The 213,785-nt window shown below is 39.0% G+C and overlaps 5 protein-coding genes across 10 annotated transcripts; 2 read left to right on the forward strand and 3 right to left on the reverse strand.

Moving 5' to 3' along the window:
* Positions 1 to 11,737: 11,737 nt before the first annotated feature.
* On the reverse strand, positions 11,738 to 16,017 carry LOC146568044 (somatostatin receptor type 2). The gene has a single exon (XM_085283798.1). It carries the CDS (start codon positions 15,612 to 15,614, stop codon positions 14,601 to 14,603), a length of 1,014 nt encoding a protein of 337 aa, XP_085139924.1. The 5' UTR covers positions 15,615 to 16,017; the 3' UTR covers positions 11,738 to 14,600.
* Positions 16,018 to 26,040: 10,023 nt separating this feature from the next.
* Positions 26,041 to 195,243, forward strand: slc39a11 (solute carrier family 39, member 11). Of its 2 annotated transcripts, none has more exons than XM_085283799.1 (10): positions 26,041 to 26,089; positions 28,836 to 28,953; positions 31,065 to 31,103; positions 59,430 to 59,588; positions 128,299 to 128,440; positions 177,080 to 177,247; positions 192,750 to 192,819; positions 194,218 to 194,316; positions 194,400 to 194,558; positions 194,665 to 195,243. In XM_085283799.1, the coding sequence occupies exons 2-10, from the start codon at positions 28,846 to 28,848 to the stop codon at positions 194,741 to 194,743; spliced, it is 1,023 nt and encodes a 340-aa protein (XP_085139925.1). In that variant the 5' UTR covers positions 26,041 to 26,089; positions 28,836 to 28,845; the 3' UTR covers positions 194,744 to 195,243. The 2 variants fall into 2 exon arrangements, with proteins under 2 accessions (XP_085139925.1, XP_085139926.1); XM_085283800.1 differs by having other exon boundaries at positions 128,299 to 128,419.
* On the forward strand, positions 71,892 to 73,509 carry LOC146568046 (uncharacterized). Its single transcript, XM_085283801.1, has 2 exons — positions 71,892 to 72,615; positions 72,810 to 73,509. Exons 1-2 carry the CDS (start codon positions 72,486 to 72,488, stop codon positions 73,451 to 73,453), a joined length of 774 nt encoding a protein of 257 aa, XP_085139927.1. The 5' UTR covers positions 71,892 to 72,485; the 3' UTR covers positions 73,454 to 73,509.
* Positions 195,244 to 199,890: 4,647 nt separating the features above from the next.
* LOC146568047 (uncharacterized) lies at positions 199,891 to 205,474 on the reverse strand. 3 transcript variants are annotated; one of them, XM_085283345.1, is made up of 5 exons: positions 205,363 to 205,474; positions 202,749 to 202,863; positions 201,750 to 202,023; positions 201,481 to 201,603; positions 199,891 to 201,354 (listed from the first exon to the last, which is right to left on the reverse strand). In XM_085283345.1, exons 2-5 carry the CDS (start codon positions 202,847 to 202,849, stop codon positions 201,001 to 201,003), a joined length of 852 nt encoding a protein of 283 aa, XP_085139471.1. In that variant the 5' UTR covers positions 202,850 to 202,863; positions 205,363 to 205,474; the 3' UTR covers positions 199,891 to 201,000. The 3 variants fall into 3 exon arrangements, with proteins under 3 accessions (XP_085139471.1, XP_085139470.1, XP_085139469.1); XM_085283344.1 differs by lacking the exon at positions 205,363 to 205,474 and adding an exon at positions 203,480 to 203,736; XM_085283343.1 differs by lacking the exon at positions 205,363 to 205,474 and having other exon boundaries at positions 202,749 to 202,985.
* A 926-nt stretch (positions 205,475 to 206,400) lies between these two features.
* Positions 206,401 to 209,093, reverse strand: LOC146568048 (ankyrin repeat and SOCS box protein 12-like). 3 transcript variants are annotated; one of them, XM_085283803.1, is made up of 3 exons: positions 209,025 to 209,093; positions 207,370 to 208,140; positions 206,401 to 206,740 (listed from the first exon to the last, which is right to left on the reverse strand). In XM_085283803.1, the coding sequence occupies exons 2-3, from the start codon at positions 208,130 to 208,132 to the stop codon at positions 206,589 to 206,591; spliced, it is 915 nt and encodes a 304-aa protein (XP_085139929.1). In that variant the 5' UTR covers positions 208,133 to 208,140; positions 209,025 to 209,093; the 3' UTR covers positions 206,401 to 206,588. The 3 variants fall into 3 exon arrangements, with proteins under 3 accessions (XP_085139929.1, XP_085139931.1, XP_085139930.1); XM_085283805.1 differs by having other exon boundaries at positions 207,370 to 208,137; positions 209,025 to 209,061; XM_085283804.1 differs by lacking the exon at positions 209,025 to 209,093 and adding an exon at positions 208,665 to 209,014.
* Positions 209,094 to 213,785: the final 4,692 nt, after the last annotated feature.

The following is a 213,785-nucleotide window of genomic DNA, read 5'->3' on the forward strand; positions in this document are numbered from 1 at the left end:
GATTTACACAATTCTCACTGGCGCTTGTGCCGACTAAACCCACTTAGTGCGAGGCAGGTATTCCTTGTAGAGTAGTAATGAAAGCGCCGACCATTCTCCCTATGACAGCATTCACCTCAAAATGATTTCTGAAGCTGTAAAATTGTTTTTTTTCTTCCCTGATTCCATCTCAGCTGGGGAGTCGTTCAGTTTGGCATTGGTGCATGCACTGAAAATAATTTCACCTTTGTGGATTTAGGGAGTAATTACTGAACAGTTTTAATGCATTTTACATCTTTTCATCTTGAAGATGTGAAAGTGTAATGACTTGAGTGTCTTAATGGATTTAAATGGATGTTTGTCATTTTATGTTTTTTAACCCAGTGTTATTTATTTATCTGCAAGTTAATGCACACAGAAGAAAACAAAGTATAGCCAGCATGTAGAATTAAGCATCGACTTTGGAACAGCTGGGACTCCGTTGGACGTTCTAAGGTTTGTATGGGGCCAGCATTTGCACTATGTAGCTCGGGGCTATATCCACAGAAGTGATCATTAAAATCTTAAAATCAATTCTGAAACATACCGGGAGCCATTGGAGAGAAGCTAGTATTGGGGCTATGTGATGCTCTATGTTGAAACCAGCGAGAAGCCCAGATGCTACATTCTGAGCTAAAGACGTTAGAGTCATTTTCCATTTATGCCCAAAAGCTGGAAGCCAGATCTCAAGAAAATAAAAGCATAAATGATTTTTTCTAGGTTAGGGTGAGACAGCATTGATTTAACTCTGCAGATGTGACTTATTTAAAGGAAAGAAGAATGGAAAACATTTTCTGTGCGTGTCCTGCAAAAATTAGAGCCAAATCAAACTCCTATATTTTCAGCAACAGGCTTTAAATTAAGAGACAAGAGACTCATAATAATCTAAAGAACTGTGATGCATTTTAAGTGCTTGGAAGAAGTGCAAAGAAAAAGGCTCGGTCTGATAGATAGATACAGTGATAGTTATTTTAGCAGGTATTTCATCTATGAGTATATTGTACAGTCTGACTAACGTTGGGATGAAGGACCTGCGATAGTGCAGTAACAGTCAGGGCTCCCACTGTCTCATGCAGGGGGTCCATAATGGACATCAGCCTTTTTTCACCCACGTCCTCTATAGAGCCCAGAGGAATGCACCAGACAAAGCTGGCTCTCTTCACCAGACTATTAAGAAATTTCCTGTCCCTCTCCATGCTGCCACCTCCACTGCAGACAATGGCATAAAAGATTGCAGAAGCCATCACAGTGTCATAAAAGCTCCCCAGTAATGTCCTGAACACCCCAAAAGACCTCAGCCTGCCCAGCAGATGGAGCCGACTTTAGCCCAAAGATGTCATTGGTTACCATGGGGCGTTTCTGTGCCGTATAAACTTCTGAAAATGGACTAAAGTCTCTTGAAGATGCACATGAGAGTTCACAGTGAAACTAGGAAAAATGGAAGTCTGAAATCAACCTGGAATCATTTTCAGTGGGCTTTTTTTACTTTAACAGACTGAACTAAAGCACATTTGAATCTTTTAGGATATTAGCGGAGAGTGGAAAGGCTTCTCAGGTATCTTTTCACATCTGATAGATGCACTTGATTTCTCAGCTGTCTTAAGTCATAAATCTCATGAGTAAGACACAAGTTTTGATTAAAATGTGTGAGCAGGAGGGGTCATAGATCCCTTATACACATGTCACAGATTGTAATATTTGGTAATAAATGGAGTTTAGTTTAAAAGTTACATTTAGTTGAAAGACTCTCAATAAAGTATTTGTTCACGCAAGAGATTTTCTTTAAGGTGAAGAATGTGAACCCCAAACACAAAACTATACAAACCTGCCGGTCAGGCAATATTCCTTTATGACTGCAGATGACCTTTTTCAGTGGAGTCCATGCTGTGGTATGTGTCATTCTCAGGATGACGCCAGCAGCGTGACAGTGACTTTGATTCGGCCCCCATGCCCCAGAGAGCTTTTCAATGGGAGAGAAGAGCAAATATCTGCTTGAACCGAGTGACATTATCAAGGCCAACATGAGATGTTAACAGTATGTCTTTATGTTCAATTCTCAGAGAAGTTTGACAATGCAGTGGAATTAGGGTCAAGGTCAGCACTGCTTGTAATATATAACAATGTTATAATAAAGAACGACGAGACACACGAAGATTTAGAATCACATAAAAAATTCATCGAAAAAATTCAAGTATTCTGAGAACTATGTTTCGCCTAAATTAAACTTATCTCTGTTTAAAAGTTGAGCTTGGACATTAATCAGCAGATGCTTTAGAAAAATATTTCAAAGGAAAATACATTTTAGCCGGTTAAAGAGAGCCCAGGGAGGACAATAGAAAAATACACTGAAAATAGATATAAATTTATTGGGCTGGCGTAGGATTTTGGAAGTTGGAACAAGTTTTGGAAATGAGGTATAAAATAGGTGAAACCTCATAATGGAAAGAAACAGCTGAGGTTCAACGTACCCTGTTTGACCCAGAAGTCCACCAGACACTGCTGACCTCAAAAGACAAGGAAATCATTGACAGCCTATTGATCACGTGAATGGTACCCGCAGAGAGAGCAGAAAGGTCAGGCTTTGTTCAGTTTGAAATACTACCTCTGAGTGCACAGTTACAGATACAAAGAAAAGTAAGAGCAAATGATTTCGACAAAACAATTTTCCGCATCTTCAAAAAAATTCCCCTGCGGGAACAACTTAACCTTCGGTGGTGGTGGAGTCCTGTCATGTAACAATTGACAAACAACCCTCCAAACAGTCTGGCTGAGAGCTATTTTTCTTTGGTGAACATACGAGTCTTTGTCCTGCTATGCTGCATTTATGCCGCTGCAATTTCAAGTTAATGAAGCTGCCAAGCTGGACTGAGTTAACAGAGAGGGGCAGGTAGGAGTTTTGGTCTCTGTCAAATCCAACTAAAGATTAAAAGATCTTGTTATTTATTTATTTATTTATTTATTTTTTAAATAAAATTGAGAATCAAACCTTAAAACCATTAAATTAGATGTTATAAGTAAGCATTAAGAAAATAGGTGGGTAACCATGAACTGTAAATAAAAGATGGACATTGGCAACATGCGTACCATTTTGAAGCCTTGAGTTTGGCATAAAGCAGAATTCCGTTGTAGGCATTATTTCAGTGTTTGGCACTGAGCATGCCTGACATTTACGGGTATTTTTGCTGATGTAATTATCATTACAGCAACCTGTAAGCTAGCAACGCCAAGCTTAGCAGTTATCATGACTGAGCTACCTTCTTCTTCATTTTGATCTCAAATGACAAGCTGTATGACGTGGATGTGCAGATCCTGATTACTGGCTGTTGTTACCTTGGATTTTGGAGCTCAGAGTGACCATATATGAAGAAGATGGTGGTGTAAAATAGCTAATGTAAGCTATCTCTCTTAGCAAGGTTCATTTATTATATGGGCGCATTGCACAGATACCTAACAAATAGTGTTTAGACGTGAAAAAAAAATAACACCAGTGTTTTCCATAATATAAAATTACAAGAGAGGAGTTTAAAAAAAATCTTCCATGATTGTTATCAGAAGAGAAATTAAATTGAGAAACTGAAAGTGTTTTTCTAGTACCTTATAAACATGTAGTAACTCTAACATGAAAGCCTTTAGGGACTCATTGGCTTCTGAAACCAGCCTCAAGTGGCCATTTTTAGAACTGAGGAGGTTTTTGGCATTTTCACACTGACTTCACCTTGAGTTTTGTTAACTTGTAGTTGAATTAATTGGAATTATTACTCTGGTTGCCTATCAATCCTGTTTATCGGTTTTTGCGCATGCGCTACAATCAGCTGATTTTAGTTGCCGAAGCAGGGCATTTTACAGTGTGGATATGGGCATTACTTTTAATTTTATTGCATAAAAAGACAAGAGCACAATAGTAAAATGCAAACTGCATCCAGGACAGAAACAATTGTATTATGCTGCTAAGACAATTTCACCTCTTTGCAAGCACCTGCACAGACAGCAAGCTAATGCTAAGCTAGCCAAAGCCCAGAGTTACGCTAAATCTGAGTGAATGTTGAACCCAGCCCAGGACTGTGGCCAAGAGAGCCTTCATTTGTGAGCAGTGTTGAAGCCATCTGCTGCTGAACTTTATCAGGTAACAAACACATAAGCAGTCAGGCTGCAGCCTTCGTTTCTACAGAAGAATCACTGCTGCAGTGACTTTGAAGTGTCTTTGCGCTGGTTTTCATCTTTGACTTGTGCTTTTGGCTTTGTGTTCATACATTAATACTAAGAGGAAGATCATATGTGTGTCTTCATCAGGATAGGGATTTGTGTTGGCGTGTGAGATTGTAGCCTCGGGTTTATATTGTTATATTGTAATGGTAATTATGAGACAGTGTGTGTCAGGTCATTTTACACAGTACGGTGAAAACAATGTTATGTGGCATATAATGAATTTTTTTCTCCCTGGAGTAATTAAGTAACATACTGCATTACTTTTAATAAATTAGCTTTTTGTAATTTGAATAAAATATTACTTTTTTGAGTAATGACCCAACACTGATTACAACCAAGAGGAAATACATCCTACATGTGCACAAATTTGACCACACAACATGCAGTTAATTTGCACAAATGTACTGTCTTTGATATGCTGCTTAATGATGGTGGTAACTGTCAAAGCAGAGCGTGTGAGACCCCAATGAGAATCGATAAGGGAATTGATAAGAAATTCAATCGATGAGTAATATTACTAATGGAATCTGAATCGCTAAATTCTTAATGTATCCTGTCACATTTTTTTGCAACATTAATCTTTAAACCATCTCAAAAATGTCCCTCTGTCTGTATATTTTTATTCGGATCATGAACTTTCAGCAAGACAATCTGATTAAATACCAACCTTTACCACTGGGAGCTTTAAAGCCAACACTTGCTTTTAGGATATAAAACACTTGTCTCGATGAGAAGGGTTCCCTGTGACAAATACAAGATGAGAGTTCTTATCAGTGATGCTTTCGCTTTCTCATAAGAATGAAGTAATAGGTGAAAAACTATATACTCAGTCAGACAATTAGCACTAGGACTTTCTTGGATGAATACCAGTAATTCTTGGCTGTCTGACAGATTTTCTCTCAGGTACACATAAGCAATAAAGATGTCAAGTGACATTATGTAATCATGAATATATTGCCTCCAATGAGCCCTCAATAACACTTGCGCAAAGCACTCTCTGAGCCAAAACACTATAAACACCTCTGCAGTTATGTAATGTCTAGTACTACAGCATAAAGTAAAACAACTCCCTGAACTGTTAGTGAAACTCTTGTCCCTAACTTTGATTTCTGGCAATTTATCACAAATAAAACCTGTCATCAGGTATCTTTTAAATATACTATTGTATTTTTATGTAATTGCAGACAGTGGTTTATTTTAAAGGTGGGGTAAAGACAGACGAATGTTTGTTTAATTTCTTCCAGTTTTGGCTGGTAAAGAGCAAACCATTTAACCTGAAGACATGTAACAACGGTATCATTCACCAACAGCCAACATGCACTCATTGTAAAAAGAAGGTAAACCTTCTGCCTGGTCGTTAGCAGGTCTTAAAATGAAATGTTGGTACTTATTTAACAAAAAGTTCAGGTGTGTGTTAATACAATGCCAATCAGGAAAGACATCAGCAATGCCCACAGAGAAGCCATTATTGCTGCTTAGAGTTATGAAATCTTTTCCAAGCAATCTGAGGTCCATCATTATGCAGCAAGAAAGATCATTCACAAGTACACATTCAAGGGAGTTCCCAGTCTTCCCAGAAGTGGATGTCTAAGGTCAGAATGTGCAATCCTCAGAGAAAGTGCAAAAAAAACCAAGATCAACATTTCAGCTACAGGCCTCAGTTTGCATCTTAAATGTTAAAGTTACTACAGTGCATTTAGAAAAAGACTGAACAAGTATGGCTTCCTTGCAGATGTTGCCAGGATAGAGATTCTTGCCTCGAAAAGCAACATGGCAACACAGCTTCAGTTCATAAAATTGTATCTGTATCTGGTCTTATGAGATCTCTGACTGTAATGCACAGTGCCACATTTGGCAAAAACCAAACACGGCACATCAGCACCTCATTCAATCAGTGATGATTCGGGCTTGTTTTGCAGCCACGAGAAGTGGGCACATTGTAGTCATTGAGTCGACCACGAACTGATCTGTATTCCGAAATACTCTAGAATCAAATGTAAGTTCATCTATCCGACACGCCGAAATTGGGTCATGCAATAGGAGAATGATTCGAAGCACACCAAGGTGTTGCAATGGCCCAGTCAAAGTCCAGACCTTGGTGGGACCTGAAGTGGTAAATGGACTGGTTCTGATATAGCATTTTCTAGTCAACTTGAGCACTCAAAGCACTTTACACAGAATGTGTCATTCACCGAATCACTTTTTTTTACAACAATTTTGCACTTTGATCAACACCTCACGATCAACTTGAGGTAAAGTGGACGACCCAGGGATCAAACCATCAACCTTCTGATAAAAACACGTCCTAGTCTACCTCCACAGCCACAGCCATCCCACGTCAGCTAAAGAGTTAATGCACACAAACTTCAATGAACTGAAGCATAAAGTAGAGTGAACGAAATTCTTTATATTATGCCCAGATAGATAAAAAAAATTTCAGCTGGATACATTATTTCTAATAATGATTACAGAAGGTAGAGTAAACGAGGCTAACCACAGCTGCTTTTTATTTTACCTTTATCAACATTTCACTTGATTTAAGAAAAAAAATATCTTATTAGTTGTGCTGCATCAACCGCCTAGAACATCATAGTGGTGCCTTAGCTTACTGGGAAGACATAGTAACTTACTATATTTATCATATCTGGACATCCTTATACCTTATCACTGTGGGAGTCGGAGCATGATGGGATCCCCAGCACCTAAAAACAGCTCATTGATAAGGCTCATTTCTTCCTATGCACTGCCCTTTGCATGAGGCTGGGAGTCCTTCCAGTGGGAATTCAGATTATGTTGTTTCCCTCCTGACAAGCACAGGAGCCTAATTGAGATGGATGGTTCTAGATACAGAATAGCGTGGAAAACATGTTTTTTAGATTACTGAAACAGAAAACAAAAACATTCAGGGAGGGGATGGAGAGCGGAGTACGTGCTTTCACGTAGATGCCACACACATTGTAAAATAAAAAACAGAGCCTCATTATTCTTTGAGTCTTTGTGCTGCATTTGAAGGAAAAAAAAAAAAGCCGATTAGTTATTTTGCGAGTGTTTTACGCCAGAAAAATAATTTTAAGCCCAGGCTTTTACCTACTTTATACAGTCTCGTAGAAACGTGTTAAATCATTTGCTTGGTTGACGGTAAAATTCACTATGGAAATGTCTACAGTGGACTTGTTTTTGCTTTAAGAGATGAAAAACAAAAGTCAGGAGTAAATTGCAGCGAGCCTTTTTCTTTCAGTTACTACAAGCAAAATGTCTGTATTGTTTGTAGCCTTGCCTATACATGACAGGGCACTAATATATGTGTATTCTTTTAGGTGTACACACAGCACTGAATCTCTGTGACCTTGGACTGCTGCGAGCTTGAATCCATTTCTTGAGACAAGCCTCATTCATTGAAATCCATTCATTTGAATTATTATTCATATACAACTCAAGTTGAGGGACAAAACTGGCCTAGAGGGGAGATATGTGTGTGGCGAGTCCTGCTTATGGGTCTCTCTAGAGACACGCTTCATTTTCAGGGTATATTCAACAATATTTTTTATGTATAAAAAAATAACCTTGGATCCTTTATATGATCTACGCTCATTCTGCCATGACCTTACACACGTGAAAAAATAACACTTTTCTTTTTGTCAGAATTAAAGGAGGCGCCTGTTCAGTATTCCCATTTAAACTTTAAATTCTATCCTCATTATGTGAGGATCTTATCCTTTTTTCTTGTTGTTTTGTATCACAGTCGCACATATTTTCCCATGTAGGTCTTCACCTTTAACACTCACAACCTTAACATTCATCCAAGACCGTGCAATGTTCTCAATCTGGTTCAAATGCATTAAAAATGTTAACTGAGAAACTAGAGACGTCAGGATAATTTACGCATTTGTAAAAAGTGTTTTTGTAGCAGGAAATTGTTAAAGCACTTTTTACGTAAATCCCATTTTTGTGCTTTCCAAGAACACGGGAATGTCATAATTCTCGGCAATATCTGTTCGCTGTCTGTTCCACGAAATACTCAAACCCTGGATCAGCAGTGTCTTGTTAACATGCAAATTCTGGACAATTGTCAGTCCTGTTGCACAATCTGAATGGAATAAGAAAAAAAAAGCAAGAGGAGATTTAAAGAGATAAATCCATCGTTGAGAAATGAGATGAGGTATCAACAGGAAACGGGGGAGGTGGCCGAGGATAAAGAATAACGAGGAGGCGGCAATCAAGACAAAGACATAGGAAAGTGATGAGTAAATGCCTGACAGAAATGTAAATTGCCTGATGGAACCTCTCATCGTGTCATGGAAAAATGCACACACACACACACACACACACACACACACACACACACACACACACACACACATATATTTAGTATCTCTCAGGGGTCCCATCAATATTCTTTATTGAGAAACTGCTCTGGCAGTTTGCATCTGGTCTTAATTACACTTACAGGGTGATGGCTGGATCAGGCAGAGTGAAGAGAGCCAGTGAAAATAACTGCGGTCTGCCACTGTCTTAATCAGGACCAACACGCACACGCCGAACATGCACAAACACACACCAAACACCGCAGACCTATTAATTAGCGTGACCTTTGGTTGTGGTGAACGATGCATTGTAAATCTTGTTTCCTTCAGCACATTCAGTTTGAATGATAGGCCGATTGAACTTTTCATTACATTTTGTCTGACCAATAAAAGCGTCCGGTCCTTTGGTTTGGGTCCATTGTTTTTGTTCTTCTTGCTTTTCACCATGAATGGTAAATATGAAAGTTTCAGGTTTAGTCTTGCAGAAAAACAGGAGTCTGTCTTTGTCCATAATTTGAAGCTCCCTGATTAACACTTTAATTCTGGCTTGTTTTCTGTGTCAGCTGCCATTGTATAGGCTGCTGTGGGCCAGGCTGTTACTGGCTGTGAGCGAGTGCTTGGTTTCATATTCAAGATTTAGCATGTTAATTAGTCATATTTTAGAGTTCCAACATAACGGATGGATGTGTTGGTTTCCCCATATACATCTTCTGTTATAGTCCAGATTCCCCTCTGTTCTTTAGCAGGCTGTTTACACTGAGTCTGCATTATTCATGGCCAACTGCTCCAACTGGCTGGAAGAATGCCACCGGGTTCACTGCCAGCCAATCAGACTACTGCCTGGTAAATTTCCTTATGTCGTATCTTTACTTGGTGTAAGGGCAGCACCTGGAGATGTCAGCTTGTATATATGAACCAGACTCTGACTTGACTGGGAAGGCTACCTTCTGTTGCACTCCTGAGACTGAAGCAGGATGTTTGAGAACCGGAGGGTCATGAGTGCAGTCAAATAGTCACGTTTGGGCAGGGATGCTCCAAAGTAAGTGAACTGACCCAGAAGGATCTCTATGGCAACCAGTATAAGAGCTGTTTGAATTCTGTAAATACCAAGGAAAGGTGCATCAAGTGCTTCCTTTATCATCTTTACCTTCACGATTGGATACAGAAAAACAATGCGGTCCAGTAATTCATAGCAACACACTATCCAACTATCATTTTAAACAATTAACATAACAGAAGCTGTTCCCATATAAAATATTGATAATTGCTAAAAAAGTTTTTTTAGACGGCGTCATGGTTCTGGGTCTAGGACCCAGGTTTCACATTTTGAGTCTTACAGTGAACACCAGTGAGTACTGGTTATTATTGTGTGTTCCAAAGTAAGGCAGTGATTTTCAAATTTAACATAATCTTAATAAACAAACAAACAAATTATTATTAACAACAACAACAATAATAATGTTAATAATAATTCTCAAAATCCATGTCACAAAGTGCTTCCTTTTTTTCACCATCTGCAGCAAATTTAGTGATTTTCTCTGCAATTTGGAGCCATGACAGCTTTCACAATAACAGGTTGACCAGAGGGAGATATTTCTGGCACAGCTGAACTTTATAAGAATATAAAAAATGAGAATAAAATAAAAAGATAGCATATCATGCTGTGTTGTTAGAGAGGAAACCATTTTCAGGTTGCTTTTTTTGTCTTTCTTAACCAACGTTTGGCGAAGTCACAAAAAGATGAAGCTTTGCCTAAAAGTTGCTTTGCTACTGCAGCAAAACATACTGTATATTGTATATATATATATATATAAGGCTGGGATTATATTCCCATTACAGGTGCAAGGAGACTGTGGGCACAGTTATTCACATCATAGTACTTTGTTATCTGGTCGTAGGAAGCAGGTTAAATGGAAACCTCTGGAAAATTGTGGGTGAGCTTAAAAGTCTTCCTGGTGAGCACAAACTGGAGGATACACAGATACCCACATGGAGCCTTGCCTATACTGCAGGATGATGAAATGTACTCACTGACGTAGAAAACTTAATGCTGGCATAAGGAGGTTTTTGTAACATTTTTAGGAAACAATCACAAAATGACCCAGTGGAAAAGGAAGCAGACATTAAAAAGATCAGGAAAAAGAACGAGGGAAATAAAAACCCAAGAGCCACATGGAGAAGAGTGGAACAAAGATGGTGACATAGGCGGTGCAGAAACAGGAAATTCATTCAGAGACACAAAGGAAAAGAAACAATGTTTGTGTGATTAGAAGCTTTTGTGAAATTATTTGAGTAATATCAAAGCTTGCTGTGTTTTTACTTCGGTTTTGGCAAGTTAAAATATATTATTAGTTTCTTAGCGCTAAATTAGCCTGAGTGTTCATACAGTTTATGGAAGCAGCTTGTTAGCCAAACTTGCCAGCTCCAGTTCATGACTTAGGATTCCACCTTCTAGAGTAATGCAGAAAAGCTATAATGCTCTTTTATATGACCATTATTTTAATTATTATTATTCCATAAGCAGTGTTTTTTAACTGCCTTATTGTCATCTTATGTATAAAAGTTTATATTTTGATTTATTGAGAGACAGGATTGAATTCCTATCAAAAAAGTTCATCTTACATTAGATGAAGTGCCAGCATCTAGTGGTTACTTGAAAGAACTGTAACTCAGTCTACATGGTCAGCTGTGTGACTGTTTGTGTTACAGAAATGTGTAGTGCAAACTTTTCCCCTTCATGAACTCCACCACCCCAACCCACTCCTGCCTTGGTGTTCAGTGACTCATATAACCGATCTCTCAGTGACCTCCTCAGGGCCAACCTGCAGCTACTTTCCCATCCAGCAACCCTAAAGGATACAATCCACAAGAAACAGATGTCTCATTTATTTAGAACTTTTTCTATATTTAACAATGTTGACAGACAAAATTGACAGGAGAAAAATATTCTTTATTTATTGACCTATTTATTGACTATGCTAGAAATCATGTTAGCACATCTGAATATTTTATTTAGACAACAAAACATCCATTTCAGAACAAAAAAGCCATCAGCTGTTTATAGTATTGCATTAAAACATTCTCTCTCTCTCTCTCTCTCTCTCTCTCTCTCTCTCTCTCTATATATATATATATATATATATATATATATATATATATATATATATATATACACACACACACATTTACGGTAGCCATGCCACCAAACTAATTTATGCCTTTAGGCCAACTCTGACACAGAGGTTCATTAGTTCTTAAAACTAAGCCGGCAGATACAAGTGGGTCTCAACAAGCAGGCCTGACATTTACAGGATGCCCTTCGAGGGACGGTTTCGGAGCAGACGGTCAAGTCAAGACGCTCAGTTTGCTTCACCTTAGAGGAGATGGATGAGGCAGAGATGGTGTTTTCGGAAGTGTTTGGAAAAAGATTAATGCTGCTTTTAAAATCAAACCTCGGCGGGGTTTGAAAAATGGTTACATTAACTGGTAAGATGATCGTTACAGAAAAATGTAACAAAACTTGGTGGTGATTATTTTCTTGGCACATAAATATAGTTAAGATACAGAGACTGAAATAAGCTTAGAATCAAGAAAGTTTCAGGCTAATTTTTTTTATTCATATAATTTATTCATTTATAAAACATCAGAAACAGAATGTGTGATTTTCGTGTGGTGTGACTGACATATTAATCTCATTCATACATACTGTATCATTGATGATTTTAAAATGTCTCTTTCTTTATATGTGCAAAAATGCTGCTTCTATGAATGAAGTGGTTGGCTCCTTCTGTGTATCTTCCACAATTTGTGTTTTCATGTTTTCTGGTTAAAGTTGAAGTAAAAGAGGGGGGGGAAAGCACTGTGAGCAAGAGGCGTTATTGTTGTTAACACGTGTTTTTGTTAACTCATAAAATGCATTTCACTAAGTATTCTTGGGATTGCCCAGCGGGAGTGCTTATGGAAAGATGTAGGGAGACAGTTAGCAGCTGGACGGCTTGAAATCTCCTCAGCCTTTCGTGAGCTGATTTGAATCTTTCTGCGGTGTGTTGGTGGCCGCTCTAATCTAACCGCTCTGATGACACGGCCGTGCTGGATTCCTGCACTCGAGTGCCGGGGTAACACATGTAAGCAATGTCTCAGTGTGTCACAGCTGGTGGAGGTTAATGTTAAGAATAGCTGTCAAAAAAATGAACGTTTAAAGACGCATGAAGTTTAAAAGCGGTCAAAGTGAAAGAGAGGTAAAGGGAGGGGGTGTGTGGTTAATCAAAGAATTACTGAGTGAAAGAAGCAATCAGGAAATATCACTGGTGTTCAAAGAAAATCCCCTGTTTTCATGTGTATGCATTTGCAGGATTGATTGGGATTGATAGATTATGCTGGTTTAAAAAATCCTGTTTTTGGATTACATCATAATTCAGACTGAGATGAAGAAACTCTGGAGGTTCCAGGTTTCCACCCAGGAGCGGGGTAAAGCATACATTTCCAGAATGACAAAACACAGAACAAACATTGGAAGTTTTCATATACCACACAGGCGTAATGTTGACTTTATGTAGTGATTTATGCATCTTTCACCTAGTTAAGGGTGTCTTTTTGTATGTCACCATTAAACAGAATAACATAGGTGCTTGCACACAAAAATGCAAGTGCGTGCTCGTGGCCAGCCGAGTAGAAATACATTCATCCGATGCCTTCCTGCATGCACAGCCACTGGGACATAATCCAGCTGTGGGAGATGTGGAGATGCTATTTGCTGAGTGTGTACGTGCGTGTATGAGTTGGTGCTGTCAAAAGCATGTGACCCGTGTTATTCTGTTTACACTCCACCTGTCCACACTTCATCCCTGTTGTGCTACATTTTATTAGCTCTGCTGAAAAGCGCTATAGCAGGATGTGCATTAGAGCATTTCGTCTGAATTTTCTGAGCTCTCGGCTGACAAATTATACAACAGGTCTGAGTCAGACAGACACGTGATATTTAAACCAAGAGAGTGGTATGGAAATCATCTACTCACATTTAGTGACAGTGTCTGGTGTTTTCTGTTTTATCTTTATGCTTTTTAAGAAGTGTTTAAGCCTGCATTTGATATAGTGGTGAATAGAATTAACCCTTTAAAGTCGCAGCGCAATGCACAGTCAGAAAGGCATCAAATCCACACACCCAAGGCTACAAGCTTGAGCATAAAATGTACATTTCAAGTGGAGAAGATTGAACAAAAAAATAAAAAAGGGAAATTTGCCAAGCTAGGCCATGTTTGTGAAAAGTGTAAACCCGGTGTATTTTTTGTAGCTGCAATTTACATAAATGCGTCAGATGTAGGCAGTCATAAAGCTCTTGTTTTCCAACAAAGTGATGCTATTATAAAGATACACTCTCTGCACGTGTCTGTGATTGCTCCAGTTCAAACTTGGCTGTCCAGAATGGGCAAAATGGGTTGTTACAGCACATCCAAATTTGTCACAGAAAACCAAAGACGAGAAAACTACAGTGAAACTTGTCCAGTTGTCCTTGTGACGACTAACTTTTGAGTTTTGGGCCATCAGCTTAATGGAATGTTGGAAGAATTTTAACAGTTTGGATGACTGGGTTAAAGCTGTTTCAGGGTTACAGTTGTTACAGTTAGAGATTAGTTCAGCCCAGGGTAGCTGCATTAATGCATTAATGTCAATGAATGCCCACTCAAAGAAAAGCGATTAACATATCTGTGTATGTATGTATGCCTATCCCCCCTACACACAGAGTGGAGCAGTCAGCAGTCCGTCTAGTGCAAACACTGGTAGCAGAGAACAACTTTTAGTCAAAATATGAGAATCGCTCATCCAAATGATCTGAAAGTCAGCACTTCACTTACTCGGGTTGTCAGCAGAAAGCCAGCCAAGTTTAACTCGGATTAGGCAAACAATTGTGGAAATAAACAAAGAATATAGTGGCTGCACATACAGTGATTTCCTAAGTCATTGTAGGTACCTGCAATGCATTATTGGAGTAACTAAAAAGAAAGAAGTCCAAAAGTACCGTGCAGTGCATCATAATAGGAAGGGAATTAAAATGCAGCCAGTATTCGTTTGGCTTTATGGGGTACTGGTGCCATCACACACAACTGTGTCATTTAGGTTCTGCTGGTCAGTGATGCACTGCATGCTGGAAGAAGACTTGGTGATGGGGCAGAGTAGGGTGCGGAAGTGCCTCCTGAAGGTGTCAGAGAGGCAGGCGTAGAGGATGGGGTTCGCGCAGCTCCATGAGTAGGAAAGCAGGACCACAAACTCGAAAGCCCTGTAGAAGGTCACGGCGTAGCTGTTTTGGTATGGAGAACAGAAGTTGAAGGTGTAAAACGGCAGCCAGCACAAACCAAACACAACCACCACCGCGACCACCATTTTGGTGACCTGTTGCTCCAGCTGCTGGCTCTCCAGGGTCACCGCTGAGGTTCGGAGTTTCTGACCCCACAAGGCGAGCAGCATTGCCACGTAGAAACCTGTCATAACTGTAAATGGTAAAGCGAAACCCAAAATAAAGGTGTAAGAGAGGACGCCAAGCCACCGGGCGTCGGAGCCGAGATCCGGCGTACAAAAGCCGTGATCGGTCGAGAAGTGAAGCGCCATCGGGAGGATGGTGAGGAGGGAGAACAGCCAGAGGAGGGATGAAACAATCTTGGCACAGCGTGGGGTCCTCCAACGGGCAAAGCGAAGTGGCTCCACCAGCGCCATGTAGCGGTCGATGCTCATCACCGTCAGGCAGAAGACGCTGGTGAACTGATTGATGCCGTCCAGCACCATGACAGCTTTGCACGCCACATCTCCAAAAATCCAGCGGTTCATGAAATTCTGACTCGCTATAAAGGGAAGACCAACCATGAATAGTCCATCGGCCAGCGCAAGGTTGAAAATGTACACTGTGGTTGAAGAGGACAGCTTGTCAAACTTTAAAATGGCGACGATAACGAGCGCGTTTCCAGCTAGCCCCATGACCCAAACCACCAGGTAGAGAAAGGCCATCGTGATGCCGAAACCATCTAGATTTCCCTCCCAGTAAAATTCCCGATCCACTAAGGACTGATTGTAGTCATATAAAAATGAGGCATTCATTGTGACTCCAAAGGCTGATCAGAAAAGGAACACAAGGGCACAAAAGTGACACTTCGAACAGTCACTGCGGAGGGTGGATGAAAATCTCAGCTTCTGTTTAAATTCCTCTGCACGCAGTTCAAGAGTCACCTCTTGACTCTCTGCTGTGGAGGTTCTCAGAGGGCGATGAGTAAACAACTCAACCGAAAGAGAAAAAAAAAATCAAACTTCCAGACTTGAGAAGTGCCAGGCTTCAGAAACTCATCAACATCCCTCTTACAGTTAGTCGTTACTTCCTTTTATCCTCTGGCACAAATAACTGCAAAAGTTTATTCCTTTGTGGTGGAGACGGCACGCGGCTCCCTCACATCACACACACTAGCATGAAACAGTGGTGTGCAGCAGTGTGGAAACAAGCAGGACAGCAGCTCACACACTTGCCTGACCACTCTTTCTCCCTGGGAGCCCTTTTATATCTCTTCCACCCCTCACTGTGCTGGGAGTGTGCCACCTCCCCCCCCTTCCTCCCCTGGTTCATCACTCTCCAAAGATTGTGATAAACTCCAGCTTGGCTCTGCCTCCCCCGGTTCCTCTGCTGTAATGCTGTTTCCAAGGTAAACCCATGCTCCCATCTGCTACAATACTTTTGTTTTAATAACTTTTTTTTCTGTCTTCACTCCCTCTTCATTTCTATTTACCTCACCAACCCCTCCCCCCATCCACCATCTATTTTATCCACCTCTCTTTTCTGCCTGCACAGTTCAGCGGGGGAGGGGGATCACACGAGCAAAACCTAAACAAGCAAAGATAATAACAACCAGCTCGTTGCCTGCGGCCATCCACCTCTGCAACCCAGACCGAGTAAATCTGCCGACAGGAAACAGAAATCAGGGCTTTTGTTTTTTGACATTTGACACGGGATGCTGCAACTTCTTTTTTCCCTTTCTTTATCCTATTTCTATGCTCCTCCAACCCTTTTTCAAACTACGTAGAAGTGGGAAAAAGGTGACAATGAAAAAAAAGTAAGAAAAGGTGGTGAAGAGAAAGAGGTAGGAGGACAAGGCAGAGGTCGGCAGAAGAGTACTGACCTTTGTTCTGTTGTGGTTCAGCCACGCATAGCTGAAATAACCCTTTGAAATTCCTCCAGCACGTTGCGCCACCTACCATCAACACCAGAACCGGATTTCAATCAAAACTAGACAAGGACACTTATCAGCTCATCTATCAGCTCATTCGTCAGATTTCCCCTGAGATTTCTCCGAGACGTACCGCCTGTCTTTCGTTTAATTTAAACTGGTTCCAATTAACTGCAGAAAAAATGCTTTTGTTGTTTGAACTCATGATTAGGTTCTGGCTTAATGTCTCCCCAGAGACTGGCACTTCACAGAACAAAGCCTCCCTCTACGCCCCGACCAAAGCCTTCTGCCTTCTTAAAAAAACACCCCTTGTTTCAACGGTGCTAAATTTGGAGACGTTTGACAGGGTCGTATTTCACAAGCTGCGTTTCACTGACATGTTTAAGCGGACATGTTGACATCCGTGTCCACGTGCGACAGCGCTATCTACAGCAAAAGGTTAAGTCACGAGGAAACAGATGAATGTCAGCCCTCGCACGGGTAAACTCGAGGTTAAAGGCCACTTCACCATTTATCAGAAAAGCTTCGAAAACTCTGTTTCGTTTTATTTTCCTCCTAAATCTTTCTTTTTCCCATCTTACACAATTGTCATGCACTTACTGTAACACATGTTACTTCCACTCTTATGTCTCACATGAATCTTCCTTCTAGGACTTACCTTTTACTGTGATATTTCAAAAAAGGAACCCTTTTCCCAGTCTTGTTTGAAAATGTGTGTGAAACTATTACTCACCCCCCACTATGACAGTGGCTTCTCACTGTGTCTTTGAGTGTAGCGTGGACCTGTAAACACTTTTGCCCTCCAACCAGGTTGAACAAAACGCCCTGTTCTGCAACACGTTCTCATCAGAACGCGTAACACACCGACCAATGTCACAAAATCGTCAGTGCGTTGCGCATTCGGCAGCATGAGAGCCGGTTGGAATGAATCTCTAAATGTGTTTTATGTACAGATCCTGAATCGCTTTGGAAAACACTACGTGATAGGGTTAAGGTTAGGGTTGAGGTTGGAGTGGACGACTGGAGCCTCTGCTCTGGGAGTGTGTTATCACCGTGAACGCCTATCTTTTGGATTCAATTGAGAAGCCAGAGGGTTTTATAAGGACATGGAAGAGTACCCTTTGCGTTATTATTGCGCCTAGGGTCGTGACAAATCATCGGTGCGTTACGCATTGGGAATGATAATGCTCTGTCTTCTGGACTTTCTTCATAGTTCACTCCAGATGCCTGATGCATAAACTCTGTGCAGAGTCACAGCTGTGTGTGTAAGCACAAATGCACACAGACACACTCACATTCTTTTCATCAAATTGATAAAAGCCTTGCATACTCATGCTCTTCATTTAAAAATCTCAGCCGCTGTAGAAAGGCACGCACTGGCAAAGACGTGATTTTTTTTTTTTTACATCCATCTTCAGCAGCAAATTAGTCTGGATCTCAGAGCAGTAAAAGACTACTGAAGCACAATTTTTTTTTTTTTAAATGAAAGTGAGGAAAAGAAAAAAATGTTAAATTTAGTCATCTCAGTTTAGGATGAGAGCAGAAGAAAAACTGCTGAATGGAGACAGAAAATCATTGTAGGATTACTAATGAGAAGCAAAGCACCATCCATATGTGTGACTAATCAGACAGATTTACAAAATGAAGTGGAGGATTATAATTATTTATTAAGCAGTTTGTAGATTCAAATTTTTACCTTTTAATATAGGTGAGTAATAGCAAAAAAAGTGTTCACATAATCATAATAGGCCACAAGTGATTTAGCAAGTGTCTTATTTAGTAATTGAATAGTTATGATACTCACCCCACATTTACTCCCATTGAGGGACGTCACCTTAAACAATACTTCTAATGCCTTTCAATACTAAACTTAAGATTATTTTTTTTTAGTACCATAGGAATCATAAGCAGTGTATGTGCAGAGGTTGCAGTTCTGAACTTGATGACAACAGCATATCTCCTTACATTCTGAAGAAGAAGCATTTCTACAAGAACAGGAAAAACTACAAATGGCACACAAAACTACATGTGGAAGAAAGCAGCTAGTTCAGTCACTCATTGATTAGAATGGCAGAAAGTGTTGAATAAATACTTTACGTTGTTATCCTAAAATGCACATTCACATTTTTGAGACATTTTTCTGGCGTTGCTGATGTGAAACTAAAGTCAGAATTCTGAGATAAAAGAATTCCGAGAAAAACGTCAGAATTCTAACGCAAATATTTTGCCAGTGATATACTGATGATTAGCACATATTATCAGGATATAATGAGAAGTCTGTGAAGGTTCTGAGTCATCCAGGTCATCGTAGTCAAAGGAGCTTGCAAAGAAAAGCGTCTGGACTTCTGAAGAAGAAGCTTCTCGGATGAGAGGTGAAACTTCTTCAAGCAACTTGAAGAAGTCCAGACGCTTTTCTTTGCAAGCTCCTTTGATATAATGAGAAGATAACTTTAGATTTTCAGAAATTTAATAATGAAGGAAACTGTTACACAAATCTAACTGTATGAAAGTTACCAAACTCATTCATGTTTATCACATAAATCAGGACTATCTGTAGTGATCAGTCAGGCTGAAGAAGTCACTTGGATGAGTGATGAAATGCTTTTCCCAAGTCCAAATGAAAAGAATCAGCTTTCTGGGATCCATCGGGCAGTTTGCCAAAGTAAAAGGTGAAGGTTGAGTAGTCACGGGACTACCAGCAGCTGCAGGAGTTAGCATGTGTGAATAGTGAATATGTTGCGCTAATCTGGCAGACATCAAAACATTTTATGCAATCTATGAACAGCTTGACCTGCTGTTAGCACAAAAATACATCCTCTGTGGGCTTTGTATATCTTCAGCAAATCTGATGGTAGCTCTCAGTCAAATTGGTGGCATCCATACTCTGAGTATCGTGGCTCTTTGCTCAAAATTCCATGTGGGTTCATTTTCTGTGCGCAAGCAACAGGCGGACAAATGTTCCACGGAGCCGTGCTGCTAGAGTTACTAAAAAAGACTCAAATAAAGCACAGAGACCATCTGCAGCGTGCATGCAAGATCTAATTATTCCAGTAAACTATGAGTCAGACAGTGTTACTGCATTTTTTACATTGTTATTTCATAAGACAATAAGTAAAAACTCTTACAGATGGAATAGCATGCTGCACCAAATACTTTCAGCATGCTTGGAAAAGAGAGGAAGCCAATAGAAAAATCTGGAAACTCCACATGATTTATTGTCTTGTTTATTGTTTGTGAGTACCAGGATATGTTCATCCTGCTTTTGTTTCCCAGAAACAATGACTAAACATCTAGCGTCATTGACGAGTTATGTAAATCTGTAGCTTTTGTAATTGCAACATAGAAATTTAAAATATTTGAGGGAATATTAGTCAGGGGCTTATCTTGTCTAGGGCAGCATTTTGAGAGTTCTTTCCTAAAACGTGGTGATTTGAACTACTCCCATTCCCGTTTTCACACACAAAACTACCCTAGAAATACCTGGCATGCTGTCTCTTTGGCATGTTACCAATATGGAGTGTTTTGAAGTCATTTTAGCATAAAAACTGAAGAGATCAAACACCTCAGAAGGAAAACTGAGTATTTGATGTCAGTTCTTGAGAATCGAAGAACGATGGCTGCTTTCTTTGACAGCCATCTTGCACAACAGATGTTTGATCATCCTGAAAGAACCGAAATTAGTGGACAAGGAGTAACAAGGCCTTTAAAAAGATAACAACCCACCTGAGACACAGGACATCATGCATTTGTTTGATGAAGAGCTCATGGCCTCGACTTTCCACTACAAGCCTGTTTGCATATTAAATTATGATGTTTTGCCACATATATAGCTTTTGTAACTGGGTCTTTATTTTGTTTCTAATAATAATGGATTATTTTTGCATTAACTAAATCATTCCACAATGCAACCACATGACAGTTAATAAGTAACAGCAGAACCCTAGACATGCACACACAGTACTAATTGTAATGTAACATACTGAAGTGAACTTTATCAGCTGATGATTTCCAACATCGCAAAGTTACTGAGTTTTATCAACTGCCAGCACTGAAAGAAAAAAATGCATCCCTCAACTAACAGGCTAATAAAACAAGATGGTTAAAGCTTTAAATGCCTGAGCCCCCACTGGGGTTGTTAAATACTGGAAAACAAAAAAAACACATAGGGTCCTCTTAATTGTCAATTTACGTGGTTTGGTGGGTATGAAACATAAAAGAGCAAGACTGATGACTGATCCGTTAATAATTCACATCACAGTGAGAAGCGTTATATGGTCAGGGATTTGGCGCTCACGGAAGATTTTAAGAAATTCTGTACTAAAAAGCACAAAAACCCCAATCAAAGGTCAGCTTACCTGGGAATTCCCAGAGATGAGAGTGGCAACTTAAAGGAAAAGCAACATCAACATAATCTGTTTCTTTTCAGAAAAGCAAAGATCCCAACATTAATTAAGGCAGAGGTAGCAAACATGAAGCCAGGTGACCAGCATTGGCTCAACAAAGACTGCAATCACATCACAATGGACGGCATTGAAAGATGTCAGGGATGGCGAAAAGTATACGACTTTTAAATGTTTTTTCATAAACACCTTTGTCCTACTGATTAAGATCTCCCCAAAGACATTTAAAGTACAATAATAAAGTAATAGAGAAACAATTAAATGACAGAAAAGCTCCTGTTTTTTCACTATCTGCTTAGAAATGTCTGTTTTTTTCACATTAATCATAATAATAAATAAAACAAATGAATAAATAAAAAATATTTAAAAAATAAAATAAGTGATTTTGTATGATTTAAAAAATAACTTTCCGCTGAATACTTACAGGACAATTTGTGAGACTTTTATTTTGTAATTTTCCACATCTATTACTTACAATTTAAGCCCCAAGAGTCATGCTGGCAGATTTCTTTCAGTAACACCATTCCTTTATCATGCAGGAAAAACTGAGGCACACTGTTGAAATTGCACTTCTTTTTCTTACATTTAGATATCTCTGGGATTGAATGTGCAGTTAAACTACTCTACTATGACAGAAATGGGAGTTTGGTCTGTCCCATTTAAAATGATGTGAAATTAGTTTGAAATTCATGAATTAAGACATTTGGAGCCTTCAGAAGTGACAGCACAGTACACAGTTAAAGAAAGTGTTTATTACCAGTAAACATCCTGCATCTGCAAACATTATTTTGCATATGATAGATTTTAACATTCCATTTGGTTGGGTTGTTTTTAAGTTAATTCATTAAAAATTGTATCCACTTTTTGTTCCATTTACTGATGTTTTGTAGGTAGAAAGTTCATTTTTGACCCTTTTTTACAAAATATCGCTAAATACAGAATACATGAAGCCTTTAAATTAGACCACAAACTCACCGGGAAAATGTTTACCGAGTCGAGAACTTAAGCGAGAAGTTGATTTGTTGTCTCGTGACTTTCACTTGAGCCTCTTGCAGCTAGCTTGTTACACATCTCTGACCTTTTAAGAAAGTATCAATCTTGGTCAAGCCATGACTGATGAAGATTAGAATTGTGCCATTAAGATGGACAAAAAGACCTTAGTGTGCACCTGTGCATTCAGGTGCCAAACCTCAATTCCTGAGTCCTATTCAAACCCAGGCTACAGGGTTGACATTTGAACTCTATCCAGGAAATTTTAAATAAAACCTCGGACCAAAAAATAGATGTTCCTCAAGACTTACATCAAAGGTCATATATAAAGTTTTGTTACTGATATTGTCATCTCTTTAACTTAACTATATACGTGTATTTATACACACAAGCCTGCTTAATTCACTTTCTGAACATCTTTATCTTGTTTTTTTTCTAAAAAGACTAAATTGACGGCACGTCAACAAGAAAACCAACTAGACATAACTACTTGATTCTTCCACTTTATATTTGGGTGAATGTGACAGACTGCATATCAGTTTGACATAAATACCATGATCTCACCAGCAGGTTTGCTTTGACTTTGGCATTTTGGATAAAAAATCTATTTTTCTGAAGCCTGACATGACAAGACATGCAGTGGATTTGACTAAGAAGCTGACAACAACATGCATTTTATCAATCATATGATTGTAATTCCTTCCTCTAAATAGGACCGTGAGTTATGAGATGAACATAATGCTTGACTGAAACTTGTCATGGAGACATCAAACTCACTTTGAAAATGGTTCCTGTGGTTAGAAATCACACAAGTTCTTTTCAAACTGTCCAACTTGCATTTGTGTAGCAACTTGTTATGCAAGTTTCACTTTTCAAGGGAGCATTAATCTAATTTTAGGGCATTTCTGAGTAAGATTAGACTCAGTTTTGAATTGCACCATTGGACTAAGACACACAAAAAGTCTTCAGTGGGCAGCAGTATATTGGCATGCCATCTTTGATTCCCTAACCAGTAATTAAACCCAAGCTGATGCACTGAGTGAGCTGCATTATAGCCATTAGCCCATCAGGGACCCACTACATCGGTGCTTTGAGTACCCTAAATGACTGACTTTTCAAAAGCACTGAATCACTTGAGGAAGTGTTAAACAAAATTTGTGACCATCAAATAACTGGTTTTCAGGGTTAACATCAAGAACAATTTTAACAGATAGTTTTATCCTTGATATGTCTTTAACTTATAGTTGTTAACCTTTTGAAGAAAACATTGAATGTTGTGGAGCTGTCCAACTCACAGAAACACATGAATCCACTGTCTTACACATACTCAAGATATGAGGACTGAGGAATATTAGTCTCAGCATTAATTTCTTCCCACTCATGAGTGGGTATCAGTATAGTGCCAAGCATCACTCTCTGACTGGGAATTGAGCCTGGGCAGCAGCGATGAGAGCACCAAATCCTATTGAGTAGAGGATCAGGGACCAACTAAATAAGTGTTTTGAATATCAGAAATTGCTGATGTTTTGAATGTACTCAATCGCTGGCTGATTCCTGGGTTCTGATGATGGTTCTGAATCCCCACTTTAGCACTTTTGCTGCAGCTTTCTCCTCATTCTTAAATTGGAAAAATGCACATGGACCCAGTAGCAGTACACAGCCATGCCCTAAAGTATACCCTGCTTTATTATTCACTTTGCTTGAAGTAAGGCCATGGTTTAATAAATGGGCATAATTCTTTGTTCAATAAGGCTTGAAACTAAAGACTGAGACCACAAATGCACTGGGAAACAAATCAAGTAAGAAGTTGATTCATTTCCCCAAAGACTTTTGTAATCCTATAATCTTAGGTCTTTTTGCAGCCATCCAAGCCAAAATGTCAGTGTCGAAGAGGTTAACACGTGAGGAGCGGATCGAAACTGTGTTGATATCTGGTGAACGCAGTAACCGGGTCATTGCAGCAGATTTCAATGCAAGACACCCTACGAGACCACCCATCTCCCATGCTACAGTTAGCAAACTGCTCGCTAAGTTTCGTGAAACTGGTTCAGTGTTGGATTTGCCAAAATGTGGACGCAAGAAAACTGTCACTAATGAAGAAACATCAGTGGCTGTCCTAGCTTCATTCAGCAAGAGCCCACAGCGTAGCACTCGCCGCATGTCACTGGAGACTGGCATTAGTCGAACATCCCTTCGGCGGATATTAGCTACTTACAAATGGCACCCTGACAAACTCCAGCTACTGCAGCATCTCAACGAGGATGACCCAGATCGGCGCACATAATTTGCAGAATGGGCAAAACAAAAATTGGAACAGGACCCTCAGTTCACGCAGAAGATTTTGTTCAGTGATGAGGCAAACTTTTATGTGAATGGTGAAGTTAACAAACAAAACCACCGCTATTGGTCTGACACTAACCCACATTGGATGGATCCCTACAAGACTGTTGGAACAACAAAAGTGATGGTTTGGTGTGGTATATGGGGTACAACGATAGTGGGTCCATTCTTCATCAATGGAAACCTCAAGGCCACTGGATATTTGAAATTGCTACATGATGATGTGTTTCCCTCTTTATGCACTGAAGCTGGCACGTTCCCTGAGTTTTTCCAGCAAGATGATGCACCACCACATTATGGGTGCCAGGTCCGAGCATTCCAAGATGAACAGTTTCCTGGAAAGTGGATTGGTCGTCGTGGGCCAGTTGAATGGCCCCCAAAGTCTCCCGATCTGACCCCCTTAGACTTTTATCTTTGGGGTCATCTGAAGGCAATTGTCTATGGTGTGAAGATACGAGATGTGCAGCACCTGAAACTACGGATACTGGATGCCTGTGCTGGCATTTCTCCTGCGGTGTTGCTATCAGTGTGTGAAGAGTGGAAGAAGAGGGTTGCATTGACAATCCAACACAATGGGCAGCACATTGAAGACATTTTATAAGTGGTCAGAAACTTGTAAATAACTCATGAAAGAATAAAGTTATGTTGAAACCAAGCACACCATTGTTTTTCTTGTGACATAACCAATAAGTTTGATGTGTCACATGGCCCTCTTCCTATTGAAAAAACAAAAGTTGTAACCAAGATGGCCGACTTCTAAATGGCCACCATGGTCACCACCCATCTTGAGGAGTTTGCCCCCTCACATATACTAATGTGCCACAAACAGGACTTTAATATCACCAACCATTCCCATGTTATTACGGTGTATCCATATAAATGGCCCACCCTCTACTATCGAGGTATTTTATGGCACATTCGGGGCTTTTTAGCACAAACCTAAATGCCACAGCCTACCTATTATTGCCATATTTGAATGGTTGCTTCCAGCTGCATAATGTTGCAAAGCTCAAATCATCTCAGTGTGTTTTCTTGAACACATACAAAAGTGAGTTCATTGCACTAAAAAAACCCTCCAATAGAGAGCGTCTTCATGATGTGGTGGAATGAGTTCTCAGCAAAATCTCAGAGGAATCCAACTTCAGTGTATGCCAGGCACACACAAGGCAGTTCTGAAAAACAAAAGGGGGCCAAAAGAGCGAGTGTCTATCCCACCAGTGTGAGAAAACTCCTTGCCTATATGACCTACAAAAAAGCGGATAGTTTGAATCAGTCAATTACAAACAAAAAACAATGCACAGATTACATTTGGAAGGTTAAATTTAAAATATTCTCCTGAAATATTTATATTCGTAATTTCAGCACTTAAGTCAGTGGTTTATAAATAAAGTTGGCTTAAATTTTAAATAAATTAATAAATAAATACGTAATACTACTACTAATAATAACAAAAAAAATCATAATAAAAAAATAATAATAATATTGATGATAATGAACGCTGTCTTCGATTACTACTGTTAAAGTTGATGGCCAATAGCCTGCGAGCAGAGGCGGGGCTAATAGAGTCATAGACACGTGTACTAGGAAGTAGGAAGTAAATACAGAGCACTCGGAGTGCTGCTGGAAAGAAGTGAGTAAACCTGAAAGACTTATAAGAAATTAGCGATACAATAGATTTAGGATAAAATTGAACTGTGCCGAATTCATTACTTTCGCTTCACAATACCAGAAACAGCGTGTTTTGGAAATATGACACTGATATTTTTAAAAACAAAGCGAATATTTTAAGAGAGCCGGCTTGCTTTCATTTACCTCTGTTTTCTGTAATCTGCACTTTGTGCTCCTCACGTGTATTGGTATTTAAAACTCGATTCGCCAGAAGGTCTCCACGAAGACCGGTTATATCGCAGAACAGAGCAAAGGAAAAGGAAAAGACGAGAAAATGAAAAAATAGTTAACAGCTGTTGACAAGAGTCAGCTGTCATTTAAAGCTGATTGTATACGCACACGAAAGGAATACGTTTAACTTTACGCTCCAAAATGAATCCACCCGTACGAGGCGAATATTTTTCCTATGTGCTCCTCTCTTGTTCATTGTAACACTACCAGGGTTTTACTGCTGCAGTCTCACATAGTCTGACAGTATTGTTGGCACACCTGCCAGTTACAGAGACCTGGGCACAAATGTTTAGGAGCTCTAGCCGACATGTTTTCATGATCAGGCTTTTTTCTTTCATCCTTTCTTCAATAGTTAGATATGACAAAAAGCAACGTGTATAACACAGAGAATAGTTTTTATAGACAGCATCATACCTTTCTGGGGAAAATTTTTAAAGTAGCCATCCCAATCATTCTTTTCATTAACTCATGGGTGTCAAAAATAAGGTCCAGGGGCCAGAATCAGCCCACCAAAGACTCCAATCTACCCACTGGATGGGTTTGGAAAATATAATGGAGGGCATATGTGTTTGACTTTTAGCTGTACAGCTTTTTCTAATGATAAAGACCTCCTCCATGACCATTCACACTACACCAACGTAAACAACTAATAGGTAAACAATTGAATAACAGAAAGTTCCTGTTTTTTCACGATCTACTATAGAAATTTACGATTTCTGTAGTGGGTTCACCTTAAAAAGGAGCAAAGCAAAATAAAACAAAACACAAAAAGACATTCAATTACAAAAAAATAAAGTTTTATAATCACAGGACAGTCTGTGCAGTGAAGTAAGAACTTTTTATCTAATTCAAATATTCATTAAAAGTTCAAAGTCAAAGTAAACTTTATTGTCATCTCTGCTATATACAGTACAGTATATAGAGAGACGAGATGACGAGGCTCCAGGTCCATTCAATGCAAAAAACCCCAACAATAAATATAGGAAGAGTAAGAAGTAAATATACACTTTAAGACTGAGGTAAGGGGAGTAAATATACACTTTAAGCTAAAAAGGATCAATAACAATCTAACTTTACAATTTGAAATTGAGATTTAAAATGACCTTGAAGACCTTAAAGTGACCTCAATTTAAGCTCAAAGCAACATTTTTTTTATTGTTGAAATGACATATAATATTAAAATATCTCAGGTATTAAACGTTTGATTAGATGTGTGCTTAAACCTATTTGCAAGAGTTTAAATTGTGTGGTCCACTTACATCTAAAGTGGGCTATATGTGGCCCACGATGTAAAACGTGTCTTATATAAAATGGAAAATGAAGAACAATTTAAAAAAATTAAGCTTTTTTTAAAAGGATAATGTGTATTTTATAATTTAATTGTGTGTCCTTTCACATACACATGCACACACGGCTCCACCTGTGTACACCCGAATTATCTTGCTTGTCATTTTGAATGTTGTCTTAACAACTTTAAAGTGAACTGCAGTGTCTTCATCTTGAATTGCTTGAACAAAAAAAGAAGAAGAAAAAAGAACAAAATAGGCAGTTTCCATAAAGGTTGCATATGCCTGTTTTTTTTTACCCTCTGTTGTTTGATATTTCCCCTTCTACTTGTTTCATTCATTTTGGAAGTAGTGCAAATACAGCAGTTAGCTGTAGACTAATTTCTTTAGCAGTGGAGGTGAGAAAGGAGCAGGTAACAAAAAGGAGGACTGCATTTTACACTTTATATTATTTTGTTATGATAAATATATATATACATGTCTTGATGATCTGAAAGTTTAAGAGATCTCTTTTTCATCTGTGCCTTGGATGGGTCCCCAAATGTGGTGGGCCCTGACTGCACATTGGATAATGTGGTTTAAATTGTATTGGAAGGTAGAGACAGAGCAAAGTGCCTTGAGAAGATAAAACTAAATTGAATTGAATAAGTTGAATTGACCACAAGGGGCTGAACTTTTCAGGCAGATATTGGGCTTACCAAAAGTTAACAGGCTTATTATCAGACAGAGCTTATAGGCACTCATATTTAAATAAAAGTTTTACTAACAACTACTACTAACTGATTTCACTGGAATTTAAAAAGTGAATATTGTATATTAACATGAAAATCATTTGGTGTGTTGATGATTGAAACCCTAGGACGGCAGTGATAATAATCATAGTGCAGCAATAGAAAAAAGAAATCCAGGATGTTAAAATGCAAAGCAAACAGGATTTGAAACATCTTTTTGTTCCACTGTGTGCTGAAAAAACAAGGTGTGAGGCGTGAGTCAGTCACACGAGGGCTGTGCATTAGCATGTGTGTTGACTTAAGAGGAGTCTTGTTGCCTTGTAGGATTACCTGAAAGCAGCCTTTTTTGTTTTACTCTAGTTTTCAAAGTCTTTCTGCAGTCTTTCTGTCGCCTATCTTTTTGAATATAATGTCGATGTGCCACGGGCTAACTTTTAGTGTGGCCGTGTTGTTTGTTTAGGTCTGTCACTATGCTAGAAGGCTACAGCCCTGTGACCCAGGCCCTGCTGGGGACTCTGTTCACATGGGGTCTGACTGCTGCCGGAGCTGCTCTGGTGTTCATCTTCTCCAGCCGACAGGTAATGAGTGTCACTCTGAGCTCCAGGAATCGCTCTTCTAAAGAAATACTAGCAAATTATTTGGTGAGCTAGAGTTTTCCACTCATGAACTTAGTGTGACCTGGTCAATTTACAGTTGCCTACATTTGGTGACAAATTTTAGAATTTATAATTTTTATATATTTTTTTTAATCTGAAAGAACGGTGCTATCTCAAATGAATCTACTACTTTTCTCTTATTTTGAAAGTTTGGTTGCTGCAAGCCAGCTAGACAGGGCCCTTCCATGTCTCATGTTTTCTCTGTTTGCTGGCAGCTCCTACAAAAACAAAGAGTTCCTACCAGGGCCACTTGAGACTGGCTCTACAAGTGGGTAAATCACCATAGACTCCCATGTTGAAATGTCCAACTAAACAGCATTCAAAAGCAACACAACTAAAAAGCAACATTAAAAAACCCCCAAACACTACAAAAGCTAAAAAAAGCAGAAGTGTTTCTGGGGATACAATAATGTGACAGAACAGACATTTTTGTTCCTATTTTCATTGTATTTCATTTAATGTCCTTGTGTTTTATGTGATTCTGCAGCATTTTTCTATTTGCGGATATTTTCAGTCTGTTTGATCTCTCAGGGCCACCGTAACAATCTGCGTTTTTGAATACAGCTAGTTTTTAGGTTCCTTCTGTTTTTCTTTCTTGCTTCTGTTCTACATAACAGATCAAGTCGAGTGAATTCATTAGAATTCAAATTTAAAATGATAAACTAGCTGGTAGAAATAACCTTAAAAGTGACTTTTTATTTTTATACTTTCAGTACATTTCAAAGCCTGCACTTCAAATTTTTCTTTAACAAAAGGTTCTATACTTCTGTAGTTCTTAAGTTATGGACATGTGAAGTTTTGCTACTAGTCAGGCTTAACGTTTGCAGTGTTTCTGATAGGCAGCAATCACCTCAGCTAAATATGAGTCACTGCTGTCTCATCTATGCTTGTGCTGTTGGTGTCTTTTATAACATTTTCACTTAATTATCTTATTCAGTGTTGATTAGCGCTAATCAGCAGATATGTGTGTCTGTGGTTGGCATCCATGCTGGATTTTAACTCAGCACGCCACTCTCTCATCCACGTGTAGTAATTTATGGTGGAAAATTCAATAATGTTAAGAGTTTAAAATGAATGCATTGCAGCCAGGTCAATTTTGAATTTATTAGCGGCAGATATTCGCTGTTTGCTGAGCTATCAGTGCCAGCATTTATAGTGGTCGTCAAATGAAATAAAAAAGATTAAGACTAGATGGAGGAAGCAGTCTTAACCCATTAAATGAGTATCGATGTTGAATAGTTTGTCCATCAGAGAGAGGAAAAGCCACTCTGCTACTTCCCTGTTGACAGCACACATATTTGGAATCGCACAATTTCAAAAAACCAGCTGATCTAAGTAAAGTCAGGCAGAGCACAAGTGAGTAAATAAATAACCACAGGTAACACATTTTAGGAGAATCTGTTTATGTTTTGTATGTCAAAAAAAAAAAATGTTGGTGGATATATTCCAAGATCACATTTTTAAATCACCAAATATCTGCATGTGTATTGGTCTTAAAAACCCGATATCAGTCTTTTCTAACACACAGTCTCATACATGTGTGTTCTGCTTGGATATCAGCTGCATTCAATTACAGCACAGCTGGACTTTTTGTGACAAAATTGTTTGTAGGTGTGGAATGGATACACACAGTTGAATAATTTATTTATGTGTTGGTGTGTTCACCATCACCCGACAGCTCACCACATATAGAATTTAAGTCTATGTGGACACACAGTGAGAAAATCCAGAACACTTTAGCAGCTAGTGATGTCAATATTTGTTTCTGCAACCTTTAAGTGATATGATAAACCGTAAATTTATTCAGCTAAATCGCAGAGAAATGAATCAGAAAGCATGAAAACACTGTGCAAAACCTGCACACTGTTTGATGTATTTTTACCATTTCTGACTCCGGTAACACATGCCCATTTTGCCGAGTTAAGTCGATGGTGAGGAATGCACTGAACTGCTGGCTCTTCCACTGTCAGGGTTACTACGATATCGATTTCCCTGCCTCACTCACAATCTCTCTTCTTGTCTGCCCTTTTCAGAAGCGCATCTTGGATGGAAGTTTAGGCTTTGCAGCTGGGGTGAGTAAGGTTTCATTTGAGCTGAACCACATACTCACACATACATTGCTATGAGGTGATTGGCTTTTAAACGTTCCACTGCAGCAAGGCAAGTTTCCTCCTCATAGAGAGAAACTCTGACACATCCAGCTGCCATGTCGTTTCATTAAAAATCTGAGAGAAGTGTTCCCCTGCAGGTATCACCCTACAACTGAAAATGCATCCCCTTAACAGCACTGTCACTCATTCAATTACGATGTTTAAATCCCTGCAGTACGAGCAGTTTATAGATATAGATCACATATATCAGCTGGCCTTGTTGGGATGAGTGGATCGATACTATCATTAGCAGTGTTGGTGTTGGTATCAGATTTATAATAGCATGATGAGATTGATACTTTGGTTTCAGTTTCTTCTCTTTACATTTAGTACTGAGAAAATAGACGTCACTCCTTGTATTGAGGTTTCTCACGTAATGTCATGCACACTTTGTCTAAAGCTGTCTGCCATATTGGACGTCATCTAACCAGTTGTTGCTAGGTAAATGACTGGTTGGCAGTGGTTCCTGGAGGCGGCACTCAGTCAAAGCTCTCACTCATCACATGAAATTCGAATCCCGGTGACCTCAACATCAAGGTCAAAAGTCAGGTTTTCTGAAAATCTTGTGAATGCGATAACTTTAGAACAAGGTGATGTAGGATTTTGATACCAGAGGTGTATCTACTTGGAGGCTGACAGTTTCATTATGGCTCAGATAGCAGCTGGCCTCCGTTTGTAGACGCATTTGTTACTTCCATTCAAACTACAGCTAAATTCCTCCACCTAAAGCATTCACAAGACAATTTTTGCCAACTTGTTTGGAAATACGCATTTTCCCGCGACAGATGGTTGCTGGGGGTGGGCGGGGGGTGTCACTGACCAGTCTGTAGGCCTGTATTACTGGAGCCTTAGAAATCATCTTCTCAGCGCCTGCCATCAACCTCCAGCAACCACTCTCAACCTGTTGGGGAAAAACACATTTTTCCCTGACGACTGCTGGTTGGCAGGTGGTCATAGATTGGCCTCTGGGCCTGTGTGGCTTGGCCCTTATTCACTTGGTCTTATATTGTCACCATGATTGTTATACATCTGAAAATGGTTGAGAAGTTGATGTCACATGGCTGGTGGTCACATGTTGGCATACTTTGCTCCTCCTCCTCCCGTGCTTCACGTGAAGCAGCCGCACTGAGCAGACACATGTAGGCTGCAGTGAGAGAGAGTGATGGCAGAGAGAAAGAGGAACGTCATGTGGAGATATTTTACAGCTCTAAATGAAAACACTGCAAACTGAGATGTGTGGAGAAAGGCTATTTGCTACTGTGGCCGCACACCAGTTTACACAAACACATGAAAAACTGTGGAAAAAAGACTGCTCCAATCAGCAAATGACAAACAAAGTAAAAGGAAAATCCCTCAGACACATCCAGACCCCAGCACAGAGACAGAGGGGACAGGTACAGTCCTTTTAGAGAGGCAAAGAATATCCTCCTACAGTGATAAAGCAATGTTTCTGTAACTTTTCACCATTAGTTAATGTTCATTTTCATATTATTATTGAGAACTATAACCTACAGACAACCTATATATCCAAACAACCCCAATTCCAAAAAGTTGGGATGCTGTGTGAAATATATATATATATATAAAGAATGTAATGATTTAAGCATCTTGTAAAGACATATTTTATTCACAATAGATCATAAAAACACATAAAATATTTAATCTAAAGACGTGTAATAACTCCATGGCAGCCCCGGTTTCACGCTTTTCAGCATCTTTATGATCACGGTTGCCGTTTTACAATCGGCTGCAGCTTTTCAGCTCGCAGTAACACACACTAACAACAACATCAGGACATAGTTCAGTCTACTTAAGCGGGTGAGGCGTGATAGCTCATGTCAACCAGGTGCGTCCGCCTCCCTGGCAGCCACACCACAGACCACGCCCTGCCACATACCCCCATCGCCCGACTGAGGCCGGGGAGCCATTTGGCTGAGCCTACTCCCCTCTGCACTGCCACAATGTACTTTTTAAATAAAAATATTAGCTCCTTTTGAATTTGATGCCATCACCACATCTTAAAAAAATTGGATAGTCCCATTTTTGCTAATGTGTAGCTTCCCCACTTCTTTTAACTACACTCCCTAAATGTCTGGGAACTGTGGAGACGAGTTTATGGTATTTATGGTATTGTTTATGCCATAAACTGTTATTTTTAGACCAGTGATTTTCAGTCAGTTATGTAATGTCATATTAGTATGCTTTATTTAGTAACTATATTGTTCAACTGCAACTTCTGTCTAATCACTTATGTTTTGATTAGTAACTGGCTACAGTGAATAATTTTATACATTTATTTTGCAATTTAATTAAATGGCTCTATTACGCGCACCTAGTCATATTACACAGTTGTTATATATTGATGAGTGGAACTTTAAATAAATTAGAACCTCACTGTTTGTTTCCACAAATTCCTTCTTGCACAAAAAGTAATGATTATACGCTGTTACTAATGGTGTCTGTGTAGACACACCACCCATTCTTTGAAAATCACTGCAGCTCCAGCTTGTTCTTTTTAACGCTGTGCACCGATGAACTTTTTAATTAAGTGCTCCAGCTTGAAAGTGTGAGGTAAAGTGCAGGATCAGATGGATGTAAGCCAAAAGAGCTGTAGTACTGGCTGCAAAAGATCTTTTATTCTTTTTTAAAATCTAACAAAACCAAAGTTAACCAAAACTAGTAACAACGTTTCTATTTTTCTTTGATTTACATGAATGCTGTGTTTCATCTCATAGTGTTTGGTCTCTTCTTTTCTTTTAAATATCTTTGTTTGAATTGTAGTCCGTCTGCTCCTCCTCTGCAAAAGTTACCTCATTACTCCACATTAAAAATTAAAAGCACATATACCATTTCAGTAGACAAGGAGCCTTCTTTTTTTTTTTTTAGGCTTTTATTGTGAAACACGCAGGAAGATGTCATGGAAAACACAAACTGTATATAAGATTTACATTCGAATTCAGATTCATCTGCCATGACAACTGGTTACTATTTGGTGTCCTTTATTTTGCCACTATAGAGAGAGAGAGCAGCCATCCTACATGTAAAGAGTGGAAAAAAGGGAAGCGTTAATTTTCAGGGAGAGCAGTGAGATGTGAGGAATATGTAGTGGACAAACAGGCATGAGACAGATGGATGTGAGGCTGGGAGACAGATGACTTTATGATCTATTCATAAAGTCATTCTAACATTTGATCTTGTGCGCAGTAATAGTTGACTAATGCATGCAAACTAGCCACTGCGGTTACGTAACGAACAACAACTCATCTGTCATCAGTGTGGTCTGATACTATTTCACCCCAAACAAGGTGAAATGATAAATTTGAGTCAAGCATTGCAAATAGCCGACACATACTTGTGGAATCTCTTTCTTTCTCTTTTTGAATAAGACTGGGACCTTAATTGCAATCCCTCCAACTGGTTCAGAGCTTGTTGTTAATTACGAGCTCAGATGAGTGAGCTGATAAGATGAATGCCAAATGATGAGAGATTGTCCACGCTTCTTTGAGAAAGATAGATCCAATCTTGGCCCCCACCTCCTTTATCTTCATTTTGGTCTTAACAGCTTTTCAATTACTTCGCGGGCTTAGCTGTTGCTCTTATACATTCTAATGAAATGGCTCATAAGGAGAAAAGAGCCGAGGGCTGCTTCAAACATTTGCTGAACTTCTTTGCAATTATGGGAACTGAAATCTTTTTAAAATATGTTTTTCACAGCGTAACTTTTGGCTTATTGGTGAGATAGTGTTACAATCTATCCAGTCCTCTTATTTTTCTTTGCATAATTCACATTTTTTAATAATATAGTTTTGATAAGAAACACAATTTTATTCTGGATGTGCCACACTTAGCTTAGATTTGAGGCACTGTAGCTATCTGTTTGGTTCAAATGAATACATTAGACTTTGCAGTCAACAACTTACAGAAGAAATATAAAAGTTTTTATCCCTGTTTGTATTATAAGATGAACGGATGGAGCAAGAAAGTATTTTTTTTCCACATCTTCGGATTTTGCCACGTGTGAGGTTTAGAGCTGCATTTGGCTTTTATCAGAACAAATTAAACTCTTCAGCCATTTAGAAAAGCAAAATGAGTGGAGATGGAAGGCAGGATGGGACTCTTCTCTTATGATTTTCAAAGAAGACAAGGCTTGGATTGCTTTTTGGCTGTGCAGAGAGGGAAGTAAGGTCAATCCATTTTAAAGTAGGGAAGCAGATACAGTGGGAGGGAATGTTACACAGCATTAAGTGATGGCAGTTCAGTGGAAATGAATTGTTATCTGTCTTTAAAAGTTTTCACTGACCTTTTATCAACTTAAATGGCTTGTTCAAGCTTCTACTTTGGTATTAAACATGCTACCATGGATGCTAGTAAGGCTGACTCTTGCTAGATGCTACAGTCTTCTTGAGTTCATGTTGTGTCTTTAGCACCCTGACGGTTTCCCTCTCTGTCTTGTTTCAATGTCAGTTCCTTTGCCCTCCTGTGTTTTCTTTTCTCTGTAGTATTTTCTTTTCTTGTCTCGGTGTTTAGCATTTGTCTTTTGGTTACTTCCTGTTTTACTTTGAAATGTACATTTCTCTCTTGTGTTAGTCTTACTTTCCTTGATTATGTTCATCCATCAAACCTCGAGACATTCGTTGATATGCTCCAATGATCCAGTGTTTATCCCAGCAAACATTTTGATGCTGAACACTGTTGTCTTTTCTTGACATCTGTTGGTGAGATGATGCTGGAGTTTCAGCCGTATTTGCTGGGATGCACTTGTGCCCCTTTAGATTTAGTATTTTTTTTACACTTGTCATTTTTGCCAGGAACCCATAAATGCTCCAATTGTATTATTCCGACCTGCAGTTGGGTTATCTCTATACTGCAGTGTGACTATATTGAAAATACTGTGGGAAAAACTAAACTCATCCTTTTATTTCACATTAGCTGCTGTTGTATTGGGTTCTGGCAAAACAGTGCATCTAACTAGAAGAAGTGTTTTTGCAGAGCCTTTTTTCCACTGCAGGAGACACAAACATTATTAACGGTGCAGTGTAGCACTTCGCGTTTTTGTAAAATGTAACCCCATTTTCTATTAACTGAAATGAATATTGGCCTGTAACTGAAAATTGATTCTGATTTGATTCAAAAAGCTTTGCGTCTCTTTACAAAAAAAAAAAAATCTATTTAAAAGCTAAGCACATTTTTCTTGTCATCTTTCAAAAAGCACGCAGGAAAAATATAATTTTGTTACTGCTGTCAGATGTTAAAATCCCTCTTTTGTAATAAATTACTGAAACAGTTTGACATCCAGATGAATGTGCTGACGTTAAGCTCAGAACATTTTAATTTGCAGTGAAAGTTTTATACCCAAAAACTCAGTTCTTTCTGTCCTTTGCTGAAGAGGCCCTAATAAAACAAATGCTATGGCAGTTACACATCTTGAGGTGACTCGTGAACCCTCCATAAGCTGAGAGAGTGGAATGTATATAATTAATTGTAAATTGCTAATACTGATGCTGAATGACATGGTTAAGAATTGATGAGATGAAAGCAGCTAGTCATCACCACTGCAGTTACTCCACTCTCTAATAACACATAATCTTTGTGATATTTTTTCTTCCAATATCACAACACAAAAACACATTGTGTACTCATTTTTAAATAGAAAATACATTGCCCTGCAGAAAAGCCATGTTGAGTTGTGTGCGTCTGTCTGTGTGTGAGGCTCAGTGGGTGTTTGAAGAGCATGTGTCATGCTTTTTGTGTCTCATGATTCAGATGCCACCCTGTTTCCATGCCTAACATCTGCTGTCCTAACATGCACGCACACACACTTTGTGACAGTAGACTATCACGTCATGCTGTCTCAAAACAGCATCTTTCAGCTCTCATTGTTGGTGTAAAATCATGCAACCCTTTCCACTCAACGTCCGCCCCACAAACACATACAAATATACGTGCACAAACCCAAATCGAGTACTGTGCAAAATGCAACTTACAGCATTATGCTTTTGTTTATAAGTACATCGCTAAAACCCTACATTTGTTTGAAACATATAAACTATAATGTGGGGGGGAGGCAATCTTGTTTTGATGTTAAAGCCAGCAACCCATCTATCTCTCCATTTTCTGCCACTTATCAAGGTCTGGGTCATGGGGAGAGCAGTATTATGCAGATACTCCCAGGCCTCCCTTTCCCGAGCCACTTCCTCGAGCTCTTCCAGGGCGGCACTGAGGCATTCCCAAGCCAGCTGAGAGGCATAATCTCTCCAGCGTGTCATGGGTCGGCCCTGGGCCCTCCTGCTTGTAGGACATGTCTGAACCAACTTACTGAGCGGGTGCCCTGGAGGCATCCCGATCAGATGCCCAAACCATTTGAACCGGCTTTTCAATGTGGGGCAGTCGTGGCGCTGTTCTTAGCCCCTGCTGAACTGAGTATGTCACCCTCGCTGTAAGTTGTAGGCCAGACACCTTATGGAGGAATGTTATTTCTGTTGCTTGTATCCACAGTCATTCTTTTGGTCACTACACCGAGCTTCTGGCTGGGAGCAAAGATTGATCTGTAAATCGACAGCTTCACGTCAAGGCTCAGCACGCTCTTTACCGCGACAGACTGGTACAGCATCTAGATCACTACTGACACAGCACCAGTTTGTTTAGGCATATGCCTCTCACCTTTGGATTCCTGCAATCTCCTGGATTGGGATTGGATATTGCCACTATCTTGTTTTTCAAAATTGGGACCAAGGAAAAGACCTGAACTTTGTCTTTGTGACTATAGTTTATTAAAAAGGCAAGATGTTTAGGAGCCAAGCTATGGAACATCTTGATTGCACCTGATTGTACCTTTAATCATTAGTTATTTTTAATCTCTGGCCCTTTGCTACACTGTATCTTTTGTCCTGTTTCCCTCCCTTCATCCCCAACCATTTGGGACCGATGGCTGTCCCTCCCCGAGCCTTGTTCTGCCGGAGGTTTCATCCTGTTAAAAAGTTTCCCTTTCAGAGTTTGTCCTTCCCACAATTGCTTGCTCATAGGGGGTCATGTTGGGGTTGGGGTTTTTTCTTTGTTATTGTAGGGTCTTTACCTATACCAGTATAAAGTGCCTCGAGGCGACTGCTGTTGTGATTTATTGCTATATAAATAACATTGAATTAAATTGCTGTCTGTTGGAGTTGCGCATACTGCCCTCCAGATGAAGACTCTTTGTGGGAAAACCTTGCTTATTTCAGCGAGACACTATCAAACCTCATTCTGAAACAACTGTAACATGGTAAATTGTTTAAGTTGAAACTGGCTGGTTTGTTAAGACATATCAGAAAAAAATGAACAAAATATACAGTTCCCCGTTGAACAGCTGAAGCAGGAATTTGAACTAAGTACCCCATTCGATGTTAACTGGTCTTTGCTTTTACCAAATGCTCACACAGTCTTGGTAAAAGAAGAGATGATGCAACACAGTGGTAAACCAATACCTTGTCCTGACCTCTCTGAAAAGTGTTCACAATGGGTGATGGCTGAATGGCATAACATTCACAGTAGTTATTTGAAATGTTTTCTTTGTATTATTTTCAATTAAAAATAGACTTTAAATGGTTGTTGCAAATCATTGCATCACATTTATGAGTGTTTAACACAACTGTCTTACGTTTTGGGAAGCTGGGTGGTACAAACTTTTTTCTTTTAACAAGTCCCTCTTATTTTGGTTATGGCATATGCAAAATGTTAGAAAATGCAGATACATTACATTAATGGCCTGCAATTTACACTGAGTCATCAGTTTCTCTAAGTTAATAACCGGAACAATTTAAATAATCATTTTCCTATTCAATGCCTCGCTGATATAACAGAACAGTAGGCCAGTCTAATTAGTTCATCATGGTCGAGTTTGTTCATATATTATTAATATTCATTGGATGGTGTGTAAAAAGGTCACAGCAACTATTCCAGTGGAACAAATTGCTGCCAGTGAACAAAATCTGAGTGGTATTACATTTCCCTCAAAAAGTAAAAGCTAGTGTCAACTCATCGTACACTGGATAAACAACAATTGTGTAAGACAGGATTCTTTAGGTGTTTAATGTCCCAGTGACTGGAAGATAAAAGCAGTGCACTGCCTTTTATAGACCTACAGAATGAAACAGCCCAGAAATATACCCACGGAAAAGTAATCTCCATTTTTAGGAAAAACAAGAGAAATGAGTTCCATTACTCGTGGTTCCTGTTTATTAAGTGTTTCAGAAAGTAAAATGGGCTTAAACAGGTCCCAAATGCCTTTGAAGATTGTCAAGCTGTTTCCCCTTGAATTTAGCCCAGCATTACTCTTCTTCACAAAAGCCCTGAAAAAGAGAATTTGTAATGACACCGAGTATACAGCAATTAAAACAGCAGAGTGTCATATAGCTTGTCAGTTGAGTATGGTATTTGATATTATTATTTTTCATGTTGTAGCTATAAGGCCTGTTTGCACATGAGGCACAGGATTTTTCCAGATTTTTACAACATATCAACAGCAGTTTTAAAGAGTTGTGATACAAACAAATATACATCAGGATAAAATGAATGTATCCAGTGTAAAACAGACAGTTATGTCCGTACTTTCTCTATGTGGAAAGTGGGGTGCACCAGTGGGACTTGCACTTAATTGATATATTATATTAGGTGAGGTCCATGGGATGTGTACATGTACATGATCACACTGGAGAAAAAAAGATTATGACCGTATGCAAAAATGCTGTGACCTTGTTACATTTGATGTGGTTGCTTCAAAGATGTAGACCAGTCTCTGACCACTTGCAGTGAGTTATTGTCTTTGGTGCATGAAAATGAGAGTATGATGGAAGCAGTCTATCAACTAAATATTAAATATCAAAACTGGCAATTATATGCCATCTCTGTGATAATACAGTAATTAATTGTGATAAATTGGTGAAAATCACAAATCCATTGCCGTCAACATACAAAGAAATTAACATTAGCTACTTATAGACTTAGCCTAGTCAGTATCACATAGATTTGAAAATGAAATTCTTCAGCAAATAGCAACATAGTCACTGCAGGTGTGCAATTTAACTGGAAAGTGACACAAGCACTCAGCAACCCTGTTTTTATCTAAAAATATAAGCAGAATACAACCAGTTAGCAAAACAGTAGAGTCCCCTGTTGCAAAGAGATGTGTCACAGACAAGTTGTGCTCATTTGTGCAGACTGACTCTTTCTGTGCTTGTAAGTTAGCAGATCTTTGCTACTCTCTAAATGCAGTCAGTGCACATCAGGCCAAGATGCTTCGGACACAGGTGCAGGCTCTAGTTTCAAGCCCCCTGTTCAGTTTTATTGAAGCATCAAAGATGTTGCACCATATTCAAGAAGGAACAAAGGTGTGCAGCTCATTCTGATCCTTTGAGACTGAATGCTCAATAATTTTGTCAAAAAAAGAAAAGAAAAGCATGTTTTCATGACATTTGTTTAATTTTATGGCTGAATTGGTGAATGGAGCTACTCAGTTGTCATGTAGATTGTTTAGCTGGCAACTTAAGTGTGGGATTTCTTATCATATAACATTAATCTGCTACATAAATGACAATATAACAGTCAGAGTAAGTCAACTGCGAAACCAGGAACATCAGAAGATGTAGCTCAGAATTCCTAAGACACACTGATGTAGCTTTATCCTTTGTTTATGACCAGTTGATTTGCTGATAATTTGTTGGATCCACTTGGTTAATAAAATTCATTTTATATGAAAACTCGGCTGAGAACATCCAGTCTTTTTTGAGAGAGTTTGTAATAAGTTTTGAATATAACTCATTTAATAGATAATGCACATTTCCAACATGCATCACCTTACTTTCTGTGCATTATAGTACTTTATATTCATTTTTTGTCATGCATTGTCATATCAGTGTAACTATATTGTATATCAGCTGAAAAAGATCTTTGTTGGTTACTTTGACAGTTTGCACAGTTACTTGTGACTTCCAATGAAAACATTGGTGACTTTAGTCTGTCTGAGGAATTTGAATGTGGTACCTCATCCAAAGAAACTTTCTCCCTCTTCCTGCTGTCAGCAGTCACAGTCAGACTCCACCTGACTGCCCACACATTTGGATGACGCTGAGATATTTATTGATGTAATTCATGTGTGAAACACAGTTTGTTTTTTTGTTATCTACAAAGCCTCCTGATGGAGAGGGATTTGTTGCTAAAGAACATTTATGTAATTACACCAAGTGGGGTTTCTTTGCGTGTTATGATACCCAGAAACCCCACAGTGCTTCTGAAAAGTCCTGGAGTGAAATTGTGTGTTTGCTGCGTGGAGGTTGAAAATGAGCTTGAAGTCACTTTAGGAGAGGTTTGGGCATTTGTCCATATGAGGATTAGTTGTGTTGCCATGCCGCCGCCAGATTTATGTTGTGTGTAATGTGAATTAGCACTGACATGCTGAGAGGTAGACGGCACCTCCCAGGATGCTCAACAAGCGTGGCATGTGGTTTTTGTGTTGTCTGTTACGTAGACGTGGACACACACGGGTGACAGATTTAGGAAGTACATTTTTAAATGTTTGAATGTGTTGCTGATAGCAAACATGATATATAGATAGAGAATAGATCTGATAACCGATAACTGATTTCTAAATTTAGTGAAGGACTGAAGCACCTTAAAAGTTCTTACCTAACTATGAAGGTTCTGGTATTTCCTCTGGGTGCATGTATAGAAACTAAAAAGATTATACTCTTTCAGGATGTCCTTCCAGCTTTTTACTGCAAGAGACTTTCTCTCTCTGTCACTGCATCAAAATAATTAAATTCCCCAATGTTGGTCCCTCACATGGAGTGACTATACGGCTGTTATTTAAATGAGGCGTTAAAGTAATGAAAAAGAAGAAATATGAGAAGGCGAAAAGGGGGTTGTTGAAGTGGGTTTCAAGACCGATGTAAGATCAGGCTTACAAGGTTACTGAGTGCAAATCTGCTGTTTTAACATCCTTCAGGGCATTGTGGTCATGGGGGGTCAGTAGGATTAGTTATGTGGCTAGAGACTGGTCTAGGGTTGCATCATGATATTTATAAATCCCTACGGGTTGATTTTCAGTAATGTCAAAAACATGTGGCGCTGTTAACCTGACAGAGAAAAGCTTTACGTATGGAGCTCGACAGTGACCGCCCACTTTTTTAATGGCTCCGATTCTGGAAGTGAATTTCCTATTTATTTCCACTGACATTTCAGAAAATCTTTGTATAAACAGTTTGAAGCCTTGAACCAAGCCCACTAGCTATGAGGTGAGTCATGACTATAAAAAGATTTGATTTGGAATTAAAAAATAAATAAGGGAAAGTGGAAAAAAAGACAAGACTTTGTACTTACTTTTAATAGTAAAGGAACTACTTGGGCCTGGCTGATAAAAGCAATGAAGATAATTTTTGTGTAGGATGAACAGGCGGTAGCAGCACACGTGATAATGTCAGCAGACACAGGCCAGGGCTCTTTTGAAAAGAAGGGCCAAAGAAATTTGGTTGAGGCAGAGCCACACATACACATCATCGTTATAGATTCAAAAAGTTTTAAGTGAACTCTCATAAAACTATGTAGGGTGTAGAGCAGGGCCATGTTAACAATCGAATTTTTGGCATATATACATCAAGGTCAACATAGTTAAGTATCGGTAAAAAATTGATAAAAAGAATTCCAACTTAAATTCTATGGTTCTTACAAGTGTCGAGTGTGTTGTCAAAATATTGAAAGTACTGTATAAACATGTAAAATATGTCACAATGACCTTTGACCTGTCCTTCAAATTTAATAGATTAGAATCATTTAAAAGCATAACAATTTGAAAATATGTAAAATGCTCATGAGTAAGTATAAATTGTTTTGAAAAACAAAACAAGTTTGTGATCAAAACTTTTTTCACTTGGTATTTACTAACGATTTAAATGAATGTCGAAATTACTGTTACACATGTACAATAGCTGCATAAATAAAAATAAAAAGTAACAAAATCCTGCACTTTACACTAGTTTTTACTGCACTGCAAACTACAAAAGCACATTTGGGGAAAAAACCCCAAAGAAAACATAATGAATATATAGAAAATACAGTACTATTCCCTTAAAAGCAAATACCGTCCAGAGATGTTTTATATCTAATTCATTTATTGGAGCTTACTGACAAATTTAGTGGTTTATTATAAATACCTTTGCTATTTATTTAAAATACAGTTGTATTATGCTATAATAATAATGTAATATGAACGTCTCACAGAAAAATAATTATATTTGAGCCAAAATTCACCTTTTATCTTCACTTAAGAGTAAAAAAATGACCTTTAAGCTTGAGAGACATAGTGATTTGATATATATCTGATACAAATATTGACTGATGAAAAGAATCCCATTAAGATTTTTCAGTATTTAATGCCCTAACTCTGTGCACATGCAACAGTGAACAACTTCCATACATACTTGAGGTTTCTGCAAGAGCACGTTCTATCATTTCAGAACGTTGTGTTACGTTGCGATACTTTGGATGGGTATATTAGCATTATGGATCATGTTCAGAATTTCTATGGAGAATATGAATTGTGTTTTTACTGCTGTTGAGCTCCCAGTGACAGAACATGTCGTCCAATATGGCAACAGGTTCAGAAATTATGACACAGATGAATTTACCAAAGTGAACAAAACGTGTGAGCTATTATAATAATAATAATGGATTGGATTTATATAGTGCTTTTCAAGGCACCCAAAGCGCTTTACAATGCCACTATTCATTCACTCTCGCATTCACACACTGGTGGAGGCAGCTACAGTTGTAGCCACAGCTGCCCTGGGGCAGACTGACAGAAGCGAGGCTGCCATATCGCGCCATCGGCCCCTCTGGCCAACACCAGTAGGCGGTAGGGTAAGGTGTCTTGCCCAAGGACACAACGACCAGGACAGAGAGCCCGGGGATCGAACCAGCGACCTTCCGGTTACAGATACGCTTCCCAACCCCCTGAGCCACGGTCGCCCCCACTATTCAGTACAAGAAAGTGAAAAAGAATACAATAAACAAACAATATTGTTCAGGGTAAAATGCAAACCTGCTGCTTCCAGCTTGGCAGAAAAAAAAATTGGCAAAGTTACAGCTTTCCAAACTGTTTTAGTTACAGACAAACAGTGCAGCACAGTTGGCCAGGAGAAGAAATGAAGTAAAACATTATTTTTAGACATATTTTTTTGCAGCTTATTTCCAAGTCATTTAAACGGGAACAAAATGTTAGATTCATTTTCAAAATCAGGAGAAATTCAGCTCATGTTTTTGGACAAAATAAAGATTTCTGTAAATTTATGAGCCATTTAAAAAAAGATGAATTCATGATGATTGTTACGTCCCTCTGCAGCCCCTAATCTCCTCAATGTTTTCAGCTGGTGCTAATTGGCCACACCTAGTCAGGTGTGGATAAAAGCATACCTGAGGCAAGCTTCCAGGGAGCTCACTTGTCTTTGCCTTGGTGCCACCAGCCATTTTAGCCAACCTGGTATTCCATTCTAAGATAATACCTCTTCTCACCTATACTCTGGTATTCGTCTCCTTTTAATGTTGCGGCCTATTGAGCTGGGTCGTAACATAAGTGGGGGCTCGTCCGGGATTGTTTGGACATTTTTGTGGAGACTGAATATCTGTTTTTTGTATCGCTTTTAAGTAGGTGAGTGAAGGTGTTCACTGTGATTGAGCAGTGTCCCTTTAGTAAGTGTGTTTCAGCTGGGTGGCTGTGCTGCCCTTCCATCGAAGCACTTGTTTGTTGTTTTGCTTTCTTGTTTTAGTATATTGTGTTTGGTGGTTATCCTGGGTGGGGGTACGCTTCAGAGTTTGGTAGGAGACTATATCTCTGGTCTGCTGCCTGCTCTCGAGTTTGCGTTTAAAGTTGCCTTGAGCCCGGTACACCACTGAAGACTAGATAGGTCAAGTTTTGTTTTTAGCGTTTTAGGCTGGGAGTTGCACATAGTAAATCAGTGGCACCAAACTTGGCAAGAGGTTTGAGACCATTCATTAATTATAGTCTTGTGGCTGAGGCAGGTAGGCTGTTTTTAAGTTGGCATGGCATGTACACCGTGTGTGCATCTAATATGTCAGTGTTGATGGATACTAATGACATCCTCATGAGGTGAGTGTTTTGTGCTGTGACCTTTAGTGTTGTGGGGAATATGGCTACATTTGTTGGATCACTTGTGAGTGTTGTTGGCCAGGGGATGGCAATAACACTGTGGGGTGCTGAGCCACCCTTGATGTGATCATTGTGTGGCCATAGCTCTCCATTTTGTGATTGGTCACTAGTATGCTTGCTTACTGAACCTTGTGGATTAAAGTAACTTGTTGTGGTATAGGGCCACTTGTATGTGACCATTTGTGTGGTGGAGACAACAGATCACTTGGTTGTGATTATTTGTTGCTACTTTTGGTTTTGGGTTGTAGCAGGTCAGGTAATCATTTTGGGTTTGTGACTGTTGTGCTGCTTTGTGTTGGTCACATGCTACTTTTTATGTGTTCAGTGTGGCAACTTCAAATCCTCATGCAGGGGCATCCATGTTTAAAATGCCAACTAAAGAATTGTGAGTATTTAGTTTTGTGTTAGAGCTGGTAATAAAGTGCTCAAGTTTGTGCTTTGGCTCAAGCTTATTTTTGAGGGATCAAGGCTTCAGACAGGCTTTTAATTTGTTTAGGGGTCCTAGAGGAACCCTTTTGAGGGAGGAGGTGTTACGTCCCTCTGCAGCCCCAATGTTTTCAACTGGTGCTAATTGGCCACACCTAGTCAGGTGTGGATAAAAGCATACCTGAGGCAAGCTTCCAGGGAGCTCACTTGTCTTTGCCTTGGTGCCACCAGCCATTTTAGCCAACCTGGTATTCCATTCTAAGATAATACCTCTTCTCACCTATACTCTGGTATTCGTCTCCTTTTTTATGTTGCGGCTTTTGAGCCGGGTCGTAACAATGATATCTTTTTGGATATATGGCGCCCTTTAATGGATTACTTACCTGATGATCTGAGGGAAATTATACTGAGAGGGGCAGCCCCACTCCGATGGCAGGTTGGGTTTGTCAGGAGAAATGTGTAAATGCCCAGTAGACCCAATTATTTACTATCTATCATACTGTATTAGTTTTATATGTCTCAGACTGCTTTTTGTGTTGTTTTTTTGTTTTGGGTTTTTTGTTTGTTTGTTTGGTTTTTGTTTTTGTTGTTTTTTGTGTATCAAAAAATCCAAATAAAGAGATTTAAAAAAAAAAGAAGATTAATTCTGTGTTAGACTACCCTTTAAATGTGTGGCATCTGGTATCATAACATGGCACACAGACATCTACTTGTGAAGGTTAATGTCTACAGCGGACATCAATGCTCTGGTTCAGTGGTTATAATCCAGTTTGTATAGATACAGTCGACACGGAAACATGTTTTCATTTTTTGAGATGAAAATACTGCATTTTACTCCCACTTTCCACTTTGCTAAAATAATGTAGTCAAACCAGTATAGTGCTTTCCTCAACCTTTTTAACTCTGTTATCTTTCTAGAGTTTCATATTTATTCTTTATTTATGCTACTTACTACAATGTAGCTTGCTATCGCCAGTGTGTGAATGTGTGTGTGAATGGGTGGATGACTGAATGTAGTGTAAAGCGCTTTGGGGTCCTATGGACTAGAAAAGCGCTATACAAATGCAGGCCATTTACCATTTACTTTAGGTATATTTGAGGATATTTACTAAACAAGATATTTGCACCTTGCTTTGCCACTGTGCAGTAGTGTCTGTAGGCTGATGGGGAATAAATGACTTGAATCCATTGTAAAATGATTTTCTATAAATCTATCAAAACTCTAAAAGGGTCGGCAAACTTCCCAAACACACTCTGTACATTCTGCATTTACTGATACGTTCTGAAATGGTTTCTTCAAGCGTTCTCACGGATGGGGATAAGTGGCAGGCTTTTCAAATACAGCGTGAATGGCACTTTCTGATTTCTCCCCCGACTCTCAATAGGAACTTGTAATGTTTGATCTTACCTCAAAAGCCAGATTGCTGCCAGGTTTTGTTGAACAGTGGGAAACTTTGGTATGTTTCTCAGATTGTTTAATGTGTTTGTTTCTTCAGTTTCTGTACTTTTTGTTTGTTTTTTTTAAACAAGAAATTTACATTGAAAGGAACACTTTGTTTGGACTGGTGTAATCAGTTCCCCAGATCAAGGCCACATGTTATGGAATATTATACAGTAATGTCTGAATATCCAGCACATTGCATATAAAGCTGTGTAAGGATGGTGTTGTCTGTCACATGAAATTCTAACAACAGCCACATTAAAGTTTAAAGCTGTATATGTGATTTGTTTGTGTTTATCATCTCTCCCCCAGACTGCACTTGGTATTTCCAATAGTTTGGAGCCAAACTGGCAAAGCAGACTCCTTTCATGGTCACGTTGTTGGGGGAATGCACCAAGTGTGATGAGAGAAGGGAAGATTTGGGAGATGGATTTATTTTAAGAATTTTAGGAATCACTACAGTTGTCTTTTGGATAAGAGATAAAGCACTGCAATATGTTCATTTTGTGTGCAATTGTTAATTTCCTGCAGTTGGATGAGTTACTGTTTCAGCTCCTCTCATTGAGTGAGGCAGTTTTGTTGAAAAGGCGACAAAGCTGGACTGCTGGGGCAAAGTGGGGATGGTTGAGTTAACACTGCAATTATTTTTCATTTTTGTTTATTTTATTTTTTTTGTTGCTTCAGTTTTTTCTCTATTTTAATCAGTGCACTGAAAATATACTGTACTAATCCACAAAAGCCTGGACTCTTGAACAGTTTAAAAGTCTGTCATTTCAGACTTTCACACAAATGAATAGTGATTGGATGATTTGTGAAAATAATGGAAGTTTACAGGTGAAACTTGCCTCTTATGACAGAATGTTAAAAACATTGTTATAAAATTGTGTAACAGGCTTATTTGGTTCATTCAGTTATTTGCACATGGCCTGGATCAAAACCATTAAACTACGAATATACAAATCATAGAAGTCCTTGGGGTGAAACAGAAAGGTAACACCACACATTAGAGTTTTTGTAATTTCCATGTTTTGATTTCCTTGGAATAATAGCCTGAAACTGATGACTTTCTCTGCCTCTAACGCTTCTCTCTTTGTGCATCTCATTACAAAATGCAGCACATTTTACATCCTAGTGATATCTATTTTCCTTCTCTCCTCACATATTTTGCACTTCTGAGAAGGAACACCCTAAAATACAGGGTGGGCCATTTAAATGGATACACTGTAATAACATGGGAATGGTTGGTGATATTAAAGTCCTGTTTGTGGCACATTAGTATATGTGAGGGGGCAAACTCCTCAAGATGGGTGGTGACCATGGTGGCCATTTAGCAGTCGGCCATCTTGGATACAACTTGCATTGAAATCTGCTGCAATGACCCGGTTACTGCGTTCACCAGATATCAACACAATTTCGATCCGCTCCTCATGTGTTAACCTCTTCGACATGTCAATGGCTGTGAACAAAGAGTAACTTGTAAATAACTCATGAAAGAATAAAGTTACGTTGAAACCAAGCACACCATTGTTTTCTTGTGACATTACCAATAAGTTTGATGTGTCACATGGCCCTCTTCCTATTGAAAAAAACAAAAGTTGTATCCAAGATGGCCGACTTCTAAATGGCCACCATGGTCACCACCCATCTTGAGGAGTTTACCCCTCACATATACTAATGTGCCACAAACAGGACTTTAATATCACCAACCATTCCCATGTGTTCATAAAACAAAGCACCACAGTAGGAAGGGGAGCAAGGTTAAATGCTCATTTGATCAGTGGAGCAACTGGATGCTGATCTCAAGGGACGCGCATGCACACACATTAATTTCTATAAATGCAGACCTGTTAAAGGCATTATACTAAATCAAGTAAGACTTTGAATTCTCTTTCATCTGTCAGATTGATACAGCTTATTTTTTCAAAAATGGGATCACCATTTCTCCATAGTGCAACTCATTTGATTGCAGACGAACCTTTTAAACTAATCAATACAGCACTGATTGTCTGTAGAAAGCACTCAGAGTGAATTGATTATATGGTGACATTGGGATTGACTTCTGCAGAATATGCATGGAAGTGTTTTTTAGCCATGCGCATGGTGAGGCTTAAAAGGAAGGCTAATGCTGGCCAATCACTTGGTCAATCAGTTTGTTCCAGAGAGCGGAGTGAAATGTCTCTGATAATTTCTACTGACTTCCCTGACGTTTTCGTTTTGCTTTTAATGTCTCCAAAAGGGTTTGACAGTTTCTGATAAATTTGGCACAGGAGTTGATTCCTAGAGGAAAAATCCTTTTGACTTTGGTGATCCCTTGACTTTTTCATCTAGCCCTACAAACATGTCAAACATTTACATATCCTTTTAAATATCAGATGGACTGCTGTGAAAACTAGGCTGCGTCAAAGTATAGCCTCAAAAAACAGCAAGCGTGGCTCAGTGCCTGTCAGTGCTGTTATCTTCTCTTTCATCTTCTTATTTTATTCCTCACTGACCTGGATTTCAATGCAACATTTAAATGTTTCATGTTTAGAACGTTTTATAACAGCTTTCCTGCTACTCCATGAAAACAGGAAAAAGGGGACCCATTGAATGCCTCTCAAGCTATACTATGAAATAGTAGAGTGAAATTGCCCCATTAATATCCTCTCATTTGTTTGTGGTAGTTTCATATGATTAAGCCTAAATTACACTGCAGTGGTTATTGCATCTGCCCAGATTCTTTTTTTCAAAACATACCAAACAAACAGAATGAGGAGGATAAGGTGAGAGATGATGGCAAATCAACAGTTAGGTGCGGGTACCAAGGAACAAGGTCTATTATGATTTGAAGAGAGAAAATGAAGTGGGACAAAGTGGATGGCTTTGAACATTAATAGCTGTTGGATAGACGAAAGCAGGATGGATGTGGGATGGGTGGATTTTGCCTTGAAAGGGAGTACAGGCTATTAGAATGGAATGATGACATTAGGAACATACACATAATGAGAGGAAAATCTAAGGAGAACACCCTTGAGGCTCAATTTACTATAATCCTTATCCGTAAAGCTACAGGGCTGTAGATGGTAAAGGGGTATAGACAGTAAGATGAAAACATGCACAATTTAATCTAAATGGAGGGTCTCAGATGCCAAGTACTTAACAGTGCCAGTCAATGCTCATCTTATGTGTTTTATGCCTGTCTCCATGATAATAATCAGATCTGTTTGCCACTGGCTTTGGTTAAATGAGCCTCTAAACCTTACTGGCCAAAACAATTTTTTTATTTTAGAAACTGGGATTCAGAAGAATACGTCACTGGATTTATGTTTTGCCAGATTGTGGGATGACAAGTGGAAAGTACTTACTTTGATGATGTGAATGAGCTCCATTTCCAGTTTCCATTGCACTTTTCAGTGTCACTACTGCTTGGAGATTATTCCATAAATTTTCCATGCAGACTATGGTCGACTTTTGAAATCTGCTAGTAACCAAAGCAACTGCATGGAAGTTTTCTGAGCAGGATATAGCTCTTTCCAGAGGTATACAGTGTATACAGTGCGACTGCTAGCAACCTCGAGAAAACACTGGCCAACCAGTCAAGGAATACACATTTTTCCCAAGCAAACTGAGCTATCAGCATCAACCTCAAGTAACCAGTCACCAAAAATGTGTAGGGGAATACACCTCTTTTCTTTTTCTTTTTTTCCAAGTGGCAGGTGGTTGTCATATTAACCAAGTGGTCTCTAGGTATGTGTGACTAGAGGCTTAGATAGACTTACCAATAACGTTACATTTTTTCAGTCCATGCTACAGAGCAACTCTCACAGTACTTGTCAGGACATTGTATCCCAAATCATTCTGATATTCATTGTTACTTTCTAAAATTTATGTTCACTGCGAACATGACTCAGCCCATCTCAGCAGGGTAAACTGTAATCACTGATTGCAGAATTGATTATGGTGCATCCACATATTATAAAGAGAGTCAAGCCCCTATTGTGTCTATAAAATAGACCTTAATGATGAGAGCACAGATTAAGCTACTTTGTGTTGTCTCCTTTTTTGTTTGTCATTGGTTAAATGGAAGAAAAAGTTATTAATGCTCTCTTTTGCAAGGTATTATAGCCCTTCAAGATTCGGGCAAATCAACATTCATTCTGGTGCTGTGTAAAGCATTTATTCTTTCCACCTATTTTTTCTTCCATTCAGTGTATATTAAAGTTCAACCTGCAATATAAATATAGACAGAAATTAGTAGGCTATATCTTACACTACAGCCTGTATACTAATTGTATTCCAGACTGTAAATATTTTAACACTTTAAAAAAGATTCACTCTTATGACAACTAAGACTTCAGGATAAACATTAACCTAAGATCAAAGCTTTTTAAATTCTCTTTTTCATGGATGCCTGGACATTGTGCTTCGTTGCTTCTATGCATGGAAGAATGGCTACATTGATCATTTTACTGGATTTACAATCATTTGCACTGCTGTTATTTCTTAATGGTTCCATGCTCAGTTCAAAAGTCTCCATCTGTTATGGTATGGGAGGGCATTACTGCTTATAGATTTGGCAGCTTACACATCTGGAAAGTCACCAACAATAATGAAAGGTATGTATAAGTGTTATAGCAACATAAGCTGCCATCCAGACATCCTTTTCAGGGAAGACCTTGCATATTTCAACAAGACAGGGTCAAACACCATACCACTGCTAATTAAAAGAGTTTGGGCAAGATTCTGACCTCCTCGCAGTGTGAATGTATGTGGATATTAGATAGAAAGTACTTATGCGTAGAAAAAAGTGTTTGCATGAATTTGTGTGAGGCATGTTGTATAAAGAAATTTGAGTGGTTAAGCAGAATATAAAATACCTATATAAGAATCAGTCCATTTACCAAACAAAGATCAAAAAATGAAAAACATAACAAGGAGAACTGAGGCCTGTTGAGTAGCTGAATCCTATCAGACAAGAATAGGAAACATTGTTCTCCTGAAAGTCCAGCAACTGGTCTCCGCAGTTCCCAGAGATTTCTAGACTGTTGTTAAAAGAAAGGCGGATGCTACACTTTTTTTTAGATGTGTTGCTGTCATCAAATTCAAAATGATCTTTTTCTTTAAATGGTACATTTTATCAGTTTAAACATTTGATATGCTTTTTTGACATATTGTCAAAATTGCACCTGGAGATAAAGACATTAGGGTCCAGAACAAGCAGACTACGAGTCACCAAAACCATTATGAAACATTCTCTGGAGACCATGAATGTCAGTCCAAATACTTCTGGAAAGTGATTGCTGTGTGTTACATAGATGTGTTGTGTAACATTATTAAGGCCTGAGGGAGTGAAGGTGAAAGTGGGCTTAACATACAGTTCACTCAGTTTCTTTAAAACAAGGTAAAAAGGGAAACCAAGAGAAAGTAAAAATAACATCATCTTGATTTTTAAGTAATAGTAAATGGACTGGTTCTTACATAGCACTTTTCCACGCTGTCTGAGGATTTGAAGCTCTGTGTACAACTTACCCATTCAGGCTCATTCATACATGCACTTTTTTACAGCCAACCTTCCGATTAGTAGAGAACTTATAACTTGCTCTACCTCCTGAGCTACGGCCAGAGCGTTGTAGTCTTTTCACAATTCTCCCTTGAACAAAGTGGTCTTGAGCAATAGTTCTCCAGGCTTTCTTAAGGTCCTTTTTCTTTGTACATTGGCTGCCATTTTCAGAGGATTGTTTCTTTTTGTTTGTTTATTAAGCCACTTAACTCTGACCTATGAGTCATGAGTCATAAAAAGGCACCAAACTCAAGGATGAACCAGTGTTACACAGAACTGGAAACTTAGCAAAGAAAAAACACAGTTTGTCTCCATTTATCAAAGATAAAACAGTTTGACAAGCATAACACATTGTTTTTGCTCCAACAAGATGATTCCAAGAAGTGCTATTAGCCAAAAACTTATCATATCCCAGCATGGTGTTCAGTGTGTCATTTGAACAAAATTGAGGAACTCGATAAGTGGAGGTCCAAAGAAGAAGTGCCAGGCCTAAAAACTAGTAGATATATATATATGTGAAAGCAGCATCAATGGAAGAGTAGCTGTTAAGAAGGGACCCAAACCAGGAAAGAAGGCTGAGGTATGCAAAAATGCACAAGAGCATTTTTGGCATAAAACATTGCATGCAAACATGGCATAGAACATTATCAGCCATTGATTGGTCACCTCAGAGCATGAACCTCAACATTATTTAAGCAGAGTGGGATCATCTTGACTGAGTAGACATTCAAAGGCTGCTAACACCCCAAGAAGAGGTTTGAAACGACCTTCAGTAAGCCTGGAGAGCTATTCCTTAAGACTACTTAAAAAAATGTTGAAAAATATTTTTCCAGTGTGTTAGAATTGTACAAATCTTGTTTTACCTTGTGTACACAATTTACTTTGTCCCTTTCTGGCATATTTGTCACACTTTCAGATCATCAAATAGATTTTAATATTAGAGACAGATAACTCGAGTAGATACAAAAAGCCATTTTTAAATGATGATTTAAAATGCTATCTGAACTTGTGAAAAATTATTGTCTGTCTTTATTAGCTCATGAATTAACTAAGTACAGTTAAAAAAAAATCAGTTTCACTACTGACAGCCAGGCCTGATTGCTGTCAGACTTATTGATTGAAGAAATCACCTAAACAGTTAAAGACATCATACAGCAGGATGGCAGTAGATAAAAAACTTCACCCCATCTAAAAGTAGTTAGTAATCGATAAGCTCCTGCATGATTTGGACTATGTGATGCTGAAAAGTAATGATCCTGACATTAAACCCCAAACCACTGAGATCTTAGTACTTAATGAAGTACTTGTGATACCATTGGCCTTTAGGCTAGAGTTGCTGTAGTGCACTCTACACATAAATAGCATAATAACAACGGATCCCATAACCTTCTGCTGTAAACAAAAGAAGGAACAATGATCTTTGTAACTAAACTTTGTAAACTAAAAGCAGTATTGAATCATTTTTTTAGCAACTGAATATGAAAGTTGCATGAACAATAGTATGAACACCATTATGCACGATTTCACAATCAGTGTGTTCTTTTTAAGTGGCTATGTTGAGAAGCTCGTGAAGTGATTTTTAGTATGACAATCAAAGAAAATTCATGTTTTTAGAGCATCAGTTAGATACATTACAGCAAACTCAGTTAATGATTACATTGATTATATTCTTTGTTAATTATTTTACCCCTTTCATTAATCAGTACTATTTGTTTGAGAAGTAGAATTTATAAATGTAGCTTGAAATAAAACTCGGTATCAACAGAGTAAAAACTTTCATGTCTCTGTGCTAAAAATAGCTATAAGCTATAACTATTATCCACTTAGCTCATCACTCAAAAGAATGTAAGGATATGACAAATAGTCTAAATGTGAAAAAATAAATGAATGCGAGTTAAATGGATAAATGTGAATTTATAAATATATGTGTGTGTTTTTAATTCAAGTTCTTTGCCACTAAGGTGTAGCTAACTGTAGTTTGTACTTTAAGTGTGGAAATAATTTATAATAGTTAGTAATTCTCTTTATAACACCAGTCATCTTATGCACAAGTTTGTAAATAAGTTGATTGTACATGTCCGTAGTTTGATTTCTTGCCTTTTTCTTCATTTTGTCAAAACTATTCTCAAGTCACTTCCACCTATTTAATATATTATATAGTGGTTGTTAGAGCCCAATCACAATAGGATTTTTAAGACTGATGCTGATATCAGCTGATAGTTCTTTCTTTCAGAACTTATATATAAAGATAGTCCCCTAACATTTGTTATGAGTACTTAGTTTTTACTTACGCTGTCTAACTCAGATCAGCTAGTTGTGTTTTTGTGTGTTTCAAACACATGTTCTGGAAATTTGTAGGGGGCCTTCTGGTGGACAAACTACACAACATCAACATGGTTGAAGAGTTCTTCCATGTTTTCTTTACTTTTTACATTTTAATTTTTCGCCCATTATAAATGCAGATACTAATACATTTCGAAACAGCTAATATTGGACTATTTGTTAGGCTTCAGTGGATGTAAGATAAATAGTGGTGAACAGAGTTTGAAATGGAATTGGTTGACCGTGCTTGAATTCTCATTCACATAACAAATGCAAAGATTGTGCACCTGAGGCTTGATATCTGTGTGCAGCAAAAGCGTTTCTACTCATTGCACTTTGACTTTGGATTGCTGCTGTAATATTTAGATAGCTCACTGGGCTTAATTTAATTGGCACAAAACTATATAATGTTCTCCAGATTGCAAAATTGCATTATTTTTACTCAGGGAATGGAAATTGAATGTGATGAAACCTAGTGTTGAAGATGAAAAAAGAAAAATGTCTGGTGTGATTATGGCTTATGCTGCTGGTGCAACTAGGTGTGAGGTCAAATTGTCAAAATGAGCCAAGCCTCTAAGAAGTTTCCAAGTTAACAGAGGAGCAAACGAAAAGGTCCTACTTTTTGAGTTATCACTAGAACCAGTTGCTTTTGCTTAGCAACCAGATTGCTTAAAACTACCAGTTATAATTGGAAAGCAATTGAAGTGGAACAGCAGAGAAAGGGAGCTTCTTTTGTAATCAGCAATCAGGCTGCTGCTGGTATAATCATACACATTTAAAACCAGTGCCCCCATTAAGTTCAGTGCCGTGGCCCCTGTAATCAGTTTCACTGGCAAAACCCTTCTTCTCATTAAGTTTTTCCAGTTAGAAGAAGAGGAAAAAACTTCAGTCATACATGTGAGTGTATCAAATTGGTCATTCTTCTTCAACCAAGAAGTCAGCCAATCATTTGCATTTTATAGGGTAACTAAAAGAAAATTCTAACATTACAATAAAAAGTTGCTGAAATGTTGCTGCCTTTTAACATTTTGAGGTCTAAGTCATCACTGGTGTTAAATCCTGATTCTAACCCTTCCCTTAGGGCTGGGATTAGTATGGAGGTCTTTGATAAACATCATCAGGATCCAACATGGCTAAAAACATGGTGTGAGTTTGGAAATGATCAGTTAGATCATGTAAAGAAGGCCTGATTGCATTAATGAATGCTGTAGATCTGCTCTTCTTCTTTTTTAAGGGTTTCTTTGGCTGTTTTTGTAATGAGTGTATTGTACTGTATTACCACTGAAATAACTTTAATTTCATTAAATGCCATATTGTTCAACTGGATTTTTAGTTTGGTTCAATTTCTCACTAGGTTTCTTTCTGGCTTCTTTTTAAACCGTAGACATAATTTTTTACTGTCATGGGCACAAAGAAATGCAATTTATATTCTTTTAAATTGAGCTTTCTTTTTATATCCTCATAACTTTGTTCCCTCTCCATGGTGCTGCTGACTGGGTATTCAGTTTGAAAGCTGCTGCACTCAGAATAAATGGCATTTCTGTCATGAAAGCTTTAAAAGTAAGTGCAGGTAGTTTTTGACTGCCAATCTGAAAGTGGCAAGAAATCACATTTAGGCAAATGGATAAAATAACGTGTTTGAGTGTGTCAGACAGGTTATAGTGTAGATGGAAAATAGAATGGGATCTTTTTGATGAGTAAGAAATGATGATCATTTGTCACTTTCAGTCACTTGATTGCTGCAAAGCTCGGATAGTTCAACACAAATAAGACAAAACCTTTTATCTCCCAGGATTCTAGTCAACTTTGGCATTGTTATACAAACCTGACAATGCTTGATAAGCACCTCTACATAACTTCAACAGGGGTCTCCAAGACAAAAAAAAAGTGCTTCGGCAACTTTTCAGTGATGCACAATAGAAGCTGAATATGTGTTGTGTACACACACATTAAGCTTGAAAAGCTGCACTGCTGTGTGCTGCTCTCTCTGTCTGGACTTTGACAGCTTATACAAACAGACTAAGGTACTGAATACTGGACAATTACACACAGTGACAATGGCAGCACACATATCCACACATGCACCAATAAAACTTGGGGAACTTCAAAAGAATTCAATTGCAGTTTTAAGTGCTGTTAACATTGATGTTCACTGTTAATTATTATGCACCATTTGTTACTGAAGATCTTCAGACTGGAGTGTTGTGTCTTGATGTTATGAATGATCAGAGAAATGCTTCAAATAGGCAATTCAGGTGACCTGAAAGAATTTGAAAAGATCAGTGTCGCTGCCAACAGAGTTTCATCTGCCATGCTGCGACAGAAAAGAAGCAATAAAATGAAACCAACTAAAAAATCTCCATAAGATAAATCTGATATTAATAAATGATAGCTTCTATAGGTCACACTGTTTTGGATTTTATAAAACAGCTCTTGGGATTGAAGATTTTTAATGGAAAAATTTTGATTGATAGTTTTGTTTTATAACTTTCTATCTGCCAAGTTTAAATTTATGTCTTGATTGGCTTACACGGACAGCTTTACAGTACTGTGCAAAAGTCCTGTCATCCATTATTTCTTTAAAATGGAAAATTGGTGCATTGATTTATTAAAAACATACAAACATGATACAGGTTGTGGGAAACGAGCATTTGTACAATTCTGGTGAGTTGAAAGTCAATATTTGGCATCATCATCTTTATTTAGCATAGCCTGAACTGTCTTGGGCAAGCTTTCTTTTAATTTCTTTATGCAGTATTCAGGAATAGCTCTCCAGACTTCTTGAAGGATGTTGGCTGCCTTTTTTGCCATTCTCTGTCAAGATGATCTTACACTGCTTCAATAATGCTGAGGTTGTGGCTCTGGGGGCATCGCTCTATGACTGAAAGTGTTCCATTATGTGTGTTTTTCTAAAAAAAAATGTTATCTAGGTATGGTTTTATCAGTTGGTGTATTGGCGTTGTATGAGTGATGAAAATCTGAGAGTACTCTTCTGTGTTGATATGCCGATCAATTTTAACACTGTCTGAAATGCAGCTCCAAACTCTGATAGAACTTCACTGTGTTTTACAGATACCTGTAGACACTCACTGTTGTACCCATTACATATTGACAATGATTTGAACCAAAAATGTCATCACTCCATAACACCTGTTGCCACCGATTTTTCACCCCAGTCATCATGTTTGGCATACCTCAGTCTTTTCTCCCCATTTCTCTTTCTTAAGAATGCTTCTTGGAAGTCACCCTTCCACTCACAGCATTTCTGATAAGGCTTCAATGAACAGTAGATGGATCAACTGCGTTTCCTTTTGGACATTTGTTGCTTAAATATGCAGAGTTTTTGATAAGTAGTTTTTTTTGCCTGTCATCCTATGTTTAACATATTGTAACAATTTAACAGTTGGTTATTTGCTAAATCGTCAGTTACAAATATACACAACACTAGTTCATCCCTTGAGTTGAGTGCAAGGATTTACTGTTGCAAGGACTGGACTGAAAATGAGTGAAAAAGCAGCCAAAATCCAAAGAACTTTGAAAGCACTTCTGAACACCTGAAGAACTATCGCTTAAGACCACTAAAAAAAAAAAAGCTTACAATAACGTTTGACTCCTGTGAAAAACCTTAAGAAAAAAGTCCAGACCTCAACATTAGTGAAGCAGTGTAGGATCATCTTGACAGAGAACGGGACCAAAGACAGTCAGCATCCAACAGAGCTTTGAAAGTCCTTCAAGAAGCCTGGAGAACTATTCCTGAAGACTACTTCAGGAAATGACAAGAAAACTTGCCTCGGAGTGTTCAGGCTGTGTTGAAGGATTGAATTGCCCTATATAATTTATTTCCATGGATTTCCACGTAGTATATGTTTATCATGTCCAAAGACATGCAGCTTGTGGGGATAGGTTAATTGGATAATCCAAATTGCCACTAGGTGTGAATGTGTGAATGAATGTGAGTGCGAATGGTTGTCTGTCCCTGTGTGTTGGCCCTGTGACAGACTGGCGACCTGTCCAGGGTGTACCCCGCCTTTCGCCCTATGACAGCTGGGATAGGCTCCAGCGCCCCCCGCGACCCTGAAAAGGATAAGCGGAAGCGAATGGATGGATGGATGGATATGTTTATCATTTCATCATTTCCATTTTCCTAACAAAATATAAAGAATTGAGGGGTGACTCATGACTTTACAGCACTATAGGGCATCCTCCATCCTTTTCCCTCTAACCTGACAGCATTTTTGGACTGAAACCAAAAGTACACAAAAATCCAAGCTTCATATTCTTCTTCTTTTTTTAAATTTCCTCTTTGCCCTCTTTTTCTGTGTATTTCAGGTAATGCTGGCTGCTTCCTATTGGTCACTGCTGGCCCCAGCCATCGACATGGCGGAGGATTCTGGGAAGTACGGCTCATTTGCTTTCGTGCCTGTGGCTGTAGGATTTACACTGGGGGCCGCGTTTGTTTACTTCGCTGACCTTGCCATGCCCTTCCTGGTAGGAACTCTGACACATACAGTATTCTATGTTTCCTGGAGAGCACAAAAAATAATCTTGTGGTGATGTGAATGTAGCAGGTGCTGATCAATTCTTAATGTCTGCTTATATGTATTCACGGTCACTTTTCAAAGACTTATCACCACGCACGGGAGCAAGCTATTGATAATTCATGAGGGAAAGAAGAAGAAATGGAGGACATACTGTGGTGTGAATGTGAAGAATTGAGTTCCATGCAGAAATAAACAGAAATACCCACTTAACCTAGATAGGGCATATCTGAATTTGAAACCTTGAGGACTAGGTCAGTGAGGTTAATACAGATGAAATTTCTACAAGGGGCATAGAGTAGCATGGCAGTTTTCTTATAATTAAAGTATTGAAATTTAGTACATGCATACAGATATTCTATGATACAATAGCAGAGAACAGAGCTTTCTACTCACGAAAAAGTTGAATCTTGGCACAGATTTGCCACCCATATTCCTTTGAGAGGTCTGCAGAAATGCCTAATGTTACCTGAGGCAACACATACTTGTTAAAAGGACCAAGATTGTGTTTTGTTCCACTTTGCCTGCACTAGTCTTTTGTGTGGTTTAGATAATAGCATAATTGCTGCTGAGAGCAACTGCTGGTTGAAGAATAGAAAACATGACAGAGAAAATGAGTTTGGGCCAAAGCTAGTAGAATGCATCTCGGAGGATTAATCAATATAAAGTTCTTTGTTGCCTGCTTGGGAACTTTTGTAGATGATGGCATTTGAAATACTTCACTGTTTGCATATTGATACACTTTTTTTTGCCAAAGGCCAGCACACCTGTAAGCCTGATAGACCCAAGAAAAGAGCTTGGGTAACGTAACCATGAAAAACAAATCAAAGCAATATCATGGAACTGGTTCCATTAATGGAGACATTACCCTGACATCTATTACAGTTTCTTTCAGACTATGTTATTTGCATGCTTTTTTCCATAGACAATCAAATTATAAGCTTATTTTTTCTCTTTTTTTCTACTTCTTTCAATGGTATATAAATGACTGACACCTCAGTCAAAACAAACTTTAAGCTAACTTTTTAGCTCACTTTTAGGCTTAATAAAACTCTAAATGGGTAAATATAGAAATGGGTGATTTTAAAATGGGAGCTTAAATCATTTTTGGAGCTAGCGTCAAGTTGTCATTAAAGGAATTGGATTTTTTGGAGCTTTCAATACTGGGAGTGCACTGAGCATAGATAGAGGAGGTAGATAAAGAAGAGATGCACACCAATCAGCCACAACATTAAACCACTGACCTGTGAAGTGAATGATATTGATCATCTCGTTAAAAGCCAGTGTTCTGCTTGACAGCTTCGGGTTCTGGCATTCAAGTGATTATCGCTTTGACATGTACAGCCCACCTAAACATTGGCAAGCACTATCCCGCGTTGGATCGACTCCCCCAGATGGCAGTGGCCCCACCCGCGGCAGATCCCATCATGCTTAAAACTGCTGGAGAACAACTCGAGAAACATGGCAAAGGTGTTGACCCAGCCTAATAACTGCCCAGATTGCAGCTTGAATGAGTGTCAGCAAGACATTTGGAAACAGACTTGATCCACTTGGCTATTGTCTTTATGCTTTAGTCTTCTTTTAGTCTTCGTCCCAAGAAGAATAGATTCACAGAATAAGTTAGATTCACACGAGTGCGACGTTTAGGACAGGAAAAGGTAAATAACTTCAGTCCAACAGATTTATAATGATGGAAAGCTTAATTCTGTAGCTGGTTTGTCATTTATTACTTTGTCAACTCAGCCTATTTCTCATCTTTCTTTAAAAGAAACAGAGAGAATATGAATATGTGTAAAACATTGACAGAGATCTGCAAACCTCTACAAATTACAACAAAGCTGATCTGTACAGCTGGACTTTTATTAACGATCCTTTAACCCTTTCCAAAAACGCCCATGTCTTGTTAATGCAGATTTTTGCAATCTCAAATGATACAAAAAACAGGTCTGAGCCTTCAGACATGCGCCAGCACAGGAATGTGGAGTGACAGTAGTGGAGTGGGGAGATGTGGGATGCGGCCACAACAGTCAGAGCAGCAGAGAACAGCTGTTGCCTTAAGCTCCTGCAGTCACACCAGGACAGAAGCAATCACTTGAATTACATATGAAGGAGTGCATAACGTCGCTGTCATGCACACTCATATAAGATGACACGCACTCGCATAAACACAGCGTTACACACATATCCCTGTGAGGATGACGAACAGTGAAAGCGAGGGTGATGAAAAGCAAAGATTTGGTTGTGCGTCTTTGATCAAATCTACGATGCACATTTGAAAATGTAGAAAACACACAAGGGTTGTATTTTTAGGGTTTGATATTAAGACCATCAGTTAAGTTCAGATTTCATAACCTTCATTCAGTTATCAGCAGAGTTGTGTCATTGTGCAGGATAAAGCTTGACTGTTGTTGCGTGGCATATTTGAACCTCATAATCCGATATTAAAACCTGGCAACTTGATGTGAGGGAAAGGTAATGAAGTTAGGGACCGTCTCAATACTAAGAAATCAGGGAAGAGTAATAGGCTGTATATAAATGATAGACATAGCCTCTGGGTTGGAAAATGGAAGCCACTGTGGAAGCACCTTAAAAGGCTTCAAACCTTCATTCTGTCAAACGGTGGATTGTATAAACGTCTACTGCAAAACAACCCAAAGCTCCCTTGATCTATGGCATCAGTATGTTTTCCTGATGGGTTTTTGTTCTTAAGAGATAGCATACCTTGTGAATGAAAGGCCAATACTATTCTTCGTTTTCAAAGGGAGATCCACCCTCCAGTTTATGCAAAACCACTCAGGCTTCACGAGAGGATTGTGGCCAATTGTCAGCCATCTTTCAGATACAGCCTGCAGAATAAATGAGGGACATTAGAGAACAGTTTTTCTAATTTTCTTGTTTGTGCAAAAAAAAGAAAAAATGCAAATGGTCACGACAGGACAGTAGTATAACAGGGTAGTATAAAAAGGGTTTTTACTTTGAAAATTGAGCAGTTAAATGGCAGATATGACTGGACTTCCTGTTCTCCTCACCTGCTGTGTGCAGACTGACACATTGTCCCATTACTGCTACTGCAACTCCTTTTATTTTAGGATCATTTAACGGTGGTGAATGCTCCCATCCTAAATCAAATGAGATAAATGTTTCTCCTCCTGGAGGAAAAAAAATCATTTCTGTAAGACCAGGACAAAAAGCAATCTACTGCTTGGGAGAAGAGAGAAAAAAGAAACACCTAATGTTATAATTTACTGCCTGTCTTTCACTCCATCACTTCACCTCTTCGCATTTCAGCAGGGGCTAATTGGGCTGCTGACCTTCCTTTCCGTAAGCCACCCATGCAGCAGTTTAATACCTGTACTCCACTGGTAGTCTTAGTAATAGGGCAGGAGATAGCAAGTACAGCAATGGGCAAACAAAAACATTTCTCAGAGCTTCAGCAGGGACATGTTTGTGAAAAGAGTTCAGAGCTGTAAAGACTTTTTAATCTATTGTATTCTCAACACACCATAACACACAGAGTACATTGTAAACTGTAGATAGCTATCAACTAGACAACTCTTTTATGCGCTTGGAAACAACATGAAATACATCCTGGTGTTCTCCCAAGAACACTTTCATAATCTGGTCCAATTTCCTGCTGTAAGACTTATGATACATATATGTGTTCTGAGGTGGGCTCATCAAACTCTTGACAACTTTACAAACCTGCTTGTGGAAATGCAAATCCCAGAGATTTGTTAAAGCTTAAGCTTAATTTAACACTTCCTAATTACCATGTAAGACGACCTGCTGTGCTCGATTTGTGGGCGAGTTTTCTCTACAAACGTGGTCCCTAATTTCACATCATTAAATCCAGGAAATTAGCAGGTGGATACACAGCGTCCCTACCAGTGTTAGTATGAGCGTCAAGGGACCCAAAATAGATAGAAAATGGTTAGTCATAGAACTATAAATACAAAAAAAAAACCTTTTGCTAAAGCAAAGTGCTAGATAATTAGGTGGTGGGCATTCAAAAATCAGACACGGTGAGTGTTATTTCACATTTGAGTGGAATGGAAGATGGTGTTGAACAGCAGCTGTGATGCTGCCTGTTCTTTTTTAACTTCAGGTTTTTTTGTCAAATCTGGTCTATCGGAAAACAGATTAAATAAAAAACCTGAGTGTTGAAACCTTCAGTAAGATCTGGGGGATCATGAATGCAGTGGTTGAGTGGTTGTTTTGGATTAACTTGTCCTCTTAGATGGTGGGGCACTGATAACAAATGGAAAGTTCTTCAGCGTGATCACCCGTGATCAACGTTTGATGAAACGTCTTGATGCTGATGGGACTTGTTTTCCAGAATCCCATTCACAGGGCATGAAGGGTCAACGAGTGGTTTGATGAGTATGAAAATGATGTAACCCATATGCCCTGGCCTTTACACTCATTAGATTAGATGGTGGACAGTTGACAGCAACTTTCCCTTTCAATAAATGAGGGAATATTTTTTGGAAGAATGTTTTCATTGAATCCTTTTTTAAAACTAGAATTTGAAACTATTGAGATTAATAGTCTCTTTTGTGAGTGTCCTTCACCCAGATGGGAAGCAGTATGTAGTGTCATATTAGATGTCATTAACCCTCATAAGACTGGCAACCTGCCCAGGATGTACCTGGCTTGTACCCTATTGTAGCTGAGAAAGGCTCCAACCCTACGTAACCCTGATAAGAATAAGTGAAAGAGGATGGATGATGGAGAAGAAACTGTAGCTGCCAGAGAAAAGAGCATGCAGGTTCAAACCTAGAATAGTGCAAGTGAGCGTTCATACTGCTTCTTTGCCTTGCTAATTGTGTTTGATAGTCTTAAGTGATGAGGCATTGAGTTGGCAGCATGTGGTGGTCCAGTACCCTAAAACATGTTTTTGAGTCTGTCAAACTGAATATTGTGAAGAGTATTGGTGTAAACTGCCCCGCATGCCTGGACTGTTATGTCTTTAGCAAGTAAAGGTTTGGAGTTTCAGTCTGCAAGTGTTTAAAGCAATGTTTTTTAGCAGTTTCTAGTAGTTAGCTCGACCATCTGTCTTGCTGTTCCTGTTGTTCAATCTTACTGTAAAATGGACAGACTGCAGGATCTTTGAATGTCTTGGCAGTCATTTGTCTTCTGTTGATCTCAGCATACATAGAACCACAAGTGGTTCAACCTTTTTGACTTTTGACAAAATGTAGAAATCAATCAGATTTTCAGTCATTTAAAAGCGACGCAAAGAGCCCCCAAGGATCAATGACTCAGCATGACTCCTCTGATATGCTGTGTAGTCAATGGCTTCAAAAGATGACTAAGAGAGAGGCAAAGATACTGCCTTGTATCAAATTTATATTTTAGTGTCATTTATACTATGTGATAGCCAAACGTTTCCTACATCCAGTGTGTGAAATGATATTTGTGACAGGTAAATTACCGCCAGACCCTTAAGTGTTTTCCAGCTCACTGATTTGCTTCTCTGTCTAGATTTCATAAGTGTTCTTTCCAGCCGCAGCAGACAAGTGAAGAGCTCCATAAAAGCCAGTATATCCAAGAACCCATAGTAAGTCCGTGTTGTATGTATCACCTGTTTGTGGTGCTCAGTAAGAGAGTAGGTCTGTTAATGTAGGTTTGCAATTCACACACAAAATAGTTTGTGATTTAGATATGTCTGTGAAGGTTTCACCTCTCATCCGAGAGAGGTGAAACGTCTTCAAGCAACTTAAAGAAGTCCAGATGCTTTTCTTTGCAAGCTCCTTTGACTACGATGACCTGGATGACTGAGAACCTTCACAGACTTTTGTTTTCTTAAACCGTTACATTTGTCATTTTATTCTTCATGGGCATTTTTATTTCTTATTCTCCAGTTTCATAGTTTCTCCTCAGCTCCCTGAAGCTCTCCTTCATTTTCATTTTATCACATATTCGCACTGCTAGTTCAGCCCCCCTCCAACGACTGGCACCATGGTGACAGTAGTGGAAATGTTGGGCAATAGTAATAGCTTGCAGGAAATCAACTAGGAACCTGTGGGGGGCTATCCGTGTTTGGACAGCTGCTGCTGGCCTGACTTTTACTGGCTCTTCAACAAACACGGAAGCTGAATAAGAAGAACAACTGGGAAAGGGTAAGATGGACACAGAGGGGGGGTTTGGGCTGACAGGGAGAGAACGATGACGGTGATAAGGTACGAGATGGGAACAGGGTGACGATGACACAGAAAAGAAGTGATGTTGGCAGACAGCAGGAAGGACCTCACAGAGCCTTTCAGCTTGGTGATAAAACCAAATGACCAAGACAGCGTGAATCTGTTCCAGTAAGACATTTTTCTTCGCATGCATCTTTGCTTTACACCTCTTCAACTAAAGGAATATGAAGGGCATGAATAATAACTGAGTTTCTTAGAATACATTGTTTTCAGAAGCATGTAATGCAGGTTCAGTGTTTATTCATAAACCCTCTGTGGGTGGATTGTTTTTGTTCCATCAAAAAAGCACGAGCTGGAATAATGAAAGCCATAAACCTCCACACCTGCCAAGTAATTGCTGAGTAATTAGTATTAGATTAAATGAGATGGTGTTATTGTTGCAGATGTCCTGAAGACAACACATCTGCTTTCATTATTTACTGATTTATTTGACATTAAATTTCTTTCTCAGCCCGGACAATCACTGCTACAAGCACAATGCACCAGGTTAAGTGTGTCTGAGCAATGAGTGCAAACCAAAGAGCAACCGGGTCCGCCAGCTTCCTCCCACAGTAGAAAAAAAATCAGTTTTCAGTTAACTGGTGTTTCTAAACTGGATTTACTTGAATGTGAATGCAGGGAGGATGAAATAAATGTATGTGAAATGGTGAAGGTGACTTGTAGTCTAGGAATAAGTCTATCCTATTCCATGTTTTGATTAGGGATTATATACAGCTTTCATTATTCCATCCTTCCAACCATCCCTTGTGAAATAAGAATGCAGAATTGTTTTCTATTCTTTGTAGTAGCAATGACGCAAAACAATGAATACGGCAATGTATCATCCCATTATCCCTTTAGATACCTTATCAATACTCTGGTGGTACTGTTCTTGGTTGTGGTGCCAATTATGAAATACATGAGGACAACTGGAAGTTTATTAATTTGTTGTGAAGAACAAACTCACAAAGGGAAAATGACAGAAAGCTAATCACAGGGCTAATTAGGTGAACTGGCACATTATTAAATTTGAAAAACAATTATATTATGTAACCACGGTGATAAAGCACTACATTACTGTGCAAATATTTATATATTTTTCTAGGAAGCTGGGAAATGTGTGCATCAATTTATTGAAACATGTGCAAACGTACATGGGAATACAGTATCTAAGGCACAAACAGTTCTGTCGAGCTTGAAAGTCTATATTTGGTCACTATGATCCCACAATGCTTCAGTAATGTTGAGGTCTGGGCTCTGGGGAGGCCAGTCCTTGACCAATAGTGTTCTCCTGTGTGTTTTTCTGTCCAGATATGGTTTTACTGCATTGTCTGTGTGTTTAGGATCATTGTCATGTTGATGCCAATCAGACTCTTTCCAGATGGTATTGCATGGTGGATCAGATCCCTGAGATCCCCAACAGCACCGGCTGACACACTGCACACCATGCAGAGATAGGCCAGGTTTTTTGTGTTTGTAATAACTGTTAGTGAATCACATTCTTGTTGCAAAAATATGATTTTATGCCGTCTTTTGTATTTTTCACAAATTCATCTGAAGAAATGGGAACAATGATATGTTGTTGTGACAGGCTGCTAGTAACACAAAACTGTCTAATGATACAATTTAAAATTGGTTCTTTGCTAAATTGTCTGTGTAGACACAACACTGGTTCACCCCTTGAGTTAGGTGCCTTTTTATGCTTTAATGATTCATAGTGAGTCAGTGTTAATGGACTTAAGAAACAAACAATCAAAAGCCATTCCTCTGCAAATGATCAGGTCCAATAACAGTTGCAAGAAAGCCTAGCTCCTTGAAGGAAACATGTAAAGAAATTAGGTGTGGTTCAAGACTCTTTCACTTTATTGTCTCTGTTTTTTGGGGGGTTATGTCCTCTATTTGAGTCACTCCAATATCATGACGTGTTTATGATTGTCTTGTGGTGGACTGAGTATCACTATCATGGTAATCGTACTGTGATAATATAACAGTGTTTTACTCTGTGGCCACATTATTTTGATCCAAAGGGTTCATCTCAGTAACATCACCTTACCTTGCACTATTTTTCATGGAAGTCTGACTTTGCTGTGTCGTGTCTAAAATTCTTCCACTTTTTCTCGACTCTGTGTATGAGCCTTGCTCTTCTGCCCTCAGTCTGAAACCAATGTATAGAAACTGACCTGACCTTATGTCAGTAAGAACCTAGGATTACAAATCACCTGTTTTTGCTTTCTTCTGAGTTTTATTAGTAGTTGGATAAACACAGAAATGGAAGTCTTGAATTCAGTTCTACTAAAGCTCTTGTCAGTTTTTGTCCATCTTTTGTCCTTTGGTTGAAGACTAAGAGAGAAGAAATGTTATGGGAGCAAGTCATTGCAGGATTACATGGTTTTAGAAAGCAGTGGCACTTGACCTTGAAAGAATTGATGGAGTTTAAGGCAGGATCAAGAGAGCAAGAGTAATAAGAAAAGGAGCAGAGCGTCCCTGTTCCATTGTCACTCATTGGTTTTCAAACTCTCGCATGTGCTTCTCTAACAATACACATGAAGAGACTCTGATGTGACTCCACACTTGAAGTAACACAGCGCTACTTTCATACCTCCTTGTTCTAACCTGAGCTACCCATCACCATAACAACATATAGCCCTCAGGAATAAAGGAAGTGTTGGCCAGAGGTGGGAACATTACACCACACTGTACAGTATATCACCAGAACTCGGTTTGTGTCCACAGCGTTCAGGGGGCACTTAGCCAAGAGGGGAGGATTAACAATGACCAAAGCACAGCAAACACATTTACTGGACTGGGATTTTTAGTCATGGTAACTCAACGTGAAAGTCCCAAACAATAAATCTCTTTAACAGTAAAATAACACCTCACTTTGCACAATAGTTTTAAAACTCTAGCCTTCAACTTGAGTGACTGGGTGAGAGAGTGACATGGATGCACACGAAATACCAACTGATTCAAGCAAATTTCTTCAGTCGGTCACAAGAGTTGTTTGTAGAAAACTGAACCCATGAAACGAACTTTATTGTGGTCGTCAGTCTGCTGACTTTATTATAGGATTCAGTCCATTAAGATGGACTGTATCTGCACATTTCCATTAAGGAGCCATTAAATAAAAGCATGCTTTTTGCAAATATGAGCCATTCCCTATTCAAATTAGGACGGTTCATTTAAGAAGCATTATCTTCTTTTGGCCTCTCTAATATCACCTACTTGCTTTTCTTTCTCGTGACCAAGGGCCTTAATAAGTAGAGTGTGTTACTAATACAACCATTTATTGCTGTTAACAGGCCTGAAGGTTTACAGGGTATTCTGTGCTGTTGGTCATGGTGGAGTTAAGAGTGATAATGCCAGGTTAGTACATGTTTTTGGTAGGGCACAAACACAGTAAAAATAAACTGCTGCCACAGTACCACACGGTCTAACAGCAGAAATGTCAGTAAAAACGAACAGTAAGAGGAAATCAATGAATAAAACACCCAGCTGAGCACAGATCGATTAAGGAAAGAACTGCCACTCCTCCATTATCTATTACACCAACCCTCTCACACATTTAGTTCCTGTGAAAAAGCTAATCATCAGAATTGTCTCTGAAAATGGGAATAACAAGAGCCTTGATATTCCATCGGTGAACATGCCAGGAAAATACCTTCAAACGCCTTCAGATATGACTGCGGCAGTGGTGGGGCTTGGCCCTAATAACAGGGTCAGAATCACACAGAGCAGAGATCGTCACGCTTCAGTTCACCTAATTGTTACCGATTTAGATTTAGCAGCGTCTTTTTTTTTTTTCAAGAAGGTAGAGCAGAAAAACTAAAAACGTGTCAGTGTGGAGTATTCCTCTCTGTGAATCGATAGAAAGCAGTAGCACCTAGTCACGGTCAGCTTACCGTGTAGAGTGAAAAAGAAAGACATTATGCCCTCTGAGTGTGTCTTTAATTGGTCAAATACAGTCCAAATCACAGCACTAATGTGTGGTGATTTTGTCAGATAGCGTGTGGTTAACAAATCAGAAACGGGTTGAAGAACTCCCCGGCTGTTGCTGTGATACTAACTGAGGCTTTTTAGCTGAAAGAAGCTCTGAATGACCCAAAACATCGAAACATTTACATCCCGGAGGCTTCACACAGCTGTTTCTACTGACAAGACAAATTCAGCTCATACAAACAACAATAAATCAAGTTCATGTTTATTCCTTTCCTCGTATATATATTTATTCTGTGTTTGTATACTCTCTGGATGGGCCATCACTGACCTGGCACATTATGGGCTTGCTCTGATTCTGTTTACACGCATGACCTCACAAACACTATCCCTGCAAAAGAGGACGTCTATAATAATACGGCCATCTGGAGAAGTTCGAACGGAGCTCTTAGCTCCTTTAACTTTTCCTTGTTTTTTATACCACCCACGTTTGCTGTCAAACACTCCCCTCTGTCGTAGAAGGTCCCCGTCCTGTTCTCGTTCAGGCATCTTGCATCTTTATTAACCATCCGCACAGAAGAGCTTAGCTGGCTGTAGTACATTGTTTTGCATGCATAATGAAATGTAGCTGAAATCTGCCTTCCGCTTGTTCACACTGTACTGCATAATGAAGTAAACATGGCTGTTTGGAGAAATTCTCTCCCTGCTTTTTTTTCTTTTCTTTAAATCCTCTTTAGCTGATTTGTTGAGCTTTGATTAGCAGGGACCGTCTTAACATACCACAGGGAATAATGTGGTTAAGCTGACTTGTGATTTTCTTCTTCTCAGCTGTGGTTATTGACCAGTTTGTCATCGGTCTTTGAGCTCAAATCTCATTTGAGCTGGGTATTAGGATTCTAACATAATTAAATACTGGAGGGAATAATTTGTCAAACAGCCAGCTACTTAGATTGAATATACAAGAATGTATTTACAGATAATAATTTTTCGTGTTCTAGAAAAAATTAAAAAAGGAAAATTCTAACAGAAAAAAACAAAGGAGATATTTTTTATGCAATTTTGAAAAATGGAGAGAAGCAAAGATGATGCATGACGAGATAAACTGCACTTATAATTTTTCAAAAACAAGCAATTAGAATGTCATTTTGTGCTCTATTAAACTGTTGACTTCTCTTGAATGTTTTCCTTTATTTTCTGTCATTTATCATGACTAGGGATGGGTATTGATAAGATTTTCACAATTCCGATTCCATTTTCAATTCTGTTTTAACGATTCGATTCTTTATCGATTCTCTTATCGATTCTTCCCCCACAGCCAAATGGCTTTTAGCTAAGCTTTAGCTTCAGCCAAGTGGAAGCTAAATTGGCTAGTCATTCATATGTATATTAGGTCGTTAGCTGGGAATTCTGGAGGGAGGGGAGTGGGGGTGTGTGAATGAGGGGGTGGGGGAGCTGCTAAAAGCTGTGAACTTCCTTTTGTGTTCGTCTTGATGCATTCTCAATCATCCAGGGAAATAAATCTCCAAAAGTCACCAACTTGGAGTGTTTCAGTTTGCCATCTTAGGGAGAAATCAACACACATGGGTGTATGTCCTTTGTTGCTGAGATTTATTGATAAAAACAGTACAAAAAACCAACCATTTGCACACATATTTACAAATAATAATAAAAAGTGAGTGAGTACAATTCAACATTTTCAGCAATCACTCACAATCCTGGCACTGCCATGGTATCTGTAGTCTGCATTTACCACATGTGTATCTTTTGCAGTGAAAACATCGCACAGTGGCATGATTGTTCTTGCATTTGTGTTTGACCTGACACGTGGCTCTTTTTCCAGGGCTAGGTGTGGAGGGTTGTGTCCGAAGCAACTGTTCTTTTCTTGCCTTCTTCGCAGCTACATGAGAGTGAGCCAACTCTGTTGCAAGCGCCACCAGGAAGTCCACCCGTCTTTCCTTCGTCCCGGTGCATGCTTGATACAGCACATGTGCATTCAGTGCTGCCATGTCAATCATGTTATAAAACACGGCAACTGGCCAGCGCCGTGTTCCTTTGCGGACAGTGTACTCCCAAACCATCTGGTCCATCACATCCACGCCACACTTTGTTTTGTTGTAAAGGGAGACAGTGTTTGGCTTTCTTTTGGTGGTGTTATCAGTCTGAACCACGCTGTGCATGCTGCTAAGAATATAGACTGTCTTCTTCCGTTTGGCCGCATACGCCGTCAGCGTGGCAGCAGAGGTTGAAAACACCTAAGAAATAAGATAAATTGTTATTTCCATAGCCCTTTTACACACAATGAAACACATAAACATAGAACCACAAAAGACCTGCAACATACCTGAGTGGTGAATTCATTGCGATCTGTCTGTCTAGTGTATTGAGGAATTTCCCTGCGAATCCTGTTGACTGTGCCGAGGATGGTGGTTTTCCGCCTAAGAAGTTTTTGTGCCAGTGAAAGCGATGTGAAAAAATTGTCCGTGGTAACATTTCTGCCCTTGTCTAGGAATGGTTCCATCAGCCTCATTACTACATTTTCAGAAAGTCTCTCCCCAGTGGGACGATTGGGGAGTGTTATTTGTTATTTGTGGCACCAATCAGAGGCACCAATCAGAGCACTGGTACTATTGTACCAAGGGTATATATATGATACAATCTCACTGTACTTAGCCTAATCCTTAATTGCCCTGAAGAATTCTGTGGTGTACGGACCTCCTCTCCAAGGAAAGAAAATGCAGAGAAGACTCACCACTCAGCAGGCCTTGGAAATGATCCTGACGGAAGTCGACCCTTGTGACTCGGATGGAGAAGACCTAGAAGTTCAGCCGGATTCGGACTCAGAGCTGTCTGATCAGTCTTCCAGTTAGTTTCATTTCATGTTATTTCCTTTTTCATTTCAAACAAGTAAGTGGATGTAGTTAGTAAGTAAGATATTTCAGACATTATTCTGATACAGAGGAGGAGATACTGGAATTATAATTAGTATCTATGCATGCATTTGTGATTTTGTTTGACCTTCCCATTTTGCTCACAATTTGAATTTGTTCACACTGCAGATGAGGAGACTGCTTCTCCACCGAAAAAGAGAGCTTGTTTGGGGACTGAGACAGCGAAAGATGGCACAGTGTGGCGTGAAGAACATGTGGGGACCTGTCTCCCTTTCACCCCAATAGAAGCGTACGCTGCAGATGGAGAGCCAACGGCTAAGGCCAGGAGAAATATCTCGAGTCGCCTTCAGAGCTTCCTGTGTTTCATCACTCTTGACATGCTTCGTAGCATTCAAGAATGGACTATTCAACATGCACAGCAAACGGAGCATGTTCATTGGTTCATGGACCTCCCTGAACTAATGGCATTTATTGCAATTGTGATCTTGCGGGGGGTTTACATGGTGCCATCTGTAAATGACTGCTGGTCAGCAAACCTGGGAAACCCACAGATAATTGGAACTATGGCACGAAACCGCTTCCAAGACATCATGCAACACCTACGCTTTGATGACAAGTCCACCCGCTGTGATCGAGCAAAGACTGACAAGTTCGCTCCACACCTAGCCCTGGAAAAAGAGCCACGTGTCAGGTCAAACACAAATGCAAGAACAATCATGCCACTGTGCGATGTGTTCACTGCAAAAGATACACATGTGGTAAATGCAGACTACAGATACCATGGCAGTGCCAGGATTGTGAGTGATTGCTGAAAATGTTGAATTGTACTCACTCACTTTTTATTATTATTTGTAAATATGTGTACAAATGGTTGGTTTTTTGTACTGTTTTTATCAATAAATCTCAGCAACAAAGGACATACACCCATGTGTGTTGATTTCTCCCTAAGATGGCAAACTGAAACACTCCAAGTTGGTGACTTTTGGAGATTTATTTCCCTGGATGATTGAGAATGCATCAAGATGAAACACAAAAGGAAGTGCACAGCTTTTAGCAGCTCCCCCACGCCCTCAATCACACACCCCCACTCCCCTCCCTCCAGAATTCCCAGGTAACGACCTAATATACATATGAATGACTAGCCAATTTAGCTTCCACTTGGCTGAAGCTAAAGCTTAGCTAAAAGCCTACCAGCCATTTGGCTGCTCTCGGGTTTTATAGGTAGAAAGGTAGAAGCCTGGGGATGCTAAGGAGAACACTGAGGCCGATTAGCTTAGAACTTTGTTTTATATCTTCTCTTTGAACAAGATAGAAATTTAGGAGTAACATGGCCTTACAAACCCAACAGTGACATCTTAAGAGATCCAGCCTACGGCTCTTCAATGGGGTGTCACAGCGTCCCCAGGAAAAAAATTGTAAATGTAAAATAATAAAATAAATATTCTTCTGTAGCAATAACAAAGTATAACATAAATTATTCTGTAGCAATTACACAAGAATATCCAGTAATGTCCCTGCCTACAATTAAACACATTCACTTACCTAAAATCGGGGCATCTGCTGTGGCAAATGGGTGCAAGCCTTTGACCACAAACTTAATCACTGCTCGGTGACATTCGTCTATCCTGGCCTGAAAGGAGATGCTACCGGTAGACTGCAGCGAGAACTGCCAGCATCTGAGCCAGACTCTGTCTGTCTCTCTCATCATGGTCACCTAAATGCACAGTAATGGCAGGTTTTGTAATAAGGCAGATCGCGCTAACATAATATGCACTGTTAGTTGATTATTTACCTGCCGCATTAACGGGAGAGGACGTGCAAACGTTACCGCTGCTGCTGGGTTGAGATTCACGAGTCCGGAAGGGAATTAAAAACATGACATTCATTTAAGGTCATTGCGTGTTTTGTGAGGAAATGCTTTTGCATATTTGTAATGTTTCCTCCCTTAAATGAAATATCTACTTTTCAAGTATTGCAAGTTGCCCTGTTGTCATCCGTTCTTGTAAAGTATAATCAAACTTCTGAGCCGCTTAGGTACCATGTTTCCTGCCAGGTAAATGACGCTCCACAACGTGGTGACGTCATTCGGGGCGACTGGAATCGATAAGGGAATCGTTTGCAAAAATGGCAAACAATTCCAAGGAATTGAAACAGTGGGAACCGGTTCTCAACAAGAACCGGTTTTCGATACCCATCCCTAATCATGATGGATGTTAAAAGTTTCCAATAATGTGTTCAGCATGTTACATTAGAGTAATATGCTGCCATGATGCAGTCTCTCACCAAACCCATATTAATTTTGTTGCTGAGTAATTTTTTTTATCATTCTTTTCATCAACTAAATAAACAACTGTTGTTATTTTGTATGTGAGAGGCCCGTTACTCGTGTAAAAACTGTGTTGTTCGAAATCTGTGAATATTCGCCCCCAGCAGCCAACGCAATGGGCAGGAGTAAAAGTCCAACAATAAGCATTCAGCATTACAGGTCCACTTTAAAGGTACAGATCAGCAATATACTCTGAAAATCTTGAGGATGATGATTTCGCTGGATTTGCTTTTGCTGTGTTTATTCTTAATTGCCCCTCATCTACAACTGTGACAGATATATTATTTGTGGTTTTCAGTTCAGTACACCTACAGAGCAGCTGAACTCCCCTAACAGCCTACACTTGTAACACGACTTTCATCTAAAACGTTCTCTTAACTGATGATTTGAATTGCTCTATCTTTCTCTTTCCTCTGCTGAAGAGGCGGTTTGAGAGATATTTTCTGGTGGTAAAGTAGATAAATGACCATCTCAATAGCTAAAAAAACAACGAAAATTCAAGTTGGCCAAACTTTCGAGGCCTCTCTCACACACGCCTGGAACCAGTTAGCAACCATCTGGCAGCCACTGGTTACAATAGAAAAATGCATATTCCCCAACTTACTGGCTCATACTGGGCAAAAGAAATCGTGAGGATGATGCTATGTAAAGCCTAATGAGCCTCCTTGCAATTGCTTTGATTGCAAGAAGATTGCTACAGTTGCTCTCCAAGAGGTGAAGAAACTTTGACAAGTGCAGTACAAACTGAAAAATAATGTTACCACTTTTTCCGTGCGAGCAGTGGTTGCCAGAAGGTAACTACCCAATCTCTAACCTCCATGTGACTGAGGCCTAACATGGTGTGAAATCTTCGGTTCCTACCCAAGTAGCTTTGCTGCCTCATCTTACTCTAACAGCAATTGAAGTAGTATTAAACTAAGAATCAAAGTTGTTGATCCTTGTGATTGTTAGGTCTTTTTTTGGACTGATTTTCCCTTAAAATATTATCGAGATGGTCGTTTAGTAATTTGGGAAGCTACCTTTTAGCAGAGATCCTAAGCACAACATACAAACCATTCATGCAGCTGGTGTTGCATAGGGGTGTACCTTCCAATTCTTTGCAATAAAAGACCTGTTAGCCAGTTGCTGCTATTATTATTCTTTCATCCAACAAAACACTGGAGAAGATTTAATTTGAAATGGCTGCAGACACTGTTGGTTTTATTTTTAACATATCTGTTCTCTTTCATCCAGACTGCAATAACCTCCTCCTGTCTCCCATTAGACTGTCAAATGGCTGACACTGGGAGTCATCCACTGTGTTAGATAGGGATGTTAAGAGACACTGCATCTAACTGAATGGCTGTGCCTGGGTTACCATTAAACCAAACTGAGCTTTGATAATGTGGCACATGCCGTTTGATGAGCTCTGTTCTTCACACGGCCTTGTAGCATTATGAGGGTATGCATATTTTACTAGTTTGACCCTGGTGGAAATAAATTCAGAATCTGTGCCGCATTAGTGCCGTCGTCTACACAGCCCTGAACAATTTCCAGTACCTGCATCCTTGTGTGTGTTTATATGTATGTCTGGGGATTGGATCATTTAAACAGTTGGTGCTTCTGGAAACCAGAAAATGTAATACGAGTAAGGGTGCAAACCAGAACAAGATAAAACAAATCGATGCACATTTTCTTGGCTTGTTCCTGGTTTTGGCTGATGTTGTTCTAATAGGAAATAAAGTGGGTTCAGGTTAGTACAGATTTAAATGAGCTTAACTTTTTTCCCCCAGACTGAGGACCTCAACAGATCGTCCCAGATATGAGATGTGAGCCGATTGCGGCGTCCACCCAGAAAGTGACAAGCAGCAATGCGGCCACCATAGAATATCAGTGACTTTCATTAACTTCAAGTGATGATGGGCAAAATAGCTGCTAGCGATGCGAAGTATATGGGTCCTGAGTTGACCCTTTCCCAACTCCAAGTTGAGCATCCGAATCACCTTTTATGGTCGTGCTCAGTACTTCGTTCATGTCGTCCACTGGCAGGAAAAGTTTCAAATAAATAGAGAGGAGCTAAAACATAGTGGAACAACTCCTGGGCAGCACCAAGGCACACTATATGATAATAGCTGTTATGATAGCTATTTTTAATACCAGACATTATACATTAAGAGGTCAAGAATAAAACCGTGCAACTAGAAGCTAGCATAATTAGGACATTTTAAACATGTTTGGTAAACGTAGCTAACTAACAAACAACTAGGGATGGACATTTTAAGCAAAATTATCATTATTATGTTCACTAAAAACTCCAAGTATTCTGTCTACATTGCACTCTCAGATATGATATACGATACAGTGCATCATTACAGTAGACCTGTGACATGTTAGCTTTACCTGGAGAAGTTTGCATTGGACCTTTTTGACTGCTCTACTTCTCTTTGGCTTTGCATGTTTCTCCTGTTTGTGCAATAGTATCTAATGTCGCTATCACAAATGATCCAGCCACTGGTTGTAATTAACATGCTCACCTTCATGGTGGTTAGCATATAGCTTCTACTTGATTTTCACTGCCACTTCCTCAAGTTAGAGGTGGATTACATTTTACCGCCTGCTGGCATAACAATCGAAAATATCAGAATCTGAATATCGAAAAAGGTGACCATCTCTAAATCTCTTGGACTTTAAGTAATACAAGGAGTTTGATGTCTCCTGTGTCGTCATGCTCACTCACAATTGTATGTCGTGATCTTTCACTTATTAATTAATTATAAGATATATGTTGCTAGAGTGGTATGATCAAAGTACATGCACAATAAAAAGATAGTCTGTTCTATTTTATTCTATTCTAAAGAAAAATGTATATTCATCTCATTTAGTTCGTGATGATTATATCAAATAGAGACTGCTGCTTAGTAAGCACTCTACTCTGAATCCCAGGCTGGAAATGTTATTTATAAATACGTTGCCCTTTTAATTTGATTTATTTTATGCTTTTGTGGACTATTGCATCTGTTACGTTGCATTCTGCCAACATAATGAGCTAACCTTATTGTGTCTTGCCTGCTTAGATACTTTTATATTTAGCGTATTTCATTAATTAATTTCGTTTTAGATAAGATCATCAGATCTGCCCAAGAACCATGAAGATGGAATTATGTGCCTCAAGGCTACATGTAGGAAGACATGAATGAACATTAATTAGGGTTTTACATCTACATTGCTGTTGCCTTGTTGATGATCCATTGTTAGAATTGACTCACTTGCAAACAGCTGCAACCCACTGTCGATCTGGAAGGTTTACAAAGACTGAGGGTGATTTTATGTTTTTTTTCCCCAGTTAACCCTGTGATAGATTGTGTACCCCTCCTCTCTATGTATCTCCTATCTATCTATGACCGCTGGGATAGATTCCAACCCAGTTGCAACCCTGAATGAGAGACACATGAATGGATGGATGGATTCTCTATTTGTAACAAAGGTGTTTTTGTACCTTATTTTATGTCTTGGTTTCATCAGAGTAAAAAAAAGACTGCAACATCCTTGAAACTAGGAAAAATTGTTGATTGCTGGGTGATTACATTACAAATTGTTGTGGCGAACATCTGGTTGCCCAGAGGTTGCAGCACCGTCCAACCTCTGCTTTCAGTCTGATTGAAAATGGTCACACATTGAAGGTTGAGTGCACAGCTCGCCTGATGGGAGGCAACCTGTCCCAAAAAATCACGGTCTAACTTGGACCATAAATTAGAGCATGCAAGTCACACTCAGACTGATTGCCAAATGTTTGTTGGGGTCATTTTGCCGTTAAACTGCTGTCCTGGAGCAACTATGTCAGTGTTTGTGGAGATATTTGAAATCTCTTTAAATCTCTGTTTGAAATCTAAGAAGTTCTGGCTGAACTCAGAATCTAAGTAGATGATAATAATTTCTGATGAATGGGAAATTCGGTATTTGTAAATAAAAATGGATGGCAACAGACACTTTTTGATTATTTATCATAGTTAACAATTATATTATCACAAACAGAATGTATGAAATTGCTAGCTTGAACCCCACTGAACTGCAAACTGCACTTAAAATGGTAAATGTAAATGGTAAATGGCCTGTATTTGTATAGCGCTTTTAATAGTCCCCACTAGGGACCCCAAAGCGCTTTACACACCCAGTCATCCACCCATTCACACACACATTCACACGCTGGTGGAGGCAAGCTACAGTTGTAGCCACAGCTGCCCTGGGGCAGACTGACAGAAGCGAGGCTGCCATATTGCGCCATCGGCCCTTCTGGCCAACACCAGTAGGCGGTAGGTGAAGTGTCTTGCCCAAGGACACAACGACCGAGACTGTCCGAGCCGGGGCTCGAACCGGCAACCTTCCGATTACAAGACGAACTCTCAACTCTTGAGCCACGTTAAAATGCGCTTTTGAGGCAGGAACTTGACTGAAAGTGGTCAGAGACTTGGTCCAAAGCTGGATCTGCCATTTCATTGGCATTGAGGTGACAAGTTCGTTGCACGTGGTCGTTTAAATTGCAAAGAATAAAAGCAGCCTGCAAGTGTGTGCTTTAATGAGTGGATGTAGCGTGTAGTGTATAATCTTTAATATGAGCATCCACCAGTGTTACAGTATAGATTTGACAGAGAATTGCATCATAAATCACCCTGAACATCTTCAATTTATAATCAGAAAACTTTTACATTAGGACACGAGTCTTTGTGTGCCATTCATTTTTCAACAACAACAAACTTCTTTTTATTAACGTTTCTGTCTCCTGAAAATTAAAATGACTTTTTCAGTATTTAAAGGAAATTTCTAGTTTTTGTTTTTTTTTCACCAGTGCACGCTAATGCAAAGGGCTCACACACGTACACATTTGTGTAATTCTATTAAGCACATTAATTCATTTGGACACCTTATAACCAATAAGAATGGCACCAGTTTCAAACCCTTAAGTGCACCTGTCACAAACCTGTTACCCCCCCCCCCCCCCACGCCCCCCAGTATTCAAATTAATCACTGTGTATTCTTAAACACGCAGCAGATGTACACACACGCATGCACAGCAACACACAACACAGAAAATTCTATCAGTGTTCATTTATTACCGTTTTATTTATTTCTTTTCATTCTTTTGTCTGTCATGGATTTGTTGAGCTTTTTTAGTTGGCCATACATGCTTCCATCTTTTTCTCTGTGCACACGGTTTTATTAAGCACGTTTCTCTCTGGCTCTTGCCCTTTAACTCACTCTTCCACCTGCCTTTTTGAAGTAAAGCCAGCATAATTGCACATCGTATGAACACCGTTGCTCCCTTCTTCCTCGTAATACATCACCAACGTCCCGGCTTCCAGCTCTTTGCATAGTGGGGTCACAGCGGTCATTTTAATGAGTTTGCAATGTCTCACTCTGCTCCGTCCCGTTTGTTTGTTATCTCCTCTGTGTTTTCGAGATTTATGGTTGCACGTGAATAAGTGATGTCTCCCTTATCTGAGACGTATGGCTGGGCTGTGATGCCCCTCTGTGTGTGCCTTTTGTTTAATGGATTCTGGTAAAACACTGATATGCTATCTTGTGATGGTTTAGAATAAAAGGGAGACACAGATGCTAAATGGTCCTCAGAGGCATTTTATTAGCCCAGAAATCACAGGAAGTTTGAACAAATATTAAAAAAGTGACGTGTGGACACTGATTTCTGCTGACTGTAGTTTTCATTTGCAAGTAGAAAGAATGTGTTGTTTTGTGCCTCCGCGTTCTCCAAGGACAGTGTGTTTTGCTCCTGAGTTCAAAATGTAGAAATCAATCAGATTTTCAGTCATTTAAAAGCGACGCAAAGAGCCCCCAAGGATCAATGACTCAGCATGACTCCTCTGATATGCTGTGTAGTCAATGGCTTCAAAAGATGACTAAGAGAGAGGCAAAGATACTGCCTTGTATCAAATTTATATTTTAGTGTCATTTATACTATGTGATAGCCAAACGTTTCCTACATCCAGTGTGTGAAATGATATTTGTGACAGGTAAATTACCGCCAGACTCTTAAGTGTTTTCCAGCTCACTGATTTGCTTCTCTGTCTAGATTTCATAAGTGTTCTTTCCAGCCGCAGCAGACAAGTGAAGAGCTCCATAAAAGCCAGTATATCCAAGAACCCATAGTAAGTCCGTGTTGTATGTATCACCTGTTTGTGGTGCTCAGTAAGAGAGTAGATCTGTTAATGTAGGTTTGCAATTCACACACAAAATAGTTTGTGATTTAGATATGTCTGTGAAGGTTTTCAGGCATCCAGGTCATCGTAGTCTAAGGAGCTTGGAAAGAAAAGCGCCTGGACTACTTTAAGTTGCTTGAAGACGTTTCGCCTCTCATCCGAGAAGCTTCAGTTCTAAGGTCAAATGGTGGAGAGTCCCAGATTTAAGCTCTGTGGGAGTAACCCACCGAGAGGGACAAAGGACCCCCTAATGATCCTCTACCTAATCACACGAGCCAAGGTGTGAAAACGGGTGTAGGTCACAATCAGCCAAGGTTTCGGGTGAGCTCATTGTGAAACCTGGCCCCACCCTATCATGTGATTTCCTGAGGTCAGATGGCCCAGGATGTGAGTGGGCGTGAAGGCGTCTGGGAAGGGATCTCAAAACTGGATTATAGATGGCAGACAGTGTCGTAAACCGACAGATTTAGACATTTTAGAAATGAACTGCTTTACCACCTAAATTAATAAACCTGATTAATCCTTGTCAGTCAGTGCTGTTGCAGTGCTGATATCAAACTCTGCCAAAGTTTCGTTTGTGTGCGCGCGCTCGAATCTGCTTTACAAAGAAATTGGGTGCACTTAGTGTCATCATAAACCTACAACAACTACTGTCTGGTGAGCGTGATTGGTATGGGCAAGGGTTTCCCCTTCCAAAAAATGTATTCACCTTCCCTAAAATTGAAAGCATAACACAGCAGTGGATACTTTAAAATTTTTCAAATTAACAACCAAAAGCTAATGTTTATGGTCAACATTTCATAATTCAGTGGTAATTTTTGACTAGGCTAAAGCTAAAAGGCTGTTCCATGTTTAAAAGGAAATGTGGAAGAGACAGAGTAATGAGCTACAGTGGGGCAAAAAAGTATTTAGTCAGCCACCGATTGTGCAAGTTCCCCCACTTAAAATGATGACAGAGGTCAGTAATTTGCACCAGAGGTACACTTCAACTGTGAGAGACAGAATGTGAAAAAAAAAATCCATGAATCCACATGGTAGGATTTGTAAAGAATTTATTCGTAAATCAGGGTGGAAAATAAGTATTTGGTCAATAACAAAAATACAACTCAATACTTTGTAACATAACCTTTGTTGGCAATAACAGAGGTCAAACGTTTACTATAGGTCTTTACCAGGTTTGCACACACAGTAGCTGGTATTTTGGCCCATTCCTCCATGCAGATCTTCTCGAGAGCAGTGATGTTTTGGGGCTGTCGCCGAGCAACACGGACTTTCAACTCCCGCCACAGATTTTCTATGGGGTTGAGGTCTGGAGACTGGCTAGGCCACTCCAGGACTTTCAAATGCTTCTTACGGAGCCACTCCTTTGTTGCCCGGGCGGTGTGTTTTGGATCATTGTCATGTTGGAAGACCCAGCCTCGTTTCATCTTCAAAGTTCTCACTGATGGAAGGAGGTTTTGGCTCAAAATCTCACGATACATGGCCCCATTTATTCTGTCCTTAACACGGATCAGTCGTCCTGTCCCCTTGGCAGAAAAACAGCCCCATAGCATGATGTTTCCACCCCCATGCTTCACAGTAGGTATGGTGTTCTTGGGATGCAACTCAGTATTCTTCTTCCTCCAAACACGACGAGTTGAGTTTATACCAAAAAGTTCTACTTTGGTTTCATCTGACCACATGACATTCTCCCAATCCTCTGCTGTATCATCCATGTGCTCTCTGGCAAACTTCAGACGGGCCTGGACATGCACTGGCTTCAGCAGCGGAACACGTCTGGCACTGCGGGATTTGATTCCCTGCCGTTGTAGTGTGTTACTGATGGTGACCTTTGTTACTTTGGTCCCAGCTCTCTGCAGGTCATTCACCAGGTCCCCCCGTGTGGTTCTGGGATCTTTGCTCACCGTTCTCATGATCATTTTGACCCCACGGGATGAGATCTTGCGTGGAGCCCCAGATCGAGGGAGATTATCAGTGGTCTTGTATGTCTTCCATTTTCTGATGATTGCTCCCACAGTTGATTTTTTCACACCAAGCTGCTTGCCTATTGTAGATTCACTCTTCCCAGTCTGGTGCAGGTCTACAATACTTTTCCTGGTGTCCTTCGAAAGCTCTTTGGTCTTGGCCATGGCGGAGTTTGGAGTCTGACTGTTTGAGGCTGTGGACAGGTGTCTTTTATACAGATGATGAGTTCAAACAGGTGCCATTCATACAGGTAACGAGTGGGGGACAGAAAAGCTTCTTACAGAAGACGTTACAGGTCTGTGAGAGCCAGAGATTTTCCTTGTTTGAGGTGACCAAATACTTATTTTCCACCCTGATTTACGAATAAATTCTTTACAAATCCTACCATGTGGATTCATGGATTTTTTTTTTCACATTCTGTCTCTCACAGTTGAAGTGTACCTCTGGTGCAAATTACTGACCTCTGTCATCATTTTAAGTGGGGGAACTTGCACAATCGGTGGCTGACTAAATACTTTTTTGCCCCACTGTATATAACGCCTTGATTTTCAGCTCGTTTGAAATGTTGTTCTTGTATTGATCATCAGAATTGCTTGGCTTATTACTACAGTTAGGGTGACAATGACCACATCATTTTTTTGCACCTCAGCTAATGGTGTATTGCCACCCCAACAAGGTGGGCGGGGATGGGTGGTTGTCATTGACACCCAAATTTGTGAATTCGAATAAGAGTCGTTTCATTCGCGACCGACACATCACTTGTATAGATGCAGTTTTATTTCCATTTCCAGGCTGTCCATCCACAGAGCTGGAAATGATCCAAACAGGTTCATTTTAACCAAATTTCTGTCCAGAACCTGTAGCTCTTTGACAGTATAAAAAATTCTCAGTCATTTTTGTAGCAAGTAAATTACATTCTGAAACCATTCAGTTCGATTGAACGACTCAGAGTCTGTGTTTGAAAAGAGGTAATTGGCTCTTTAGTTTTAATGCTTTGCTGTAAATGTCTTGGGTATTTGGATTTGCCAAAAGTTTTGCAAAGCTAGGCACAGATAAGATTAAAAACCCACGAGTTATTCTACAGTCACGCATCGACTACCTGCCTAGTTGTGGTAGGCCATCCATTATATATATATATGTGTGTGTGTGTGTCCTGCTGTTAGTCCCTTTTGCTGTGTTATTGATCAGGATGGCCCAGTGCACGTCTTACGCTTCCTCTGTAATGTTTCTATTCTGGGCCTTTTCTTTTCCCACATTTTCTCACCTTCTCTTTTTCTTGGCCTTTTCCTCTTGTTTTGTAAATATTACAAGATTTCACCATAATCTACAACAGTTTGTTTATTGATTTTGATTTAAGCCATAACTCAATCTAGATTAACCACTTAAGTAAGTAGTGATTGACGTGATGAAAGATGTGGCAGAGGTTTACAGCACGCCAGTATGTAAAATTCACTAACTACATGTGCGGCATGATAATAGTATGAACCTGCTGTCCAGGTTGTTTAAATTATTATGCATTTTTAAACAACATGTGTTCATGTAATCCCAGCTAATCTTAATAATTTATTTAGTTTAGTCTAATTTATTCTGTATCACCACCAGTGTTGATCAAATTACTTGAAAATAGTAATTAGTTACTAATTACTGATTACTTCTCTTACTACTTCTGACTTATTTTCAAAAGTAATTAGTTACTTTAATACTTATTTACTTTTTAAAAACATGATATACAACCTGAATACTTAATAAAGACCTTTCTGTCCAATCAAATGAAAAAGTCTCTTTTTAAAACTTGTTTTATTAGTTTTAATCTTTTAACTTTATGGACACTGCATCAAGCAAAAATTAAATTATATGCAACAGTCTTTAAGAATTTTGATTAACATTTAAACCTATTTTCTTAATATTCCAGCATATAAAATAAAATAATTTTTGTGTTTACACTCTGTCAAATAGATGCAAGCAAAACACAGCAAAAAATAAATAAAATCACAGATTCAGCAGCACTAAGTCCTGTTGCTCTTAAATCTGTTTTCACCTGTTTAGCAGGAGTGGGGCCAGGTTTGCCAGGTGCTACAGTGGTCATGTCAGTGGGGGGATCCGGGGGTTTCTCTGTGAGTTTCACATTCCCGTGGCAGCATGTTAGGTGCTGGCTCAGATTTGAAGTTTAATTTTTTGCTGTAGAAAGAAGTTTTCTTCCCACACAGAGTGTACAGCGGGCGCTAATATTTTTGTCACTTTTTATGGAATCAAACTTAAAGTAATGTCAGTAATGTAATGTACGCTGCATGGGCGGCAACAGACGTGTGTTGCTGCCTACGTCATTGTCATGAGACACTCTCACTGCGTTACTAAACCGTCATGATTTAGTTTGTAACGCAGCATGCTTATGGGAAAGTAACAGGTAGCGAGTAAGTACTCGTTACCTGAAAAAGTAATCTGATTACACGTTACTGCCCATTTCTAATCACCACACTAAGTGGAAGAACCTGCACATTCAGAAATATTATCGTCGCTTGGAGTTGAACACACAATCATTTTAGTTTTCTGAATTAATACAATATACAAAAACCAGTTTGTTTTCTATAGTCTTGAACTGTCAGTTATCACTTTTGCACCATCCTAAGGGCATGTGTTGAAAAATATAAGATATTTTGAGGGGCAGTGCTTATGGATATTCGCTAAATAGTTTTGTTATAATGAGATGATCTGTGTTGGTTCCATTTTAATTATAGTTAAGATGCCGGGGTCATGTTTTATTATTGTAATTTTCGATAAGTGACACTGTAATGCCATAAGTGAACCGTGTTGCTTATGTCACTTGTACATGCCTTACTTTACATATAATGTATATGCAATACAATGTAATGTAAGGTAATTAATGCTACATGTAAATATCACTGCTGGATCTCACTTAAAGTAATACAAGAAAACACTTTGAACTGCTAAAATAGATCAAACAAAAATGTGACTTTAGTTGCAATTTTGTGACATGGAAAAAATTCATACAACAACTATACAGTTAGAACTGCATAACAGTTGTCATATGCGTTAACAAAGACTAGCTTCCAGTTTATGGAGCAGTAAAATTGTGTTAGCGTGGTAAAAATGGGATCATCTCCATTCAAACATGGTGAAATTTTGAAAGATGTAAGTAATTATTGTAGAAACAATACTTCGGAGTTTTAGCACTGCACTCCTATTGTGTTATCAGCCAGAAGAACAAGAAGTAAATTCCATGCATTCCTCTAACTTGTCAAAACCTAGTGATTACATTACATGCATTGCACTGTGAGTCACGCTGTGTGTTACACTGGAAGATTTAAGTTGATGGCTTCATGCTGAGATGATAAGCGGGCAGGAGTCTTGTACGCACTCTTCCTTGAAACTCTATAGCTCCAGATTGTTTCCATTTCATTTCCAAATGTTTAGTCTTCAGACCCAGCTGACACTGACACGAGCGACACCGCATCGCTTACTCTCACTTACCGTAGACTTACAGTTCCCCCTAATGTGTTTAGAAAAATCATTCAAATCCTGCTGAAACCTGAAGCTTTAAATCTTTTTTGAATCTGCAGCCTAAAGGCTTAAATGACTTCACAAGCACAGAAGAAAACAAACAAACAAGCTTGATTTGATACTGATTAAAGTCATTTACAACTGTTTTCATATCTGCCTGTAGCTAATGTAGCAGAGGACTTTAGATTCAACTAGTGTTATTAGAAGTGTGAAGAAGTGTTTCATTAAAGTATTCAAATAATTTGATTCCCTACTATTTTGAAGTAAGCTGTTCCACAGTTGGGGACATCTAGTAAAAAGTATATGAGTACTATACCTGACTTGAGAGGAATATTAGTTTTTCTGAATCAATGGCAATAAGAACCAATGATGCTTATGTTTTTGAGACCAATTTTTACATGTTGAACCTTTTAAGGAAGTTGATTTCCAGGGGGATCTTTTATTTGTGTGTCCACCTCCCTATTTGTGTGAGCAGGTGTGTATTTGAGGATACAACCATCTGTTGGTGGTCTAGTGTTAGGAACAAGAATGCACACTGCCTTTTATTCAGTTTGCACTCCTTCTGCATGTAATTAACATCTGATTTTCTGCTGGAGCAGCTTATTATGCAATCGCCAGCAGGAACTGTCTGTGCTACAGGCTCAATACTAAGTCTTAAAATTGCAAATTTGTGATTTGCGAAAATTTGAGTTGCCAGCCTGTTCTGCAGAACAGACATTTCCCTGTTCATGACACCAAGAATAATTGGAAAAATGATGTTTTTCTAGTTGAAATATCTTAAATGTCAACACCACAGTCTTGGGACTCATCACCCACGAAAACATCAATTTCAAAGCTGTGGTAAGATCAGTGTCATAACCCAAAGCTCATTTTCTGAAACCAAACCAGTGAGTCTTGATTGCTCAACCTTACGGTGGCCCTGAGAGGTCAAATGGACTGCTACTTATGAAAACACCAGCAAATAGAAAAACACTGCAAGACCACACAAAACACAACGGTAATAGAAAAAGAACACAATGGAAAAAGAAAAAACAACATTACAAAAGTTGAATAAAACAACAGAAACAGAAAACAAAGCTGCAGAAAAAAATCATGAAAAAAAAACCATGAAAGAAAACAGAAGTGAAACAAAAACGTGACGGAACAGCCGTGGAAGTGAGAAGCTAATAGGTAACAGCTACTAGCAAACATGTATGTACGGTATTATATGAATCATGTGATTAAATCATGTGCATCTTTTCATCATCTTTCACTTTTTCTTTCACATATGTTGGTGTTTTCTTAAATTGCAGTCCGTTTGACCTCTCAGGGTCACCGAGCTAAGTGTTGGGGAAAAAAGTAAAGTATTCACCAAGTGAAACAAAATGTAAGTCTAAAGTGAAATGACAGTATGAAAAGAAATGAAACATAAAAACTCTGGTGCCGTTTCAAACAATTCAAACAAAACCATTGAAACCATTGTGACCTGTTGATCTATCACAACCTCCTGTGGTTAAAACATTTCACTTTTTCAATTTAAATGTGCCCAAGAATAATGAATAAAACATATTTCCATGAATATGACTCATTAAAGCTAAATTATGTGACTATTTTGTGCTAACTAGTGTAAAACTGTGTTGGCTCAGTAGACCATTTAGTCACATCTTGGATGCAAAGACAACTTTATTAAATTACAGTATCGATTCTCGTTTCATTTTAGGCTAAAAGTTTGGGTTGTGTTTTTTTTCTTTTAATGAAATACTGTTTTAAAGATGCCTTTTGTCTAAAATGTGGTATTTTAATCCTCAAGAAAACGCCTTCTGTAATGAATCTTAATAGTGTTAAAAAAAAACTTTAACATTAAATGGACCCCAAAGTTCAGGCAGGACTGCTCGAAACACTTGGTTTTAGTTTTTTTCAACTCTCTACGTTGTTCAAACCTTTTTTTTTAATTGGGTAAGAGATTTAGCTTAGAGTCTTTAAGACTTCCACATGATTAGTGTGACCCCCCCCCCCCAAAAATGCAAATTATCATTTAATGTTTCTTTTATTAGCTTTCAAGCTTCCTCTTAGCTTTATCACTAAAAAATTTGCTTCAAAGTGATTTATTTTATAAGGCTGACTTTAGTCATGTAATCAGTTATTATTATCATTCAGTTCATTTTCATAAATGCGATTATAATGTTCTTTGTCCATATGATTAATTTAATATGTTGGCTGATTTTAAGCTTTGACTTAAAGTTATTTTTCATAGATGAAATAATCATTAACTGCAACCTGTAATTGTCAAATTCAGGAACGGAGTGTGACTCAAGTCCATGTCGTGTTTGACACATTAGATGTAACTAAAGGTGTGAGGTTTTTCTCTTTTCTGCTGCTTAGGTGCACTTCCGGGCTCAGCCTTTGTCTGCTAGCTTTGCTTTTCCACTAAAGTGCACATCCTTTTTTTCCCAAAGAGAAAAATGTCATGAAAATTCTACCCTGCTTTATGGTGTGTTTTTTAACTATAGTAATTTGCTAGGTCCTTCAGGGAACGCGTAAGAACATATTGACAGGAGCTAGGTAAATTGCTGTATGTGGGCCTTGTTAACTCTCAAAAGTAGAAGAAAATAATGAAAAAGTAGAGCACTATGACTAGTGATATTTGTCCTAACGCTGTCCGGGTGAGAGAGTGCGTCAGGTGATGCATTAATAATGGTCCTTTCCCTCACATCAAGACCACCTCTGAGTGGTCCAATGCCACGTCATTGGACAGCTTCTCTTTACTCCTGCTGTGAACGAGAGCGAGAGAGAGGATCTCTGGAGAGGGGGAAAAGGGTGACTGGTACAAGGTAGTTATCTGTATGCAGTCGATTTACGAAAAAGTAAGTTATCCCACAAAATTCTGTAAAAAAAAAAAAAAAAAAAAAAAAAAAAAAAATATATATATATATATATATATATATATATATATATATATATATATATATATATATATATATATATATATATCCACACCCCTTACTTACATCATAAAACTGTACCCTGAAAATGACCACATTCCCTTTAATCACTGGCACTGCTTATTAATGTGATAATACTGTGTGGGGTAAGAATAAAATAGAAAGTTTAACATGTGTTGTGTAAAGATGTCCTGTTTAAAGACTACAATAGGCTGGCACTTGTAGTTTGGACTTTGCCCACATCTGCATGATTTCTGTAAGCTCTGTGTAAATCTGCCACTGTATGTGGAGTTAATGTGACATTTTAGCCGTTTTAGCCTGAAATAATTGCTAAAGACACAAAGCTCGATGCCTGTTAGCCATCACATCCAGTTGTGGCTAAGTGTAGCTGCTGCTGATAGCAGCTGAGTAATGTTACATTTATTAGACCTAACACATTTCATTATCCTCATGCCATATGCTCACTTTTAAAAGCTAAAAGGTTAAACACAAAGGCTGTCAGATTTTGACTTTAAGTTTGCCATGAAGAAGCCAAAAATAACCATATTTGGAAGAAAGCAAGGAGTGCTTAATTATTGTCAGGTTATCAGCTTACGCTAGCAACTTTGGTTAGCAAGAAGCATCTGTACACAGACTTCTTAGATAGTCTCTGTGTACATTTAACCACACAGTAGGCCAAGAAATACATATAAAATATGGTTGAAATGTCCAGTTCTGTGGCTTGAATTAGCTGGATTAGCTAAGCTTAGCATCAACCAGTTACTCTTAACAGTCATACCGTTAACATTCAGAGTTTAAACAGGTGAGTTTTATATACAAGGGGCAGAAAGACTATTGCTATCATTTCTAAAGAATGCTTTAAATATGATTTTTTTTCTGCTTTATGGTTAAATATTTTAATGTAGGAGTGTAGGGATCAAATTTAGACTGAAGCATTTTTCATTTTTGTTGTATTTTTAGCTTGTTAGGTTGCTGCTTGTGTAGAACTCAGATAAAAAGCAGGGAACACTTTAGCATCAGTTAAAACTTTTAATACCCTCAGATTAACTTCTGATTACTTTGGTGTACTACATTTAAATGAGCAGATGCTAACTATCAAGAGCCTTCCTCAACCTTGCAACATAAGCAACCTTCATCGATTATACAGGATGTGGATGATTTGCACTCAATAGGTGACGGTGGTGATGGCTTCAGTGGATGCATCTGTGCTGCCGTTCGTGCGCGTTTGCGTGCGTACTGATGCAGTAGTGTTTTCCCAAGGCTAGATCCTGACAGGCTTTGCAGGTTGCAAAGGCCTAGCGGAGTCCCATGATTCATGCAGCTAACAGCAGTTCTCCACCTCATTTATTCACCAAATGGACACAGAACTCATGCTCCGTGCTGAATATCACATGGCAAAAGGCACGCAAGCCAGCCTGTGTGCCCGTCTGTGGGTCTGTGTGCAGGTGTGGGTGTGTTTTTCCTACAGTGCTGTCCAGCTTACCTATGAATAATCATTCCCCTTTGAAATGTCACCTTCCAAACCCACTGGCCCCAAGTGGATCACACTGTGGTGATGGTGTGTGTGTGTGTGTGTGTGTGTGTGTGTGTGTGTGATAACAAGGTGATAGCATTAGTCAAAATCTCAGTATTCTCAGTCACGTTGCTGAGGGAATCCTATCACCATGGAAACCTCATTTAAAATCCATAGTCTTTCTCTGGTGTTTGACTGTTGGTGCAGAATTCATCCAAGTAATAATGATAATAATAAACCAAATAACCCCCCAAAACAATGCAAACAATACATTGTACTGTCCCATTAAGTCAGATTGCTGATGCAATATTATTTTCAGACAGTTTTCAATTGGTCAGCCATGAGCAGCGATCACAATAGATGTGTTTGTTGCTTGTGCAAACAATATGAACAGAGCATACTGAGCTGAACAAAAACTATTTTATTTGTGATGCTTCAGTTGTATTGCTCTGCTGCTGTGACCGTTTGATGCTAATAGTCTTACACAGCTTTGCAAATCCATTTCTAAGCTCAGCCTGTTCTTTTTTCCATTGCAGTAATTTTATTGAAAGTGAAATTGGTTGCAAAGAGGGTGCTACACCAGCAACCATTCTGGTAGCAGATTGTCATGGTCTACAGTAGTTTACATGGTGGATGCCAACATTCCTGCAAACACTGGCAAACTAACCAGTGAGCCATAGTGAAACTTTGAAAAGTACAATGCCACCCAGAAAAAGAGACACTTCACCTTTAAAGATTTTCTTGGGAGACATTCTTGAGGTGTATTTTTTATAAGTAAGAAGTTACAAAACATCTGCACCCATTTCAACTGTCCTCTAATCCCTTATGGAAGCTACTTTAAGGCTACATGACCTGCAAGGGCTCTGGGCCCATGTGTTTGGGGCCTGACGTGAAATGCAAAATTGCTAATGTTTTATTAAGAATATTTAATTTAAATTTCCGTTAATGAGAAGTCAAAAAATACATTGTGTGAATTCTTAGTCCTACATTCTTAGTCCTGTTGTTCTTTAAAGCATTAGTCCATATTCAGAGAGAGTAGACTTTTGAAATATTGTAAAATCTAAATGTTGTAAATGATTTGGTGTATTTCTCAGGGTAACTGTAAAAAAGAAAAAAGAACAAAAAACACTATTAACTTGCACTGGATTCACTTTGGATATGTCCCCTTCTTTCCACACAATGCCTCTCTAAGTTCCACATCACAAAGTCTCACTCCATAGTTAAATCCATTCAATTTTGGAAAAGCTGGGCGCCAGCAGGACAGCTCTGACTCACGGTTAACCCTGATTACATACAAGGATAAATGATTTCATGTAATTGGCAAACATTTATGAATGAATACCTTATCTTTACCATTTTGACTTAAAAAAAAATCCCACTTACACTAAACCTTTAAGTCACCTTTCATATGTCTTAAAGCACATAAATGACAATTTGACACATATTACTTTGCACACAGTTAGCCATTTACACAAGTAGGCTCTTTTCAGTTCCCTTCGGTGCAGAAAGGACTCTCCACTCTCCTCTACTTCTTTTTCACTCCCATCGTCAAATGCAAACACCTCCCTTAAAGTCATGATATGCCATTATGCAACCTTTTACTGCAATTGTAGGGAGCACTGACCCCTTTCAGTAATATACATTTTTATGCAAGTGTGTTTTTTTTCTTCCATGAGTATGGAATTAATCTTATGTCCCTTTATGTATGTTAAGGAGCTAAATGCAGCAATAAAAAGTGTTAGAACTATGGAAGAGCGATTACATTTTTAGATTAAAACGTGTGTGGGAGGGAGTTAGTTAGTGTAACTTCAGTGTTCAGCAGGAGCACCTGTGACTAGAATTTCATTTAACAGTTAAGGTGTACAATGAATATTTCTATGAATACTGTGCAAAATGAACAATTTACAGATTTATTTCTGTCATTCTCTTTTGTACTGTATTTATGTAAAGTGCGGTTTTACTAGTTTTATCAGCTCTCTTGCTTCCAGTTGAGAGCATTTGAGCACTTCAGCAGTTTGAAGGTGTGTCTGGATGTGACAGTTATTTTCCGGTTATTTATTGCTGCTGGCAGTTCAGTACGCTGCTTATGCAAAAATGTTTCCTTCCGCATCGTCAGGAGATTAGGGTACAGTGACGTCTGGACAGGATTGTTTTTCCCCCACGGTTGGGTGTAGCTTCTTAGCTTAAGATGTGCCACAAATATCAGAATTGAGCAGCCAGCGGATGTTTTTACATGTAAGTAGTTGGCAGGTAGCGTGACTCAAAAGTCCTGTAAGCCAGTTTGTACGCTTTTGAGACTATTTCACAGCAGGACAGGGAATCCCTGTGGGAGATAGCCTTCCTCTTGGGCCAAGGAGTGTGCCTTTTAAGCTACACAATCGCATACTCACACACACCCACACAGATGCTCGCAGAGGATGCTCTCAGCAGCGCTTTGATGGTAAGGCAATTGTTAGATCAAAGCTGTCCTCCAGGCTTCCTGGCTCAGGGAATACTTGCCCAGTGCCCTTCTGCAAAACTTGTTATCTTTGATCAGACGAAATGGCCGGCAGGTTGCTTGAGGGGATTTGTTACCATTGAGACTCAGTGTAGGGACGCTACGTTTTACGAGACGGCTGCTAATCCTCACAAGCTCACGGTGTACTGTGAAGGTATGAATTCAGACACGGACACATCCACAAACACAGGAGCTTTCTAAGTGTTTTACACTTCTCTCCAATTGTTTTCTTCCATTCCTCTGCTGCCAGTTTTTTTTTTAAACAGAGCTTATGAATCACCAACAAGGGTGCATAATTCCGTACCACAAATGTTCAATTTAGCATTTGCTAACCGTCCAGAGTCAGGTTACAAAGGCCCTAATTTGATTGCCGCTAAACAAAGCTTGGCGCCAAGCTGTTTGAGACTTTGTGGCAGCCAGAGGAGCACAGGAAAACTGTCCCCCGCTTTTGAACTTGAGACATTACTGAAAATAAATATAACCACTGTGGGAAAATTACATTAAAAATCATGTTTCTTTTGGGTTAGAAATTTTGATGAGATCAAATTTGCTGTGATGCAGAAATAATTGTTTAGGAGACACAGATGGGTAGTATGATACATTTATTATGGAAAGGCAAATAGACGAACACACATATTACAGCAAGCATGATCATCCAGTTCTGAAAACCCCCATCCTACGCCTGCCCCCCTGATACAGAAGTACAAGGTGGGCCATTTATATGGATACACCGTAATAACATGGGTGGTTGGTGATATTAAAGTCCTGTTTGTGGCACATTAGTATATGTGAGGGGGCAAACTCCGCACGATGGGTGGTGACCATGGTGGCCATTTAGAAGTCGGCCATCTTGGATACAACTTTTGTTTGTTCAATAGGAAAAGGGCCATGTGACACATCAAACTTATTGGTTATGTCACAAGAAAAACAATGGTGTGCTTGGTTTCAACATAACTTTATTCTTTCATGAGTTATTTACAAGTTTCTGACCACTTATAAAATGTGTTCAATGTGCTGCCCATTGTGTTGGATTGTCAATGCAACCCTCTTCTCCCACTCTTCACACACTGATAGCAACACCGCAGGAGAAATGCCAGCACAGGCATCCAGTATCCGTAGTTTCAGGTGCTGCACATCTCGTATCTTCACACCATAGACAATTGCCTTCAGATGACCCCAAAGATAAAAGTCTAAGGGGGTCAGATCGGGAGACTTTGGGGGCCATTCAACTGGCCCACGACGACCAATCCACTTTCCAGGAAACTGTTCATCTAGGAATGCTCGGACCTGGCACCCATAATGTGGTGGTGCACCATCTTGCTGGAAAAACTCAGGGAACGTGTCAGCTTCAGTGCATAAAGAGGGAAACACATCATCATGTAGCAATTTCAAATATCCAGTGGCCTTGAGGTTTCCATTGATGAAGAATGGACCCACTATCGTTGTACCCCATATACCACACCAAACCATCACTTTTGTTGTTCCAACAGTCTTGGAGGGATCCATCCAATGTGGGTTAGTGTCAGACCAATAGCAGTGGTTTTGTTTGTTAACTTCACCATTCACATAAAAGTTTGCCTCATCACTGAACAAAATCTTCTGTGTGAACTGAGGGTCCTGTTCCAATTTTTGTTTTGCCCATTCTGCAAATTCTGTGCGCTGATCTGGGTCATCCTCATTGAGATGCTGCAGTAGCTGGAGTTTGTAAGGGTGCCATTTGTGAGTAGCTAATATCCGCCGAAGGGATGTTCGACTAATGCCAGTCTCCAGTGACATGCGGCGAGTGCTACGCTGTGGGCTCTTGCTGAATGAAGCTAGGATGTTTCTTCATTAGTGACAGTTTTCTTGCGTCCACATTTTGGCAAATCCAACACTGAACCAGTTTCACGAAACTTAGCAAGCAGTTTGCTAACTGTAGCATGGGAGATGGGTGGTCTCGTAGGGTGTCTTACATTGAAATCTGCTGCAATGACCTGGTTACTGCGTTCACCAGATATCAACACAATTTCGATCCGCTCCTCACGTGTTAACCTCTTCGACATGTCAATGGCTGTGAACAAAGAGTAACTTGTAAATAACTCATGAAAGAATAAAGTTACGTTGAAACCAAGCACACCATTGTTTTTCTTGTGACATTACCAATAAGTTTGATGTGTCACATGGCCCTCTTCCTATTGAAAAAACAAAAGTTGTATCCAAGATGGCCGACTTCTAAATGGCCACCATGGTCACCACTCATCTTGAGGAGTTTGCCCCCTCACATATACTAATGTGCCACAAACAGGACTTTAATATCACCAACCATTCCCATGTTATTACAGTGTATCCATATAAATGGCCCACCCTGTAGAGTCTCTGTACTGGTACACACAGCTACTGTCCTCGAGCCTCATTCCAGAGCTAAAATACGTCAAAGACAGGTCATTGTGCTCCAAAAGGCTACATCAGTCTTGACCTTTTCAGGCCTGACAAAAACAGCATAACCTCACCAAATACAAAAGTTAACTCCTAAAATCTTTGAGAGCACTGTTACTTTGTATTTTCTGAAAACAACCTTTAAAATAGGAACATTTCTCATTCTTTATGTTTTTAACTCCTGCAACAGTGAGCTGATATTTTGTCCATAGTCATGTAAACTACAGCCAGCTGAGACAAAAAGCTGATGTTATGTGTTTTACAGTAGCATGCATCTTCTATAATTGCTACGATATTCAATATTGCACTTGATAATCTAAACAAACCCTAAATACATCTAACACCACACTGTTTTACCTGTTTTTTTCCAACTAATATAACCGCTTGTCTGAGAGATTCCATGTTTCAGATAAAATTTCTTCTGCTGCTGGCAGTGAGTAAATATTCTGTCAGTAGATAAAGTAAAACACATTCATCACATTTTTAGCAATTAAAGAAGGGCAGAGGGATAGGAGACCCTGTCATAGTAGGGATTCCAGATACTGTGGTGCGGTCCTTCCTGGACTGGCTCTGGTCGATCATGTGGTTGCATTGGTCATCTAGGAAGAAAAGTTTGGAAGCTGGATCAACGCCTTAGGCTCTTTTTTTTGTCCTTTGATCTGTCTCTGTTTACGTTTAGCAGCACGGCAGCTACATTAGTATCCTATTATTGTTGTTGTTTTGGGCTCCAGTCTCACACAGGTCTAGAGACTGGTCTGCAACTGACTGGCAACCCCCAGGTAACCAGTGGTTTCTAAAGAAAATGGACAATTCAGAAAGTTAGTTGATGTACTGTCAAATTAAAAGCTGTGCCTTTGGAAATGTGGTCTGGTGGAAAGGCATGACTTTTACTTTGAAGTTAAACTGTCTTTGCAATCCGCTAGTGACCAATTTTTGGGGCAGCACACAGATTTCACCTGTGAATTGTGGTTGCTAGGGGATTGCTTAACAGTCTCTAGGTCTGTTACTAAGGCCTTAGGTGAACGCTTCTGATGTAAAGTGGTTGCTACATGTAACTCCTATTGAAGTACCAGGTTCCAGCATTTCCCATTGGCCTTTTATAAAATGGTCTTTTGAGTCTCTAGCTGTCAGTGGTTTTCATTTTGTGAGCAAACCTCCCAGTTTTTTGGTCTTTCACCTTAAATCATAGTTCTTTTGATTGATGGCAGTTATTCATGACAGGAATTTAATTCCTATTTGTTGATGTTGATTATAATCTAAGAATATGATATGATAATGAACAAGTTTCGGGGACAACGTCCATCCTACAGCTCTCTTCCAAGTTACAAAATGAGTGTGGGCAAGGCTGAGCATGATGTTTATTACTGTATTGTTTCTATTACTTCTGAGATACTGATGCTGGTGAAAAGGCCAGCTGGGACTACAGATGTTATTGGTCCACCTGCGCTTCCTGTAATGCGCTAGTGCAACAGAGGTTTCATCTTCCATTAATTTTTTTCTGCAGTACACTTTCTTTTGTTCTTGCTGCTTTTTATAATCTAGTTTACATTTTCAATCATAATCCTCTCGTTCTATTCTGGTCTTAACACAAAATAAGGTTTTAAGACAACAACTAAACAAATAAGCACCCAAATGATGCAATGAGGAAACAACCTATGCAACTACTAAGAGAATGTTTTGTTAGTGCCATCCTTTAAAAATGAGGATTTATGGGCGGGTGTCATGGCGGAATGAGTGGACGCGTTTGGTGGCTGCTCCCTATAATCAGGAATAGAAAAACACCGAAAACTCGTTAACAGACAACTCAATTGAGTAAGGCGAACGTAGTCGGTGAGGAATAAGACAAAAGGAGGCCAAAATGCCAAGGGGACATGACAAAATGACAAAATGAGGATTTATGTAAATTGTAAATGATACTGAGGATGAATACTTTTCACGTATTAAAAAAATGTTGCAGTTTACATATGCACAAAAAACTCCTGTTTTAACACATTGTTTTACACATTTACACATTGTTTCTCATTGCCCAGAGTCTTAAAAGGTTCTGGTCCTAAACCATACTGCTAAATAAAGATAATTTCATACTTTCAGCATCTCCCTTCAGTACATCATCTGCTCACCCTGTTTTCTACCAACGCTCTGCATGTCCTAAATGTCCTAAATCCATGAACCCTCTCTGTGATTTCCCTCTTTTGTTCCAGCCTGGCAGCTTTATATTCAACATCTTTGTCCAGTATATCGACAATCCCTCATCTGCATCAAAGCATCTCAACCTTGCGTTTGTAACTTTGTCTCCAAACTGCTCAGCCTGAGCTTTCCTTCTGACATAATAATTTCTAATCCTGTCCATATTGGTCACTTTCAATGAAAATCTTAGCAACTTCACCTCTGTTGGCTCCGCCTATCTTCTTGTCAGCACCACGTCTTCAAATCATACAACATAGTTTCGCTGCCATCTTGTAAATCTTACCTTTCACTCGTAATATTTTCCGTCAGTCACAAATCACCCCTGACACTCATCTCCAACCACTCCACCCTGCCTGCCACCTCTCCTGTGCACTGTACATTGCTTTGGTATTTAAACACATTGACCTTCACTAACCCTACTGCTTGCATCATCATTGTTACACTTGGACCGCTGTCATTCACACCCTTTGATAAACAAAGGGTAAATGAAGGTGTTACAGATAATGTTTATGGATTTACTATTTAATAATAGTGTTTTTTTATATAGTGTTACCAAAATGATTTATTAAAAGCAGTGTAAAAGAAACTAATGGAATCAAAATATCTGTCTCTCTAATTGAGTTAGAGGGCACTAGAAGAAGCCAAACCTACCTGGCGCTCTGTAAATTCGTTGTACCACTTTTGGAAGCAAGACCTGCAGTCAAAAACTAGCATTCAGTCTTTTACATGTCGTAGCCCACTCTTCTTTTTAGACTTTTCAGCCTTTTTAGAGCAAGAATGGCCTGTTTATGGTCTTTGATAGCAACAAATATTTGTGGAAGAACTTCACCTACTTCCAAGGTGCATGGAGAAGACAAAGATCTGATGATGGGAAGACTCCAGCGACACTTAATAAAGTGTTCCCTATTACTTTAAGTGACCAACGCATTTCAGCTTGTGGCCTTCATCAGTTTGTTTTTAAATAAAAAAACAGCACACAGAAAAAAAAATCCAAGTGGACCAATCACATCTTCACAAATAAACCAGCTGGCCAATTGACATTTAACGAGGTGGTATTGTCTAGTTGGTTAATTGGTTACGATTAACCATCTACGGTCTTTCCAAAGCATCTCAATCAGATTGTAGTCTAGACTTTGTCTAGACCACTCCACAATACCTTTCAGGTCCAAACTAATAAAAGTCCAAACTACTAAAACTCAGGGATGTACTTGCTGACGTGTTTTAAATCATTGACCTGCTGCATAACCCAAGTCTGCTTGAGCATCAGGGCATGAACTGATGGTTCGATATTCTCCTTCCAAAATTTTCTGATAGACGGCAGAATTCATGATTCCATCAATACGGCGCTGTTAATTTCACGCCAAGTGTAACAGGACAGAAACCTTCCAGAAAGTTCAGCTTTTGTCTCAGTCCACTGAATATTTTCTTGGGGATCACTGAGATGTTTTTGGCAAATGTAAGATGAGCCAAAATATTCTTGATGCGCTCTTACAGTAATTTTGGTAGGCTGGGGACTCCTGGGAAGGTTCACCAGTGTTGCACGTTTTCTCCATTTGTTGATATTATGGTTCGCCGAAGTCCAAAAGCCTTGGAAATAACTTTAACTTTGTTTTGTCATCTCTTCATGAATTCCTTTAAATATGTTACCTTTTGGGATTTTTTTAGCCCACATCACTTTGTCGGTCTGGTTCTATTTAAGTGATCAACAGGTGCGGCAGTAACTGGCACTCTGGCTAGTGAAATTAAACTCAGTCTTCCTAAAAATATGTGGTTTCAGTTCATTCGTGATTTAACAATTGGGAGTTACTTTTCCACACAGGGCCAGGTAGCTTTTTCCTTAATAACATTAATGTTAAAATAATATTAAATAACATTTAATAGTACTAAAATGTGTCCGACGATGTGAAACATGGTAAGTGTGAAAAATATGGAAAAAAGAAAGGAATCACAAAGAAGGCAGCATACTACTTTTTCACTGCACAGTAACAGTAAAATCTGTAGTGCCGTCACTCTGCCGGGTGGGTGACGTTGACGCACGTTTGTGAATGTGATCATTTTAGAATGAGGCGACGTAGATTTTTGAAATTTATACCATAGATGTATCTACTAAAAATATTAGTTAGTTAGTTTTAGATCCTTGGTTTTCTACTTACTTTTTGTTAATTCAGTTCATCCCTGTGTTCCCCCCTCTATCTCATTTCCTATTCAATTGTTAACTGGTGGTGTGTTGTTTGGGGTTTTAGTTCCCATTTCTTCATAGACCTAATTAAGCTGCCTCAATCTCTACCTCCCTAACCAGCCCTCTGTGTTTAAATAGTCTTGTCTTATTTTTTGTGTTTCATCTACCGTTTTCCTTTTGCAAGTTGTCAGTACTCGTAATCCCCCTGTTGGTGTTGTTGTTGTTTTTTTACGTTTCTGTACTTTTTTTATTAAATACTTTTTTGTTGAGACTTCTGAACTTTATTGTCAGGTTTACAATAAGGCTCAGTTTTTCTTTTACTGCAAGTACTGGTTTGCATTGATGTCCACCTTCAAGCTAAATCTTGACAAAATCGTTTGTAATAAACGGCCTCTGGTTAATTTCTGTGCTCCACCTCAGTTGTGATATAACAGCTACCTTTAAGACCCCACACAGTCCTCATCAATTCCTAACAGAAAAGCTTCCCCGCTATTTGAAAAACATATTGATTCCCCTTCAGCTCCTTCTCATCGATTTGAATTGCCACACTGGTTCTGTTCCTACGCTTACACTGTACTATTTTGGTTAACATATTAATCACTACCCTATCGATTCTGCTTGTTTTTGACCCACCCTGTTCTTGGCAGATTGTGATTGTTTTTAGTGAAAAAAATGTTTTTTGTGTGTTACTGTTTAAAAATTGGCACGTTAACAAATCTTATTCAGTTGTCAATGTGTAAATCCATGGTTGCACTAAGACAGTAAATTTCACCTCTGAGCATTTTTAGCCTACTCAGATGACTTTGGTTAGCTGTCATATTTTTGAAGTCATGTTATTTTGTTAAAACATTCCTTCTAATTGACAGAAAAAAACCGTGATATTGATGATGACAGGATAGGAAATGAGGACAGGGCTTTGACAGAATGGGATCAACTTAGAAAAGATTTATCTGGCAGAGTCAAGATCTCTCGTGGTTTTGTCTCCTCCCCTGGCTAAATAAACATCCATTATACCAAGCGTATTACCACAGAGGAACAAACAGCTGCTTCTCTACTGTGTTTTTCAGGCATTAATTAGAAAGATTAAAACAGAAAACCGCAAGCTTTTCTTTCACAATGAGCCATCACGACCCCAAATGCATTATTACATTTGGTTTGTGTTTGTTTATTTTGCAGAATTTGCACCTTTTAATGCAGCAAAACTAAAACGATGAGTGTTGATTCTTAATGGAGATTACTTGTCGCTCTTTTTGGGTGTTTTCTTTGTATGCAATTAGTTCTTTCTATTATCATTGAACTGGATGCTTCATTTTCAGAGCCATGGGCTTCAATTGTCGGCGGGATTCGTGTGCATAGGAAATTAATTACGCCTAATGTACTAGGTGTGATGGTTTAGTATGAATAAGAGGATGGAAGAAATGTCAGCAAAGGAGAAAGCTAATGGGATTCTAGAAGAATAAGGTGGGTTATGTGCACATTAGAGGAGCATTGTTGCAGATAGATGAAGGAACTTTGTGTTTCTTCAGCCTCCTCCTCAGTGATGCGAGAAGTCTCTTTCCTGAAGAGTATTTGGAGAGCGCTCAAGGATGTTTTTCTTCATCTGTGCCTTCAAATCAAAGGACCTAAAAGCAGCAGACATGCATCAGGATAATAGGCTGGAGCGAAAATAGAAACCAGTAAAAGGTTTTTAATGCTGTTGGTAAGGTGTTAGACTAAAATACATGAGACGGCTGCCACATATAAATCATCTGAAAAAGCTTTTTCTCATATTTAAGAAAAGGTTTCTCAAAAACATCTTTGTCACTCACAGGAAATGTCACATTGGAGTTTCCTATTATAATTAAATACGTTTCTGCCCACATAATATGATGTGGCACTTATATATTTTTAGTAGCAGGCTTGAAACTAGTTTCATCACAGATTACTGCTGTGCAGTTGCTGTGGCAGTTAGCGCCTTCAAAGTTTTTACTTTGACTCAGTTTTGACCCCAACTGTATATTATAAAGTTACAGTACTGTGCCAAAAGTCTCAACCCACCCGTCAGCTCTTTATATTTTGCCAGAAAAATGAGACATATGTGCAACTAATTCTTCTAACGTGTAAACATAAATGGAAATACAGAAAATAAGGCAAAAACTTGCAAGTTAATATTTGCTATGACGGTGTTCCTCTGTGTGTTTTTCTGTCTAAGTATGCTTTACTGTATTGGCAGTGTGTTTATAGTGTTCACTCAATCAAACCTGTTCCTAGTTGTTGTTTAATGTGGCATATGTCAACCTTTTCTTTTGGTTTCCCTTCCATATGAATCAATTCTTGACAGCCATCCTTCCACTTAGACCATTTCTGATCAGTCTTTTGCAAACAGTACATTGATCAGATGAAGGGCCAGATCTGTCAAGTCTTTGTTGGGCCTGCCATTTCTTTTTTTGTCCTCCACTTATCCAGTTTCATCAGAGGGAACACTTAAAGCAGGGGTGGGGGAACTCCAGGCCTCAAGGGCCGGTGTCCTACGGGTTTTAAATGTGTCCTTGATCCAACACAGCTGATTTAATTGGCTTCAAGTTCTCCAGAGGCCTGGTAATGAACTAATCATTTAATTCAGGTGTGTTGACCCAGGGTCAAACTGTCAAACTTTGTAATCTTTGGCATTATTCATAAGAAATTATGTGTTTTTTTGTGTCTAAAGGTACAATTTAAAAGTTGTTCCTCACTAAGTCGTTTTTTTATGTGTAGACACAACATTGGTTCCTTCTTTGAGTTTCATGCTTGAATGAAAAAGTAGCCAAATTTTACAAAGTAAAAACTTCACCTTCACCTTCAGAAAGTTTGGAGAACTATTGATTAAGATCACTTTAAAATTGCATGAAAGCCTGACTCCTTGGAAGCAGATTACAATGAAACAAGGGGTGACTCAGTGATTTTGCTCAGTACTGTATGTGGGGTCATTTTTGACCAATACTGTATATGTGTTTTCATTGGGGTTTTCCACTCTAATTTCAATGTCTATTTTATTTATATAGCAAATTTTATTTCATCTAAATTCAGCATGCTTATCCAAAGATGGGCTGGTATTAATTTTGCACTTTTCTGGTCTTCCTCTGCTCCCAGAGTACTTTTTATGTGGCAAGCTATGTTCACACACAGATTCATGTGGCACATTTATTCCATACCTTTGAGCACTTTTTAACCACTCACAGTCTCACACCCGATATATCTTGCCCCATATCTTGCCCAAAGATACATTGAACTGCAGACTGAGATAGCCAGGGACCAAACCATTGACCTTCCAATTAATGGACAATCCGCTCTTCTTTCTGACCCAAAGCTGCCCTGAGTATCGAGATTTATTACTGCAGCTGCCTTGAGGCAGATATTTAATACTCAAAGTGACAATAAAAGCAGCTCAGCTGATGGAGATGAGTTGAGATAACTCTGTTTTATATAAAAATGACTGTATATCTTTCATGGATAAAGGAAATGGTGTAGGTACGATGTGTGAAAACAAATAGAGCCATTCGATCTGTTAAAAAGTATCCCTGCAAAAAATATAGTGTGGTTAGTTATTACAGTCACTAAAATAGCTTTCTCATTATTACAGAGCACATATCAAAAATTATGACAGAAACATCCTGAAAAAACAGACACGGAAAAAGTGCCGGGATTAGATAAAACGCAGCAGACCTTGAGATGCAAGTGTTTTAAAGTCACCCGGAAAGCTATGTGTGCGTTTCTTAATGTCTGATCATTTTGTCACTTGAGCGAGTTGATTCTGGTCTTCTCTTTACGTGCTGTGGCTTTGCTCTCGGTGAGACACAGCCAGCATATTGGAATCATGCATAAACATGTTGAATTGCTGTGTTTCATTATCATTCAGTCTTGCTGTTTTCTTCTTAAATTTGTTTTCTCCGAGCCCACTATGCATTCCTGTTCGCTCGGATGTAAGTGACAGAATTCCTGCCCTGAGTGTTTTCCATCAGAAGAGCAAATCAGTTATTGGCTTATGTTGGTTCAGCCCTTGCAAGTTGCCTAAAGCACGGCTGCCCATGATTTATTGACTTCTATACCAATTATAAAGGCCCTAAAAGGGTTTTCTCTATTTCTTTGTGCTTGGGTTTTGCATGTGTTGTTCACTTTTTGTTCATATTTAAAAACTGACATATAATGATGGCTAAGGAAGAGCCTCAGGTAAAATTTTTGCAGTTGATAATCTTTCACAAGTTCCCGGCTTGAAATAGAAAACAAAAACAGAAGAGTCCTGCCTAAAAGAAGGTTGGCCACAGGCTGGATCAGAGGTTAAATGAGGTCAGCACCAGACCAACGTCCACCCTGACCAGCTCTCCAGTGTTGGCTGTGTACCTGAGGACTGCTGGTTCCCATCTCTCTCTGCTCCACACTGTTAAGCTCAGTATATACTTATATGTATGTGTATATATACGTATATGTATGTGTATATATATATATATATATATATATATATATATATATACACACACACATATGTATATATACGTATATATACACATATGTGTGTGTGTATTAACTTACATTTAAATGATAAAAACAGGTATAGTTTAATCAACTAAGCAGTCGGGGTACGTGTAAAAGGTGAGGCACATGATCCTGAGCCAAATGCCTCCATCACATTTGAGAACATAACCAGCAGTAAATACAGTAGTAAACTTCATCCACTAAATGTAGGATTCCCTGGACGCACATTTTCTTGTTTGTGTCTGTCTGGAAATCATATGCACATATACACAAGATGTTGAACACTGAGTGGGCTTGGATATTGGACCCTCGGGATTTGTTGTCATATACTGTACAAACAGACTTTCATTAAACTCATTAATTATTTCAGCCAGCATTCGACTAATTACCCCTGCGAGCCCTGTTCCTGGTGTGTGTTTGCCTCATTTAATTTGTGTGTTTGTTAAAAGAATTTCCTCCCTTTCAGTTCAGCGCTTTATGTTTTCTCGCGCTTCATCTTCAAACCAGTCGGCATGGTTAGTATTTCAGTAAGAAGAAAGGTTTTAAGTGATGAAGTGCTTGACAGAAGAGCAGTTTAAACATAACGTCTCCGCCTTCTATCTTTGTTTTTCCTTTTCATCGCTTTTCTGAGCACGACTACTAGCATTATTTTTCCTGACACGTATTTCCTTGAATTTTTCACAAATCCATTTTTTCTTGTTTTAGACCTATAATTTTTCTGTGTGATATGTCTGACATGAAATATTCAACCAATTGAACATGCACAGCATACTTGGCTGCAGTGAAATCTGGCTCTGAGTGTACTTGTGGCTGTTATACATAGACACTACCAGACACCTTATTGCATACACCTGCTCAACTGCCATTTATCTCAAATATCTAATCAGCTGGTTACATGACATCAACTCAATGCATTTAGGCATGTAGACATGGGCTTTACAACCTGCTGAAGTTCAATCCTAGCATTGAAATTTTGAAGAAAGGCGTTTAAGTGACTTTGAATGTGGCACTGGTGATTTACTGCCAACACTAGGGTTTATAGAGAATGATCCGAAATAGAGAAAATATCCAGTTAGCAGCAGTTTTCTGAAGAAAGATGTTTTGCTGATGACTGGTCAAACTCTTTCAATCTGGTAGAAACACAACTTTAACTCAAATAACCAACTGATACAAGTGAGTCTCTGAGCACACATATCAACATGGGTCCCAATCCTGAAAAAGAGGCTACAACTTGCCCGGGCTCATCAAAATTGGTCAATAGAAGATTAAAAAAATGTTGTTTGGTCTGCTGAGTCTCGATTGTTGCTGTGATATTCAGAAACTAAAGTTAAAATTTCCATTAAATGTGAAAGCACAGATCCATAACATCTTGTATCAATGGTTAAGTCTGCTAGAGGTGGTTTTATGGTGTGGGTTATATTTTCTTGTCACACTTATTACCAACTAAGTATGACTTAAACTCTCTCAAGACCACATGTGTACCCATCAAAATGTATGGAGAAGGATATTAAAAATTAACATTGAGAGATTGCTTATTTAGTAAAATCTGTATATTATAGATTTCTTGGCTGTCATTGTAACCAAAGTGACACAGGCTTAAGAACACTAATATGAAACTCTGTTGATAAATCTTTCAGAAACATAAAACTGGCATTCTGTAAACTCAGCAGAGGTGAAAAAAATCAATAAAACATTACTGAAACTTTATTACAAAGACAGATGATTTTCAGCCTTCAGGATCAAAATACCATAACCAGTAATAGGCGGATGTTTTCCTGGAAGAAATATGCTGGATTTCATCTTCTTCTCTTTCTTTTCTTCTTCCTATCCAAAGGCCCTGCAGACAAAGTGGTTTTCAATGAGAAAAGTAAACTTTATAATTGCTGCAGGTCCTTACAGCCATCAAAGTCGCCATCAAACGGCCCTTTTAATGAAAGTGATGGATTGAAATGTCACTTGAACATAAGTGAGTTTACTTTGGTGCATGGCCTGATTTGAGGACTGAATGATCTGAAGCCCAGACACGACTGCCTCTGCAGATTGCTGCCACCATATTCCACACATTAGGATGTCAATCATGTAAACAGCTGCACCTTTTTCTCCCACACCTGTCAAATAATGACATTGATTCACAATGTGAATGAATAGTGGCATTGTAAAGCGCTTTGGGTGCCTTGAAAAGCGCTATATAAATCCAATCCATCATCATCATCATCATCAATACTCTTGAATCAAAAAAGTTCATGGAATATAGAGGTATGCAGAATATACTTTGTTGTAAGATATTTCCTACTGATAATGCAATTTTTTAATAGCATTGTAGAGAACAACCAAAATGAAAATGCTGATTTATAATCTTCTCATCAAGATTTCGCCAATAGAAGACATTTTTTTCTGAAGGCAGTTCCTTTGATATATCTAACAACTGTTACTTAAAGGTTTAAAAGAATAGTTCACTGACATCATACACATAGCCTGAAGGTTTAAATGTATTTTCTTTCTATTTTTATAATCATGTCTCTAGGCCTCTTTACAGGATGTCAGTTTGACTTCATGATCATCGTTATCACCATCCCCACTCAGATGTCAACAGGATCCACACCTAATTACACACAAATATGTACCTGCATGTGTGTGGTGGTTTATGTGGTGTGGTGGTGATGATGATGTCAATACTTTAGTTTCCACCACTCTAATAGCCCGTTAATTAAGAGCTAGGTGCCAGACCCCCAGACTTCATTTTATCTGACAGGATGTTGGCCCACTTGCACATATTCACACAGTTTTACACACACACAGTGTCTTGTAATCAGTGGTTGTAGGGTTTGCGTATTGTTTTATGACTATGGTACATTTTTAAAAGGTGTTGCTATAGTGTGTTTGTGTGTGCATGCATGAGCGGCTTTTGAAAGTACAATAAGCTTATATGAAGTGTCCAACACTTTCTGCCATCCCCATGAAAACTGTTCATCTGTGCGAGCTGCAGTCCCAAGGTTTATTTGCGCTTTAAAGTACAATGGTCTCTGGTGGCTGTATTCATAGCTTTAGGACTCATGAAAGGCCTAGAGACCAGTTGGCAACCAGCTGACAACCATCTGGCAACCACTAGTTGCCCTAAGTCCAGTTGCCTTCTGTTCGAGCCCTCCAGAAAACCTCTTTGTCTCCTGTAGTTTGCATGAATTATATAGACTTGTTTAATCTCCTTTATTTTATTTAACACTTTTTTTTCTATTGAACTCTGTTTATTGTTTTGTGTAGTTAGTTTTACCTTTTTGAGCTTATTTTATTTAGCTGTATTTACTTTAAATAAGAGTTTGTTATTGATGTTGCTGCCATGACATTTTCCAGCTTTTGGGATCCACAAACTGTATCGGAAATTAACCAACCTTATTTTCTTTTATCACATCTCATCATATGTTAGCTCAACTAAGCTTGGCTTGCATTTAATCTTATTCCAGTGTTTTTAATTGTAATATGACACATTGCATTTCCCACAAAAGTTTTAGTTATAAAACAAAAGTTTTTAATGATTTTGCGTGTGGAGTGGGCAGCACAGTGAGAATGGTTTAATGCTACATTAGACACTCGTCAAGCAGCTACTTTGCCAGAAATGTGTCAGAAGGGCAGCTGTTAACTTGATACAGTTGTTAATCACAGTAATAAAACGAAATATCCAATGACGTTTTTCAGCACTGGAATGGCACTCTTCCCCTACAATTAACACCATGCAGTTATTGAATGACAGTACGTTGAATCACTATTGCATAAAAGTACTGACCATAAATTGCATCTCAAATTTGATGTGAGTAAATGTAATACCCTGAGAATAAATTTAACCAAAGTCTGATCATTAAATCTTCCTTTGTGGACTTGACAATGAGTTCAAAACTTAATTTTAAGCCCATTGTGTAGTTTGGCATTTTCATTTCGCTCTTTCATAACACAGTTAGTGTGATTTGCTCAATGTGTGCAGTAATAAAGCTATTTCTAAAATAAGCTTCAGTATTAGGTGACTATTCACTGAAGTAGTTGTCTTCAGGATACACCCTGGACAGGTCCATGGTGTACATGTGTATATGACATGTGTATATGAACTCAGAGCTAAAAGTAAGAAAGAACCAAGAGCCAACAATGCTTCTTGGCTCTTGGCAGTAAATCTAATATTGTTACAAAACCAGTTTATTTCCCATTAAAAGGTGCCAGGTGTGTAAGGAAAATTAATTTGTGGGTTGAGCAGCAGAGCTAAGTATAAAATATATTGCCAAGAAGTATCGTTACAACAAAGCAAAAATTGACCAAACACACTTTTTTTTTTTTTTTTTGCAAAGTTTATATGCTTACGATGTTGTATGCTTACATAAGCTCACATCGTAGACTGATCGAAATATTTATGAGAGAGGATGTCTTTATTATTGTTTGTTTCAGACAGACATGAGCTGTTATACCAAAACCCTAAATCATCCAAAGCTTTTCTAGTCCAAGGCCCCAGTCACACAGGCCAAGAGACCAGTAGGCAACCACCAGTAGCTAGGGAAAATTTGCTTTCCACGGCCGGTTGTAAGTGAATGCTGGAGGTTGCTGAAATCAATTGGTAAGCTCCAGTCATGCAGGCCAGGACTGGTCAGTGACTCCTGGATCGCTACGGAAAAATGGTTGCAGGAGGTTGCTTGCTGTAGTAAGTGAAATTGGTTACAAAGATGTGATGCTTCACTAAAACCGTCCTTTTAGTTGCTTGGCTATTAACAGATTAACACAGTCACCCGAGGCTTGGATGTCAGCTTTTCTGCAAACACTCGCCAACTACAAGTAGTTGTGAATCTCTGAAGAGTGTGATGCAAACCAAAAAAAAGACGATTTGCCTTCAGCGTTTACTTTGAATGTAAGGATTCTTTGTTGCCAGTTTGAATTGCACTTCCATGCAGACTTTGCAAACAATGTCAATCTGCTAAATTGGAGGTTACCAACTGGCCTCTGGGTCTGTGTTTAACTTGTTAACATTACAAAACTTTTAAAAAGATTCCTCTCTGACTGTTTCTGTTTTAGCAAAAGAAAAACGAAGAAAGAAAATATTTGTCTTTATTTAACGTGAGGTTACAAAACCACATTGTATAATTTATCTGGCATTTCTAATGTAAAGAAATAATAAGTCTTACCTCACCTGAACCTGGCAAAACGCACTGTGACACTTTCAACACTGAGTGACCAAGACGTTTTCAGTACTCTGAAAAGAAAAGAAAGAAAGAATGACGACGAGCGCCTGTACGCCGTCAGATTTCCCAAGGTGTGAAAACGGCGTGTGCACGTGGGTGTGAACACCGCTGATGTATAGCACAAGTGAAATGGATTATGATCAACAGTAGATTTGACTTTCTGCTCTGTCTACTTTCTCAGCGTTGCACCGCTCTATCAAGAGAGACACACTGAGATATTCAAGCACCGAGCTGCCGGAGAAGGTCATTTATCCTCCTTGTCCAGGGACTAACTGACTCTGTCTTTGTGTTAATGATATTGTAAGCCTCACTGAGTGGGCTCGCTTATCAGTTTTGAACTTTACTGAATAATTTTTCTCTCTCTGGTAACACTAAATGGACTGATGTATTATAGGCTACGGATATCTTTTAGAGTTAAATTTGTTGCAGTGTGTTGAAACAAAAATGCGTGTTTTGTATACTCCTGCTAGTTTGATGCATTTACATATTAATGCGCTAAGTGCTGCCCAAGGTATTATGGGATGTTCTGGAAAACGGCGTACTGTCTCATTGTATCTTTCCCTTGATTATTTCTAAATGCCACTCGTTCAGCCAGCCTAGAAACGGCCATTCAATGGCTGCGTCTCTGAGGCTAGCATCATTGGCTGAAATGTCTATCAGTGAAGAGGGTGACAGAGTGACTGGTAATTCGGGAAAACAAAGCATTTATTTAGATGCAAATTTGTTAAAAAGGCAAATGAAAGAGGAGAATGCATTACAGCTCCCCAGTATCAATTCATGTGTGCTATGGGCTGTATTTAATTTAATAGCTTTGTGAACGAAGAGGTTTTTTGTGGTGATTACTGTGTTGGAGCTCCACTAATCACACTTCTGGTGACCTCACTGTCAGATGAAAGGTAAAAATGTGAATTTGTGATACTTTCTTTGGACACTATCAAACATTTTGTGGGCTGTTTGTCTGTCACAGCAAATAAAATCATATGTTTTGAATAGGAAACTTTTTTCAAAAGGAGGAATGATCCAGGTCCAAGTTTTGAAATATCTTGCTATACTTTGGGGGAAATTTTATGTGTAACTTTGTACCCTGTGTGTTTATATGTGGGAGGTTTATCACTGAATACCGAGCATTATGTGTCTCAGTATATACCTAGTTGCAGCTGGTTTCAGTGCTGCTCCTGTTTGTTGCTCTGCACCTGTAAAGCATTGGATTGAAAGTAAGCATCATTACACAGAAGCCAGGAAAGTATTTCTAGTTGCCAGATTACATCTTGATTGTGTTTACAGGTCATAACTAAATGAGTCCAAGCATAATCAGTGCTGCTCAATTAAACCTGTCCTGAATGATGGAAGTCTCAGCAAAATATCCTCTTAATGTATATTTGCATGGAGTACCTGTTGTTAGGTGGGGTTAGTTAGATCTTTATTATTTTGAAACTACTTTTGCTATCATTTTCTTTTCTTTAGTTATCTTACAAAAAACCTTTGCATTACCTCTAATCTGTCAAGGACCACTCAGCTGTATCATTATGTACTGAAATATAGGAGTAGTGTAGCAGAGCTGCACTGAAATAACTACTTCTGCTTTTGTGTGTGTGTGTGTGTGTGTGTGTGTGTGTGTGTGTGTGTGTGTGTGTGTGTGTGGTTAATCTGACAAAACAAAGGTGCATTTATAGCTTGGGCTTGTACATTTCATGATACTATGGGAAAAATATTAAATTTGGCCAGGCTTATGCTTTTATACTTTAGGGGAAATATAAAGATACAGGTACGATTCCACTGTTTAAACTTATTGCAACATTTGTTACCTGCTGTTTGAGCTTCATAATAATTGACCTCTTTTACTTCAGTGAAAATGTGAAACTGTTTAAAAACAACCTTAGCTTAACCTTTGTCTTTTAAGTCTCATAGGAGTCTGTTAATGTATGTTCTCCTCTCAAGCTTGTCTAATTTGAAAATCACAGTGCCTGTTTAAGGAATAACTCAGCTGTTATGATAGCACTCATACATTATATGACTAATTCAATAAAACTTAACTTCTTAAGGCTTTGCTTGAAGGAGTCTTTTATGATTTGGACTTTGAGCAGAAGTGAAACCTGACCTCTTATGGTCTGGATCTAAAGCAGATCATTAAACATTTGTTTGTAGTGTGCTAGGTTTCATTCAGATTACAGTGGATTGTAAAATACTGATGCTTTACCGAGGGTATTTCACTGAGAACAAAATCTGACACTAATTTTCTGTGTGTATAAATCCATAATTCAGTTTGATTATTCAATTTTGACAAGATCCCCGAACCATGACCCTTATGTAGACACTTATGTACATATAGTTCTGTGTGAAAGTCTTGAGCCACCTGTTATTTTCTTTAAACAAAAAAGCAATGTATTGAAAAATGGACTAAACATCGACATACAGTATATAACAAGTTGTTTTTGTACAATTGTAATGAGCTTGAAAGATAATTGCTATGGCCACCATTATTAGTCGACGTACGTCTGAAGGTTCTCAGGCATCCAGGTCATCGTAGTCAAAGGAGCTCGGAAAGAAAAGCATCTGGACTTCTTTAAGTTACTTGAAGACGTTTCACCTCTCATCCGAGAAGCTTCTTCAGTTCTAAGAGAAACTGGTGCAGAGTTCCAGATTTTAAGCCCTATGGGAGTGTCCAGCTATTAATCCTCCACAACAGCCAAGGTGTGAAAACAGGTTGTGGGTCACAATCAGCCAAGTTTTCGGGTGAACCCATTGTGAGACCTAGCCCCATCCTTTTTTCTGAGGTCAGACGGCCCAGGATGTGAGTGGACGTTAAGGCGTTTGGGAAGGGATCTCAAAACTGGATTATAGATGGCAGACAGTTGGTGTCATAAGCCCCGCCCTCTGTTCAAAGATGGTCGTTCACAGTGGACATAGGTGGTTTCTTTCACTCCTCTTTCAAACCATCTGTCTTCTCTGTCCAAAATGTGAACATTGGCATCCTCGAAAGAGTGACCTTTGTCCCTTAGATGCAGATTATTCCTCGAGTCAAGCTTTCTCCAGGCTTCTTGAAGTAGATTTCAAAGCTCTTCTTTGGATATTGAATGTCTGTCTCTGTCAAGAAGATCACACACTATTTGAGGTTGAACTCCAAGCTCTGGGCAGTGCTCCCTTGTGTTTGTGTTTTTTGTTTTTTTGTAAATCAAGGTATGCTTTTAGTGCATTGGGAGTGTGTTTGGGGTCACTGTCATGCTTAAAAATCTTGATGGTATTACATGGTAGATCAAGATCTCGTCATACTTTATTGTAATTTTCCAATGATGCAGAGCCTTGACCATGTTTTACAGATGGGCGTAAACAGTCACTATTGTATCTCTCTTCTGACCTCTTCTGTATACACTGGTGATGATTTTAACCAAAAACCTCAAATTTGAGTTAGTTAATACCTGCTGCTACTGATTTTCAGTCTATTCCTTGTGTAATTCGGCTCAGCCTTTTTTTTCCTGCTTCTGTTCCTTAAGAAAGGCTTCTTGACGGCCACTCTTCCACTGAGACTCCACTGGATGAACAGAAGGGTCAGATGTATCTCTCAGGTCCTGTGTCAGGGTTTTGCTTTGTTCCTGTTTCTTAAAGACATCACTTTCAGTTGTTCATCTGCTGGAAAATGTTTTTACACCCTCTACTTTTTCCTATGCCCTCCACTTGTCCTTTCTTTTTTTTTTAAGGACACACAGCATGCCTGTCAAACTGTATTATCTTTTTGTAGATTTATCTAAAAAAAATCAACAAAAAACCCAGAATGTTTTTATGATAGGCTGCTAGTAACAAAGTGCCAAAAGACGCGACTTAAAATTTGTTCTTTGCAAAGTTGTCTTTTATGTGTAGACACAACACTGTTTCATACCTTGAGGTGCCTTTTATGTGCCTTAATGATTGAATGATTGACAGTCAGTGTTAAGTGGTTTAACAAGTAAACAAACAAAAACAAAACAATCTTTTGAAAATGGTCAGGTACACGTACTGGACTGAAAATGTGTAAAAAAAAAGAGCCAATTTCAAAAGAAAATCTTGGAAGACCTTCAGAAGACTGGAGAACTATTTCTTAAGACCACTTTAAAAATAATCTAAATATACAAAAATAAGAAGTGGCTCAAGACTAATGCACATTACTGCATCTATCTTTGTTTATTACAAGTAAAATAAAATAAAAAAAACAAGTACAGATTTTCCAGGATTTTAGAAAATATAGAAATGAATAGAAGGAGGAATATAGACAATATTTGCATATGAACCAAATAATTAAACAAATAAATCATTTAAAAATGGAACAATGGGGCGATCGTGGCTCAAGAGTTGGGCGTTCGTCTTGTAATCAGAAGGTTGCCGGTTCGAGCCCCGGCTACGACAGTCTTGGTCGTTGTGTCCTTGGGCAAGACACTTCACCCGTTGCCTACTGGTGGTGGTCAGAGGGCCCCGGTGGCGCCAGTGTCCAGCAGCCTCGCCTCTGTCAGTGCGCCCCAGGGCAGCTGTGGCTACAATGTAGCTGCCATCACCAGTGTGTGAATGTGTGTGTGAATGGGTGGATGACTGGATGTAGTGTAAAGCGCTTTGGGGTCCTTAGGGACGAAGTAAAGTGCTATACAAATGCAGGCCATTTACCACACGTGTGGAAGCCCTTTTGTCACACTGCGTGTATTAATATTCACTAAGGAATTATGGTAGGAATTTCTCCCTCTAGTTTCTCAAGAAACGGGAGCTGCTACTATCCAAAGTGACAGAATAAACAAAGTGAGGCTATTCCTGTTAAAAGGGAGTTTTTCTGTCCCACTGTGGCCAAAGTGCTTGCTCATAGGGAGTTGTTTCATTGTTGGGGTGTTCTCTGTATTATTTGAGGGACTTTACCTTACTATATTACATGCCTTGAGGCAGCTGCTGTTGCGATTTGGCGCTTTTTAGATTGAATTGAATTGATTGATGGCACTGAGTATTATTCACAGAGAGTTGGGGAACGGGTGCAATTACAGCCTTGTAAAATGGCGACAAATATAATTTAAAACCCACCTCCTCAGTTCAGTGATTGTCATTCCCTTTTCCCATAATGGTTTCCTTGACTTCTTGCTCATACCAGCATCATTCCCTATCCAGGGTGTGTTGTGAGGAACGGCCAGAGGAGAGAGCGGGGAAGTGAAGACTCGAGTTAAAGATATTCTGTTCTGTTACTGTAAGCAGCCAACAAATCTTAATCCTTCTAAAGTAACCCAAACCTCTGCTCAGTTATCCTTGTGTGTGGAATGAGGCTCAGGAGACTTCTTCTACTGCTATGATTGAAATTTCCGTGGCAGAAAATAGTTTTCTTTGACAACTCCTTGAGTGAGCACCAGCTAGGTTTAGTTCTGCTTGAAAAAACTGGGTCTCCATGATCAAACACACCGAGCCCAGTGTGAAGTGGAGATAGCATGAGTGTATACTGTATTTTAGGCCACATTCATCAAGCGGGTTGTGGTGTGAGTGGGCTCCTGTGTGTAAATATGTGACAGGTTGCTGGTGTGTTTTTGATGGAAACAGGGCAGTGGCTGCTTTGACTGCCTCCCTCATCAAACTGTGTGACAAGTCCTCTGAGACAACTCTCTTGCTTCAGCTTTCACACAGAATGAATCATAAAAACATCAGATAGCTGGGGGACTTTCATATAGCCATATAGATTTTTACAGTACATGAGGATCAGCAGGCTCTTCTCAGCTCAGTGAGGAGTGGGTAGATTGACTGAGACAAGCTGGCAAGTGTTACAGTAAATTATGTTAAATGTCCAGTTATAGCCATACATTTTAATCAGTCCCCTGTCTTTTCATTTCATAATGTTTTACCTTCGAAAACCTGGATATTTGTGTCAGACAGCCCAAAGTCTGCACCTATAGCTTTGGCTTGAATCTAATCTTAAGTGAGATAAAAAAAAAAAAAACTACTACTGCTGCTGCTCGTCACTCCTCCCAGGATATGGGCCATTCTTTAGAGTTGGGTCCAAGTGTAGCCCAACTTTTTTGCTTCTGCCTCGAGGTCTCATCGCCAGGTGTTTCATGGGCGGCCTCTCTTTTGCTTTTTTGCCTTGGGGGTTCCACCTGAGAGCCTGCCTGGTGATGTTGGTTGGCAGTTTACTGATGGTGTCTGGCCAGCAAATGTGGAGAATCCCTCTGAGACAGCTGTTGAGGAATGTCTGGATTTTTCTACATTCATTTTCAACCCACGAACCTCCACATCTACCAGTGGAAGCGTGTCCGAAATTGTGATGTGGTTACAGAAAAGGTCTCTGGTTGTTTGCAGTGAGCTGAGAATTATCGCTAACAGCAAAGACCATTAATAAAATAATTGACTGCTTGGATCCAGCCATCAATAATGGCACCATTTCATTATTTTTTATAAAATTCATCTTGACTAAACATTCATAATTAAAGAGAAAGCTCATTTTAAAATTTTAGAGTAAACACTGTGAAAGTACAGTGTGGTGTGAAAGTAAACTAAGTAAGTTATGGGAGCAAAAGAACGATAGTCAACTTTTAGCTATTTCCATTGGCACTGGGGAGGTAAACGAAGCAAGATCAGTGAAATGAAATGATTTGAATATCGATAAAAACCTTTAAATATCACTGTGATGCTTAAAAAATACATGAACATTTTAGGTTAGTTGTTATTTTAATCTTTTACAACTAGTAAATAAAGAGAGAGTGAAAATAGTAAGAGAAGAAGATAAAAACAGTTAACTGTTTACTGAAACATATTCTTCTTCTTATCCCAGCTGACCATGCATTTCATTTTTCACAAGGCTCACAAACAGCCACTGAAAGCTGCTGCAGTAAAGGCCTTGCAGAGCATTGAAAAGGAGGAAACCGACAATCTGCCGATGTCCATGAGTTTCAGCCTTCAAGAGACTCCAGGCTGTTACTGCCAGCAAAGGGTTTTCCAACAAGTATTAGATGAATGAACATTTTATTTTCAGTGATGTCATTTGTCCAGTAACTTTTGATTCCCTGAAATGAAGCGATTGTGTTAAAAATGCTTTCTTTACATTTGTTTGCAATCTTTTTGATCACTGAATTAAAGCTGAAAGTCTGCACTTCATTTAAAATTCATTGTGGTAATGCACAGCCCCAAAATTGGGAAAACAAGTTGTCTCTGTCCAAATATTTATCGACCTAACTGTATACTCCACCAGAATAAGAATCAAAACACTTGGAAAATGTTCAGCTTTGAAAGCACAGTTTACTTTCCCCTGTCTGCATTTGCTGCTTGTCCTTGAATCCATTTAAACATCAGTCACACCACAGAAAACACAAGCCAGAAGGTCACTCACAAAGTGCTTCCTCTGCCAAAATGCTCTGTATTGAAAGTTGCCCAGAACTGAGATTTTAATGCTTTCTTTCTTTCCCCATGCTCCACATCTCAAGGAAATTCACTTCTGTAGTTTTTACCTAATCTTGCTAACAGACACTCATTTAATCAGTCGTTGGCTCAAGTTGCCTAAATTTGTTTTTTACGCTTGATGAAAGATCTAAGAGGAAAGCAAGAAAATGGATTTCTTTCTTTCTTTCTGTTTTTCTGTAGTTTAGCTAAGTTCAATTGTCTGTTGAAGCGATTGGTCAGAAAGTAATCTCATGTAAGTCTGGAGAATCTGGAGCTTGATTTAAGTCTCTGCAGGTTTGTTTTAATTGGAAACTGAAATATGTGGAAAGCAATTACATCCCGGAAATTGAAAATAATCTAAAAATGTAAACACAAGCAGCAGTGTAATAAGCCATTTATTCTTTGAAGATGCTAAACCAAAGATACATTTCCCTTTTTCTTCTATTCTTGTACTGTTTCATAGTCCCTCCTCCATTCCTTGCATGTATTATATTTTTCTACAAATGTTGGTTGCAGTAATAACCACAAATAGTAATGCAGCTCTGTGTCATGCCTGTGGTGTCATCAAATATGCTCACACAGTAGAGACAGAGGAATAAGAAGAGATAGAGGGAGGGTGACTTTCTGCCACCAGCAGAGCCAGACTGCTGCCGCTACTGGAGGTGTTTTGATAGTGAACCCACATCTGCTGATGACATTGTATCATGGGTTGTCACCAAAGGCCACTGTGGGTTAATAGCATCCTCAGAGATGGTGAGTGAGTTCCTCTGTGGTGTGACACACACTTTGAACCGATTTCACACGTTTGCACTCATTCCAGCACAAAGTCCGAGGTCACAGTTACCTTATAAAGACCCCTGTAAATGTGAAAAAACACAGAAAGAACAATCACCTAATTGGAATATAAGCTTAAATTATTATGTTATTATTGGACTATAATTTTTAATGTTATGTTTTATTCTGACAATATTTAATTGCCTTTTTTAGGTTATACAATATGTGCTAATGTCCCTAATGCATATTACCAATTATTTTCCAAGCATATTGTAGGATTCATATTGATTGCTTGTTATTTCACAAAAATCTATGGATGGACTGATGGGTACACACGAACAGCAGCTGTTTGTGCCTGGCTGTTAGGCTGCAGTCAGTGTTTTCAGCCAAACAGTGACACTATGTCCCTGAATGTCATGCCCCAACTCACTCATTAGTTTATTTTTTCATTTTGTTTTCCTGACCAAACTTCCTGCCTCCCCCACCGCAGGCTGTATCTTTATTTGATTGCTGCTGGGATACATAATAACCAGAGAGCAAGAATGAAAAAGACAGATTGAATTTAATTTGTAGCTCAGAGGTAAGTTTCCATAACACAGTGTTTGGTTTCTACACTGATAAGAAAAGAAAATAATTAATTAGCAAGCACAAAAGTTGTTATTTGCACAGTACCTGTGATTAAATTTTCCAGTTCTTGCAGATGCTGAATAATGAACAAGAAAACAAACAAAATAATAAAATAATTGGTGCATACAATTTTTTGACTTCAAATTCTGTAAGTTTAAAGGTTGTTTTGCTTTATGCTTTATGATAATGGTGAAAAATCTTTTGTTCTGTTGAGTGGTGTAGGTGAGGACATGGGCAAATATTTGCATAAACCATGTGTAAAAACATGTCGCACAAAACTGTGATTCATCAGTATTTTCTTACCTGATTTGTTACAATACTGCAGTTTCAAACCCAGGAAAACACTTATATGTAATACCAATAATACTAATCATACTCAATACGAATGTCATTTAAGTTAAAAACAGTAAGAGGTGCCTTTTTGGAAATAAAGATCAGAAAAATGTAAACAGTAACATCGATCACAGCACTGTTTTAAGTTGCCTGAAGTAATGCAATAAAGTAAGTAAGTAAGTAAGTAAAATTTATTTATATAGCACATTTCACAGATAAAAATCACAAAGTGCTTTACAGTAAGATCAGACATACAAGTTAAAATTAATTAAATTAGTTAAAAGCCCGTTTGTATAAAAATGTCTTCAGCTGCTTTTTAAAGGAGTCAGTAGAGTCTAGACAGCGTAAAGACAACGGCAGAGAGTTCCACAGCCTAGGTGCCAGTGCCTGAAAAGCCCGATCCCCACGTGTTTTAAATCTAGTACGTGGGACCACCAGTAGCCTCTGACCTGAAGACCTAAGTGCTCGGGATGAAGCATGAGGTTTCAACAGGTCAGAGATATACTGGGGAGCTTCACCATGCAGAGCTCTAAAAGTTACAACTAAAATTTTAAAATGAACCCTAAAATTTACAGGCAACCAATGAAGAGAAGCCAAAACTGGAGTAATGTGTGACCTCTTGTTTGTACCAGTTAAAAGTCTTGCCGCTGCATTCTGAACAGACTGAAGGCGATCCAGAGCTGATTTGTTAAGACACGTAAAAAGACCGTTACAATAATCCAAACGAGAAGAGATAAAAGCATGAATAATCATCTCAAGTTCTGCCTTTGACACCAGTAGCCTGAGTTTAGAAATGTTTCTTAGATGATAAAAACAGTTCCGGACAAGTTGTTTAGAGTGTTTCTCAAGAGACATCGAACTGTCAAATATAACACCTAAGTTTCTGAGACTCGACTGAAATGAAGGGTCTAAAAAACTGATATGCTGCCTAATTTCTGAGAGCATGTGATCAGGTGCAATAATCAAAGTTTCTGTTTTATCTGCATTTAACTGAAGGAAATTGTCATTTAACCATTGTTTGATTTCTGACAGACAATTTTTTAAACAAGACAATTTATACAACTCAGAAGCTTTGAAAGAACAGTACAACTGAATGTCATCAGCATAGAGATGATAAGAAATATTATTGTAACGTCTGATAATGTGGCCTAGAGGGAGGATATACAGCAAAAAGAGAATAGGACCTAAAACAGATCCTTGAGGTACCCCAGAAGACAGAACTGATGTTTCCGACAGCACATGATTTATACAGACAGTAAAGGATCTCTCAGATAGATACGACATAAACCATTTTAAAACAACGCCAGTAATCCCAAACAAGTCCTTCAGCCTATTTATCATGATGCTGTGATCAACAGTATCAAAAGCAGAGCTGAGATCCAACATAACCAGAACAGTGTACTCTCCAGAGTCTGCTGCCATCAGAATGTCACTAGACACTTTAAGCAAAGCGGTTTCAGTGGAGTGCAATTTGCGGAAACCAGACTGGAAAATGTCCAGAACATTGTTCTTTTCCAAAAAGTTTATAAGTTGTTCTGCAGCTATTTTTTCCAAAATCTTTGACACCAATGGAAGTTTTGATATTGGCCTGTAACTGCTTGGAAGAGATGGGTCCAAATTTGGTTTCTTTAATATTGGTTCAACAATAGCTTGTTTAAAATAGCTGGGAACTGAGCCAGTATAAAGAGAAGTATTAATTATTTCCAGAATACAGGGGCCAATAGAATCAAACACACTAATGAAAAATGATGGAGGAAGTACATCAAGGTGGCTTGAAGTCAGTTTCATTCGACCAAGCAGAGCACTGATGTCCTGTAAGGTAACAGGAGTAAAAGAGGACCAAGTATCAGAGGTAAGCAACGTGTCAATGTGATACTGAGAGGATGATGGAGAAATATTAGACCTGATAGCAGCGACCTTATTAACAAAATAGTTTAAAAAGTCATTACAGTCAGATTTAGTATAGACTGGTACATGAGGAATATCAGGAGAGACAATGTTTTTAATTGTATCAAACAATACTCTGGGATTTTTCTTTTTTGAAGCTATTAAATTAGCAAAATATTCCGTTCTGGCATTTTTTATCATGTTGTTAAGTGAGAAAATTGATTCCTTGAGATGTACCCTATGGACCTCAAGCTTGGAAGCCTTCCATAAACGTTCTAATTTGCGACAATATCTCCTAAAATTTCGAATACTTTCATTTATCCAAGGACAGAAATTTGAAGAATGGACAACATTTAGTTTCAGAGGTGCCACCGTATCTAAAATAGATTTACATTGATTGTTAAAAGACAAAATAAGTGAATCCATATCATTTTGAGCCATACGAGGGACAAACATGGCAGAAAACCTTCTAGCAGCATCTTGGTTTATAATCCGCCTTTGGATCATCAATTTAGGAGGTGAAGGATCCACGTAAAATGACAAATTAAAGAATATACAACTATGGTCACTCACATGGACATCTTCCACACATACATCATATATATTTAAACCCAGGGAGAAAACAAGATCAAGAGTGTGGCCCTTCGTATGTGTGGGGCCAGAAACATGCTGCTTAAAGTTAAAAGACTCAGTGATAGTGATGAGCTCGGCAGCAGTGTTACAGGAAGCGTCATCAATATGAAGGTTTAAGTCTCCCAATATTACAACCTTCTCCAGTTTAATGATCGATGTCAGAAGGTCGTTAAATTCAGTTAGAAAGACCCCAGCAGGTCCAGGAGGTCGATAGATTAAAATACAATAAAAGGTTTTCAGAGAACCGACCTTCATCATCTGTGACTCAAATGAAGAGATGAATAAACATAGTAGCATAACTGTAAATAAGGTATATATGTGACAGATATTTAAATATAATAGGCTGCATGAGTTGGTGCTGTGCATCTGGTGCTTCTATTTTAAAAGTAGGACTTTAAGAGAAACGTGACACTCTTTAGACAAAAAGAACTTATTAACACTATTATTGTTACAGACAACAACAACATTATGGTTTTATTATTAGCCATAGTTACTAGATGCTAACTTAACGATAACTTAGCGGATGGCTAATGTGGCTCTCAAATGTGTGTGGGCTATATTTATGGTTCAGTGTTTAAATACTTCAGTGTTGTTGAAGCAGCCGCTTTACAAAATTCAATCCAAAGTACTACTTCAGCTACTAATGTAGGTACTGGCTCTATATGTATTTATTTATTTTGACAACCCTGCATTTTAAACACATTTTAGAAGTGCCTTCGACACAGCTTCACAAACAAGTGATGAAGGCCCGGCTGTCTTAGAAACTAATAGCAAGCTAAAATTGGCCAGAATCAAAATGAAATGAACATCAGTGGAACAATAAATACATGTAATGAACGCACACTATTAACTGAAAAGGAGCACACTTTAATTCTTTTAAAAACATATGGTTATTGGCATTATTCTTTCGTATTATTTACTAAAAATGGTTTCCATTGCTGCACTTAGAGTCTAATTTCTTGGCACTGAGATTCTCATCTCAGGCTGACAGATCGGCTGCTCCTTGTCCTCCACCTGTTCTCAGCTTTTTCTTGTGGCCTGTTAGTGTTTATTTTCACATCACCTTCAGTGTCAAGCCTTTTCTCTTTGTACCTGTGGCACAGTGAGTGTCTCAGTGGAAACTACATTCAGCAACTCCATTATTTCAGCCATGCTGTAGTTTTTCTTTTTTTTTCCTTCCTAAAAAACATCATCAATCTCGAAGAAACATTCAGGAAATTCAGACACAGTGGGTTTCATGTTTTTAATCAGACTTTGTCTTTCTTTTTTTTTTCCTGTAGCCGTGCAGGCGACTCTCCACCACCATGGCTGCATTTTCCATGCCACCTCAAGGCAAATCTAAAAAGAGTGTGTGGTAAATTACTGTCATTTAGCTTGCCTGGTTATTTTTTGTGATGCGCAAGAACTTTGTGATGCGCATATTAGCGAGTGAGGCCAGTTGTATCACGCATCCTGTGTTTTAAAGGAATTGGATTTGAAATAAACCATCTAGTGCTACAATCACACTGGGAAAGCAGTGGGCTGGAGACCACAGACAATCAAAACCGCTTTGAAAATGTGCAGTGAACTTGCAGTCTTGTTGCCTTTGAGATGGTTGCTTTGAAGGCGAAGACCAGGTCTGTGCACGCTCGCAATCAGCTGCTGTCTTCAAAGTGACTTTGGTGCGTCAAGACAGTGATGTAAATGGCAGTAAGATGGAGTCTATTGCCATCTATTGCAAATCGTTTGCTTTCTACATTAAACAGAAATTCACTCTTACATTAAGTTCAGCAAGAACATCAGACATTTGAAAAAAAAAGTTCAAAAATCGCTCCACAAATGATGTCGTTGCTGCTTGAGGCAATTTAACTGGGAAATAGGTGCATGGCAATCTTGCGTTTATGTAAGAATGTAACCAGAATATAACCAACTGGCAACCAGCTAAGTTGAGTGCCCTTTGGCAAAGAGACACAGACTGGCTTAATATTTTGTCTTTATTTTAAAATTAGACAGCAATCATTAGCAACTCTTTGCTAATCTGTCTGACTGCAGTCAGTCTGATCCAGGAGACAACTGTTTGGAGACAGGTTGTCTCCCACTGGGTGACATGAAGGTGTTGCATGCTCAAAACTGTGGGAAACCAGTGTCTAGACCTTAAGGGGCATTTTTGTTTTCCATCTACAATTAGCAGAAAAGGCATTAGTGCATGTTATTATTTTATTTTACATTGTACTTGCTACGTTACATAATTTTTATAATTTACAGTGATAAAAACAACATTTTTTCCTAGAAAATGGGGCTCAATCAATGCAAAATTGATGCCGTGGATTACATCATGTGATCCACTTTGCTTTAACTCCATAATTTCATTCTCATCTAGTTCTTGCTTATCTTCTACTTATATTTTTGTGCCACCCATCTGGAGAATCAGCAGTGCTGGAGCAGTTTTTGGATGCAAACCGGGTTCTGGTTGTATGAATATAACATGAAGCCTTCAACAGGAAGTGAATACTTTTTGTAAGCAGCGCATGCTGGTTTTGATGTGCTTTCTTCTGGGATTGAAGAGGATTCATATATGGATTTATTCTACCAGTGGAGCTTACTTTAACACTCGCCGGTGACAGGAGCTTTGTAGTCAGACTCTCTGTAGCTTTATAGGGAACGATTGACACACACATACTGGAATGTTCCGAATTTGAAAATATTATTAAGACTGATTGAAAATTCCCACATTAAAGTTTCAAATTTATCTTAAAAATATTTGTATGACATTTTACTGGTGGTTCAAGTACTAACATGTAGAGAACATAAGCGATGTACTTCATGGTGTCTATATAAGTTATCTGTGGTAGTCAGCACGGGTCATTTTTCTGTTCACTTTTGCTTGAAAACGGGGAAGGAGTAGCTGGTTTTTTTGGACATTACTCATCTAATGGTTGGCTAATGAATATATGGACTCTGTTTTCAGCAAAGTGGCCATTTTTTAAAACTACTTAATTAAGCCTCCATCTGTCTGTGGTGCTCATTCAGTGTAATGTTATTTTTGGCTTTGGATAGTGCCTGACATGGAACCCGGTTTATTTATTTTGTACTTTTACTAAGTTGGCTGTTAAAGTTTCATCCTTTTATGTTGCTTTTCTTCTGAAAGAGATTCAGACACACTTTTGAAGCATTTTTTCTTCAAAAAAGCCAGCAAAGATCACAAAAAGCTTATTTATGAGTATTTATCCTTCGGAAGAATGTAGCCCTGAATGATTGTTAATTAAGTGTCTTATGCCTGTCTTATTCCTAAGTATGGCAACAGACTAACTGTGAAGGTAATGAAACTGATTAAGATGACTGATGACTGTCATTTTGCCGTTATGCTACTCTGGCTGTGTAAAACATCTCTGCATCATCATTATTCCGCTTTCCCATAAAGTTGTGTCGGTTCATGTGGACACGAGTGTTTTCAGTGGGAAAAACATTTCATAACTCATCCAAGTGGCTTCTTCAGTCTCCGCTAACTGAAGGTTTTCCCAAAAGGCTAGCGCTATTAAACTGAAGTTATCAGCAGTAATGGGGACACTTGAAAGTTGATGTATACCATAAACTAACACATAGGGATCAGTATTTAGGGTGTGATTCACATCCTCCACTGCAGCATAAATTTAGATGTCATCAGGATGCTGCAACTCCACTCTTGCATGTGCTGCTTTGGTTCTTGAATTAGTTGTGAAGAAGAGCAAAGATATAACACACAAAGAGCTCAAGTGAAAACAAGTGTTAAAGCTGGTATTCCCTAAGGCTCAGGGCCCCCGGCCAGAGTCATGTATATAGTGTATTCTTTTACCTGTGTGTTTCCTTTGCATTAGTTAACACGCTCACTTGGAAAGCTAAATGTTGCTGGTTCAATTCTAGTTGGAGATGCAAATTTTGAAAGGCTTCTGCAGTAAAACTCTGAGCTACTGACCCCTTGTGACAAAGGAATAGACGGAATTAACTGCTTCTCCCTCTGGCTAAATGGCACAGCACAAAAGAGCTGCCTCATCACGCCGGGACAGTGTTCTCTATTTACAGCTACAGTCCAGTGGCCACTCTTCAACAATGAGTATATGCACATACTTAGCAGGAAGGATGATTCGAGCAGAGAGTGATGGGAAGCCATTTGGGTAAAATGGAAACAGCTATCTCTGAACTGAACAGGGACCCTAAGGGTACATCTTTCACCATCTTTACAGTGCGTGATTGCAGCCATTCCCCAGACTCTATGAATAGTACATGAATAGTACTCATGGCCATTGCTTAATGGTTGAGACAATTTGCATATCAACAATCATCAATGATCTTGTGTCTCATTATTGTACAATGATGCTGGTTTTGATCGTTATGCAACTGTAGAGTTTTTAAAGCGGGGAAACCTGCAGTCAGCTGAGACTGAAGAACTCAAGAACATTTGGATGAGCGCTGAAACAGTTCTCCCACCAAAAACTTTGCATCTAAATGAGCTGAATTAAAAGAAATCGAGTGAAAATCTAACGTTCTGTACTGCATGTAGACAAACCAAGACTACTGGTTTCATGTGCTATGCTCTCAGCACTGCTGCCATTTCTTTGGTAGCACAATGGAGCTGAACACATTTACTGTGACAGTGAAAGCAGAGGTGTTTGGGTTAATTGCAGTCAGCCGTCTCCCCTCTGACAGATGAGTCTGTCTGAACGTGAAATGTATTCAGCTGTAAAACGCTCGTCTGTTAATTAATTTTAACTTGTGCATTGTGGAAAGCATAATATGGATATAGAACTTCTGATCTCCTCAGTATACAAATTTTAGCACTGAAATAAAATCCAGTTACTTGTCAATGACACCTGTCTCCTCCTAACCCTCACCTACTGCTTTCACTGACACTGCAGCACTGAAGACTGGAAATGTCTGAAATAAGTTAATTGGCTAGATAATGACATGGGTTGGACTATTCATCACTCACGGATGCATAAGGACTGGACTGTAACGGAGATAAAGGATTAACTTCGTTCTCTTGCACAAACTGCTGATAACGACTAGCTTAGTGTATTCTAACTTGTGCTACTTACAGGTTTACTGTTAATAACTTTTTCAAGAGTTGTGGTCATTTTGAAAAATTGTCTATCACGTAGACTATATTATGTGAACAGTGTAGACTAAGGCCTCAGTCACATTGGTCTAGAGACCAGTGGATGACTGCCTGGGAACCACCCGCCGCTAAGGAAAAATGTGCGTTCCCTGAACAGTTAGTGAGCGCGTGCAGGAGATTGCTTGTTGTTAATGGAAGATTTTCAACATGCAGCTACTTTTACGCAATTACTTTACAGTTTTCTGAGATAAAAACAGAAAGAAACAAGGAAAGGAAAGGAAGCAGGAATAAAACACAAACACCAAATCCTTATGAAGATATTCATGAAGTGTCTCTGCCTGCTTTGTGTGAGTTTTGTTATTTTTAAGTGCCCCTACTTTTACCCCGGAATGATAGTTTTCTAAAAATATTATTTTTAATAAGCTGTGTTCCCACATTTCCAACATAACTTAGTATTTATGGAGTTTATCAGCCCCTTTAGTGTTTCTCTCTGTTAAATTCAGTTCTTGTTTTACTCTGTTAGTTGTCTCCTGTGTTTTGTGCTGTTTGAGTTCCTCCTGCGGCTGATTGTCTTGACTAAACCTGTGTGTAGTTTGCCTTAGCTGTCTCCATTTCCCTAATCACCTTGCGTGTATAAATAGTCCTGTCTTTTCCTCAGTTGTTGTTGCAGTGTCTGTTATCCTGCCCACTGTGATTTTCCTCCACGTTCTCCTGAGGTCTGTTAGATATTGTGCTTCATGGCATGGATTGTGTTTTGAGCTTTTATGGATTAGCCTAAATAAACAGCTCGTCTTTTGTTAATTTGGTCTGCCTCCTCCGTCCTGCACTTGGGTCTTAACTTCTCTATTCAACAAATCGTGACACAAGCCAGATTTGTTTTAAAAACATGCAAGCTACAAAGTTCATCACTGCTGTTATTTTGTTGAATAAGTTATTTCATGCTAAGCCCTTTACTTTGCACTTGAAGCATTTCTATTTCTATCCCTATTCCCTTCAGGGTCTATGTAATCTTAAGTTGAACTATTTATTCACTTGTCTCCAACCAAAGCTGAGATGTATGCTAATTTTGAGCTTCAACGGTGGTTTAATTGGAATTGCTTCCCTTTACAACAACAGTGTGACGTTTCCTATATCATTTTCAGACACAGCATTCACTGGACTTTAATCAGAGTAGAAAAACATGTCAGCTCTTTGTCAACAATGTGAAGCGATGCACTAGACAGAGTGCTAACAAGCATTTTAAGTGACAATGCCCTAAAAGATGGTCCTGCGATTTTATATATTCAGTTTTAATTAGGTAGGGCAAATATATTTAGAAAACATGCATCTCTAATACTTCACTGAAATCAGAAATACTAATGAAAATGTTATGGTGATGCTAAGAAAGTTCATCTACAGCTCACTGAACACTGAGTCTCTTTATATGCACTGCATTTCTGCACAATTCATTCTGTTGATTTGTCAACTTTGCAAAACATTCTAAACTCAAATGTATACAGACATTCACAGCTCTAGGCTAATCAATAACCAAAGCTAAAACCTTTTTCTGTCATCTTCAGGGTGTTGGTACGGACCCCCACAGTGCCTTGGCTCTGCCCTCTGACTCCAAGTGGCACAAAGAAAAAGCAGAGGATACCCCGTTCCAGTTCCTGGACTCTGATGATATGGCCATCAGCATAGGTAGAGCTGGACATCTCTCAGGCAAGCCTCCCTTCATATACCCACATCAGCTGTTTTTTGGGCTGCAGTCTTTGTAGCTGCAACCTTTTTAGTCTCTTTGTTTCAAATGCATGATTTGGTTGCAGTTGCAAAAGAGGTTCAGGCATTAGAAAGCAAAATCGAGGAAAAACGACTGCATTTGGTTGGCTGTCTGAAACCTGACCTGGCGCTTCTATGATGGCTCTCTTTTTGCTGTCCTGTTTTTTCTGTTTCTCTTTTTCTACCTGCCTTATCTCACCACCTGTAATCCTCACTGGGTGCTCTTGTGGCTGAATGGTGTTTTCATCTTGACAGCTCTTGGGAAATTATCCTTGGCTGCAACACTAAACCTTCCTTTAAGCAATCATCTTTCCGAATGCTATTCCCTTATAATGTAATGTCCTACATACTAATTGTAAATTGTCACACTTGTCTGAATCGGTTTATAATGGGTAGGTTGTTCTGTAATTAACATAAATTATAATTTCCAACGTGCAAGACAGAGACAAGTCTAATTTTGTACTGTTTTGCAGAAAACATGAGTAAGAAACATTTTCTAACATATCAGAGTAATATTATAGCAACTGAGCAGTGACACCTCACATACAACTGCCTAACGAAGGTAGAAAATTAATGAGCAAATAAATGCAGCAAAAACATAACATAAAATAGCAAACATAAATGCTGGCTCACTTGGAGGGAAATAGACTGTCTGATATGGTTTAGTCAGACTTTTTTGCTGTTAGGTTACAACAAACACCTGGTCATCCAGAGGTGAACGTGCAACAGCCTCAACCTCTGGTGAATCGCTTTCAATTTAAAGATGATTGCACAGGTTGCCTGGTGGAGGCACCCTGGTTGTGGCTGGATCCTCAATGTAGGTGGTTAATGTGAACGTCTGTGTATTTAGATATTAGTCTGTGTATTTCGGTATTTAGCTAAATACACAATATATTTAGATATACTGGCTTTGTATAACATTTGTTACATGTACTTACCTATAAGTTCTTACTAGGATAATACAACACTAGTGCTTGTTTATACTGTGCCGACTGTGCTCAGAGCAGCTGGTTTGTTGCGTTTGTGGCGCGCTAAACATGCGTCTTGCCTTCAGGGAAACTCCATTGGTACTATTTTTGGTAATGGTAATAGTTTAGATAAGTTCGCTTTTCATTCACATGTTATGTTCTGTTTATTCCTGCACTGAAAAGCTGTTAACTGTCGCTCTGCGTTCTTATGAATTCCAAGCACAGCAGGGGCTCTGCTGAATCATACACATTGTTGATTTCGAACCAGACTACCAGAGCAAATGGTGAAAATGAAATAGAGTCATGCTGCTAATTATAAGCCTTATGTAGTTATTTTTCTTTGGTGTCACAATGAACCCAATTAAGAAATAAATCTTCACCAGCACCAATTGTCAAGACCGTAACTCATGAAAAGTAATGGTCAGGTAGAAGGAAGGAAGAAAACAAGGACTTTTTAAAAATCTTAATTATACCCAAAGTGTTGATGCTGCATTTCATTGACTTTTTAAGAGGTATTGAGTGCATAACCTCCTGTCATTTATCATAGATCACCTACAAAGGTTTTGGGGTTTTTTTAAATCATGAATTACTTGTACCCTTAAAAAAATATTGTTTGTTTTCAGCATACAGTCAAACCAGAATAGAGACAGCCTGAAAAGCAGGGTCTCTCTGCTTGAGTTATTTAGTCAGATTTTGATTGACAGCTTTTTTGCCAGCTCAAACAACCCAAATCAAATGGGAAAAAACAGCAGAGTTTGATTGAACTGGACCAAAACGTCTAGATATCCTGAGTATGAGTATAGGAAACAGAAAAATACCTTCCTTCCATGCAATATAAGGTGACCCAAAGGGCCTGACTCATTAATATGTAAAGTTTTTATTTATTTATAAGATTAAAAAAGAAATTCTGAAATAGGCAAAGTTACATTAACATAAGAATTCAACAACTTGTCAGATAAAGATAAAAATATGTATGCAGGTAATGCCAATTTTAAATTACCCAGGATAGGATGATTATTCAATTCAATTTCAATTCTTTATTTATTTGTCACATGTAGTTATAGCTGGTACAACATACAGTGAAATGTTTTTCCTGGCTAAAAAAGTACTCCCCCCGACTGTGCAGACATGCTAAAAAGGATTTTACATAAACTAAAAAAAAGGGAGGGGGGGGGAGAAACAAAAGTTAAAAAGTAAAAAATAATATAAAAAACAATGTAAAAGTCCATATGTTTGTGCTTATAAGTATATATCCATGACGTGCAGGATATTGTACTGTAATAATTTAAATGAAAAAACTATAAAAATATACATTATTTACATAGTACAGATATATATAATAAGGTACGGATAAGGTTCAGAGAGAAAAGTAAAATGCAAATTATGTACTGTGTGTGAGATTGTCCATCATGTCCTCCGGTTTGTGTTTTGGTTGAGGAGTCTCACTGTTTGTGGGTAAAAACTCCTCCTGAACCTTTCTGTTCTTGTTTTCAGGCTACAGAGGTGCTTTCCTGACCTCAGTAGCCTGAACAGTTTGTGGGCAGGATGGCTGGAGTCCCTAATGATCCTGATGGCCCTGGATCTGCACCTTTCAGCATAGATGTCCTGCAGTGCTGGTAAAGATGTTCCCATAGTGCGTTCAGCTGTGCGCACAACCCTCTGCAGGGCTTTCTGTTGCTGTACTGTGCAGTTCCCGTACCACACCATGATGTTGTTGCAACGGATTCTCTCAATTATCTCGATTATTTAAAGCTGGGTTCTTCTTCTTCCAGCCCCTCTCTGACACTCATCTAATAAGGGCTGAATCTGAAAAAGAAAACACAAATCTGGGATTTTCTTAGGGTAGCACAAACTTAGCACCTCATTTTACAGTGGGGCAAAAAAGTATTTAGTCAGCCACCGATTGTGCAAGTTCCCGCACCTAAAATGATGACAGAGGTCAGTAATTTGCACCAGAGGTACACTTCAACTGTGAGAGACAGAATGTGAAAAAAAAATCCATGAATCCACATGGTAGGATTTGTAAAGAATTTATTCGTAAATCAGCGTGGAAAATAAGTATTTGGTCAATAACAAAAATACAACTCAATACTTTGTAACATAACCTTTGTTGGCAATAACAGAGGTCAAACGTTTACTATAGGTCTTTACCAGGTTTGCACACACAGTAGCTGGTATTTTGGCCCATTCCTCCATGCAGATCTTCTCGAGAGCAGTGATGTTTTGGGGCTGTCGCCGAGCAACACGGACTTTCAACTCCCGCCACAGATTTTCTATGGGGTTGAGGTCTGGAGACTGGCTAGGCCACTCCAGGACTTTCAAATGCTTCTTACGGAGCCACTCCTTTGTTGCCCGGGCGGTGTGTTTTGGATCATTGTCATGTTGGAAGACCCAGCCTCGTTTCATCTTCAAAGTTCTCACTGATGGAAGGAGGTTTTGGCTCAAAATCTCACGATACATGGCCCCATTCATTCTGTCCTTAACACGGATCAGTCGTCCTGTCCCCTTGGCAGAAAAACAGCCCCATAGCATGATGTTTCCACCCCCATGCTTCACAGTAGGTATGGTGTTCTTGGGATGCAACTCAGTATTCTTCTTCCTCCAAACACGACGAGTTGAGTTTATACCAAAAAGTTCTACTTTGGTTTCATCTGACCACATGACATTCTCCCAATCCTCTGCTGTATCATCCATGTGCTCTCTGGCAAACTTCAGACGGGCCTGGACATGCACTGGCTTCAGCAGCGGAACACGTCTGGCACTGCGGGATTTGATTCCCTGCCGTTGTAGTGTGTTACTGATGGTGACCTTTGTTACTTTGGTCCCAGCTCTCTGCAGGTCATTCACCAGGTCCCCCCGTGTGGTTCTGGGATCTTTGCTCACCGTTCTCATGATCATTTTGACCCCACGGGATGAGATCTTGCGTGGAGCCCCAGATCGTGGGAGATTATCAGTGGTCTTGTATGTCTTCCATTTTCTGATGATTGCTCCCACAGTTGATTTTTTCACACCAAGCTGCTTGCCTATTGTAGATTCACTCTTCCCAGTCTGGTGCAGGTCTACAATACTTTTCCTGGTGTCCTTCGAAAGCTCTTTGGTCTTGGCCATGGCGGCGTTTGGAGTCTGACTGTTTGAGGCTGTGGACAGGTGTCTTTTATACAGATGATGAGTTCAAACAGGTGCCATTCATACAGGTAACGAGTGGGGGACAGAAAAGCTTCTTACAGAAGACGTTACAGGTCTGTGAAAGCCAGAGATTTTCCTTGTTTGAGGTGACCAAATACTTATTTTCCACCCTAATTTACGAATAAATTCTTTACAAATCCTACCATGTGGATTCATGGATTTTTTTTTCACATTCTGTCTCTCACAGTTGAAGTGTACCTCTGGTGCAAATTACTGACCTCTGTCATCATTTTAAGTGGGGGAACTTGCACAATCGGTGGCTGACTAAATACTTTTTTGCCCCACTGTAATTGCATGCCAGCAAATCTAGCGGATTAATTAACAAGACAACAAAAATGGCAGTGCCCAAAGGCGTTGATTAAACACAAAACATTATTTCAAACTCTGAGACAGTTTTTATGGAATATTAAGTTGTGGCAGTAACCTGCATGTGCTTGCTTTAGTGCTATAGTCTTGTAAAATACAAAGCAACATACGCTTTTTTTTAGAGCACACTGCACCTGAACTATAGGTACTAAAATAAAACAAGTGCCACCTCAGTGGGTCACCATTAGCATTGGCTGGTCTTTGAAAATTGAACAGTGCAGCCTGTATTCTTATTAATTACTACACTGTTTTCCCTGCTGACATAAAACTTTGGGAAGTTTGTTCTTGCTACCAGGAACAGTTTGACTTCAACCTGGATGTTGCTGAGCGATTGCAAAGTGCTTGGAAGATGGAGTTATATTTTGAATTCCTTCGTGTTTGCGTATGCTCCTGTGAGTCACTTTCTGACTCACTCACTCCTCTTTATTTCCGTCATTGTCACAGTGACCTCCGTGTTATTCAGTTGGTTTCTTTAAAGATAAAAAGGCATTTCTATACAGTGTAAAACATGTTTCATTTTCACTGTTGTAAGGACAGCACCTAAATGGCTGCTAAATGTGTTAAGAGACAAAAAGTGACAAAAGTGATAAAACACTCAAAACTGACAGTGAATCCCTGCTTTAGTCACCAAGTCCACCAAATGAGTAAATATATATTTCAAGCTACCTTCGGTGTGGCTTATGGATCAGTTAGTTTCCCTCATGGCTTGCCTGAGGGCACTGAAGTCAGTCAGCCAATACAGTAAACAGAAAGGAGCATAAGACCAGCCCTCATCAAAAGGTCTCTAAGTCACTGCAGGCCCGACGTGCTATTCAGGATGCAACATAGCTAGTCTGCAGTAGAGAATTACAATTTCTTCGTATTTTGCTTCCAGGGACACAGACTTGTGTTAGTGAGCAGCAGGCTTTCTGAAAGTTTTCTTTTGACAGTGACTGCACTTTTTCCCACAGATTTTCCATGAATTGTTGAACATTTCCAAAAGATTTTTTAAACACTGACCTATGAATTACTCAAGCATTGAAAACAGGCATCTTACTCAATCAGGTTTAAATTATATCTTTCGGAGTTTGGTACTGCCATTCTATTTGCAAATAAATAAATATATTCTGAAATTGAATATACAAAAATACCAATTATAACACAGTTTGACAGGCATCAAATAGTTCTTTTACACCAACAAGGTATTCTTAAAGAGCTATTTGCTAAAACTTGGCATATCTCAGCATGGCGTCCACTGTGTACTTAAAATATTACAAAATAAAAAATGTTATGCCTAAAAAACTACAGAGGGTGAACTGTATATGGAAAGAAGAGAAAATCTAGCAAAGACCTGAGAGATGCATCAGGCCCTTCTGTTGATCCATCTGCTGTCTACTGAAACATCATCAGATATGGTCTCATTCAGTGGAAGGATGGCTGTCAAGAAGCTATTTTTAAGGAAGAATGACTGGGAGGAAAGGTAGAAGTATGTTACATTGCACAAGAACTAGACTGTGTCAGTGTCAACATGTTTGATGGAGGGATCAGGGCTGCAGCTAAAGATTTTGGTTGTCGACTAAACTGCCAATTTTTCGTAGTAGTCGATTAGTCTACGATTATTTCAATAACTCTTATGGTTGCTTCCTATGGGCAAACCTCCTGTTATAGGCTCCAGTAGCTCATTTGCTCAAGTCTGTGAATATCATCCTGTTGTCTCACCCCACAACAAATTAAATTCATTAAAACTAGGAGACAGTGGAGCTATTCCTGTTTAACGGTTAACTATCACATTTCACAAATGGTGCTCGCTTAGTAAGCATCATCCTGAGAAGTTTCCGACAGGTAAGCCAACATAGACATTACTGTACAAACATTACCAAAAACAAGGTATCAACACGGCGCACTAACTTAACTGAGTTTTACATTTTTATCATGGAAGGAAATCTCTGCTTTTGCACAGCCTGCATTTAACTTTGTTTGTTTTCTTTGAAATGCTTTCACATTTTTTTAAAATTTTCGTTCCCATTTTCTTCCGTCCTCCTGTTTTGCTGTTCGTGCTACGTTCTTCTTTGTTAGTACTGAGTGCAGTCTCAGCAGATGATACAGATAACAGAAAAGTACCGTTACATTTTTATCCACCGTACAATACCACCTGGAAAACATCTGTCATATTGATATTGATCCCAAATACACTGCCAAAAAAGAATTCCTGGAAAAACACACAATGGGACACTGTCAGTCATGGATTGATGTCCCCAAAACCATAACAAAGATGCCTCAAAGGTCATGATGAAAAAGACAAAAAAAAAAACCTGCCAGCATCCAAAGAAAAGCTTTGAAATGAAGTCTGTAGAATTATTTCTGAAATAAATTACATAAAGCTTGCCTAAGAGAGTTCAGGCTGTGTTGAAGAATAGCAGTCATCCTGCCAAATGGTGATTTTCAAGTTCTTTAGTATGTTTTTGCCTTGAACACTATGCTTTGGGTGTTTCAATAATAAGCTGTACTTATTTCCCATTTTTCTAGCAAAATATAAAGAAACTGCAGGATTGCCCAGTACTAGTATTTCACAACAGATCAAAAGAGTAACTATGTTTTATTTTAGATTAATATCAGAATCCCTGTCTTCCTGCACAGTACAACAGCTGCAGAGGTGAAGATGATTGTAGCCTCTGGGCTCCTGGTGTCATTATAGGTTCAAATCTAAAGGCTTCTTTTGCATTCAAGGCCACTGAGTCTTCTTTAACTTCACCTTAATGGGGTTAGGAGCGGAGGAAGGTGTAAATGCTGTAGATATCAGCAAATGCTTCTGCAAGCAAGCTGTACAAAAGATGATTGACAGCTTTTTTCTTTTATACTTTAGACACCGCTCTTGGTTAGATGTCTACAGTAATAGTGCGTTCAACTCCAAAAAACTTTCAAAGACATTTAGGGTGCCCGGTTTTAAAGATTTTCGAAAGGTTCCAGTTCATGTCTATTGAAAGATTGACCTTGTCAGGCTTTGCTTTTATTTATGATTCTTTTACAGACAAAAGCTATTGATAAACGTCTCTTTAGGTTCATGTGTAGAAACTCATGTTTAAGCTATAATCAATATTTTATTTTAGCATTACATGCATCCTCTCAATCAATGCTTCCTTTATCTTTCAGTGTCCTTTGGTGATCTGATGATTGGTGTTTGGGCTCTTTTTTTTGGGGACCTCTTTTTTTAATTTCTTGACTAATTTATGGATATTTCCTCTTGGTTTGGGCTTTATCTTTATTTGAAATCTTACCTTTTGACTTTTTGGAAGCAGTTGTTGTTGTCCTTTTAGTCATCACAGAAGATGAACAAACCAAAAGCTCATTCCAGTCCTTTAGATGTGTGGTATATGAATGTGGAAGGTGTGCATTACATTTTTGTCTTTATTCTAATCTCCCAAGCAGGTTGATAGCTGCTTGGAAGTTTAATTATGCTTCATTTCCATTGCTGAGATGGGCATCTGTTCAGAGGTGGGAATTAATCTTCTATTTTTAGAGAAGAACTTCCTCCACAGAACAATTAAGCACAACACCAGACATTTAAATTTGCATTTCAACAACATGCTAATTATTCCTAAAGAGTAGCATAGCCACATGATTCATGAATTTGAAGTATTGTCTTTGCTAGAAGTGACTTCTGGTATTTATTTTCTGTATGACTTCATAAGTTTTTTACATCATTCTTTTCAGGATTGGTTGAGTTGATTGAGTTATGTTTTCATTCATACACAGCTCCCTAAAATACCACCACATTACTTCAGTGAGGCTGATGTCTGGATTCAGCCATGTTTTATAGATTTGCTGCTGTTCTTGGGGATCACCGTCTTCTTGCATGACCCAGTTTCAGCAGCCTTTAGCTGCTGGACAGATGTCCCCACATTTGAGTCCACAATATTTTTTATCAACAGAGGAGTTCATCATCAACTCAATGACTGTGAAGTGCTCTGGACCGGTGGCTGCAAAACTAGCTCGAATCAGCCACACCACTATCGCTGGTGCTTGGTTTGTGCTAATATGGTGCTGTGCATTATGGTCAATCATTTCTCATATGTCCAGAGGACATTGTTCCAGAAGTCGTGTGGTTTGCTCAAATGCAGCTTTTAAATTTTAGCCATGCTGCAGTAATCTTTTTAGAGAGTCTATCTTCTGGAAACCCTTCCATACAAGCCACACTTCTAATGGTGCTGTTACAAACTTTAACATTTAGGCCTGTTGACCTCGAAGTGAATTTGCTGGGACATCCACTTCTGAGAAGATTGTGGCATTGTATTACCACACATCTGAATACTCCAGACCAGAGGTGGTCCTGTAGTCATACTTGCTGATGAGTTAATCAAATAGCAGCATCTGTCTGCTACCTTTTTAATTCCCACGGACGCAGCAAGGATTTACTGCAAATGGTCTGCAAGGTGAAAACTTTCTTTTTCACATAACTGTGGGCATCTGCCAATATCAGTCTATTGGAAGTCTTGTCAAAAAAGATCTTATTTATAGCTGATAATAGCTCATTTTTAAAAAAAAAAACTCTGTTGTGCCACATGAATTTTGCATTGGTTCATCGCGTGACAAGGGGCTGAATGAATCAAGACCTTCCGTGAATTCAACCTTGTCAAAATTCAAAGACCATACCTGATGTTTGCAGTCTCCCCTTGGAGATTATCTTCTCATGCAACTTTCTTAGGAATCCTGTTCTGCCAAGGAGAGCAAAGATCAATTTCTGTTTCAAACTGAGCGAGCCTTCATGTCAGAGCACATCACTGGGGATGAGAGCTGGGTCTCCAGCTACAACATAGTGGGTAAACAGGAGTTCAGTACACAATTTTTAACCCCAGAGAAGTGCAGCCAGGAGCATGCTCACCATTTTCTCCAGAATCACAGGTTTGTGCAACATAATTTCATTGCCCAGTACAGTACAGTTACACTGTAACAATGTCAGGCATATGAAGGAGAACGTTCAATCAAAACAGCCTGGCTTTGCTGTCAAAAGTTGTGGTCATAAAAATCAAAACAACATCGTTGCTCACCACCAACTATTTTGCTAAACAATGAACATTTTACCAGACACTGAACATTGTGAACACTCGTACACAATATAGAATGCGTAAAATTATTTTAGGCATTGCTATCATTCCACAATATCAGTATGCAAACAGACTACAGAGAACTGCTGCAGAAATCCCAGAGATGAGATAAAGGGTAAACAGTAAACCTGCGGTATAAATAATGACTGGATTAATTAAGGAAGTAGATGCAAATGTGCAGAGACACGGAGAATATCAACTGATTAATGGTTGGGAGTGGCTGACGTGACAGAAGATTTAGTGAATGGAATAAAACAAGGCAAAGAAGAATGAATGAACATGTAAAGCATAGCAGAATGTGGCACATTTTGTTGTTGGTGTAATTTGATCCAGTATTGTAAATCACTTGGATTAGAATCGTTGACCATCTCTCTGAGGTTTTTAAATTATGTTTGAGATATTCAATTCAATTCAATTCAATTTATATAGCGCCAAATCACAACATAAGTCGCCTCAAGGTGCTTCATAGATACAGAGAGAAACCCAACAATCATATGACCCCCTATGAGCAAGCACTGTGGCAACAGTGGGAAGGAAAAACTCCCTTTTAACAGGAAGAAACCTCCGGCAGAACCAGGCTCAGGTAGGGGCGGGGCCATCTGCTGCGACCGGTTGGGGTGAGAGAAGGAAGACAGGATAAAAGACATGCTGTGGAAGAGAGACAGAGACTAATAACAGATATGATTCAATGCAGAGAGGTCTGTTAATACATAGTGAGTGAGAAAGGTGACTGGAAAGGAAAAACTCAATGCATCATGGGAATCCCCCGGCAGCCTACGTCTATTGCAGCATAACTAAGGGAGGATTCAGGGTCACCTGGTCCAGCCCTAACTATATGCTTTAGCACAAAGGAAAGTTTTAAGCCTAATCTTGAAAGTAGAGATAGTGTCTGTCTCCCGAATCCAAACTGGAAGCTGGTTCCACGGAAGAGGGGCCTGAAAACTGAAGGCTCTGCCTCCCATTCTACTTTTAAATACTCTAGGAACAACAAGTAGGCCTGCAGATATCATTGTTTAATGTGTGCAGTGGTTTACAAGTGTGTATAATAAAGAAAGGGAATATGTGGTATGAATAGTAGTGTAATGTGAGTGCAAAAGAGCTAGTAGTGCCTGAGATGCTGAGTCAGTCAACTTTTTAATAGTTCCACTTATGAGTTGATGTTGAGTTTGTCTAAATATTTAGTTCTTGAGCCAAGACAACTTAAAGAGAGAAAGTTTGGCCATTTGGAGTAATAGCAGCTTTGCATTATTCAATATTTCAGGGTGTTTACACCTGCAGTGTTTAGTCTATTTGGTTTAAACTGCAGCTTGCACTCAGGTGTGGATCTAAACAACCACACCAAGACCCTTTGGAGGAGATGGTCTCAGTCTGGTTCTGCATACATCAGAGCACTTTGTTTATGGTCTAAACATGATCCGACCCAGCTACCAGGTGTATGCAGCTTGTTTGAGATAAATGCCTTCCGATATGCAGGCTTTGCGTTCTTGGATGCGGCAAAGGGTACCATAGGTGTGCAGAGTACACAAACTACTGGTAGAAGTTAGGTATCTATCTCTAGCCACTTCCTCCAGCTAATCCCAGGGAACGCAGAGGCATTCCCAGGCCAGCCTAGAAACATAATCTGTCCAGTCTACCCTTGATCTACCTCAGGGATTCCTTTCTGTAGGACGTGCTGTCAGCTCGCCCAGTAGACATTCAAATTCAGATGCCAAAACCACCTCAATGGCCTCCTTTTGATGTGGAGGACGAGCGGCTCTTGAATGGATGAAGTCTTCATTGCATCTCTTAGGGAGAGGGCAGCCACCCTTCAGAGAAAGCTCATTTCTGCCTTGTATCTAGGCTCTTGTTCTTTGGGTCACTATTCCAAGCTCGTAGGGTAGGGATGTAGATCGGCTGATAAATCAGCAGCTCTGCTTTTATGCTAAGCTTTTTCTTCACAATGATAGACCAGCACAGTGTTCACATCAACTAATCATCAACTAAATGAACCAGCCTCTCAGTTCATTTTGTGTCTGAAACAAGACTTTCTGGCTTCTCTTAATTTGAGGCTACCCTCCCTTTATGCCAGCTTTGTTCTTATAGGCTGCCCAATTGTAAGGTGTTTTGGGCTTCTAGAGCTTTCCGGCCAAGGCCCCATCCCTGACATGGCCATATTAAAAATTTCCACTTTTACTTACATAACAGAGAGCTTTAACTTTTTTCCCCAAGGAGTAAAACCTCCATCCATGCTGGATACAACATTTATCATCTTGCAAAAATATGAAGAGATTGATGACATTTATTGTGTAATTAGTGTTCAATAAAAGTGCAGTGCAGAAGCAAGACATTGGCTTGCTTACTAATTCTTTTGATAAACAGTAGGGAATGATGGTGTCCTTACTTTAGTATACTTCCGTGTTGTCTAAAATGTAGTTGACACCGCTGATACATTTGATACATCACACAAAAATCTGTGACAATAGCACAGGAAAGAAACTGATGGCAGCTGGATTCATTGAGCTATTTGAAATATTCATACCAATGCCACACCTGTGGCTATGAATACCTAATCGTTGGTACAATTTGGATTGATCATGTTTTGTTTCTTGGTTAAAACAGAATGAGCCAATCTTTCGCTCTACTAGCTTTAGTACAGTGTTTTTCAACCTTTTTTGAGTCGCGGCACATTTTATACACCACCAACCAAACTTGCTCCAAAATGACACATTGTAGCCTAATACAGTACATATAATGGCAAGTTAGTCTCTCAGTTTGTTTATACTCACTCAGTGTGAAACCTGGGCCTGTCTAGATGAACACAAAGATGATATTCTGGCAGGAATTGAAGAAAGACATACAGGCGTTTAAGCTTGCTTGGGACCATGGCACTGTTTGAGAGCTTTTCTCCACACACCAAAGGCAAGGCAAGTTTATTTGTATAGCACAATTCAACAACAAGGTGATTCAAAGTGCTTTACAGAGACATTAGAAACAAAAACAAATAAAAAGCATGATTTAAAATTGATTAAAACAAGCAAAAAAAACAAACTAACTAATTAACAAACAAACAAACAAAACAGTATATAAAATCAAAACAGATAAAATCCGAACAGTAGATAAAATCAGTAGTTAAAATGTAAGTTTTGACATTTAAGCTTAAGTGCGGATTTGGTGCTTTATTCAAATGCAACTGAGAACAGGTGAGTCTTCAACCTGGATTTAAATAAACTGAGTGTTTCAGCTGATCTGAGGCTTTCTGGGAGTTTGTTCCAGATATAAGGAGCATAAAAGCTGAAACATAACGGAGTCGGTGCAGTCCGATCTCCAGTGAAAAGTAAATCCAAACAAAAGATAACTTTCACTGTATTGCCTCGAGCTCACCGTTTTTGCTGTCTTTTGACTACCACTGGTACTAGGCTCTTCTGGATTAGAATTTTGTCCAGGGCACAGTTCGTAGTCCGCAGTTTTTCCTTTGTTGTACGTCTTGCAGCTGCCATGTAAAGCGCGCATCACTAACTGTGTCTTAACTTAACAAGGTGATATTGCGCTACCCACTGCCACCCACTGACATAAAAGAGTAATTACTCTACCAGTCACTGCATTGAAAGCACAGATGCCCAACAATGATTTTATTACTTGTAGTAATTATTAAATTGTATTTTTGGACCAATTAATTAAAATTAAATGGTTGGGAAACACTGCTTTAGTAGATGCATTTCTCCAACTGCACAAGTCCTGAAACATGTTTAATAGATCAGTTCTCTGCCTCCTGCTCCTCTCCAGGCATTTGAAGTGGCAAAAAGCCCTTGGTAAGCATGTTTCGATTCAAAGATGCATGTATTCACAAATACACATTCATGCTTAATGCATAGCATCCTAAATAATTTAGTTGAGATTGGGAGGAATCAAAGTGTGCCTCTATTTTGTTAGTGCTTCAGTTTAAATTTTTAGATTTACTTTGAAATGACAAATGGGATTACGTGTGAATTCTTCAGAACACAGTATGCTGCAGGTTCCAGAATGGTATAGTTGTAGTTGTCAGGAATTGATGTCTTTCCGTTAAAAAAAAACGTGTTTCATTAAATACAGACCTTAGGTTATGTCATTTGTAGCGTTTGCCCAATCTCTTATAATGAGGGGGCAGTGATGCCATAGTTGTGATCAAAGGGAAATCTTAATGCATGCTGCAGCCACATCATATACCTGTACATTACATTAAGTCACTGCTTAAGATGCAGTACCCGTTACTGAATTCTCATGAATAAAAAAAAGAAAATCCTGTCTGACCTTGTGTCTCTAATTGTTATAATAAGGGTTTTTTTTAAAGAACTTATCAGTCAGCCATAATGAAATGCTCAACAAAGCAGATTTTAAGATATGAGAGAGTTAAAAACACATTTCTAAACATTTATAATTGAAAACAGACCAAAATAAATCTATAAATAAAGGTTTTAAGAAAAGCTTATGACAAAAGTGATTTATCTTTCATCAGAAGAAACTTCAGAGAAGTTTCAATCTTTGACTTTAATTCATTGTATAATAAGTGTCTCTGACAGAAAAAGATCAATAATCTGTTATTTGTTTTTAGTGTTGGACACTAATATCAGAGTTGACATCAATCTGATTGTATTGGTACCTAACTAGTTCTAAAGAAATAAAAGGTACTTAAGATGAAGTTGAATATAATTGCATGACAGTTGGAGTCTCTCAGACAGTATGTAGATATGGGCCATTTCTTGTTCTGATGGCTCAAGGATATCACCATTATATTTGTGGCACTTTGGCAAAATGCAGTACTGTTATGACTCTAAAATGGTCCATGCGGTAAAAAAATGCATATGGACCAAATATGACAAAAAGCATGAATGGCATTTTTAGCAAAGCTTGGGCAAAGTTAATAACAGTTAAGTTGAGAATAAACTAAAAAGGTTTGGATTTACATCCAACATATGTAGGCCAGTCTTCTTAAACTTTATCCAAGCAACTTTTAGCAAAGATTAGGTAAACCGACTGCTAGTTATTCTGCGTTTGAACCTTAAGTGGCATACAAATGGCTTAGCAATTATGGCCCAAGCATTGTTGAGCAGCCCTGGACCCTTTTTTTCATTCAGTACAGATGTTAAAGACTAAACTAACTGTGCTAGATCTGTGTTTGAAAGGCCCAAAGTGTGCCAAGAAAATATCCCCAAATGATTACACCACTGCCTGAATCACTGATATGAGGTGAGACACACTTTCAAGTTGTTTACTCTACCGCCTGAATGTTGCAGAAGAAATTGAGATATTGTCCAATTTTGGAATTGCAGCCTTAGTTTCCCATTATTAGTTGACATAGGTGATACCTGGTGTGGTCATCTGCTGTTGGAACCTATCAGGATTGGATGATCTGTGCATTCATTGGATGATTTTCTGCATCCCATGGTTCTTGAGTTACTGTTGCCTTCAGCTCAAAACAGTCTGGACATCCCGTTCTCTCACCTCCAGCATCACTGAGTCATTTTCACCTAGAGAACTGTTGCTTAATGGATAGTTTTTCCTTTTTGGATCTTTCCCTTTAATCCCCAGAGATGGTGGTGCTCCATCTCATCCTAGAAAGTCAACAGTTTCTGAAATTAATTTAAATCACCTTTCTTCCATATTCAGATGCTTGGTTTGAACATCAGCAGATTGTCTTAACTGTACCTATTTCTCTAAAGGCACTGAATTACTGCCAAGAGAACAGGTGTACCTAATAAAGTGAGTGCACATTATATTCTGTTACACCAATTGCATGTTAGCCAGTGTTTAGTAATCCAGTTTTCAATACTGTGGAACTATTTTCTGTTATAATGTATCTAAATGTATGAAATTCCGTAGATTATCCTGTAGGTGTGACAAAATATTATTGAAATGCTTGTTATGGTGAGTTGGTTGATACCATAGCAGACTGAGGTTGCTCAGAGAAATGTACATTCAATTTACTGGCTGATAAATATGGACAACATCCACCCACCAGCTGGTTATGTCTCTGTAAGTCCACTCGAACAATGGCACAAATTACTTTTAGAGCCCACTCACATAGAACTTCGATCTACAAGACACCACTGGTGCACAATAATAACTAAAACTTACATGTCAGCATAAAACATAAGAACCCCCCCCCCCCCCCCCCCCCCCAGAAGGGTACATTTCTTTTCCCGAGAGCTGTTATGGAAGTACTCTAAAAATTTCAGGTGCTCTAAATTCAAACAAACAACCTTGTGGGCAAAAGCTGCTCCTCTAATCTCATTGCTGCCGCTGAATTTCCTGCTGCTGTGTTTTGGCCCAGTTCATTTCTTTTGATGAGGGACACTAACGCTTCTTCGTCTTCTATTAAGCCTCAGAGGAAGGAATCAGGCAGGTTTTGGGAAGGTGATAGAGAAATGGATGTTCCCTGTAGAGGAAGACCAAAGGGGTAAACAGACAAATCTCAGACACTGAACTTAATGTAGTGTTTCACCACATGCGCACCTCTCTTCCTGTATTATTTACTCTCATCTACCTCACTTTTTCTTCCCTGCTCAGTGTTTCACACAGAGAGTTAAAAACCAAGAGCTTGCCCTGAACTTGTTTTCCTCCTCGTACTCCTGTACTGCTGGACTGCGTCAATCCTGAGAAGTTTGGAGGGATTGCAAACTGCAGCAGTTAATTAGTTGAAGACATCTCTGTTAAATCTCCATGTCTTTATAGTTCCTCCATCTCAGCAGGGTTCTTAGCAACCACTGAATCAGCATGCTGTCCAACATGTAAAAACATGTGCATCCACAACGGGGTTTTTTCTCTCACAAACTGGCTGATTGAGCAAATCTTTCCCCTTTTTCAAACTATTCTCTGTTGTTTCTCTCTGAAGCAGCACAAATAAAGACAAATCTTATAATTAGTCTTTTTGGGCGATCGTGGCTCAAGAGTTGGGAGTTCGCCTTGTAATCGGAAGGTTGCCGGTTCGAGCCCCGGCTTGGACAGTCTTGATTGTTGTGTCCTTGGGCAAGACACTTCACCCGTTGCCTACTGGTGGTGGTCAGAGGGCCCGGTGGCGCCAGTGTCCGGCAGCCTCGCCTCTGTCAGTGCGCCCCAGGGTGGCTGTGGCTACAATGTAGCTTGCCATCACCAGTGTGTGAATGTGTGTGTGAATGGGTGGATGACTGGATATGTAAAGCGCTTTGGGGTCCTTAGGGACTAGTAAAGGCCATTTACCAAAAGAAGCATTGTTTGTAGTAACCCTTGAGGTAACATAAGCAACACATTCACACAGGTGCCTTCATAAAAATAACAAAAACCTTTCCAGCACATTTACCTGCATTCATCTTATGTACACGGCTTTTCTGTCTGCAGCCATCTCTATGCTTTTAAATATTTCTCCATTTTTATTACCTAAAAGTCTTATAAATATCATTTTTATACAGCTTACTGGTACATTATGACACCATGTTTGTTTGTAGTCCTTCCTCACTTGTTTTGATTGGCAATTACCGGAACAGGAAAGCAAATAAATAGCAGACATTTCGTTAACATTTTGGGAAACTCGCACTGTATTGGATCTGCAGCATATTGCCAATTAGTACCATTAAAATAATAAGTTGCAGGCAGTAATGATGGGGGAAAAGATTATAGAAAGGTGAAGGTGAATTAATTGCAAGGGCACTCCATGGACCTGCACAGAGTAGTTTTAATCAATGTAAGTAGTACAAAGCCTGTTAAATAACTGTGCTGCATCAGGAGAAGCTCTGTCAAGTCTATGAAAATCACCCTACTAACATTAGTGCTTGAATATAGTACTGCAGACTTCTCCCACAATTCCACCCAGTGCTTCCTGCAGAAGTTCTCTGATGACTCTGCAATAGTCGGCCTCATCACTGATGGGGACGACAAGGAGTACAGAGGACTGACTCAAGACTTTGTGGACTGGTGCCAGCTGAACTACCTCCAGATCAACGCCAGTAAAACCAAGGAGCTGGTGGTAGACTTCCGCAGGCACAAGCATTCTCCACTGCAACCACTGAACATCCAGGGTATGGACATTGAGGCTGTGGACAGCTACAGGTACCTTGGTGTTCATCTGAACAACAGACTGGACTGGACTCATAACTCAGACGCCCTCTACAGGAAAGGGCAGAGCAGGCTGTACCTGCTGCGGAGACTCAGGTCGTTTGGGGTGGAGGGCCCACTCCTGAAGACCTTCTATGACTCTGTGGTGGCTTCTGCTATCTTTTATGGTGTGGTCTGCTGGGGCGGCAGCATCTCTGCTGGGGACAGGAAGAGACTGAACAGGGTGATCCGAAGGGCCAGCTCTGTTCTAGGATGCCCTCTGGACCCAGTGGAGGTGGTGAGTGACAGGAGAATGGCGGCTAAGCTGTCATCCCTGTTGGACAACGTCTCCCACCCCATGCAGCAGACTGTGACAGCACTGAGCAGCTCCTTCAGTGGGAGACTGCGGCACCCACGGTGTGGGACGGAGAGATTTCGCAGGTCTTTCCTCCCCACTGCTGTCAGACTCCATAATAAAGACTTTAACTGAACAAACACACACATCCATACATATGCAATAACACTAAGTGCAATAATCTTTTCTGGCATCGTTGTATTTTTACTCAGTTGTATATAGCATTCGTATTCTATTTTTATCTTATTGTATATTTTTATTCTATTTTATTCTACTGTATATAGTATATTATTTTATTCTATTCTGTACAGCTGTGTACTGTATTTATTCTTATTGTATTCTGATTTTTGCCTCATAACTTTTGCACTGTCCACTTCCTGCTGTGACAAAACAAATTTCCCACGTGTGGGACTAATAAAGGTTATCTTATCTTATCTATCTTATCTTATATTAAATTTTAAATTACCTTCTATTAAAACACTTGTTATGCAACACTAAGTACAGCCTCACAGAGCTGCTAGCGTGACTTTAAACTTGTGTAGTAATTTTCAATAGAGGCAGTGAAATAATCGTGTGCACATAACCTTGTATTCTTGCAGGAATTTTGGGAAGAACCTGAAATCATGAACTCCAGGTACAAAAATGCCACAAACAACTAGATGCCACATGGAAGTGCACTGAACATCAGATCCTTTTGTGGAATAGCTGATATGATAATACATCATATCAGCTATCATTGAGCCTTTTTTACCTTCTTTGACGAAGCGCTGGCCTAGGCACAGGTTGAAGCAGACTGGAATCAGAATCAGAATCAGAATCAGAATACTTTATTGATCCCTGGGGGAAATTATTTTTTGTTACAGTGCTCCATTTTAAACCAACATTAAGACAAGACAGACAATACGCTAACTAAGAATAGTACAATATATACATATATATACATACATACATACATACATAAGTCACTTATAAATAAATATTTGGAAAAGAAACATGTGTAGCTGTAGCAGCAAACAGTGTGTTAAGTGGATGCGTTGTACAGGGAGATGGCCACAGGCAGGAATGATTTCCTGTGTCGTTCAGTGGTGCTTTTCGGTAATCTCAGTCTCTCACTGAACGAGCTCCTGTGACTGACCAACATGTCATGGAGTGGGTGGGAGGTGTTATCCAACATTGTCTTTATCTTGGACAGCATCCGCCTCTCCGACACCACCTTGAGGGAGTCCAGCTCCATCCCCACAACATTGCTGGCCTTACGGATTAGTTTATTAAGTCTGTTGGCATCTGCGACCCTCAGCCTGCTCCCCCAGCATGCAACAGCATAGAGGATCGCACTGGCCACCACAGACTCATAGAAAATCCTCAGCATTTTCTGGCAGATGTTGAAGGACCTCAGTCGCCTCAAAAAATAGAGACGACTCTGGCCCTTCCTGTAAAGTGCTGTGGTGTTTTTAGCCCAGTCCAGTTTATTGTCAATGTGTACTCCAAGGTATTTATAGTCCTCCACAATGTCAACACTGACCCCCTGGATTGAAACAGGGGTCAAGTGTTTCCTGGTCTTCCTGAAGTCCACGATCAGTTCCTTGGTCTTTGCCACGTTGAGCTGCAGATGATTCTGCTCACACCACGTGACAAAGGAGTCGACCACAGCCCGGTACTCTGTCTCATCATCCCTGCTGATGCATCCAACCACCGCAGAGTCATCAGAAAACTTCTGAAGATGGCAGGTCTCTGTGCAGTGGCTGAAGTCTGTGGTGTAGAGGGTGAAGAGGAAGGGGGAGAGGACAGTCCCCTGTGGTGCCCCTGTGTTGCTGATCACCTTGTCAGACACACACTGTGGGAGACGTACATATTGTGGTCTTCCTGTCAGGTAATCAACAATCCAGGACACCAGAGAAGCATCCACCTGCATCGCTGCTAACTTATCACCCAGGAGGGTCGGCCTGATGGTGTTGAAAGCACTGGAAAAGTCAAAAAACATGACCCTCACAGTGCTCGCCGGCTGGTCCAGATGGGTGTAGACACGATTGAGCAGGTAGATGATGGCGTCCTCTGTTCCGAGACGAGGCTGATAAGCGAACTGAAGGGGATCCAGATGTGGTCTTACTATGGGTCGCAGCTGGTCCAGGATGAGCCTTTCCAGGGTCTTCATGATGTGGGAGGTCAGTGCCCACGGGCCTGTAATCCTGGGGGCTACTGGGACGAGGCGTCTTTGGTACAGGGACGAGGCATGATGTCTTCCACATCACCGGGACCCTCTGCAGACTCAGACTCAGCATAAACAGTTTATGAAAGACTCCACACAGCTGGGGGGCACAGGCCTTGAGGACAAGGGGACTCACTCCGTCTGGTCCAGCAGACTTGCCTGAGTGAAGTCTCCTCATTTGCATCTCAACCTGGTATTGAGTGAAGGTGATGGGTGGGGGAGGGGTGTCAGGAATCTCACAGGAGGCAACATGTGAAGAGAGAGGCTGGCACAGTGGTGTGGCTCTGGATTCCAGGCTGACTGCAGGTGAGGTTGTGGGGGTGGGAGCAGACACTGTGGTGTCGAATCTATTGAAAAACAGATTCAACTCGTCGGCTCTATTCTCACCTCCCTCAGCTCCCCTGCTGTTGGTTGGCCTGAATCCAGTGATGGTCTTCATACCCCTCCACACCTCTCTCATGCTGTTCTGCTGGAGTTTCCACTCCAGCTTCCTCCTGTAATTGTCCTTAGCCTCTCTGATCTTGTCCTTTAGTAACACCTGGACCTTCCTCACCTCCTCTTTGTTGCCCCCTCTGAAAGCCCTCTTCTTGTTGTTGAGGAGGGCTTTGATGACCTTAGTCACCCACGGCTTGTTATTTGGGTAACAATGAACAGTCTGAGCTGGAACAATGGAGTCGGTGCAGAAAGTTATGTAGCCTGCACCGACTCCATTGTTCCAGCTCAGACTGGAGTGATCTGGAACATTATTCTAACACCTTAGTTTATTAGTTAATGAATCAGATGGCAGGTTTGTGAAAAATACTGTCAAACAAGCAAATAACACACAATAATGTGTGATAACTTCAGTCAGAGATGGAGAAAGATGTGAGAAAAGGAGGGCAGGAAAGGTAAGGAGGAAGTGACCTTTGATGACTTTTGGTTATTTAAAGCTGACATCTTCCTTTTCTTCTTGGGCTGATACCTGTAAGAGTCACAGTGGATCATCTACCTCATTGCAGCCTGTCCTCTTATTTTGACATCCATCCTCTGCATGTCTTCCTTCACTACTGTAAATCATCCAATAACCCTCCTCTGTGAACTCTTCTCTTTCTCCCTGGCACTTCCATTAATTAACATTTTTTGTCTAATATATCCACTATCCCTCCTGTGCAAATGTCCAAACCATCTCAGTATTGTCTCTCTGTGTCCATCCTGGTCTCTGCAATTTAAAATCTTAACATCATCAACTACCTTCTGTCTTTTTTCAGTACTACCATCTCCAAACCATGCATTATTAGTACATTAGCTTGTGGCCCCCTCCATGTATGGGTTCTGCATCTGCATATGTTATAGCAATGACTGGAAACTGTGTGCTTAATAGGTAGCCAATAGTATGCTGATCATGTCATGGTTTTCCGTTACTGACTGTCTATTTCTCTGCTTACTTGTTGGCCTTGTCTGCTCTGTGCCTTCTGAAAATGTTTGAAAACACAGCTACAATATAGGATTAGTGCTGGAAACAGAAACAGAGGCAGATGGACAATCAGTCTAGCAGGAATATACTATAGATGAAATCTTGAGGCGCTGTTGGAAAATAACTCTAGATTAAATCTGGTTTGATGTTTACTATAGTCTCTGGGTACCACAAGCAACAAATAGAGAGAATGTGTTGTGTACTGTTGTGCTTGATTTCCTCTTCAGTTCTTAGTATTTTTATTATAATCTGCCTCATTTAAAGCCTCTGTCCTAATTATGTTTATATGGTGGGCTCCTTGTGCCAGGAGCCAAGGTTTCCCCCTTACGCTGTTGTGGTTATTGATGATTTGAAGTTCAAGGAATAAATACTGATTTTAGGTGGGACTGATAGTAAACTGATATAAATAAATAAATAATAAATGCAAGTAAAAGTGTAATAAAATAAGTTCAGTCACCAAAGTGAAGCACAAACTGTTACAGTCCATTTGTCACGGAAGGCTAATTTTATTTTAACTCAAGTAATTAAAACACTATAAATGTAGCCAAGAGATTCAGTTCCACTGGCACACCTGTCAATAGAAGCAGGTACACCCCAACTTTAAGCCTTGTCACTATCCAAAATGTACCCACTGGATAATGGATGAGGGTACTACCAATGCACAATAGTATCACTTTTTGTATCTGGCTGTAAACATGCTGTTAAAATGGACATTTTTAACATAGTTGTCTACATGGGTGGTTTCCCGTTTGGATCTACCATCAAGAGGCCACTGTTTTTATATTGTCAGCTTTTGGCCTTGGTTTCAGCTTTTTTAGCTCCTGAGTTTGCTGCTTGATCCTGATATCAACCCAAGCAAGTACACTTACATAGTAATCCTAAGCAGAGTCGGACCATAACTGAATCCCCAATGGGATAATGAGACGTGATTCAAAATGCATTTAACTTGACCGCAGCTGAAACACAACACAAAGCACTTGCTCTGCTGTAAGGCTGAAACTTAACCATTAGTCTTGACACACTAAATTGGAGAAATTGACATCTGTTTGTTCTGAGGTTATACCACCTGTTTAGGTTCTAAACTCCATAAGTAATGAAACAAATGCTTAAAAAATGACTAGTTCAGCATTTAAAGGTAGTGTGATTTGGCAGTCAGGTGAAAATTCTGAATTATGTATAATTGTGCTAAAGGACTTTGAAGTGATGGTAGATTAGAAAGGACAGAGTTCTCTATTCAAAGTGGCAATTATTTGGAAATCTCATTAATCTCAGACATAACCTGTAAATGTCATCCTCGGGAGACCATTTACAAAATTCCATGGCAACTAGGGGTGGGTTCTTATAATCGATTCATCGATTAAAATCGATTCTGGCTTGGATAACGTAAAATCGATTCATTAAAATCCTGAATCGATTTTTTAATATAAATTTATTTTGCCCAAAATGCCAGAATCTCAGGTGAAATCTCACAAAATTTCAAGAACCACCAAACAGTTAAGACAGTAAATGAGAGCAGGAACACGGATTCTGCACAAAGACTTAAACACACAGCGGGACCCGCGGATCAGAATCAGTTAGATGTCGCTTTTCTCACAGTCGGGGCTGAAAGCCGACAGCTCGCTGACTCTGATCTGTCGGCGGGTCTGCGCTTTGTGTTCACGCCCTTTATGCGCCGATTCTAAAGCTGTTAGTTTGATCTCTCTCCAAACAATATTGACCGAACCAGCAGCAAAAGAAGATCCAAACCCTTCACATAAACATCGTCATGAATTCACTCAGACTTTTACTGTTTTGCTTCCACTGCGATGCACAGCTCTCTCTCTGTACTTCAAGAACAGTTTCCCTTTCTTCATTATTCGCTTGCTTGTTATGCACAAGTCTACTGTTGTTTACAGGCTGTCGGCCGCTGTTTTTTCCCTTTTACATTCTTCCGAAAAGAAAACCTCATTTCTGCTGTTCAATACTGAACAAATTTAAACTTTTTAAAATTATTCAAAATGCAAAACGCTGTGTCTGTAATAAAACCGCTGTAACTTCAGAGGTGATGTTCATATGTTGATTAATGGTTTTCTTTCGTTTTTGATGTACTGCAGAATATTTTTATAAAATCCCAGGCCAGGAAAATCACCTTCATGTTTTTCTGTGTTTTATCCTCAGCTACTTTGACACAAAGGCCTCTGCTGTGATGCTCACACCTGTGATAAAGTCTTGCGTGTGTCAGCTTCCTTTTTATTGATACAAAAATATGTAAATGTACTGATCTGAATTATAATATTTCTGACTGTCAAAATTTCCCAGATTTAAATCGAATCGAATTAAATCGAATCGTGGATCGAATCGATTCGGGGCCTTGTGAATCGGAATTGAATCGATTCTAGAAATCAGTGACGATACCCAGCCCTAATGGCAACCCATCAAATGAATGTAATAGTCTCAACCTAACAGACTTTCCTTTTCCACCTTGTGAAAAGGAAAAATTCAGAGTTGGCTTCATCTGTCCCCAGTGAAATACAGTGCCTAACAAGTTTATGAGAGCACCTCTCAGAAGAACAAGAAAACATATATATTTTACCGATCTGTTAACCTAAAAACCTAAAACTGACATTGCTATTTATGGAGCAAATGACAAATTTAGATGTGCAAATTTGAGCCGGCACACTGGACTTCTCTGTGAAGTCAGAAATAATATTAAACCACTAAAGCTGTTTTTTCTGTTCAGGAAGTAAATAACTGTCATTTTTCAAATTATAGTTCTGTACTGAAATAATTTTGATTAAACAGCGTGTGCATGCTGGTGGTTTACAGAAACATTAAACATAATTTTGGTATTACCGATACTGTTAGTTAGTGTAGCCCTGGCATAAACCTGACGTTGGACTTTGGTCTAATAAATTTGCTGAGCGCTGTAGTTGTATAAGGTTCGTGCATCAGTACAGCTTTGTTTTCTGCTCATTTGTCTCTTTATCGTTTATATTGCTCTACTGAAAGATGTGTTTTGTCCTTACAGTTTAACAAAAACAGTTAGGCTGTTAAAGAGCTAAGAAATGGGTGTATGCTAGATGGATTGCTGAAGTATCTCTGAGGAGAAGATGTCAAGCCTAATTGGATCAATAGCCTCCGCTGTGAGCTGATGCAGTGTCACACACTGTCTCCGTATTTCTTCCTCTCACTGCTTACGTAATTAGTTGTAATGAGAGAAGACAGTTTTTCTCAGTGGAGGTGTTGATGGCTTTTTCGTGATATAGTTAATTTTATGTTCCTGCGTGTGCTGGGAGTGTGCGCACACTCTCACATGATAGCCAAACAGGGTCAAACAGTTGCCTGGCAACAATGGGCAGTGAACACATGAAAGCCTGGCTCTTTAGTTCCTGCGTTCTCACAGTTTCTCTCGTTCTCCGTCATTCACCGTTATTCTTTCTTGCTCTCACAGGCTGTCACTCCATTTCTGTCCTGTTATCGTTCCCTTGCGTCCTCTTACTGTGCCTGTCTCTCACATACTGCTGTCTGTCATCCCAATCCTCTCTGCTCCACTTCTTTTTGAAATCAGTGGATGTGACAACACTTACATAAAGCACAGCGTTCATAAAATGAAGCAGCTAAAATATTGTGCATTTTGTGTCAGGAGCAGCTTTTTCTTATGCAGTAGCATCCACTGAGAGTATGGCATATAAGTGGATGTGTGAATGGGTTTTGAAAAATGTTGCACTGTTTTGACTAGTCATTAGTAGTATATTGCATGATTGCCAACAGTTTGTTATCAGTGATATGCACCTTTGCATTACAGTACATCAAGTACTATACTTCAGCCCGACCATCCATATCTTTCAGATTTCAATTTGTCTGACCACAGTTTTCCACTTTGGCTCAGACCTTTTTGAATGAGCTGTGGCACAGAAAACATGGCAGAGCTTTTGGATTGTGTTCACAAATCCATGCTAGAGCTTTAACCTGGATTTGTGGGTGGCACAGTAGTCTGTGTGTGACGGTGATTTCTGGAAGTGATCCTGAGCCAGTGCAGTGATTTCCATGAGAGAATCCTGCCTGTTTTTGATTCAGTGCCACCTGAGGGCCTAGAGATCATTTTCAACGTTGTCCCTTGTGAGCAGTGATTCTCTGAATCTAATGATGCCATATACAGTAGATGATGATATTTTCAAAGTTCTCCCAGTTTCATGTTGATGAATGTTATTCTGAAATTATTCCACAATTTGTAGCTACAGTTTTTTGCAGATTGCTGAACCTCTGCCCATGTCTGAGATACTTTATTTTTGTACTCAGCAATGTTACTGACCTGTTGCTAGTAACCTAATTGGGTCCGAAGTGTTCTTCCAGCTGTGTCTTTGTAGTACCAATTACTTTTTCATGCTTTTGTTGCCTTGTCCTAACTTTTTTGAGTTGCATTACTGCCATCAAATCTATCATGAAATAATAACATATCGAAACATTTGATATGATCTCTATTTTCTATTGTTGATAAAATTTGGGATTTTGAGATTTGCACATCTTGTTTCCTCTTACCCTTTGCACAGCTTCCTAACTTTTTTGGAATTGGGTGTTTTAAATAAGAGTAATCTGTAAAGTCACAGTAAAGTTTTATCTTTATGACACATGTCTTTTTATCCCATCTTATGTACTTTTCTTTAAAGACAGTAGAGCAGAAGGAAAACTGAAAAACCAGATCAAAGATCATTTATCTGTTGGACACTCTGGTCAAAAAGACAATTATTTGGAACACTTGCTACATGCTTGTCAGTGTGATGCAGTGTTGTTATTTTAGAGATGGTTTGTTACAAGCCTGCGCCTTTACTTTCTTGAAGCCTCTTGTGTGACTTTGACAGTGAAACTCTGTAAATGTCACTGAAAGAGGCGACCACATAATTACCAAAATGATATGGAGCATGAAGGATGCTTTCAATCACATTCGAACTACTGGCTTTATAGCTCTTAACCAACTTTGTGAGTTGACATTGCTAGTTACACAACATAACCAGTGTCAAGGGTTAAAAGACACTGATGCATACTTTGAAATGCACGTTGAATTTAGTCAATCACAAAGACATTACCTGTTGAGCTCCACTGACGACTAATGGCACCTGTGAAGCCACAGAAACACTGTCAAGCTTGACTGCTCACAGAGCAAAATAGTTTCAAAGTTCAGTAATCCTTTAATATCCCAATTAAATACGCCTTTTGCATGTAAAGTGTTATGTGTATGCTCCTGTGCTTCTATTTTCTGGACATTTTTGGATAGCATATGTATATTTGTGCCCATTATTCTCTCAAGTGAGAACACAGTGTCCTGCCAAATGATTACAGAGTGATCTTCACACGTCTGTTGGTGTCAGCGTCAGTTTATTTACCTTTTTGCTCTTATTTTCTCCAGTTGCTGTCATGAGTTTTAGAATATTTCATACTATCCATGTTGTATTTTGCCCTTTATTATTTATTTAAGTCTTCATCTATCGACACAAATACAAAATCCCTCCTACTGATAAAAACAAAATAAAGAAAATATACACTGTCATGGTAAAAAGAGCGCACACTTTACTTCAAATCTGAGGTTTTACACTTAAGGAAATAAGAAAAATGATCTAGTTCTTACCATGTTTAAATTAGCTAACAAGTTCATTAAATATATTAGATATTTACTGGACAGATGTTTAACTGTTTTTACATGACACATGACATAATACACTGTCTCATTATTTATTGAACAATTATTAAACTAATTATTTACTGAAGTCAAAGTCAAACAGCAGAAGCAGAGTGTGTCGAAAACTAAGTACACCGCATGAGCTTGTAGAACCACCATAAGTTTCTCAAAGCTAGTGGAGATATCATGGCTCACTCTTCTTTACAAGGTTGCTTCAGGTCATTAAGGTCGGCGGGCATTCAATTATGCATAGCAGACCTGGACCTTGGATGCGTCACTGCGATGCATTACACAGAGGAGCTCGTTTGCAACTCATTGACTACTACTAAGTGGTCAGGTCATCACCCTTCTGCCACCATGTGTTGCATTATGGCCAAATAACCTTTAATGGCTAAGACTAGGATAGGTCGTGTTTTGCCCATTTTGTAGACTCTTTACGGACATCAAGTGACATTGGTGTATATTGGTGCACATGTGTATTGAGAATGGGTGTATACTTGCCTTCTGAAAGTGTTGTTTGTATTCTATCATTTTTCCCTTTTCTGTTCCTTGTTAACCACAACTACTCCTGGCTCGTTGGCCAGCCTCTGCTCATCTCACTCCCATCTATAGAAACTAAACACAAATAATAAAAGTCCACTCTGGAAACTAACTAATAGTATAACATATATACTAATAACGAAATACAAAAGCTTGAGATACTTGTTTAAAAAGAAAAAAAGCATATGTAAGCTTGTGCAGCTAACAAAAAGTAAGCAAACAATGTTGGCCTTAACAAATAAAGCCAAGTGCATGAGCCAGCACACACGATGCCAGCCACTGGAGCTGGAACACCTGCATGGACTGCAGCTGCTATCAGCTACAACTGTGTTTGCCAAGTGAGTGTGTACATCATCTAATTGGCCCTCTGTGGAGAAGCATAAAAGCAATAATGTCCTCCCTGTGGAGGTGTTCCCCATTTTTTGTGTGTGTTTTTTTTTTTTGTTATTATTATTATTATTGTTTTGCTCATGGTGTGCTTTTCCGTCATGGGGCGTTGAATCAGATGACTGCTGACAGCTATCAAGTTTAATTGATTAATTCTGATTTAGTCATGCCAATATGGAGCTGTGACATTAGGAAAGGAGTTCACTGAATTAATTGCAAATTTAGACTGAGGCCTTTCAAAATTGAATATTTAGATCTATAATATAATGGGAATATAACTGATTTAAACAAATTGAAAAGTAACAGCTGGGCCACAACTATATACAAATGGCGGATTACAAGTTTAAGACAGGAATTACAAAGAGCAGCAATTTTTAAGTTCCTGAAGTACCAGCATATTCACTCTGGATACCACGATGGAGAAAATGAAAAGAACAAGAAAGGTTTAAGGAACAATAAATGTACACAAAGTGAAGGAACAGGCCTGCTTTGTCCAGCAGACATTCCCTTCAGTGAATGCATATCGGAGTGTGTAGTAGTATGTGTGCATGTGTTCATCGTCTTCTTTCCACTGCCTCCTTTAGGGGTTGCCACAGCAAAAAATTGAAATAAATTGAAAGGCTCAAGGCAGGCTTAGTAACACAAAAATAATTAATAATTCAATTTTACTACAGCAAAAGAGACAAAAAAAAAAGGGAAAAATAGAAATTGGATAAATAATGTGGTGATAAAATAAATACTATCAAAATAATTTTCTATTTAAATGAATGAATAAATAAATAAACTGTCCAAATGAAAATATAGCCTCATAATCTGTGAGTGAATTTAAACGTTGCTTCAGCAGTAAACCTTTTTTCACTGGCAGAACCAGAAGTTACTCTTTATATTTGAGACAAATTAACAACAACAAACAGTCACAACAGTCCTTTTTTTTTGGCAAGCTGCATCTCCCCTTGTATGTTCACCTCTTAATGAGACACTTGAGTCTGCCTCTGAGACACGATCAGATCCACTCTGGGTGGAATTGGGGAAAGGCTTACTCTCAGAGTAGCTTCCAGTGCTGCTCTGAGTCTGTTTCAGGCTTTGGTCTTGGATGTGGCCACAATGGAAAATCCTGATTCACAGATATGAAGTTGTGAATGGAAGAAGGCCGTGGCTTGTGTTGGTAGCTCTCCACAAAACAGCGTGTCTACATGCAAACTGCTGTCCCAGCGATAACGAACAAAAACCAGCAGCAATGCACCATTCGCGACACCAGCGGACTTGTCTAGTTGCAAAAGAGAAAAATTGACTACTTTTTATTCTTTCCAGAAGCTGATGCTGTCTGTCGAGGCCGTGTCCGTGATACGGTCTCACAGTGTCGTTTGAGAGTGGGATGGTCAGTAGCTTTGCAGCAGCCTCTTCGATCATCTCACGGCACATATTTACAGCGGCAGGCAAAATCAACTCCTGTGCTAAAGTGAAAGACTTTGTGCCACAAGTTTTGTGTTTTAAGAACTTCTCCATATCTTTTGCTAACTGCAAACGGCAGGCAGCGTGTCTTCTTCTGCTTGCTTATTGAGGCTGATTAAACAACTCCCACCAAGTGGTGGGAAGCTGCATTGTAACTGAGATTTTCATGGATAACAGTAGTCTCTGGTGTCTTCAATTAATAATGCCTCGCTGCCCTCACAGCCCACAGGTGTAGAACTAAAAGTTTATTGTGGCCCCATGGTTAAAAATCACTGTCCTATACTACCTCCAATTCTCAATACTTCCTCATTCAACCACTAGGTCTCCTCTGTCCAGAGGGTTCACCAGATATCTTCTTCACAGGTTCCCTCTCCTCCACAGCTGTACCTAGTCCTCCGGTAACTCTTTCCTGCCACCAAGAGCCTGTCTCAACTCCACCCTGCAAAACATTCTTTCTTCTCCATGCTTAAATAATGAGTCCACAGGTTTATTGTGATTTAATTACTTTAGTGAAAAGACATTTTCTGTCTACAGAGCCCCATAAGACCATTCTGAGATGTCTCGAGTAGTTTGTTGCACATACGATATTTTTACATTGTTACACTGTGACCTTTACTGGATTCTATTATTAGTTGCTTGTGTTTCTGATCTTTAAATCAAATCCTACATTTGCAGTCTTCATAGCAGCATCAACATCTGATGCACCTTCTCTTATTTCCATTATTTATATTGCTTTAACTTCAGTATCCTCTTCTCCACTCTATACATCCTTATCACTCTCACTCATACTTCTTCCCAGTTCTGTCTCTTTCTTTGCCTCAGTTTTGGATTCACCGTCAAGTAAAACCCACCTTTCTATCTCACCTGTCTTCACTCCACCAATGCGGTATACATATTCTCTGAATTTCTTCAATGTCTGTTTAAAATCGATTTGACCTGACCCTTTACATTAGCTTCTCTCTGGCTGATAATATCTGCAATCAGTGCCATCCACTGCCAGTCTAACCATAACAGATTTCTCCTCCTTTGACATGTCATTTTTTAGGTTAGTCTCGTGTCTGGATACTGGTACAATTTTATTGTAGTAAAACTATTTAGAGCACCATTTTTTTCAAACAGAGAGGTGAGAAGACCTGATGTGAAATAACCTTTAAACATGACTTCTTTGCCCCAGAGCTCTCAGTAGCCAGCAGTGGAGCACTCTGATTATACTGGGCAGCTCCCAGGAAGCTGGTAGTTGCTGGCAGGTAAATGCTCAGGACAGCAGGTGAAAAAGAGCAAGTGTGCGGGACATCACAATTTTGGGGGGAGGATTGGAGTTACAGCTAGGTTATATCAGATTTACCCATGCTAATTTAAAATAATTATTAAATAATACCATATAACACGTCCTCATTTGCAAATAAAATCGAGGCCTACTTGATAACAAATAAATAGAAATACAGCAATTAGCTGCCTCTTCAGAGAGTTTCCATTTCACATATTATCTTATTAAGTAGTTAGCAATGACCTTTGCTTGACAGAGCAGCACACCAGCTTGTTCTTTACCTGCTACACTCCAATGCATAAAACATCACCAACAGCAAGATTGTGTAGTCTATCTGAACCCGGAATGAAAAACTTTGTGGAGAACCACAACAGCAACTGGTCAAGCAGAAGAAGCTGATCAGCTGTGACTGACTTTTGACAATAAGAGTGAGAAGAATGAGTGAGCAAATGCACTTGGGCAGATGCATAAATGAAGTCTATGTGTGCAAACACTTCCTCTGCTATTCTAACACAGGGACCCAGACCTCTGCAGAACTTAGAGACGCTTTACACAAACCTGGCCGGGAGACACAGTCACAGATTAGCATAGTCTTCATGTTAAAAAGTAATGTTACATTACAAGTTTTTTCAGGTTCTCCATCCAGCTTGTTAAATAATAATAATAATAATAATAATAATAATGGATACTTTATTGATCCCCATGGGGAAATTACTTGTTTTTCTCTGCATTTGACCCATTCACTCAGTGAAGCAGTGGGCAGCCCCCTAAGCAGGCGCCCGGGGAGCAGTGTGTAGGGACGGTACCTTGCTCAGGGGTACCTCAGGGTAGCCGTTAAGTGGATTCGAACCGCCGACCTTCCGATCATGGGGCGACCACTTTACCTACTGAGCTATCCCTGCCCAATTCTAAATTAGCATTAGCATTACTTTTTTTTTGTTGTTCTTCTCTTGATCTAACAGGGCATGACTGTTTCCCTCTATTCCATTTCAGCTTAAAAATCCATTTATTACACGTTTTGGTAACATGACTAAGGGCACCATGTGTGCTCCACTGAGTGTATAAAATATATCTGTGTACAGGTCAAGGGTCTGATATTAGGTCTTTCATTTTAGGTGGACCCATGCTGATCTTTTGTTGATTGTTCTTTGGGGAAAAAAGCCAATTATCCCAAAGTTAAAAATACTTTTAAAACTGGTCTTGTTTAAGGACTGTTTGTGGCGAAAAGAACCTTTTCAAAATGAAAGCTAAACTAACATATTCTTTTTCTTACAGACAAAAACTTCCACTCAAAATGCATTGTTGCTCCCTTTAGCATTTTAGAGCTAATGTTCCAATCGGTCTGGCTTTAAGACCATGTAGCAAAATGGTTACATTTTCCGTGAATTCCAGTGTCTGATTAAGGTTCTGTGTTAAACGTGGCCTGACCTGTGACTTTATGGTCACTGTCTTATCTCATCTAGGAAAAGGCTGCTGTGTTCAGTCAAATCTGTACACAGGCCTGTTAATATACTTAATGTGATTATCACAAGATTTTTAACACTATTAAACTTATTTATTGCTGAGTGGAACTGCAAAGTGGGTGATCATTTACAATTAACACCTTTAAAATTTGAAATTGTCTTTTGACATCCCAAGAAAAAGAGCATAAAGTTTCTAAAACAGTTTTGTTTGTTTTTTTTAAACTGGGTGTTTTTCATTAACATTTAATGTTTTAGTGAACAGTGGAATAAAATGATAAAAAGATACAATTTTCCAGAAACATTCAAGAGAGAGACCGACTAAACAGACCACATGTGTTACACTGTTATTTTATTCTGATTTGGTTAGTGGATGAAATGTAATAAATCACTCACTATTACACTGCTCATTGTGTCTTAGCAGCATGACGTTGCAACGGCTGCTGAGGCAACTGTTGCTAATGACTACTCAAGGTGATGAAAGATGACAGGTGGGAATCGAGGCTGCATGATAGATGTGTGTAAGGTCTGGTGTGTTAATGTTTAAGAGAGCACGTACATGGTGCATGATGGCATATACTGTATCGTGTAAATATATATTTGATTTTTATTTACGATTTTATTTCTTTTATCAGAGATACATTTTAAAAAAATTAAGATAGAAATATAAACATTACAATAATATGTGAATTGTGATTAATCTTGACTAAATTGAGCTATTATTTACAGTCTGGCTTTATAACATCAATTCTAGTATTTCTAAGATACATACTTGATGATGTGTATTTTGTATGTGTAGCTTGTAAAATGTTATAAAATACTAGGTTAAATCACAAAGCATCACAAGGAAAGACTAACTAAAAACCAAAGCACACTGCACGGTCATATGGTAGCGACTTGTCAGTCTCAAGCTTTCATAATGGATTGAGTTAGGACCCACATACTGAACTGGACATGCAGGTTTTACAGAGTCTAAAACTGTAGCCAACAGAAATCCACAACATGGGGAGAGAACATAAAAGCTAAAAAAGTCACTAAAGTGAGATGGGACTATTTATACACAGAGAGGGTAATCAGGATAATGGATAAAAGTAGGGTGATGACACACAGCTGAACATTAACAAAATAAAGTAGTAGCTAAACACAGAACCAAAAACATGTACTGAACATGAAGCATGAGCCTAGAATAATAAACCAAAACACCATGACGACTCGAGAATTTAACTCAATTAGTAAAGTTCATATGATAAACTACAACTCAAATAAGGAAAAAGCCCAGTTTGCAAATAACTCTCAACTCTGCTGAATCCGGAGTATCCTGCACTGGTATCCAAAGTTCAGCCAGTAATTACTCTGTGGATGTGCGTTTCTGAGCCATATCCATGTCAGTCAATCATCCCTGTCAGGGCTGTCATTTTAAAAGAGTTTCTAATCTTCTGAACGAGACTTTGCCAACTTTTCAGATCAATACTCAAAACTTCTTTTCACCAGTTCCATTTAGATGAGCTCTGACAATCACATTGTTCTCGCTCTGAAAGTTTATCCAACAACAGGAAACTGTCAAAGACGTCATTGTCATTTATTATTGTTCAGATGAATGAACTGCAACTGAGCTGAGCCAAAGAAAGAGAGAAGAACCACACATTTGAATTCTAAAGTCCTGTGTTCAGATCATGAATGAGGCAGGAGGGCAGGCTACTGTGTTTCAATTCAAAAATAGTTTACAGTTTGTGAAGACTTTCTTTTATTTTTCTTTGTTTTCACAAAAAAGGAGCCTTTCCCTCAAGAGAGGCAAAGCAGTTACTGTACTAATTAGACCATGGAAATATGATGTGCAAGTTAATGTCCTTTTACCAAGGTGTCTGCAGCTGATACTATTTTATGCACGCATTTAAAGACAAAAATCCTACAAGATTAAGAACTAATGGCCTAAACGTGTGTACTGAGTCCTTGACAACAGCGTTCATTTTTCATCGTGTCTTGTCAGGTCTTTGTTTTGCATACATTATTAACGATAACCAAGGCAGAGGCAATGAAACTCACGTGTTTAGCTCACAGATACTAATTTAGTTTTTTGTAGTTACTGAATCTGGCATTGAAAATGTGATACCTAATATTATGTGGTGCACGGTAAATGATGCATGTACGATATTACTTTGTCTTGCTTTTATTCACGTTCACCTGTTGTTAAGAAAATCAGAGCCACCCAGAGCAAGGGCAGAGCTGTGTAGGTGAACCGTGACACAGAAGAAGATGAGGACTGGATAGAGGAGAAGCATGGCGATTACTGATGAGCACTGAAGTGAAGAAAGAATGATTTAGGGTCAGCAAGCCAGTCCCAAAGAGAGGGAAGAAGATGTTTGCAAGTTTTACAGCAGGGGTTCTCATATTGCAGTCCGTGGTAACATTTTATGCTTCCCTGAAGCCAAACTAGGAAAAAACGCACATATGGGAGCACAGAACAATATTAAAGGAACATTACTCTTAAAATTTAATCTCTCTGTTTCTAACACCTATAAATGGAGCATAGCGTTAGTTTAGTCACAAACAAATCCTTGACATTGTGTTATATTTTCTGATTTGTTTGTTTTTAAGCAGTGAGCCCACTATTGAAAAAATCATAAATTTCATTTAGTTTCTTACCTATTAGTTGTTTACTTTGGTGTAATATGAATTGCCATGGCGGAATTTTTTAGCAATAGGGACACTGTGAAACTTAACCTTGTAAAGGACAGGTTAAAGTCTAAAACGTATGCCCTCCTTCATACAGTGGCTTGCAAAAGTATTCGGCCCCCTTGAACTTTCCCACATTTTGTCACATTACAGCCACAAACACGAATCAACTTTATTGGAATTCCACGTGAAAGACCAACACAAAGTGGTGCACACGTGAGAAGTGGAATGAAACATTTTTTACAAATAAATAACTGCAAAGTGGGGTGTGTGTAATTATTCAGCCCCCTTTGGTCTGAGTGCAGTCAGTTGCCCATAGACATTGCCTGATGAGTGCTAATGACTAAACAGAGTCCACCTGTGTGTAATCTAATGTCAGTACAAATACAGCTGCTCTGTGACGGCCTCAGAGGTTGTCTAATGCTGGGCAGACACTGTGCGATTTTTTCAGTCGCGCGATTCAGCTCCTGCTCAAACTGTACGGTTGACTCGCAGGGGTTAGAAGTTCATAGGTCACGATGCAGGGTCTCACACTATACGGCCCGATGCTCTGATGCGACCTGAGTGCTCACACTGTGCGTCCATAAAATGAAGGTTATAACAGAAATTCTGTCGCTCGCTCTCCCTCTCTGTCTTTCACTCACACAGACACACCACCACCATCAACTTTGCTAAATTGCTAATGAAAAACATTGATCAGGCAGCTGTGATTGAGCAGCAGTGTAAATCCAACTATTTTCACGGTTGTTGTGGTCGTGATAATTTTGTGAGGCCACATCGAAAAGGCTCGGATGAGCTTTCCAAAGTTCTACAAGTTGTTCCTCCATCGCTTGTGTCCAGATCACATGCTGCACAGCCGTGCTGCTCCGTCTTTTTCGCTGACATTTGTGTTTGCACGTGCGCAGTGTGACAAACTGCGGTGACACCCTCACGACCAAGCGATTGATGATCGGGAGCTGGTCGTGAGGTGTCAATCGCTTCTCGTTACCCCACGTATACTACACGATGCACGACGCACGATGAAGGCCAAAATCTGGCCGATCGCCAAAACGGTCGCACGACTCAAAAATCGGCTCAAAATGGGCCAAAAATCGCACAGTGTAAGCCCAGCATAAGACAATATTGGGAGCAACAACACCATGAAGTCCAAAGAACACACCAGACAGGTCAGGGATAAAGTTAGTGAGAAATTTAAAGCAGGCTTAGGCTACAAAAAGATTTCCCAAGCCTTGAACATCCCACGGAGCACTGTTCAAGTGATCATTCAGAAATGGAAGGAGTATGGCACAACTGTAAACCTACACTGAAAAAAATATGTTGTTGGATTTACTTAAGGAAGTCAGACTTGAATTTTGAAATGAAATTATGCCAAACTTTTTTTTAGAGAATTTGGCTATATTCCATTCAACACAGTGCAAATGGCTTGTAACTGAAAAACTAAAGGGACCAAAATGGTCCCAGGGCCTAAGAAGGGTTAATTCAATGGTGGACATTTGTTGCACACAGATGTTTTGCTTCGGCAGCAACTTAAACAATTGAGTTAAATTAACACAATTTATTCATGTTCAATAAACCTGTGCAATTTGTGTTGATAAAATGTGACTTAAACATGTTTTGATGAAGTAATTTGAGCTCTTGGAATATTTTAATCCTTCACAATTTTTTCACTTTATCCCAACACGATTCAATAACTTTTACCCAATACTACTTGGTCACTTAAATACTACATGTTATCTTCAAATTACATTTTGCTATTATATTCTAGTATCAAATACACAATTTTCAAATGGAGGCCTTATAACAGATTGTATTGTTCTCTTCCAAGATGGTTGCTGGCATCCACCAGTAACCTTTCAAAACAAAATGTCTAATTTCACTGCATTGACAGTAGGTAAAGAATTAAACTGACATTACTCCTCCACTGAATCTATATAAATCAACAGTTAAATAATGTCAGTTCTTCCGTGTTCTCTGGAATCAATCACAGCAAAGAAATTAGACTCTTTCTTTTGAAAAATGTTGGGAAAGAACAAATCAAAACATTCTATTTAAGGCCTCTGACGTCAAGATTCAGTTAAACAACAATTATGACTAAACAATTTGAGGTAATGTTAGTTTCCATTAACATTAAATTAGGTTACTGAATTGGCAAACACCTTCCTATTAACATTACCCATTTTACCCCAATAACTAAAGAAATTAGCACTTGCAGGTCAAAACCTTTATTCAAGAGACGCAAAAATAACATTGATACAGTGACTGTCAAAAATTACAGCACTGATCATACTGTGACATGTTGGTTCAAAACAGCACACTTAGAAATATTGCCAATGCAAGCAACATAGTAAATAGCTATAGCCAAAGAGTTGCCTGCCATGCTGCCATTCATGGTCTAACAGAGTTTCTAAGACAGAGTGAAAAACATAATAATTTCAAATTCTTTACATTAGTTTTTGTTAGAAAGACACCGGCCCATCAGAAATCCAGGTTATGTCACTCAGAAGATGTTAGAATTTAGACTTTCCCCACAATTTGGTTAGCTGTTGGTCAGTTGGTCATTTTTTTTCAAACAAAAGCTAATATAAATATTGGTGGGATTTTCCTTTGTTCACTAGAATGACAAATTTAAAGTTTTTTCACACTGATGTGACCCCTAATACAGGGGTGGGGGTGGGGCCTCAAGGGCCGGCGGCCGAGTTCACTACCAGGCCTCATGTGAACTTCAAATTATTAAAGAGGACTACTGGTCCTAACCAGTCCAATGAGGATCAAGTGGATAACTAAATGCATATTTAAATGTTGCAAAGCCACAATCTACTCATAAAACACTCACCATGAACTCCTGCACCAAGATGTTGCAATTGTCTTTCACACAGATGCGGAGCACTTTGATGAGGGACTCCGAGCATTAATGTCATCCTTGACTATTATAACAAAGAAAACAGAGATTTGTGAACTTTTCAGTAGCACAGAAGAAAATGATCCCAGACAAAAACTCTTGACTTTTTAAACCAGTCAACATGCAACACCAGCATCTACAAAGCAATATCAAAAATTCCTGTTTGACATCAACTTTATGGATATATAGTTTCCAGAACATATATTTTTAAAAAAAGATAAATTTTTCTCAGTGGGCCAGTAAATGCATGACAAAAAAGAATGGCATCCTTTCAGTGGAATCAGTACTCACAGGTAATAGTTGACTGTTTCAATGGATGTAGCATAAAAATCTTTTACTGACCTAATGCAATACATATACACTTTTTAGTTAAAGAATTTTAAAGTTCTTACTGTCATCATGGCAGCTACATCCTTTAGCTTTGTGCCCTGTTCCCCCAATCACTTTGCAAACACTTTCAGCAGACTGTCAGAGAGAAACTCAGCTCCGTCAGAAACCTTAACTGTAAAGGCATGGTTGGGATGCACTGGAATGCTTCATTTTATCTGAAATGACATAAAATTATTTTGAAATAACAGCAGGCACTGTGCTTGGTTAATCAGTAATGTTTTGTTGAATAAAAACTGTGTTTCCAGATCTTATGGGATTAAAAAAATCCAAAGATGTTTATTTCTGATTTGCAACCCAAGAACCCACAAGTTACAACCTCATTTTAGTTCAAGTGTGCATTAATGTGAGTCCAGTAATCACCTTTCTGACAATACATACAGGTATAAGTTAAACCTATGGCAGATTTTGGATTTCTCAGTTGTATTAATAGGGTGGTCTATTTGTGTATGCATGCACCTAATAATTATACAAAACCTATTATAATTAAGTTACAGAAACCTTAAGCGAAAATAGAATATACTTTCTTACCATAACACCTTGAACCCACAATCCATCAGCTGACTCCTGGTGAAATGCAGAATAGAGGTCATCTCTCAATGTGCAGCAAAAAAAACAAAAACAAAAGGACAGCAGGTGAGGGCAGGAGGGATGTAAGCTAGCATAATGCCGCTGATGATATTAGCTAAAGCTGTTCAATGTCCAAAATCTCACTAACACCACGGTGCAGTAAATACACAATGTAACTGAAGAGTCAGTTGGCAAATCTATTCACACAGAAAACCAAATTATGTTATGAGTGCCTCATAATTAGGTTTAATGTGATATTACGGCTCTTGTGCCAAAGACAAATTCAAATGAAAAAGCGCCAATTCTTTGACAACGGATAAAACAGCAAATAAGCTAACGGCTCTTTTTTAGCATGTTACAAGACGACACTCTAGATGTTTAACTACATTTGGCTGAAATATGGTAAATATTAATTCAAAAAATCAAGAAATACCAAAAACGTAGAGTTGGCTGCTCGACTTGACTGAGATGGATGCCTTTTTGAACCACGATCGAAAGCCCGCGAGATGAAATCACGCGTGGTTTCACGAGATTTAACGTTGCTATCTTTTTGACTTACTTCACCTGAACATGATATGAACAATTTAATACACCCTTTCTGCATATCATGTAGTTTTTACACTATATAGTTACATTTATCTTTAAAACATGAGGTAATTGTGTTAAATACATGCAAGATGCTTATATAAATCCAAGAGATGGCCAGTCCCTTTTTTTCAGTGTACAAAGACAAGGCCGTCCACCTAAACTCACAGGCCGAACAAGGAGGGCGCTGATCAGAAATGCAGCCAAGAGGCCCATGGTGACTCTGGACGAGCTGCAGAGATCTACAGCTCAGGTGGGGGAATCTGTCCATAGGACAACTATTAGTCGTGCACTGCACAAAGTTGGCCTTTATGGAAGAGTGGCAAGAAGAAAGGCATTGTTAACAGAAAACCAGAAGAAGTCCCGTTTGCAGTTTGCCACAAGCCATGTGGGGACACAGCAAACATGTGGAAGAAGGTGCTCTGGTCAGATGAGACCAAAATGCAAAACGCTATGTGTGGAAAACTAACACTGCACATCACTCTGAACACACCGTCCCCACTGTCAGATATGGTGGTGGCAGCATCATGCTCTGGGGGTGCTTCTCTTCAGCAGGGACAGGGAAGCTGGTCAGAGTTGATGGGAAGATGGATGGAGCCAAATACAGGGCAATCTTGGAAGAAAACCTCTTGGATTCTGCAAAAGACTTGAGACTGGGGCGGAGGTTCACCTTCCAGCAGGACAACGACCCTAAACATAAAAAGATCTGAAAACTGCTGTTCACAAACACTGTCCATCTAATCTGACTGAGCTGGAGCTGTTTTGCAAAGAAGAATGGGCAAGGATTTCAGTCTCTAGATGTGCAAAGCTGGTAGAGACATTCCCTAAAAGACTGGCAGCTGTAATTGCAGCAAAAGGTGGTTCTACAAAGTATTGACTCAGGGGGCTGAATAATTATGCACACCCCACTTTGCAGTTATTTATTTGTAAAAAATGTTTGGAATCATGTATAAAGCCACTGTATTTACCAAATCTATCTACTGCGCCAGATTGGAGTCTATATTTGTTTTAATTTGCCCCAAGTTGCTGCAATTCTGCAAGCTACTTTGTCACCCTCCTGCACCCCAACTCCACCTATCATGCTGCTTCACCCTGATTTAATCTTCTCTGTGTTGTAACTGGCTCTGGAGTGTGATGCGCAGCTGCTGCTCTTCCAGTTTCTGGCTTTTCATGTATGCACATGGACAGAGTCTGGCTTCACCCTATTCAGCTTAAGCCCTTTAACCACAAGGACAACATAGCTATTTGTAGATACTGCATAGAGGACGACGCAAATCTGAATCAGAATCTGATTGCCACGTTGCAGGATGAAGAGACCGAGTCACAGCGTGTGTGTGTGTGTGAGAGAGAGAGAGAGGAAAGATGAATATGTGCTAATTAATGCATTACTGCATCTAAATAATAATAATCACAATTTGTAGGATATTCTGTTTTCTAGTGTATGTCATATGTGTATACTGTATGTCTTTGTGTGTTAATATCAGTATTTACATTGGAGTTAGTAATGCCAATAATTTAGTCTGCTGTCTCACTAATGGAAGGTTGTCAGAGACCTGTGTGAGACCTGTTAGCTTGTGTTATAGATAAGAGAAACCCAAACAGAGACACTGACTTGGTGCAAAACTCAACACATATTTTATTGAAGATGCTGATTTTACAAAAGCAAAAGGCCAAGAAGCTTAACAGTCTATATATGAAAAATGCATGAAAGACCAACAACAGAAAGCATAAATAGACAGGGGACTATAAAGCAGTGAGAGTAGCACAGGGGGCTGGGAAATGACTCAAGGTACGTAGACTATCTGACAAAGACTGAGGAAAAAAATAACAAAATAAACCAAATTTTAAAAAAAATACATGCCACAGAAAGATCCACATCTCAGAAAATTCTTAACACAAAACAACTCATCTGTGACGTTTCACTAAGAGAAATGAAGCGTGCTTTCCACACAACTAGCTAACCTGACCTGACCTCTATGTTTCTGGCCGGTTTGTCCTCCTGCTGTTTCTTTGTCTTTCTTTTACTCAGTGATATCTATACAGCATTTTTTCACACCTGCCTAAAACCTTTGCACAGCACTGTATATGTAAAACACACACACACTTTACTCATTGTGTTACAGGGAAAATAAAGAGTGGTACCTGTTAACATTTTCTTTCACGTTGGCTTCTCGTCCATGAATCACCAGTTGTTTCTACAAGCTTTAGCCTGGGAAGTAAATGGATTTCATTGTCATATGCAACTTACACAGAACAGCTAAATCTCATACAGCCCTTTAAACAACTTCTGTGGACATAACCTCCATAAAAACTGGAGGAAAACACATTTCAAAGCAGCACTATCATCAAAATACCAAACCAGCAAGTGTAACCAAATAGTGAAGAAAGTGTCAAGAGACTGGTCATTAAAAAAGGCCTTCAGATGGAGCCAAGGACGAACTTTATAAACAAGAAATCCAAATAAAAAGCACTTCAATCATCAGCACAACGTCAGATGTATAAAATGTGTGCAGTGCATTTGTTAACCTCCTCAAGTGACCTTCTCCATAAGAGCTTAAGCACCAGTGGACTAAAATAATACACATTTCCACCTATGTTTGCACTTAGAGACAAACACCACATTACTTGAACCACTGCAAAGTGGTCGCCTGAATGTGTATGTCATGTGTTACCATTGACCTGAAATGAAAATCAGACTCTTTCTCCTGTGGTTGAAACATTGCTTAATTCAGGATGTTTCTCAAAGGGTTTACAGTTTGTTCCCTGGAGGGAGAGCTTCATTGTGGACGCGCTCTATAAAATACACTATGAAGCAGGATTTACGGTCTTTGTGAGAAAACTGTGAGGTCAAGTTAAACCCACAAAGCTGTTTCTCTTGCTCCACCAGAGTAGGTTACCTTCAAGATTGTAGATGAACACATTTGAAATCACCCCATACTGTTCAATAAGTGTTGTGGAAAATAGAGTCATCATTCTTGGAAGACCCTAAAAGAGAGTCTATATCAAACTCATTTTATATCGCACTTTGATCTTAAGTGGGCTGGACCAGGGAAACGCCCAGTTCCATCAGTGTAAAGAAGTTTAACTACACAATTAAAAAATGCAAGAAAACATGCAATGTCAATGGCACATTTCTTTTTCTACATGATAAAGAAATGCTGCTGTAGTAATTGTAACAATCTGAGCTTAAATCATATGAAATAAATGTGTTTGCTACAATGTGCTACAAATGTACAAAGGTAGTGCATGGTCCAGAAAGTTTTGTAGTTATAAAACAGAAACATTTTGTTAATTTACAGATAATGGCATTTAAAAAATAAACATTTGAAGCCAGTGTAAAATTAAAAAAAAACATTTCTGTAGTTGATAGTTGGAAATTAGGAACTCTCATTTCATTGTTTATCTTTTCTGTCTATATCTCTACTTCTTTATAATGTCTGTAATGTATTTAACAGTAGCCCAAAGCTATAAAACCAATGAAAATAGAGTTCAAAATCTATGTGCTGATTCACATTTTTCAAAACTGCCCAGTGTGTCAGATTGGAGTGTGTTCCAATCTGTTTTGCAAGCAATTTTAAATCCCTTTCATTGTTCTGGAAGCACAATGAAAGCATGGAAGCATATGATATAATATAATCCTAAAACAGGGCCTTGTACTCGCTGACCATATATAAGATTTACAAGATTACTAACAGATTTTAATTAGCATATGCTTTTATATTTGTTACTTGCTCTTATACCACAAAACTTTGCTGGTGTTGCTTCTTAATGAACAAGGCAATTGTAATTTCATCCACACTACATAGACTTCTAATTAAAGTTAGATCTTCTTGTATCTTAATGAAGGGGCAGCAGTGCTGATGCATCTTTCGGCATCATTTGTATAAGTAAAAGCACAGTAATGCTATCCAGCATCTTTCCTGTTACACACAGTGACACGCAGCAGCAAGGCATTATCACAGTGGTTGGTTGTACTATAGTCATGTTTATGTGACCACCTTTCATGATGGTTGATTTTATGTGAAGATGAATCAGACGATATCCTGGATATGTTGTAAGAGGTGTTACAGGCCAGTGACTTGAGCAACAATGAGCAATATTTAAATTAGTATGGAGGGTTTCCTCTAGATACTTGCAATGCACATCATTGCTTCTCTTGTGACAGTTTATCAAGCAAGCAAGTAAATGAACTATATAGTTTTCGCAGTGTTAGCAGATACATCCCGAAAAGGCCAAAAGTGTTATTCGGTAGTGCAAATGTGTGGCGTGTCCGAGTGAGAAGTAAAGAACAGCCGATGGCTAAAGCAAACCATTATGGACTGATATTCAGACAGCACGAGAGGCTGCTCACTGCCATAATGAAGACCTCTCAGGCCCTGTGTTAACCTGCCCAATTGTGTTGTCAGTTTTCTTTTGTGCCTCTTACAATGTGTTGTTATTTTGATTGGCTGTCATTGCGTTTCTTTTAATTTGATTCTCTGTGTCGCGCTCGAAGATTATTTCCACTGATCACTGTACCATTTTCAGGTTATTTCAGAGTAAAATTGTTATAAGATGTGAGACGCTGCACTATACAAAAAAAGGTTCCAATCAGGTGTGTCAGCTGCTTTTCACAAAAATGAATCATAAATAGAGCGAGAGAGAGAAAGAAAGTGAGCGTTCATTCAGCTTTTTATTTCCAGCAGCAAGATCAAAACCCCCGAGGAAAAACTAAGACCTTCAATGTGAGGTGCCGGTGCTTTGTTCACTTCTGAAAATTGAGGCTTCTTTTGAAATGCCACAGATTTGACAAACAGTTGCTGTCAAATTGTGTATCTTATCGATCTGATACGCTCCTCTCCCTCACCTCTCCAAACAGCTGTTTTTGTTTTCTCATCTCAGTCATCCTCTCTCCCGTCTCCCCTCCTGTCCTCGAATGATGAGAACAGCAGATATGTTTTGGAATGACTTGACTACAGTGACATGTTATGCTGTGCTAAGTTGCGCCTCAGAAATACTTGTTGCCATAACGGGTGTGACCAAAATCTTTGAAAGCCACTTAGCTAACCCAGCTTGCTCCTTGAAGACCCACACTCTTCATTAACTTGGCATGGAGCAGCAGATGAGGCAGTGGCACCGTCACGTCCTGACTCATCTGCTGCTACAGCAACAGGAGGCAACTCTTCCTACCTCCGGATGAAAACTGTGACAAACCGTGTAGTCTCTCTTTTTTTCTCAGTCTCAGGATTCTGTCACACAACATGTGCCCAAGCCAAGTAGTCTCAGATCTGCTGCCTGAATGACAAACAGGAGACCCAAAACGTAACATTCCTGGAATATTGTATTACTTTCTGGGACTCCACGGGAGAGAAGGAGGTTTTTCCTTTCTAGCCATAGCTGTTTATATAAATGTCAGTATTTGCAGATGTATAGCATCGATAAGTACTATCTAATTTTTATTATTGTGTTGTTTTATGATGCTGTTGTTGTCACCACACGGGGTAGCAGGCACGTGGGCAGACAGTTTGGACACCCAACTTTTGTGAACACGAGAACAAGGTGACGTGAAATTTTCAAACGGATACCGTAACATCTGTGGTATCATAGGTGTGCATCTACCAAAAATCTTGGATGAGTTTGAATCTTGCTCAAGTTTTCTGAAAATCTTGTGAATGTGGTAACTCGAGAAGTAACTCACCGAGGATTTTCACATTTATACGATGGAGTACATACATTTGCAGCAATAGGAGGCTGATGGACAGCACTGGTGGCTAAACAGCCAATTTTTAGAACATTTCCTGCTTCACTATCTCCAACTTGGCAAAAACCTTTATGGTACAGTTTGAACATATAGAATCAGTGCTGTGAAATTTTAGCTGTGTATTGTGTATCCAGCCCTTCCACTTATCCTGATAAGGATAAGTGGAAGAGGATGGATGGATATCAGTATGGTATATGGAGATTTTATAGCAGCCATTATTATGTTCAAAGTTTCCTACCATAAATGTTTTTGGAAATCGGAGATGTTCATGAAGAAGGCTTGATGGATTTAAGGTGGAATGACAAATTTGCTTCACAGTTCAAATCAGGCGTGAAAGTTTCTTTAGCATCATCATGCAAAAATGGCGCCCCCTGTCTACTTGTTAGCTGAGCAAGCAACAAGTCTAAAAACTGTGATGAATTATAGACTTTTACAACATCTGTAATGATGACTGAACATTCGTTTACTATGGCTATAATCAGGTCAGATTTTCAGTGCTGTATTTGCTTTCTTTATGAATCCTTTTGTGGCTGCAATAGTATTCAAAGTTTTGGCCTTCAGGAAACAACTGCCTCTGCTGCTACAGGCTTTTTGTGTACAATCTTGAAAAAGTGAAATGTTCACAAAATAAACTGCATTTCGTGGTTGGTTGGTGTTTTTTTTTGTTTTGTTTTTTACTAGGACAGCAGGCATTTCTGTGGAGCAGCGAGTCTTTTTATTTTCACTTCATTCAAGTCCAATAATGGCAGGTCAACGTGTGTGTCCTTGTGGAGAACAGTCCTTTCTAAGGGAATACTGATGAAAAGTATATCTGCATACTCTCAGTCACCAGGCACCTTTATGCCCTTAGTTAGCAAGTAACCTTGAGAGATATTTATCCACGATGTATTCTTCCACCTGCCTCATTCTTTTTTCTTTTTTTTTAACTCTGTCTCAAACTGTAAATAGCTAAATTTTAAAAGGGTACAATCTGACAGGATCCCTATTGAACGTACAAAGGGTCATTTCATGGTTTCTTCTTTGGTAGACCAAATGAGCTAAAAGACTGATACAAAGAGTGATTATGTTGGTCAGAATAGGTTCTGGTTAAATATTTTATTAAAGACAGTGAGCCCTATCAGTATCAAGGCCATGAATGGCAATCAGAGGGCTGATGAAAGCAGCTACTAGCAAATTTAGGGGTTCGAATGCCAGTCACATCCGTAACCATGTATTCATTCATGTTCGCCACTACCAACCCTAATAGGTTTACTCATATCTTTCTTTTTGTGTGAAGTTTAATTAATTAAATACACACACAGTCAAAAGTTTGGCCACACACATCAAGGAAGTATCTCAACTAAGGACAAAACTAGAAATGGCTTATTTAGTGTCCAAAGTGGATTTTTGGTATTTGAGTTATTTTTTTATAGATGCGATTGAGAGAAGCAGCTTCTGGCCAACAAACCAGACATAGTTGTGTTTAACAAGGAGCTAAAGTCCAGATTGTTTGACCTTTACTCACCAATAATTGCAATTTACAGCCCCCTACATAGTAAGAACAAGACACTTGGAACACATTAATAGAGGTCAATTGCTTGTGTTCAGCAATGTAGGTGAAAAAAAAAAGAGACCGATGCAGGGATGGGGAGGGCGGCCGAGACTAAACACTGCAAACTGAATTATCCACTCGAGGGCATCTCTCATGGCATTTCACGAGAAGAGCAGGGAGGGGTTTTGGTAATTTAAACCATTCCTAGTGCATCTACAGCGCCTCTGCTTCTAGACAGTCTCCTTTGATTGGAAACCTATAAAATATTAAAAGCATTGCACCATTTAGTCAGCTAATCATCATTATGTTCATGCTGTACCCAACATTTTTCAGCTGTTTGATGGCGTCTGTCCATTTTGGGCTTATTTTGGTTTTTTTATAACAACATAATGTAATTTGCTCCGTCTGCGTAACCTTCATCAGGAGTTTTGTGCAAATTAAATTGTCTTGGGCCATTAACTTTGGTTTATGACACTGACAGATGTTGTATTGCTGGTAATTGGACTGATATGCAATAAATCCTGAGCATTTTTCTTTTAATGAAAGTTTTACTTTTCATCTGTCAGCCTGTAAATACAAATTTGGTGACTGACGTGCTAATCAGGCTTGAAGCAGCCAGCCAAGGCAGATGATCTTCTCTGTAATAAACCCATTTGTCATTTAAGTTGTCCTTTGATCTTGTGGGTAATTGCTTCCTATGTGTCGCGCATCACCGCAAGTTTTCGTTGAATAACAGAAAACTAAGTGCATGTTCACGTGAGTCACAATTATAAGGATTCTGTGTTTGAAACGTTGACATTCAGACTCACATAAGCGCTGATTGGCATTTCAAAGACCTTAATTAGCCTGATTAATGTAGTTCTGAGTGTCTTTATAGGATGCACCTCTTGACACCTTTGTTCTATTGCAATCAAGGATCAACTCTACAGCAGATTTGTTGTAAATCCACGCGACCATCTGAGTGTTATATAAACAAGGCTTCAACGTGTGACTGAAATCAAGAAAGAGCTGTGAATGCTGACTCCCAATCCTTCTCTACCAACCCTACCTATTCTTTATGATCGTAGTCAAAGATAGGGTTAAAATCTGCTGCCATATGCCATAATTAGGAGTATCATTTAAGCCATATCAGGAAGGATGAGGGCTGCGGTCGACCCTGCCACTATGAAATGGATGAATAATGAAAAATAAGAGGGAACAATGAAGAAGCCGAATGTTAATGAGGAAACCCTCCCTTCCTACTTTTACACGTCCTCACGCCTTGCTGATTGCTGGACAAGGTTTCCTCAAAGTTTTTTGTTTCAGGAAAAGTCACAAGAATAGCCACAGTCAAAGAGAAGGGTGTCTGGCGCTGTGGGGCAATCCACCAAGTAATTAAAGCCAGCCTGCGGTCAAAAAGTACTTAAACAAGTCTCCCAGCCATGTTTGGAAGCAACACTTGTAGGCAGGTTGAAAGATTGTAATCCCAGTGTGCATGTCGGTGTTTCTTAAAAAAGGGATTCTTTGAGTTCTTCTGAGTTTTTTATTTATTTATGTGCTAAACTTTTAATAATTGCAATTCCACCAAATTCTATTGGGTTCAGCTCTGGCTCGGGAGGTGCACCAATCTGGAGGTTGGTAGTTAGACCCTCGGCTGAAAACCAATCAGTCCATCTGTTTCTGGTAATTAAAGGGCTTTGCAGTAAACACATAGAATTCAAATGAATCCTGTGTTAATGGGTGGATGTGGCCTGCAGTGTGAAAGTACTTTGAGTGGTGAAAAAGAAGTGCTGTCTAATGTTTGTTATCCTCTGTTAAACAGATAAAATTGAGAATGGAGACGTCTACCAGAGAAGGAAAGGACTTCCTTCGAGCAACTCGGATGGACATGAAACAGGAAGTAAACAACAGGAAGTGGCTGAACAGAGAGGCAGCAGCTGGCGGCGAGTTCTTCTCCTCATCCTAGCCATCACTATCCACAACATCCCGGGTGAGTACAAACCACAGGACATGAAGTTTTGCTTGGGAACGTAAATTGAATTCAAACAATACGGCTTCTTTTTTAATGATCAAGAGTGTTTTTCTTTGTTGTGGGGCAAAAACACATTTTAGCTATAACCTTCCATCAATGTAAACAGACTGAATGCCTGCAGTCACTGATAAATACTCTTCGCCTTTATTGTGGTTTATATCTGCAAAACGGTTGTTATTTTTTTCCCTCCACAACAAAGACGACGACTATGTATCGGTTATTTCTTTTCTAGGGGTGTTAAATTGAATTCAAATAAGCAGTCTTCTTCTTTATCAGTTCGTGCCAGCACTATGTCTGTTTTTCTCTTTTTGCTACAACTGTGCATCCAATACATTGTTTAAGATCTGGAACTTAATTGAATACCCAGAATACAATCTTTGCTTTTCATTGAGTGACTGTTACAGTCATTTTTGTGGCTCTGGTTTGAGTTCCTGAATGAATATGTGCCTGCAGGAATATGTATGTGAACAACATCAGCTGTGACCTGGAAGCAAAGCTTTCTGTAACAGGCAGCGCAGCACCTAGAAGCTTCTGCTCAGGTTTTCTTGTTGACTCTAAGTGATGAAAAAATATTTTATTATGATGATGAAATGTTTTCCCAAATCATGAGCAATAGTTGCACCACAGAACTTTTACAGGGCTGACTAAGCACCCGCTAATGATGCTAATGATAAACGATAGTTAAGGGCAGTAATAAATTTGGGTTCATGTTGCTCTTGACCTTGCTGTCAACACAGCTTGAAAACTTTGTCTAAAATTCATTTGGCAGTTTGATTTAACTTGGACTTTTCAGTATGGCAACGATATTATTTGGTTGTTTCAACAGTCCACCAGTTTAGTAAAGACTGAAATAAATAAATAGTTATTGGATATGGATATTTTGGCGTGCTTTCAGAAGACTTCACTTGTAATGCCACCGGGATGGTTGAAAAACAATGCTGTTTAATTTGAAACATCTTGATCGTCGCATTCATGCCAACTTTGAATTTTAGGCGACATGATACAAAGATACTAATGTATCATGGTATTAGCCTGCTAGTAGTAGCATATGGCAGCATATAGTCCAGCTTCACTGGTTGTTGTATTAGTGGCACCATTGAGCCTTTTTTTAAGTGTAGCCAGTGACTGAAAAGTTCTTCAGTTGTTTGGGTCATGACTAAATAATTACTATATAGCAGCATGCTAATCTAAGTGGTAAACTTTATCAGCACAATTAATCATTGTCCAATACTGTGATCATCCACAGCGGATTAACGTAATCACATGACATTTTTAGCTAATACAGTAATATAATGAATTACTGGAATAAATGCAGTCATTATATACAATCATGTTACCTGCACTATAAAGTTTTTTCATTTATCTGTCAGATGATTGGACAGAAAGAAAAAAACAAAAACAAAAAGCAAACATCAAATGTGCCTTTTTCTTCTGACACTAGAAAATGTAAACTTTGAAAAGTAATTCTACTGTGCTGCTAACATCTTTTTTTTACATGCAGCTCTGTGTTAAATACAAAGCTAGCAAAGAATCCAGGGTGATGTTAAAGCTGAGTGTATGCTAACCAGAACCTGGTCAGATTTCCAAAGCAAAGCCGTTCCTTCCTTTAAAGGACCTTGAAAAGCTTATCCACGCATTTATTACATCCAGCTTGGACTACTGTAACTCCCTCTACTCGGGCCTCCAACACTCCTCTCCAGTTAATTCAAAATGCAGCTGCGCGTCTTTTAACAGGTACGAGAATTCATGAACACATAACTCCAATTTTAGCCAAATTACATTGGCTCCCTGTTAAATATCGTATAGATTTTAAAATTCTTTTGTTCACTTTTAATATTTTGAATAATTTAGCGCCCAGTTATCTTTCTGATTTACTCCATTCATACAATCCCAACAGAGCACTTAGATCGTCCAACCACAGGCTCCTAGCACAACCTAGGACTCGAATGAAGTCGAGAGGCGACCGGGCCTTTGCATCCGTGGCACCCAGACTCTGGAATAACTGCTGAGTCTATCCAGTCTTTTAAATTACGTCTTAAAACTTATTTTTTTACTTTGGCTTTTGATTCTGTCTAGTTGGCTGTTTTAGCTTGTTGCGTTGTTACCTATTGTTTGTTGTCCTCTTTTATTGTTTGTTTTAACTGTCTCATGTTTTTATTGACTGTGAAGCACTATGGTCAACACTGTTGTTTTAATATGTGCTATATAAATAAATTTTGATTTGATTTGATTTGATCTTCAACAGGCAATGCTGAAGATCATTGAATAACTCGTTAGTACTTTATGTTACTGTATTGAGTAACAATGACAAGCAGTCAGGCCTGTAACACCGCAGCCTCCATTTCTACCTGTAAATGTTTCTAGAATGGCTCTGGTAACTTTGAAGTGTTTTGTTCTCAAATTTGCTTTATGGTTTTGTGTTCATGCATAACAGAAAGATGTTGTGTTCCTTCTTTAGTATAGGGATTTGTGTTGGTGTGTGTGTGACTGTAACCTCGTAAGTGGTAGCATTGTGACAGTGCATTTCAGTTCACGTAACGGAGTAACATGACAGTAGTATAGGGAGTAGTGTAATGAAATATTTTCACCAGTGGGTAATTAAGTAACAAACTACATTACTTTTTACAAAAGCTAGAATAATGTGCAGTACACTGATGTATTCATTTTTGTATTGTTTTTTCTTTTTTGTAACGACCTCAGCATCGATTGTTAGGAACTCTGCTAAATATTTAAAGTTTATACTTTACATTCGATCAAGAAGAAAAAATCGCTAGTCCACGTCCACTGAGCCAACAATCCCTATTTACAGACATGATTTAACAGTCCACTCACGTGTTGCACTCTGAACATGTGTAAGTAAACTTTGGAAGAGGCACCCGGTCCATTTGTGTCAATATAACACTTATTCATTTATCTATCGGCATCTAAACTGAATAATAAACAGTTGGTGTAGGATGCACTGCTGTACAATTTATTGGCCCCTTTGTTGTTATATTAACTTACCCAAAAAACTAAAATGTCAATGAATGAAAAGGAAAGAAAATCATGGCTCTTGTGATTGATAATATCACTTCAATACACTTGTGTTGCTACTCTAGCTCGTATTGAGACATTACTGTCACTGCCTAAGAATTGATTAATGCGTTCACTGGCAAAACACTTAATTGTGTTTGTCCTAAAGGTGGAATCACTGTTCCCCCCCTTCCAGCTCTTTGTATTGAAGTAGAGACCATTGTTTGCGAGGTAGCAGAAGAAACTCCACAGACATAAGAAGATGAAGTGAATGCACTACTCAGCAGCCTTGTCAGACCAAACTCATGGTTGTCTGTTTGTGGTGTGAACTGTGCATCAATACAAATAAAAAATAAGAATAGTTCATACATCAGACACTCATTTAAACAACAACCATATGATGATCAATATAAAGTGTGCATGTCTGTCTGTGTCAGAGAGCAGGAGAGTCGTTTAGGGATGCCAGCAAGCTGTAAATGTTACACGAGGTGTAGCAGTAAACCATGTATGTATAGTCACTCTGAATTTACAATTCACCCACCTGCTGCTGAGCTCCACAGAATACCAACAATGCAGCTTTTTTTTTAAAGCTCATTACACAAAAGCCTGTTTCCCAGCTCAGGCTGTTTTGTAGTGCGTCAGCCGGAACGCTCATTGAATGTACATATTGATTTTCTTTCTCGCTTCAAATAAGTTGTTGGAATAGTAATGATGAAAAAAAAAAAATCAGTCAAATAGACAGGTTTGCTCTGCAAGAGGCCTTGCACTATTAAACACTACTCAGAGGTCAACAAGTCACAGTTTTGTCAAGTCCAATAAGCTAATTAAGTTAATAACCTGTCAGTCATACATCAGAGAGAAACGGCGGTAAATGTGTGCCTTTTGTCCCCCCCCCCCACCCACCCACCCATCAGCCACTATGTAAAAACTTAAGTCAAGATAAGGTTCATACTTAAAAAGAAAAGAATGGTAAAGTAATTAACAGCAGGGTCGGTAACTGAATTAACTAAGTAATAGTTAATTCAGTTATTAATTAACTGCTGTTTGTTTATAATCTGCTTGTGAATTTTGTGTTGTCAGCATAAATAATCTTAACTCCCAGCACTCATTCCCTTTTGTTTTTCTCATAAAAGCAGAGGCCATATTTACTTTATTATTTTAATTGACTTGTGACATTGCTGAAGAGGAATGTGAGGTGCTTGCGGGGTACAATAAAGTGCCAGTAATCGTAGCACTTTTTAAGCTTCCAGAGCTGAACTATTTTGCCACAAACTGAACTCAAAACGCAAAAACTAAATACAAAAAGAATACAGCTTGTAAAACAAAATAGCTCATGCTCGTGTTTAGACTCTTCATTTCAAATTAGCTTACGCAACAGTGATTTTTATTTACACTACCGGTCCCTGAAAAAAGCCTTTTTGTATAATTCTGATTTTTTTTTTGAGGGGGAGCAGTTTGGGGGAACAACTTGAATTGCATTAAATAACTGGAAAAATTGGGGCATTTTAACATTTTGACCGGTGGTGTAAATCTCCAACTGTATTTCACATGTTTATATTTCAGTATAAGTTTGTCTGTTTTAAAGCAAAAAAAAAAAGAAAAAGGAAAAAATCATTAGAGAAAACATTTTTTCTTATTTTGATAGATCCAGTTCCTGGTTAGTAATGCTAACACTACCACTAATATTAAATTTCAGAAAGACCTTTATCCACATAGATTGAAATAGTAATGTGTATGTGTTAGTCCCCATGGGCACTGTGTAGGGACGGTACCTTGCTCAGGGCTACCTCAGCCGTTCAGTGGATTCAAACCCCTGACCTTCCGATCATGGGGCCACCACTCTACCCATGGAGCTATCCCTGCCCTTTATTTATTTTTTTTTCATTTTTAAATAATGTATCTCTCTCAATATACGTATAGATATATGGTCATGTGACATGTGCCACTGATTTCAGGTTTACTGCTTCTTCGGGAGTTGACAATATAGAGGCAAATGTTAGATTAGGTTCTTCTTTCAAACTACTTTCCAAATATAACATTTAAAATTATAATTATAACGGCAGTACAAAGTACAAAAACAGTTTCCATGTTTGCTGATATTGGTTGAGACATCATAGCAAATAAACTCACTAAGTAGGCTACCATAATTGCAACTTTCTGGATGGATGAGACATAAAAAAGAGCATGTGATGAATATGCAAGTTGATTTTACTTTCTAACTTGTTGAGTGAGTATCTCCATGTTATCTATAAGTAATGCAGACACATGAAAAATTGACTTTAGTGGTTTTACTATTATGTATTAAACTGCTGTCAGATTGCTGCTTCATTTTTAAAGTGACACAATATTAATTGTTTAGCGAACAGACATGAATTTGAACATTAGAACATTTGCAGTCTGAAAGTGTATTTGAGGAAAAACTCAGATCGGTTTAGATATTTGTCAGTGGTTTCGTGTCTTGAATGAACGCTTATTTCTTTTAAATGTAGGGCAGCAATAGTAAATCAAATAATTTATATTCTCTCTTTTATCTATATTTAAAGTGAAAGTAAAAATGCACTGAGTGTCAATCAGTGCTACATGCTTTTTTAAAATCAACTTTGGGGAATCATACAGCAGAGCTGACAGGTTTATTAAAATACATTTCTTTCATCACAGTTAAAACATTAATGTCTTGGAAGTCCTCAACAGAATTATAAATAAACTATAATTCAAAAGTCCATGCATATTTGCCCTTTGATGAGATATCCACTCTAACTATTAAATGTTAAAATTGCTTACCTTGGATTTGAAAGGATTTGAAAATGAGAGTTTTATATAAAAACACAGCAGAAATTCTCGAATAATGTTACTTCACCTCTTTACTGTGGTTATAACAGCCTGTTACCAAAGGTCTCAGGTGACTTCCTTGTGCTCGTCCTGTGTTTGAGAGTTCTTATATATGAAAATGTGGAAACATAGAATAGAATTGTGAGCTGAACGCTGAGATGTGGGCAAGCAATGATTTGCTCAAATTAAAGTGTGTAATTAATAAGAATGAGCTCACTTGCTTGGATGATTTTCTGCTTCAGGCTTGATTGATTTCTATTTGTCTATTTGTAACAATAATGTCACCAGTTGAACTCTGTGTGAAATGATTGTTTCTTAAATGGTTCATAAGACACAAAATTAGGAACCAGTGTGCTGTGGAGTATTTACTGCACTGGAAAAATTATGTGACGGTCCACAAGAAGGTTGCTGGTTTGAGTCCAGGGATAGATACAAACACTTTGTTACAACAAAGAAGCCAAAAGTACCTTTTTTTATTAATAACATCAAAGAAAGAGCACATAAAACTAGCAATATGTACTTTGCTCCTTTTAAGATTTTTTTATTCTTATTATTATTTTTAATAAACTAGCAGTGTTTATCCTGTTTAAAAGGCCCACTGGTGTTATGGGTAATTTTGCAGTCCTAAATTGCAATAAGAGGGACCTGTTTGCTTCTTTGAAGTGCTTCTTCACCAACTAATCATGCAATTTAACATCGACTACAAACACTGAAGGCTTTGCGCTATAATAACCTCATCATTTGATTCAGACTGATGAAAGAAAACTATTTTACATAAAACTCTAATACTGAGCAGTAATTTGTCACATTTTATGTGGAAAAAAATCTGCTTTTCACTGAGTGCCTTTCTCAACGGTGCAAAAAATTTACTTATTTTTCATGTTGATGCCCGTCTTTACCTGTAGGAAGGGAGGCTATCAGTATGCGGCGTGAACCTTTCCTTGAATAACACAAACAGCAGCTGCAAAATGGAGTGTACTGATCTTCAAAGAGGCTCTGAAGACGCAGCAGAGGCTGAGTCGGAGACGTATGGCCACCTTTTCTTGCCACCATTAGCGTTCCTCCCTGTTAGTGTGATGGATGGAGCTCACTGATTGCTAGTACTAGCAGCTGGGTTAGGAAAAAAGTCAACCAGGAAAAGAAAATTGGATTAAGTGCTAACGGTGGTTAGCACTCTTGCGTCACAGGAAGAAGGTCCTGAGTTCAATTCCACCATCTTGCCGGGGTCTTTCTGGGTGGAGTTTGCATGTTCTCACTGTGTTTGTGTGGGTTCTCTCCAGGTACTCCAGCTTCCTCCCACAGTCCAATGACATGCAGTTAGTGGGGATACGTTAAATGGAAACTCTAAATTGCCCATAGGTGTGAATGTGAGTGGTTGTCTATGTCTTTGCCCTGCGACAGACTGGCGACCTGTCCAGGGTGTACCCTGCCTCTCGCTCTAAGACAGCGGGAGAAGTGGAAGAGAATGGATGGATGATTACATTCCCTATAAGGTTAACTCTTATGTTGCTTTTAGTACATTTTTACTAATGGAGATAAAGAGCCTCAACAGCCATAAGCTGTCCCTGTAATCAATAATAATCACAGCATGCAAATTTCCAAAATTAAAAAAACATATATATATCAAAACATAGGTCTGGGATTTCCTCTGTCTGCCCAGTAATTATCCATTAATTATCCATAATTACAGTAAATATACAGTATTTATCCAGGATTTGTTGGCATTCTTCTAAAGACATAAATTATGGATGTATGTACATTGTATTACTTTTTTCTCTATAATCTAGATCCAGACTAACTGATTGGCTAACATAAAATCGGTTCAAAATTTTTTGAAGGATTCATTTATCATTTAAAAAAGAAATAAAGCCACTTTTAAGCATCTCTTGGTATAGTAAGCTTCTGTGGCATAAGGATTTGCTGCTTGTGTGCATCATGGGTAATTGTAAACAGATTAGTTGTTGATTATGTCAGATAAGATGCTTTGTTGGCCTGTACTGTAATTTCTCACATCATAGATTCAGTATTTCCATCAGCACAGCCGTCATTTCACACATAAATGGGCTGCTATGAGTAACTGTTTTTCCAGTCACTTCCACATTTTGTTAACTTTAGTAACTCGCCAAAAGAAAAGGGAAAGACTGCACCGTTTGTGCTGGTTTAAGGTTTTTATATTTTAAAATGTTCAATTAAGTTTGAGTGACACTTAATATTAAAAGAACAGCCAAGCAAAAGGAAATTAAAGAAAGGTTACTCAGAGCTCTCATGTTAGACTGATTCAATGAGTGCTATGTTAATGTGCATGCTCCCTAAATTAGCAAAGCAACAGTTGAGGCAGTTTTGAGTTTATATGCTGATTCAGTGAAAAACAAAAAGAAGCTAATCAGAAGAGAGTAGCTGATGACTAATGTTTGTTCAAACATAGTCTTTCTAAACCTGTTTGAGGTAAATACAGACCCTCAGGCACTATGTGAGAATTTGTTATGCACAATCGTTTAAAGTTCAGTGCATTTTACAACAGAACTTTCATCAAGGCCGCTGTTTGTCTAGTTTCTTCCAGGCCTTTGGAGTCACTTTAAATACAAAAGTTGCCACCAATTGTGTGTCTTTTGATGCTAAGTATTACAAGGTACTAAATCATGGTTTTCATCAAGCAGTTTGCATTTTGTGATGCAGCAGGATATAGCAAATTTGAAATGTCGCTTTGTTGTTCGTGTAAAGGCGAGGATTGAAAGAAGAAAAAAAAGACGCAGCTTGACTTTGATGTCATTGGAATAAACTTCTCACCGGGAAATAATGTAAAAAAAAAAAAATAGCACAGTGGGAAAAGTAGTGTGTCCGTGGGTGAGGAGTGGAGATTAAATGAAGGTGCAATGAAAGGAAGTGGCTGCTGTGACAATGGCCTGTCAGCAGCAGTATTGTCACTGTCGCTTAAAAGAGCATAAAACATTAGGTAGGAATTGGATAGAGCTGGTTGCTGAGCCAATGCAGACACACACAAACATACACAACTGCAACCCCAACCCCTGGGCCACGGACCGGTACCGGTCTGTGAGTCGTTTGGTACCGGGCCACGATAGTTGAGACTCGGGTGTGAAATTTATGGTTTTCAGGGTTTTTTTATTATATATTTTCATGTACTTTATATTTGTTTTTTTGTGTGTCTTACTTTGAAAGAAATATTTACACGTTACCATAGTGACCAGAGAGCATTAAGGGGCAGAGAGGAGGATGTTACTGTCAATGTTGTTGGTGCATTTCAGGAGGACGCTGCTAATAAAGTTACACAATTACACAGTGAATTTGGGTTTATTATTATATTTACAAAATACCACAGTTTTTTTCTTGGTCCTTTATTTTATTTTGTTGTATTTATTTCCGGTCCGTGAAAATATTGTCTGACATTAAACCGGTCCGTGGCTCGAAAAAGGTTGGGGACCGCTGCTCTAGCTACCCTAGCTACATTAACAATCTCGTCCAGTTTTTAAAGTTCTCTACTGAAGTTTGTTTAAGCTGTTAAAGTTTTTCATATTATGTTACATATTATGTTAATATACAGCACCTTATTTTATGTATAATATGTCTTATGTATACAATACTACAATGTTTTAAATAGTTTAGCATATGAACGATTAGCCCCATAAGCTAAAATCTAAGGCTTCAGATCACTTTCTCACAGTAAACATGTGTCCAACCAGCTTGGTCTTAAAACCTTCTGTTTAGAAAGGACAGCCAATCAGGTTTAACCTCCTGAGACCCGAACTCTTTCATGGCATGCATTTTAAATTTCTCTTTGCAATTTGTGCTGACTGGGACCTGATGAATGTAAAAACAAAGAATTATCTTTTTATCTGATTTTGCTCTACAAGAGCCTGATATCCACATATGAAGACATTCGTTTTAAATTTCGATAAAACAGTGGCAGTATAATGTCCTCGTAAGTGGGATATCAGGTCCTTGTAGAGCAAAGTTTAGCATTGTGGTCTAGGCAACCCAAAATGTGATGTCCATATATGTGGACACCAGGTCCTAGGAGGTTAAAGTCACTAATTTTAGCTATCAGATGACACAAATAAGTGATCCTAAAGTATAACCCCATGTCCAAAACATCTATTTAATCAATTTCTTGAATTAAAAGTGAATAATTAAACTGCACTTTGTATTGCAAAATGGGTAGCAAGTCACTGTAGTCAGGTCTACCATGAGATCAACAGGAAAGGGAAAAGAATAAGCAGTAGAGAAGCAGATGTGGGTAAGACTGTTCCAGTGAACCGGACCGCACACAATGACTAAATCACCTAGAAAATGATCTTTAGAGCCATTAGAACCAAATATAGAAGCCACATTTGACATTTTTAAAGAAAGGAACAGAATGAGTCAACATTGGACTCGCACCTATCTGTCCACTCACAAAGAAGCTAACTGTGTGGCACAAATGTATCATAGCTGCACATAATGGCTTTCCACACACATCTGTGTAAATGCAGTGGGTGAGAGGGAATGAGACTCTGGGATGTTTATTTCCAACTTCCAGCAGGAAGAGAAAGGATATATCAGCAGAGAGCCAAGAAACCAAGATATTTAAGGTCAGCGTAATGATTTATTGGTCAGTATTTAACAAAAAGCCTCAGAAATGATCATGCTTGAATGTGGTGAGTACTTTTGACATATAGAAAACAAACACATAAAAATGTAAAATATCATGTTACGTTTGACCTCTGACCTCTCCTTAGAGGTCCATAGATTGATCTGAAGGTCAACCTGATAATGCCACACAAAGCTATTTGACGCTATGTTTCTTACTGCCATCGTTTGTATTGACAACATTGAGGCATTTAGGAAATGATATATGAGGATTCTAAACATCACATTACTTTTGACCTCTGACCTCTCCTTCAAAGTCAAATAAGGTCAAACTTTCATGAAAAAAGTCTTATCTTTAAAGCCATGGTTAAAACTCTTCTGCCTTTGTATTGGCAATAAATAGCATTTTATTGATTTTATTTGACCCAATTTTTACATTTCACGTCCACCTTTCTTTAAAGTTAAACCCAGAACGTGTCTCTAAAGGAAGTGCTGTCATGAGAAAGAGAATGAGCTGCCTACATAGTGAGAAATATACTGTAGTATAATGTTATGTAATAAGCTCAAGTTATACATATCCAGTTATTTAATACCCCCATTATTCATTACCTACTCCTACATAGTGTTTGTGTAATCATAGTAAACGTATGTAAGCGTACCCTTATCTAAATTTCACTGCACTAGAAAACCTCTTCAATTATATTCTAAAAGAACAAAGCAAAAAACAAAAATAATATATTCGAAATATAATATTATTTCTTGAAAATGTAAATACATTTTAATTTTTTTTCTATTCTTTTTTTAAATGTAATTCGTTTTTTCTGTCACCAATTAACTTCAAAAAATGATTGAAGTAAAGCAGACACGTTGGGGTTTTTTAAAATGAGAGTTGGCATCTTTAAAGGAAGGAGGCAGGAAACCGAAAGGCTGAACCAAGGGCCAGTAAGAGATAAATAGGAGTCATATTAAACTGTGGATCACTCAAAGCCACTCTAACAGAGTCCAGTGATAAAATTATGGAGGTGGAAACGAGCATAGTAATGGTTTGGTTTTTAACAAAAGCTCTGTGGCACAGTAAGAACATATTGTGACTTTATGGCCTTTGTCCAGGTTCCTTGTTTAACTGTTTTTCAGCAGTATGATTGTAACACCATAGAGTGAGAAATTGTCTGTATGAACAGTTTGACTGCTCGTTCTCATAGTTTCTCTATTTAAAACTCTGTTCTCTGAATTTAAACTGAGGGGAGGAACGCCGTGTTTCCAGAAAATATTCCCTCCTTTAGTGTTCGATGGCAGTGGTGGAGAGTGTGAGCTGACACAGAATGGTGACTGTAAAGGCCATAGCATATGATTCACAATTTCCATGGTGATCGAGGTTGGTGACCTATTGTTTTCTGTGCACGGCAAAAGATTTCAATGAAGAATAAATAAAAAACTCAATAAAATAAAACAGTGCAGTTTATTCCTACTCAGCCTTTCTTCTAAGACTTGATTTGTGGAGGACGTCAGGAAGGTACAAGAATTTTTTTTTCCCTCCACAGTATTTTAACAATCCACAAGGTATGCATTTAAATGCCACGAGATGCAAGCAAAGACAGTAAAACATAGGGCTCAGGGATAAAACCTGACAGGTGTGTGAGTGTTTACCACTCCCCTGCTAGCTCTGGACTGTGCTTTGGAAGAAAAGCTTCCAGCCCAGTGGACTCTTCAGCTGTGAAGCAGGACGAGAGGTCAGCAGCTGTTGTCAGAAAACTAATTCTTCATTCAAAAGAGCAGACAAAAGTCTGGCAAATAATCAGTGTCAATGCTGAAACTCATCCTGATTATTTAGGTGTTATCCAAGTAGCTGATGTAATTTCCTTAGTATTTAAAGCAGCTCATTTTGAAAACTTCTAGTGTGCCTCTAGCCTTGCACAAGCAGCTCCAAACAGTGAAACTCTCACAGCTTATGTTTTATTCAAACACAGTTGAAGGTTTTTCAGTGCCAGATTTTTTACTGGCCCTTCAGCATTTCAGACTGTTTCCGAGGATTAAGTGAAGCAGACCCACAGCGTACCCAAAGGGTGGTTTTTTCCCCATAATGCCACTACACTGTGTCTGCCTGTAATGAGGCAGCGGGAGGTTGATAAGAACTAGTCTGTGTTGTTATGAGAGGTAATAACAGGTGTTAGATTGTGATGAAGTGGTACCTCAGCTGGAGAAGTCTGTTTTGCAGGGACACCTGGTTCCTAGAAAAACATCCTGTTACTTTTTTTGGCCTCTGTGTTAGCTTTCCCCTCTTTAGTTTATCTTCTTGTTGCTTCATTTATCTCTCTTATTCACATTCTACTTGTTTTTGTATACAAGAGGTGAAATACTTTTAGAAGAAAAAGTGTTTTAAACCCTTTGAAATTACCAACGGAAGATCAGAAAACTATGTTCTTTCAAGATTGTTTCTACAACAGGACAAATTACTAGAAGTACCCTGTGTTGTGTCTTGAGCGCCAGTTCTCCAGGCTTTTGAGAGTTTTTCTCACTCATTTTCAGTCCTGGTTTTTAAGCCACTTAACACTGACCTATGAATCAGCTGAACATAAAAAAAAACTTGCCTAACTCGAATGACAGACAACTCGCAAACACAGTCTGACAAACATCAAACAGTATTTTGGCAGCAAAGAGGTGATCCCCAAAGAGCTGAAAATGTGTTATGTTTCATTGTATGCAGTGTGTCCTTAAAAAATCTTTAACAACTTGACAAATAGAGAACATAATAAAATGTGGCTGAGTTGATGATTATCGGTAGAACAGTATCTGACGTCAGAGGAAATCAATTCAGCTGACAGGACCTGAGTGATACACCTGGCTCTTCAGTTGATCACCATCACTCATTATCATCATCAGAAATGGTCTCAATGACTGAGCGTCTGTCGTCTTTAAGACGCACTTAAAGAATGAAATCGGGTTGAATATGGGGTTTGACAGATGACACGAGAACTGGAGTGAAAATCAGCGGCAACAGGTTTTATGGAGTCAAATGTCAATTCTTGGAGGACGTCGAGAGAGACATGCAGTGAGTGCCTACAGTTGTCTGTAAAACGGAGCGGAGGCTTGGTCAGGATTTCTGGCTCTTAGCCAGGCGGGGGGGGGGTTAGGTTAAAATTAAAGGAAATATTTTTTTCAACCATGCAATACTAGCTGGAAAGCATCTGACGGCTTCATTTTTCAGCATGATGATGATGATGATGTCAAAAACACTGCCAGTGCTGTAAAAGCATACGAGAAATGACATAATGGAACACGATCAGTCTGGATTGGCCGCACCTCAACTTTGTTAAGCAGTGTGGGATCATCCTGAAAGCGAACAGAACAAAAGGCAGCCAACATCCAAAGAAGAGTTTTAATGTCCCTAAAAAGCTGAGCATACCAAATATTGACTTTCACCTCCTAAATATTGTACAAATTCTGGCTTATATTCTGTATTTCCATGTGTTTGTTTCAGTACATCGCTGCACGCGCTTCCCATTTTCCTAACAAAATATACAGAAATGAGAAGTGGCTCAAGAGTTTTGCACACAAAAAAAATTAAATATAAATGTTACCGTGGACTGTAAAAGAAAAGCGTATTTATTAGAACATGAGGTAATTTGGGCCTCCTGGAGCTCAGTCATACTTCAATTCAATTCAGTTTTATTTATACAGCACCAAATCACAACAACAGTCACCTCAAGGTGCTTTATATTGTAAAGTAGACCCTTCAATAACACATACAGAGAAAAACCCAACAATCATATGACCCCCTATGAGCAAACACTTTGGTGACAGTGAGAAGGAAAACCTCTGGCAGAACCAGGCTCAGGGAGGGGCTCTATATTAATATATAAAATGTAAAGAAATGAATAGAAGTTGGCAAAAGAGCAGAAACCATGATGTTATCTTTTATTTTAATCACACCCTCTGTGACCCTCTCAAAGTACAGTTTAGGCTGAATTCTGTTAAAAAGCATTAATTTGGTTACTAACAAGCTAGTATTAAGAAGGTAACGCACTGTGTCTGTAGATAAAAGGTTGGATTAACAAACACAGCAAAAATTAGTAAAGAAAAACATTTGTTAATGGTGCTTTAAATGTTTCTGTAATTTAATCAGTGTGTCACACGTGATTCTAAGTGCTGTGCAAACCTCCTCCAGGCACAGTTTTACCCTTGATTCTTGTTCCTGCCTTGTTTCTATAAATCCTCGCTGTGCATAAAGAAAATAAATAAATAAAGAGACTATGAATCAGCAGGTTGTAGCTTTGTAACAACATAGCTGTTAATGCGCATGACAGGATGTGTTTGCTTGTCAGTGTTTGAAGCAGGCCACACACACACAAACACTCATTATAGATACCCTGTGACCTTTTCACTTTCAGTTTGAATAGTGTGTACTTTAAATATATGTGGCAGGCATGACAAATGAGACAAATGGGACATCAGAGGAGAGGGCTGCTGCTCAGAGTGTGCAGAGAGGCAGACAGACTGGCTCTACACACTGGTCCCAACTTTAAGAAGCCCTCACAGCACAGATAAAGCGGCTTTCCCATTCTATAGCCTCACTGTCTGTAGCATCTAAAGCAGACAATTCACAGCACCTTATAAGGAAAAAAACCCAAAAAAAACCCCACAAGACCTAATTTCTTATATTTACACTCAGTCACAGTTCAGCAATCATATTTCAATCTACAGTCTCCATCCCACAAGGGCTGCATATCCACGTATAGCAGGTTTCATAATAGAAATCTGTTTGTAAACAGCAAGACCATCCTTCAGACTGGGAACCTCCACAGGCGTTTTGCTGTTAATAGATCGGTTTCCTGTTTGAAAAGACAGCACCTAGTATTTTTCTTTCACAGTACACAGACTTTCTGTCCATGCTGATTTTCTTCACGTATTTTGTTATCATCTACAGTTTGCCAACATGTTCTTCTTTCATCCATCCCCTTAAACTGTTCTTATTCCTGTGTAACAGAGAAGCCCAGGGACATACACTAACAAAGATCAACTGTTTGTGTCTCTGCAGAGGGCTTGGCAGTAGGTGTTGGTTTTGGAGCTGTAGGAAAGACAACATCTGCTACCTTTGAGAGTGCCAGGTAAGACTGATGTAAAACCCGAGAAACAAATACAACACACGGCCTTTCTGAAGTTGTGAAAAATGGATTCTTGCTTTATTGATTGGTCTGTTAATTTGGCTGTTGAGCATTTTATCCGTCATTGCAGCTGGAGACAGTTATGGTTGAGGTTATCTGTTCACAAGCTCTGACTGGTTATTATTACTACATTAAAAACTTCAGATAGATGAGTTAAATACTGAAGCTGATGGTTGGCTTTTCTTATGCTCATTTTTAGCTCCATGTTGATTTTATGAGCTTTGCACAATTCACAGTTCAAAAGAAGGGGGAGAAACCCATAGTCTATAATTTGTTCTCAGTTTTAGGTCATTTCCCTTTACAGCGAGCTTTCTTTTGATTGGCCGCTCCTCGTAAACTCAAGATTTTAACAGCAAGCGAGGGGACTTCAGTGCTGTGTGTCTGAAATAATCACAATCAGGGTATCCTCTCATCTTGATATCACACAAAGCTGAGATGAGCGTTTAAAGAACTAACCTTAGTATTTGAAATGTTGGCTATGGCTAATGTGAGTATCCAACAATGTAATAGTATATAAATGATTGGAAATAAGTTCCACTTTGAAGATGGGTTTGATTACTTTAGTGTGTTTCCATGCAATCCCATAACTGTTCTCTGTTGTGTGCTGCTGACACCTAGTGGTTATATTCTGGTACTGGCGATACAGTTGGAGATCCCAGCAAACCTTTTCTAAGCCAGCAGCCTTGTCTCTTGAAGCAGCTGCATGTTTATCTGTGGATCTGAAAAGGCATTAAGATTGAAAACAATCAGGTCTTTAACAAATAGAAACAAGGTAACACTTTGATCTGCTAACAGCGTGATTGCAGTTTCAGTTACACACACTACCAAAAGCAGTTGTAAAATAGAGTTAAACTACACGTGTAGATACTGATTAAACACAGGCTGCAGCACTTATTAAAAAATATTGTTAAACCCAGGACCCACTGCACCAGTGTAGGGTCTGACAATGAGTCCAAGGATTTCATTCCAATACGTAATAGCAGTCAGGGTGGCTTTGCCTAACCTGTGGACTTCTGGGTCCCGCTCCATGGACCTGCCTCCCCACACCATCACTGACCCATGGCAAACAAACCAAATTGGTCCCCACTGCTTATCCAGACCCTTTCTGAAGCTTGGGAGCAAGCTCAGGGTGAACCTCCTCTGATCTGTGCGGTTGACCTTCCAATTCTGGTATTCAATGGCAAATGCCAATCGGGCTATGTGGCACTGGGCATTGAGCACAGGGCCCAGTAGAGGATGCTGGGCCCTCAGCCCACCTTCATGAAGTCTTTTTCTGATTTAATATTTCATAATATTCCTTGTAAAGAAAAGTTGGGTGACTGATTGTTTGTGTTCCATCAGAAATTTGGCCATTGGTATCGGAATCCAGAATTTCCCTGAAGGGCTAGCAGTGAGCCTGCCCCTCCGCGGGTCAGGGGTCTCAACATGGACAGCCTTCTGGTAGGGAAACCACAGGTTTCTACTCACTGTATCAATCTTCAAACAGTGTGCAGCTTCCTTCATTGTTGGTGTTCTTCCTTCAGGTATGGTCAGCTTAGCGGTATGGTGGAGCCTATTGCCGGGCTGCTCGGCGCCGTAGCTGTTGTTGTGGCAGAACCTCTATTGCCATACGCGTTGGCATTTGCTGCCGGGGCGATGGTCTATGTGGTGGTGGATGACATCATACCTGAGGCGCAAGTCAGGTAAAAGTGAAAAGGAGGAGTTACTTTTGGGGTGGGGGGGTCAAAGCTAGATTACTTGTGCAAGAGGTCTAATCTATTACCCTTTGCTTCAACTTGGCATCACCAGTGGAAACGGAAAGCTGGCATCCTGGACCTCCATCCTAGGCTTTGTAGTGATGATGTCACTAGATGTGGGTCTAGGCTGAGATCACCGTGAGGACCGGCGATCCCTCACAGGACATGATGTCGTCATCATGATGCAACTTGTATTTTAAGTAAAAGGGGGACCAAAATTAGTGTTTGATTCTCAAACACTGTTTATGCATTTAGTTTTAATTGTTGATCATAAAATTGATCAGGTTTGGAAGGATGATCATACTTGAACTTAACTTTTGTCATTCACATTTTAACAGTGATTTCCTGAGAGCAGCTGACATGTTTTTCATGTCTGATATTTCATTAAGGAATTAATTTCTGAATATTTAAATGAATATTCATATTCCAGGGCTGGAGAATGTTTTGTTGGGACTTTGTAGCTTTTAAGTTTAGAAACAATATTATAAGTACAGATAATTTCTGTTCTGTTAAGTTAAAATGAATGTGTTGGGTTTTGTTTCGTCCATTTCCCTAATGATCACGATACTTGAACTCTGGTGTTTGGCTTGCTGTTGTATGGGAGTGAAAATAAATAATTACAACATTTCTACATCAGTCGTCTTGTCATCATTAAGAAACCAGACAGTATGATTATGGTGTGTTGAATTATGGCATTTCAAATATGACACTTTGCAGCTACATGTTTAACCTAAATATTTCAAACATGCAATCTAATGTCCCAGGATTATGATGCTTTTATTTTGAGATGTGGTGTTGTCGGTATTGATTTGATTTGAACAGTAGTCTATTTTCAGACCTTTTGATTTTACCGTGTCATAAGATCTTGTATTTGTTCATCGACTAACCTTTTGTAATCTATGAAAGTACCTCTCACAATAGTGTACAGCAAAATGGCCATAAAAAATGTAACCTATATACAGTGGTGTGAAAAAGTGTTTGCCCTCCTCCTCTTGTTTCATCCGAACCACATTAGAGAAAGATAAACAAATAATGCAGTTTCTAAATTATAGTGTTTATTATTAGGGAAGGGGAAAAAATCCAAACCTGCTCGGCCCTGTGTGAAAACGTGATTACCCCCTTAACCTAATAACTGGTTGGCCCACTCTTAGCAAAAACAGCTGCAATCGAGCATTTGTGATAACTGGCAATGAGGCTTTTACAGAACTAGGAAGAATTTTGGCCGACTCATCTTTGCAGAATCATTTTATTTCAGCCACATTGGATGGTCCTCAAGCATAAACCAGCTTTTTAAGGTAATGCCACAGCATCTCAATCAGAATCCGGTCAGGATTTTGACTAAGCCAATGTCGTCCTTTGTTTTTTTTTTCTTAAGCCATTCAGAGATGGACTTGCTGGTGTGTTTTTTGATCTTCGTCCTGCTCCCGAACCCAAGTGTGCTTCAGTTTGAGGTTACAAACAGAAGGTCGAACAGTCTTCTTCAGGAGTTTTTGGTAGACAGCAGAATTCATGGTTCTATTTACCACAAAGTCTTCTAGATCGCGAAGCAGCAAAACAGCCCCAAACCATCACACTACCACCACCATATTTTACTGCTGGTATGATGCGTAATGAGACACACACCCTGCAGAAACTTCAGCTTTTGTCTAGTCAGTCCACAGAGTAATTTCCCAAAAGTCTTGGGCATCATCAAGATGTTTTCACAAAGGGCTCCATAGGCTTGGATTTTTTTCCCTTTAATAATACACACCTTTGTTTAGAAACTCCATGTTGTGTTTACGTGTGTTATCCAATATTTAAATCTGAAACATTTAAGTATGACAAAAATACCAAAAAAATAGGAAATCAGGAAGGGGGAAAACCCTGTAAATTCACCACAGTGCAAGTCAACCTGTTTATCCTGCTATACATTTGCATAGTGACTGAAACCAGCAACACTGACTAACAATGGGCCGTGAGAACAGTTTCATGATCAATAATATGCAAATTGCCATTGTCATACAGATATTTGTATCCAAATGTAGAGACTAAAAGTAAAAAGTAAATATGTAAAGCACAGATACCTCAAAATTCTACTTAAGTACAGTACCAAATTTGTACTTACTTCCCACCTGCGGTCAAGGCACGCCTCCTGGCAGCCCTGTGAGACCAGAGACTGCAGTTTGTTCCAGACCGTTTGGCCATATCTTCCTGCAATCCTTGACTGCAAATCTGTAAAACATTGTGTAGCGACAGGGTGCGGAAACCCTTACTCTTATATTGTCCCTTTATATCTCTTCAATTTCAATTAATTGTCAGATTTTTTTCTTTTGAAACGGAACTTTCAGACAATAAATAAATAAAAATATTATAAATATTTCAGTATGTTTCATCAAAAAAAATTCTTACATGCAGTATTTTGTGTAATTTATTCCTTAAAAATGTATTGTGCTATTTACAGTGGCTTGCAAAAGTATTCGACCCCCTTGAACTTTTCCACATTTTGTCACATTACAGCCACAAACATGAATCAGTTTTATTGGAATTCCACGTGAAAGACCAACACAAAGTGGTGTACACGTGAGAAGTGGAATGAAAATCATACATGATTCCAAACATTTTTTTACAAATAACTGCAAAGTGGGGTGTGCATAATTATTCAACCCCCTGAGTCAATACTGTAGAACCACCTTTTGCTGCAATTACAGCTGCCAGTCTTTTAGGGTCTGTCGCTACCAGCTTTGCACATCTACAGACTGAAATCTTTGCCCATTCTTCTTTGCAAAACAGCTCCAGCTCAGTCAGATTAGATGGACAGTGTTTGTGAACAGCAGTGTTCAGATCTTGCCACAGATTCTTGATTGGATTTAGATCTGGACTTTGACTGGGCCGTTCTAACACATGGATATGTTTTGTTTTAAACTACTCCATTGTTGCCCTGGCTTTATGTTTAGGGTCGTTGTCCTGCTGGAAGGTGAACCTCCGCCCCAGTCTCAAGTCTTTTGCAGACTCCAAGAGGTTTTCTTCCAAGATCGCCCTGTATTTGGCTCCATCCATCTTCCCATCAACTCTGACCAGCTTCCCTGTCCCTGCTGAAGAATAGAATAGAATGGCCTTTATTGTCATTGTACAGAGTACAACGAAATTGGAGTGCCACTCCCTTGGTGCAAGTATCAATAATAAATATAAATATAAAATATAAAAAGTACAAAAAAAACAAAAACAATCGTAAGTACTCAAACAATAGTATGTACAATATACTAAATAAAAGAGAAGCACCCCCAGAGCATGATGCTGCCACCACCATATTTGACAGTGGGGACGGTGTGTTCAGAGTGATGTGCAGTGTTAGTTTTCCACACAGAGCGTTTTGCATTTTGGGCAAAAAGTTCCATTTTGGTCTCATCTGACCAGAGCACCATCTTCCACATGTTTGCTGTGTGCACGACTAATAGTTGTCCTATGGACAGATTCCCCCACCTGAGCTGTAGATCTCTGCAGCTCGTCCAGAGTCACCATGGGCCTCTTGGCTGTATTTCTGATCAGCGCTCTCCTTGTTCAGCCTGTGAGTTTAGGTGGACGGCCTTGTCTTGGTAGGTTTACAGTTGTGCCATACTCCTTCCATTTCTGAATGATCGCTTGAACAGTGCTCCGTGGGATGTTCAAGGCTTGGGAAATCTTTTTGTAGCCTAAGCCTGCTTTAAATTTCTCACTAACTTTATCCCTGACCTGTCTGGTGTGTTCTTTGGACTTCATGGTGTTGTTGCTCCCAATATTCTCTTAGACAACCTCTGAGGCCGTCACAGAGCAGCTGTATTTGTACTGACATTAGATTACACACAGGTGCACTCTATTTAGTCATTAGCACTCATCAGGCAATGTCTATGTGCAACTGACTGCACTCAGACCAAAGGGGGCTGAATAATTACGCACACCCCACTTTGCAGTTATTTATTTGTAAAAAATGTTTGGGATCATGTATGATTTTTGTTCCACTTCTCACGTGTTCACCACTTTGTGTTGGTCTTTCACGTGGAATTCCAATAAAGTTGATTCGTGTTTGTGGCTGTAATGTGACAAAATGTGGAAAAGTTTAAGGGGGCCGAATACTTTTGCAAGCCACTGTATTTGGGATTTTTGGGGACGGGGGGGATATCACTCTGATGATGTAGAGGTTTTAAAAACTCACAAAACCCCAACAATCAAACGTGATCAAGTTCTTCCCCTAATCTACTAATAATGCAAGCACATTTTGTTACTCGTAATCTGAAAAAAACAAGACAGTATGAGCACATTTTGGACATGTGTCTCTCTCTGGAAACAGCATTTCAAACCAGTGTTGGTCAGAGAGACCCACAAACAAGTGACATCATAAGAAACATATAGTGACAGTCATTGACTACAAAAGATTTTCATCCATCTGTTAAAGACGGCCCTTAGGTTTAAACTTACGTTAGTTTTTCAATTTAATTTTGAGCCTGATATATATGTATTAAAAACGTCTCTGTAAATCTATTTCAAGAAAAGAACAATGAAATAATCTTCAAAATAAATGTGGTGCTGTGCTCTACTTTATACTGTCCCTTCATGCTACCGAGAGACAGAACAGGTGCTGTCAGCCTGCAGCAAACTTAAGCAGTCTTTCAAATTTAAAGATTGACCTAAACAAGCAGTTCTTCTGTGTACAGACAGCTCTTACTGGGAGTGTTTTTTTATTCAGTTGCTCTGTTGCTGTGGTGATGGGTAGAAGCAGGCTAGATGGTTAGAAACTAAAACTTTTATTGACATTGACACGTTTTGGTTTTTTTAATTAAAGAATTTTGTTGTAATTTTAATGTGAAAATATTGGCTGGGTCTTACAGACAGAAGGTTTGAAGAGCAGATGGGTGTTGCTGAATAGATATAAGATTATTGATGACTAAATCTTAAGTTGATTTGACTAAAATACAAAGTGTAAAAGTCTGTCGTGTTTTTACCGGTGAAAGTTGCTTCATGCGGTTTACAAAGTGTCTTATTTTCCTTCACATAAAATGTGAAATGTGTCCATCTGTCTGCTCTCGTCTTCCTCCTAACCATTGACATTTTGCAACAGGAAGTGTCTCTTCCTTCCAACCCGTTTGTTGTGTGCAGAATCAGATCAAATTGTGTGCGTCAAACATGACTGGACAGGGAGAACTTGTCCCCCCTCTCTACGTAAATTCATTAGTTCTGCTTGGAGCTCATCTCTCTGTTTTTATCTCTTTTTTATTTGTCAAAGAAGGAACAGAGACATTTCATTATAGTTTTTTTTTAAATTTATTGTTGTGTTTTCATCAGCAAAATCATGAATAAATTTTTTAGTGAATGATATTAACACTGATGAGGAACCACCATTGTGCTGTAACTCAGTCTAGCTTATTTAGCCGGCAGCATGCTCCTTCTGCGGACCCATTTAAGGAAGTAACATGATGATGAAGAGAAACAATGTATGATTTTGTTGTTGCAGAGTCATTCACACACTAGGAAAAGCAGACATAAACCACACATAAACTACAGTACTTGTAAAATCTATCTTTCAAGTTTACATTTTGGTGATTCTAAAAGCATCAAATTTAGTATCCACTCTCTAATAATTATAAATGGTAAATGGCCTGTATTTATATAGCGCTTTACTAGTCCCTAAGGACCCCAAAGCGCTTTACATATCCATATTATGGGCATTAACTCTGTTTTATGACTCTAATGTAGCATCAATGCAAGGGTAAAAAATGTAGATCATAAACGGGGTTGTTATACTTTCTAGAATAGGTCTGTGGGCCACTTTTTAATTTCAGGAATTCATCTAAGGAGAGCTTAGGAATGTAATTATAGACATGTTTCCCTTCCATGCAGAGCTTAAATCATGATTTTTACAAATATAGATGGGCTTTTGAATAAAACCAATTTACAAGATAGTAAACATATTATTCAAGTCCTGAGAAAGTAACAAATATAGGTGCGATGGCACAAAGGTTTAAAACCAAACTCTACCCATATTCCTTCCAATTGTATATGGCTCATCCATTTACTTTAAACAAAATCCAAATTACAAAGTGCTTCACATGAGCAACTAAAAAAACAAAACAAAACACTAAAACAAAACACTAAACCAAACACACACACACACACACACAAAGCCATCAGAGAGCAGTATATTGCAGTAAAAATGAAAGAGATTTAGGACATAAGAATTGGGAAGACCAACTGACTGACGACTGATTTTCTTGGTCGGATTGGTTTCACTGGCCAAGATAGAAATATATTTTCCTCCACTGGATTCCCAGGCCAGTAGATCAGACTGGACCCTTACATAACTGTACTGGCCACAAAAAAATTACTTGTTTCAAATATTTTAGTTTATTACTTGTGGCTTGATGCTTGATGATCAAAATCAGGTTTTGATAACAAAGTCAGCATTTTGCCTCACAAGAGCTGGAATATTTGCTTGCAGTTTTGAAAAATAATCCCTCGTCCAGGTAATCTGAGGTTTAGAAAACAGAATCTCTATTATCTTATTGGCATTTTGAGAATCATCACGATTTCTCATCAAGGTCTTGAATTTCTCCATCAGACGGTTCATGTCCTGCTGATAAATCCCTGCCGCACGCACGGCTCTGGATCCATCAGGTTCTCCTGCACTTTCTAGACGAGCCTGATGGATCAGCATCTGTGTGTGGAAGGCAGCTCCATTCACCCACTGCTTCAGAAACTGAGCGTCCATATGTTCATCTATCAGCATGGAGTTCTTAGAAAAGAAATTGGAGTACACGGCATCATAGGGTTAATTACGAACATTTCTATACATGAATACTTCTGTAAAATCCCCTATTCAGGGATGATTTGTTACAAATGAAAGCTGGCAGCTTTGTACCTTTAGCCGTGTGAGCTGGGCACTAAGAGCAATCTCAATTTGACGGGTGTCAGAGAGTTGAAGTTGTGGGTCTCTCAGGTTGATCTGCATACGCTTCAAATACTCGTGCATCAGATCTCGCACCTGCACAGTTAAAGAGGGGAATGTTAAGGCAAATTTTGTATGTTGATCAGCAGGACTTTTTTTTACAAGGAAAAAAGTGAATTAGTAAGCTACATTACGCATCCAAATGAACACCACTTTTAAGTGCTAACTTCTTAAGTTCTTACCTCCTTGGCCTTCTCCTGTGCGAACACCCTCTCTAACATTTCAGCTGTGCCCATGGTTTCTTTATTTAGGCTTTTGGCGACCACGTCTAAGGCCAAGGAAATGATGAGAGCTCCCAGTCCGACAGCATGAGGCACCACGCTGAGCCCACCTAGAACATTCCCCACCTCGCTTAAAATAGATGCGACCTGATTGAGTTCTCCACTGTACAAGACGTGGTCTCTGTAATTGTTCAGCTCTTCAGCTGAGTTGAGCCCAGAGAATCTCTGCAGGGAACTGAGAGGATATTTGTTTCCCATTAGTTTAGCACTCTACAAGGAAGTTAGCTCATGCTGTTATTATATTTTAATTAACTATTGATTAACTTTTACTGCCCATTTTATTTCAGTTTTTGAAAGGTTCAGTTTGCTCCTATGATCACTAACTTTGCAAATGTTTAATGCTAAACACAAAGCTCTTGGTATTAACAACAAAAGAGTGTTAAAAGAATGCTCTACATGAAAACTCAACTGATTAACAAAATGAGTGAATTTACATTGAAATCATGTATGTCTCTGCTTTGTATTTTGTTTGATGTAGAGATCTTATAGATATATCATCATGTAGCATGGAACGTCATCATATATAATGGAACTTTATCGTCTAGAATGTAACCTCATAAACTAGTATGGAATGGTACAACGTAGCATGTCAGGTAGGATGGAATGTCATTGTGTCTAATAGGATGTCATAATGCAGATGGGAATGTCATCGTTAGCATGAAATGTCAGTTTAGAATGGAACGTCATCATGTCATTATTTAAAACTGAATGAAGAATGGGATGTCATCATGTAGAACGGAATGTCCTATTTAAGAATGGAATACCGTCTTGAATGGAGTGTTATCCTGTTGATGGAACTTCATCTTGCTGAACAGAATGTCATCATTAAAACTGGAACGTAATCATGTCGAATGGAACGCTAAAGGACACTCGTTGTCTTTTGGTTGTGGAATTGCTCACCTGTCAATTTTAAGTTCATCCAGCTGTAAAACATTGCTAAGCATATCAGCAATACCTTCAAAGGCCATCTCCTCCTGCTCTTGAGATAGTGTTTGACCCATTTCCTGTTTAGTTGCTGTCATGAGAGTAACAAAGAAAAAAAGCTTTAATTGTTTTTTACATTATCTGAGACAGAATCTTTAACAATTTTTGAAATTATAAACATGTTTTTTAAACTTATTTAAATGGACTTTCCCCCTTGTTTTTTCAATGGTTTAACAAGAAGATTTCTGTTTTTCTTTCTTTTGGCACAGCAACCTGCAGGTTTAGCACTGACTCATCGTGCCAGAGACTGAACACGAATCCTTTCACTTTTCCTTGTGCTGATTATGATTGTGTAGGATTTGAGAAGCAATTTCCCCAGGTATAAAATCTTTTAACATATTCTACAAAAAATGTCATCATCTGAACATTTTGGGGAATTCTTTGACTGTCTCTTTGACTCTCTGATTTTGAGAAACAGCTCATGCAAAAGCCTAAATAAAAGTGCTTAAAGATTTTTTGCTAGTGATCTGCCCTTTGGGACACAGTAAGTACAAATCACATCCTTCTTGCACCCTTCCTAAAAATATATCGGACATAAATATTCTTGTTTTTTTGGATGAGTGGTGCTCTTAAAAGATATTTTTGCAGAATGTCCCAGGCTAAGAAGCAACAGGATTACAAACTGAAGCTGTTAGGTATCAACTCACCTAAAGATTAGAAGTTAGCAGCAGCAGCAGTGTTGGAGGTTATTTCCTTCAATTTTTGAGGTTCAGGTTTAAATGGTTGAACGGAAAAGGTAAAAGGTCACAAAGCACCAATGAAGACCTATGTCAACATACTGAATAGATGAGAGACAGGACGAAATAACCACTGACAAAATAATATTCTTGCATGGTGTTGTCACAAGAAAATGTTAGAAATCCAACTTTCTTGCCTTTCTTTTGATATATATTTGTAAGATAATAATTAGGGGTGCAACGATACACAAAATTCACGGTTCGGTTCGATACTTTGGTGTCACGGTTCGATAATTCTACAGTAAATCTGGCTGAAACTTGGCACACAGGTACAGGAGGTGTCCCAGAGGAGGGATGTGTTGAAAGTTGGACATCAACTACTCACGATGATTTTTAATGAATTTTTGAAAATTGACATATTTGTAGTGTATTGGCTGTATTGAATTGCATATAAATGTCCTTTAATTTCTGAGGAATTCTACAGTAAATCTGGCTGAAACTTGGCACACAGGTACAGGAGGTGTCCCAGAGGAGGGATGTGTTGAAAGTTGGACATCAACTACTCACGATGATTTTTAATGAATTTCTGAATATTGACATAATTCTATTGTACTGACTGTATTAGATTGAATAAATGTTTCCATTAATTTCTGAGGAATTCTACAGTAAATCTGGCTGAAACTTGGCACACAGGTACAGGAGGTGTCCCAGAGGAGGGATGTGTTGAAAGTTGGACATCAACTACTCAGGATGATTTTTAATGAATTTTTGAAAATTGACATATTTGTAGTGTATTGGCTGTATTGCATTGGATACAAGTACCCTTTAATATCTGAGGAATTCTACAGTAAATCTGGCTGAAACTTGGCACACAGGTACAGGAGGTGTCCCAGAGAAAGAATCTGTTGAAAGTTGTACATCAACTACTCAGGATGATTTTTAATGAATTTCTGAATATTGACATAATTCTATTGTACTGACTGTATTAGATTGAGTAAATGTTTCCATTAATTTCTGAGGAATTCTACAGTAAATCTGGCTGAAACTTGGCACACAGGTACAGGAGGTGTCCCAGAGGAGGGATGTGTTGAAAGTTGGACCTCAACTATTCAGGATGACTTTTAATGAATTTTTGAAATAAACATAATTGTAGTGCATTGACTGTATTGCACTGAATATGAGTTTACTGTGATTTCTGAGTAATATTACAGTAAATCTGGGTAAAAACTGGCCCAGAGGTAAAGTAGGTGTCCGAGAAGAGGATTGTGTTGAAAGCTTGGCATCAACTTTTAAGAATGATTTTTAATGAATTTTTGAATATGCAACCAGACTGTCACGATGGCTGTATCGGGCTGTTCCATTGTAATTTGTGTGCGTGCGTGTGACTGTTCACGCGCGTGCGTGTGTGCGCGAGTCTAGGCTTTCAATCAGGATATAAAGCGAAAAGGCGCTACCGTAAAGACTGGTGTAAAAGCGCAAGGAAATTCATGCGGCGGATAGGAGGCGGCTGGCTTGACCGCGGCTCACAAATGACGGCTCACTTTACCGCAGTTCGGCTAAAGTTAGTAGCATGCTTGTTGTTTTTGTCTTTGCACTAGGATGATGTCAGCGTAAATGTGCAGTCATATTCGTTGTGTTCCCACTAGTGCTTTCAGGTTAACCTCGTTAAAATGACCTTAACGCCACAACAGGGCAAATCTCCGTTAACGAGCTACCGCCGATAGCCCCCATGGGGCTAGACGGCCAACACATTAACGAGCTAACTGCGCTAACACACTAGCTCCCACCCATGTAATTGAGCATTGTGTGGCACATCCAACATACTGTTTTACTTTAGTCCATGACTCGCTTACCTTCAGGGTCATACGTCACATGAAAACCAAAATAATTCCAAACGCCAGATCTGAATGAGGGTGGGGGAGGTTCAATTTGCCATGTTGCAAGGAGAGGTAGCTTGCCCTGCGCTCTTCCTTCTGACGATGCTGTCTGTGTGGAGCGCTCAGTGGATCTGTGCTCGACAGTGCAGCCTAGGCGGAGTAGTCGAACGCAGATTCACTGAGCGCTCAACACAGACAGCATCGTCAGAAGGAAAGTTGATGAAATAAATTACAAATTTTGTATTGTTCGATACATATGCGTACCGAACCGAAAGCACTGTATCGAACGGTTCAATATCGATACGAATATCGTTGCACCCCTAATAATAATTAGTTTAATTTTGGAGATTAATGTCTCATTTTAGCAAACTTCATATAATTTTTCTTCTTGTGTCCATTTTTATTCATATGTCAGTTCCTCCCCTCTCATGTAGTATTTGTTTTCAGACCAGATGAATGGAGTAGTCTGTACTCCCTTAAATTTTTTTTGTCCTGGTTTTTGGCAGTTATTTATATAATATCATCACAAAGAATTGTGATAATGTGCAAAGCAACAGGACTTTGCCTGTCTAAGGTCACTGTTCTTTTGGAAATATTTGAGGATCAAAGTCTTTGTTGACAGCTCAGTGGGACAGAGGCACAAACGAGGCGTTTCTTTTAGTACCACTTACTTTTACAGCCTAATCCCAACTTTGAGTGTCACGAAGCATAACAACTTTGTCTTTGGAACTGGGCTTGTACACATTTACCAACATCAGCCTCTGTGTGATGGATCTCAGAGGTGAGACTGCACGATCCTGAGGTAGATACCAGATCCTCCATCAGGTCTCGACACTCCATAACTGACGAATCGAGTGTAAAGTAAAATTTGCGTGTGAATTAGAAAATATTGTTCTGACTATAATCATTAAGGAGAAGAACATGACTGCACTGGGAACTCCAGTGCAAACAACCTTTGTAGCAGTTCATTTGAGATTGGGCACACCTTGGACAGGTAAAGTGTAAGAACTACAATTCCACAACAATAATCCACCTTTATTCTTTTAGCTGAAGAATCAGTCTTAAGAGCAAGAACAATGCATACTCACACAGAAGCCATTTTAAAAAGAGGACAAAGGGGCTCAAATCCTGCAAATAAAAGCTTAAGCTAAAATAAAAAACAAAACAAAACACAGGTCATAAAATAACTTAACCTTCACTATCTACAGAACAGTGACTGGTGCTGCTTTGTGTTGCAAGAAGTTGATGAGACTTGTGGGCATTTCCAGCTGGTCGATGCAGTTGATCTTGTTGATCTTTCTGAGGTGTCTCCGCACAGCAAGTCGGCACTGTGAGGTCAAAGCTTTTGGATTTCCTGGAGACAAAACAGAAGAAAGTTATACCCACAATATATCATGAATGATAATAATATTATTTATATTTAATGAAGTTTACAGTAACTATTATTACTAAACAAGACATCCAACATATATTTAACAATCTCCCAACTGGTCGTGGCAGATGGCTGCCACTCCCTGAGCCTGGGTCTGGCAGAAGACTCTTCCTGTTAAATGGGAGTTTCCCTTCCCACTGTCACCAAGTGCTTACTCAACGGTGGTTGTTTGATTGTAGGATCTCTAACTTACAATGTAAAACATATTGAGGTGACTGCTGTTGTGATTTGACACTATATAAATAAAACTGAGTGGAACATATAACTGCTGCTGTATACATATTGTAAGTACATTATTTAAGAATTTTAGCTTTTACTATGGGAAAAAAAAAAATCACACCTACAAAGTGTGTTAATGTTAAATACAAATGCTAGTCAAACATATAGTATGTAAAGCAATAGTGAGGAGAGATGCCTGGAGGATAAATGTTAGAAGTCATATTATAAATGTATTTATTTCATAGATAAAACTTTAGCACTCCTTAAGTTACATCGTCATCAGTAGTGTTAAAGATCTGAAGTGAAAAAGCGCTGAAGAATCTGTCCGACACCTCTTTCTCGCAGCAGCAGCTCCACAGCCTCGTTCTGCTTCGTTGACTTCTCGATGATCAGCGTGGGGAGGTAGACGTTTGCACCGAAGTCGATCAGAAGCTGGATGTATTCCACGCCACAGCCGTGCCTAAGGCACATCTCCAGCACAGTTTTGGGCTGCTTGTCAGAGCTCAGCAGCTTGGCATCAGTGCAGTTGTAGTCTGGGTCTGCCCCGTAGAGGAGCAGCAGTTTGAAGCACTCCATGTGTCCATAAACAGCAGCCAAATAAAGCGGCCCACTGGAGACTCTGGCACTCGAGGTCCACAGTAAGACTTTGGCGCGGGAGTTCACCTCAGCGCCGTGTTTTAGTAGCTGCTTTAGAATCTCTGCGTCGCCTTCCCTTGCAGCAGTGAGGACCGGCGAGCAGTTGTTGGACGAGCTTCCGTTGGGGTTGGCGCCAGCTTTGAGGAGAGTTAAGACACAGTCAAGGTATTTCCCTCGAACGGCTGCGAACAGAGGCGTCTGGGCCTTGACGTCCACGCAGTCTATGATGGCACCGTGAGCTAGAAGGACCTGCAGACAGCTGAGGTGGCCTTTAGACACTGCAGCATGCAGGGGTGTGCCTGCAATGCCCCAGCCACCTCTGCAGTTGATGACTTTCTTGTAGATTTCTTGGCAGAGCATCTCATCAAGGAGTCTGTCATTGTTTTGTAACACAGCCTGCCTCAGCTGGGAAATTTCACAACTCCTTTTCTCTTCTTCAGCGGTCCTTAGCTTGAGCATAGAACCTGCTGCAAATGCAAAGACAGAGAATAAATAACACACCAAATATACAAACGTATGGTCCTCATACAAACACCACAGTGCATTTCTGTTTGTCAACGTCATCTGTTCTCAAAACAGATTTGGTGTCCTTAGGGCACCAAATCAGCAACCAGTGTTTTGTATTAAAGAAAACAACAACAACAACAACAACAACAACAACAACAACAACAACAACAACAACAACACATAGAATCCAAAGTTCAGGTGAAATATAAATAAGGCTTCAGATCTGACTCGGATAAAAGTGGCAAGATAAAGTTATTATTCTATTTCCGGAAAAAAAAATAGTATATATAGGCGTTAAAGTTTAAGCTGGTCATTAAGACTTTTTCCACCAAACTTCATTCAAAATCTTTACAATTTTATATTCGCAAAACTAATCGTCCGAACGATGCATCCAATTAATCAATCTATGCTTGTTTATGATAAATAAAACCTTCTGGAAACCTTCGGCATAAAAAGGAATAAAGGCTTTTATAATTAAACCAACCGTTTATTAGAAGTACTGCGATTTTCCCCCGTGAGGCTGTATTGTAGGAAGAAATGGGACAGATTTAGTTTAACTTTCTTACACTGTGTACATGCCGACTCATGCCTCTAATATTAAGGAAGTTACCCATCGCATCTCTACACGACATACAACATACACACACGTATAGTGTTTCTTATCAGTACTACTTCGCGGACGATAAATAGCTTCGCTAATATTCACCCTAAAACCACAGTGAAAAAACCCAAATAGATATTAAATTCCAAATATCCCGTTAGTACGCAAACATCTCCATCCTTTAACAGTGCTTATTTCAAAGAAACGAAGCTAAACCCTTATGTTTTCTTCGTTTAACATTACCTAAGATATGTCACCATCAACAGCCTCCTTCTTTGCTTCCTGTTTTCTGCTCTTCCTCGATGGTGTGTTTGTGTGACGTACCGCTGCTGCCCCCTAGTGACTTTTATTTGCAATGGCAAACTGAAGCTTAAAATAAATATAGATAGCATAATAGATATTTAACAGATGCAATAGCAAAATATATAAATAGTCTATTAAATTGTAAAAAACAAAAACAAAAAACAAAACAACAGTATTATTAACTGACTTAAATCAAATCTGATTTTTTGCAAATCTGATTTTTAATGCAGATAATTATTTTGGGGAACCCTTATGAGCTGCAGTCCACAGTTTCAGGAACTTTAATTTGATTTTGAGTTGTAGTTTTATTAGTGCTGTAACTGTTTCAGTTCACAGTTACCTATAGGTCAGTCTGATGTAACTGGTAAAGCATAGGCACTTTTTTAATGGACCATTTCAATCATAACATGAAATTTTATTCACTTCATTGCTGAGTTAATATAAGGAAAATTTGTTAAAAATACATAAAGTCATGGTGAAAACTGACATTGTGAATTGAAATGGAATAAAATCCCATATTTGCCATGCTTCCTGGCTCTTGGACCCATGGTTTTCAGTTTGCTGTTAGTTCATTATTCCTTTTGGGTTTTGATGAGTGACTAATGTACATGTCAATAATGTTGTTTTGTAAGGCCTTATGCTTATGAGTAAGCCCATCTGATTCCTGGTATTGTTATTTGTGCCTGTAGTTTTTCTGTTAGTTATAAATGACTTTAGATTTGTCAGTTCCCTTAACAGTTCCCTTTCTGTTCCTTCACTCTCGTCTTTGTGTCGGTCTTTTTATTTTTCTCCTTCCCTGTTTAGTTGTGTTAAGTTAATCTTATTCTCCATTGGGTTGTGTCTCTCTTCCTGTTATGTTTTGGTAAGTGTTGTTCTCTGTGGCTTGCATTACTTCCCCATCTCCTTTGGTTAATTGTCTGCAACTGTGTTTCCACCTCCCTCATTAACCTCAGTGATGTTTTTCTCTCTCTCAAAAAAGTTTTTTGCTAGTTTCACTCTTCATGAAAGGTTACATCACCCAGGGGTCACCACAGCCGATGGATCCACATTTGATTTGGCACAACATTCCTTTCCCTTTTTTTAGGCTGGGCATGCATCCTACTGGTCTTGAACCAGGAGTATTTTCCATATAAGATGACACCACACAGCCCCAGTCTTGCTTGGATGCAACATTATTAATATCTAGCGCTAATGAATTCAGATCACATATTCTTAACATAACTAAACATAACATAATAAAACAAAATATAACAACCCATTGGAAGTTAATACAAATAGAAGTGGGAAACACTCGTACATTTACCACAATAAAATAAGACTAAAAACATTGAACATTTGTAGGAGGCAATGTGCCTGAACCAAAAAGAACACGAACATTATACGAACATGTCATGCTGACCAACATGCTGTAGAACATTAGCAAAATTTGAATCTTAACGTTTTGTATCGGTAAAGTTTTTTTTTAAATTGACTTAAGAGTTGTTTCTTTTCTGCTTTGTGGTAGAAAACCATTTGAATCCATAAATACTGAACTATTATATACTTCACAGAAACCAGTGACTTTGGTCCCTTTATAGAATTTTAAGTTCTTGGGAAAGAAAGAAAAAAGAAAGAAAGAAAGAAAAATAAAAATACAGAAACTTCTAAGTTAATGCAACGTTATCGCCACCCTCTACATCAGGGTTGGGAGAACTCCAGGCTTGAAGGGCTGGTGTCCTGCAGGTTTTAGATCTCCTCCTGGGTAAACACACCTGAATCAAACAATTAGTTCATTACCAGGCCTCTGGAGAACTTCAAGACATGTCGAGGAGGTCATTTAACCATTTAAATAAGCTGTGTTTAATCAAGGACACATCTAAAACCTGCAGGACACTGGCCCTCGAGGCCTGGAGTTCCCCACCCCTGCTCTACATGATTTGTTCACTCTCCAGGCAACCCGGATGGCATCCTGCCTTTCAAATCTAGTCTTTGCGTGTGCGTCACAGAGCCTTTGTTGGGTAAGTGGTGAGGTCTTGCTGAGACAACAGTGTGTGGACACACTGCAGGAGAGTGACCTTTCTAGCTCTAACAGAAAAAAAAATCTTGTGGCCACACTGTGCTGTGAAGCTAAAACAACTACTGCAGTGACTCTTTGGGCTGTGAGGCTCGTTTCTGTCAGGACCCTTAGTTGCATCCAGCCTGAGGGAGTCTGCTTCTTTCCTTTGAGTGCCAGGAGGTTTTACAACATGGTAATGAGCAGCTCAGGCCTCCTCTGTCCACTCTGCTTCTATGGCTGTTGCTGAGAGACAAAGTAAAAGTCACCCAGGCGCTCACGGAGAACAGAGAAGAGGCCTTTAAAACAACAGTACCACCATAACTCATAGTGTCTGTGCAGGAGGAGGAAAGGAGGGCCCAGTGGAGATGTGTGTGTGTGCAGAAGGCACAGAAGTGGATGGAAAGGAAGATAAGACACTAAATTTAAGATGAGGAGAATCTTCAAATCTAGTGTAATACAAGGAGAGAATTAATTTCTACAATGCTCTGTTTCCATGCGTGATTTGCCCGGCAAGATGAGAGCCACGCTTGTGCCGCAGAAACACTCTCTACCCTGGATTATTTGCATGGTTTTGATCACAACTGCTGGAGGTGAGAATCTTAAGTTTGTACCAGGTTACTAAATGGAAAAGAAAAGCTGTGTTCTGGAAAAACTGCAGTATCAGCTTCAACATTTCAAAATAATTTCAAAATTCAGAAAACGTCTGGTTACATTTGAAGACGAGATCACAGAATACGACAGTATTGTTGTAGCACTCTTCATCCACTTTACATGTGTTGTCAGTATACAGCAAGGATTGTGCATTATGGCTTTTATTGTATATGTTGCTGTTTGTTTAATGTTAAAGAGAATGTGACTCCTATTTTCACCTTGTGTGTGCGGCAGAAACGTAGTCCTGGAAATGCGTACTTACTTAGCGAGGATTTTGCCAGCTTGGTGGCTGTTTGTGGACAAATTTTGTCAGCACATTAACAAACTGCAAGAAAGTCCAGAAAGCTTTAATAAAGCTTAATAACGTTGGTGTTTATTAAAGTGAGTTAAACCGAGTTAAAGACAAAGTGCAATATACTTAAATGTAATAGAAAATAACTTAAACATATATTTTTGAAGAAGACAGATGACATTGTGTTTAGTTTTGTACCAGCCAATCAAAAAGTGTTCTTTAAACTAACCTTTTTTTTCAAAATATGAAATATTTTCGTAGATGCTTTAAAGCTATGGTTTTTTGTTTTTCAAAATAAAACTTCCTTCTTCATCAAATGATAGTGCTCCATTATTTAGGAGTTTATGAACATGTGTTAAAATGACAGACTTTCAAAATTAAATCCTGCTATCACAATGTAACTATTACCTGCCACCTCCTGTAAGTCTAAAAAAAAAATCATTATTATTAAACACCAACTTTATTGGTGTTTAATAATAATTACCAGACTAAAGTCTGGAAATAACAACAGTTTCACTGATGTATTTCAAGAAATTCTTGTTGATAATGATACATTTTTAATCACTGAAGGGTTGAACAATATTATATTATATTTACCAGCTTTTACCAACTATTTAACTTTTTTCCCAAAATCTCGACATTGTAGCAGTTTGAATATTTGATTCCTGGTTTAATCCCAAGAGGATCTACTTAATATGTGAGGCTTCCTTCTGTGCGACTGCACTCAACAAAGAAAAAAATGCCCAAAATGTAATGTTCACTTTAAATATGAAATTACATGCATTTCTTCCCCATATAATTTGTTACTTAAGAAATGCAAGTATTTCAAATATTAAATTTAATGGAAGCTGATCAAATGAAATTTGTTTGAAAAGTATCCATTGAATTTATACCAACCATATATTTGGTAATTTTATCAATAAATAAACTGTTGATTTTATATATTTCAGCTGCATTTTATTTAAAATTAACGCTTCATGGTAATAAGGCCTATAAAATAATAATTTTTGAGTGCAAAGAAGATCCTGTACCTGAGTGCAATTATGAGGTAAAAATTACTTTTTATTTGATTTTGTAAGTCAATTGCAACAGTTCAGAGGGAAATCTTAAATCTTTATGGTTTGCATGCTAATATGACATTTGTACTTACCTTTCAGATTAAGAATTATGATGTGTGTCAGCCCAGTAAAAAGGATAGAAGAGACTAAAAAGAGTAAAGGAGTAAAAAGAGACTAATGGGGCGATCGTGGCTCAAGAGTTGGCAGTTCGTCTTGTAATCGGAAGGTTGCTGGTTCGACCCCCGGCTCAGACAGTCTCGGTCGTTGTGTCCTTGGGCAAGACACTTCGCCTACCGCCTACTGGTGATGGCCAGAGGGGCCGATGGCGCGATATGGCAGCCTCGCCTCTGTCAGTCTGCCCCAGGGCAACTGTGGCTACAACTGTAGCTGCCTCCACCAGTGTGTGAATGAATAGTGGAATTGTAAAAGCGCTTTGAGGGTCTCGAAAAGCGCTGTATAAATGCAATCCATTATTATTATTATTAATGGATACTTCAATTTTTCATAGTTTAAAGTTTTTCTGATGATCTTGTCACAGTTTGAATGTGTGCATTTTACTTGTAACAGAGAACTTTTAAAGAGGAATGTTTGTCCCACTAAATTGACTGTATTTCATACAGAACATTACACATGGAGCATGTAGCGCTTCTCTCCTAAAACCAGTG

This window comes from Mchenga conophoros, linkage group LG8 (assembly GCF_057382185.1).
Source record: "Mchenga conophoros isolate Kocher_MC1m ecotype Shallow Benthic linkage group LG8, M_conophoros_male_GT1.1, whole genome shotgun sequence".
NCBI lineage: Eukaryota > Metazoa > Chordata > Actinopteri > Cichliformes > Cichlidae > Mchenga > Mchenga conophoros.

Bases quoted from the DNA above. Each gene is read 5' to 3' on its own strand.
- LOC146568048 (XM_085283803.1), bottom strand. From the start codon at position 208,132: ATGCTCAAGCTAAGGACCGCTGAAGAAGAGAAAAGGAGTTGTGAAATT. The intron at 206,741-207,369 runs GTGTCGGACAGA...TTTTGTCTCCAG, and splicing joins GCTGCTGCTGCGAGAAAGAG to GAAATCCAAAAGCTTTGACC.
- LOC146568047 (XM_085283343.1), bottom strand. From the start codon at position 202,870: ATGACAGCAACTAAACAGGAAATGGGTCAAACACTATCTCAAGAGCAG. The intron at 201,604-201,749 runs GTAAGAACTTAA...TTAACTGTGCAG, and splicing joins CACAGGAGAAGGCCAAGGAG to GTGCGAGATCTGATGCACGA. The intron at 201,355-201,480 runs GTACAAAGCTGC...TTCTTTTCTAAG, and splicing joins CCCAGCTCACACGGCTAAAG to AACTCCATGCTGATAGATGA.
- LOC146568046 (XM_085283801.1), top strand. From the start codon at position 72,486: ATGCAGAGAAGACTCACCACTCAGCAGGCCTTGGAAATGATCCTGACG. The intron at 72,616-72,809 runs GTTAGTTTCATT...TTCACACTGCAG, and splicing joins GCTGTCTGATCAGTCTTCCA to ATGAGGAGACTGCTTCTCCA.
- LOC146568044 (XM_085283798.1), bottom strand. From the start codon at position 15,614: ATGAATGCCTCATTTTTATATGACTACAATCAGTCCTTAGTGGATCGG.
- slc39a11 (XM_085283799.1), top strand. From the start codon at position 28,846: ATGCTAGAAGGCTACAGCCCTGTGACCCAGGCCCTGCTGGGGACTCTG. The intron at 31,104-59,429 runs GTGAGTAAGGTT...TGTGTATTTCAG, and splicing joins GTTTAGGCTTTGCAGCTGGG to GTAATGCTGGCTGCTTCCTA. The intron at 192,820-194,217 runs GTAAGACTGATG...GTGTTCCATCAG, and splicing joins GCTACCTTTGAGAGTGCCAG to AAATTTGGCCATTGGTATCG.